At 41.7% G+C, this 252,057-nt stretch overlaps 7 protein-coding genes and 4 long non-coding RNA genes across 11 annotated transcripts; 7 read left to right on the top strand and 4 right to left on the bottom strand.

Annotated features, from left to right (window-relative positions):
• Nucleotides 1–13,552: 13,552 nt before the first annotated feature.
• On the top strand, nucleotides 13,553–15,804 carry LOC116684912 (piggyBac transposable element-derived protein 3-like). The gene is made up of 2 exons (XM_032510291.1): nucleotides 13,553–14,213; nucleotides 14,310–15,804. Exon 2 carries the CDS (start codon nucleotides 14,476–14,478, stop codon nucleotides 15,802–15,804), a length of 1,329 nt encoding a protein of 442 aa, XP_032366182.1. The 5' UTR covers nucleotides 13,553–14,213; nucleotides 14,310–14,475.
• Nucleotides 15,805–30,483: 14,679 nt separating this feature from the next.
• LOC116684911 (uncharacterized) lies at nucleotides 30,484–32,379 on the bottom strand. The gene is made up of 4 exons (XM_032510290.1): nucleotides 32,224–32,379; nucleotides 31,828–31,998; nucleotides 31,361–31,654; nucleotides 30,484–31,297 (listed from the first exon to the last, which is right to left on the bottom strand). Exons 2-4 carry the CDS (start codon nucleotides 31,884–31,886, stop codon nucleotides 30,484–30,486), a joined length of 1,167 nt encoding a protein of 388 aa, XP_032366181.1. The 5' UTR covers nucleotides 31,887–31,998; nucleotides 32,224–32,379.
• A 5,434-nt stretch (nucleotides 32,380–37,813) lies between these two features.
• LOC116684904 (G2/M phase-specific E3 ubiquitin-protein ligase) lies at nucleotides 37,814–39,051 on the top strand. Its single transcript, XM_032510287.1, has 3 exons — nucleotides 37,814–38,015; nucleotides 38,259–38,497; nucleotides 38,801–39,051. Exons 2-3 carry the CDS (start codon nucleotides 38,269–38,271, stop codon nucleotides 39,049–39,051), a joined length of 480 nt encoding a protein of 159 aa, XP_032366178.1. The 5' UTR covers nucleotides 37,814–38,015; nucleotides 38,259–38,268.
• Nucleotides 39,052–42,842: 3,791 nt separating this feature from the next.
• LOC116684909 (uncharacterized) lies at nucleotides 42,843–45,697 on the top strand. Its single transcript, XR_004330868.1, has 3 exons — nucleotides 42,843–43,034; nucleotides 43,296–43,376; nucleotides 45,545–45,697. It is a non-coding gene; the product is annotated as an uncharacterized LOC116684909 (long non-coding RNA).
• Nucleotides 45,698–52,534: 6,837 nt separating this feature from the next.
• LOC116684903 (uncharacterized) lies at nucleotides 52,535–55,192 on the bottom strand. Its single transcript, XM_032510286.1, has 2 exons — nucleotides 54,874–55,192; nucleotides 52,535–53,081 (listed from the first exon to the last, which is right to left on the bottom strand). The coding sequence occupies exons 1-2, from the start codon at nucleotides 55,180–55,182 to the stop codon at nucleotides 52,731–52,733; spliced, it is 660 nt and encodes a 219-aa protein (XP_032366177.1). The 5' UTR covers nucleotides 55,183–55,192; the 3' UTR covers nucleotides 52,535–52,730.
• Nucleotides 55,193–66,806: 11,614 nt separating this feature from the next.
• Nucleotides 66,807–213,444, top strand: LOC116684901 (potassium channel subfamily K member 10). The gene is made up of 7 exons (XM_032510284.1): nucleotides 66,807–67,241; nucleotides 82,744–83,129; nucleotides 116,975–117,092; nucleotides 169,783–169,943; nucleotides 176,033–176,225; nucleotides 208,292–208,434; nucleotides 212,376–213,444. The coding sequence occupies exons 1-7, from the start codon at nucleotides 67,187–67,189 to the stop codon at nucleotides 212,982–212,984; spliced, it is 1,665 nt and encodes a 554-aa protein (XP_032366175.1). The 5' UTR covers nucleotides 66,807–67,186; the 3' UTR covers nucleotides 212,985–213,444.
• Nucleotides 70,580–82,676, top strand: LOC116684908 (uncharacterized). Its single transcript, XR_004330867.1, has 3 exons — nucleotides 70,580–70,686; nucleotides 71,786–71,791; nucleotides 82,664–82,676. It is a non-coding gene; the product is annotated as an uncharacterized LOC116684908 (long non-coding RNA).
• LOC116684906 (uncharacterized) lies at nucleotides 119,857–122,865 on the top strand. The gene is made up of 2 exons (XR_004330865.1): nucleotides 119,857–119,957; nucleotides 122,825–122,865. It is a non-coding gene; the product is annotated as an uncharacterized LOC116684906 (long non-coding RNA).
• Nucleotides 213,445–216,202: 2,758 nt separating the features above from the next.
• Nucleotides 216,203–226,923, top strand: LOC116684924 (uncharacterized). The gene is made up of 3 exons (XR_004330873.1): nucleotides 216,203–216,214; nucleotides 222,810–222,814; nucleotides 226,840–226,923. It is a non-coding gene; the product is annotated as an uncharacterized LOC116684924 (long non-coding RNA).
• Nucleotides 226,924–229,772: 2,849 nt separating this feature from the next.
• Nucleotides 229,773–239,145, bottom strand: LOC116684910 (uncharacterized). Its single transcript, XM_032510289.1, has 9 exons — nucleotides 237,880–239,145; nucleotides 235,069–235,147; nucleotides 234,665–234,783; nucleotides 234,135–234,557; nucleotides 233,819–234,035; nucleotides 232,904–233,115; nucleotides 232,679–232,826; nucleotides 232,047–232,156; nucleotides 229,773–231,312 (listed from the first exon to the last, which is right to left on the bottom strand). Exons 1-9 carry the CDS (start codon nucleotides 239,143–239,145, stop codon nucleotides 231,001–231,003), a joined length of 2,886 nt encoding a protein of 961 aa, XP_032366180.1. The 3' UTR covers nucleotides 229,773–231,000.
• A 4,175-nt stretch (nucleotides 239,146–243,320) lies between these two features.
• On the bottom strand, nucleotides 243,321–246,746 carry LOC116684900 (uncharacterized). The gene is made up of 8 exons (XM_032510282.1): nucleotides 246,590–246,746; nucleotides 246,313–246,455; nucleotides 246,015–246,099; nucleotides 245,292–245,439; nucleotides 244,834–245,027; nucleotides 244,593–244,740; nucleotides 243,666–243,793; nucleotides 243,321–243,425 (listed from the first exon to the last, which is right to left on the bottom strand). Exons 1-8 carry the CDS (start codon nucleotides 246,689–246,691, stop codon nucleotides 243,321–243,323), a joined length of 1,053 nt encoding a protein of 350 aa, XP_032366173.1. The 5' UTR covers nucleotides 246,692–246,746.
• Nucleotides 246,747–252,057: the final 5,311 nt, after the last annotated feature.

Below are 252,057 nucleotides of genomic sequence, written 5' to 3'. Positions count from 1 at the left end.
AAACTGTAAAGATAACTGATAGTCAAATATTGTCAAAATACACAAAAGTGGTGATACACAACACAGTTTGAATGCATGGTCTTAAGGATTTACAGTCATTGTCTCTCCTTTTGTGTAGCCCATATGGTATGGGATATGGGAATACCTCTGAAATTGCGAAACAAAGGCTTGTAATACAGTGTTACTTGAGTTTGGCTCCAAATTAAACAAGTATTGTCTTCAATTAAATCATTCCATCCAAACTGATATAAAGTTCTGATATCAACATCCGAGACAGCAAAGTAGCTATTGATATTCTTTCATGAGCTTATTCAATGAAAGTATTATTGAACCAAGTGCGCACCTTGTGGACAAAATAAAAAACCAGCACATTTCAACATGAGAAAAATCACATGCATAGCCTTAGACATTACAAGCCACTTCCAAAACGCATTCATAACTAATCAGTACAACTGCAAGAAAGGCAAAAAAGAAAGTTGATCAGGATAAGCCTTAATTGCCTCACAAGTGATTGCTAATATCAACGGTTAACAGAGCCCATAAAGAAAAACACAATTGACTGCATTTACAGAATAGCGCTTTACTCACATGACTCAAATGTTTTTACATAGTACAGGCACCATTCACTCACACATTCACACACCGATGTTGCATCAGAGGTCTGTACTACAAATCTTGTTTTTAAAGTGGCTTACGCTGAAAATAAAAGCAACATTTTTTCACATTTAGCTTCAAACAATGTTTTAAAAAACTGGTATGTGTTGTGGTTTGGGGTTTTTGGTTGGGTTCGTTTTCCCTTTTTCATCGGCCTCCTTGTGTTTTTGTCTGTTTTCTCTCTGGTCTTATGTTGCTGGTCCTGTCTTGTGTTTCTCTGTACCTGTTTGTTCTACTTCCTGTTTTATTTTTTGTCAGTCAGCTTCCTGTCTTTTCTTTTCTAGTCCAGCTTTACTTTGTTTGTCTGATTGTCCTGCCCCGCCCTAATGTGATTCACCTAACGTCTCACCTGTTCCTCATGACCTCGTTACCTTTTGTATTTAACCCCAGTGTTTCCTTTGTCTCTTGTCAGATCATTCTGGTTCGTTTGCCTGTCTGCACGTCAAGTTGTCGCAGTATTCCTGTTATCGTTCCTGTTTCCCTGGTTGTGGTGATTATATGGTTTTTGTCCTTTTTTGGATGCTTGCCTTTTAGCCTTGTTTTCTGGACATTTTCGTTCCTTTGAGGCTTTTCTTGTGTTTTGGACATTAAACTCCTGTTTGCCCCCATCTGCCTGTCTGCCGTCCTCCTTTCTGCTTTTGGGTCCAATCCTCAGTACCCCCTAACAGTATGAATTTTTGAGGGTTGATAATATTTGTCAACTTATATATTATATTTAATAGTTAAATCCAAATATTAAAGCTAAATGTTAAATCTAAATGTTAATGTTTTTGGTAAAACTAAATATTTAACTAACATGCAAGTTCAAATTGCCGGTAACCGGAAGTACCAAAATAAAAGTTTGAGGAGGTCATTGTGTATTTATAGCGTCAAATAAAGAATAAGAACGAAAATTTTGTTTAGCCGCCAGGACGGCTCTGCCGACTTCCCGTTGTGATGAATGTAAACTACACTATATACAGTACGTATATCTGGGAATATCGCTGCATTGTCCCACTTAATCTCCGCAGCGTCCTGTATAAACCTGAAGCTGCATAGACCCAGACGCAGCGCTGCTCATCTCTACTTTTACAGAGAGAGTGGACAGTGATGCGATGCACAGATCTGCTGGCAAGCAGCGGCCGCACGGCAGGCAGCGGCCACACGCCAGGCAGCGGCCACCGGGCAGCGGCCACCAGGCAGCGGCCCCCGTGCAGCGGCCACACACCAGGCGGCCTTGACACACTACTGTCCCACCGGGAACAGTCCTGACTCCCGATTGCCACTCCACATCTGGGTGCCAGTGCAACCATTTGTAACCATCTAAACAACTGCTATAGTAGGGTTTAAATCAAACTTGCGACAACAATAGTGACAAATAATGCATGTTAATAAAAATAAAGCAGAACACATGCAGAAGACAACGGAATAACTTAAACACGTTTATGTCGGATCAGAGAGGCACCTGATTTAACACGAGACTCCAGGATTAATCTTAGCCTGGCTAAACAGAAGATCAGCTGTGCATGAAAACCTCATATCAATTAAAACCACAAGTGCAATTGTGCAAAAGAATAGGATAATCAAATGTGGACTCTTCAAGCTGTACTATTATCAGATTATAATATTGATTTATTTTGTCTTGCTGAAACCTGGCTGGGTGATAGAGAATATGCCTAATGCCTAGGGGGAGTACAGGGCACTGGTGGGTGACTTTGTGGAGTGGTCTGGTAAGAACCACCTGCTGCTGAACGTGGATAAGACCAGAGAGGTGGTGATCGACTTCAGGAGGAAGGGAACGGCTCCGCAGCCCCTATGCATTCTGGGAAGTGACGTGGACATGGTGGAGGATTACAGATACCTGGGTGTCAACATCGACAGCAGGCTGAACTGGAAGGTCAACAGCACTGCTGTTTACAAGAAGGGGATGAGCAGACTCTATTTCCTGAGGAAGCTGAGATCCTTCAACGTGTGCAGCAGGATGTTGGAGACCTTCTACCAGTCTGTTGTGGCCAGTGCTCTGTTCTCCTCCGTCATCTGCTGGGGCAGCAGCATCGGAGCCAGCGATACAAACAGACTGAACAAACTGATCAGGAAGGCTGGCTCCGTGATCGGCTGCAAACAGGACACATTTGAAGCTGTGGTGGAGAGGAGGTCGCTGAACAAACTGTTATCTATCATGGATAACCCTGACCACCCTCTCCACCCCACACTGGTCCAACAGAGGAGCAGCTTCTCAAAGAGGCTCCGACAGTTTAAATGCCGCACGGACCGCTACAGGAAATCATTCCTACCTCAGACAATAAAACTCTTCAACACGTCATCCCTGGGGGGTAGATGAGACTCTGAGACACACAATACTACAATAAGGGCAACCGGCACGACTGGGTCATATTTACAAAAGCTGCACATTTTTGTTTTGTTTTTTCCCATCTTGTATATACTTAAATATTTGTTCTTACATTCTTATATTTTTATTCTTATATTTTGTTATATAATTATAATTATTTCATGTATATTGTATGTATGTATATTTTGTGTGCTGCTGTAACACTGTAATTTCCCATTTTTTTGGGATCAATAAATATCTATCTATCTATCTATCTAATGAATCCACCCCTCCCAGTCATATTAATAGTTACATTCAAGTGAAGGGACAAGTGAAAACGAGAAAGTGCCTTTGGACTAACCAAGTGTTTTTGTAGTGTTATTGTAAATGAGGGTTATTGGGTGTAAAGTTTGTAAGGGGGTTGCTGTTTAACAGCTTATGTAACTTCTGACCATCTCTGACCACTTCCGGTTTAGGCCCCGCCCAGTCCGAGTACGGATCCGGATACAGATAATTCATGTGGTAAACAGATACAGATAATGCTGTACTCGCTCATCCCTATTAGCTAACGCAGATTCATTTGACATTTTTGCAAAGAGACCATGGCCAACAGTACCGTACATGGTTGGGGGTGGGTGGGGATAGACTCTTGCTGGCCTTTATGCAAGCAAACATGACAGATCAGTCAAAGTGAGCCCCCTCGTGGCTGGCTATAGCGGCTGCAGGTTAACTCATCAAAGTGACACTAAAAATTTTAAGTACTTTTTAAATCGTTTCTCCAAACATGTTTATTATTTAAGTAGTTATTATCACAATAATCCATGCCCAAGTGTCCATTTCCCCGGATGTGATGGTTTTTATTCTTTATTTGATATTCATATAAAAACAGATGGTGTTTGCACGTTTGCGTGACCAATCTCAAACATCTACCAGAGACGCATGTTTTAAATAAGAGCAAACTATAATTCTATATAAATATGAAGAACACAGACACATAACACAATACAGTTGCTGCTTCCTAAAACAGGAAGGAAAGTTGGTAAAAAAAACAGCCTTATCAATAATTTCCACATCAGTTGGGCACAAGATCTGGCCATATATGAACTTGTGCTTTCCATTGTTGCTTTAGCCTTTTATTTCATTTGAAACCCTGGCTGTGGTAAGTGATTGTGAGAGCAAATAAAAAAAAATAAACGTGCAACACACGATTCAATAAGACAGCGGATCTTGTAAGAACGGTGACGCAGTGCCTACAGTAGGCACTGCTTTACAACAGTAAACCTCTAATCTCCGATATAACCTGCTCCCGAGCAGATTAGGTGTTCAGCATACAGTGCAGGCCAAAAGTTTGGACACACCTTCTCTTTCAATGAAATTCCTTTATTTTCCTGACTATTAACATTGTAGATTCTAACTGAAGGCATCAAAACTATGAACACATATGGAATTATGTACTTAAAAACTTGTGAAATAACTGAAGACATGCCTTATATTCTAGTTTCTAGTAGCCACCCTTTGCTCTGATTACTGATTTGCACACTCTTTGCATTCTCTTGATGAGCTTCAAGAGGTAGTCACCTGAAATGGTTTCCCAACAGTGTTGAAGGAGATCCCAGAGATGCTTAGCACTTGTTGGCCCTTTTGCCTTCACTCTGCGGTCCAGCTCTCCCCAAACCATCTTGATTGGGTTCAGGTCCGGTGACTGTGGAGGCACAGCACTCCATCAATCTCCGTCTTGGTCAAATAGCCCTTACACTGCCTGGTGGTGTGTTTTGGGTCATCGTTCGGTTGAAAAATAAATGATGGTCCAACTAATTGCAAAGCGGATGAGATGGCATGTTGCTGCAGGATGCTGTGGTAGCCATGCTGGTTCAGTATGCCTTCAATTTTGAATAAATCCCCAACAGTGTCACCAGCAAAGCACCCCCACACCACCTCCTCCTCCATGTTTCACAGTTGGAACCAGGCATGTAGAATCCTCTTGTCACCTTTTCTGCATCGCACAAAGACACGGCGGTTGGAACCAAAGATCTCAAACTTGGACTCATCAGACCAAAGGCCAGATTTCCACTGGGCAAATGTCCATTCCTTGTGTTTCTTGGCTTAAACAAATCTCATCTGCTTGTTGCCTCTCCTTAACAGTGGTTTCCTAGCTGCTATTTGACCATGAAGGCCTGATTCGCAGTCTCCTTTTAACAGTTGTTCTAGAGATGTGTCTGCTGCTAGAACTCTGTGTGGTATTCATCTGGTCTCTAATCTGAGCTGCTGTTAACTTGCGATTTCTGAGGCTGGTGACTTTGAGGAACTTATCCCCAGCAGCAGAGGTGACTCTTGGTCTTCCTTTCCTGGGGCGGTCCTCATGTGAGCCAGTTTTGTTGTAGCGCTTGATGGTATATGTGACTACACTTGGGGACACCTTCAAAGTTTTTGCAATTTTCCGGGTTGACGGACCTTTATTTGTTAAAATAATGATTGCCACTAATTCCTCTTTATTTAGCCAATTGGTTCTTACCATAATATGAATTCTAACAGTTGTCCAATAGGGCTTTCAGTTGTGTATCAACTTGACTTCTGCCAACACAACTGATGGTCCCAAACCTATTACTAAGGCAAGAAATTCCACTAATTAACCCTGACAAGGCACACAGGTCAAGTGAAAACCATTTCAAGTTACTACCTCATTAAGCTCATTTAGAGAACACCAAGGGTTGCAACACTATCAAAAAAAGCAAAGGGTGGTGTTGGATGTAAATCCTGCTCCATTCTTAGGGTTCAGTCACTTAGTAGTCCAAATCTCAGATGTGGATGTGTGAATCCATTTTATTACATAGGATATCCTAGAGACAAATACAGAGTCAACCTAACCCGGCTCTTCCCCAAATTTGTCTGACTCTCTGCTCCTGGACCCCCTGGTCTTATTCACAAAGGGTGGGGTCTCCAGGTCACAGTGAGGTGATGTGTTTGTGTGCTTGAGTGTTTATGACCCTCAGAGCTGTGGACTGTAAAGAGGGACTGGAACCAGATTCAGGATGTGTCTCTCTAACCTCATCAATTCAACTTCTGACACATTTGTAGAGCTGGGTTATAACAAAATATACCAGAACATCTTATATTATAAAACAAAAGTGTAACAAACAACTATATACTTATAACAACAAACTTAATGCATGACCAACATGTCTTCATTTATGCTGAAATAATTATTTTACCTTTTAGCTTAAATGTATAATGCAAATCACATACAATGTTTATGCACATATACAATTTTAAATTCCAACAGTGGCTACTTTGAGGAATCTAAAATATAAGACCTATTTAAGAGTTTGTGACAGGGCGGGCGCATGGCAACCGTCACGGTAGCAATGCGCTACTTGAACCTTCTGTGACTGAACACTGACATTCAAAGACTATTGTGATATGATAGTGTATAGACATGTATTGGTTTTGTTACCTTTTGTTGTGTTTAAATTTACCCGTTACTCCATTCATTTCCATTGCCTTACAATAATCACGTAGCTTTCTAGTGCGCACATTTAACAGCTGAAACTACGGTGATATGCATGCTAACGTCAATTACATTAATCCACCAATCTGTCATCTTCATCCACTGTTCACCATCATTATCGTCTTATCTCACTATACATTTCTTAGTTACAATAACCACACAACAATCAGTTCTTTGTTAACCTGACATCTGTTTATTTAACTTTAAAATGTAATACAGTCATTCACTAGCATATGTGTCATCTTACCGGTGCCGTCTAGTGCAAGTTGTAAAAGGGAGTTTGCTGTTGACACCGTGGCTTTTAAAAACGGGGGGACTTCCGGGGTTACCGGAAGCGATCCGATTTAAATGATAAACTATTAATATGGTAAACCTATATATCCTGTGGGGAGGTTGAACCTGTTTTGATTGTATTTATATTACTACAAGTGTCTCATTAATCAGATTAGTGTTTTTAAAGCCTTCTGAAATACTTCCCGCTTGAGCCACCCCTGTAGCGTTAGTGAGAATGGTTTGGTCCATTTCAGGGGAGCGCTACCGGTCTATTTGAGAGGGAGGGAAGGCTGAAAGTAGACAAACATAAGTCTGGAAAGAGCCAATTTAATTGTAGTTTAAAGGCAATTTGTAAACAGCTGTATTTAGTTTGTTATTTTACTTTTGTCTTTTGACTCTTAAAGTCTATTTCTTTTCTGGTTTTGAAAGTCTTTGATTTTTATTATTCTTTTTGATATTTTTGTATTTTTCCTTATGGCCTTAGGCTACTCACACACACACACACACACACACACACACACCACAACACACACACACACACACACACACACACACACACACACACACACACACACACACACCTTGGGCCTGTTGCACGAAACTAGGATAAGGGATTAAGCCATGATATTCAAGTCCTGGATGAATTTAGCTTGGACTCGGTTGCACAAAACCGGACTGAATTAAGCCCAGCCAAGTAACCATGGAGATTTATTCTTTGCGGCTAGCTTGGTCCAGAGCAGGCTAACAGCCAGGCTAAGATTAATCCTGGTGTCTCATGTGTCAAATCAGCTGCCGTCTGATCCCAAATAAATGTGTTTAACAGTTATTCCGTTGTCTTCTGCATGTGTTCTGCTTTACTTTTATTGACATGCATTAGCCTACTTGTCACTATTGTTGTCACAAGTTGGATTTAAACCTTACTACAGTTGTTTAGATGTTAGAAATGGTTGCACTGGCACCCTGATGCGGAGTGGGACTTTTCCCGGTGGGACGGTACTGTCTCGAGGCTGCCTGGCGTGCTGCCGCTGCCCGGTGGCCGCTGCCCGGTGGCCGCTGCCCAGTGGTTGCTGACCGGTGGCCGCTGCCCGGTGGCCGCTGCCCAGTGGTTGCTGACCGGTGGCCGCTGCCCGCCAGCAGACCTGCGAGTTCCGTCAGTGTCCACTCTCTCTAAAAGTAGAGATGAGCAGCACAGTGTCCGTGGTCTCAGCTTCAGGTTTATACAGGACGCGCTCCAAAGATTAAGTGTGACGATATTAATGTAGTGATATTCCCAGATGATATTAATGTAGCGATATTCCCAGATGATAATAATGGCAGACTGGTCAGAGACCAATACATTCATGATTTAATTTTCTTGTTGCTTGTCTCTAATAAAGGACAGTTTGTGTTACTCCTTAATAAGTAGGCTTAATGTTTTTTTGTTTTTTTGTCTGGTGTAGTTGGGCTAAAAACCATGTCTGATGCTCACTGGTCTGAACATGTCCGCCACTATCTGTCCAAATATCAGAGAACATCAGCTAATCAGGATGATGAACTAAAACAACTGCAGACCAAGTTGTTGAAAAAGCAGCTGGAAGACTTAACCAAGCAGAAACCTAAAGGAAAACAACTCCCTGTAGTTCAGGAACCCCCATCCCAACCCACCAACGTAGCACCAGTAGTGGAAGCAGTCACACAACTGCTACAGAGAGCCCAAGGTCATTGGCCCTCACCACCTCAACCTCCATGGCCCGGCCAAAATCAGGGTCCTCCTTTTACCCAACAGTGGCCCCAAAGGGGGAGAGGCAGGGGTAACTACTCAAGGGGGCGTGGAACAGGAGGCCCCCCCTCACAGCCACACTTCCTGTGCTACAATTGCAACCAACCAGGCCACTTTGCCAGAGACTGCCAACAGCCCCAACAGACTCAACAGCACTCCTATCAGAGTGGGGGGCCACCCCAACCACCACTCCCACCCACACGTCACTCAGCTGAACCATGGCCCGCCTCCCCAGCCAATCAGTCACTCCAGCAGCATTGGTATGACCAACAGTATGGCCCACAATGAGAATTAGCACCCACTGACATCCATTTTAGTTCCTCTTCAGAACCGCTAGTCACCCTTAGCATCCAAGGCCATCCCTATGTAATGTTATCAGATACAGGGGCTACATTCTCCTGTATCAACACTGATCAGTTTCCCCCTTCTAATAAAACTCAGTCTATTATGGGAGTCAGTGGGACCCCTTTGATCCAACATTTCACTCATCCTCTTCCCACCACCTTCGGCAATCAGACTCATTCCCACCCCTTTCTACTGTCCCCCACCTGTCCAGTTAATCTGTTAGGAAGAGACCTCATGTGTAAAATGCACCTCTCCATTTGGATGAATGATGAAGGCATCCACGTAACAGACACACCCCCACCCGTATCTACCTTAGTGTCCCCAGTGACTGTGTTGGCCCTTACCCCTACTCCTTCCCCTCCCCTACATCAGTTTGTCTATTGGTTGAGACTTATTCCCACTGGCCCAGATACCCCATCCATTCAGCATGTATTTCACCTACTGCGCCCACAAATCTACAAACTCCTTAATAAGTAGGCTTAATGTTTTTTTATTATAGCTTACATTGGTTTCATAACCTTCTCAATAAGTCTCCCATCCCTGGACCAATAACGTGGCCTATATACAGCACGTATGTAGTGTAGTTTACATTCATCACACCGGGAACACCACAATGCTTCTTCATCTTTTTATTTTGGTGCGGTCAATTGTCAGAAGAATAAAAAAACATGAATATTGTTTTACATATGCTCAGCGTGTATTGAAGTCACTTACTTCTTTTTCTAGTTGTTGTCCCTTTCTGATTGTTCTGTATTTAATTGTACATAGAAATAGGAATATCTTATAGAGATTTGTGCATGGTTGTAAAACATGTTCTCACGTTGTGAATAAGGGTTTGAAATTAAGCCTAAAGTCCGTAGGGTCCATTTCCCGAGGAACATTAGTTCCCTCTGCTCTCTTTTGAGGCAAAGGCTATATTTTTAAACCCCCACACATTCAGTCGGGTCCGCTATGTCGGGCTTTTTTTCTCTGTTTGATAAGAGCCGTATTTCCCTTTTTGCATATTCTTCCCTCCTCGTTACTTTCCATTAGAAGATGCTGCTCATTGGGTGAAACATTTGGCGCATGCGTCTTCTCATCTCTGCATCAGTAAATCTGTGATCGATAACGTGGTCTATTTGAGAAAGCCGTGAACGTGCACTTATCCCAGCTATCTACACCTGGCTTGACATAGCTCCACCTGTTCATCCTGGCTCGGCAAACGTGCAACCAATTAAGCCGCGATGAGCAGATCACACTAAGTCAAGCTGCGCTTTTTCACTTATCCTGGATATCTTCATTCTACTTTCGTGCAACAGGCCCCTGGTGTGGAAATCAAAAAATCAAAAAAGAACCAAAAACAAAAAAAATCACAATGATCATAAAAAAATTAAAAGTTAAAAAAAGAAAGTTATATTGAGTATGAAAACTCTTGTTCATTACATTTTACTTCATAATTGCAACCGCATGTGTTGTATTCATTGTTGCAAAACTTGTTCTGTATATAGTTTGTTTGTTACCATGACAACACCATTAATCTGAAGCTCAATGCTGTCATGTGTGGTAAAATAATACAATGGCTGAGGTGGTGATGAGCAGGGCACCCAGGAACGGTCACGTAAAAGCTGGCTTAAAGTATAAATTGTATTAACCAAAGAGTGTGTGTGTATGTGTGACATATTATACATTATGCTTTGCAGCTGGGGTGCAGCTAGGAAGGAGAGAACAGGGAGGGCTGTCTTAGTCAGATAGAAGCTACAGTGAGCACAAGAAGAGGATGTGGTGAGGACAAGGACACTGAAGTTCAAGGACGGTCTGATAACTCAGAGAACAGGACGTGCAGACTGAGAAGGGAGTGAGCACAGCTGTCTTGTTGGGTAAATGATAACTGAGTAAAAACAGATAGGCAAGAAGGAAGAGGGAAGAGGCAGAATAAGAAGTGTGCCCCAGCAACCATATAGCTGACCAATCAGGCTCCACAAGGGGAACCTATATAACATGAGCACAAACATTGTCAAAGTGCCTTTTTGGGGAGGTAAGCGAAAATACTTTACAGTTAAATGATGTTGTGGTTGTAATGGGAGGGTTTGTGGTTTAACATTAAACTCTTTCCCTCGTATGGCTTTATTGGATGGCATCTATAAGTCATCTATTTTAACAGAAACAGTGGCTTTAGGGTTCAGGTTGCAGCAGACAGGCTTGTAGTTCACAAATAGGTAGTTAGTTATTATATGATCTTCCTGCGCAGCTTTCTGTGACGTTAACGTTACATTGCTGGAGGAAGAGTATTTTTTAAGATGAGAAGGAGTGGTGCCCCATTGAAGGATTGGAGCAGCACTGAACTGTTGAGGCTGTTGCTAGTTGCAACCTGTCTCTGCTCTCCTCCCCTCTGTCTGTCCTTGATTGGTGCCTGATGTGCGGGAGTCATGGTTCCAGCTGCAGCTCATCAGACCCAATCACCTCTGCTTCAAATACCTGGTCAACCTACCACTACTTGTCAGATCATAGTTTAGACAACAATGTTAGCCTTGCTGTTGACTCACCATTGGATTAGTTTTTGTGACACTCGTATGCTTGTACTCATTGTTTTTTTTCTGCCACACCTCCATGAACCTGACTCCTGCTGCCACTTCACTCCTGCCATTCACCACTCCTGCTCTCTGCCCTGGATCACTGGATTACACACGCTCTGCATCCTGGAGTACTATTGGATTTGTTTTGGACTTTGTAATTCACCATTGCATCCCGACCTTGGACACTGGAAATAAACCTGTTACGCTATCATTCTGGTCTGCGTATTGTCTGCATTTGGGTTCAAAGCTGTTTCCACAGGTAACATGAACGCTTCTTTTTTTTTTTTTTTTTTTTTTAACAAATAAAGATTTCTATTCACTAACCAACACATTTGGTTCTTTAAAGAAACGGTAGCCGAAGATTTAGAGAATGGTATACGGTAATAATGCTAAAAGTTGAAAAACCAACTCCTTCCAAGTTAAGCTAACATTAGCTTTTCAAAAGTGACATACACTTGTAACTTTGGTTTGTAAGTTCTGCAAAGCATAATTTTCTTGGTTTATTTTTCATGTTAAAATTCATATAATGCATCTTTCAAAACATTAGATTTCACTGTGGACATGTCAAAATCTATGCTGCTTGTATGACAGTGGGAGCACTTCAAAAGCATATGGAATTTAACTTGCCGATTCCACAGGCATACAGTAAAACCAGTGCCACAAACACATGGACCGAAATGCTTAAGCTGCATGTTGGCTATCATTGTTTAAATAGGTTTATATCTTAATAACTAATCTAATATGCATTAATATCTAATAATGACATAGCAAATTCTTATCTCGTTGAGGCTTTTTGTTCTGTGCTTTTATGCAGACTCAAGAAGACCCAGCAAGCCACCTGTTCACTTGAGGGAGAAAGCCCTGTCTGCTTCCCTGTTAAATAACCATTCCATGTGGCAGCAGCATGTAGGTGGACAAGTTCCAGGCGCCATGGGAAAAAATGAGGCCCTCTTTTTAAAGAGCCATTGATGCTGGTAAGAGGCCTTCTATAACTTAATGTTGAACAGCTGTTGTAAAGGTTACTTATTGTGAACAGAGAACAATATTTAATCCTCCATAATTCCATTTTTCATCTTGTTGCCACATAGGAGTCGTCTTGGGTTTATCAGATACAGTTAATATAAAAGGCTGACCAAAATCCAACATTTTTGCAGCTGCTGTTTTAGAATTTTATTAAATGTCATGAAGTCACAAATATACTACTCTGCGAAGGCTTTTATTTTATAACAGTGATGACTAAGACTAGACAATAGGGCCAATATTTATATCATAATGTTTTCTGTAATTTAGTCAATGTGATATAACTCCGATATTGCTATGAACAATATAAAAGCCTCAAAACTTTCCAAGAACGCCCACAATGGATGTCTGTAGCTCCAAACTTACAAAATAATTTGACATGTCTATAAAACTCCTATAAAACTATATAATATGTTAATTAAAATGATACAGGTAAATTAATGTTCACCTTTCATTTGTATGTAGCCTTTATACAATCAAGAAATGTGAAATCACTGTCAAACATAAAACTCTCAATTTGGCAATATTAAAAGCTTTAACTTGAAAAGAACAACATAGACTGATTATCTGTCTTTCCCTAGAATGACCAAGACTATAGTGGCCCAACACAGTTTAACATTCATTTTTCAGGTCGGTGAGGCAGTGCATAAGACACCTGACTTTGGTGTGAGAGACCTCTGTTCTAGTCTCACTGTTACAGATTCATTGGCCTTGAGCAAGTTACTTAGTTTAGGGTTGGGCTGAGTTAATGTTGCCTTTCTACCATCTCGACTCAGTCAACCCATTCTCCTCTGAAATCAATATATTTTGTACAATATATGAACACACACTGAATATGTATTCCCTTTTAGGATGTTAGAGACATACCAGGAAGGTGCAGTGGTCAATGAGAAGCAAGTGCTTTTCAGGAATCAGCTTTTTCGAACTCTCCACATGTCATTCATACTCAACCATCAGGTTTTTATGTGTCATAGACACTGAGGATGAGGATTTTGTTTGCCGCTAATTATGCTTTCCAATTGTGCTACTTTAAAATGCTTAGTGATTACTTAATGTCATTCAGAGGTTGTGTAGTTTAAAGTCAGAAGAGTCCAAAACATTTACTTTGGGCTTGCATGCCGTAAACTGGCATATCCTCCTGAGACCCAGCCCATTTACTTATGTCCACTGTAGTGGACTTTGGCATTTCATCACTCTCCTTGGATTTTTTTGTGTGAGTCCATTAATTCCTGCTGAACTGTACAGAGGACATCCTGGTCTTTTCAGTGATGTGTCATTTGATTGGGGGGTATGCTGGAAACTCCCTCTTTCTTTCAATCCAAAATGGACGGCATAGGAACAAACACATTTTATGGAAAGATGAGAGGTGAGTCAAATTTTGTTTGTCTATGATGTTGTTACTATGACAATCATATATTTTCTTGTTTATTAAGGTGTTAGGAATCATATATCTAGTTCTGATAGCAACTAAATGATGCGCCTTTTAAAATATTTGCTAATTTATGAATGTCAATTGTAGTGGACATCAGGACTATCTTCATGTAAATAATGACTCCACATTGTCGTAGGAAACAGAACTGAAGCAGAAAGAATTCTATACCAAATAGTTGAGGGAGATTCAGATTTGGAGTTGTCAGATGATGAGAGAGATGAAGATGAGGTTCAACCAGTGATAGAAGATGGTGATAAAGAAGAAGAAGATGATGCAGAAGGCTCAGTTGAAGGGACAGATACAGACACAGATACAGACAGGGACGAGCAGGAAACTCGTCGCCCTCTGTGGGCCAGGAGCAACATGTATGTTTGATACAATTCCACAATTTTAAATTCAGCTGCATTGAGTAATAAAACTGTTATTACTAATCATTTGTTTTGTTTTTTACTTCATATCAGATTTGCACCTGTGTTACCTGGGCTTCCTGTGTGTCAAGAAGATGACCCTACAACATGGGCGGACTGGAATCCAAGTGAATACTTTTCACAGTACATTGACAACAAGGTCTTTGAAGATTTAGCAACATACACAAATCAAAGAGAGCTGCAAAGCAGAGGAGTGTGTATGAACACTACGCCACAAGAAATAAAAATCTTCTTTGGCATTTCAGTCCACATGGCATGCCTTGGCTATCCCAGAATTAAAATGTTTTGGGCCAAAAAAACTAAAGTGCCAGTCATAAGTAACAAAATGACAAGGGATAGATTCTTCAGGATAAGAAACTCCCTCAAGATTGTCAATGACCTGGCTGTGACAGAGGAAACCAAGAAGGAAGATATTCTTTGGAAAGTCAGGCCACTACTTGATTGTGTGCGGCAAGGCTGTCTCAGCCTTGCAAAGCCAGAAAGGGTCTGTATTGATGAGCAAATCATCCCATTCACAGGCCGTTGTCCAGTCAGGCAGTATGTTCCCGGCAAGCCAAACCCTACTGGTCTGAAGGTCTTTGTCCTTGCATCCCCAAATGGTCTGATGCTTGATTTTGAAGTCTACCAAGGGAAGAATACCTTTCCAGCCCAAAGGTTAGGAGTTGGAGCTGCAGCAGTTCTACGCATGGTTGAATCTGTTCCAACAGGAAGCCACATATTCTTTGACAGGTACTTCACAACCATAGATCTTTTGGACACATTGCTGGCAAAGGGCCTTCCTGCAACTGGAACTATAATGAAGAACCGTGTCCCAAAGCTGTGCCAGCTGCCAGTAGACAAACATTTGAAAAAAGAGGGGAGAGGAACATCAGTGTCAGTGGTCAGAAAGAGTCCTGAGCTGGCCATCACAAAATGGTTTGACAACAAACCAGTGCTCATGGCATCCACTGTACATGGGAAAGACCCGGAAGACATCTGTACCAGATGGTCCAAGAAAGAAAAGCTCCTGGTCCAGGTCAGAAGACCAGCGGTAATTAAGCAGTATAATGACAACATGGGTGGTGTGGATCTATGTGATCGCATGCTTAGCTTCTATCGAATGTCAAGCAGGACCAAAAAATGGACGTCGCGTGTGATCAGTCACTTCTTTGATGTTGCCATCACAAACTCCTGGATACAATACAAGTCTGACAGCAAAGCTCTGCACAGACCATCCAAGAACACACATCAGTACCTGGACTTCAAATTACTCCTAGCTGAAGAGCTGTTGGAGAGTTTGGAACTGGATAAAAGCTGTGACGAGAGTGAGGATGAGTATGAGCCACCATCTAAAATGAGGATCCCACAACCAGAGCCATATGTGCGCAGACTAGGAGCCATGCACATGCCTGAGATGATGGATATCAAGCATGCAGAAAGATGCAGAAATAAGGGCTGCAGGAGCAAGACGTACATGAGATGCACCAGATGCAAGATGTTTCTCTGCATTACCAAAAAGAGAAATTGCTTCCAGGACTATCACTGCTAAAAAAGAAAATACATACACAAAATGAAGAGTGAAGGAAAAAACTAGATTGGATTCAGTTTGACAGAAGAAAAAAAATCCAACTAAATCAGTTAGTTATAGTTACATTAGTTCTATGTTCATTGTTCAAATAACGCTATAAGGATTCAAGGGGACCAATCAAAAGGATACGGACATAAAGTGTTAAGCTTTAATAGAAAACATATCCTTGCAAAATGCAAGGAAAAGGATTCAAGAATGATAAATGTATCTGTTTTAATCAAAATGCCTGTATTCTTTGATAATAATCACTCTTGGTTGACATAATTGGTGTTTACCAAATGTGTCTCTTTTCGTACTAAAATGATCCTGTTGTCCACTACAGTGGACATGCTATAAAACAAAAATTAAAAATTAAAATAAAAATGTGTAAATTGTAGGATGTTTTTTTAACCCTAAACAGGTATGGAATCACAAAAAAATATGATTAGGAAAAAACTTATTTTCCTCGGTTCTCAAGAGGATATAAATATATTTATTAAGACTGCCCTAAATGTAACGAAATGTTTGACTTAAAAAGCGGCTGTATGATGGTGCATTTCAAGTCCTATATTGTAGTCTTGTGATCCCTGTATGGTAGCTTCCTCTAGCTAGTTTTAGATGTAAACGTTAACATTACAGATGCTTTGGACAGAGGCTGTTTATAACAGCTGCTGCTGCAAGCTGTTAGCAACAGCTAGCATTTACAACAAGTAAAGCTATCTGTCCATCAGGAAACTTCTAAATCAGAGTTGAGGCACAGCAGCCAGAGGACTTCAGAGTGAAAACCAGAAAATATGTACTTTTGTTCATAACCGTGAAAGCACTTTCTGTGTGGTACACTGAACAAGCTCCAACTCAGTTCTGTCATCCTGTGCTTTCTGGATAGACTGGGCCGATGGGGCAGCGCTGTTCCTGTGTTTTGTGGGTGTGACCTGTGTACTCAGCCAGCAGCCAGATATAGGAAACTGGCTCAGTGTGTCGTCACACGGAGCCCAGATTAAAGAAAACTGTGGTTAATCTGTTTTTTTTTGTTTGTTTGTGTGTTTGTTTTTTGTTTTTTGTCTGATTTCTTTTGAATATGTTTAGCTCATTATTTGATACTTTGGCCATATTTAACATGAACATCTGACATGTGACATATAAATATCAAAGTGGAAATTTAAGTAAATTAACAAGCAAATCCATATAAAATTACTGAACAAATATCTTTTACTGTCAATCGTCACTAAGTGCACCTTTTTAGTAATGTTTTTACCGTATCAAACCTTAAAACTTAGATTTAGCTTTTAAATAACCAAAATATTTGTGAATATATATGAGACATTCTGAGACTTACGTATGTGAAAACTATACATTTTTGTTTTGGGTGTGTAATTACAATGATTGTGGCTGTTTTAAAAGACAAACTGTATTTTTACACTTTAATACTGTTTAAAGACAGTTTGACAATGCTCAGACATTTATACACTGACTAAAAAAGCAATTTTCCAAGGTTTTTGTTTTCAAAATAAATGTTTACATAATTTTATAAAATATTACATACAATTTTATAGTTTACAAATAACTCTATGTAAAATGACAAATACTTTTTTTTGCTGTTAATTGCCACTAATTGTATCTACTTTTTTTTACAGTATTAAACTTAAATTTAACTGTTTTATAAATAAAAATATTTGCGAAAATACAATATAATTTGAATGTATTTTAAAAGTAATTTTATGTGAAAAACATTTTCTGTAAAATAATAATGCTATGCTTATTCACAGTTAAAGGTTTTTTATTAGGGGTGATCAGAGTATCCGACTGAAACGAGTATCCGGTATGGATAAAGCACTTTCGCCGAGTACAAGTATCATACGAGTATTATGAGTCAATATCCGTGCTCGGATTGAATAAAACTCCTCAACTGGCCGCGCAGTGTTCTGTGATAATCACAGCGCCCCCCCCCCCCCCCGCCTACAAACCCGCTCGGATCAATCACACACACAGAACATGGAGAAATGCGCTCTCTCGCTCGCTCCCGCTCCTTCAGTCAATTCGGTCCACGGATCTGTTCCGTTAACGTTTAGGGTTTCTTCAGGTTTGTTTTTAACTTCAGTTTATAGTACTTACAGACATAGTAACCAGTAGATTTCTGGTGAACGTGGGGTTTGTAGTCCTTACATAGTAACCAGTAGGTTTCTGGTGAACGTGGGGTTTGTAGTCCTTACATAGTAACCAGTAGATTTCTGGTGAACGTGGGGTTTGTAGTCCTTACATAGTACCAGTAGATTTCTGGGCTCGTGGGGTTTCAGACATGCTGCTTGTTTTAAATGCAACTCCCGTTGCATCTCTGCCATCGGAGATTTTTTTTTTTTTTACTGTCAGCTGCCCCCCCCCCCCCCGCCCCCTCTCTCTCTGTCTCTCTCTTACTCACTCACGCACACACACACACACCCCTTGTGTGGAAATAAAAAAGAACAAAAAAATCACACTGATTATACAAAAATAAAAAGTTAAAAAAGAAAGTTATATTAAGTATGAAAACTCTTGTTCATTACATTTTACTTCATAATTGCAACCGCATGTGTTGTATTTATTGTTGCAAAACGTTCTGTATATAGTTTTTGTTACCATGACAACACCATTGATCTGAAGCTCGATGCTGGCATGTAAATAGTTTTCAAATCAGCAATAAATATACCATTTTTTGATCAACTCATATCAATTGCATGCTTAAATATACCGGTTAAAGCCCCGCACATTTCAAGAGAACCTGACCCACTTCCTGGTTAAATCTGACCACTTCCGGTTTAGGCCCCGCCCAGTCCGAGTACGGATCCGGATACAGATACTTCATGTGGTAAACAGATAGCCTACAGATAATGCTGTACTCGCTCATCCCTATTTTTTATGTTATTTTACATTAGACATTTAAATTCAGTTTATTTTAATAATTTATTGGTGTTTTTTGTTATTTAAAAAATACAGAAAAGACCTGTAAAGTTAACAAGAAAAGGTATGTAAAATTACAGATTGTTTTTACAGTGTAGGAGTCCTCCGTTACTTTGTGACTTGGTAATTAATTAAAAGCTGATGGAATCACATCCTTATATTTAGCTACAACATCATCAGATCTTGTATAGAAGGTAATGACGTGTAGTTCAGCAGTATAAACTCAAAAGTTATCAAGTCAGATAAAAAGGGATTCTGTGGGAACACCATACACCAGAACAAGATTGAGGGTGTGGTTAAAACGGTGAGTCGGTTTATGAACACTTTGAGAGAAGCCAATAGAATCTAAAAGAGAGATAAAAGCAGTACTAAGGCTATCATTCTCATCGTCCACATGAATATTAAAATCCCCAACAATAACAACTTTGTCCGTTTTAAGGACTAAAGTCTGCAAATTCAGATAAGAATTCAGAGTATGGACCAGGTGCTCGGTACACTATAACAAATAGAACTGGCTGCAGTGATTTCCAACTTGGGTGTGAAAGTCTAAGAACAAGACTTTCAAATTTCAGAGTTATAATTTAGTTTAGGTTTAGAGCTGATTAGTAGACTATAATCGAAGATTGGTGCAACTCCACCTCCTCGGCCTGCGCCTTGAGGAATGTAACTATTAATATGACTGGGAGGGGTGGATTCATTAGGCATATTCTCTATCACCCAGCCAGGTTTCAGCAAGACAAAATAAATCAATATTATAATCTGATAATAGTACAGCTTGAAGAGTCCACATTTGATTATCCTATTCTTTTGCACAATTGCACTTGTGGTTTTAATTGATATGAGGTTTTCATGCACAGCTGATCTTCTGTTTAGCCAGGCTAAGATTAATCCTGGAGTCTCGTGTTAAATCAGGTGCCTCTCTGATCCGACATAAACATGTTTAAGTTATTCCGTTGTCTTTTGCATGTGTTCTGCTTTATTTTTATTAACATGCAATTATTTGTCACTATTGTTGTCGCAAGTTTGATTTAAACCCTACTATAGCAGTTGTTTAGATGGTTAGAAATGGTTGCACTGGCACCCAGATGTGGAGTGGCAATCGGGAGAGTCAGGACTATTCCCGGTGGGACGGTAGTGGGTCAAGGCCGCCTGGTGTGCGGCCGCTGCACGGGGGCTGCTGCCTGGTGGCCGCTGCCCGGTGGCCGCTGCCTGGCGTGTGGCCGCTGCCTGGCGTGCGGCCGCTGCCTGGCGTGCGGCCGCTGCTTGCCGGCAGATCTGTGCATCGCACCAGTGTCCACTCTCTCTGTAAAAGTAGAGATGAGCAGCGCTGCGTCTGGGTCTATGCAGCTTCAGGTTTATACAGGACGCTGCGGAGATTAAGTGGGACAATGCAGCAATATTCCCAGATATGACTGGTCAGAGACCAATACATTCATGATTCATTTTCTTGTTGCTTGTCCTTCTCTAATAAAGGACAGTTTGTGTTACTCCGTAATATGTAGGCCTAATGTTTTTTATTATAACTTTGCCTACTTTGGTTTCATGACCATAACGTGGCCGATATACGTACTGTATATAGTGTAGTTTACGTTCATCACACCGGGAACTAGGGATGAGCGAGTACAGCATTATCTGTATCTGTATCTGTTTACCACATGAATTATCTGTATCCGGATCCGTACTCGGACTGGGCGGGGCCTAAACCGGAAGTGGTCAGATTTAACCAGGAAGTGGGTCAGGTTCTCTTGAAATGTGCGGGGCTTTAACCGGTATGATATTTAAGCATGCAATTGATGTGAGTTGATCAAAAATTGTTATATTTATTGCTGATTTGAAAACTATTTACATGACAGCATCGAGCTTCAGATCAATGGTGTTGTCATGGTAACAAACAAACTATATACACAGAAGGTTTTGCAACAATGAATACAACACATGCGGTTGCAATTATGAAGTAAAATGTAATGAACAAGTGTTTTCATACTCAATATAACTTTCTTTTTTAACTTTTTATTGATGATCAGTGTGATTTTTTTTGTTTTTGGTTCTTTTTTATTTCTTTTATTTCTTTTATTTCCACACAAGGTGTGTGTGTGTGTGTGTGTGTGTGTGTGTGTGTGTGTGTGTGTGTGTGTGAATGAGTGAGTAAGAGAGAGACACAGAGAGAGAGGGGGCGGGGGGCAGCTGACAGTAAAAAAAAAAAATCTCCGATGGCAGAGATGCAACGGGAGTTGCACTTAAAACAAGCAGCATGTCTGAAACCCCACGAGCCCAGAAATCTACTGGTACTATGTAAGGACTACAAACCCCACGTTCACCAGAACGTGCCCAGTAAGCACACATACGTCGGCACGACGTCTGCAAATGATCGCTTCATCTGCAATTGATCGCGGGTCATTTGCAAGCATCATTAATTGAGCGTCTCTACGTCGTATTACGATGGAAGTCTATACATCGCAGCAACGTATTAAATACGTCTTTTAGATGTATTACAAGTTCCTCAGTTGTTCGCGGGTCATTTGGAAACATCGTTAATTGAGCGCCTGGACGTCGTATTGTGATAGAAATCTATACATCGCAGCAACGTATTAAATATGTCTTTTAGATCTTATACAAGTTCCTCAGTTGTTCGCGAGTCATTTGGAAGCATCGTTTTTTGAGCACCTGTACGTCGTATTGTGATGGAAATCTATACATCGCAGCAACGTATTAAATATGTCGGTAAAATGTATTACAGGTTCCTCAGTTGTTCGCGGGTCATTTGGAAGCATCGTTTATTGAGCGTCTGGACGTCTTAACGTTACACACACTATTGATGTGATGGACAGTAAATGTGAATTCTGCCCAGCAACAAATTCGCGCCACTGTCGACAAAGGAAGGAAAAAAGTCTCCAGTCTACGAAGGGTTGGGACGGACGACTGCTTCGTTGCTGTTAAACACTATGGTAAGCACTATTTCATTTTAATGTAGATAACGTCAGCTAAAACAATATTTTGAGGTTTTCGCATGTGGAAGTGTGTGTTCTTTTGACAAATAAAAAGCTATTTTAGCTACTTGCTACGTTAGCTACGCCATGTCATGGTTTAAAGTAACTTCAAAGCCTTAAGATCAGGCTAATATCGCACTAGCCGCCCTTTTCACGTTCATTTAAAATTAAAATACCAGTGTTCTAGCTTGCCAAATGTAGCTACTAATTTGACTAGCGTTAGCTAGCTAACTAACGTTATCGTTAGGCATAATTGAACGTTACCCGATATCCGTTACCGTTGATGCTAGCGTTAGCTAGCTAGCTAAAAGTAACCGAGTGCCTTCACCTCAGTCATACTTTGCTTGTATCGGTTAGTTTTCTTTTATTGGCTTAAATGGAACTGAAACCTCAACTGGGAACATAGTTTAAGACTTGAATACTTGTTATCGAATCAAATGGTAAGGTAAATTTGGAATAGCTAATATGTCAACTAGCTAGCTAACTAACGTTAAATCTTAATTTTAAAAGGTGAAGAATTTCAGGGGGCTTCTAATTGCCTGCTAACGGTCATACTTAACTAATACGTTGCAGGGCTGCCAACTTTTCCCAAAACCTTGGAGTGAGATTTGGGGGGGGCCAACCCATATTTTGCCGCGTACAAAGCAATTTCTTTTGGTCTTTATCCTTTAGGGTTTAAATTGGGATTTGGTATATGTGGGTGGATGGGGGACTCCCTAGGGGGGTCTGGGGGTATGCCCCCCCAGGAAAAAAAGTTGAAAAATAAACCATTAAATGGCACTTTCTGGAGAGTTTTTTTGCAAAAAAAATGGAGAAATCAAGTCTTACATGATATGTGCAAAACGGTAGGGTTAGGAGCCTTTGTGTTGTTGTATCAACAGGTTTTAGGGCATTCAGCATTTACATTATTAACTTCTTATGATATAAGAACTGACCCACACAATGTGCCAAACATAATGAACCACATGAAGAGACAGTAGCATATGTCAGCAACAGCTGAGAAGATTTGGGTCTGTGGTGAACAGGTCCAGGGGTCCCTGGTGTAGGGACCAGGGACCCAAAGTTAAATTAATGTTGAGGGATCAACTAAGACCACTGAAATTCTAAAGAATGAGAACCACTAAGTTACATAAATTCTAATCCTTTAACCTTTGTGCCAATGTTCAGTAATGTTTGGCTGTCATCCTCTGGCCCCACTTACTGTTTTTACTTTTTTGTGAAAATAAAGACTATTTGTTCATTTTAAAAAACATCAATTAATTATTTACAGTTACATTTAGAGATGCAGAGGTTAGAGATGCACAATAGTGGCCCAACGTTGCAGTATCGTATATATATATATATATATATATATATATATATATATATATATATATATATATATATATATAGGCTAGTATAGCTCAGGTGTGTTTCACCAGATTTCTGCTCATATTTACAACTTTGTGCACATAACTCCTCCCATCTCTGTGTCCGAGATGTGGAGAGTTGTAATATAGTCTGCTGTGCATGTCATTCCTCCGCTGATATGATGGATCTCATTCAGACCGTCTGACAGACGCAGAGGCCCATTTGGGTCTCTGGTCTCTGACAGAGTTTAGAGGTGGCCGTACGCTGCTCTTTATCGGAGGTCTACGCATGGATGCAACGCGTCACTGCCCCCCAGAGCGAGTCCACTACAATGAACTGAAGTTGCTACACTACCAGCCGCGCTGCTCACCTCCATCTTTACAGAGAGAGTGGACACGAAGCGACGGACGGTCTGTGATAATCAGAGCTCATACCTGAAGCGCCGGACGGGTCTGTAATACTCAGAGCACATACCTGAAGCAGGGGAAATGCACCTGGGATGGCTCGTGGAAAAAATGTTCTCATTTTGCGACAATTTGAAAATTCCACAGACAGGGAGCGCTCTTGAAGCCCCTCACAGTCTCTGAAAGCACAACTAGTCGATCACAAGTGGCTCAACAGGTAAAAACATAGATAAACTCATCTTTCATAAATTTGACCGACCGGGTTGACACTTCAGCGTGAGAAATCGGGGGTGTGGCGTGTGCGCGTGTGAAACCAGTCAAATGCGTGTGTCTCACGGCCAATGCGTGAGAGTTGGCAGCCCTGCGTTGTGATTATAAGGTTTTATTTTTACCCTGCTTATCATCAAAGGGCACTGTCTAGCTATGTAAAACAGTTTAGTAAGACTGTGGTTAGTTTCTGTACATTCGGCATGAACATTAAATCTGGTTAACAATTGATTTTAAAAACTGTTCGGAGTGCCAACGGTCATAAAATATCAGTTATTAGATGGTGACCGTTTTTGTTGGCTAACTACTGACAGTCACATAACTTTGTTTAACGGTTTGTTGAAGCTAAATTGACCATAAACCTAGCTAACTAACTTTAGCTATATTAGACATTAGAGGTTTATAATCAGCTTTAACTAGGACTAAACGCGTTCAATGGACATATTGAAACTCATTTGAATTTGAGATCAATGCAATCATCAATATCACAATTAATTTGATTGGCACTTTTCCGTTTCATGTTTAAAGCCAGGGTAACCTTGGTAAACTGTTGTTTTTTTCACTAGTTATCCCTCATTAGATAAGTGGTTCTTGCTAAGAATTTCCACCATCTTCTACAAAATGTCAAAATACACCGTTTTCATTTCAAAACAATAGTTTGCAATACTAAAAATACTTCATCCTCACAAAAGAACATTATTTGTTGATAGCTTTCACACAGTGTGTCTGTTTTTATGTTGTATGTTGTGTGTGTAGTTAGTGGAAGATCAGAAGACGTGGGCAGGAGTTGTGAGAGAAGGCAATGCACAGATGAAGGACATCATACCACAATTGTGAAAAGAGACAGGTATGTTGTCATATTAGGTTTTTGTTTGATGCAAATTAAACACCTGTAATCTGAATCTATCTAGTTTTCCAAACGTGCAGTGAAGGAGAGATACCACACATCCTTCCTGCTGCTGTCAGACTTTATAATCAACACTGCTCCAAGTAGACCACACATGTTCCCTTGGATCAGAGAGGCTCCGAAATCAGGGTAGCAGCTATCGCCATGGTCCCGCTACACGTTCTGTGATGCCATGTTCAACTGCTACACTGCGGTGCCCTGCTACGTCCTGCTACGTCCTGCTGTGCCTTGTAATGCCGCACAGCGTCCTGCTATGCCATGAACTACTACAAAGAACTGCTACAAACTACTAATTTTTTTCTATTTTTGTTATTGCCACTCTTCATTCTAACCCCAACCGGCCCGTCAGACACCGCCTACCATTAGCCTGGGTCTGACCGAGGTTTCTGCCTAAAAGGAAGTTTTTCCTCGCCACTGTCGCACTGTTGCTTGCTCTGGAGGAAACCACTAGAACTGTTGGGTCCTTGTAAATTCTGGAGTGTGGTCTATCTGTAAAGTGTCTTGAGATAACTCTTGTTATGAATTGATACTATAAATAAAATTGAATTGAATTGAATTGAATGTGACAATTTACTCATGTGCAACATCTATCTACACCTTATTATGCAATATCAATAACTCCTGTAATATGGTGTTATTTAACATTCTATCTGTATCCTTAACTGTTTTAACTGCTTTATTCTTGCATTTTTACTGATGCGTTTGTCATTGCACTTTCCCTTTGATGCAGTATCACTGAAAATTTTCCCACTTTGGGATTAATTAAGAATTTTATCTTATTTAAAATGTTTTATATGTTAGTATTTTTCAGATCTCTCAACTGCCATGTTGACCAAGAGGACATGTGAGACATGCGGAAAGCTGCCATATTCCCAGTCATTACTTTGCCAAATCATCTGGGGTAAGTTTAAAAAATATAATTGAAAATGGAAGTAGGAAGTAAAGAGACGGCAGCATAAAATGGCACCTTTTGGTGTCGAAAGTAAATAATTTTAAAGCTTTGTGATTAGCATGAAACCTTGATGTTAGCCCTTTTACAGAGAATGTTACAGCATATTTTATGGGACAATGTATAACATGCTATTTAAAGCTTTCATTTAGAAAGTGATCTAAATACATATTGTCGGAATGGCGCTTTAACAGTGCCATTCAGACACCGCCTACCAAGAGCCTGGGTCTGACCGAGGTTTCTGCCTAAAAGGAAGTTTTTCCTCGCCACTGTCGCACTGTTGCTTGCTCTGGAGGAAACCACTAGAACTGTTGGGTCCTTGTAAATTCTGGAGTGTGGTCTATCTGTAAAGTGTCTTGAGATAACTCTTGTTATGAATTGATACTATAAATAAAATTGAATTGAATTGAACAGTGGTTGAGGCTAGATGGGATACAGCGACGGTGACAAAACAGTTAAATTTAGGCACCAAAACAAGTAGTTCTGTTCAGGAAACAGATCGGGATTTTAATTAAAACTCCAGAAGAACAGAACGTGTTTTCCTCGGTGAAAGTATAACAAATATGTCATATTGGTCATATTGGTCTAGATTAAGTAGGATTTTTGCGTAACTTTTGGCCGTAGCTGTATCCTTTCAAGTGTCAACAGCCCACCTGTTGGGGATCTTGAACTTCATCCAAAATGAAACTGCACAAACTGCAGCTCCCCCTACTGACCAATTGGCCTTACTGTTCAATTATATGAAAAGGCTGAATTGGAGATTCTGAGGAAAAGTTTGCAGAGAATTTAACTATGTTAACATTTTGCTTGCCATATTCTACTTAATGAAGCTGGTCTTCTAGTCACATCTGCAAAAAAAAGACTTACATTACATTACATTACTCAACCACTTCCTAAAAACAAAGAGAAAAGAAACAAAGAATGAAATAAAAAAAATACTTCCATGCATTGAAAGATACATCTTTGAATGTACTTAACTCAAATCTTTTGTTCTTGCCACAGTTGCAGCACAGAGGAATCCTACTTTCCGGAGTCTGAAGGCGAGTAGGCTATTAAGGACTTCCTAGACTGGCAACAGACTGGAGAAGAGGCTGGAGCTGAGACACCCTTTTTTAGCTACTGAAATAATTGACATTATGATAGACAGTGGACAATATAGTGTGAGAATTAGTTGTTGTTCTCCAACATGTACACACTGCTGTTGTGAAGCAGGGATACACAGCTCACAAGTGTGTAGTCAAAAGAGAGAAATATTGTATATTCAGTGACTCTACAGATTAAGAAAAATAATGAATTTTCTTAAATAAATGTTATTCTTGGCTCAATTGCTCAGTGTCTTTGAGTCTTGGGTTATCATGATCCATTGGCATCCAAAAACGGATAAATTGACTTTTTAGCTTCACTGATTCTGATTGGGTATCACCTGGAACACAACCAATAATAGAGACAGACACCAAATGAGAGAAAACGACTTAAGCCGTTGCACACTGTTCCCAGGAAACGTGCGTGCCCCAGGTCGGTTTACAGTGGCAGACTTAAAAAAACAAAACACTGGTTTAAGCTTTTTTACTAGTGTTTTTGTACATTAGCCCTTAGTACAGACAAAAGTAGGATAATTATCTCATAATATAGCTACATGATCATTTTTTGCATTTTCAGAATAGCTTTTAATGTGCTATAGTGTGCTATTTTCTCAAATAATTTGAACTATGTAAATTGTCTGAGTACCTTTAAAAGTGCTTCATAAATAAAATGTATTATAAGTAATTGTGTATGACTTATCTCTTACTTTAGCAATTCATGTAATTTAGTAAAGATATTTAAAGTAGTTTCGTATGACTTATACTGATCAGTTGTGTTAAATGGGTTAATGCAGGATCAATTGATCGGCACATCTTCCTGACATCTGTACTACGTATAACAATGTCAGGAAGATGTGCCCGAGATTGCATCTGTAAAATGTAAAGCGGATGTTGGGACTATACGTTAGAACGATGTAAATGAGCCTGCATCTGTACGACGTATTATATACGTTAGAACGATGTATATGAGCCGCATCTGTACGACGTATGGCATACGTTAGAACGATGTATATGAGCTGCATCTGTACGATGTATGGCATACGTTAGAACGATGTAAATATACATACGTCGTGGAAATATGGAAGGCTAAAGGGATCTTAAACGTCACTTCCGCTTCACGTTTTGAATGTTTTTTACGTCGTTTTTTACGTCGTTCAATGTCAAAGCGGCGTTAAAAGCGCCGCGGAATGCTCCTTTAACGCCGCCTTTTACGTGGATCGGGTCGCGCATCACATGACGCGTTACGTCAGCGCCGTAAAAAACGCCGCGGTTTGATCATTTAACGCCGCTTTTTACGTGGATTGGGACCTGTATCAGAACGCGTTGTGTTAAAATTCTAATGGACTCCACCCTGTCTTTTCCAAAGCCAATACATTTGTACTGTTATCACCCAATCAGTAAAGAACAATAACAGACCAAATGAATCCAACCCAGCACAAGTATGAGCAAAGCTCAGTGGATTTGGGAGAGGCTTGTCTCTTTTTCTACAGTCTGTTTTTCTATTAGTACGGCCATCGGTAAACTGAAACTGTAGGCAGCTTAACTGTATTGTGTTTTCATTGAATATGGTATCATTTGTAAAAGGTTTGCTGCAGACACAATTGATTAACGTCCACTGATATTGTACTTACTTGCTCTTAGTAAAATCAGGGAAGGCTACTAACCTCCAAAAATTCTAAAAAATTAAAAACCATGAGACTTTCACTTTGCAAAATGAATTGTCTAGTTTTGATTGAGCTCGCTTTATTGTTATTAAGTAAATAACATCAGTGTTTCCCCCGTCTTTATAGAACCAATCCAAACACAATGCAATAACTCCACTAGGGGGCACTCACACACTCCAAATACATGAGACGTTTTAAGGACCTGACCACAGTACACATGCATTCTTTGTATATTCTAATTTCCAGAGAAATTCGTTTTTAAAGGCTTTAAAGACTTGTGTATACAAGTGTATACATCTGTACCAACAATGTATTTATGGAACAAGTCCACCATCAGGCTTAGGCCTACACTTACGTACCTACATTAGTTGGTGAAAGATGTAGGTAGGAGTAGAAGTGGCCTAATGATGATAAAGTAAATAGTTAAATTCAAGGCTGTCAACTGGGAGTAGCCTATATGGATATGTGCAACTGACTGTTCACCAAATGCACAGCTTGTGCGTAGAAGCTTTGATTGTGCAAGTTTTGGTCTGAAAGAAGCAGCACAGACGATCAGACCGCTGGAGGCAGAACAGCAAGTGTTCCTACATGATGCACCTTAAAACCTGGGCTGGTAGAACTTCTCCACAAAGAGCATATCTGATGATCATTTCAGCCTTCTTCGTGACATTGTGGATGGACTTCCTGGCCTCATGAAAGCTGGGTTTACATCCACTTTCATCATTTTAAGCACAGTACAAATGACAGTTTAAGTTAAATGAATGACTTATCATATTTGAAATGTTCGTCTGTGCTTCTTCCCATCTGCTTTGCTACTGAAATAAAGGACACAGCTGCAAGTTTAAAACTTAAAAACTAAAATGTCAAGGACAGGTGCATCTCATATTATAATACAGTGGAAAAGTTGAAGTGAAACTTTGTTATATCCTAAATTTATTACACATAAAAGGAAAGATTTCAAGCCTTTTTTGTTTTAGTCTTGATCATGATAGTGTACAGCTCATGTAAATCAAAAACTTTTATCTCAAAACATTAGAATATTACAACAAAGAATGTATAATGTGGAAATATGAACTGAGAAGAATCAACCAAGATTAAAAAAAGCCTGAAATGATAAACTTTATGGATGATGAACATATGGAAGTGTCACTATAATAAAGTTACAGAAATTAACTTTTCCACAATACTATCATTTCCTGAAATGCACCTTTATGTTAGACGTTAAACAAATGGCTTAATTTAAAAGACCAAGTAAAGTTGTTTAAAAATTAAGTCATCAAAAGATCATCTTAACCCAGTCGTCCATGAATGGTAGCCTACAAGGGATGGGTCCACCAACAGACTTATCATTTGGACTTTTAAAAGACCAGAACATGCTTCATGTCCTCTTAGACTTTTGAAGAGTTGATACTATCGTCAGGCTATAGCATTAAACCAACAAAAACACTATTCTTTGAAATTCATTGTGGTGGTATTCTGTTCATTCTTTTCCACAACCCAAGCAGGTTTATTTTTAGCAGCTTTCAGAGAATGTTTAAAGATATGTAGGTTAGTGAAGTCACCTTTTTAAAGATGGAGATTTGTCCAGAACAACCAAACACTTGGTTCCTAGCTTAGTAAATCTGACAAAAATTGACTGCAGTGTGATAGGCCTACCAGTCTAAAAAGAACCCTTGCTGCTTCATTAGGTCTATGTGCAGCAATTGTTTAAACTCATGTGGAGAGCTGGTGATTCATCTGTGTTCATATGGGTGGCCGTGGGTTGTGGTGCCTGGTTGAACTGGACTGCATTGTATTGGTTTTATTTGAATACACATACAGATAAGCCCACCTAATAAACTAGTAGGATGTAGTCTACAAAAGATAATATGTAGGCTTCACTCTTTTCATTCAAGTACACTCTTCATTCATTGAGTGCACCTGCCAACTTTCGACAGAACCATTCACAAAAAATCTTAAATAAAAAGGTATGATTTACATCTGTAAACCTTTGCTTAAAAAAACAAAACAACAACAACAATGACCACACTTATCTAGTTTTGCCTGTTTAATTGTCAAATTTACAAGACACACACACACACACACACACACACACACACACACACACACACACTCACTCACTGCTGAGGTAGGGACCCTAGGAAAGACAAAACCCCATGCAGGATGTCCAATCCGAGGCGATCTCTGGGGCCACTAAGTGGATCAAATCGTGCTTCAAGCTCTTCTATGATTGAGCTCTCAAACATGTACTGGTTGGGAGGTACAGTCACTCTGTCAGACCAGACTACCAGCCTTTCTGAAGCAGAGGCTTCTACAGCCCCAGCACCATCTGGATCATTATCACCTCCTATTGCTCCTGCAGCATGAACACCTCCCTCTGGTGCAGTTCTGGCACCAAAGATGTCCTGCATTGCAGTGCTTGGCCGTCCCTGCTGTTCCACGCAACCTCTTACAAACAGCTGCAAGGGGCTCTGATGCCTTTCTGTCCGCAACCCATGGTTGTTCCATTGCTGTACAAAGGCTACGATGTCCCTATTGAGTCGCGGCAGGTAGACATAATGAAGAGCCCACAGGTGCATCTCATTGTCAATGTCCACAACACCATCACTCTCCAGGAAATTGAAGAGGTCATAGTATACATTTGTCAACCCTCGCCAGACATCACCCCATAGCCTCTCAATTCGTTGATTATGAGTGCTCCTTCCTCGGAGAGCACTGCCTCGCTCAGAGCCTCTGAGAATGTTCATCATTAGCCACACCGATGTATTCTCTCCACCATAATCTGTCCTTACACGAGACGGCATGCCAAACCTGGTCACACCATGCATGAAACAGTCCATCACTGTGCTGCTGCGGTTGTTATTTGAAGCGCGGAGGAAGACGATGAGCCGACTGTAGCCATCTATTCCTCCATGAATAACAATCCTCCACCTAATATGTATAAAAGATAAAAAGAGATTAAACAAACAAACAAACAAACAAACAAACATCTACCTTATCAGTTTGTGGTTCCCATCAAGATGCCACAAGGAATTTGGTCCAGCCACGCGGTATGCCCTTCGGTGCAATCTTTGTGACATCGTTCTGAGAGCGGCGGCCCTTGGATCAATCCGCCGCATACACTCTCGCACTCTGCATCTCTGTACCCAAATTCCCTGTGACCGCAGTTGTGCCCTGACAGCCTCTGGGCCAAGTAGGTCATTCCCAACTACAATTTCTTTGACCATTTCATCCAGGGCAGAGTCTGACATGTCAGAGTATGATGCAGAGCGGGTCAAATTGAACCTTCTGAGAAGTAAATGAAGAACAGAGTCACTGTATAGCTTAGGCTGTGTATAAAATCTCTAAAGAAAAAAAAAAGAAAAAAAAGAAAAATCACATAAGCCACACATTTGTAATCCATCAGCTGCTTGTCAAGTCAGCTAGATAAAGCAGCAATATTAAGTCCTAATGCAACCTACCTGAAACGTCGTTTGACTGTAGGTACAGAAACATGCAGAATATCTGCAATCCGTGACATTGTAAATCCACATGACTTTAGGAATGTCAGTTGCTCTAGTCTAGAGAGATGGAGAAGTGAGGCGGACCTCTAGCACCACTCCAAGCCAGTGGAGCCTGGTAAGATGAACTGGCTGTAACATAAAGTACATTGCCATTGAAGTGAATTTGTTGTAATTGCAGTTTGTGTGTTGTGTGGGTGTCTGAAGGATCTGAATTTGATGTACAGCTGTATTGGAATGAAGACCAATGTCATTAACATTTTAATTTGAGGATATTGAAGCAAGAGAGGGTAGACATAAAGCAATCAAGCTACAAACCTACATCACAATCTGCGATGCAGTGTCATTTTAACTTACCTTGTTGTTCATGCCATCTACAGCTCCTTACTTCATGGATATATTCAGCTATGTCTCCAAGTAAGCAATCTGTTGCTTGAACATTTATCAGCCTTCCCCTTGCCCATTCAAGGCTCCTCTGCATGGTCTCCAACCTAGAACCCAGTAAATGAAAAGATTTAACAGTTGACATCAACATCATTGGCAGGGGAAATAATTCAGTGGAGTGCCAATCTAAGTTTGACTTTTGACATAACTGGGAAGGAGAATTGCATTGGGATATGAATTCTTAGAACTGCTCACCAAACTGGCACCTTCCAACTGTACTGGTGAGTAGAGGGTGAGCCAATCTGGGAAAAAATAAATTCATACTTCTGTGTACGACCCAGAAGTTGGGTTACATAAAGAGAGGTCGAATACATTAAGCAAGAGAGCCAGGTTTACGTAACGTTACATTGTAGTTAATGTTAACCTACTGAAGGCATGGTCAGCCTAAATTAAATAACCATGTGCTTATGGCTAACATTATAAAAACTAACAGTCACTTGTTCAACTTTTACATTCACTATCAATATTGTAAACGAAACTGCATTTCTCTAGCAATTTTACTGTTACAGAAAGCTTTTACAACTAAAACTCTCACCTTCTTAATGTTGATTCCAAAACAGCAGGCCCAGCATCTGTCTGCCGAAGACGAGTGCAGTTGTCTAACGTCCACTTGCACTGGGAAATAAAGTTTCTCCTAGCCATCTTTTAGAAATAAAGCAGGACAGTTGTCGTCGTTCTTGTATCCTCTTTCGATTGAAAATATACTATCGTTATAGAGCTCAAAAGTGACTGCGCCGTATTTTGCGTTAGAGATTCGAGAGTTAAAATCCCCTTTTAAATACTTCCCCTTGTTTTCACTCCGACTTTTTTTTTGGGGGGGGGGCAGATTGTGTCGTCAGATCCTTGCGCGCTTTTTCTTCTTCTTCATAACTCGCTGAGTGTCATTGGTGAAAGGATGGCTGAGCGGAGAAGTCGTTTCAGGGGAAGAATTAACGACCTTAGAGACAGAATGAACGCCCAATTTAATCGGCTATTAAATGAGGATGGTCCGGAGGAGGAAACTGATGTTTTATCGAGGCAAGATATGCACAAACTTTTCTTAATTTATATTACGTTCTGCCACTCTATTTTTGCACTGCTTAGCAGCACCCGTCTGTTAAATTGGCGCATTTGCAAGTGGCGTTGTAATGTTTTTATTTATTTTTGCAGCTCTCTCAAAATGGTCTGTTATCCCTATTAACAGCGAAAACAATGATAAAGCAGGTCAAATAGCTAATGCATAATTTGTACAAGGTCAGCAGAAGATAACCAAAGCTAGCGTGGTAAGCCTACTAGCGTGGTACCAATTGGTAATAACTAACCTTAGTGTAACGTTGATTTATATCGGTAGCGGCCTCTTCATTTTCCGGGAATTATTCTTTATTTTACCGTTGTATCCCGCCAATATGCTTTTTATATATTTTCTCTTGAATGTATGTATTTTCCACATTTCTCTTCCTTATATAGCCCTGGTATAAATCTAAGGGATTCAAACCGGTCAGTTTCTACCTAAAGCATATGTAACAAAATCGTTAGCTAGTAATGCAATTAAACTGAAAGTCATTTAGTTTTATTGAGAATCAAAAAGGGTTAACTGAGAGCTTTAAAACCTTTAGTTCTAGATTAAACAAAGTTTTGCAAAATGTTAAAAGTTAGGAGTTAATATACAATGTTCTAAATAGTTTAGAACATTAACAGTGGTGTAACCGGAAAATATTGATATGTATTGTCCTTTATTTTAAAACGTGTTATACTGATTGGCCAGTTTTGTTGTCAATGTCGTCTGTGGAGAATGGTCATGAGTGAGGAAGTGAATGTGTGAAGGAGGGGTTGTTTTTTTGGTGTCGGAGAGACAAGAGGGAGACATGAGGAAGACTGTAGATAGAGAGTCGCAAACTTGAGGAGATGAACAAGAGACAAAGTAACATCGAGAGACACGAGAATACTTAGCTTGGAGAAGATCTAAGTGGACTAACGAAGGTGTAGAGGAGTACACAACGGCACTTTTGTTGTCTACCGCAGTGTTTAGAACAAACTTTGTGCCTGGCTAACAGGCACACTAGCGGGAGCTAGCGGCAGAAAGTTCCTGATTCAGAGGACGCTGATTGTTAACCGGAGAGGACGACGGTGTACCGTATCGAGTGGTTTTCGTGTTGGAAGTGTGTTTCTTGGACTAAGAAGAAAACGTCCGTTGGACGCATCGCACACGAGCTACCATCAGGCCGGTGTAACACCAAATTCTGTGACCATCGTATTTTTCGACTTTATGGAGCGCTGTTGCCACTGAGCTTACTCACACAGACAACTTTAGTACGCTTTTAGCGTAAACTGCAAGCTGTTTATAATGAAGGTGAGTTCATCGCCGATAGTTTAAAAATGTGTTTTTTGACTTGAGGTGTGTGTGTGTGTGTGTGTGTGTGTGTGTGTGTGTGTGTGTGTGTGATTTTGAATGACTAGTGTCTAATCGTAAATCTAAATAAACTAGTTTGTGTTTATTCTGTTGGCCACTAATAAACATCTCAGAGTAGACTTAATCATGAGGATGTGGTTGAAATAAAACATGAGGCTGGTCCCTAATCTACAAGAGCTGTGGGAGGAAATTATCAATAACCAAGTAATAATTTGATTGTGAACTCACTGTGAATTGTAAATAAATAAAGTCTTATATACATTTGAACATTTCCAAAATCCCCTGTCACAACAAGCAAACCATTTAAGGTGACGTATTTTATCTTCATACTTTATGTATAGACAAAAAAACAATAACCACTCTGGTCTTAGTCATAAGGGGTCACATATTTTGACAGCTGTTGTCAGAATATGTGACCCCTTATGACTAAGACCAGAGTGGTAATTGTTTTTTTGTCTATACATAAAGTATGAAGATAAAATACGTCACCTTAAATGGTTTGGTTGTTGTGACAGGTGAATTTGGAAATGCTCGAATATATATGGAGTGCAGTAGTGCTCCACTTTTTTTTTGCCTGCTCTAGAGCTGACTCGCAGTATGAATCAAAGGAAACCACTTAATTAAGGACATGGGCAAATTGCTTGGAACAGTTTTAATAAACTACTTTCATTATCCATGAAAATGTTTCAACATTTGATGGTGCATTGTTGAATTATATACATTTTTAAAATTAATTGTTACATTCTTTTTCAATGCTAAAGAAACTGAAGTAATGCAATGAATTCATATTGCAGATTACAGATGTTTCGAAATTCGGAAAGCGGTGGACCGATACGCCGTCGACCAAGGAGCGTAGCAAGGCGGCAAATAACTTTTAAAGTTGCACTGCTAAAGCATTATGTTCAGAGGCTCACTTCACGTATGGGTAAGTCTATCCTTTTAGCATGGCATTTTGTTCTGTATTGTTTAGGCTTACCCTTTATGCATGTTTTCTTCACTTCATCTACCCACTGTATGTGTTATTTAAATAAGTAATTACCGCATCACGGAACTCATTTGATATTAGATTTCACTTTGTCATTGCACGTCACTACGTTCAAAGCAGCAACCTGCAGATATTACTGACATGCATTTAGCAGCTTGGAATGAATGTGCTATTGACAAAGGTAATACTTTTTTTTGATGCTTTGTCAGATGCCACTGAACCTCGCCGGGTCGTTGTACCACTGGACTTACAAGAAGAGGAATTTCTTCAAGTCCTGAGGGACTTGTTTCAAGATTTACTCATGCAGCAAGACTTTGAGTTATGCAGAGTAAATGGCCAAAGAATGGTCCTGCCTCTGATCCTGAACTCCAAGTGCCCCAGGGAAATCCATGCCAATAATGCCTTGCGTCGGTCCAATTTATATATTCGTCCACAGGTATGCAAATGTGTGTGAGGATTTTCAGTAGGTTACCATGTACCTGTAACACCATGTACAGATTTAAGCAGAAATTACTTTCGGATCAGGTGGATCTGGATATTGTACAGTCAAAAAAGTATTTAGTCAGTCACGGATTGTGCAAGTTGTCCTACTTAGAAAGGAGACATCTGTAATGTTCATCTTAGGTACACTTGTACAGCTCTTTGGTCTTGGCCATGGTTTTTGTTTTGAGTCTGACTGTTTGAGGTTGTGGACAGGTGTCTATTTATACAGATAATGAGTTCAAACAGGTGCCATTAATACAGGTAAGAAGTGGCGGACATAACAGCTTCTTAAAGAAGAAGTTACAGGTCTGAGAGACAGAAATCTTGCTTGTTTGTGGATGACCAAATACTTATTTTCCTCCACGATTTAAAAATAAATTCTTTAAAAATCCTTCAATGTGATTTCCTGGATGTTTTTTTTTTCTCTCTCATTTTTTGTCGTCCAGGCTGCAGGACTGCCCGTCCAGCCTACAGCTGCCAGTTTGAGGCAGGACGCTGGACCACCCATCCAAGCTTCCTCTGGACGGCCCTTCCAAGCTTCCACTGGACCGCCCATCCAAGCTTCCTCTGGACGGCCCTTCCAAGCTGGCCACTGGTAGCAATAATCATGATGAAATGAGGTTTGTTTGTCTGTTAAATTGTTTAAATATTCATGACCACTAGACATTTTTGAGAATAATCTTTGAATGTAAATTTACAGTTTGTGTGCTGTTGGCTGACCCCAATATTTGAACTGCCTTTCCCAATTGTTATATTATATTGTATCTTCTGTTGGACACAGGGAAGACTTCTACATGGATCTCTCTGATTCAGAACTTGAATCTCCCTCATTTCTCCAGTCTCCAGTCCGGTGCAACAGCCCCAATGTATGCAAATATAGGATTTTATCTAAATTTGTCTATCCTATATGTCCTGATTATGCATGTGTTGTCATTGTTTTGTTTTCTGTGTTCTCAGGATGTCAAAGGTCTGGCTGACATTTTAAAAGAATTCCAAAATGACCATCTTGATGTTAGTTGCACCATCCCCGTCATTGCCAGGCGAAAAAACATACTTCAAAGTGCATGTGTTGCGCTAAGCCGAAGCTATTTTGCCTGGCACAAACTGCCTCATATTGAGTTTGTTGGGGAGATGGCGGAGGACTACGGAGGTCCAAGGAGGGAGTATTTCAGGTTAATTCAAGATTTGATGCATAAAAAGGTCATGTGAACAGTGATACCTTTTCAGATGTGCCATTATTTTTAAGGCCATATATGAGATGTTTTATCTTTCTGTTACAGACTCCTCATGATTGAACTGCAGGAAAAGATGGGGATTTTCCAAGGAAGACTAGGGCGGCTCCTTTTTAGCTATGACCAACGAGCGTTGGCACAAAACAAATTTTATACTGCGGGAAAGCTGGTGGCCTGGTCCATTATCCACAATGGACCAGGTATCCGATGCCTGAACCCAGAGTTATTTCAGCTAATGTGTGGCCAGAAGCCTGAAATGACCTCCTTTGACTTGGACGTTTTCCAGGAAGAGGAGTTGCAGAAAAAGCTGGAAAATGTATGTTATAGTCTTGTTTTAAAATAGTATCGTATTGTTTTAATCACTTGTATCACTATCTTGAAACATTGTCTAAACATTTTTTGTCCACTGTAACCTTAAGATCTATATTGACTACAAATAACTCATTTATTGGTATACCCAGGTTGTGAAATGCAGCACCAATGAGGAGCTAGAGGAGCTCAAATGCACATTGGGAGACTGGATAGTGGACTGTGGTGTGCCAAACGTTTACACAGCCTCTGTGAGGGACCTGCCTACAATTCACGGGCAAATAGTTACCCATTACTTGTACCACAGGTAAATGAACAACAACAAAGGGATGGGGCTCTAAGCACACTTGTATAGCTGGATTTTGAACACAGTGCTTTGAACCATACACTTTAATGTAATCTCGTTTTCATCGGTTGTGTAAATTGGAGGAGTTACTGAATATTAACCAGTAAATGTTGTAGTCATGTCTACCATTTTTGTCACACTGTTTGACACTATTTGCTACGGAATGTGTTATTGATGTGAAAATATTGATATTAATGTGTTAAGGGTGGCCAGTATGGTCCAACAGTTCATTGCTGGGATGAATTCATGTGGCCAGATGTGGGAGATGGTGGTGATGAACTGGAGAGAATTCCTCCCACTGTTCACAAACACAACACAGAAACTCTCCAGGAACGACATCAGGAACCTCTTCACTATATCCTGGAGTCCACAGGGCAGCAACCACAGAGAACAGGAGGAGGAGACTGTCTTCCAGTGGGAGTGCTGGCTGATGTCCATTCAAGGTGTGTGATACTAGCTGTTTGTAATAAGCAGATTTGAATATTTTTGATGCAATGCCTTTATCTGCTACCATATAAAAAAATTATGATCTTGAATGCAGTGCCTCTCAAAAATTATATACTATATGGATCCCTCACACACACACACACACACACACACACACACACACACACACACACACACACACACACACACACACACACCTGGGAAACCCCTGAATACTGAATGTACATTCTCTTCAAGTTCTTGTATACAACTATAACTAGTTCTTTTAATGATTGGACTGTTTGTATGTGTCTCAGCAGAAGAGGAGATGGATGTTTCTTTCGAGGAGTTGATGGTATTTGTCACAGGAGCAGATTCTGTCCCCCCTCTTGGGTTCCCGAAGCAATGTGAGGTTGACTTCTATAACCAGGAGGATGGGAGCTGCCGCATTCCATATTCATCAACCTGTAGCCTTTGCCTCTTCCTCCCGAGAGGAGTTACAGAAGAAGACAACTTCAGAAGGCTTATGTTCCTTGCCCTGAAAGGGTCCCTTGGTTTTGGGAAGGTGTGAGGGACATGTAGCTGGTTTGATTTGAGTCAGAGACGATGTATCAAGTGAACTGCAGCACTTCTTGCAAATTTCCACACACGCACAATTCCTGTAATTTAACTTGCGGTGCAATGTAATTTTAACATATAAATAATATTTTTGTATTTTACAAGATAGGTATTTTGTTTCTCACGGATCATTCAGGATCACACGGATGATTGGATCACTCAGATCCCTGTTACTACAGAATTTTTTGTTTTGCTAAAACCACCTCAAATTGCAGGAAAGAAAGAATGTGTTTGGCTGTTTAAAACAAATGTGTTACAGGTTGCCTCCCCTGCACTTGATGGGGAAGATGTACCCCCATTTCAAATGTTTGACTAGCGCCTCCCTCATGAAACCAAGTCCCCACCCCCTCATCCTGCAAAGCTACTCTATCTATGCCCTTGACAAAAGTACCTAAAATGAGGCCGAGGTAAAAAGTTGACAATTATTTTTTTTATACTCCTAGAGACCCTGGCCAGAATATTTCACCTGAAGTGATGATTAAAAAAATGACTGAATTTCAATTCCATGCAGTCATATTTGATAATATAACAATTATATATTCTCTCCAGATTTGTACAGTACGGCTCCCTTATTTTGGAGTACTTCTTGGAAAGTGTTTGTCCAAAGGTTTCTAGGCTCCACAAATAATTAAATTATGTTTTATTTTTTTTATTTAAGAAAATTGTGGTGCATAGACATTTCATGGCTTTAGTATACTTTTTCTTTTTTTTGAAAAATATTATCTTTGAAAATGTTATTCCACTGGTGGGCACTGCACTGTGGAATTTTGTTCCCATTCAAAAAAACTAAACTGTTGCGTAATTTATTTTAGACCAACACTAATGTTCACATTTGTTTGTAAAGCTGCTGCAGCTATTAAGTCAGTTGTGCCTTTGTACCTAGCTGTCTATCAAGAACAGACATGTCTTGACTAGATGGATGAGTTTTTTGGGGCGTCGTTACCTTTCAATAATAAAAGTGAGGCGAAATGCTGGGTTATTTGTTACTTAACTGATTGTTACCTGGCCGCTCACAATCAACACAACACACAACCCAGGTTTAGCTGTAGTTTGAGAGACTTTGCTGCATTCATTTAACTGAAACTGTCATTAGTAACAGTAACCTCAACATGTGTCTGTAGAGTGCAAAAATAAACGTAAATTGGCATAAGTCATTCATTTAACTTAAACTGTCATTTGTACTGTGCTTAAAATGATGAAAGTGGATGTAAACCCAGCTTTCATGAGGCCAGGAAGTCCATCCACAATGTCACGAAGAAGGCTGAAATGATCATCAGATATGCTCTTTGTGGAGAAGTTCTACCAGCCCAGGTTTTAAGGTGCATCATGTAGGAACACTTGCTGTTCTGCCTCCAGCGGTCTGATCGTCTGTGCTGCTTCTTTCAGACCAAAACTTGCACAATCAAAGCTTCTACGCACAAGCTGTGCATTTGGTGAACAGTCAGTTGCACACATCCATATAGGCTACTCCCAGTTGACAGCCTTGAATTTAACTATTTACTTTATCATCATTAGGCCACTTCTACTCCTACCTACATCTTTCACCAACTAATGTAGGTACGTAAGTGTAGGCCTAAGCCTGATGGTGGACTTGTTCCATAAATACATTGTTGGTACAGATGTATACACTTGTATACACAAGTCTTTAAAGCCTTTAAAAACGAATTTCTCTGGAAATTAGAATATACAAAGAATGCATGTGTACTGTGGTCAGGTCCTTAAAACGTCTCATGTATTTGGAGTGTGTGAGTGCCCCCTAGTGGAGTTATTGCATTGTGTTTGGATTGGTTCTATAAAGACGGGGGAAACACTGATGTTATTTACTTAATAACAATAAAGCGAGCTCAATCAAAACTAGACAATTCATTTTGCAAAGTGAAAGTCTCATGGTTTTTAATTTTTTAGAAATTTTTGGAGGTTAGTAGCCTTCCCTGATTTTACTAAGAGCAAGTAAGTACAATATCAGTGGACGTTAATCAATTGTGTCTGCAGCAAACCTTTTACAAATGATACCATATTCAATGAAAACACAATACAGTTAAGCTGCCTACAATTTCAGTTTACCGATGGCCGTACTAATAGAAAAACAGACTGTAGAAAAAGAGACAAGCCTCTCCCAAATCCACTGAGCTTTGCTCATACTTGTGCTGGGTTGGATTCATTTGGTCTGTTATTGTTCTTTACTGATTGGGTGATAACAGTACAAATGTATTGGCTTTGGAAAAGACAGGGTTATTATTATTATTATTATTAGAATTTTAACACAACGCGTTCTGATACAGGTCCCAATCCACGTAAAAAGCGGCGTTAAATGATCAAACCGCGGCGTTTTTTACGGCGCTGACGTAACGCGTCATGTGATGCGCGACCCGATCCACGTAAAAGGCGGCGTTAAAGGAGCATTCCGCGGCGCTTTTAACGCCGCTTTGACATTGAACGACGTAAAAAACGACGTAAAGAACATTCAAAACGTGAAGCGGAAGTGACGTTTAAGATCCCTTTAGCCTTCCAAATGGAAAGAGCGGCTGCACGTCGCAGAAACGTATAGCAGCGACGTCTCGGGGACTTTGTGCCAGTGAGCAAACGACCAAACTACTACATATCCCCGCCGTATTTTGATTACATCGCCAATACGTCGTGCCGACGTATGTGTGCTTACTGGGTGGTTACTATGTCTGTAAGCAGGGCTGCCAACTTTTCCAAAAACCTTGGAGTGAGATTTGGGGGGGCCAACCCATATTTTGCCGCGTACAAAGCAATTTCTTTGGGTCTTTCAGCATCATTATACTTCAGGGTTTAAATTGGGATTTGTTATATGTGGGGGGATGGTGCTCTCCCTAGGGGGGTCTGGGGGTATGCTCCCCCAGGAAAATGTTTTTTAAAAATAAACCATTAAATGGCACTTTCTGGAGAGTTTTTTTGCAAAAAAAATGGAGAAATCAAGTCTTACATGATATGTGCAAAACTGTATGGTTAAGAGCCTTTGCATTGTTGTAGTATCAACAGGTATTAGGGCATTCAGCATTTACATTATTAACTTCTTCTTATATAAGAACTGACCCAGACAATGCTGTGATTATCACAGAACGCTGCGTGGCCAGTTGAGGAGTTGTATTCAATCCGAGCACGGATATTGACACATAATACTCGTACTTGTACTTGGCAAAAGTGCTTTATCCGTACCGGATACTCGTTTCAGCCGGATACTCGGATCACCCCTACCAGGAACACCACATTGCTTCTTAATCTTTTTATTTTGATGCTGTTACTTGTCAGAAGAATTAAAAAAAACATGAATATTGTTTTACATATATGCCCACAGCGTGTATTAAAGTCACTTACATCTTTTTCAATTTTTTTTCCCTTTCTAATTGTTCTGTATGAACATTAATTGTACAAAGATATTTAGAATTAGACATAGCTTATAGAGATTTGTACGGAAGCCGAGAACGGCCATGGATTTTTTTTTTTTTAGGCACCGTTATCTCGTGATAACGACTTATTAATTCGTTATCTCAAAATAACAAAGTTTGTTTTATCGAGATAACGAATTAATTATTTCGTTATCTCGACATAACAAAGATCGTTTTATTCTGATAATAAATGTATTATTAATGTGTTCGTCTTGAATTCAAACTAACGCGCTGCCACGAACGGCTTCCGTAGCGTTGCTGGCTGCAGCTGTAGCCTACTGGTAAGTTGTGCGATCCGTTTGTAAACAAATGGGAGGCTGACAAGCTCCTAAATATCTGGCGGCTTCAGCTAAGGTAACGTAAATGTAGGCTATCGTTAACTTAGCAATGTGATGTGAAACTTAATTAAATGTTTATTAATTCATTTAATAGTGCTTTGATATGTGACTGGGTTTGTTTAGGCGCTACCGGTTAGCAGATGGAAGGCTGACAAACTCCAATCTGTCCGGCTGCTGCAGATAAGGTAACGTAAATGTAGGCTAACGTAAAATTAGCAATGTAACGTGAAACGTATTTAAATGTTTATTAATACATTTAATAGTGCTTTTATATGTGACTGGGTTTATTAAAGGTTTGTTACAAAGCATTACAATGGTCAAATTCAACTGTGGCAATTACATAATCAGAAGAACTATGACAACCCTTTTGTATAAGGGCCTAACGTCAAGAATTGAACAACTTTTCTGCTCCTAACAATGACTACATTTACTGTTGAATCCTACAGATCACCATGGACCAGTTTCTCTCAGCCTTGAGAGAAAGGGGTGTTCCTGAGGAGAACCTGGCAAGAATGGCAGAGGACAAGGTGAAGTAGCAACACAATCTGAGTCAATTTTCAAAAGCATTGCCTGCTAAAGCTAAATTTACAAATGAAAAAGTATTGTGGTTCACTTTGGTTGTTGTAAGTCTGTCAAATCATAAATCTGAACCATCTGGACATTGATAATGGCACAATACCTGTATTTACCTGCACAAGATGGACACAAAATAATTTATACGACCTAAGTTAATACTGGTAACTACTAAATTGCAGCAACGGTTGGACACACACCCTCGCTGTTAAAAACAGATAAACAAAAACAGCTATGACCAGTGTACATTACGTTCTCACTCACAGACATAAACAGAAACTCAAAACACTCATTACTCAAATATACACTCACCGGCCACTTTATTAGGTTCCCCATGCTAGTAACGGGTTGGACCCCCTTTTGCCTTCAGAACTGCCTCAATTCTTCGTGGCATAGATTCAACAAGGTGCTGGAAGCATGCCTCAGGGAGTTTGGTCCATATTGACATGATGGCATCACACAGTTGCCGCAGATTTGTCGGCTGCACATCCATGATGCGAATCTCCCGTTCCACCACATCCCAAAGATGCTCTATTGGATTGAGATCTGGTGACTGTGGAGGCCATTTGAGTACAGCGAACTCATTGTCATGTTCAAGAAACCAGTCTGTGATGATTCCAGCTTTATGACATGGCGCATTATCCTGCTGAAAGTAGCCATCAGAAGTTGGGTACATTATGGTCATAAAGGGATGGACATGGTCAGCAACAATACTCAGGTAGGCTGTGGCGTTGCAACGATGCTCAATTGGTACCAAGGGGCCCAAAGAGTGCCAAGAAAATATTCCCCACACCATGACACCACTACCACCAGCCTGAACCGTTGATACAAGGCAGGATGGATCCATGCTTTCATGTTGTAGACGCCAAATTCTGACCCTACCATCCGACTGTCGCAGCAGAAATCAAGACTCATCAGACCAGGCAACGTTTTTCAATCTTCTATTGTCCAATTTCGATGAGCTTGTGCAAATTGTAGTCTCAGTTTCCTGTTCTTAGCTGAAAGGAGTGGCACCCGATGTGGTCTTCTGCTGCTGTAGCCCATCTGCCTCAAAGTTCGACGTACTGTGCGTTCAGAGATGCTCTTCTGCCCACCTTGGTTGTAACGGGTGGTTATTTGAGTCACTGTTGCCCTTCTATCAGCTCGAACCAGTCTGGCCATTCTCCTCTGACCTCTGGCATCAACAAGGCATTTCCGCCCACAGAACTGCCGCTCACTGGATGTTTTTTCTTTTTCGGACCATTCTCTGTAAACCCTAGAGATGGTTGTGAGTGAAAATCCCAGTAGATTAGCAGTTTCTGAAATACTCAGACCAGCCCTTCTGGCACCAACAATCATGCCACGTTCAAAGTCACTCAAATCACCTTTCTTCCCCATACTGATGCTCGGTTTGAACTGCAGGAGATTCTCTTGACCATGTCTACATGCCTAAATGCACTGAGTTGCCGCCATGTGATTGGCTGCTTAGAAATTAAGTGTTAAGGAGCAGTTGGACAGGTGTACCTAATAAAGTGGCCGGTGAGTGTATGTAGCTGTATAGTTCATTTATTTAAATTTAAGTTTCTACTGTTGTGAGATAGTTCTCAAAGTTGTCTAATGTGTTCTTTGTTTTCTTCTGAGTGTAACATTGTTGTGAAATAAGTAAAATGTGAAGCAGATTTTAAGTGAGCTGCATAGTAACATGTTGTTGCAGGTCACAAGGTGGCAATAAGGACTCATGTCACAAGAATAACATGAGTGTTTTTCCTTCCAAAATGTTCCTTCAGTGTTTTCTAAATAGAAAGGTGCTGATATAGGCAGAGGAGGATAGAATTGCAAAATTGTACTCAAGTAAAAGTATTCTTACTTTAGGACAATATTACTCAAGTAAAAGAAAAAAGCATTTGCATTAAAAGTAGAATTTATCTAAAACATTACTCAAGTAAATCTGAGTAAATGTTACTCGTTACTACCACCTCTGGATATAGGGGAGAAAAGTGCCAGTAGAAAAGTGGTCTCTAGAGTCAAATGTTTATACGTAGTATTTAATCTCCCTGTACATATCCCTTTCAGAGCCTTCTTTATTTGAGTGGGATGGTTAACAGTAGGTGATTCTGACATTATATCTGCTTTTGTGTTTTAGATCGATCAAGACATTGTAAAGTTCCTTGGAGAAGACAAGCTCTCTGCTTTTATTCCTCGATATGGAGACCGTGTCTTTGCCAGAAACTGGAAGGAGTTATCCTCAAGTGAAAGGATAGAAGATACAGAGCAAAGGAAACAAACTTTAATAAATAGACTAATAGTGTGTTCCAAATCGCGCACTTCCCTTAGTGCACTAACGGAAGTGCACTTCGTACACTACGTACTTACTTGGATAGTGCGTAAAATTTTACTGAGAGTGTCGCGCACTTCTTGATGTACTTACCGGAAATGACGATCACAACAGCTAATTCCTCCTCCTTCTTCTTCTGTGAAATTGCGAATTGCACCCAGAAAGAGAGCATTCCCGCCACCTATTGTCCCCCGCGAAAAATACACTTCTGCTTTGTTCATCAAGATGAATGTGATTGTGGTTATTGTTGCTTGTATCTGCCCTCTGTTTTTTGCGAGAATGAGAGGATTGCGACGCCGCCGTCGTATCATCCGCCTGCTTTTAACAGAAAATATACAGGTATGTTGATATTCATACTTTTGCTCTTAAATAATTTATAAAAAAAACACCAAAAACTAGCCATTATGAGTTATTTCAGCAAAAGTGGAGTACTTAAAATTATGTCCAACTGACGTGTTTACTTAAAGAATAAATGTTTTATTACCATCATTATTATAATAATAATTAATTCAATTTTGTTCTACTTGTTATACTGATGTATTTGCTTTGAGCTGCCGTAGTACAGATATTTCCCCTGTGTGGATTTCACATTTTCGAAGCTGGAACTAGTGACTTGATAAATGACTTAACTATTAATCTATTAATTACAGTGACAATACAAGAGTAAAAACAGATAACATTTAACACATTCAGTCCAGTTTTATTTTAAAAGACGGTCCTGCGTTACTTCTCCAGGCTCCAGACCCCCGGCAGTACTGCCAGGTCAACCACACGGTGCCATTGCTGGCGCTGTATTTTGACGGGGAGAGCAACATGAGGGTGGACTTCAGGCTCTCTCGGGGATCCTTCCATGCCCTTATGGCCATCCTCGGCACGGGGTCTGACCATGGCTGGGGACCCGTCATTGAGGCCCTGGTCTTCCTCTTTTGGCTGGCCAGCGGTACATCCTACCGCGTGGTATCCAGGGCCTTTGCCATGCCCAGGACCACTGTACATCGCGCGGTCCACAAGACCAGCAGGAAGGTCCTCTCTCTCCTCCCCCAGGTCGTCCGTCTTCCGACAGAGGAGGACTTTCCTCACATTGGAGCAGGATTTGCGCGGCTGGCCGGGTCGGCAGCCTTCCACAGGGTTGTGGGCAGCATCGACGGCTGCCACGTCTGTGTGACCCCCCCAGCAGAGGACGCAGCCTGTTACCTAAACAGGAAGATTTTTTATTCTGTTCAGTTTCAGGCTGTGTGTGACCACACAGCAAAGTTCATAGATGTTTTTATTGGTTTCCCTGGGTCAGCTCATGATGCGAGGGTTTTAAAGAACAGCCCCCTGTACTACCAGCACCGGTACCCTCCTCCTGGTTTCTGCCTCATCGGGGATGGTGGCTACCCCTGCCTCAGGCAACCCATCGCCCTCATGACATAGGCAGCCTGTCCACAACAACCTCCAGGTCCGCTTCAATGCTCACCTGTCCAGAGCGAGGTGTGTTGTGGAGAGGGCATTTGGCATCCTGAAGACCAGATGGAGGTCCATATTTTTGAAGGCGCTGGAGGTGGATGTCCTCTATGTCCCGGAGGTCATTGCCTGCTGCACAGTATTGCACAACATCTGCCTGACCAATGGGGACCTGCTGGAGCCAGAAGCTGATGTGGAGGGAGAAGCAGAGGACCATCCTCAACCAGCTCCTCAAGGGGCCATCTGTGGAGCAGAGGACAGGCAGAGGATGGCCATGATGTGCCTGGTGCCTGACCATAATTATGTCTAAATGTGATTATTGTAATTATATTGTTATTCTGCTGTTCTTGTTGTTGATTATTGTAATTATATTGTTATTCTGCTGTTCTTGTTGTTGATTGTAATTATATTGTTATTCTGCTGTTCTTGTTGTTGATTATTGTAATTATATTGTTATTCTGCTGTTCTTGTTGTTGATTTTTGTAATTATATAGTTGTTCTGCTGTTTGTGTTCATTTGTGTATTATAATCTGTTTAAAAAAACATTTAAGCAATCCAAATGCGTGTGTTTTCATTTAAATGTAATGATATAAAGGATTTGCTGTACTGTATATACACATTTCCCCGTGTGAGCAATGAGGAAGTAGGTTGTGTACCATGGCTGACATCAATACTATTCAGCTGCCTACCAACTGTAATACACCAGAACAGATTAGTTATTAGCAACAGTAATAACAGACAGATCAGATAGTTATTATTTATTTATTTACAAGTCTTTCGAGCACAGACAAAAAACGCTCCTCCCTCATTACTACCTCCCTGTCTCTCCTCTCCTCTCTCTCCCTCACCTCCCTCTCTCTCCTGTCATCCCTCTCCCTAATTTCTTTTAAATGCCTCTCCTCTCTCTCCACTGCCTCCCGATGCCGCCTCTCCTCTCTCTCATCTCTTGCTTCCTCTCTCTCCAGTGCCTCCCGATGCCGCCTCTCCTCTCTCTCATCTCTTGCTTCCTCTCTCTCCACTGCCTCTCGGTGCCGCCTCTCCTCTCTCTCTCTTGCCTTTTCCTCCATATTTGCAATGTCCCTCTCAAAACTGTCCTCCTTGTCTTGGAGGTCTTTGAGGGCCTGTGCGACATCCACCCTCCTCCGTTTGGGAGTGGATGTCGCACAGGCCGTGGCTAGGTCCCTCTCTGGGGTCACCACTGAGGGGGGCTCGACAACCGCCACGTCCTGGCAAGATGAGGCAATGAGGACAGGCGGTGTAACTGACGGCCTGCCCCCAATTGCCTCATCCATCAGAGGATACCACTTCCAGGACGCAGCGGTTGCCTCACCCCCCTCAGTGCTGACCCCAGTTCTGGGGCACTTCAGATCCTACAGACAACAGAAAACACTCAAGTTTAATTTCAAACGTCAACTACATATTTTTTCAACTACAATTGAATGTTCCCAGACATGGGGCTGATTAACTCACAATGATTTTAACAGTTAACCAACCTTGTATTTTTGTTTTAGATTTTCCCATTTTTTCTTCAGAAAAACGGGGGTAACCCTAGCCTGCAGCCCTCGACTTTCAATGTACGCCCTAACGAAAATACAATTTTGATGTAGCTAGCAATGTAAAATATAGGTCCACAGATGTAACAATAGTAAGATGAGATATACATTTACTTACTCGTATCCATTCAGGGCTGCATTACGCTTCCCTGTGAAGCTGGAGGCGTTCACCGTCCTCCACAAAATGAGGGACCTCGTGTCCTCGTCTGTCCCTAACGATGACATGAATCAGATTAGGGCAGGAGTAGCACTGTTTACATATTAACGTAACACATTAACGTTAACATGACTGCTAACGCTTGCAGCTTTGAGTAGATATATTTACAAGATCATACATCTAACGCTAACATCTTCTACAGTGGGCCGATAGTTTAACACAATAAACAACGTACTACAACACATGTAACGTTAGCTTAGAAATGATTCGCCGTGTATGGTTAAACTGTACCGCTGTTAGCTAGCTAAGGTTAACTTGCTAGCATGTCAAATTACGGTACCAATAAACGTTATAATTCGCAATAAAAATATCATTAAAAACTGTAAGATTAACCAAATATACAAATACAGGTACATAAAATGTTATAGGTATAGCAAAAAGACTCATGTTCAACTTACATTTGTATATCTCTGCCGTCCCCGCTGTCGCGTCTACGGCCGCCATTATTGAAAAGTTTTTTGACTGTTTTTAGCTCCGCCCCTTCCGCTACGTAGCCAAGATGGCGGCCGTTGAGTGTGGAAAGTGTGCATCGATACGCACTCAATTATTGGGCCGTTTTGAGTACATCATCCGGGTATTAAAGTGTACTGCATTTGACCGCACTTCGAACAATGTGAACGAAGTGTACTCAAAAAGTTAGTATTTAGTACAGAAGTGCGCGATTTGGAACACACTATAAGAGAGAAGATGAAACTTCCATCCACCGCCTCAGCCACAGCAACCAGCAGCTTTAACTCTAAGCCTACACTTCGTGGAAATAAGAATGCTGAAAAGAAGACAAGGAAAATCGAACTTGGCTGGTTAAACTACCAAGATTCTATGTACAAACAAGTAAGAAGACCTACCGGGGGTGGAACAAGAGAGATAGTTGTAAGCAAAGATGATACTGTATCCAAAATTCTTGACAAAGGGAAAACCCTTTTTTTCCCCAACGGTACATCGACGAAAGGCAAATTAGAGGACTTTGAGTTCATGCTTTCTGTCATTGGTTCTGAGGAGCCCCTTGAGGGTAGTGTCACAGTTGGAAGTTTGTTAGCGCAAACTAATTACAAGATCCTTAGACTATACCTCTGTACAAAGCCAAAAGATTCTAGTGATTTTGAGCTTAGTGATGAAACAACAGACATGCCCTTTTCACCTGACACATCCAACACACTTGGGCCAGCTGAACATGTATCTTCATCCTCATCCAGCCTATCACTGCTCCCCCCCACACCTGTCAAAAGACCTCGGTACGACAGTAGGCCTTTCTCTTGGAGCAGTCCCAATACTACCTCAACACTCAAAGCAACTCCTGCTTCTCAAACATCAGGTCAGCCTCTTTTAGATTTATCCAGTGACAATGAAGTTATTGTACTTGGATATGACACTAACATGCCTTATGAACTTGTCGATGGTCTTGCTGACACTCTGATATACTCACCTCTACACATTAAGACCACAGGAAGTACAGATTCCTGGCTAGTTGACAGCCAACAAGAAAGCGGCACAAACACAGTCTTTGAAAATCAATTAGAAGCAGTAGTGGTAGCTGAGATGGAAGAAGATATTATTGACATTGTGGATTCTGAGCAGGCTTCAAGTTCCACCAGCACGGTGGCCATTGATTTTTTTGCAAATCCGGAGAATGTAGTGGAGAAGCAAGTCATTGTGATCCGCAAAACACACTGTCTTGTCGACATGATTGAAGCATTTACAGACAACTGCATACTGGATGCTAATATTTCAATCAGACGTGTGCTTGAACGTGGCGATGTTGAGGCTGGAGTTGGGAGTGGGGTCACCACAGACTGCCTCACTGATTTCTGGGATAAGTTTTATGCAACAAAGACCTGTGGAACCAACTACAAGATCCCAATTTTGTACCACAAATTCCAAGAGAAAGAGTGGACTGCTGTTGCTCGCATCTTGGCCTTTGGATGGCAGAAATTTCAGTTATTTCCAGTCCAACTTGCCCCACCGTTCCTTACAGTGGCGCTATCTCTCTCCTGCTCAGACAATCTACTGGAGGCTTTCTTCAACTATATCAGCGCAACTGAGAAGGATGTGCTAACTGAGGCAATTAGCAACTTCAAAGAGGCAGATATGGATGAACTCCTTAGCATACTCAGCAGTCACAACTGCCGTGTACTCCCAACCGAAGAAAATCTGCCAAGTCTGGTGGAGGAAATAGCCCACAAAGAGATGGTACAAGAACCAGCATTTATCATAAAGTGTTGGAAGCCAATTCTCAGGTCTATTGGACAATCCATGAGTACGGAAGGACTGAAGAAGATTCTGGATGATCTCAAACCCAAGGCAAGAAACATTACCAAAACCATCAAGTTCCCAGAATCTATGTTACTGGAAGAACAAACTACCTCAAATCATCTCTTGAGATTTATAAGAGAAAGAGATGAGAAAGAGCTCGGCCTATTCCTCAGGTACTGCACAGGGTCTGACTTGTTCCTGTCTAAGACCATTAAAGTCACATTCACAGCAGAACAGCCACAGTTTGCAAGGGCGCCTTTGGCTCACACCTGTAGTTGTTCTTTGGAACTGGCATCTAACTACAAAGACTATGCAGATTTTAGAACAGAATTCATCTCTGTGTTGAAGAGTGGAGTGTGGGTAATGTATTTGGCCTAATAAGGCTTTGTTTGCTTAGACAGCAAATGAAAACTGCACACACACAAACACACACATTCTGAAGTTTAGCAGCATCATCTTTCATACAATCCACAAGTTCTGCATGTGGAGGGCAGATGCATTGTTGTAGTAGAGGGTAGATTTTTCTTTTTAATTTATGATATCTTTAAAATTCAAATGTGACAGCTGAAGGCACTTTGAAAAAAAAAATAATCACACTTGAGTTAATATTTCAATAAAGACAATTTATTTACAAAAATAGAAATGTGACAATGTATTCTTGGACAAGTTGTATGTAAAAACTGGCCAACTGTTTGTGGTTGATGTTTTTCCATTGCTGTTAAAATTAAATCTAAACATAGCTCACAAATTACAGCGTAATGCTGTGCAACTCTTCAAACCTGGCAGAGTTTAAATTGCCAGTGCTGTTCTATGTTGTCAGTGTCAAATGTGCAATACATAGATTTTTCTAACCACACTTAAAGGAATATTTGACTTAAGTACACAATTTTTAGCCTGGAAAAACTTCTTAACTGGAAAAACTCAAAATCTTACCAGGAAAACTGTTTTTGTGACCCCAGTCCTGTTTCTTTTCTGACCACACCTCATATGTTAACCTATATACATTTCATATATATGCCAATTTGGAAAATTTTTGTTTTGTCTAATTTGATTCAACAAATAGGACCCTGCACTTTCCTGGGTCTACATTGTTATGTTATGTAAATGAAAGCTCTGGCTTATGAGTTTGCAATGTTTGCTTAGAAAATGTTTATTCAATTGAAATGTTTCAACTGTTTGTAAATTTCACTGTCTTTTTTTTAAACTGTGTTAACTAATATTTTGTTAGTTGATTAGTCATTTCTAATCCTTTATTACCATGCTATTACCATGCTAAATGCTTTTTTTCCCAGAATTCCATGACTGGAAAACCCTAAAGGGCCCTTGCTGGTCCCAAGACCCAACATTATCAACCTGGCCTACTACACAGAAATCACATTATCTTAGTAAAAGATATCAACTCATGCAAAGGCCAATAATACCTGAGAAATGTAAACTTTTGAAGATGCCTCATCGCTGGAAATGCCATCATCATCATCATAGTTATTAGAACCATGGACAGTGCATGTGTCTGTATGCTACAACAAAATCAGTGATGAGGCTCTGGCACAAGTTCTGTTATTAATGGCCTCAGGTCTTTGTAAAGTCGTATTGCCTCTGTCGGGTTATGACAGTGTGCTATGTTGTTCTCTTCCATCACCATCAAACAGAGCTCATGCAGGTCCTGGTCACAGGGAATGTCTGTTTTCCATAGACAGATGTCCTCTTGGAGAACAATCCCCACTCTTTCATACTGTAGTGGATGCAAATAATCTTGTGCATGATAGAGCTCAGGTACATTGTACATCAGACATGGTTTCCCATGATAATTAGGGTGTCCGTTTCCACCTGCTCGAATGCGATGGTTGTCCCACATTGTCACAACGGTGTCTAGCTCGTTCTGCAACACAAAAACATGAGGATTTCAATACGTATGAGAACTTCTTTTGAAAATTAGTACATGGAAGAAGGCCCCTTAGCCGCGTACACTGTATATATTTATTATACAGTTTATCATTATAGCATCATAATGGGTAAATGCTGTATTGTTTTATGCTATGGTGGAGTTATCAGCAGAATAATACTGTGCTCAAGCTTCTCACCCATAGTAGGCTTCATAATGAAGATGCGAGTATTGACCCCAGGACAAAAAAGCCTACATATTGTTGCCAAATAGGCTCTGAGAAGAAGAAATATGTAGCTACAGAGAGAAAGAAAGTCTAGAGAGCTCAGAAATTTAGACACATGTTATGAGGGTGCTCTTTGGTGGGGGACAGAAATATTCATAAAAGAAGAGGAAACCAAAACCTAGAAACAATCCGAAAGAATATTTATGGTGATCAAATCAAATTATCATTGCAGAGAGAAACTTATTACATATACCAAATGCAAGCTACAGTATATCCAGGACTCAATGACGGGGTGATTTCAATCTTTTTTCTTATAGTTTTTCTTGTATTTGTGGTTTGATGCTGTGTTGCTCTAGAGATTTTGTTGCTTGTACATTGATTTATCATAATTGTTTTGCCTATCTCTTTATTTCCACAGTTTTTCATCATATATCTTTTCTTACATTTTAAAGAGCAATTAACTGGTGAGACCTTGTACTTTTACCTGTGAGTTCATTGTCTACCTGCTCCGGTGTGTGTAATGAACCTGTCTACTTAAGGGGAATATGTGTGCTGTGGGTTACACCCTATAGAAGGCTGTTGTGCCACTATGCATGAGATGTATCCCAGCTCTACTTTTATGTAGTATGGTTTTAACCATTGTATCAGTTTTGACTGTTCCTTCTTTCCTTTTTCCTCCCTTCCTTCTTTCTTTCCTTCCTTCTGCTCTTTTTTCCTTCCCTCTTTCTATCCTACCTCCTCCCTTCCTTCTTTCCTCTGTCCTTCTTTCCTTTCTTCCTTGGTCTTTCCCTTCCTCTGTCCTTCCTTCCTTCCTTCCTCATGATATAGCCATAAAGACTATTTACACTTTTTGCCAGAGTGCTTTTGGTTTCCTCTTCTTTTTGGAACTATGTAGCTACATTTGACTCCAAGTAGCTTGTCATCAATTGGATATTTGGGTTAAAGGAAAACAAGTGAACACTGAACATTAGTCCATAACAAACCTTGGCAGCTCTACTTCAGCTTCATCATTTAGTTACATCTGTGGTTCAAATACTGAATACAAAATCCCATGTAGGTCTATGTGAACCCAGTATTAAGCTCTATGTTAACAGTGTAGTTCGATATTAAAAAATACTAATAATGGAAGCATAATGTTTATGTCCGTGGTTGATAGAGAAAGAGAGCAGACCTTATAGCTAAAATAAAATAATGCTGCATTTTAAGTGTGATCTATAATAACAAGTGCACACCAGCATATCAGGATTGATACTACTTTAATAGACAGATATATTTAAACTGTCAATCAAAGGCACATTCATAAACATAATGCTGATGAATCATGCATTTTATTTGATTTATCCTTAGTTTTGACACAGCTTGTAAAGTTGGATTTGATATGAGCGACGAGGTTCAAGTGCAATTCGTGTTTGTCTCATTGACAGATAGAGCCAACAGACAGGTTTACAGACAAGTGGAGCAGGTGGAAAATTAATATTAAAGCTGGTTCATATCAAAACTACACGAAATGCACCCCTGAAATGTAGGCTACTATATTAAAGATATGGACAATGGAGGACTTACTTGGATAATCTTCAGAAAGCAGAATTGGATGAGACCCTTGTCTATGAAATCCCCATTAAAGTCTCCAGTTGCCTGAAACTCCTGGAAGACGTCCCTCCAATAGCTTGCGTTCTGTCTCCTGTAGATCCCCCACCAGCTTTCGATCCGTTGATTTGCTGTACTGCGTCCTTGGAACACACACGGCCCATGCACAACGCCAGTCTCATCTTCTCGGAAGAAGTGTTGCAGCCTGTTAACATGGACATTTTCAGTTCCCAAATCCGATCGGATTATTTTTGGACACCCCCCAAGTCCCGTGACTGCATTCATGAAGTATGCTGCGATGATTTTGGGGTTACTATTGGAAGAGTTTGCTTGCATTCAGATTATATGACGCGAAAACCCATCAATGCATCCGTTTATTCCAATGCCGAAAGGGGTCAGCTTGTCATAGGAGTCCATATGCCATAAATAATTGGGCCCTGGGACACTATAACATCTTCTCCGAAGTCTTGTTCCTCTGTACGCCCTCTGGGTCAAGATGCGACTGAACCTCCTGAACCATGTCTCGAGTAACGCGCAGTCCAGCTCTCGTGCATCATTCGGTAACCATGAAGACGACCCGGTCCTCTTATCTGGTTGTTAATGAAGTTAACAATCTCAGCAGGGTCACTTAACCGTCGCCTGTGGAGTTGTAACCGGGCTAGTCTTCTCCTTAAATGACGAGGACTAATCAGAATGCCATCTCTAACAGAAAGGCACAGTGCAATTTCTGCCTGTGTTAGACCTTGATTGAAGTATATCCTGATGCGTTGATCAATAATGTGATCTGCCATTTTGACTTCCCTGGGACACGTACACCTGGACCAGATAGTGGCAGCAGTCTTTGAAGGCTGAAATCAGGACAATCACAGTAACCTAGCCACAAACCATAAAAATAAACAAGGCATATCAAAGCACTATTAAATGAATTAATAAACATTTAATTAAGTTTCACATCACATTGCTAAGTTAACGATAGCCTACATTTACGTTACCTTAGCTGAAGCCGCCAGATATTTAGGAGCTTGTCAGCCTCCCATTTGTTTACAAACGGATCGCACAACTTACCAGTAGGCTACTGCTGCAGCCAGCGGCGCTACGGAAGCCGTTCGTGGCAGCGCGTTAGTTTGAATTCAAGACGAACACATTAATAATACATTTATTATCAGAATAAAACGATCTTTGTTATGTCGAGATAACGAAATAATTAATTCGTTATCTCGATAAAACAAACTTTGTTATTTCGAGATAACGAATTAATAAGTCGTTATCACGAGATAACGGTGCCTAAAAAAAAAAAAAATCCATGGCCGTTCTCGGCTTCCGTAGATTTGTGCATACGGTTGTAAAACATGTTCTCGCATTGTGAATAAGGGTTTGAAATTAAGCCTAGAGTCCTTAGCGTCCATTTCCAGAGGATCATTAATTCCCTCTGCTCACTTTTAAGGCAAAGTAGGCTAAATAATAATACTGTAATGAGCTGAGTTAATGTGTCCCTGTTATTAGGAGTTGTTCAGTTAAGCAAATGTTTATATGTGTTAGTGTTATGCGCTACTGTTACCAGCAGGGGTCAGTGTGGTTCTTTTGAGGGGGGGGGGGCAACCCGAGTTGGGGCCGTAGAAGGAGGGCTCCATGTTCCGTTGTTGTGGACTGAATGTTCGGCGTGGTCACGGCCAACAGTGACCGGAGTTAAGCTGTGTTATAAAATAAATGCACAGAAGTTGCAAACCAGTTATCGCCTCCTTCTTCAACGCTGCAACTCAGGGGTGAGCGTTACACTGGTGTCAGAAGTTAAAGTTACGGACTGGTTACTTCTCCGGTGTTAGCCTAGCCGGCTAGCGGACCTACCGAACGGAGCCGCTGTGGGAGCCTACTGTTGATGGACATGGCGGAGGGAGGAGCGCTGCCGAAAATTAAGGAGGAAGGGTTGAGCTACAGTTATGCCCGAGCAGAGGGTCTGGCGGCGGAGTTTGAGCGCGCCGCGGGGACCAAAGCCCGCTTGAAACTGGCGGCGAGGAGCATGGCCAACGACGCGGGAATGGGCCCAGCTGTCCCCCAACATGGCGGAGGACGTGTGGAAGGCTTCCTCAATGGCACGTTAGCTCCACCACAGCACTACAACGGAGAGAACGCACTGCCTGTGTGGCAAAATGGGGGTGCCCATGCATGTCGGGCCCAATGTAAAACGCCAAAGTACTCCGGTAAGGCGGACTGGCAGGCATTTCATGCCCAATTTGAACTGCTATCACAGGCTGCGGGCTGGGCAGATAATGATAAAGCGCTACAGTTAGCCTTATGCCTTACAGATGACGCACTAGCATGCCTGTTACTGCTTAGCCCGGAAGAAAGAAATGATTATATGGCTCTTGTTGGAGCCCTACAGAGACGTTTTGGACACTGTGAACAGCCCGGTCTCCTGCGCTCTGAGCTGTCCAACAGGCGCAGGCGACCTGGGGAGCCCCTCCGTGTCTTAGCTAACGACATTGAGACTCTAGCCCGGAGGGCTTATGCCCACATGCCCCCTGCAGTACAAACAGAGCTTGCTAGGGACCAGTTTATTCAAGCCTTGACACCCAGGGGACTGCGCATTCAGACCCAGCTCGCCCATCCCCGTTCCATACAAGAGGCTTTGGAGCTGGCTCTAGAAAGGAAGGTTGTGGAGGGCGAGGCCATGGAAAACGGCCCTGCAGAGAGTGGTCCTACGGTGAGAGCCGCTGCATGTACTGACGCAGCCCAAGTAAAGCCTGCATGGGCCGCTGAAATGACTGAACTGATTCGTGCTGTGTCTATGCATTCGCCACAAAGTGCTGCACGCTCTCGCCGTCGCCCCCCGGTCTGCTGGGGATGTGGACAGCCTGGCCATCTCCTCAGACAGTGTCCCAAGCATCCCAACGACCAGGGAAACGGACCAGGGCCCGTATAGTCGGGACGGTACGGGCCCCTGACATTATGTCCCATTCTGCATCATCGAGAGAAGGGGGAACCAAACATCACAGGCAGGGGAGAGGGGCTGCACTTCCTCCTGAAGCAGACGAGAACACGGAATACTCAATGGTGGTGGGTTGGACTCATGCTGGGCATTTCTGCCACGTTCCCGTCACCATAGGTGGGGCCTCATGTACCGCCCTTGTGGACACAGGCTCCACAGCAACACTGATGCGGCCGGATGTGGTTCCAGAAGGGACGCAGTTGGAGCAAACTACAGTGCAGCTGAGGACAGTGACGGGTGAGCTGGCCCCTATGCTTGGTAGGGGGAGGGTGACGTTGAATGTGGGAGGTCAGCGAGCGGATTTTACAGTGTGGGTGGCGCAGGTTCAGGACCCCTGTATACTGGGACTGGATTTTTTGAGGTCTGCACGCTGCCTGCTGGACCTAGGGGAGGACACATTGACGTTCCCCGGGGGCCCCACTGTCAGAATGATACCACCCTCACAGTCTTCAAGGCCGCAACCCCTGGTCAGGACAGTCAGGGAAGCACACTGCCATGACACAAAAACACAAGAAGAGAGCAACAACTCCCCAGCAGAAAACGCATGCGCCTCACACAACTCCCCACTCGGCAGTGCCCTGCCACTGGCGCCCCATGTACCCAACAACAGTCATCCCATCCCCACACACTCCAGTTCATCTTCCCCAGCCCAGTCAACTACGGTGGAGGGGGTAGACAGGTTGGCAGTGGTGAGAGAGATATGGAGACAGAATTGTGACCAATTGGAGCAATGGCAGCAGGAGGAGCTGTGGAAGGTGTTATCTGACTTTATAGACATTTTTGCACTATCAGACAATGAAGTGGGCCTGACACACCTGGTGCAGCACGAAATAGACACCGGGGATGCACAGCCCATCAAGACGCGTCCCCGGCGCCTCCCCATGGCTCACCGGGAGGCTGCAGACAGAGCAGTTGAAGAAATGCAAAGAGCTGGCATTATTGAACCGTCTGACAGCCCGTGGGCCTCGGGAGTGGTGATGGTTTCGAAAAAGAGGAGCCCCAAAATGAGATTCTGCGTGGACTACAGGCCACTGAACCATGTGACCAAAAAGGACGCATATCCATTACCCAGGATCGATGAGTCGCTGGACTTGGTGTCTGGCTCCTCCTGGTTCTCTTCGCTCGACCTGCGAAGCGGATACTGGCAAGTTCCACTCAGCCCGGAAGCGAGACCAAAGACAGCCTTCTGTATGGACAGGGGGTTGTGGCAGTTCCGGGTCCTCAGTTTTGGCCTGTGTAATGCCCCAGCCACCTTTGAAAGACTCATGGACCGGGTGCTGGCTGGCATCCCCCGTCAGAGATGTCTGGTGTATTTGGATGACATCCTGGCCCATGGTAGCTCCTTCCAAACAGCCTTGGAGTCGCTGAGGCTGGTGCTGCAGAGAGTGTCTGCAGCGGGCCTGAAATTACACCCACAAAAATGCCGCTTTATGAGGAAAGAGGTGGAGTTCTTGGGTCACAGGCTGGGGGGAGACGGCATCAGCACCTTAGAAGAGAAAGTGCATGCAGTGAGAGACTGGCCCACACCCACCGACCAACGACAACTGAAGAGCTTCCTTGGCCTGGCTTCATATTACAGGAAGTTTGTGCGAGGCTTCTCCTGCACAGCCGCCCCCCTGTACCACCTGCTGCAGAAAGGCAGGGGCTTCATCTGGACGCCACAGTGTCAGCAAGCCTTCAACTCCCTCCAGAAGGCACTAACGGAGGCACCCATTCTCACCCCCCCTGACCCCAGTTTGCCGTTTCTTCTTGACACAGACGCCAGCGACGTGGGCATGGGCGCAGTGCTAGCCCAGTCAGGGCCAGACGGAGAGAGAGTAGTGGCGTACTTCAGCAAAACCTTCAACAAAGCTGAGCGCCGCTACTGCGTCACGCGCCGAGAGCTCCTTGCCGTTGTGGCAGCAATAAAACACTTTAAGTACTACCTGTGTGGCCGCCCCTTTACCGTCAGGACGGATCATTCAGCGCTTCAGTGGCTGATGTCCTTCAGAGAACCAGAGGGCCAAGTTGCGCGCTGGATTGAAATGCTGCAGTCTTATGTTTTCACAGTGATACACAAGGCCGGAGCTAGCCATGCCAACGCAGATGCCCTTTCCCGCCGTCCTTGTGCCCTGGGCGGGTGCCGAGAAGCGCGTGAGCGGGAGCTCCGTATCGAGGAGGAGACATGCCCCATGCACGAGGGGGCCGGACCAGTCTGCCAGGGTACAACGATGGTTGACGTGGCTGAGTGGCAGACACAACAAGAGCAGGACAGAGACATACAACCAGTGCGACAGTGGGTTGAAGCAGGACAGAGACCACCCTGGGAAGGGGTGACAGGGAGCTCCACTGCAACAAAAGGACTGTGGACAATGTTTGATGCACTGAGAGTGAGGGATGGGGTACTGCAGAGAGCCTGGAAGGAGCCTGCCACGGGAGAGGAAAGGTGGCAGGTGATAGTCCCCAGTTCACTGAGAGACGCAGTGCTAAGAACATCACACGGGACCGCAGGGGCAGGGCACTTTGGAGTAGCCAAAACACTCCGCCGGCTTCGTCAGGGATTTTACTGGGGGTGGGCCAGACGGGACGTGGAGGACTTTTGCCGCCGCTGCGACCTCTGCGCGGCCTATAAGGGCCCCCCGGACCAGTCCCGCGCACAACTACAGCAACAGGCAGTGGGGGCTCCCATGGAAAGAGTAGCTGTGGATGTCATGGGCCCATTCCCCCGCACGGATACAGGCAACCGGTACGTTTTGGTTGCCATGGACTATTTTACAAAATGGCCTGAAGCGTACGCAATGCCAAATCAGGAAGCAGAGACAGTGGTTGACGCTCTGGTAGAGGGAATGTTCAGCAGGTTCGGGGTGGCTGAAACTATCCACAGTGACCAAGGGAGGAATTTTGAATCACAGGTCTTTGCCACCCTGTGTGAGCGTATGGGCATGCATAAGACCCGGACCACAGCGCTGCACCCTCAGAGCGACGGCCTCGTCGAGAGGTTCAACAGGACCCTGGCAAAGCAGCTGGCAATCCTCACAGCGGAGCATCAACGTGACTGGGACACACACCTTCCCCTCGTCCTCATGGCCTACAGGTCTGCTGTTCAGGAGTCCACCTCATGCACGCCTGCCCTCCTCATGCTGGGGAGGGAGTTAAGGACACCAGCGGAGGTGGCCTTTGGCAAACCTCCTGACACCCCTGCTGTTCCTCCAGGGAGAGAGTACGCCAGGAGGCTCCAGGATCGGATGGAGTCCGCCCACATCTTTGCCCGAGACCAGCTGGAGAAAGCGGGCATGAGACAAAAAAGGAACTACGACATACGGTCAAAGGGGAGACACTTCCAAGCTGGAGAACTGGTTTGGGTGTACAGCCCACGGAGGAAGAAGGGCCGGTGCCCCAAGTTGGACTGTCATTGGGCGGGGCCTTGTCAGGTGGTGGAGCGGCTGGGTGAAGTGGTGTACAGAGTCCAGCTGCCAGGAAAAAGAAGGAAGGTTGCACTCCACAGAGACAGATTGGCCCCGTACAGAGGAGACTCCCTCCCTTCCCAAACGCCTGCAAGAAGGGGCAACGGCACAACCACTGCACCCAGACACACACACAAACCCTGTCAAAGCCCCATTGCCCCTGCAAACACTTCCCCAGAGATTGTGACTGACCCCCCTGTTCACACTCCTCTTTCCCCCTCCCTCTCCCATGCACCTTTCGATGCACAGGGGCGCAGCACCCCCCACATGGCGGAGGCGCCCGCGTTCCCCACGCGGCTGCGGAGACAGAGACGTCGGCCGGGCCATCTCAGAGACTTTGTGTAGTCCCTCGGGACGAGGGACTTTGTTGAGGGGGAGCTGTGTAATGAGCTGAGTTAATGTGTCCCTGTTATTAGGAGTTGTTCAGTTAAGCAAATGTTTATATGTGTTAGTGTTATGCGCTACTGTTACCAGCAGGGGTCAGTGTGGTTCTTTTGAGGGGGGGGGGGCAACCCGAGTTGGGGCCGTAGAAGGAGGGCTCCATGTTCCGTTGTTGTGGACTGAATGTTCGGCGTGGTCACGACCAACAGTGACCGGAGTTAAGCTGTGTTATAAAATAAATGCACAGAAGTTGCAAACCAGTTATCGCCTCCTTCTTCAACGCTGCAACTCAGGGGTGAGCGTTACAATACATAGTATTTATATTGTGCTTTACTTGGTAGGCTACTCAAAGACACTTTATGGACATTTATCACATAAAAACCAAAACATGAAACTAGCATATTTAAAGCAATTAAAACACAGTGCAGCCTACAACTTTGTAAAAAGAAAAAGAAAAGTGGAGTGACTAGTTGGCTAAGTAGATATTTTTACATCCTTACACATTCAGTCGGTCCGCTATAGTCTGTTGGGCTTTTTCTCTCCGTTTGATAACAGCCATATTTCCCTTTCTGCATATTGTATTCTTCCCCTCCTCGTTACTTTCCATTAGAAGCTGCTGCTCATTGAGTAAAACATATGGCGCATGCGTCTTCTCCATTTCTGCATCAGTAAATCTGTGATCAATACCATGTTCTATTTGAGAAAGCCGTGAACGTGCACTTATCCAAGCAATCTACCCCTGGCTTGACATAGCTTCACCTGTTCATCCTGGCTCTGCAAACGTGCAACCAATTAAGCCGCGATGAGCGATCACACTAAGTCAAGCTGCGCTTTTTCACTTATCCTGGATATCTTTATTCTACTTTCGTGCAACAGGCCCCTGGTCTCAACTCTTGGTTGTCATGGATTTGGTCCACTAATAAACTTGTCCAGATTTCAAAAAATGAGAGCTGCTCCAACCCAAGTGAGATGAATGCCGTCTCTCCGAATCAGACCAGGTCTTCCCCAGAAAGTCTGCCAATGATCTACAAAGCCCATATTGTTTGCTGTACACCACCTCAACAGCCAGCAGCAAAATGATGACATGCGGCTATACATGTCATCGCTGGTCAGATTTGGCAGTTGTTAAATCCTTTCTTTTTAGTAAACTCTCTGTACACAAACAATGTTTCAATGCTGGCTTTAATTTGTAGAGCCCCTTGTTATACTTTGAGCAAAGTTTCATGTTGTGTTGAGCCTTTTTGTGTTTTAAAAATAAGCATTTTGATGCTATAATAGAAGTGCCCCTAGCACTCCCATTCAAAAGGCCACTTGACCAAAAAACAATAATACAGTAAATTTTAACAGTGACGCTTCCATCCTAATTGTGCTTTTAAATGAAAGTTTGACTAAGTGGCTTTTTTACTTTTTGCCCTTTGAGTATTTCCTTTTCTTTTTCTTGTTAAGGTTAGTTGTTTAATTTTCTGTTGATATGTGTTTTAATATAAGCCTGATGACTAATTCTCTTGTTTTCTTGTGTATATTTTTGATTACGAGTGAATCCCCTTAATTGGGTTTGTTCTTTTGTCCCCTTGTGTTTAGTTGCTGAGAGCTAAAGGTGCTGGTGTCCTGGTATTGGTATCCCCTTTGTGTTTGCTGTGCTGTCTACCTCGTTTGCTTTTTTTTGCTGTGTTCACTGTGTGTGTGTTCACCGGTGACTTTCTCTTGGGATCCCTCATTACCCTTGTAACCCCTCCATTTGTAAGCCTCAGCAAATATTATAATTTCCCCTTCCCATTTAGTAAGTGTGAATGTGTTTTAATAGTTGTTTTACAAATTGTGAAAATAAAGTTCATAAAGTATATAATATGAAGTATATAGTGTATAATGTTTTCTTTGAAATTGAACCATATCTCGGCCTTTCGTGGACAAACCTGTGTGACCTTAATTGTATAGAATTACGTAGTATTACAGTCGAGAGTGAAATAATTATGTGACGTTGATCTGTGTTTTTTTGGTTTCTAGTTTTATCTAGACCTTACTTTACTGATTAGCTCTACGGGGCCACACGCTTTGCTGCGTAAATCATTTTCCTCCTCTGCATTTTATTCAATTTAATCCAATGTGCAGCAGTAAATACTATGTAGTAGTAAATGTGGTAGTAGTAAGAAAAAACCCAAGGTTTATTTTTTTCATTGTTTTTTACCACGCCCCAACTCACCAACACCATTGCATAATTGTCTATAAACTAATTAATCGTAATATCACATTTTTGTATCTGTTCTGAATGTAACTTAAAAGGAATATTTACTGTAATTCTCTTATTAAAAAGGGTAGCAGACAATTATGCTTTCTTTATGCCAATGTCTATGAATAAAACACAATGACAAATATTGTCTAGTATATTTTCCAGAATAACCTCCAGAATAATATGCTGAAAAATATGCTGAAACACATTATAGCAACCTAAGACAATCAAGCAACAACAGATGTGCATATTGATTTGAATGTAACAAGTCGTCTCCGGTGAAAGCAGCTCTGCTGCATTGCTTCCTGATTTCATAAACTACAGAGCAGCCTGAGGCCCAAATCCCAGAAAATGCATGCATCCATTACGTGTCAAAACTATTTGTGGCATTAAAAGTAATTTTAACTTTTTATTACGTTAATGTTGACAGCCCTAATTGCAACAAAACCCAAGTGGTGATTGGTAGAACCAGTCACCACTTTGAATGAAGTGAGTTTTGCAATGATAACATTACTATTTGAAAAGACTCTCGTGGGTTTGGCAATAATGATTTTGTGGACTTTCATGTCAAACCTTTTTGCTCTTAAAAAAAAAGGTTGAACTCTGTAGGGGTCCTTATGTTGTTGACACTTAACAACAACAACAACAATAATAATCTGAGCATGTCAGTGGTAAAACAGCACTGTTAGAGGATGTAAATTGAAGGTGCGCAATTGTCCGATAACTTACAGTGGCTTGAGAAAGTTTACACACCCAGGCTAAAGTTGATTAAAAAGAGGAATAGAAAAACATGTTTTGGAAATTCATCTTAATGCCTTAATGCCAGGGGGCATAAATATACACACCTCTATGTTAAAAAGTATGTATAGAGGCTTACTCCTCGACGCAGCCGGCCCGGGTTCGAATCCAGCCTGCGGCCCTTTGCTGCATGTCACTCCCCCTCTCTCTCCCCCTTCATGTCTTCAACTGTCCTATCAATTAAAGGCCTAAAATGCCCAAAAAATAATCTTAAAAAAAAAATAAAAAATCTGCCTGCCTCTATTTATTTACAATACATTATTCTTTTACAAAGAAACTTGGTGTCCTTAAAAGGTTGGATTTTCCTAAATATTTTTGAATTAATGCATTAAGAGCAATTTCCAAATTGTGTTTTTTATTCCTCGTTTTAATCAACTTTAGCATGGGTGTGTAAACTTTCTCAAGCCACTGTGTATTGTAGTTTGTTTTGCTTTTGCTGACTATAGCTTTATACTTGGTGAGACCTTATTAATATAAACAGAAATGGACAGTATGTATGTTTACATTAATAACTAGGGATGAGCGAGTACAGCATTATCTGTATCTGTATCTGTATCTGTTTACCACATGAAATATCTGTATCCGGATCCGTACTCGGAGTGGGCGGGGCCTAAACCGGAAGTGGTCAGATTTAACCAGGAAGTGGGTCAGGTTCTCTTGAAATGTGCGGGGCTTTAACCGGTATGTTATTTAAGCATGCAATTGATATGAGTTGATCAAAAATAGTTATATTTATTGCTGATTTGAAAACTATTTACATGACAGCATCAAGCTTCAGATCAATGGTGTTGTCATGGTAACAAACAAACTATATACAGAACGTTTTGCAACAATGAATACAACACATGCGGTTGCAATTATGAAGTAAAATGTAATAAACAGGAGTTTTCATACTCAATATAACTTTCTTTTTTAACTTTTTATTTTTGTATGATCAGTGTGATTTTTTTTGTTTTTGGTTCTTTTTTATTTTTTTTATTTCCACACAAGGTGTGTGTGTGTGTGTGTGTGTGTGTGTGTGTGTGTGTGTGTGTGGTGTGTGTGTGTGTGTGTGTGTGTGTGTGTAAGTAAGGGAGAGACACAGAGAGAGAGGGGGCGGGGGGGGGCAGCTGACAGTAAAAAAAAAAAAAATCTCTGATGGCAGAGACGCAACGGGAGTTGCATTTAAAACAAGAAGGATGTCTGAAACCCACGTTCACCAGAAATCTACTGGTTACTATGTCTGTAAGTACTATAAACCGAAGTTAAAAACAAACCCGAAGAAACCCTAAACGTTAACGGAACAGATCCGCAGACCCGACTGCCTGCCTGACGGAGCGGGAGCGCGCGAGAGAGAGAGAGAGAGAGAGAGAGCGAGAGAGAGAGAGAGAGAGAGCATTTCTCCTTGTTCTGTGTGTGTGTGATTGATCCGAGCGTGTTTGTAGGCGGGGGGGGGGGGGCGCTGTGATTATCACAGAATGCTGCGCGGCCAGTTGAGGAGTTTTATTCAATCCGAGCACGGATATTGACTTATATTACTCGGATAATACTTGTACTCGGCAAAAGTGCTTTATCCATACCGGATACTCGTTTCAGCCGGATACTCGGATCACCCCTATTAATAACCTATGGTATTTCTTGTCTATACTGTTTCTTTAACCATGATATGTTCACAATTTACAAAAAAAAACAACTCTCATCAATTACTAGATAATTTGTCAATGTTATTATTGAATCCACACTGTTAGACATTGATGCAGAAAAGCTGTCCCAAACTAGTACATTAAGTGTCTGTTGCAACCTTAAGGCAGAGAAATAAACGGTCTAATTTGACTTCAGTGACAAGTAGGAATAATAAATATACAGCCTACATTCTTTGAAGTTTGTCCTAAAACAATCTTCAGGTGCCCATATGAACATTAAAACCAGCCATTCTTGCTATTACTATTGCAGTTAGTTTCCACACTCCATCCTATGCTCCCTCTTCTCCTTCAGGCCAACTGTTATCCGTATCTTGTAGTACGCAGCTGCCAGTCACGCCGATGCGCCCTGGTGTGGAGACATAACCTAAGCGCATCAGAAGCAGTTTTGCGTCAGAAAAAGGTGGATACCGACAACGTGCAGTGCAGAGTCGCTGTTCCTTCGCATCATGACGTAAAAACATAAGCCTAATATAACAACATCTTGCACAACGTAAACGTTAGATTATTCAATGGAGCATCGTCTACCGCTGCGGGCGCCCACGGTGTTATCCAGGCATAGAATGCAGACGGTGATGCGGCGAGCAGTGGGTGTGCGCCTCTGCATCCAGCCAGTCTCTCAGCCACTACAGCAGTAGCACACGCCACGGATACTGTGTTTTCACTATTTGCCTTTATCTTTCGGATGATGTCGACGGAATCTACCGAAAGGACTGTGAGAGATTAAAGCCAATTATTTTACCCTAAAGCAGCACCAAGAGCTAGGAGAATCAAGATGAAATTTCCGACTGAGAATCCAAGAAAGCCAGGGAACATGACCCCTCCACCAGGTTAGACTGTTAATTAATCTACGATAATATTTTGTGACGATTGCAACGAGTCTTTATTACTACCCAATCTGCATTTCCCGATTATATTAAATTAATTTAGTCAGAATTCATAATCGTCTCATTACTGCGTTTTTTTTAAAGAAATGCTGCAGTCTGTGAAACTGTTTCTTTATACAGTGTTATAACCTTAGCCTGGTCTGCCTCCACTGTGATTGTTTCTACTTGGCAGTTACATTACGCTTTCCGATTAAGATTCATTCTCACCACAAATTGTCTTTCCAGAGAAATATGAAAATATGGCATGTGGCTGCATGCTGAACGTTACTATGGGAGAGTAGGGTACTGCAGCCACGTCTTGGGTGGGGGGAATTAACAATAAATTCAATGCAATAATACAATGCAGTGGAGAGATGTCTATAAGGTCTGGTTAAAGCATTACCTCCAAATCCTGCATGTGTCACGTGGTCCTACAACGTCAGTATCAGCTCGTTTACCCAGTCATTACAGGTGATTTAGATGTTAGGTAAAGGGACCAAGTGTGCGCACATTCAGGCAAAAATACTCAGGTGCAAGACAAAAATACTTAACTGCAGTGCACAAAGGAAGTCTGCACACCTATATATAGGAGCCTATATACATATACTGTAGATCTACTATCTTTGTTTGCCAAATAAGGATTATTTATATGTTCAGCACGTGACCTTCAAGAGATGACAGCCATTTTACATTTCAAACACACCCATGCTTTCTTAAGTATGCCGTTCTGGATGTGAACAGTGCAAAAAAAAAACGATTTTCTATACAGTCGCTGATTGAAAAGCAGTTAATTCTATTGTTTTTTTTATTGTGCTCAGTGTAAGTAACACATGGCAACACTAGTCAAAATTCCAGAACACACTGTTACATAACAATATTTAGTAAATAGAGGATGAAATGTACAGTAAAAATTCAATTATGAGTTTTGGTGATTGTCAGTCACACCAAAACCTAATCAACACTCAGACTGGAGTATACCTACTGTCAACAGCCTGTGTTGGTTCTAAGACAGACCTGGGCATTGTACGGCCACAGGCCACATCCAGCCCTTTGGACGGCCCTATCCTGCCCATATGAGGTCAATGGGAAGTTTTCAATCAAACAATTAATAAGTGTACATCATGCATGGAATACAACTGTATTACAAAATTGAGCTTAGCCTATTGGTCCGGCCCTCCACAATAGTCCCTGTTTCTCATGTGATTTAATACTTTTGCCCTGATGAACTTAACTGTTTTAGTTACAACATCAATAACATGGTTCAGTTTTAGTACTGACTAATGGCACTTTTCCACTGCGTGGTATCTACTCGACTCACCTCAACTCTACTCGCCTTTTTTGGTTTTCCATTACGAAAAAAAGTCCCTGGGACCTGTTACCAGGTACTTTTTTTAGTACTACCTCAGTCGAGGTTCTTAGCGAGCTGAGGCGATACCAAAAGGTGACGTGGAAACCTGCAGACTACTTGTTGGTCGGAGAGAATCGTCACTTCTCACTGCGTTTTTAGCAAACAAGAGTGCAGAGTGTGTGTCCGGAACAAATGTGACATTTAAAAAAAAAAAAAAAAATCTAGCCAGACACTGACAGATTATCTACTCTCTGCACTATTCTCACTTTTCAACTGTTCTATATTAATGGCTATTAGGAACATTTGCATGTTGTTTCCAATATTGCACACTGTTACTTTTAAAAAAACAAGACAATATATCAAAGAAAAGTTTTTATTTAGCTATTCAAGTAGCGCATCAAACCCTCCCGTACATCCCGGTCTTCTTCCTCTGAACCCTGTGACAGTGTCCCCCCCCCCCCGGCTCTGCTGGCCCAGATGCATCCCAGTCATTGTCATAAGCCTCTTCATGACTCACATAAAGATTATACAAAGCACAGCCGGTCAGAACCATACATTTCACCAGTCGGACATCGAACGCCCACCAGACGGTCTGCGGCGCCGATTTTGCAAAGCGTGAATGCTCTGAAACACAAACGGTGCACAGTTCAGCACTAAACACAGCACTAAAGTTCATGTACTTTATACATCGTGTAGTAAATACTGACCGGGGCCCCTAACACATGCAAATGTTAGCTAACATTACCAGGAAACTTAATTTACCCTTTTGTGTTGGCGAACAATAGTCATGTCGACGTCTGAACTCCGTAGGAATTCCCAAACTCCTGTTTTTTTTCAGCGGTGATTTTTGTTGCTTCCTTCAGCTTCTTTTGAAACAAAACATTTCATCTGGGCGTGGCAAGTAGCCAACGTGCTGTTGTGAGTCGCATTGAAAATTACATCATCACGCGTAGCTATGGTGACCAGCCACGCTGAGGCGTTACTCAATCTGCAATGGAAAACGGACGCAGAATGCGTTGAGTCGAGTAGAGGCGAGACGAGTTGAGGCGAGTTGAGTTGTTACCAACTATGGAAAAACGCCATAACAGTCAACAACATCTGCTGATTTATAAAACAATGCAAAAATACCAATTTCTGAGTCTACTTCAGTCACTTTATCTTGCATCCGCTTCAAAATTCCAACATTTTTTCCTGTCAGATTCGGACAACCATCGGTTGTAACACATGCCAGTTTGTTGCGTTTTAAGTCCCATTTTGTCAAAACATGGATTTACCTCAGTGAACAAATAATTCCCTGTCGTTTTCACTTTCATTGATCATAATTCCTGCCAGATCCTCCGTTATCTCAAAGTCTTTCGTTATCTCACTAACAAAAATTAGCAACTGGGCTGTGTCCCGGACATCACAGCTTTTGTCCAGTGCCAAGGAGAAAAGTTTGAGATTGTCTGATTTGCTTTGCCGCTGAATGTCCAGGTTTCCCTCAATGTCCACAATCCTTCTTGTTACAGTTCACCTGTAAAGCGGCACGTTCTCAAACGTCTCTTTTTTCTCTGGGCATATTTTGGCTGCAGAGGGTAACATTTTACTAAGGTTGCACCTTACTTGACGTTTTCTACATAACAGTGACATGACACTGTAATGAACACATGCCACTCACATAACACTGTCATGACACAGTCATGACGCGTGAAACCTAACCACAACTCTAACGATACTCATAACTTGTCATGACAAAACCAAATGACACTTACTAAAAAACTGTTATGTCATAACCATTTATGACTTGTTCATGTTTTATGACACGGTCATGTTTTATGACACGTTCATGACAGTGTCGTGTCACTGTTATGTAGAAAACGTCAAGTAAGGTGCAACCCAATAGAGTCCACCAAACACCCTCCAATAAACTCACCTTCAGAAAATGGCTTACTGTTTTGGCAATCTTGATCACATTCAGTGGTAAAATTGGCTTTAGTAGGGAGGGGGAGCCCTTATTTACGGTGAATGGTCATCATTCAAAATCCTGCCGTAAAATGATTTAATGTGTTTTTACACCAAAGGGTTTTTTTTTCCAGTAGGGTTGATTAGTTATTAGTCAATTCACGTACAGTACTTTATTCTTATTTTTTACCTTTAGGCTAACGTTAATATGCAGGTAGCGGATTTTACCCCCCGGAAAATGTATGAAGTTAAACATGTTTGAAAATATTGTTTGGCAAATATGTAAACATCTTTTTAAACATGAAAATTATGTTGATTTACAATTTTTATCTCACCGTGACTTATGATGTGGGAGGTCTGGGGGGTCCACCCCCAGAATTATTTTTAGCATTTTGATGAATCTTTATGCACCTATTTCTATCTTTTTCTGAATCCATATGTTTGAAATATCTTTAAACAGATTCCAATATAAATATAAAACATAATGGAATACATTGCAATAAGGCTCTTTTGCATTCTGTACTGCTTTGAATGTATACTCCTTTAGATCGACTTTTCTATGTAATAAGATCTGAGGCAGCACACATGTAGCCTAAGCATAATTTATTCTTCCCTCCTCTTTTGAATCTTTTGTTGGGGATGTAACCTCCTTAAATGTGCATATGACAATTATTCAACTCAATGATAAATTATTCATTTTAATGTATTAATACACCACTGGGCTGTAATATTTCAGATGTTTGAGCAATATTTCTGCTCATGTCCAAACTTTGTGCACATTCAAAATATAACGCGTCCCATCTGTGTTCTCTGGGGTTTGGAGTAATAATGATGTTTTGTGAAAAATAAAGTTATAATTGGCTATTTCAAAAACAAAGTCACTATATTTCAGAAAATTATCTACTTGCACCATAGTCTGCTGTGTAATTTCGTGATTACACTACTGATACGGTAGATCTCAGACCTTCTGACAGACATAGAGCCACGTTTGGGTCTCTGGTCTCTGAATGAGACAAACTTTAGGGTAAGTGGCTGTATGCTGCAGAAATACCCGGAGCTTAAACACGACACATATTCTGCAGCATGTCCATAAACCCCAAGCTTTACCGCTTTTTACAGCGAGAGTGGACACTAAGCAACAAACGGTTTCACATTTGTCAGCCAACTTTTCAAAATACATTCGGGGCTACAGTCAGAACATTTTGGGCTGAAGCTCCAGTAAAATGTTTGGTGCTGAAGGAAATGGAGCCGATTCGGTCCAGTTTAACCTCTGATCACGTCCATGCTACGTCTCGTGAGCTCACTTCGAGGCTTGCCAGCACACTGAAGATGTTCTTCTTCTACTCATTTTAAATTGTGACTTGCAACCAGAGAAGAAGGAGCTGCATACCTTTGCACAAAAAACACTAATAATTGCCTTGAAAATAAAAGCAATGCACTTGTATTCCATCAAGTACACTTATTTACTGTTTGATTGCTAACTTCCCATTGACCTCACAAGGGCCAGATAGGGCCGCCCAAAGGGCCTAATGTAAATGTGCTGTATTTTATATAGCGCTTTTCTAGTCTTAACGACTACTCAAAGCGCTTTTACATCATACAGGAACCATTCACCATTCACACACATTCATACAGAGTTTGTGATATGCAATTAAAAGCTCTGGAAAAAGCTAGTAAGTACACCTTGAATTAAGATTTTCTGTCTAAATACTATTTCCAAGGTCAAGAATAAACCTTTTTGTGCTGCATCCTGCTGGCTGTTAGCCAGTTGCCTCCCAATATCCATCTCACTTCCAGTCCCTCACCACCTCCTGCGTCCCATTCATTTACTTGCAGGGTTTCACCATGAGGTGGGGCTTTCTTCACAAAGTGCAGTGAGTGAGTTCAGCTCATCTATTCTATATTAAATTAAGCTTTACTACACTAAAGTTATGTCCCAGAGACATGTAGCAAATCAAGTTCATTTGAAGTCAACAATGTCTATTATAAGTAGTTATAGCCTTGATTTTGTTCTCTAGTCTAACAATTTTTTTAGTTGGTCTATTTAGTTATTGTAATTTAGCCTTTAATTAGACCATGCTCCTACTGTGGCAATTTTACATAAATTATAGCCAAATAAGACTATAAAAAAGAAAGGATGTTTTGCTGCCTTGTCATATTGACTAGTTAATATAGACTGAGAAAAATATTAATTCAGTGTGCTGCTCAAAGGCTACTATCACTGTCAGCTATACTATACTACTTTTGTTTTTGCTAATTGGCCTTTGACACTTCACCCTCTGTTCTAGCAGCAAGAACACAAAACCCACACCATACACTATCAGATAGCATAAAAAATAACTTAAAGGGCAAATATTATATAGTATTTTCAGGATTATACTTGCATTTTGTGTTTGTACTAGAACATTTGTATGCTCTGTAGGAGCACCTGTCTCTTTAAGCTGTGTGTGTTTTAGGAAAGATTTTCTATTTTATTACAGAAACACAAGGATTTTCTTTTTGAGTTGAAGTTGACAAAATAATAATAGTGATAACATAAAGTAATAATTCAATCTACACAGCTCTATCAAGAAGGAAATAACGCTTACATTTAAACTAAAGAGAACTTATGTAACAAAAGTTTCATATGGTTTTTCACAATATGATTTAAGAGTCACAGCCCATTCTGCTCTGATCGACAGGCACGCTTCCTGGAAACTCCGGAACCTCCCCTACGTATTTCACTAAATGAAGCTGGAGCAATTGCATCGGAGTATATAACAGGACTTTGTAACATGAAAATAACAAATAAAGGCTTCTAAACCAAATATTACACAACCGGACACATCCCAGTAGTAGAGTGACCGGAATTTGGGGAGAAATGACCAGCACTGGCTAAGATTAAGCTGTGTCGTGTCAGTGTTATACCCCAGGAAAAGGGGAGAAATAATCACAAGAGTGATACAGTTATGTTTCCTCACTGAGAACTTTAGTGTAATTCATTTTATAAAAGTAGGAGAGGTATGTGCCCTGGCTGAATTAACAAAACGTTTATGCCTTTCTGACACATCTACTGCAGGTAAATTCGCTATGTTCCCTCGGAAGGAATCACTGCACATGCATAGGCACTTGTAATGACATTTCAAGCATGTTTAGAGGCTAAAAATAAAGTTTAAAACTTTCCCTATTTAAGCCTGATGGGTGCAAAATCTAGCGGGAGGATAACTTGATTTAGACAACACCGATTTGGGAGTTATAGGGCCAAACGTTTTTTTTCTGCTATAGCGACACCTACTGGTGGAAGTGGGTTAATTGTTTTACCTGAGGTCCTTGCAGATATTTGGACCAGTCCTGAAAATGACACACCGCCACCATGTATGATTTAGGCTGTACCATGAGTTTTACGTGGAGAAGAATAATGGAGAAGCAAAATAATCCCTAGTATAAAACAATAAGGTTCCACAGCCCTGCTGTGTGAACCGTGAAACTTTTAGTCACGAGTCTACATCCAAGTCTTTGTGCGGATTGGACTCACGGCCCAGGAGGAGCTAGACAAAGTTGGTTTCCCTTATATCACAATATGGTTAATTAATAAAGAAAATTCTAACAGTGCCATCTAATGGCCGATTCACTCAAGATTTGGCATGAATTCTCAAGCCCCTATGCGGAACAACTGTGTTGTGTTTTGTGGCAATCAGAATAAATCTTAGCTCTAAACTTCCTGTTTCGACAGCCCTGTAACTTGCACATATTTTGCACAAAAATTATTTTGATAACTTTTACTCATGAGGGTCCACCAAGTCTACTTGCAAATTTTTGGGATGTGATCTGAGATGGGACTCATGTGCTTCAAGGAGTTACAGAAAGTAGGTTTCGCATATAGCGAATTTGCTAATTAATTAGAAATGTCATAACAATGCTATCTTAAGGCAGATTAAAGCCAATTGGCTGGGGGTGGCATGTTTGGATGGGATATTTATGCCAATAATGACCAATCAGACAATCAGAAATACTAGATGTAGTTTGCTGTAGTTGCAAGAAAGACTGCAGCACAAAGAGATGCACATGCAAAAAACATAGACTCCCTTGCACTGCCATTTGCGGAGAATGTCGTCGTACTAGCTGCACACACTCACAGTTACTTGATTTATTAGATGATTATGATTCATAAGGGAAGAAAAAAAAAAACTTTAAAAAGATAAACAAAACAAAAATAAAATTTAAAAAACACCCCCAAAAAAACTCCCCTGTTGTTACCTTTTCGTGGTGGGAAGGCTTATGTGCCTCCGTGACCCTGAAGACTATATTGGCAGGGGTTATACCAGGGTTTCAGGTTAGAGGCAAGTCTAAAAGCAGCATTTCCATCACACATTGGCAGTAGGATGATTGGATGAAGATTGGGCCAATGTATTTGTCATACAAATGAATGGTGTTGCCATAGCCTATTCAAATTAGGACATATTGAATAAGTGTGGAGCTCATGTGCATATTAAAATTCATTTCAAAAGAAACTTTTAATACATAAAAGTTACTTTTACTATGTAATATTACATCATGTATACTTTTACTATGTAAAGTTTTAACTTCAATTCAATTCAATTCAATTCATATTTATTTATAGTATCAATTCATAACAAGAGTTATCTCAAGAAACTTTACAGATAGAGTAGGTCTAGACCACCCTCAGGGCATTTGGGGCGACTGCGGCTCAGTGGTAGAGCGGTTGCCTGCCAATTGGAAGGTTGGTGGTTCGATCCCTTGCCCTGCAGTCCCATGTCGAAGTGTCCTTGGGCAAGACACTGAACCCTGAGTTGCCCCCGGTGCTGCGCATCGGTGTGTGAATGTGTATGAGTGTAAATCTGATGAGCAGGTGGCTCCTTGTACGGCAGCCTCGGCCACAGTGTATGAATGGTGAATGGTATGAATGTATCCTGTATGCTGTAAAAGCGCTTTGAGTAGTCGTTAAGACTAGAAAAGTGCCATATAAATACAGCACATTTACTCCAAAATTTACAAGGACCCAACAGTTCTAGTAGTTTCCTCCAGAGCAAGCAACAGTGCGACAGTGGCGAGGAAAAACTTCCTTTTAGGCAGAAACCTCGGACAGACCCAGGCTCTTGGTAGGCGGCGTCTGACGGGCCGGTTGGGGTTAGTGGAAATAACAAAAATAGAAAAAATAGTAGTTTGTAGCAGTTCTTTGTAGTAGTTTGTGGCATAGCAGGGCACTGTGCGGCATTACAAGGCACAGCAGGATGTAGCTGGGCACCGCAGAGTGTAGCAGATGAACATGGCATCGCAGAACGTGTAGCGGGACCATGGCGACAGCTGCTACCATGATTTTGGAGCATCCCTGATCCGAGGGAACATGCTGGGGAAAAAAGAACATAAGGACTCCGGGGAATGACTCCCCAGAGCTAGGTTAGTAACACGCCTTTCTGGGACATGGCTGCACATAAATGAAAAGATAGGAAGATAGAGGAGAGAGGAACTCAGTGTGTCAAAGGAAGTCCCCAGCTGTCTAAAACTATTACAGCAAAACCAAGAGAGACAGGGTAAAGAGAGGGGCCTTGTCGGGCTAGAACTCTCCCCAACCGGATCGGGCTGTATGCCAAGTCTCCCTTTAGTTTTATTATATGCTTGATTATATGATAGATAAATCTGACAACTATGACGAGAAGCAGCTGGGCCGGGTTAGGCGGACGCTGCGACTCCTTACTCCCTAACAATATTCAATTCTATGCCCTAACTATAAGCTTTATCAAAGCATAACCAAGAGAGACAGGGTAAAGAGAGGGGCCTGGTCAGGCTAGAACTCTCCCCAACCGGATCGGGCAGTATGCCAAGTCTCCCTTTAGTTTATTATATGCTTGATTATATGATAGATAAATCAGACAACTATGACGAGAAGCAGGTGGGCCGGGTTAGGCGGACGCTGCGACTCCTCACTCCCTAACAATATTCAATTTTATGCCCTAACAATAAGCTTTATCAAAGAGGAAAGTCTTAAGCCTACTCTTAAATATGGAGACGGTGTCTGCCTCCCGAACCCCAACTGGAACCTGGTTCCACAGGAGAGGAGCCTGATAACTGAACGCTCTGGCTCCCGTTCTACTTTTAGAGACTCGAGGAACCACAAGTAACCCTGCACTCTGGGAGCGTAGTGCTCTTGTAGGGTTGTAAGGTACTATGAGCTCTTTAAGATAAGATGGTGCCTGACCATGAAGAGCTTTGTAGGTGAGAAGAAGGATTTTAAATTCTATTCTAGATTTTACAGGAAGCCAATGCAGAGAAGCTAAAACAGGAGAGATGTGGTCTCTTTTCCTGGTTCCTGTCAGAACACGTGCTGCAGCATTCTGGGTCAGCTGTTGAGTCTTTATGGATTTTTTTGAGCAGCCTGATAACAAAGAATTGCAGTAATCCAGCCTAGAAGTAACAAATGCATGAACTAGTTTTTCTGCATCATTTTTAGACAGGATATTCCTGATTTTTGCAATATTACGTAGGTGAAAGAAGGCAATCCTTGAAATTTGCTTTATGTGGGAATTAAAGGACAGGTCCTGATCAAAGATAACTCCAAGATTCCTCACAGTGGTGCTGGAGGCCAGGGTGATGCCATCCAGAGTAACTATCTTTTTTGATAGTGCGTCACGGAGGTGCTTGGGCCCCAGAGAAATAACTTCAGATTTATCTGAGTTTAACATTTGAAATTTACAGGTCATCCAGGTTTTAATATCCTGAAGGCACATTTGAAGTTTAGCTAACTGATAAGTTTTATCCGGCTTGATCGATAATTATATCGTTATAATTATAATATAATTGAGTATCATCTGCATAACAATGAAAGTTTATGGAGTGTTTCCTGATAATATTGCCTAAAGGAAGTATATATAAAGTGAACAGGATTGGACCGAGCACAGATCCTTGTGGGACTCCATGACTAACTTTGGCGTGCACAGAGGATTCATCGTTAACATGAACAAACTGAGATCGATCTGATAAATAAGACTTAAACCAGCTTAGAGCTGTCCCTTTAATGCCAATTAAATGTTCCAATCTCTGTAATAAGATTTGATGGTCAATGGTATCAAATGCAGCACTAAGATCTAATAACACAAGTACAGAGATAAGTCCTTTGTCTGATGCAATTAGGAGGTCATTAGTAATTTTCACAAGTGCTGTCTCTCTGCTATGATGAACTCTAAATCCTGACTGAAAATCCTCAAATAAGCTGTTGCTATGCAGAAAGTCACACAGCTGTTTGGCGACTGCTTTCTCAAGAATCTTAGAGAGAAATGGAAGGTTGGATATAGATCTATAGTTGGCTAAAACATCTGAATCAAGGTTGGGCTTTTTCAGAAGAGGTTTAATTACAGCTACTTTAAAGTGCTGTAGTACATAGCCTGTTTATAAAGATTGGTTATATCTAGTAGAGAAGTGTTGACTAATGGTAAAACTTTAAGTAGCCTAGTCAGGATGGGATCTAAGAGGCAGGTTGATGGTTTAGATGAAGAAATAATTGAATTAAATTGATAAAGATCAAGTGAAGCAAAGCAGTCTAAACATATATCTGGTTTTACAGCTGTTTCTGAAGTTCCTGAGTTTAGAGATAAGTCAGTGCCAGTTAAAGGCAAGTCTTGGTGAATTTTGCTTCTAATAGTTATAATTTTATCATTGAAGAATCTCATAAAGTCGTTACTACTAAGAGCTCTAGGAATACTTGGCTCAGTAGAGCTGTGACCTTCCGTTAGCCTGGCTACAGTGCTGAAAAGAAACCTGGGGTTGTTCCTATTTTCCTCCGTTAATGACGAGTAGTACGCTGCTCTGGCATTACGGAGGGCCTTCCTATACGTTTTAAGACTATCTTGCCAGATTAAACAAGAATTTTCCAATTTGGTGGAACGCCAAATCTTCTCAAGTTTCCGTGATATTTGCTTTAATTTGCGAGTTTCAGTGTTATACCATGGAGCTAACCGTCTTTGTTTTATTATCTTCTCTTTTAGAGGGGCAACAGAGTCAAGTGTCGTTCGCAGCGAGCCTGCTGCACTATCAACAAAATGATCGATTTGGGAGGGACTGAAATTAGCATAGGAGTCCTCCGTTACTTTGGGACTTGGTAATGAATTAAATGCTAATGGAATCACATCCTTAAATTTAGTTACAGCACTATCAGATGGACATCTTGTAGAGAAGGTTTTGCCTAATGACGTGTAGTTCAGCAGTATAAACTCAAAAGTTATCAAACAGTGGTCAGATAGAAAGGGATTCTGTGGGAACACTATTAAATGTTCAATTTCAACACCATACACCAGAACAAGATCGAGGGTGTGGTTAAAACGGTGAGTTGGTTTATGTACACTTTGAGAGAAGCCAATAGAATCTAAAAGAGAGATAAACGCAGAACTTTGTCCGTTTTTAGCACTAAGTTTGACAAAAACTCTGCAAATTCGGATAAGAATTCAGAGTATGGGCCAGGTGCTCGGTACACTATAACAAATAGAACTGGTTGCATTGATTTCCAACTTGGGTGTGAAAGACTAAGAACAAGACTTTCAAATGAGTTATAATTCAGTTTAAGTTTAGAGCTGATTAGTAGACTAGAATCAAAGATAGCTGCAACTCCACCTCCTCGGCCTGTGCCTCGAGGAATGTGAGTATTAATATGACTGGGGGGGGGGGGTGGATTCATTTAGACTAACATATTCTCCATCACCCAGCCAGGTTTCAGTAAGAGAAAATAAATCAATATTAGAATCTGATATTAATTCATTTACTAGTACACCTTTAGAAGAGAGAGATCTGATGTTTAAGAGTCCACATTTAATTCTCCTATTCTTTTGCACTATTGCACTTGTGGTTTTAATTGTTATGAGGTTTTCATGCACAGCTCCCCTTCTGTTTACCTTTGATTTAAATAATTTCAATGGTCGGGGGGGCAGACACTGTCACTATGGGGTTTTTACTAGGTAACTCCCGGAATAAAGGAGCAGAGAAGTGTGTTATACTGGGACTCTGCCTCCTGGTCCCAACTCTGGATTGTCAAGGATCAGGTCCACTAATAAACTTGTCAAGGTTTCTAGAAATGAGAGCTGCTCCATCCCAAGTGGGATGAATGCCGTCTCTCCGAATCAGACCAAGTCTTCCCCAGAAAGACTGCCAGTGATCCACAAAGCCCACATCATTATCTGGACACCACCTCGATAGCCAGCAGCAAAATGACGACATGCGGCTATACATGTCATCACTGGTTAGATTTGGCAGGGGTCCAGAGAAAACTACGGTGTCTGATATTGACTTCGCGTATGTACACACCGATACCACATTAATCTTAGTAACCTCCGTTTGACGTAACCGGGAGTCATTAACGCCAACGTGAATAACAATCTTGCTGTATTTACGTTCATCCTTAGCCAGCAGTTTCAGATAAGACTCAACGTCGCCCGCTCTAGCCCCCGGGATGCACTTAACTATGGCCGCCGGCTTCGCTAACGTCACGTTTCTCAAAATGTAGCTGCCGATAATCAGAGTTGGTTTCTCAGCGGGTGTGTTGCTGAGTGGGGAAAATCTGTTAGAAACGCTAACAGGCTGGTGGCGGTCCGTGGCCTTTGAAAGCTTACGACTAGCTTTTCCTCTCACCGTCACCCAGGCACTATGTCCTGGCGGCTGCGGAGCTCCCGAGGGACGGCTACCAGAGGCTAACTCAGGCTCAGGCCGGCCCGCGCCGACTACCGGGGGGGGTTAACTACAGTAACTAACGGCTGATCTATCATGGCGCTGATCCGGACTTCTAACTCACTAAGCCTCGCCCCCACGTCTATAAATAAACTACACTTGTTACACATACCATTACCGCTAAAGGATGCAGAAGAGTAACTAAACATCTTACACACCAAGCAAGAGAAAGTACAAGAGGGGGACGACATAGCTAACTGCTAAGCTAAAGTCGCTAGCAGCTAAGCTAAAGTACGGTAGCGTTAGCTACCAAGCGTTAAAAACAGCTGTTATTTAACAAAAGTCGCTGAAAAATGAAAAGATACGTGAGTGCTTAGGCAGAACTACTATGAGAATAAGTGTTTAGCGGTGTTTTATTGTGGCAGTAGAGTAAAGGAAAACATTAAGCCTATTTGGGTGTATTTTGGTCATACCTGAATAGAGTATAAGTCATTTGCATTTTAAAATTCATTTTCAGAGAAACTGGTAATGCAAAAAACAAATTACGTTTCATGGGTACTTTCATTGATTAAAGTTTCATTCTGCTAGGAGTAAAGGAAATAAATAGCTCTGTGTGCCTTACTGGCACACATCTCAGATTGATGAGAATTTAACATATTTCCTCAACTAGGATTTCTTAGGACTTTTAGTATGTTGTTCTGGACACCTCATTGAAATGATCTGAGTTGCAAAAAATTATTTTACAATTAGTCTGTCGTAAAACGCTATTTTGCCTGGACTATATTGTTCACCTTTAAAATAGACAAAATTTTCTTACAGGGAAGAATGCCCATGGGGTTGTGCCCCAGTGCAGCTCTAGGTCTAGTGATGTACCTGGAGCAGTGTCCCCGTTTTATGTTTTCCAAAGATAAAAACATTACCTGTTTTGGTGGTATTTACGCTTCTGAGCTGAAAATGTCCCCAGATTTTGTTTGAGAAATCTGATCACCTTATACTACGGTATTGCTGGTAGATTACGATAAGAGCACACAGTACACCAGTAACTGATTAAGGTTACTTTTACTCCTTACTTACTTTTACTTGCGCTGCCAGACTAAGACAATGCATGCACTGGACAAAAATGCGTTGGCCCACCTGTATACGTATATAGAGGAGACAAGGAGTAACCTTATTTCAACAAACAGTGGCGTATTCCTTTAAGATTGTTCGTGTCCCCATCCTTATGTAGGGGTGCAACATCAGAATCAGTATCAGAATCAGCTTTATTCGCCAGGTATGAGGACACATACGAGGAATTTGTCTTTGGAGCATCGTTACTCACACTGTGCTTACACATACATATCAACCAAAACAGAAATATACACACAATATATACATACTCTAAACAGAAACAATATAGAGGCATGAGTGCAATGAAGAGATCAATACAATTATTTAAATGTGCGTAGTGCAAGGGTACTGGGATAAAATAGTATTATGTTATTATATTACAATATGAACAGTATGAACATATGAACAGTTCTGAAAAATAGGAAATGAGAATGATGAATAAATAATAAAATATACAATTGAGATGTGAGAGTGGGAATGATGAGTAATACTAAATAAGTGGAATAATACAGGTGCTGTATAGACAGTGTTACAGTGTTATTGACCAGAACTGAACCTGACACTGTGGGTCAGAAGTCAGCTGTTCATCAGAGAGATGGCTTGTGGGTAGAAACTGTTCCTGAATCTGTTGGTTTTGGCGAACAGTGCTCTGTAGCGCCTACCAGAGGGGAGAAGCTGGAACAGGTTGTGTCCGAGGTGAGATGGGTCTGTAGTGATGGTTCCTGCCCGTTTCCTGACTCTGGAGGTTTATAAGTCATGGACGGAGGGCAGGTTGGCACCGATGATCCTTTCTGCAGTCCTAACTGTCCGTTGTAGTCTGCTCCTGTCCTTTTTGGTGGCAGATCCAAACCAGACAGTGATGGACGTGCAGAGGATAGACTGGATGATGGCTGTGTAGAAGTGGACCAGCAGCTCCTTAGGCAGGTTGAGCTTCCTGAGCTGGCGCAGGAAGTACTACTAGTAGGATACTATAAATGTTCTGTCAAATTAAATACCATTTTTGAGGGGCTTCAGATGCTCAAAACTCACCAAAATCTGCATATACATGAGGACTGGTGAAAAAATATCATCTCTGGAATCCCTAGACTCGAGTGTTAAAGGAAAATCTATTCCTAATTTTTTCACATACACAATACAATTTAGTGAAATTAAATTCCTGCATTTATCCCAACTTTGTGCTTCAAGGGTCAACCACTCTATCTCCAAGCCACAAGCCACCCATGACAAATGATAGCATCAAGTTTCTCAGGGTTGTGGTTAAGCTGACAAACTATTGGTGTTGTTTTTTGTTGTGTAGCTTAAAACGAGTTTAGGAAGACATTTATTTTTCTATGTGCAGCCCTGTATTGTAAAATGACAATAAATGAACCATAAGATGTTGCAGCACACATCACACAGTTATTTTTTTGTTTGTTTCAGTGGAAGTCCATACCAACCTGGTCCTTCCCAAGAAGGTGCAGCCAGGCATGCTTCAGTCCAGCCTTGTGCATGCCAGCGTGGCCACCATGCAGAACCCGATGGGCTGTTCTCTGCAGCGGCTCTCTGTCTCCTCTCGCCCCCCCAGCATGGTGGCCAGTATGGAGGCTGTGGCTGATGGCTCAGCCACTTTCACCATGATGAAGCTGAAGACAGTGCTGGCAGTGTTTGTAGTGGTGGTAGCCTACCTGGTAGCAGGGGGCTTAGTATTCCAGGCGTTGGAGCAGCCCTTTGAAAATAACCAGAAGATCACCATCACAGCAGAGAAGGCAGCCTTCCTGCAGCAACACCCATGTGTGTCTCCAGATGAGCTGGAGGCTCTCATCAAGGTAAGATGGTTGGTTTATACTGCAGCCTTTCCTCAGCCCTGGATGTAGTCCCCAGTGGGGGCTCATGTCTACTGAAACCTGAGCTTCATATCAATATGACGCCATTCCAGCTCCAGACACACTCCACACTCAGCCACTCTGGAATTGGATACAAACCACACTGAGCTGTCTAGTAGATAAACAGAAGTGTAGTCCCTCTATGGCTCCCTTACATCCTTAAAACTCCCTGAGGTAGAATATATGTGTGTGTGTGTGTGTGTGCACGTGGGTGCGTGTGTGTGTCATCATGGCATATTGTGGCCCTGAAGACACCTACACTAATGGTAACTACCACAGAAGCTAATTTGAATACTCTGCCATGTGTTATATATTTCTGTCAGTCAGGTTTCACAAGGCAATTGTGTCACAACAATGCTAAAGGCAGTCACAAAACTGTACAGGTGTGTAGTGTAGGTCCCATGACATGGTGCATTTTGGATGCTTTTATTTAGGCCTTAGTGGACCCGTAATATTGTATCTGCAGTCTTTTTCCCAAAATTCAGCCTTGGTGCAGAATAACAGCCACCAGAGCCAGTCCCAGAATGAGCTTTCCTTAGTATGAGCCATTCTGATTCTGTAGCTTTTGAGGAGAGAGCGACGGGCAAGGTGGAGGCTGGGGGTGTGGCCTTGACCAACTGCCACTTTGCTCGTTTGAAAGCCATGATGTCTCTCTCTCATTGGTGGGCCAAATTCTCTGGGCGAGCAAAACAGAGAAAGGGGAGGTAAACTTGCCCCTTACGAGGTCATACAGGGGAGGATTCCAGATTGGGCCATCTGAGCTTTCATATTCTCAAAGGCATAGCAGGATACCCAGGGCTCGGTTTACACCTATTGCCATTTCTAGCCACTGGGAGACCAAAGGCGGGCTGATGGGGAATGCATATTAATGTTAAGAAAGTCGTAAAGTGAAATTTTCAAGCCATGAGACCTTTAAGATCAAAAGGAAGGCGGAATTCAAAGATGGGATTGGTCCAAGCAAGGGTTCTAGAAACTAGAGGGGTAGAAAATGGGGAAGGGGCCAGTGTATGAAGGTAAATATGGTGCAAAATGAGAGAGTTTGCAGAATACATTGTGAGAACTTGCAGAACAAAAATCTGAACTTATATGTTAAAATTTGCACTTGTAAAAAATATTCACACGAGTGGTCTAAATCTGAAGTCACACAAAGACAAACAAATCTGAACTTGTAAGTTAAAATTTTTTAACTTACAAGTTTTTTCCTCTGTATTCTAAATGTGATGTAACAGAAAAAAATATTCACAAATGTGTAGATTGATATTTACATGAACACAATGACAGCTGCAAACTTAACATTTACTGGTATGCTTTTTTTTTACTCTGGTTCATTTTCCATCACAATCAAAACTCAGTGATTGCAACCTCTCAAATCTGTCACTGCAACTTCACATATTTGAAATATTTTGATGCACTGCAGGCAGGGTGCGAACTACGGGTTGGTTGGGGAAGCTTGGCTGCCCTCAATAAGACATGGGCTCCCCTGAAGACGTGATATGTGAAATATTGGGGGGTCTCAAAAATATGAACAATGCCTCATTTTGACGTGCAATTTCAGTTTTGTGTAATGTGATAATGGTGGATTATTATATGTAATATAGTAAAAATATCATTCATTCATGCATTGCAGTAATTTAAACCTAATTCACTTCAGTAAGGATAACAATACAGGCTATTCTTGTCATGAGCATCAAGGTGTGGTGTTGTTGCAGTGCAAATTCAACTCGTACATGTTAACTTAAAGATTCATACAAAAAAAAACTTTTGAGGCTATTAATTGGCACGCAAAGTCTTTCAAATCTATTCTGCAGTTAGCCTTATACAACCATGGCAAAAAGAAAACAGGACAGTTTAAAAAGTTTTTAAAAAGGCCTTAAAAAGTGTTAATGTATCTGAAATATTGTGTCTAGGTCTTAAATTGATTTTAAACAGGCCTTAAAATCCCAACCTCCATGTAACGATACCTTTACTGCTCATTGAAATGCACTTGAAGCACTTAATAATAATTTTTTTATTCAGTGGTATTTCTTTGTGGCTGATCTGGTCCGCCACTGTGGTACATAGTGATCCCCTGGCAGCACTGGCCACTCAATGACCTGTGTGTTCCACTGGCACACCTTGCTTGTGAATTTAGTAACCTAGGGCAACAGTTAGTGACAAACTGTTAAGTAAATTAGGCTATCCTTGCAGATGTTCCCAAAGTATTAGAGCTAACATGAGCTAACTTGACTAATGTTGGCCTCGCTGCTGTAGTGGCTTATTCCCACAGACAGTGCTTATTTTTTATTTATTTTTTTATTTAACCTTTATTTAACCAGGAAGTCCCTTGAGATTGAAATCTCTTTAACGAGGGAGACCTGGCCAAGACGGCACACCAATTACAATTTAACTGGTGTGCCTTATTAGTGTGGCTTATGCCACGAACCGTTTACGTTACTCATTAAAAGTGGCCGTATGTTGAATCATAAATGATGTTATGTCACATACAGTATATGCCTGGTTAATGTTCCGCAATGTGGAGTTTTGTGTGATGGAATGTGTGATCACAATCTACTATTTAACACACCAAAGATGAGCATAGAGATACAAATACATGTATAATAATACAGTCTAAACTGGAGGTATCCACAAGCTTTCTACGTCCCATGATGCTTTGCGTCAAAAGTGGGTGCAACTGTGGCCAGGGTGGCCTGTGACCTGTGGCCTATGACAATTTCCTGCATGTCTTCCCCCCTTTCTTTCCCCTTTCTCACCTAGCTATCCTGTCCATTAAAGGTGGAAAAAAGTAAGCGCAACTTCTGTTTCGATCTTTGATTGAAGTAAACAAGTGGGAAGTGTTCATTTAAGAAATACCGATCCAAACTTGCTGACGATGTGTAAACACAACCACAACAAGCTAAAATGGGTAAAACATCAGTACCTTTACCCTCCACGGTAGATGGTTGGGAGGATGACGTGAAGAAGTGGCCTTGTATCACTTACGGTGGCATTTTGACCTATTTTGACCATTTTGACCATTTGAAAAGCTCAGAGGTATCAATATCTTCACAGTGATAAAGTCAGTCAGGTGTTGCTTAATGATGTCGGAAACAACGTTGTTTATCTAAAAGCGGACATTGAGCCGAGCCAGAGCCTACACTTAGCACATCATAAGGCTTGGGTGCAAGCATCAGTGACAGGTGAAGTACAGACAGCAGGTTGCTCATGTATTGCAGGGCCTTGCTCTTGTAGTCATGCAGCAGCACTTTTGTGGAAGGTCAGTAAAGAATGGACTTATAGGGGCACAGACATTGTATTGTGATATAAGTAATAATAAATGTTACATTATTTCTTTTTAATTTTTTGTATTCAGAAAACATGATATCAGAAAACATAATATTCATAAACAGTTACAAAGAACACACTGGGACATAAAAACACAGAGCCACAAAAACAAAGAGGAAAAACAGGAGGGAAGGAGAAAAAACAACACACACAGACAGACACAAGACAAGGGACTAATCACACACACAAAAAAGCAAAGGCTACAGCATTGATTTTAAGGACTCAGCAATGATATGGCAAGTGTCCAAAGTTTTCCCGGGGCTCCACCCACACAAGCCGTTTTAAGTTCTGTGTATGTAACATCCAAAAAGAAAGGAAATTTTGGGTGCAATACTAGGGATGAGCGAGTACAGCATTATCTGTATCTGTATCTGTATCTGTTTACCACATGAATTATCTGTATCCGGATCCGTACTCGGACTGGGCGGGGCCTAAACCGGAAGTGGTCAGATTTAACCAGGAAGTGGGTCGGGTTCTCTTAAAATATGCAGGGCTTTAACCGGTATATTTAAGCATGCAATTGATATGAGTTGATCAAAAATTGTTATATTTATTGCTGATTTGAAAACTATTTACATGACAGCATCGAGCTTCAGATCAATGGTGTTGTCATGGTAACAAACAAACTGTAACAAACAAAATACAGAACGTTTTGCAACAATGAATACAACACATGCGGTTGCAATTATGAAGTAAAATGTAATGAACAAGAGTTTTCATACTCAATATAACTTTCTTTTTTAACTTTTTATTTTTGTATGATCAGTGTGATTTTTTTTGTTTTGGGTTCTTTTTTATTTCTTTTATTTCCACACAAGGTGTGTGTGTGTGTGTGTGTGTGTGTGTGTGTGTGTGTGTGTGTGTGTGTGTGTGTGTGAGTGAGTGAGTAAGAGAGAGACACAGAGAGAGAGGGGGCGGGGGGCAGCTGACAGTAAAAAAAAAAAATCTCCGATGGCAGAGATGCAACGGGAGTTGCATTTAAAACAAGCAGCATGTCTGAAACCCACGTTCACCAGAAATCTACTGGTACTATGTAAGGACTACAAAACCCACGTTCACCAGAGATCTACTGGTTACTATGTAAGGACTACAAACCCCACGTTCACCAGAAACCTACTGGTTACTATGTAAGGACTACAAACCCCACGTTCACCAGAAATCCACTGGTTACTATGTTAGGACTACAAACCCGACGTTCACCAGAAATCTACTGGTTACTATGTCTGTAAGTACTATAAACTGAAGTTAAAAACAAACCTGAAGAAACCCTAAACGTTAACGGAACAGATCCGCGGACCGAATTGACTGAAGGAGCGGGAGCGAGCGAGCGAGAGAGAGAGAGAGAGAGAGAGAGAGAGAGCGCATTTCTCCATGTTCTGTGTGTGTGAGATTGATCCGAGCGGGTTTGTAGGCGGGGGGGGCGCTGTGATTATCACAGAACACTGCGCGGCCAGTTGAGGAGTTTTATTCAATCCGAGCACGGATATTGACTCATAATACTCGTATGATACTTGTACTCGGCAAAAGTGCTTTATCCGTACCGGATACTCGTTTCAGCCGGATACTCGGATCACCCCTATGCAATACTATTCCAGAACTGGCCAACAGGAGAGCATTAGAACATATAAGGAAATGTACCTTGAGCTTTAATTGGACAGAAAGTGCATAAAGGGTTGTTAATTATTTTCATGTGGTGCATTTTCACGGGTGTGAGATATGACTGAATGAAATTGTAGTGCATCTTCTGATGGTCTTTATTGTGTGAAACATCTGGAATGTTAGACCATACATCATGCCAGTCAAGTTCAATACTCAGGCCTGGGCAATCGCGAGCCCAGATCCTCTCAATATGAAGGACGGTGCGGCCAGATTCCACTAACAATTGATAAAGCCTGGACCACAGTTTTTAGGCTGCACAGTAAACTGTCGGATGGGATGGATGGGCAAAGGCTTCTGCTAGGGACCACCGTATGCCTTGTGTGCCAACCTTAACTAAAAGTAAAAGAAAAAGAGGAACATGGTAGATCGAATGCATTTTGTAAGTCAGAGAAGGGTAACAAGCCAATTTCAACAAAAACTTCTTTAAGGCCAAGTATCAAACCACCAACTTTCAGATTGGCAGACTACCACTCTCCCACCAAGCCACGGCCACCTCATGAAGTTGTTTCCGGCCTCCCACCAAACAGAAGTGGTAATTAATGAATTATGGGCAAAAATTGTGCCAGTTACAAGCTATCTGGCAGTATGTTTTGATAAGATTAGAGATAATGAGGCCAAAGAGTAGCTGGCACTGTTTGCAAAAAGAATGTCATGGAGTGACCAAGGCTTTGTCATAGCTCTTTCTAAGGTACGCCAGCAAACAGACACATCTGGGTTCAACCAAGTGAGGAACAGAAGGAAGAGAAATAATGTTTAAAGTTGGGAACTGAAAGGCTATTATCCTCTTTCCTCAGACAGACATCTTAAGTCGCAGCCGCTTGCCTATCCAGATAAATTTAGATACCATTGATTGTAATTTACGCCAATAGCCAGCAGGAGGGGAGAGAGGCAGCATAGAGCTCACAAAATTGACCCTGGGTAAAACATTCATTTTAACCACTGAGATACGGGAGACTTATCCACTTTTCCATATCCTTCAAAATGCTTTTCAGAGCAACAGAATAATTAATTTTAATAATATGGTTTAAGCAGGGGAAAACCTCAATGCCTAAATATTTAAACAGCTTAACAATGGCAGAGATGACTCCCATAAGGATAGAAGGTGAGGGAGAGACCAAGAGGGGTTCTCTAAAAAAAAAAAAACATTGTCCGGAAATAATGAGAGATGATGCTTTGTATTACGAATGCATATTGGTGACAAAATGACCGATTGAAGAGAATCGGAGAAATGAAAAATAATGCAGGACTCAAGAGGCAACCCTGGCGCAAGAGATTTAGAGGTTAAGACTCGATTATACCAATGAACATTTTACCAAAGCCCATCACCTCTAAGACTAAACATAAAAATGGCCACTCAAGCCTGTCAAATGCTTTTACTGCGTCAAGAGAAATAAGTGACATTGGGGTCTTACCGTCCTTTGCTGCATCAACAATGTGGAGAAGGCGCCTAACATTATCTGCTGCTAGTCTCGTTTTTTGAATCTTGTTTGGTCGGAGTTTACTAATTTTGCCATATGAAACTTTGCAAAGATTTTTATGTCACTGTTAAGTAGGCTTAGAGGTTGATAGCCAGAACACTCTGTAGGATCCTTATCCTTTTTCAAGAGTAAGGAAATTAAGGCTGTGTTAACATCACTTGAGAATTCACCATTTTCAAAAAAGAAGATAAAGAAGAATTCCAGTGTGGAGTGCTGTCAGTAGCAAGAAAAATGAAAACAATTGGTGCTGCCTACACCAAGTTATCAAAATCTAATAACAAGTGCCTACCCATGTGCAGTTATTCCTTCCGAGGGAACACAGTGAATCTGACATCGACCAGAAGTTTCCTTTGGAAATTTGGAAAGGTTGGCTATGCAGTGAGGCAGGGCAAGACGGCATGGATGGCAAGCACTGATGTGCAAAGAACATAGATTTCTGGTGTAAAGAAGAATGTAGGTCTGAAGAAGGTAGAAGGCAAATTCATTTTAAGCATCACAGACCTAGCCACAGAGATGGGAAGTAACAAAGTACAAATACTTTGTTACTGTACTCAAGTAGATTTTCAGATATTTTTACTTTACTTTACTATTTATTTTTTTGGCGACTTTTTACTTTTAATAATAATAATAATAATACATTTTATTTAAAGACGCCTTTCTTGGCACTCAAGGACGCCGCACAGGGAATTCATAAATTAAGAGCAGCAAAACAAATACTATACAACAGAAAAACAAATACTATACAACAGCAAAACAAATACTATACAGCAAAACAAAACCAATACTATACAACAGCAAAACAAATACTATACAGTAAAACAAAACCAATACTATACAACAGCAAAACAAATACTATACAACTGCAAAACAAAACAAATAATAGCCTATACAACAGCAAAACAAATACTATACAGCAAAAGCAACAGAAAAGGCAGAGCAACAGACATTTAGGTGGAATAGGCAGTTTTAAACAGATTTTTAGTTGAGATTTGAAATGGGGGAATGAATCCATGTTTCTGAGTTGGGGGGGTAGTGAGTTCCAGAGACGGGGAGCAGAGTGGCTGAATGCTCTGCATTGCAGCATTTTACTCACTCAATTCACTTTTAACACGAATGTCGGCACTTTCTACTCCTTACATTTTACAAAACTGGCTCGTTACTTTAGTTTTGTACAAAAGGTTGTCTATTAGGTGTGATTGTGAGTGCACGTTGGAGAATAGCGCGGACACGCGTCTCACACTGTGAGCGGGCGCGCATGGCATACGGAGAAAAAAGTGAGAGAAAAGAAAAAGAAACTAGCTGTCCGGAGGATAATCAGCTGAGATTGTGTGTGCGTCTTTGAGAACTGTAAGTCATATGACTTATGTTGTCAGTTCATTTAAGCTTGTTGTTGTATTGGTCTATAGTTCTGGCAAATCTAAAAGTTAGCTTGTTTGTGTTCTTCACCTGTTACCTAGGTTACACCTGGCTGTTGATTCGATATAATTGCGATTGTTGAACGCCCTTGCTTGTAATTAATAGTGGGTTTATTGTTATTATTTACTAGCATAAATGATTCCTATGCATTGTGTATGGTAGCCTTTACAATGTTATTTATTTCTTTAATTACCACACAAACACACAGCCATAGCAGAGCTACCCACGCCCATGTTTATCCTGCTGCTTGATTGTAATAAAGCATCAACAGAGAGACGTTGTCTCTGTCCGTGTTTTAACAGACACACCTGGGCCGAAGTTGGAAACCAGAATTAGCTTTAAAAGCAGTCCTAATCTAGTCCTCACTAACTTCAAAATAATTTCTTGGGAGTTAGTTATTATTTTTGCGTCATCAATACCAAATTGAATCTAATTGGATGGGAATACACAGACATCTCACAAAATCACACTTGAATTCGTATCTCGCTACTCAGTCAAAATCTGTCACAATAAAAAAGCTATATGTTTTAGGCGTATTGGCAGACAGCCATTTAAAAGGTAGGCAATGGCATATAAAGAGCCTTTTTTCCATGCCCACTGTAGTTTCTCAGCGTGCTCTCTAGTAACATGTGTCTTGTCCAGGTAGCTTTTTCATTCGCAAGGCTACTTTTACTTTTATACTTTAAGTAAATGTCCAAGCCTGTACTTTGTTACTTTTACTTGAGTAAATAAGTTAAATCAGTACTTCTACTGTTACCAGAGTATTTTTTAACACAAGTATCTATACTTCTACTTGAGTACGGGAAGTGAGTACTTTTGCCATCTCTGCCTAGCCACATATATCCAGACCCATCAATACATTTATTACAATAATTAACAACCTCCCTAGAACTTTTAAAGAACCATAGAGAATTATTGAAATCTGTTATTGTGTCTATTTGTGTTACGCTAAAAAACAGAAAAAGACTCAAATGCAAGGCTCTAAGAAATGCAAACGGATTTATTAACTGAAAGGTAAGGGGAAGTGGGGAGGCAGACGCCAGGGACAGAGACGAAGAGACGGGGAGCTTGGGGAGTCTGGAGGTTGAGGATACTCTGTGAAAGCGTGGGAGAACAAGGAGCGTGGATCCGAGAAGAAGACACTGGAGCAGGGAGCGGAGACGGAGACAGAGACAGGCAGAAGCAGGGTGCCGTGGGAGGGGGACCGAGAGGAGAAGCCAGCTGACCGGAGACGGAAAATAGGAGAGGAGGTGATAACTGTGTGGGAGAAACAAAAAGAGGTATTTCAGTATTTACCATAGAACACTTCAGAGAACAAAGGCTTGTAGAGATTTCACCAATGCGACTAGAGCAACGATGAAGCAAAGATGGGTGGAAGAGCCGGGGTTGATATACTGTTGTTAAATGGAGATGGAAGGCAGGTGTAAGCGGCGGGAGCAGGTGATTGTGGGTGAGACTCAGGTATGCGTGGTCAGCTGGCTTCAGCAGGAGGGAGAGGGAGGAAAAAAGAAAACAGCAGGGAATAAAAGACAGTCCAACATGAAACTCAGATAGAAAAATAGTAAACAAAACAACTCATTGCAAGTCGGACCCCAACCATAACAATTTGCTTGAAATAAACTCCCCTGGCAGATTTACAAGTACTGTCGATTTTAATGACAAAATGAATAGGCACAGTTTGTGAGAGCTTTTATACTTTAACGCCTGATAGCTTTCTCAATGTGAATGCGGACATTAGCAATGCGCCTTGTGCAAGTGACCTGCTGTTAGGTTCAAAGACTTGAGTGGTAAAATACGGACGGACTCGGAGTTGCCTTTTGTGACTTTGCAAAGGGGAAAATTGCCGAAAAAGTATTCAGCCGTCTTTTTACGCCCTTTCATCCCCTGCATGGCCGTTTTATTAAGTGGGTGTGCACACTATTATGATTTACATAATAGATGTAGTATATAGTTGTTTAACATAAATGTGGGCTAAAATATCATCGTTTTACATGAAACTGGGTTAGTACATCATATTATCTGCTATACTATTGGTTAAAGATAAACTGGGTGTGCTAAACAAGTTTTAAGGTCAAAACAGTTCACTGAAGTTTTAATTAAGAAATAATAGCTCTTTCACACAGTCACAGCTGCAAATTAATCTAATCTTACCCTGCTGGTCAGACACAGGAGTGTCCGGCTCTCCTCGGTCTCAGTGTTCTTCTTAATTTTTCAAGGTTTCAAAATATTCACATGATAACTTTTAAACAATAATACTTGTACATCTTTCATACAATATAACTTTGTTCAGTCTCCACATTTCCCCCCTGTTTATCATTGAATATGTATGTTTCTTTGACTTTAACTTATCACCCTTTGTTCGCACAGTTTCGATGATAGTTTCATTTTTTGTAAACATTGCATTAATCTTGTACATCTTAAACAGCACTGTAATTAATTCTGGAGTGGTCTATACCTCCTCTATCTGTAAAGTGTCTCGAGATAACTCTTGTTATGAATTGATACTATAAATAAAATTGAATTGAATTGAACTGAATTATCTTCACTCAACAATGGGTCATAATTTCTGTTCAGCAACACTTGTATTTAAACAAAAGATTGTGTAACCATTTTTTTTTTTCATCATAGATTGCAAACATGGAATCACACGTCATGAACAAACAGAATAGTATGAGAATAAAAATTACAGGAACAGCAATCTTCAGCAATAAATGCCACCAGTTTCCTGCAAACAAGTCATTTAACCAGTGTTTAGGATCTGCACCGTGAGTACAATCTGCCACATACTTTTCCAGGTCAGTCAACTTATTCAAAGCATCATAAATGGTCCCTCCCGGAGCCATTTGGTCTGGAATGAAGGTGCAGCATGTGTCCCCTATGACCTTCCTGCAATGCAGTGAGTCCAAGACCATGCGGTTCTGCAACACCATTTCTCTGATGGATCTCTGCTCTTCTCCAACGGCCGTGGTGTGTAGATAACCCCATCAAGCATATAGCCTTTTGGAGTGTGGTGTTGTACGGCCACAGTCCTGGTGATGTAGAAGATACTGGCATGTGGATGCACACAAAACAGTTAGTCATGTGGTGTAAGTAGGCTGTCGTTTAAATGAGCCTCCACCACTCGTTGGTTGCAGGTGCATGTGGGTAGTTGAAGTGCGTCACATGTTCACCATCCGCTTCTCTCTATTGGCCAGGGCTGTCTCCTGAAGTAGCCCCCAAATGGAAAGGCCTAGGAGCAGGAGGCAAATCATCCCTCCACAACAGGCAGTCTCTTTGCAGTGAGTTCTCCTCTGCTGGTGTTCGTCTCGGGCCTTACTTCCGCTGGCTGTCATCATACTCCCCAACTCCTAATGTGAATAATGAGAGCCGTTGGTTTTTCTTCTGCGAGGTTTGAGACGATAGCGTACTAAAAACACTACCCCCTTTGTAGCCCCGTCTTCGTCTCTTATTCACGTGAGTTGAGGGGCTTAAACAGCTTGCAGTGACTCAGATGCACCCACGTGGACCTTTCTGCTATCTTCACAGCTGTTGGGGTTGAGCGCAAAATCTGGTATGGTCCCTCCCACCATGGGCTGGCCCAACACTTCCTCTTTATGAAGAACACCCAGTCGCCAGGTTGCACTTTTGGTTGTTTCCTGTGTGCAGGGGAAGAGAATAATGCGGCAGTAAATGTGCATTTGACACTGTTTTACTTTTTAACATCCTGACTATGTAGTCTACTAGAGTAGTTTACTGTGTTTCCAACTCTAAGTCACATGTGAACATAGGTAGATTAAATGCCCTCCCATGCATTTCGACCGGAGTTAACCCTTTCTCTGTTGGTGTTATCCTCATGTTCATTTAATTAGGTCTAAACATTCAGGCCAGGGGTTTCCTGTTTCATGCATATATTTTCTTAATCTAGCTTTCACTGTGCCATTTGTTCGCTCTGTGGGTGATAAGCACATAGGTTTTCACCGTGATGCCTAGATTTTGTGCTCCATCTTTCATTCTTTTCATCAGCCATTTTCGCTTTAAATAACTTGTCACACCGTGAGTTGATATGATAATTTTGCACACTGCTTTTGCAACTGTAATTGCGTCTGCATGTTGGGCTTGAACTATCTCAACCCATTTTGAAAATACATCAATTAATAATAGACAGCATTGGTATGGACCATTCCTTGTTTGCTCTATGAAATCCATTTGTAATATTTTAAACAGCTGGGTAGGTTGTGGAAATTATCCACGCTTTGGTCTGAAATACAAAGGATACAGGCTCTACAATTTTTTTTTTTATAGAAAATGAATTAAAACCATGGTCCACCATTCCCCCCTGTTGACACATGACACCGCTAATGAGTCAATATTGCTGCTGCGTTAAACATTGATTTAGGGAGTATGGGTTTCTTGTCTTTAGCGTACAGGCCTGTTTCTGTTTTGTAGGCCCCCTCTTTCAGCCAAAATTTTTTTGCTCACTTATAGGCGCATTTTCTTGTGTGTTTTTTTTGTATTTCCATGTAAATGAATTCTGCTTTTTCCTGTACTTTGTAGATGTCTGATTTGCCGTATTCACCTGTAGCGGCCTTTTTTTTGTTGCAATTTCATCAGCTAGTCTGTTTTCCTAGTGTCGCATCATCAGTACCTTTCTGGTGTGCAGCACATTTGCACACTGCAAGTTTAGCTGGCAGTTTTACTGCTTGTAACAACTGTTTCAGCAATTCTCCATGCGTTGTTGGTTTCCCTGCTGCAGTAATCATTCCTCTCCTTTCCCATTGAGCTGTGAAAAAGAAGAGTGCAGAAAACGCGTATTGGCTATTGGTAAAAATGGTCAACCACTGACCTTTCCCGTTTTCACATGCTCTTATTAATGCTACTAATTCAGCTGCTTGAGCAGAATACTGAGGTTTTAGTTGTTTGGCTTCAATTATCCTTGATGGTAATTCAACAACGGCGTAGCCTGATTTATTTTTTCCTCTTTCGTCTTTTGAACACGAACCGTCCACAAACCACGTTTTGCCTTTTGCTAAAGGCTTGTCAGTCAAATCAGGACGTGGTAACTGTAGTTTTTCTGTCTTTGTTATGCAACAGTGTGGCTCTCCGTCTTCTGGAGTTGGACTCAGAGTAGCTGGATTTAAAGTTGTGCATCTTTTTATGACCAAATGAGGCTGAGATAGCAATAGGGCAGTATATGACAACTGTCTTGCGGGTGTGAGAAAATTCATCTTTGATTGCAAAAGTAATACATCCACCGCATGTGCCACCAGCACACACAGCTTGTACACATAGAAAAATGAGTTTGCTACTGTATCAAGTTTTTTAGAATAGTATGGTATTGGCTTCATTCTTCCTCCATATATTTGAGTCAGAGCTGAGGTCAAAAATCCTTCCTTACAGTCTACTGTCTGTACAAATGTTGTTATTTGTTTTGTTTTTCATAATGTGGTAGTAATAAAACAATGGATGACAGCTCTTCTTTTAGCTGAGCAAAAGCTTTTTTTTTAAAAAATTTAATTTTAGCTGTGGCAGTTTTCATCAGGCCTACATCGGCAGGCCCTTTAGTCCATAAACATTAAAGGACCTCTGCTAGGTCCTGTACATCTCTCTTACTCAGACATATGGATGTAAATCATTGGTCACTTTTGTGTAGGTTGGGTGTGGTAAGCACTTCCCACCCCAGTTGATATCTGTACGTTTTACTGGAGGGGCTGTATGCCAACCCTGTGTCAACTGGCCCTTAGTTGTCTGCTCTTTGAGCTTTGAGTGCCACTTCCCCCAAGTGTTTCCATCCTATATCATGTGTTTTTGCTAGTGAAACGTGTGGCACTTGACTGGAAATAAAAATAAAAAATGAAATAAACTTAGTCTCAATTAAATAGTGCCAATTCATGTACTCTGGCTCATTCTTCTTGAGCAATTTTAAATATATATATATATATATATATATAGATACACATACATACATACATATATATATATATATATACATACATACATACATACATACATACACATACCCTTTTTAGTTTCTTTTCTCTTAAATCTAATAATTTTGGAATTGGTATCATCTAATTGTTTTATATTTTTCCATTACTTTTACCTAATTTCTTTCACTAGCTCTTTGACTCGTGTTTTTTTTTTTGTTTTTTTACCAATAAATTCATCTGTAATCTATATGGAACTGGTCCCAACCCAGTAATCAATGTATGGCTTTCGTCAGACATCCTCATATAATTGTGATCGTACTTATACATGCATTACTCCTCATATACTTTGCTAAGAAATTGTAGTAATACTCATGTTTTTAAAAGGTTCTGCGTTCAGAAATTTTAACACATTACTTCCTCATGTGTCTCAGTCTCTTAGACAAAATACACACTACTTCTCACCAAACACGCTGTTTGGCTACTCTTTACACTTCAACAACACGTAGCATTAATAATCCCACTAGATCAATTACATTTTTATCAGTCAGACCGTGAAAACAGCATAGCCTTAATGTAGATGTCACCAATGTGCAGATTCGATTTACAACAGGTTCTGCTCACCTTTATTTAGGGTCCCCAGGCTCCGTTGTTTCCTGTTCTGACTGTTCCCTTCCAATTTTGAGTGATTCCCCCATTTACAGATTTGATTCATGCATGTTTTTAATAGGCTTTCATTGTATTCCAAATAAAAAGGTGAAAAACAGAGAACATGTCAAAGATGTCTGTAGTTTCCCTTATCTGTCTCTGACTCTAGTTATTTTAAATCTTTATCTTCCTCTGAGGACAGGGAGTTTTGACGGTGTTTATTTTTATTTTTTTACTTTACAATTTCGCAATAAATGACCTGGTTTGCCGCAGTTCCAGCATTTTCTTTGCCGATAATTTTCTGGTCTCGACTGTCCCCCACGGCCCCCATCCCGTTTCCTATACGGCTCCCTGCGTCCTCCGGGGTGCAAATCAACATCTATGGTATAAAAAACCTAGCTGTTCCCTTTTCCATCCATACAGAAAACTTTATTCTACCCCTTTGTCTTTTTCCCCTTAGACTCAATGTGTTTATAGGCGTGCCATATCCCCTGGAAAGTTTGCGTGGGAGACTGAGTCGGTAAATCATGCTTCCTCACCCAGGCTGAACCTGCCGGCTGCAGTCCGGTCAGGGCAGCTTGTCTGAGTCGCTGCTGGTAAGCGCTTTGTTCGCCTTCGTCATACGGGATGCCTGAATGAGTTTGAAAAACTTTTTGCATTCTGACAACCTGCTTTGTCTCTTTCCCTGCCTTCCTCCTACATGCCTGTTCCAGCCACAGCCTTGCAAATTTAAGTTCCTCCACATCCTTAGTCTTCACTCGTCCTTGCTTTCCTTGCATTTGTTTTTCCAATTCTTTAACCAGCTTTTCCAACTGCTCAACATTAAATTTTCCTGTGAACTCATATCTCTTTTTCCATTTTTCTACATATTTTGAGCTTCCTTCACAATATTGCTCCATATGTTTAGCATCACCTTCATGTATTTCCCCCCTGGAGGATTTACCATTTCTATTCCCCATTATGTCAACTTAATGCCATTAATCCAGCGGTTCGAAACTCACACTGCTGCTACAGTTTCAAACTTAGTATTCAATTCTTAACTCTCATTCACACATTTGCATTTATACAGGTATTCTGTAGAGCTTCGCAACCCAGAGGTGGACGAGTCACTTTTACATTTACTGGAGCCAGTACATCTAGGAGTAGGTGTAAATCAATGTGAGTCTCTTTACTCAATCCATTTCGTAATTTATAAATACATTTTTTAATTTATTTTATTAATTGGATGAACTATAATTTACCTACAATTTTTGTTGTAGGCCTATTTGTCTGATTAATGCATGCGTAAAAAAAAAAAAAAAAAATCAATTCAGCTGTTACCCAGCAGTTACTCTGTACTTCATCAAGCACCTTCTCTCTCTTTTTTTTCTTACTCAAGTAATTTTTTAGAACAACTTTTAGTTTTCTTTAGTACAATTTTGTCCTACTCCACCCACCTCTGCCTGTGCTCTACCAGTGCTTTTACTTGCACTCCAGGCCTCTCAGTGGTTTGTCAACACCACCACAACTCTACCGTGCGGTGGACCCAATCATGGTCCCATCGGAGCACAGCATAACCGCACGTATAAAGAAAACTAACAAGCTAGTGGATCTACCTGTTGTGACCAGTCAAGCCTTGGGTCAGCGTCTCTTCTCCGGTGGATTCTTGTAACCGAAAAAAAACGTTGGGTATTGTGCTGTGTTGGCTTCTTGTCAACGAAGTAAAACAAGCACACAAAGAGATGGTTGGGGGGCTTTTTTAGGTTTAAGTTCTTAAGCCATGTTTGTTTTGATTCATCTTCTTGTGGGAGGCGATGAAAACTGTACCATCGTTGGCAGGGACACTCTGGCAGGGACTTTGGCTTGTATTCATAACACATATGTTTAAGCCACTGACTTATTTTGGACTGGTTGTTTGTACAACCCCAAACAGCAAATGCTGTCCTTAAGCTCCTTAACAACATCTCAAAAACTTATAATAGTAAGTTATAGTAATAATAGAAAACAATCCTAAAACACCAAAATATACTTAGCCTCTTTGCTAATTAGCACACACACAACTGTTGGAATGCTACTTCTGCCGTCTCACAGGAAGTTTCACCCACGTTCTTTTTTACATTAGCGCACTCCAGAAATAAGTGAATAGGCATAAGCCAGTCAACAGCCATCAGCCAGTTCTACCGAGTATCTGGCGGCTCCACTCCCGGCAGTACCTCCACTCTGCCTAGGCGAGACCCACACAGCAGCTTTGAAACTTTGACCTCCGTGTAGCTTTTGGATCAGAGCCAACAGAGCAAAGGAGCTCTACGTTGGGTGCGCTCTGGTATAGCAATGGCACCGAAACGCGGATTTCAGTGCCACTGAAATACCATGTGCAGCTCTATGATGCTCTAAAAGGCAACAGAAGCGTTGCTGCAAGTGACGCTAATTGACATTTACCTTCGCAGCAGGTATTGCTAACCTAACGTCAGCTAGAGCTGCTTAAACACAGTTAAATACTGAAAGCTAACTGTGTGACGTTAAAGTGTGTCAGTTTTTTACCTGAGATGAATACACATAGTGTTGATTTTATTGTGGCGCACTGCTATAGTAAAATTTATTCCGCCATGCTATCAGAAATAGGGCAGACGCACTAGACGCATTAGACACAATAGTTGCGGTTGCCTTTTAAATGATCATGCATCCCCCTATTGGCAGCCGCTCACATTGCAATTTAACAACAAGTAGAACTATTTAGAGCAGTGATCATCAACTGGCGGCCCGCGGGCCGAATGCGGCCCGCCAAGCCGTTCGATCCGGCCCGCGACTGGATTCCAAAATTGTGAGGATCAAAGAGAAAATATGTAGGCCTATTCTACACTATTAAAGCAACTAAAAGCAGCAACAACTGAGTCTCTTCTCAGTAATCACCACCATTTATGACTCTATTTAGGCTACACCCCAAAATCAAACTACTCTCTCTTGATCAGTTAAAGTTCGAGTAATAATGCCACTTGCGTGGGAGTAGGCAGATTTCAGTGCGGCGATTTTTCTCTGACGCGCCTCTGACTGCTCAGGATATGAAATCTTAAAATTTAAATGTTTAGTGTGGTGGTGACGGCGCAGATTGCATTCTTTTGCAACAGCAACAGTTTCGTTGCAAATTATTTATTTATATATATATATATATAATATTATATATATAAATCAGGCATACTGGTGAGGTATTCCGGAAGGTTGGCATGATAAATGCGTACTTTTCAGTCCAGTCATCATTGAAGGACCTGTTTTCAATATCAACTTTGCGTTTCATAGCCTTTGAGAGTGCCATTTTACCTCTGTTAAGAGACCCTTCACTTCCTCAGTGTTTGTTTTTCAAGTGCTCTATAAGTAAAATTGACTTAATTGAGTTGAGGCAAAATATCTATCACCCCTGGTGGTTGTCTGTGGTATAGGTGATAGGAACCTGACCTTCAGTTTTGTAGTGAAATGGAAAAAGTATTAACAATAAACATCACTCATAATGTATACCAAAATTTGATTTTTTATTTAATTTTTATTTAAGGGTCCGGCCCCCAAGGAGACTGTCTGGCAAAATTCTGGCCCTCTGACAAATATAGTTGATGACCCCTGATTTAGAGGTTAATGGGCCTGTCCAGTTTAACTTCACATACTGTTGTGTTGATGTAGGTTATTGTCAAAATTACTTCTGAGTGAAACTGGAGACTAGAAAAAGGCATTCAGGTAGTGTGTTGTTAGGATGGCTACAGTAAATCATAGGCTACTGTGAGGCTGTTATCTAAATTATTTTAAATGTAATGACTCAATACCTTAATGATTTTGACAATATGGATGAGGTTGTTATAATTGGATGGCCTGCAGCTTCAAGCACAATTTGTTTAGATACAAGCATTACATTTTGGAAGATAGATTGGATTCTGAACAGCAATGCCCGCGCTGCACACACACACACACACACAGCAGAGGCGTGTTACAACAGCACATACAGCTGGCAGTGAAAGATACTGCTACGCTCGTAACTGTAAGTAGGCTATAATAACAACTAAAAGTAAATTTGTATCAATACCCACTCACCTGTACAGGCATATACAGGTAGGAAGTGATCTGTCTGGCAGTCCGCTCTCCTCCATCGTGCTGTTTACACAAACACAACTCTACTCCATTCTAAATAGCGAATAATGACAAACAAGCTAAAAAAAAAAAAAGCTATTGCTTTGTAGTCTATCTTATCTTAGTTTGCTACAAATCTTGAAATTTGGACAAAGTTTATGAACTTAACTGTTGGCTAAACTAACCATCCTTTGCTGTAGCATTCATGAATATAAAACCAAAACAAACCACTTAATATGCATGTAAATGTTCATGTCTTCATTCTTTATGATGATGCTTGTTGTATTCTGGTCCTCATGAACCCTGACATTTGCTGTTCGGACAAACCTACCCCCACTGCTAAAAAAGTCCTAAAGTAAACACTAAACAGGCTATGCTGCGTGTCGGCTCCATGCTCCACCGTCTTTTAATCCTTGCTAGGTCCAGACTGGTTGCGGAACAGCTTTTCTAAAAACGGAACCACAAAACCTCTGACCTGACCTCTTGACATCAGGCCTGTCTCGATATATGATTCGCCGTGAGCATGGTGTATTTTATTTTGAAAATTAACCAGATGTTTTTTATTTTGTTTCTGTGCTCGACTTCCTGTCCCGCACAATCTGCCTTGAGCTAAATTTTACCATCAGGCAAAAAGCTCTGCGTATCTGCTCCGGAGGGTTGCAGTTCGCCGGAGCTGGGACGGAGTTGGAACGCAGCCGTTCCTTAGTCAGTGAAAATACACACATTGATTTTATTGGAAACTTATTGACTCCGCCGCCATTCCGGAGCGGATCTGCAGACATTCTGCAGTTGGTGGAAATCAGGGGTCAGACCTGTAGGAGAAACAGCACTTAACTTACCTTAATTGTATGTTCAATTACAGTTGGTAAGTAAGTGGTACATTCAGTGTTATTGTAAAATTCGCTTTTGTCATTTACTGGTGCTTCTTTTTGTCATAACTGCAATTGACAAGTAAAATAAGTTTAGTTATGTCATTGTTATTACATTCTTTATTTTAAAGTATTGATTCATACACTTTGAAGGCACCAACACCGTATAATAAGTTTAAGTTTTGAGGACCAGTATCAGAAAAAAAAAACAATGTCCAACCCTACTCTGGGTCCTCCACATGGTGACTATATGTTGTTGTTTGTCTGTTGTAACTCTTGCAGCAATGTTACTCAGGGTCCAAAACAAATTTCTCCTTACGGAGACAAATAAAGATACTTTGACTTTGACTAGACACCAGTCCTATAATGCAAATGAGGAAATCAGAGAATTGTTTCAGATGTTTCCCGACTCTGACATCTGCCGTTTTTTGTAATTCAAGATTTTTTTACTGCTGGAATCACGTGATCGACTGGACAGAGATGGCAGTTTAAGGTGTAGCTTCTGGCCCAAATTTGTCAAATAGTTGTTTTATATGGTTCCAACTTCAATATTTTACCACTTTGTGCTCGTTAGAGTTCTGTGAAGCAGAATGGCAAACAAGAACAAAGTTCAACGTGGCAATACGGACGCCATTGCAGAGGCATTGCCAGAGAAACAGAAAAACTACCTCAAACCACGATTTTCTCAGATTTTTGTTTCTGTTGATGAAAAATGTGTTTATTTTTAATATTGTATATTTTATTTAGTGATTCTATCAAAACAAAAGGAGTAGCCATTGTTTTCAACAGAATCTCCCACTCAAACTGTGGCAGGATTGTGATTTCCAAAACAGAATTTGGTGCTAAAAAATTTGTGTCAAGTTATGCACCTAAAGTTTTTGATGGCAATTTCTATAATACGCTCACCAATCAAATGCTGGAGTTTTTTTTTTTTTAAGATGATTATTTTTTATTTTTTTTCCTTTATTAGATAGAGATAGTGGACAAAAGTGAAAGGAGGGAGAGAGATGGGGATGACTCGCAGCAAAAGGCCACAAGTTGGAGTCGAACCCAGGCTACTGCAGAACTCAGCCAACATGGGGCGAGCAGACTAACTGAGTGAGCTATAGGCCACCTCAAAAGCTTATGTTAACGGACTGTTTATTTATTGTTGGTGCAGATTTCAGTGCTGTGTGGGACCCAAATATTGATTGATCAAATGCAGGGGCCACAAGGTACCAGGCTCAGGCTACAAACGCTTTGAAATCATGGGCCAGCAGCTTGGGCCTCATAGATATTTGTTATAAAGTTAATTCCACCTGTAAGGATTATTCCTTTTTCTCAGGTAGACATAAATCCTTTTCAAGGATAGTTTTTTTTTGCATCCCCTCAATTATTTCATTCAATTGATAAAGCGGTGTTACTTCTAATGGCATTATCTGACCATAAAAGGGTCCTTTGCGCCACAACAATTTAACGTGCGGTCAGATTATATTTCACTACTTCTCTGAAAAATTAATGCTACATTACTCAGTTTATTGCAGAGTCCCAGATATTTGCAGAAATTATTGTGGGCAATAAAACATTTTATAAGGAGCAATACCATACTTTTCTGCACGAGTGCGCTAAGCTACCTCACTGAAGCTGCAAAACCTTGAAGCTGAGTTCACTAGATTAGACTCTTTGTTACTAAATAATTTTACTGACCGTATAGCTTTAGAACAATCATTAGTCAAGAAAGAAATAAACAACATTCTGAAACAGAAGTCTGCATTTCTAATTTACAGAGCAAGACAGCGCCATTACTTTCAGGGTGCTAGACCTAGTCACCTTCTTGCAATGAGGATAAAATCCAGTTACTATTTTTTAGATATTCCAGCTATTAAATCATAAAATGGTAATATTAGAACTAACCCTGTCAAAATATATAAATCTTTTCTGACATTTTATTTTAATCTGAATGAATCTGAGGTTATTTTGGATAGATCCCACTGCGACAGCTGGTTAAATCAGCTTGACATGCCTCAATTATCAGCAGAAGAATCAGCTTGGACAAATTAGGTTCTATTGAAGAATTAAGACTTGCAGTACAGAATATGCAAAAAGGAAAAACACCAGGCTTTGATGGGATTCCCCCTGAATTTTATGCAATTTTTTTGAAACAGTTGGGCCCTTTCCTTCTTGACATGAATAACTTCTCTATTGAAAAGGGTAAATTCTCAAGGGACATTAACACAGCCTTGATTTCCTTACTCCTGAAAAAGGATAAGGATCCTACAGAGTGTTCTAGCTATTGGCCTCTGAGCCTGCATAACGCTCACATAAAAATCTTTGCAAAGCTCCTAGGTCCGTGTACGTTTTGATCGTTTGTTTTTTCGTTTGAACCACAAAACAAAATAACAAGAAAAACACAGTTTTTCGTTTGTTGTTTCAAACCAAAAACAAAGAGACGGTAAAAAGAGAGCCGTTCTTCCGTTTTCGTTTCTGAATTCAAAAACGAAAAACGAGTAAACCAATTTCAAATAACGGACCGTTTTTTGAAATTCTTATTTTCATTTCTCCGTTTGAAGATCATTACATTACATTAAAAGAAAGACAGGTGGGCCGGAAGTAATAGTAAATATAGCCTATAAAAATAAAAGCCAAGCTTTTACAACGGGTAAATTGTGCTGCACTTATACCAGAGTAATGTTAGAAGAAAAAAATGAATCAATAAATAGGCTGATATGAACCTGGACCCAAAGAAATATGTTAGCAACAGTTATTTAATATCGAGCCTATCCACGTGCACATCACCAGCCCCGTTTAATGAGTGCATTGTTTGGTTCAATACAGTTGGTAATATAGGGTAACCTGAGAACTTGTGTGTGCAGAGTTGGTACTGTTAGCGCTATATTAAATAATTAAATTCATATTTAATGTGGTATCCACCATACATGGACCATCAAGGGCAGTTCAAAACATTACAAAAACAGACGAGTAGCTGTCGGCACATGCCTGCTGTGTGCAAACTGCTGTCATATGGAGATGAAAGAAATTAAGTTTCATGTTCAGTAACTTTGGAAAGCTAAACATTTTCCATTATTGTCATTATAACTGCTTTCATAAATCACGTTTCTTAGCCCTGCTGCTTAAGTCATTGGCCTACTCACCAAAATGAGCGCTTTCTCCTCATAATGTTGGTCTGATTTCCATGTGTGCTATTACTGCGTCAACCGTTTTAGGAGTTGACTGTAACACAAATTTAAAAACATGTCTCACATATAGGCCTACAGTCCAGTAGGGGGGTGTGGCTCTAGTGTGTGTAATAGACAACAAGAGAGTGAACATAATCTAAACATTTTAATAAACAAGTTGATTAATTTATTATTTGCATAAAATACCAATAGCTTAACAGCAAAGGGACATTTCAACTAAACTTAACTATTCTGCAAGTGAACACAATAGAAGAAATTTGAACAAGTTAATAATTTATTATTTGCCAAAAATGACACCACAATGGTCAGCAACAGATGAACATAACTTGATTTAACAGGCCCCCCTAACAACAACCCTCTTAAAATAAAAACGACACACACTCCTGACCAAAGCTATCATACTCTCAAACTCTAATTCATCCTCAGCACTGCTCCACTGATTATAGTTTATTTCTGTTTACCATTTTTATAATTGCTTCTACAGTATATTAACGTATATTTTCTGCTATGAGAGAAGGGAGTTACAAACTCACTTTATACTTCAATCTATATAACCTGTTATATTGTGACAAAATAAATCTACCCACCTACCTTAAAGAAAAATAAAATGAATGTTTTGGAAAGGCCAAGTCAAAAGTTCTGACCTTAAAATGATTGAATTGTTGTGGAAGGATGAGGAAGCAAGCAGCTCATGTGAGGAACCCCAGATGGCCTACATTAGGACATTTCATGATGATGATAACTAGGTTGCAAATAAAATCAAAAACCAAATGAAATGAGCAACAATAAATACATCTGTATCAGTAATCTTAATTTAAACCAGTTCCCAAAGTCACAATACAGTCAGTCATTTAAATACTGCCATCAGCTGGTCGAAAGGGGAACAGTTTGATCCATTGCGGGGAAACCACATTAAATATGAATTTAATTATTTAATATAGCGCTAACAGTACCAACTCTGTACACACAAGTTCTCAGGTTACCCTATATTACCAACTGTATTGAACCAAAATGCGCTCATTAAACGGGGCTGGTGATGTGCACGTGGATAGGCTCGATATTAAATAACTGTAATAAACTACTGTTGCTAACATATTTCTTTGGGTCCAGGTTCATATCAGCCTATTTATTGATTAATTTTTTTCTTCTAACATTACTTTGGTATAAGTGCAGCACAATTTACCCGTTGTAAAAGATTGGCTTTTATTTTTATAGGCTATATTTACTATTACTTCCGGCCCACCTGTCTTTCTTTTAATATAGTGTAATGAAATGATCTTCAAACGGAGAAATGAAAATAAGAATTTCAAAAAACAAAAAACGGTCCGTTATTTGAAATTGGTTTACTCGTTTTTCGTTTTTTGACTTCAGAAATGAAAACGGAAGAACGGCTCTCTTTTTACCGTCTCTTTGTTTTTGGTTTGAAACGACAAACGAAAAACGGCGGTTTTCTCGTTATTTTGTTTTGTGGTTCAAACGAAAAAACAAACGATCAAAACGTACACGGACCCTCGTAGCCCATCGTTTGGAGTTTCATATGTCAAAATTAGTGAACCCTGACCAAACAGGATTCATAAAAATTCTTCACATTGTTGATGTGGCAGAGGACAGTAAGACCCCAATGTCACTTCTTTCTCTTGATGCAATGAAAGTCGAAGATGAAAAAAGGCTGTTCTTGAGGTTTGTTTTAGATGGATGTCAAGGATATATCCTGATCAAAAATAACTCCTAGATTTCTGACAGTAGTGCTGAAGACCAGGGCAATACCATCCAGCGTAGCTATATCTTTAGATAATGAGGTTTGGAGGAGGAGCACAATCATTTCAATTAGTTTTTCAGAATTTAACATCAGAAAATTGTAGGTCATCCATGATTTTAAATATTTAATGCATGCTTGAAGTTAAGCTAACTGACTGGTTTTGTCTGGTTTGATTGACAAGTATAATTGTCCGCATAACAGTGAAAGTTAATTTAGTGTTTCCTAATAATATTGCCTAAAGATAGCATATATACACCTATATACACCACCAACGCCCCACACCCCCTCATTGCCTCCTCCCCCCCACCCTCTTTTGTTCCAACATCTCCCTCCTCACTCCCTCAGCCCTCCTGCAGTCAGCCCACTCCCCCCACTACCACTACACCACATTTCTCCTCCCCCCACTGACACTTCAAGCTCCCCCCCTGCTTTGCATTTACACCTGGCCAGGTGAAGAGACAGCTGGAGAGGCTACACCAGCGCAAGGCTGCTGGCCCGGATGGCATCAGCCCTAGGGTCCTGAAGACCTGGACCAGTCGGCTGTCTGGTGTTCTCCAGTACCTCTTCAACCTGAGCCGACTCCATCTGGCCTTAAGGACTACCGCCCATTGGCTCTCACATCTCATGTGATGAAGGTGCTGGAGAGGCTGGTCTTGGCCTACCTGAGGCCGCAGGTGAGTTCTTCTCTGGACCCTCTACAGTTTGCCTACCAGCCTTGTCTGGGAGTGGACGACGCTGTCATCTATCTTCTGCAGCGAGCTCATTTGCACCTGGATGGTGGCACTGTGAGAATCACATTTTTTGATTTCTACAGTGCATTCAACACCATCCAGCCACTGCTACTTGGTGAGAAGCTGCGGGTGATGGGTGTCAGTGTGTCCATGGTCTCCTGGATCACTGACTACCTGACAGATAGACCACAGTTTGTCCGCCTGGACCATGTTCTGTCTGACGTGGTGGTGAGTGGTACGGGGGCCCCGCAGGGGACTGTGCTGTCTCCTTTTCTGTTCACCTTATACACCACAGACTTCCAGTACAACTCAGAGTCATGTCACCTACAGAAGTTTTCTGATGACTCTGCAGTTGTTGGGTGTATAAGGGATGGACAGGAGGGAGAGTACAGGGCACTGGTGGGTGACTTTGTGGAGTGGTCTGGTAAGAACTGCCTGCTGCTGAACGTAGATAAGACCAGAGAGATGGTGATCGACTTCAGGAGGAAGGGAACGGCTCCGCAGCCCCTTTGCATCCTGGGAGGTGACGTGGACATGGAGGATTACAGAGACCTATGTGTCAACATCGACAGCAGGCTCAACTGGAAGATCAACAGCAATGCTGTTTACAAGAAGGCTTCCTGAGGAAGCTGAGATCCTTCAACGTGTGCAGCAGGATGTTGGAGATCTTCTACCAGTCTGTTGTGGCCAGCGCTCTGTTCTCCTCCGCCATCTGCTGGGGCAGCAGCATCGGAGCCAGCGATAAAAACAGACTGAACAAACTGATCAGGAAGGCTGGCTCTGTGATCAGCTGCAAACAGGACACATTTGAAGCTGTGGTGGAGAGGAGGTCACTGAACAAACTGTTATCTATCATGGATAACCCTGACCACCCTCTCCACCCCACACTGGTCCACCAGAGGAGCAGCTTCTCTAAGAGGCTCCGACAGCTTCGATGCCGCACGGACCGCTACAGAAAATCATTCATTCCACAAGCAATAACACTTTTTAACATGTCATCTCTGGGTGGTAGATGAGACTTTTGGACACCACACTACTGCACTAATGCAACCTGGACATTTGGTTTATTTACATTTACATTTTAGCATATTATTTAAGCATTTGCACATTTTTGTTCCCCAATCCTGTACATATTCAAATATTTGTTATTTTTACTTTATTCGTATTATTGTTTCATGTATATTGTATTTATGTATATTTTTCCTAGTATTTCATTTATATTTATATTTTGTGCTTTGTGACTGATTTTTACTGCTGTAACACAGGAATTTCCCATTTTTCTTGGGATCAATAAACGTCTATCTATCTATCTATCTATCTATCTATCTATCTATCTATCTATCTATCTATCTATCTATCTATCTATCTGTCTGTCTGTCTGTCTGTCTGTCTATCTGTATTAGAATTGGTCCAAGCATTGAGCCTTGTGGAACACCATAGCTAACTTTGGCGTACTCGGAGGATTTATCATTAACATTAACAAATTGAGATCGAACAGAGAAATAGGACTTAAACCAGCTCAGAGTGATTCCTTTAATGCCAACTAAATGTTCCAGTCTCTGTAACAGGATGGTATGCTCAATTGTGTCAAATGCAGCCCTGAGATCTAATAAGACAAGTACGGAGAAAAGTCCTTTGTCCGCAGCAGTTAGAAAGTCGTAATTTTCACCAGTGCCGTCTCTGTGCTTTGATGCATTCTAAATCCTGACTGAAAGTCCTGAAATAAACTATTGCTATTTAGAAAATCACATAACTGATTAGCAACTACCTCCTCAAGGATCTTGGAGAGAAAGGGAAGATTAGATATAGGTGTATAGTTGGCTAAGACTTCAGGCACGTTACGTTACTGCGTTACGTAACCTGTTATTTGAGACATATTGATCATATCTAGTAATGAAGTGGTAAACACAGATAATGCTCCTTAGGTAACCTCGTTGGAATGGGGTCTAAGAGACAGGTAGATGGCTTATCTGAAGAGACATTTAACAGTAATTGTTGAAGGTCTATAGGATAAAAAAGGATGGTAAAAAAGGATGAGTGTGCATGCGCCAACGTGCATGCAGCCTGTTGCAGTTGCTCCGTCTTTTGTCTTCTTACTTTTACTTTTTAACAGTCTTTAAGTTTCTGTAATAACCTGATAACATCAGTTATTTTGTATTTGTTTCTCATTTTAAATATGTGAGTTATTAATAAGATGCAAAACTTTTATTTGGTTTATGTCAAAGTGCCTAACATTTATTGAGACAAATAAGTATTATTATTCTGTTCAGACAGTTATTTGTAGTTAATAATATGTGAATGACGTTTCAAGGTTTGATTAATACAGAGGGAAAAAAAAAACTACGTAATTGTTTACTTTAGAGATGACCTGTGAGGGTTTGATTTCCGGTTGGCCGGGGGGGAATCAGAAGAAGAAGAATGAACGACACGAGGGGTAAAAAGAGAAAAACGTCAAGCAGAGAGTGGGAGTCCAACCATATAGCCTAGCTTGTCAATGTGTATTTTAAATACATGGGACTGTGAACTGTTTTCCTGATTAAGCTGCGCGCGTTAGTCGGCATTGTTACTACCGGTCAAGTGTGGTTTTGTTGGACTTAAGATGTTAGCTAGCGTAGCTATAAAAACAGGCTAGCCGCTAGCTTAGTGGAAAAAAGAGAACCCGCCAGCGTTGGAGAGTTGACGGCCACATTATTCGTCTGCATACACGGACCGGAGCTGAGGCTGCAGCATTCTTCGTCTGCATACACAGACCGGAGCGGAGGCTGGCTGGAAGAGGTTTCGGAGGTCGACGCGGAGGTGTTGCTACAAAGGGTTTGCTGTGAGTCAAAGGGCAGCCTGCTGCTCATCGCTTCCGTGCGGACTGAAATGGGTCTGAGAAGAGGACGCGGTAGGAACTGTTCTCATTCTACACACAACATTGGAGGTAGGACTATTGTTGGCCTCGCTTTTCTTTTCTTCTCTTCATGAGCTCCAACTTTCAGCGCGCCAACGAAACTTAATGCAAGCTTGCTAAAGAACAAACTAAACCAAAGAGTGCACTCAGGTTGAAATTATTAAGGACCAAACGGTCTGGGTCTTTCTGTTTATTATTTTATTTTTTATATTGGGGATGTCTCTGTACTAATTTGAACTAAATCTGCATTCAGTGAATACAAAATCAAAACAAGATACTGTGTTGTTGTTTCTCAATTTCCAGTAAAATTGAATGGGTTAATATGGAGTATTAATTGACCATATTTGAGGTTATTAAACCAGGGTTGTTCTCCTGGCCTCTCATTAATTGCTAAAGTTATAGCGAGAGTCATATCTTACCCTAGACAGATTTATTATACACTGAGATGTCTCTTTCACCATTCTTACCAAGCAGGTAGTACACAAGTGTAACATTGTGATAGCTGCATAAAGTGTTACTCATATTTCGTGCCTTTGGTGAGAGGGTTACATTTCTATTTAACAGACTTTTTTGTTTCTTACGTGTGTAATTCTTAGACTCTAAGTCACTAACTTTACTACACTCTCTCAAATCATGCGAGTTGAGAGAGTTTTGGATAGTCACGGCACCGTTGCGCAGCAACTTCATGACCGCTTTGTTTACACCCGGGACCAGCTGATTGCGCTGAAGCCAAACAAGGCGCGGTCTTGGGCGCCCCGGCCCACAGACATCCCCACGGAAATCTGGAGGAGGACACGTCGAGGATGCAGAGGTGGAATGAAACGGCGAGGGAAGAGAGAGGGGTCCAGGCAACGGAGACTTAGGAGAAGGAGATGTAAGCCGTGTCTCCCCTCTCTCATCATGGGCAATGTAAGGTCACTGGCTAATAAGATGGACGAGCTAACAGCGTTAGTCCGGAGTCAGTGGGAGTATAGGGAGTGTAGTCTAATGTGCTTCATGGAGACTTGGCTACACTCGGATATTCCTGACCACGTCTCCATCAACGGCTTTCAGACTGTTCGGGCTGACAGGGACTGCACCGAGAGCGGTAAGCGTAAAGGCGGGGGGCTTGCCGTTCTAGTTAACAACAGATGGTGTAATCCCGGTCACATTACGGTTAAACAGCGTATCTGTAGCCCGGACATTAAACTGCTTGCTGTGGGACTCCGGCCAGATTATCTGCCACGGGAAATCTCACATGCCATCGCCGTTGCTGTTTACATCCCGCCCTCTGCCAACCCGACGTTGACGTGTAACGTCACCCACACTGCCATTGCTGAACTCCAGACTCAACACCCGAGTGCCCTCATAGTGATCTTGGGTGACTTCAACCATGTCACCATGACCAAAACACTAACAAACTTCACCCAGTATCTGAGCTGCCATACCAGAGAGGAGAGGACCCTGGACCTGCTGTATGCTAATGTCAGGGACGCATACAGCTCTTCCCCCATCCCCCCACTGGGCAGATCCGACCACAACCTGGTTCACATCAACCCCTGCTATGTACCTCTGGTAAAAAGGCATCCTGTGACCTCAAGGACAGTGAGGAGATGGTCGGGGGAGGCCTATGAGGCACTTCAGGGATGTTTTGAGGTGACAGACTGGGATGCACTCTGTGAGCCACATGGAGAGGACATAGATGGGCTGACTGAGTGTATCTCAGATTACATAAACTTCTGTGTGGACTGCATTGTCCCAGCAAGGACTGTTCAGTGTTACCCAAACAACAAACCATGGGTAACAAAGGACATCAAGAACATCCTGAATACTAAGAGGAGGGCTTTCAGAGCTGGGAATAGGGAGGAGGTGAGGGCCATTCAGGGGGACCTGAAGGTGAAGATCAGGGAGGCTAAGGAGAAGTACAGGAGGAAGCTGGAGCGTAAACTCCAGCAGAACAGCATGAGGTAGGTCTGGAGCGGTATGAGAACCATCACTGGCTTCAGACTGAATGGCAGCAGAGGAGTTGAAGGCAGCTTGGACAGGGCCAATGAACTCAATCTGTTCTTTAACAGATTTGATGCTCCGGCTCCTGCCCATCCCCCCATTGACACAACTGCTGTCTCACCTCCAACCCCACTACTTCCCCCTCCCCCCCTCACTGTCCCTTGCCCTCCTCCTGGGAGATCCCTACTCCCCCCTCTTCTAGCACACAGGTTAACACCTCTCTCCAGCCTGACTCCCCCTCCCCCTACCCCACCTGTAACCTCTGTGTGCCTCACTGCTGACCAGGTGAGAAGACAGCTGACCAGACTCCACTCTAATAAGGCTGCAGGCCCTGATGGTATCCATCCAGGGGTGCTCAAAGCCTATGCCTCCCAGCTATGTGGAGTCTTTCACCATGTCTTCAACCTGAGCCTTAGTCTCCAAAGGGTCCCCATGCTGTGGAAGACATCTTGCCTCGTTCCTGTGCCAAAGACGCCACGTCCCAGTGACTCCAAGGACTACAGACCCGTGGCACTGACCTCCCACATTATGAAGACCCTGGAGAGACTGGTTCTGGAACAGCTGCGGCCCATGGTCAGACCTCTCCTGGACCCCCTCCAGTTCGCCTACCAGCCCCGGTTGGGAGTTGAGGACGCCATTATCTTCCTGCTCAACCGCATCTACGCCCACCTGGACAGGCCGGCGAGCACGGTGAGGGTCATGTTTTTTGACTTCTCCAGTGCTTTCAACACCATCCGGCCGGCCCTGCTGGGTGAGAAGCTGACAGCGATGCAGGTGGATCCCCCCCTCGTGTCCTGGATTGTTGACTACCTGATTGGCAGACCACAGTATGTGCGCCTGCAACACTGTGTGTCAGACAGAGTGGTCAGCAACACCGGGGCCCCGCAGAGGACTGTCCTTTCTCCCTTCCTCTTCACCATCTACACCACAGACTTCAACTACCACACAGAGTCCTGCCATCTTCAGAAATTTTCTGATGACTCTGCTGTGGTTGGATGTATCAGCGAGGGGGACGAGGCTGAGTACAGAGCTGTGGTGGGGGACTTTGTCACATGGAGTGAGCTGAACCATCTACAGCTCAACGTGACAAAGACCAAGGAGCTGGTGGTGGATCTAAGGAGAGCCAAGGCAGCAGTGAGCCCTGTTTCCATCCAGGGGGTCAGTGTGGACATTGTGGAGGACTACAAATACCTGGGAGTGCACTTAGACAATAAACTGGACTGGGCCAAGAACACTCAAGCCCTCTACAGGAAGGGCCAAAGCCGTCTCTACTTTCTGAGGAGGCTGAGGTCCTTCAACATCTGCAGGAAGATGCTGAGGATGTTTTATGAGTCTGTGGTGGCCAGTGCTATCCTCTTTGCTGTTGCATGCTGGGGCAGCAGGCTGAGGGTAGCAGATGCCAACAGACTCAATAAACTGATTCGCAAGGCCAGTGACGTCGTGGGGGTCGATCTGGACTCTCTGTCGGGTGTATCAGATAGGAGGATGCTGTCCAAACTACATGCCATCTTGGACAATGTCTCACACCCACTCCATGGCTTGCTGCTCAATCACAGGAGCACTTTCAGTGATAGACTCATTCTCCCAAAATGCACCACAGAGCACCACAGGAAGTCATTCCTGCCTGTGGCCATCAAACTTTATAACTCCTCCCTCTAAGTGTCTGACACACAGACACTTAGAGAGGTTGAAACTGGACAATATTATCTGTTTTGTGCAATAACACTGGCTTGTAATGTGTGCAATGCTCAACTGCTACTATTATTAATATTATTATTACTTTTCACCATTGCAACACCTTAATTATGTTATTTATGTAAATACTGTATCATAATATACCTTTAACTATGTAAATATTCAGACTCCTTATATTTCTTTATTTCTTTATTTATATTTCTTATATTTCTAATATCTGAGCAACTGTAACACAGAGTTTCCCTTCGGGGATCAATAAAGTATTTCTGATTCTGATTCTGATAAAAGCAGTCCAAGTATGTGTCAGGTCTTGTCGTCCTTTCTAGCGGTCCTGCGTTTAAAGGTGAATCGTTAGAAGTTGAGGGCAAAGGTGATGAATTTAATCTCTAATTGTTTTGTATTTTGTCATTAAAGAAGCTCATGAAGTCGGTCCTACTCAGATCTATCGCAATAGATAGCTCAATAAAGCAGTGACTATATCTGTCAGCCTGACGACAGCGCTAAAAAGAAACCTTGGGTTGTTCTTATTCTCTTCTTTTAGTGAAGAGTAATGGTCTGATCTGATAACAATACATTACTGTGGTTTTCACAGGCATTTTTCCAGTGTACTGTATAAAATGGTATTCCTGCCTTATTTCTCAAACCTGGATTGGTTTCTGTAGTCCAATATGTGCTGGCCCCTGATCTCTTCACACTGTACACCTCGGACTTCTGTTACAACTCAGAGCTGTGTCACATACAGAAGTACGCAGATGACACAGCCATCGTTGGGTGTATCAGGGGTGACAGGGAGGAGGAGTATCGGAGTCCGGTGGGGGACTTTGCTCTCTGGTGTTGCACTAACTGCCTACAGCTCAACACCTCTAAGACAAAGGAGCTGGTCGTTGACTTTGGGAGGTCCAGACCAAGACCACAACCGGTTCTGCTAGAGGGAGTTGAGGTGGAGGGAGTTGAATCATACAAATACCTCAGGCTGTGGCTGGACAGCAAACTGGACTGGACAACACACAGCAGCCACCTATACAGGAAGACACAGAGCCGGCTGTACTTCCTGAGGAGACTACGCTCCTTTAACATCTGCAACAAACTGCTGTGGATGTTTTACCAGTCTGTGGTCACCAGTGTCCTCTTCTACACTCTGGTGTGCTGGGGGGGCAGCATATCAAAGAAGGATACCCACAGGCTGGATAAACTGTTCAGGCGGGCCGGCTCTGTGGTCGGCATGAAGTTGGATTCACTGGTGAAGGTGGCAGAGAGGAGGACATTGGACAAACTGCTGGACATTACTGAAAATGCCAGCCACCCCCTGTACACCGTCATCAGCACCCAGAGGAGCCGGTTCAGTGGAAGGCTGCTCCTTCCCAAGTGCCGGACCAACAGACTCAAAGACTCCTTTGTCCCTCATGCCATCAGACTGTACAACTCCTCACTAGGGGGGAGGAGGAAATAGGGCAGAGAGGACCATACACACACACACACACACACACACACACACACACACACACACCTGGACTAAATTCACACCTGGTCACTTTATCCCTTTAACACTGGACTCAACACTGACACTTTAACAATAATTTATGGTCTTTTCTTTGTTTATTTGACAAATGTTCTCATTGTTGTTATTATTATTATTATTGTTATTTTGTTGTCTTTATACTGTCTTTTTTATTTATATTTTCTTGCTAAAACTGCTGCTGGAACTTTCAATTTCCTCGTGGGAGTCATCCCAAAAGGATTAATAAAGAGAAGTCTAAGTCTAAGACTAAGTCTAATATGTCAGTAATAGTTAACATTATTAACAACTTCAAAACAGTAGCAGTAAAATCTTTCTCCTCCAATCTCAGTAGACGCTGAAGAGTGGAGGTAATAGACGACAGCATTGGGATGGGGGGTCTGGCGGCACCTGAAGAGGTTTATTGTTGTGGATATAGACTAAATAACAGCCAAACAAATGACACAAATTCAATGGTCAATCTAGTGACAATCAATCTAATTTTTGCGGTGAGGGTAGGACTGAACAAATAAGCTGGGGAAAGGGGTGTGAGTGGGATGAAGTTGGTAATTCTAGCAAGATGCTGAATCCAAAATACAGTAAGACAGAATCTAACAATAGTGAGACCAGAATTTTTCTTATGTGCCTCTGTCTTTACTTCTCCTTCCAGCATTCGGTGGAAGCTGTGAATGCCGGAGTGAATCCCGTCGGTGATACCTCCTACAACTCCAGCCACTGGGATTTGGGTAGTGCCTTCTTCTTTGCTGGGACTGTAATCACAACCATAGGTACATTGATTATGGAATGACTCAATTGCTAACATTGAACAGGTCCATGGAATTTTATATAGGGGATGCACTGTTTATGCCAAGACCCAACAATTCCAAAAATTCCCCCACGAGCAAGCATTTAGTGCAACAGTGGCGAGGAAAAACTTCCTTATAGGCAGAAACCTCAGACAGACCCAGGCTCGGTGGGTGGACATCTGCCAGTGCCAGTTGGGGGTGTGATGAACAGTGGAAATAATAGTAACAATAAAGATAATGGAACTATGATTAGAAATAATAGTGCTATCAGTTCAGGGCGTAGCAGGGCACCGAGCAGGACCACGGCAGCAGCTGCAACCATGATTAAGGTGCCACCCTGATCCAAGGAAAACTGCAAGTTGAGAAAACATAAGGACTTAATAACGAGCATTACTGGGACATGACTGCACACAGATGGATAGAGAGAGGAGAGAGTAACTTAGTGTGTCAATGGAAGTCCCCCAGCAGTCTAGACCTATAACAAGGCAAACCTGAGCCAGCTCTATTAGGGCAAGCTAAGAGCAGCTAATATCGTTAGGGAGGGCAACAAGTTAGCAGGCTGACAAGTTGTCACATTATCTTTGTGCAAAGCCCAGTGCTACTGTTCATCATACCACCAAGTGCCTTAAACCTGCATTCTATCTAATTTGCCGCAGGGGGCGACTACACTGATTGCAAAAAGAAGTAAGTTTCTATAAATGTCTCTGTCTTCTTGACCCTACATCTCACTTGAATCATCACTTCAGTAAATAATTTTATAATGAGTTTATGTTGTAGTTTGAGTCATATAAAATACAGCCTGAATGGGTCCGAGCTGCGTGGAAGCCAGTGGGAGCCCAGTTCCAAGGAAATAGTGTCTGAGCTCCAATGAAAACAGCAATCATACATCTTGGGTGTCATTAATCTAATACATTGTCAACAACCATTATTTCAATCACATCAGTGCATTTTTTCTTATATTTAGTATTATTTATGTTGACAAGATTAAATAGGCCAGCACACCTTGGACTCTCCCCCCCTTTCTTAAAGTAGTACGTTCCGCCCTCCTCTTAGAGTGGTATGTTCCGTCTGCCCTTATTACAGTGAATTTTGAGAGTTCATAAGTCAGTGCAATTACGAAAGTTAACTTTTAAGGTCAGCAACACCTGTACCTTCTTTGGAAGATAAGATGGGTGCAGGTTAACAAGTCAATACGCCAGTCATTTTAAAACTGCATCATTCAATCCATGCTCACCTTCAGCATACTAGCATGGGTTGGTTCCCTGAATGAGATAAACAAATGTCCACTCTACAGGATTATAAAGATGTGTGGGAAGTAGGGGTGATCCGAGTATCCGGCTGAAACGAGTATCCGGTACGGATAAAGCACTTTTGCCGAGTACAAGTATTATCCGAGTAATATGAGTTATTATCCGTGCTCGGATTGAATAAAACTCCTCAACTGGTCGCGCAGCGTTCTGTGATAATCACAGCGCACCCCCCCGCCTACAAACCCGCTCGGATCAATCACACACACACAGAACATGGAGAAATGCGCTCCCTCTCTCCCTCTCTCTCTCTCTTTCTCTCTCTCGCTCGCTCTCGCGCTCCCGCTCCGTCAGGCAGGCAGTTGGGTCTGCGGATCTGTTCCGTTAACGTTTAGGGTTTCTTCAGCTTTAGGTTTGTTTTTAACATCGGTTTGTAGTACTTACATAGTAACCAGTAGATTTCTGGGCTCGTGGGGTTACAGACGTGCTGCTTGGTTTAAATGCAACTCCCGTTGCGTCTCTGCCATCAGAGATTTTTTTTTTTTTTACTGTCAGCTGCCCCCCGCCCCCTCTCTCTCTGTGTCTCTTTCTTACTCACACACACACACACACACACACACACACACACACACACACATATATACCTGGTGTGGAAATAAAAAAATAAAAAAGAACCAAAAACAAAAAAAATCACACTGATCATACAAAAATAAAAAGTTAAAAAAGAAAGTTATATTGAGTATGAAAACTCTTGTTCATTACATTTTACTTCATAATTGCAACCCATGTGTTGTATTCATTGTTGCAAAACGTTCTGTATATAGTTTGTTTGTTACCATGACAACACCATTGATCTGAAGCTTGATGCTGTCATGTAAATAGTTTTCAAATCAGCAATACAAATAAATATATTTTTGATCAACTCATATCAATTGCATGCTTAAATAACATACCGGTTAAAGCCCCGCACATTTCAAGAGAACCCGACCCACTTCCGGGTTAAATCTGTCCACTTCCGGTTTAGGCCCCGCCCAGCCCGAGTACGGATCCGGATACAGATAATTCATGTGGTAAACAGATACAGATACAGATACAGATAATGCTGTACTCGCTCATCCCTAGTGGGAAGATCATAGGACAACCCCAGACCACTCTCACAACCATATTTCTCACAACTCATCATATTGGACGGTTACCTTCAGGGAGCTGGAGCTGTTGGTCATGCTAATTAGGCCCAGTTAAAGGCCTCATGAAGTGAAAAAATGCATTCCCAGTGTTAACGCTGAGTCCCTGTGATAAAGGTTATTTTATCTCTTGTTATATGCCAAATATGTGTAAAATAAATACAAAAATAAACAATTTTTAGTATTTTATCAGTCATCTGGCACCATTAATTATCTCGGTATTTTTCATATAGAGCAGGTCGACATACTCTTCACTAGTATTATTTCCTGTTCTCATAATATTCACTCAATGAGCAATCCTACTGTCCACTCTGGAGTAGGGGTGGACAAAAAAATAAGATCTCGATATTCTTGGCAATTTTGACAATAACGATAATTAGACAATATCCTTTAAAAATGCGTTTTTAAAAGTTTGAGTCACATGCCAAATTGGAAGTGCCTACTGTTGATCAGGAAACAGCGGTTAACCTGGGTAGACCTATTACTTTGTCAGAACTTAATGCGGCTATGCGATCTCTTCAGGGAGGAAAATGCCCAGGCCCTGATGGGTACCCCTCTGAGTTCTATAAAGCGTTTTGGGATAAACTTGCACCACTCTTATTAGAAATGTATAATGATGCTTTTGCTATTGGGGTCCTGCCCGAGACTCTTAATCAGGCCACCATCTCCTTTCTTTTGAAAAAAGCCAAAGACCCTCTTTGTTGTTCATCCTATCGTCCGATAAGCCTTTTAAATGCCGACTTTAAACTGTTATCAAAAGTTTTAGCTATGCGTCTCGAGTGTGTTCTGCCTACAGTAGTTCACTCAGACCAGACCGGGTTTGTTCAAAATAGACATTCTTTTTCTAATATTAGGAGGCTTTTTAATGTTATTTACAATGACTCATCCCATAACAATCCCGAAGCCTTGATCTCTCTCGATGCTGAAAAGGCTTTTGACCGAGTTGAGTGGTCTTACCTCTTTTATATTATCAAAAAGTTTGGTTTTGGTGTAGCTTTTTTGACTTGGATTAAGTTACTCTATTCTAACCCACAGGTCTCGGTTAGGACTAATAACACTCGGTCGGAGTATTTCCTCCTCCATCGCTCTACAAGACAGGGATGCCCATTGAGTCCCCTTTTATTTGCCCTGGCTATTGAGCCGCTTGCCTCCATGCTTCGTTCGAGTCCAACTATTGTGGGCATACGACGTTATAGTTTGGAAGTCAAGGTCTCTCTTTACGCTGATGACTTACTTTTATACGTTTCAGATCTGCACAACTCTATTCCTGCTGCTTTGCACCTGCTTTCAGACTTTGGCCGGTTATCTGGGTATAAGCTGAATCTGGGTAAAAGTGAATTGTTTCCTATTAACTCAGCGGCTAGGGCTCTTCCGCTGCATGGCTTTCCTTTCAGAGTAGCCAATGACAGTTTCACATATCTTGGAGTTCGAGTTACGCATAGGTATGAGGACTTATTTAATGCTAACTTTTCTCCCTTGCTGTTGAAAGTTAAAGAAGACTTTGAGCGCTGGTCCTTGCTTAAGTTGTCTCTGGTAGCTCAAATTAACTGTGTCAAAATGAATGTTCTCCCCCGTTTTTTGTATCTTTTTCAAAGTGTCCCGATTTTTTTAACCAATTCCTTTTTTGGTCGGGTAGATTCTCTTGTTTCAGATTTTCTCTGGGAGGGGAGGGTCCCTAGATTGTCTAGACAATATTTACAGAGACCTAAGCCGCTTGGGGGGATGGCCTTACCGAACTTCAGGTACTACTATTGGGCTTCCAATATTGGGGTTTTGACAGCCTGGCTTCGGTGTGGCCCATCCTCTCCTGAGTGGCTTGTAATGGAGACGAATTCAGCAAAACCTGTGTCTCTCACAGCTTTATTGTATTCACCAATTAAATCTTCGACTGTTGCTTACACAAAGAATAGCGTAGTTAAAACCTCTCTTAAGATTTGGACTCAATTTCGGCGTTATTTTGGTCTACAACTCCTCTCTCCATATGCTCCTATCGCAAACAATCATGTTTTTTCTCCCTCTCTCACAGACAAAACTTTTGTGATTTGGTCAAACCTTGGCATTCGGACCTTTAGGGATTTATTTATTGATGGTGTCTTTGCTACCTTTCAACAACTCTCTGCCAAATTTACTCTTCCATCTCGAGATTTTTTCAGATTTTTACAGGTGCATAGCTTTGTTCATAGTAATTTTCCCACTTTTCCTAGACTGCCTGAGGACTCTGACCTTGACTCCTTGCTTTTGCCCATTCCTAGGCTGAAAGGATCTATTTTGATTCTTTATACCCGCATAGCTTCGATCCGCGCTGAGTCTTTAGGCTCAATCAAGGCCCTCTGGGAGGAGGATATAGGAGAGGCTATCCCTGACGAGCTTTGGTCACGTATCTTAATACGGGTGCATAAGTCTTCTATATGTGCTAGACACTGTCTTATTCAATGCAAGCTTGTTCACCGCGTTTATTATACCAAAGCTCGTCTGTCTAAATTTTATAGCACGGTTTCCCCAGTCTGTGATAGGTGCCAACAGTCTCCTGCAAACCTTATACACATGTTTTGGCTGTGCCCCCAGCTGAAGAGTTTTTGGACAGAGGTATTTGTCGTTATATCACATGTGGTTGGCAGAAAAATTGATCCGAACCCCCAGAGTGTCTTGTTTGGGGTGTTTTCGGGGCCATCTCCTTTGTCCTCTTCCCAAGAAAATTCCTTGTCCTTTATGACCATTATTGCAAGGAGGATAATTCTTCTTAAATGGAAATCACCAACACCTCCTTCTTTCATACTTTGGTTGAGGGATATTGTTTATTTTCTTAAACTTGAAAAAATTAGGATGTCACTACGGGGTTCCTCTGACAAATTTGCAGAAATCTGGCAGCCATTACTACGATTGGTTGGTCAAGTTAATTTCCATTCTGTCCCAGTCTAGTCCTTCGTGTATGTATTTGTCTGCTCATCCTGTGTCCTTTTTCTCGGATCTTCCTTTTCTTATGGTTCCATATTTGCTTTCCTGGGCACAAACTGCACTTTTTTTTTTTTTAGGTGTAGCAGAATGCATCTTAATTTTTATTTATTTCAAAACTTTTTTTTTTGTGTATGTGTGTCCTTTTTCTTAGGACTTTTCCTTATTACATGGGAGGGATTGGAGGTCGTTTTGTTGTTTTTTGTTTTGTTTTTATAACTCAAGGGAATTGCATGGTTTGTTTTATATGTATCTCATTGTAAATGTATGGCTATGCAATTCTTGTTAAAAACCAAATAAACAAAGTTTGAAAAAAAAAAAAAAGTTTGAGTCACATAATCACTGATGATAATAATGTGCACAATGTTGTATGAAAACAATTCTTATTGATTTTCTTTCAAATGTAAGTATTCAAGTAAAAAAAAAAAAATTCAACGACATGCAAAATACTAATTGAATTAAAGCTGCAAGCAATGTTGGACTGGCCCTCGCACGTCAAGGTTAGTGGCTTGGGACTGTGCATTTGCGAATTCAAGACACTGCAAATTGACACCGATGAAAAGGAAACTCTACTGAGTTCAATGTCATACAGTTCATTAGCTGTGAAAGGGTGTGTGGCCAAAGCATAGGGGTCGTGGGAAACAATCACCAATCAAAAAGAAATTCTCTGCTGAATTCGATGATAAATGATAATGGTATGATGAATGATGAATTCAATTTTAAATGAAATTGAATTAAAAAAACTGAAAAATAATACCTCACATAAGACTCTACCTTAAACCGTTCAAATGTTATGAAAGGGGCGTGACCTGAGTAAGTGGGCGTGGTTGATGTATAGGGGCGGCTCAGTATCACATGTAGACCACACATTTTAAGTTTCATGTAAATAATGATGATGTTTGTCTAGGGGTGATCCGAGTATCTGGCTGAAACGAGTATCCGGTACGGATAAAGCACTTTTGCCGAGTACAAGTATTATACGAGTAATATGAGTCAATATCCGTGCTCGGATTGAATAAAACTCCTTAACTGGCCGCACAGCGTTCTGTGATAATCACAGCGCCCCCCCGCCTGCAAACCCGCTCGGATCAATCACACACACACAGAACAAGGAGAAATGCGCTCCCTCGGCCTCTCTCTCTCGCTCGCTCGCTCCCGCTCCGTCAGGCAGGCTGTCAATGGGTCTGCGGATCTGTTCCGTTAATGTTTAGGGTTTCTTCAGCTTCAGGTTTGTTTTTAACTTCGGTTTGTAGTCCTTGCATTGTAACCAGTAGATTTCTGGTGAACATGGGGTTCAGACGTGCTGCTTGGTTTAAATGCAACTCCCGTTGCGTCTCTGCCATCGGAGATTTTTTTTTTTTTTTACTGTCAGCTGCCCCCCCCCCCCCCCCCCCGCCCCCTCTCTCTCTGTGTCTCTCTCTTACACACACACACACACACACACACACACACACACACACATATACCTGGTGTGGAAATAAAAAAAATCAAAAAGAACCAAAAAAAAAAATCACACTGATCATAAAAAAAGTTTAAAAAAGAAAGTTATATTGAGTATGAAAACTCTTGTTCATTACATTTTACTTCATAATTGCAACCGCATGTGTTGTCTTCATTGTTGCAAAACGTTCTGTATATAGTTTGTTTGTTACCATGACAACACCATTGATCTGAAGCTTGATGCTGTCATGTAAATTGTTTTCAAATCAGCAATAAATATAACAATTTTTGATCAACTCATATCAATTGCATGCTTAAATAACAAACCGGTTAAAGCCCCGCACATTTCAAGAGAACCCGACCCACTTCTGGGTTAAATATGACCACTTCCGGTTTAGGCCCCGCCCAATCCGAGTACGGATCCGGATACAGATAATTCATGTGGTAAACAGATACAGATACAGATAATGCTGTACTCGCTCATCCCTATGTTTGTCATATAAGGCTGATTTCCTGTTGCCAGCCATGACTAAAAGTCCAATTTGGCCTAAAAATGTCCAAACTCCGTAGTTTTGGGCAGAGTCCCTCACCATCTTCCAGTCCCACCTTGAGACCCATCTCTTCACCTCTGCCTATCCATAGCACCACGCACTGTCCATTCTCATTCGTGCCAGAATCTTGTTTTGTTTTGTTTTGTTTTTTTTGTTAGAAAAATTGTTACCAATAGACAACAAAGACTCACTGGATTTGTTTTAAAAACGTTTACTTGCAAGATGCTGCAAATGGGTACAGAAGATTGACTGAAGAGCGAACTCCGCAGTTCCTTTATACATTGAAATCCCCCCTCCTTTCTTCATGGTTACCTTGTCCCAAGCAGCTACACTATCTAAAAGCTCATTAAAAACTCTACCTAGTGTGAGAAACTGGGAAGTGAAACTTCAAGTACCTGGAGGGACGAAGATTAGCCTTGAGTGTCTGAAGATAGTTGGGGAGGTATGTGGCTCTGGGTGCTTGTAGATGGTTATTATAAGCAAATAAAAGTTCAGAGATGTTCAGCTTTAAATAGTTACATTTTCAGTTTTACAGTTTTATTTAGTTGTCCATTGTTTTTACTATCTTTGTGCCCTATAAATCGGCTTTGAGTTTGTGAAAACTTAATTTATTATTATTATTATTAAATCTCTAGGAGGAGTTCAATAAAGTATAACACCTTGACTTTTAGGCCTACTTTCTGTTGTCACTAGGGGGCGGTATGACTTTGAGTAAATATCGGCCTTTATATGTCGTCAGATTAGACACTTACAAATCCTAAAAAGTTTTGAGCCAACTGGGCGATGTACACTCAAGTTACACCCACTTCCTGTTTCGAAGGCAAAAAATGTCTGCCCCGCCATGGCCATGCCGTGTGTGTGTGTGTGTGGGGGGGGGGGCAATAAGACATAATAAGACAAATTTAATCCAAATTAGGTTGATTCGGTGGCATTTTTCCAAATCAATGTCCGTCAATTTCTCTCATCCTCAGCGTCATACGTGCGTCCAGTTCATGAAGTGATTTCAACAGTACGACTGAGCCCCGATGGTATCAATCCTCCTCTGCGCTTCCACAGATCGGTCTGAGATGTTACAAGTAAGTTCACAGGTCTGATCAGCCCTCTGATGAAAAACCTTCAACTTCTCGTTCACTTAATTTAAGCACTCTTTAAGTTCCCCAGACAGCTTTTGGGTAAATTTGCTGGCAGCTGTCTTACCAATTTTCCGATTTCTGAGTCCAAGTCCGATAACCAGGAACCCCCCAACAGAATTCCAATTGTCCTTACGTCCTCAATATCTTCCATAGATAACACATTCAAGCAGCTGGCTTGCCAATTCTCCCACAAATCGCGAGTGTAGCCTGCAGCAAATGTACCACTGGGGCAGGTCGGCTACCCGGTGAAGCATGCCTGAGTGAGAAAATCTTGTCAATAGCGCTGAGTAACCAGTTGACCAAATCCATTTCAAATGTTTCCAGGAAAACAGCAGGAAGAGAAAGGAAAAAGTTTCCACACGACAAAGTAGACAGAAAATAGGAGCAAGCCAAGATAAGAGGGGAGAGTAAGAAAAGCGCTACTGCTCTCCACAGAAGCAGGAAGTAGAAAAAGTTGTTGTCAATTAAGTTCTTTTTGTACGTTTTGATATGCTTCATATGTGTACCAAATTTTGTGAGTCTACGTTAAATGTACTGCAGTCTCTCAATTTTTTGTAATTTTGTAGGGAGCGCTAGCGAGCCATTTTTGTGCGCCTATTCCCAAAACCCTTAAAATATGTACATTTTTACCAGAATTGATGTGGCCGCCAATTTTGGTGAGTTTTTGAGTATGTTAAGACCCTCAAAAAGGCGATTAATTTGCCAAAAGAAAGGAAAGGAAAGGAAGATGTATACTTTCTGACCGGGATGTATGCTGGAATCAGGAGTAGTTGGATGTGATCTGACAGGTCAGGGAGAGGCGCAGTTCTGTATGCTTTCTTGATGTTAGAGTATAAATGGTCTAGTGTGTTCTTCCCTCTCGTAGCACAATCTACATCCTGGAAAAGTACAGACTTTAAGGACACCTTGTTTAAGTCCCCTGCTACAATATGTTTGTACCATATGTTTGTCGACTATGGTTAGAAGGTGAGTATCGGGGGCTATGTAGACGACAGTAACAGTAACTACAGTGTGCTCTGTTGGTAAATAAAATGGCCTGTATATTACCAACAGGGCTTCCAGGTCAGGTGAGCCATTCTGTGAAAGGACCCTGTTGTTGGTACTCTATTCATTATGCAAAAAATGCACAGTCCTCCTCCTCTAGTGTTGCCGGATTTCTTGTCCTGATTCTCCCGTTAGCTAGCTTAGCCTGCTAGCTGCTGAGCAGCAGTGATAATCATCACGCAGCAGTTCTGTGTGTAGTTGTTCGTTGCTATGCTGAGTTCCAGCTCATCCATTTAGAGTGGGATGGATCTCGCGTTGTTGAGTTGGAGGCTTGGCAGAAGATTTCTATGGTAGTTTCTATAGCCGGGCTAGCAGGCCCGACCGGCTTTCTCGCTTCTTCTCCTGCCTTTGTTGTCTGCTAGTGCCAACATCAATCCACAGAGGGCCCGGTCTGGCTATGTCCTCCGGGATGTTATGAGCTGCCTCGAAGGCTCTAGTAACAATTCAATTCAATTCAATTCAATTTTATCAGTGGTAGAGCGGTTGCCTGCCAATCGGAAGGTTGGTGGTTCGATCCCCGCCCCTGCAGTCATTGTTGGAGTGTCCTTGGGCAAGACACTGAACCCCAAGTTGCCCCCGGTGCTGCGTATCGGAGTGTGAATGTGTATGAATGTTTATCTGATGAGCAGGTGGCACCTTGTATGGCGGCGCCGGCCACAGTGTATGAATGTGTGTGAATGGTGAATGTATCCTGTACATGTAAAAGCGCTTTGAGCGGTTGTCAAGACTGGAAAAGCGCTATATAAATACAGCACATTTACATTTAATAAAGACAAATTGGTTATATCCAGTAGCGAAGTGTTGACTAATGGTAAAACTTCTTTAAGTAGCCTAGTCAGGATGGGATCCAAGAGGCAGGTTGATGGTTTAGATCAGGGGTGTCAAAGTCAAATGGACGGAGGGCCAAATAAAAAATTTAGCTACAAGCCGAGGGCCGGACTGTTTGAATGTTCATTGAAAAATTTTTAAATGACGCATATAGTCTAGTGAACCTAATTGAACCTACTGAAAACCTAACAAATATATTCCAATATGATCAGATAAATAAAGCAATATTTTCTTATGGCTCTGTCAGTAATCTTTAATTTTCAACAGACACAAAAGACAAATTTCCTTTATATAAAAATCCCCATAACATGAACATTAAATGAAAGAAACCGGTATTCAAGGCACCATCAGTAGCCTATATTTTCTATTTTAGCAAAAGTGGGCTAAATTTACTTCAAAGAAAAAAACAATAATAGCAATTTTCTATCATCCACTCAACTGAAATATTTTTAAAATATAATTGGATTGAAATACAATAAAATAAAGTGCAAAAATCTATTAATCAAAAACAACACTTTGTTTAAGGAGAAGTAACATGCAGTGAAAACAAATATTAAACTTTAACTTTTAAACTTGAACTGAGTAAAAACTCTAAATATGTGATTGCACAGTAATGTTCACTTGTTTGAGGTTGAGGGTGATACTTGGTGGTGTCCCATCTTTTCCACAAGTTCATCAATGTTCGGGGTAAGGCTCTGAGCTGAGGAAATCCTCAGAATTGAGTGGAGGTGTTCAGCAGTAAGTCGACTTCTGTGTGATGTTTTGTTCAGGTTCATCAAAGAAAACAGTTGCTCACACAGGTATGTGCTGCCAAACATAGACAACGTTTGAGCAGCCTGGATGCGCAGCTGGGGCATTGTGTCGGGGAGGAAACGGGCGAACTCCGCAGCACCCACTGCCGCATATTTTGCCCTCAGTGCATCATTGCATTGGAGGTCAATCAACTCCATTTGGAGGTTTGGTGGTGAGCTTTCCACGTCAACAGCAAATGGGTTACCGAGCAGTTCCAACCTGCTTTTTTGTGCTTCAAAGTCAGCAAATCGGCGTCGAAAGTCAGCGGCAAGCATACCTATTTTATCAGCCAACTGTGCGCTCGGGAACGCACTGGTAGAGAGCTTCTCTTTCATGGTCTGGCAGCTGGGAAAGTGGCTCAAATTTTCTTTCCGCATCTGCGTCTCCCACAGAGTCAGTTTGGTTTTAAATGCCTTCACTGTACTGTACATATCAGAGATGACATGATCCCGACCCTGCAGCTGCAAGTTCATTGCATTCAGATGACTCGTAATGTCACACAGAAAAGCCATTTCACACAGAAACATTTCGTCTCGGAGTTGTGTTGTGTCTTTCCCTTTGCTGTCCAAGAACAGACAAATCTCCTCACGAAGCTCGAAACATCTTTGAAGCACCCTTCCCTGGCTTAGCCATCGCACCTCTGTGTGATAAGGCAAATCACCATGCTCCGTTTCTAACTCCGTCAGAAATGCCTTGAACTGGCGGTGATTCAAACCTTTGGCTCTGATAAAGTTAACTGTGCGCGTGATGATGCTCATTACATGCTCCATTTTCAAGGCTTTACCGCACAACGCTTCCTGGTGTATGATACAATGATAAGCTGTCAGCTCACCTGTCGCGTTTTCCTCTTGCATCTTTTCCCGTATCTTCGCCACCAGTCCGCTCCTGTGTCCACACATCGCAGGTGCTCCGTCGGTTGTCAAACCCACGAGTTTTTCCCAAGGCAGCTCCATCTCATTTACACATCTTGACACCTCTTCATACAAATCATGCCCCGTAGTTGTGCCATGCATAGGACGTAAAGCCAAAAACTCCTCTGTCACGCTTAGGCTGGAGTCCACTCCGCGGATGAAAATTGACAACTGGGCAATGTCAGAAATGTCGGTGCTCTCATCCACAGCCAAGGAATATGCAATGAAATCTTTTCCCTTTTTCACAAGCTGCTCTTTTAGATTGATAGACAACTGGTCTACTCTCTCGGCAATGGTGTTTCTGCTCAGACTCACATTTAAAAAGAGTTGCCTTTTTTCTGGGCAAACTTCGTCACAAACTTTAATCATGCAGTTTTTGATGAAATCCCCCTCCGTAAATGGCCGGGCTGATTTAGCGATCTCTTCTGCCAAAATAAAACTGGCCTTGACAGCAGCCTGGCCTTGTGATTTGGCTTTTTTGAACAGAGCCTGTCGAGATTTGAGGCCTCGTTTTAATTCCTCTGCCTTTTGTAGCCTTTGTTCCATGTCCATATTCTTGTTTTTGTCCGCGTGTTTCGTTTCATAATGTCGTCTCAGATTATACTCTTTCAGTACCGCCACACTTTCTCCACACAGAAGACACACAGGTTTTCCAGCTACCTCCGTGAACATATACTCCGACTCCCACCTTGTTTGAAACACCCGGTTCTCAGTGTCCACCTTCCGTTTTGCCATTTTTGATGGGTATCTGAAAGTTAATTTTACTGTGATGCTGACGACTGCTGTGCCAATAAATATTGAAATGAAGCAGCCTACTGCTCGGTGCGTCACCGTTGCATTGTGGGAAATGTAGTATTGGTGTGTGTAAAAGATCTGCGGGCTGCCGGCTTGCTGCGGTCTGCGGGCCGGTTCTAATAATAAATCAAGATCATCCCAGGGGCCGTAAAAAACCTTCTCGCGGGCCGGATGTGGCCCGCGGGCCTTGACTCTGACATATGTGGTTTAGATGAAGAAATAGTTGAATTAAATTGATAAAGATCAAGTGAAGCAAAGCAGTCTAAACATGTATCTGGTTTTACAGCTGTTTCTAAGGTTCCTGAGTTTAGAGATAAGTCAGTGCCAGTTAAAGGCATGTCTTGGTGAATTTTTTCCTTAAATTTAGCTACAGCACTATCAGATAGACATCTTGTATAGAAGGTTTTGCCTAATGGCGTGTAGTTCAGCAGTATAAACTCAAAAGTTATCAAACAGTGGTCAGATAAAAAGGGATTCTGTGGGAACACTATTAAATGTTCAATTTCAACACCATATACCAGAACAAGATCGAGGGTGTGGTTAAAATGGTGAGTTGGTTTATGACCACTTTGAGAGAAGCAAATAGAATCTAATAGAGAGATAAACGCAGTGCTAAGGCTATCATTCTCATCGTCCACGTGAATATTAAAATCCCCTACAATAATAACTTTGTCCGTTTTTAGCACTAAGTTTGACAGAAACTGCAAATTCGGATAAAAATTCAGAGTATGGACCAGGTGCTCGGTACACTATAACAAATAGAATTGGTAGCATTGATTTCCAACTTGGGTGTGAAAGACTAAGAACAAGACTTTTAAATGAGTCATAATTTAGTTTAGGTTTAGAGCTGATTAGTAGACTAGAATCAAAGATGGCTGCAACTCCACCTCCTCGGCCTGTGCCTCGAGGAATGTGAGTATTAATATGACTGGGGGGGGGGGGATTCATTTAGACTAACATATTCTCCATCACCCAGCCAGGTTTCAGTAAGACAGAATAGATCAATATTCGAATCTGATATTAATTCATTTACGAGTACCCCTTTAGAAGAGAGAGATCTGATGTTTAAGAGTCCACATTTAATTCTCATATTCTTTTGCACTATTGCACTTGTGGTTTTAATTGTTATGAGGTTTTCATGCACAGCTCCTCCTCTGTTTACCTTTACATTTAAATAATTTTAATTTTAATGGTTGGGGGGCAGACACCGTCACTATGGGATTTTTACTAGGTAACACCTGGAATAAAGGAGCAGAGAAGTGTGTTAGACTGCGATTCTGCCTCCTGGTCCCAAATATGGATTGTTAAGGATTAGGTCCACTAATAAACCTGTCAAGATTTCCAGAAATGAGAGCTGCTCCATCCCAAGTGGGATGAATGCCGTCTCTCCGAATCAGACCAGGTCTTCCCCAGAAAGACTGACAGTGATCCACAAAGCCCACATCATTATCTGGACACCACCTCGATAGCCAGCGGCGAAATGACGACATGCGGCTATACATGTCATCACTGGTGAGATTTGGCAGGGGTCCAGAGAAAACTACGGTGTCCGACATTGACCTCGCGTATGTACACACCGATTCAACATTAATCTTCGTAACCTCCGATTGCCGTAACCGGGAGTCATTAACGCCAACGTGAATAACAATCTTGCTGTATTTACGTTTATCCTTAGCCAGCAGTTTCAGATAAGACTCAACGTCGCCCGCTCTAGCCCCCGGGATGCACTTAACTATGGCTGCCGGCTTTACTAACTTCACGTTTCTCAGAATGGAGCTGCCGATAATCAGAGTTGGTTTCTCAGCGGGTGTGTTGCTGAGTGGGGAAAATCTGTTAGAAACGCTAACAGGCTGGTGGCGGTCCGACGCCTTGGAAAGCTTACGACTGTCTCTTCCTCGTCCTCTTACCGTCACCCAGGCACTATGTCCTGGCTGCTCAGGAGTTCGCGAGGGACGGCTACCAGAAGCTAACTCAGGCTCAGGCCGGCCCGCGCCGACAACCGAGGGGGGGTTAGCTACAGTAACTAACGACTGATCTGTCATGGTGCCGATCCGAACTTCTAACTCACTAAGCCTCGCTTCCACGTCCAAAAATAAACTACACTTGTTGCACACGCCATTGCCGTTAAAGGATGCAGAGGAGTAACTAAACATCTCACACATCGAGCAGGAGAAAGTCGGAGAGGGGGCCGACATAACTAACTGCTAGGCTAAAGTCGCTAGCAGCTAAGCTAAAGTACGGTAGCGTTAGCTACCAAGCGTTAAAACAGCTGTTATTTAACAAAAGTCACTAAAAAAATGAGAAGATATGTGAGTACTTAGGCAGAACTGCTATAAGAATAAGTGTTTAGCGGACAGTTAGCCGCTGTAATAGCAAATCTAACAAACTGAACTGGTATTTAGTGAGCAGCAGAGCTACCAACACGCAACCAACACACAGGCACAGGAAACGGAAATGAGTCAGGTACGCTTACCGTAATGATGTGCTCGTCAGTTTGTAACGGCTGTGTTGTATCGTAATATTTATTTTACTTCCTTTACTCGGAATGCTGCCTAAGAAAAATCCCCCCAAAAAAGCAGACTCTGCAATTGACACTTTAGCGTAAGAGGAACACATCTTGATTGCTACAAGTGCTATACAAGCTAATACTCGTGGGGTAGATGGACCTGAGGCAATGAAATTTGGTTGTGGCGTTGGCTTGTAGGATATTCTCAAGGCCATCAAAGACATGAATGCAGAATTTTCTAATAAATTCGAAACTGTACTGCTTGCTGTAAATAGTGTAAAGGAGGGAATCAAAGAATGCGCAGGGCGAATTTTGCAGGCGGAGACACGTATTTCTGGAGCAGAAGACGACATCAAAGCACTACAGGCAACTACCGCTGCCCACAAAATAGAGGTTCAAAGTAGTTGACATAGAAGGCTGCTGCAGATAAAGCGAGTTAGCAGGTGCACAGAGAAGTTAGAGAGACAGGCAGCTCCTCACAGTTGTGTGGATCTGTAGCACCTTACACGGAGGGTCAGTGAGTGGGGAGGGGGGATAACGAAGGGATTTGTCCATCAGTGACATCAGGGTGGCGTTAAAAGGATAAACACATGTTCAGGACTGTGTTTTGTTCATTGATGTGTTTTGATTTTTATTTCAGGTCATTTATGTCCTTTTTTTTGTGTGTAAACAGTTTCATTTTGAATTGGTCGGATGCAACGTTCTGTTATGGGGCAATGTGGTTTAAATTTCCACAGCATACTTGATATCTCAGAATATTAGGGTTAAATTAACATCCTGGAATTGTAGGGGTTTAAATAAAATAGTCAAAATAAAACAGGTCCTAAATAGAATAAAACAATTTCACGGTGTGACAGTTACTGAGGCGTCGTATTGCTCTCGTTTGGTTGAGGGCTAACTCCTTTTTATATCTTCCCCTCAGTAACCCCCTTCCCTACTATGCCCGCTTCTGCCGTATAATAACACCAGTTACTATCAACAGGGCGTATGGTTAGGTCTATACTAAAAGGAGTTACTTTGATACTCGATCCACACACAGTGCTTTGCCAATTTACATTTTAGAATTAATTAGTTTTATTTCTTTTTACTAGAGACAAACACACCCTTGCTAAATTAAAGGGCCCCAGATCAGGAAAACTGGAGGCGAGGCAAGGCCTTTTCTGATTTTACCCCAGACGTCCCCAACTGACGGGCTTTTGTCCCCTTGTATATTTTAAGCACTGCCCGAAGGGATCTTTACAACAAATGATTTTTCTTTAGTACTTACAGTCAGGAACCGTTCCTCCTTCTCAAGGACGCCCGCTAGCCTTTGTTGGTCGCCGGTCCGAGAGAGTCTAAGCGCTTGTTGGCTCTGACCGGCAGAGCGGAAATGCACTCCCACTAGGAGATAACAGGAGGTTTGACTGTCAACGTTGATCCCCGCCTTATAATTATACGGCATCCACTGCAAACTGGATTACTCCAACCGAGTGGCAGCACGCCTGTTTGTCGCTCTGAGAGATTGTTTGAGTGAGTGAGTGAGTTTATAGGCATTGTCATCACTCTTATGAATTAAACACTCAGTTTAAATTCATATTGAATCCTGTAATGATGGTCCTGGGTTTATGGGATTGATTAACTGATCAAGATAGTGGATGCTTTTTGGCTACCAGCTACAGCTACGGGCTACCAGCTACAGCTACAGCTACAGCTACGAACAGCGCAACGCAAGCGGCCAGTGTTTTCATTATTATGAATGCCGTAGCTGTGTGCATGCTTGGATTTACTTTACTACTCACTTCATCTGCGTTGTGTGATCCCTTTTCTGGATTGGAGCAGAGCAAAACAACTTCCATCTATCTGTGCTGCTGTGAAGACGGCTAGCTTTGCGGTGGAAGAGTGGAAATCTGACTCCAGTCGTCTTGGTTGGTCGAGGGATAGTACCATCCTGGATTAAGCATTGTTGTTTGACCTTCTCCGGGTTGGATGCAACTTTGGAACGCATTGTTTATCCGCGGTAATTATTTCATTCAGCTTCGCTTCCTGCATCACGGCACCGCGTCACTGGAGGTCGCTGCGGAGGGGGCGGAGCCGGTGGTGGAGTCACTCTACTCGAAAAAGAGGATCCCAAGTTTTTAATGGATGTTGATTAAAATCTTTGAAACAAAATGGAATTAAAGCCGCGGATGATTCTTACTGGGCTGTACTTGATAGCGCTGTGTGCCTCTATTGGAATCTTCCCTCGTTGCCATGGAAACACGTTGCTCTCATTTCCGGATTGTTTACTCCGGGGGAGGAGCGAAACAAGCCATCAGCTGGCTGCGGTCATTCAACCCCAGCCTTTGCGCTTCACCTCTGGCACATTGGAAGTGCAACGTCTAAGCTGTCTTATGGCTCTGCAAAACTATCTGGGGTCTAAAGGAGCAGCCCTTTTTAATTTGGCAGTCATCCACAACCACCGTCATTATAAACTGCCTAAACAGAGACTTTTGTTTATATTGCTGCTATTGATTTCTGGTAATGTCCACCCAAATCCAGGCCCAGAGCAAAATATATCATATGACACCCCTGAAAGCTTTAAATGCAGAAAGGGCTTGGGATTTTGTCATTTGAATGTTCGTAGTCTGGTTGGCAAAATAGATATGGTTCGTATCTGGGCACTTTCAACTAATGCAGATGTTTTTGTTTTAAGTGAAACTTGGCTCAACAAATCTATTTCTGATAAGGATGTGTCTGTAGGTGGGTACAACGTATTCAGAACAGACAGACCTAAAAAGGGTGGAGGTGTTGCAATATATGTGAAAAAGTCATTTCTTGTGAATGTTATTGTCTCAAAGTCAATAAGCAGACAATTTGAATTGTTGGCCCTTGATTTAGAAGTCTCTAAGAGTCTTCACATCACAGTTGTTGGTTGTTATAGACCCCCCTCAGCTGATAGTAGCACTCTTTCTTCTCTGAGGGAGTTTTTAACAAGTCTTAATTATAATGAAATTGTCTTTTTAGGAGATTTTAATTGGAACTGGCTTTTGCCAATGTCTGATCATTTTAAATTATTCTGTGATTCTTTTAATCTCTTTCAGATTGTAAATAGCCCCACCAGACCAAACCTAAAACATCCAGAAAAATCATCCTTAATTGATCTTATTCTTACAAATGTCCCTCACAAATACTCTTGTGCCTCTGTTTTTGCAAATGATATAAGCGATCATTGTCTTATAGCATCTGTAAGGAACACGAAAATTCCTAAAACAAGGCCGCGCATAATCTTTAAGAGGGCAATGAAGCAGTTCTCAGTGCAAGGCTTTTTACGTGATCTGTATGATTTTGATTGGGGAAGAATTTGTCTTGTTGATGATGTTGAAAATGCTTGGACATTTTTTTATAATGGTTTCACAGGCCTGGTAAATAAGCATGCCCCCCTCAAAAGACAAAGAGTGAAAGGGCGAAATAATGTTTGGTTTAACAATGAACTGTCTGACCTTCTTCTGGAGCGAAATCAGGCCTGGGCTCAAGCTAGGAAGTCAAAGCTTGAGTCTGATTGGTTGATATTTCGGCGGTTACGCAATCTATGTACTGTCAAAATTCGTAATGCCAAATCTGCTTATTTTCTTTCTGAAACATCCAAAAATTTAAATAACCCTCTCAAGTTCTGGAAAACAATCAAATTATTAACTGAAACAAAAACAGAGACAGAAGTACCATCTTGTATTGTTGTTGATGACAAAAAAATCATTGACAAAGACAAAATTCTCAATAGTTTCAATAATCATTTCATTACTGCTAGCTCCCTTTATGAAACACTAAATAATTCAATCTCCAGCTCTCCCACGGTATGTCCTGTTGATCAGTTACTCACAGCTCAACCATTTCATTTCAAGACAGTAACCGTACCAGAAGTAAGGAAGGCCTTGAAGGATTTAGATCCAAAGAAATCATCGGGTCCAGACAAATTGGAACCATATTTTTTAAAAATAGCTGCAGATCTGATAGCCAATCCAGTTACATATCTAATTAACCTTTCTTTAGCCACAAATCAGGTACCAGCCATCTGGAAATCTGCCAATGTTCTCCCCCTTCACAAAGGTGGTGATCCTGCAAACATAAATAACTATAGGCCTATTTCTAAATTGTCAGTATTAGCTAAATTAATGGAATCACTCATTAGCATGCAATTAAAAGACTATCTAATTAATAACAATATTCTGACTGAATTTCAATCCGGTTTCAGGAAACAACATAGTACAATAACAGCTGTTTCGAAAGTTGTTAATGACCTAATCAAGACTTTGGACAATAAACAGCACTGTGCAGCACTATTTATTGATTTGTCAAAAGCTTTTGACACAGTGGACCATAAAATTCTCCTTCAGAGACTCACCTCTATTGGACTATCAGAACAAGCAGTGGGATGGTTTAACAGTTACCTATCAGGGAGAACACAATGTGTGCAAGTAGATGGTGTTACTTCTGCCTCCTTAAATATTTCAAAAGGGGTGCCTCAGGGCTCAATCCTTGGGCCTCTTCTTTTTATCATTTATACAAACAACCTCTGCAATAATATAAAAAATGCAAACTATCATTACTACGCTGATGACACTGTTCTCTATTGTTCTGGGTCCACATTAGGTCAAGCAATCACAAACTTACAGTCCGCTTTTAATATCTTGCAACATAATCTGGCTTCTTTAAAATTGGTTCTAAACTCTAAAAAAACTAAAGTCATGACTTTCACTCTGGGAAAATCAACTAAGAATAATGTCCCAACCATTTGTACACTTTCTGGTACAGAAATTGAAGAAGTGTCACATTACAAATATTTGGGTATTACCATCGACCAATCATTGTCTTTTACAATGCATATCCAAGATTTAGTTAAAAAACTGAAATTGAAGTTAGGTTTTTTCTTTAGAATCAAGTCTTGTTTATCATTTGAATCAAAAAAACAACTAGTAAATGCAACATTCTTGTCTGTGTTGGACTACGGTGATATTTTATACATGCATTCAACCTCCCAGTGTCTTCATGCTTTGGACACTGTGTTTCATGGAGCCTTGAGATTCATCACAAACTTAAAATCTCTCACTCATCACTGTTTGTTGTATTCTCGGGTCGGGTGGTTTTCACTCTCGATTCGGCGTTGGATGCACTGGCATCTTTTTATTTATAAGGCAGTATTAGGACTTCTTCCTCCTTATTTGAACACCTACATCGTCCCGAGGTCTGCAGGGACATATCACCTGCGCTCACAGGATCTGGTTTTGTTGACAGTCCCTAAAGCCCGCACTGACTTTGGCAAAAGGGCTTTTAATTTTGCAGCCCCATCTGCATGGAATCAGCTTCAAAATGAACTCCATTTGAAGGAGTTGGTCTCATTTTATTCTTTTAAAGGCTTGTTAAAGGACCTGGCAGAAGGGCAGTCTGTATGTCACTGTTTTTAAATTGATTTAGGACCCAGGTATTTTATGATGACATTGTTGTTTGAATATGAGTGAAAGTGTGTTTATGTATTTACATGTAAGTGTCTCTGTCTGAAACGTGCTGCTGCCACTTGCCAGGACACTCTTGTAAAAGAGATTTTTAATCTCAAGGAGTTTTTTATCCTGGTTAAATAAAGGTTTGAATGAATGAATAAGCCTTTTGACATCCACAGAGGCTCTCGGAAGGCCCTCCTATTTATTCTTGCTATCAAGCCTTTACCTATAGCTATAAGATCACACCCCAAAATTTCAGGTATAAAAATTTACCAAATAGACCATCAAATAGCTCTGTATGCCGATGATGTAATATTGGTTCTTACAAATCTGCCAAGCTCAATACCAGTACTTCTAGACTTATTAAACAGTTTGGAATATTCTCGGGTTACAAAATAAATAAACAATGCAAAATCCCAAATTATCTTACTAAAGGAGGGGGAAAGACGTAAACCTACACCTCTGATCACCTCATTCAATATATCTGAGTGTTTTACATGTCTTGGCTTTTGCATTGTGCTAGAGATTGACAAGATACTTTCAACTAACTATGACCCCATCGTAGACTCACTACTAAAATTGTTAGATAGATGGTCATGCTTACCTACATCTTTAATTGGAAGGATTAATGTCCTTAAAATGAATATTTTCCCTAAGCTTTTGTATCTACACTCACCTATAGGATTATTAGGAACACCATACTAATCTGTGTTTTACCCCCTTTCGCCTTCAAAACTGCCTTAATTCTACGTGGCATTAATTCAACAAGGTGCTGAAAGCGTTCTTTAGAAATGTTGACCCATATTGATAGGATAGCATCTGGCAGTTGATGGAGATTTGTGGGATGCACATCCAGGACACAAAGCTTCTGTTCCACCACATCCCAAAGATGCTATTTTGGGTTGAGATCTGGTGATTGTGGGGGCCATTTTAGTACAGTGAACTCATTGTCATGTTCAAGAAACCAATTTGAAATGATTCGAGCTTTGTGACATGGTGCATTATCCTGCTATCAAATATCCATCAGAAGATGGGTACATGGCGGCCATAAAGGGATGGACATGGTCAGAAACAATGCTCAGGTAGGTTGTGGCATTTAAACGATGCCCAATTGGCACAAAAGGGCCTAAAGTGTGTCAAGAAAACATCCCCCACATCATTACACCACCACCACCAGCCTGCACAGTGGTAACAAAGCATGATGGATCCATGTTCTCATTCAGTTTACGCCAAATTCTGACTATACCATCTGAATGTCTCAACAGAAATCGAGACTCATCAGACCAGGCAACATTTTTCCAGTCTTCAACTGTCCAATTTTGGTGAGCTCTTGCAAATTGTAGCCTCTTTTTCCTATTTGTAGTGGAGATGAGTAGTACCCGGTGGGGTTTTCTGCTGTTGTAGCCCATCCGCCTCAAGGTTGTGCGTGTTGTGGCTTCACAAATGCTTTGCTGCATACCTCGGTTGTAACGAGTGGTTATTTCAGTCAAAGTTCCTCTTCTATCAGCTTGTATCAGTCATCTCATTCTCCTCTGACCTCTTGCATCAACAAGGCATTTTTGCCCACAGAACTGCCGCATACTGGATGTTTTTCTCTTTTCACACCATTCTTTGTAAACCCTAGAAATGGTTGTGCGTGAAAATCTAAAAAGTAACTGAGCAGATTGTGAAATACTCAGACCGGCCCATCTGGCACCAACAACCATGCCACGCTCAAAATTGCTTAAATCACCTTTCTTTCCCATTGTGACATTCAGTTTGGAGTTCAGGAGATTGTATTGACCAGGACCACACCCCTAAAGGCATTGAAGCAACTGCCATGTGATTGGTTGATTAGATAATTGCATTAATGAGAAATTGAACAGGTGTCCCAAATAATCCTTTAGGTGAGTGTATGTCAGAACATTCCCTTGCTGCCACCACCATCTCTTTTCTCAAAACTAAAAAAGCATGTTTTCTGTTTTTATCTGGAATAACGGACGTCCCAGGGTTCGCTTGTCATAGTTGTCCTTCCCGTGTGACGTCGGGGGGGGGGGGCTTAAGTGCCTTATATCCAGTGGTACTACTGGGCAGCTCAGCTTTGTACGGCAATGTACTATTTTTCCTTGGACACTATCCCTGCGTGGATGGAGATTGAGATGGCCTTAGTAATTCTCGAGTTACCCCTTAATCTGTATTTCCATTCAGATGATAGAGAAACTAAGAAAACAAACAGAACCCTTTTCTTTTAAATACAATAAATGTCTGGTACAAAGCACAGAAATTTCTGGGTGATGCAAACATTCTGTCAGCCTTCAGTCGTATATGGGCAAACCAGAAGTTTGCTCCTGGGGGGGCTGATCTGGGCTTCCAACTATGCCCAACAGTGGTTTGAGGAAAATTCTAGACTTGTATAAGGATAAAAGCATTATGTCATTTGAAGAACTTATTGTAAAACACAAGGTTTATAGAAAACACTTTTTTTAAATACTTGCAAATAAGGAGCTATATAACAGCTGCCCAGAATCAAAAAATTGCGGAACCCCCTTTGTCCGAGTTAGAAAATATCTTGTCTACCAATTGCAACAGCAAGGGTAGAATCTCAGTTTTATACGCTATCCTAATATCTAACTCAACCGAATCTTCTGAGCACAAACTAAACATGTGGAAGGAAGATATTAAAGACAACATAACACTGAAGGATTGGAGTAGTGTTTGTATTAAGGCTCAGAAACAGATCGTGAATACCAGGCTTAAATTACACAATATAATTGGCTAATGCGAACATATGTTACCCCAGCAAAGTTACAAGTATTTAATAGGGTAAACCCAGATTTATGCTACAAGTGAAATCACGCCAAAGGGACTCTGTTCATTGTTTGTGGACTGGAATTAAATTAAAGAATTCTGGAAAGATATTTCAAAATAGTGTTTGTTAATCTGCCTCTCCATCACAAAGTATTCATTTGGGCTTATGCCCTTTTGATCTTAAGGCAAGGCAAGGCAAGGCAGCTTTATTTGTATAGCACATTTCAGCAACAGGGCAATTCAAAGTGCTTTACACAAAATCAGTTAAAAAACAGTTAAAAAATAAAAACAGATAAAAAATGTGAATAAACAGTTAAAAATAAGAACATTAAGACACATAAAACACAAGAATAAAAAAACTTTAAAAAGAGTTGAAAGTACTTATAGGTATTTGCCTACCGCAGGCCAAATGGTTGATTTCTCTTGCTTAGGAAGATGTGAATAGGCCTAGTATTGGTTGGTGGCTTAGAGAAATGTCTTCTTAACCTAACAATGGAAAGAATAAAAAATATGGTGAAGGATAGACAAGATACTTTCAAAAAAAGTATTGATCCCCTTTTGATTTTGTACGTTTGCCCACTGACAAAGAAATGATTAGTCTATAATTTTAATGGTAGATTTATTTGAACAGTTAGAGACAGAATAACAACAAAATCCAGAAAAACACGTCAAAAATGTCATAAATTGATCTGCATTTTTATTAGGAAAATAACCCCCTCACAATCAGAAAGATCTCTGGCTCCCAGGTGTCTTTTATACAGAGATTAGTGGCACAATCTTAATCAGAGTTTGTTACCTGTATAAAAGACACCTGTCCACAGAAGCAATCAATCAATCATATTCCAAACTCTCCACCATGGCCAAGACCAAAGAGCTCTCCAAGGATGTCAGGGACAAGATTGTAGACCTACACAAGTCTAGAATGGGCTACAAGACCATTGCCATGCAGCTTGGTGAGAAGGTGACAACAGTTGCTGCGATTATTCGCAAATGGAAGAAACACTAAAGAACTGTCAATATCCCTTGGCCTTGGACTCCATGCAAGATCTCACCTCAGGGAGTTGCAATGATCATGAGAACAGAGAGGAATCAGCCCAGAACTACACGGGAGGATCTTGTCAATGATTTCAAGGCAGCTGGGCTCATAGTCACCAAAAAAACAATTAGTGTCAAGTTCTCCTCTCGTTCAGCACCCAAAGGACACGTGTACAACTCAAACTTTCAATTCAAACTCTTTTATTCTTATCTGGCTCTTTCAGGTGATTGGTCTGCCAGTGGATTAGTTGTTGATTTGTTGTAGATCAGGTTGTAAACCTTTTAAGACAGAACCAAAATTTAACATGAAAATCATTTCACACATTTCACACATTTCGTCAAAATAAACTAATATTTGCAAAAACCCATTTAACACAAAATTTTAAGTCAATTAAATCAATCTATTCAGCAGTTAAACAATATGAAAATAAGTAAACATTTCACCGACCATTGGCGTCTCTGGGCTGAGCTTTGTGGGTGAACTTGGAGTGTCTTCTCTCTGCAGTTTGTGTTACTGACTGACTGAGCACCTCCATGTCTTACCAGGTGCTCCTAATCAGTGATGACTGATCAGGTGCACAGCAGCTGTTCAGGTGCACTGCTGCTGGTGCACTCTGGGAAGTGAAGTTCTATGGGGCAATTTTCTTAAAATGAGATTCAGCTTAACACCTCCCACTTGAGCTCCTGGTTTCTCACAAGCCAGAGAGGTCACTCAAACCCTTCATACTTCTGTTTGTTCTTCAGTGGGAAGTAAGATGACAAGACGTCGAACATCTCTGTGAAGAATTGTGGCTGGGATTTTAGTTCGAAGGCTCTTGGTTCTTTCACTGTTTGCTCTTGTGGTGTGAACAGGATAGCTGGGAACAGTCTTCACAAGCACATCTCTTACGATGCCTTTGTTGTCAGCATTGACATCAACCACTCTAGCCAGCCTGTACTGTCCTCTCAGGGCATTTTGGTCAGCTAACCAGACCACATCTCCAACGGCAACATTTCGTTCTTTGGTGTGCCATTTGTTCCTTATGAACAAATTAGGTCCAGCCAATTGGCTCCACTTCTTCCAGAAATTGCTCACCTCTGCTTCAATACGTTTTAGTCTTTTGTAAGGGTAGCCGTCAAACTGAAAATCTCCAGTGTCACCCTTTAGATTGGCACGTCCCAAAAGCAGAGAATTCGGGGTGATGTACTCTACACAGTCTTCTCTGCTTTGAGTTCTTGCATCGATGGGTCTCTCATTCGCAAGGTTGGCTGCCATGTAGAGAAAGGTTTGGAATTCTCCCCATGTGAAAACACCATCTCCACCGAGGTTACTCAATGCCCGCTTTACTATCTTGACAGCTGCTTCTGCTGCACCATTCCTATGGGGAGAGTCAGCAGGGTGGATCATCCACGACCATTCTGTACCATGCTTGGCAGCTTTGTCCTCAAGTTCAGACTTGTTTAGTTGGTTGAGGAATTTGTGAAGCTTCTCCAGCACAGGTCTGGCTCCCACAAAGTTTGTGCCAGGGTCTGACCAGAGTTTCCTGGGATGTCCTCTCAGTGAAGTGAACCTTTGATAGGCTAGCAGAAATCCTTCAGATGACATGTCACTCACCACTTCTGTGTGTATGGCTTGGGAAGCCATACAGCAGAAGACTATCCCCCATACTCTGAGTCTAGTTCTCTTCTTGACCTCATCTTTTACTTCATAAGGGCCGAACAGGTCCATGGTTGTGAATTCAAAAGGTGCAGCTGGACCTGTTCGCTCTGGAGGCAGGTCAGCCATGATTTGTTGACACAGTTTTGCCTTGTTTTTCCTGCAGACCACACAGCTGTCTACAATTTTCTTAGCAAGTCTACGGCCTTTTATTACCCAGGCTTTCTTCCTCATCCGGAGAAGGGTTCCTGCCACTCCCTCGTGATTGCTTTGTGGGATTCCCGTGCCAGCAGTGTAGACACCCATGCTTCAAATGGTAAAACTGGCACTGTGCTCTTATCTTCATTGAACGTCTGAATCCTACCTCCGCAAACTAGCAGTCCAGAGTTTGAATCTTTGTATACCGCCAATCTGCTAAGAGTCGTGTCTGAGAAAACTGTACTGTCCTGAGCTGCGAGGAAGAGGTCTGTTAGTGCATCTTCCTGGTCTTTGACAGTAATCACAGATTGCTTGGGTGATCTTACCTCCCACTCTGACTGTTTAGGGGCCTTATACTTCCTCTTTAGCCACTGCTTGGCAGCTAGACAAACCCAGGCAACGACTCTCACCAGTTGGGACAGGCTACTAAATCTTCTTACTTCCACAAGATCTTTAACCCAGCCAGTGGGCCTCCGTCCTAGAAGAGTTGGGTTAATTCCCCCTTGAGATTCACTCATTGGACTTTCCTGAGTGCCTTCCTGCTGACTCCTTCTTGCTTGAGCTCTTGTTAATGCACATGAGAATGCCTTCCTCTGGAGCCTGTTTACATTCTCCCTGGCCTGAGCTGCAACCTCACCAGCTGATTTTATAGGCCACTCCTCCACTGGCAACTTCAGGAAATCCGGTCCAGTTTGCCATGTGGAATTTTCCTCCAAATCACCAGGAGCGCCCCCTCTTGTTATGATGTCAGCTATGTTTAGATCTCCACGGATCCACCACCAGTCTTGCATTAGTCCAGCCTTCTGGATTTCTCCCACTCTATTTGCGAAGAAGTTTTGTACCCATAACTGACTCTTTGAATGGCTCCCAAGACAGTTTGACTGTCCACATACTTTCTGATCCTGGCTGCAAAGACAGCACCACACATTTCAGCTTTTACAGCTTCTCCCTTTTGATCTAGGGGTGTCAGTTTGGCTTTTGATTCAACTAAACGAACCTCAGTGCCTTGATTCGTCTCCCATCGTAAGTACATCACAGCGCCATAGGCTTTGTCACTTCCATCTGAGAACGTAATGCCCCAAGGTTTCCCTTCCCAGCCAGCTGGTGTGAGGCTTCTGTCCAAGCTGCACATATTCTTCGAAAAGCTGTATGGCTTCTTCTCTGAGGCCTTCTGAGAGAGGTTGGTCCCAGGTTTCTTGGGTTAGTTTTCCACCCCTCATCTTCTTTTTCCTTCTGGAAAAGTTAACTGAGGTTAACATGTACAACTTGTCTTCATCCGCTTGGTAGCCAATACCCAAGGCTTTGTTGTCTACGCCCCTCATTTGATTTGGAAGAATCAAGGTTCTGCTTTGTATCTCTGTTAGGACATCTGTCTCATTTCCTTGCCCCCACTTTGCCCTGACCGACCCATGGTTTGAGGAAGAAACCTCCAGCTTTCAAGATCTCTTCCACATTTGCTGTGATTTTGTTAAGTTTACTTAAGTCATTTTGGGAGGTTAAGAGGTCATCCACATAACTGTCCTCTTCAATGACTCTACGTTCATCCTCCAAGTGGAGAAAGTTGGGCAGGCTTGCTGTTTCCCTCATAGCCAACTGAGCAATGCAACCAGCAGGTCTGTCCCCCATGTTGACTCTTGTAATTGCATATTCACGTATCTCTTCATCTGGGTTGTCCCTCCAGAGGAACCTGTGAAGATGCTTCTCACGCTCCTCCAGCCATACAGAGTTGTACATCTTTTTGATGTCTCCTAGAGCTGCATACGTCCCTTCTCTGAACCTCAGCAGGACAGCTCTGATAGGGTTGAGGACGTCTGGTCCCTTCAGAAGAAGATCATTCATACACACACCTTTGTATTTCTGGCTGCTATTCCATACAATACGAACTGGTGTTGTCATAGAATGAGGATTTGGTGCCACCAGGTGGCTCACGTACCACACTGGTCCGTTCCACTCGTCCCATGATTTTGTTGGTGAGTTTTATGGCTACGCCTCGTTCGACCATTTCGTGGATCTGGGTAGCATATGCAACTTTCCAGTCTGGCTCTCTGCTTAGTTGTTTTTCCATCCTTAATAAACAAGCTTTGATTGCACCTTTGTTGTTTGGGAGAGAAGCAGGATCTACCGTCCAAGGATACTTTGCATCCCAATGCAGAGCTGGTGTGTGAGCATCACCCTTCTTGTAGGTGAGGCCTCCTTTAATTACCTCTAGCTCTCGCTCCTCTGCCAGGGTCATTTCTTTTCCTCTTGGTGGACGGTTTCCACATCGGCATCTTCCACATCTTGGCTCACATGCAGCTCCGATGCTGTCCCAGCGCCACCACTCCAGAAACTCACGATTACTGGCAGCTGCAAATCTGGTCTTAGCCACATCCTCCTGCTGTAGCTGGGCTTTGTCAGTAGTAGGACTTATGATCTCTTGGTATTTGACAGCAGCTGTCCTCATGGAGCGAGCAAAGTGTGTCTTTGACTCATATACTGCAACTTCCACCTCTTCAAATAGATCGGGATGTGCTCCACCCACCGTCTTCCCCAATGGGCCCTCCCACAAGACGAGGTCTCCAATGATTTTTATTCTCTGTGGAGCGAGTCTTCCCTCTCTGTGGCTAATCAGAAGTTCAACCTCTTCTGGTCTTTCCAATTCTTCAAGTTTGACTTCCGGGAAAAACGTTTTCAACTTTTCTGGTTTAATTACTTGGTGTACTCTGGCGATTTCGTCCAAGCCGTAGCAGACCATTTCATGAGCTCTCTCTGTTCCTTTAGGTGTCTTGACTCTTTCAGTAGATACCTTTGTGTTCTCACCTTCATGGTCATACCACCAACTCCATGCACAACTAAAGTTATCTTCTCATGTCTTAACCTCAGTCTTTCTGCAGCCTTATGGGTTATGTAGTTTGTATCTGAAGCGAGGTCGATTAAAGTCCCAATCTTCTGCCCTGCATTTGCAGTGACTTGCATCAACATCATGATGACAGGAAGTTCAGGGAGTCCATTTCTTTGCAGTAGCTCAGACTGGCCTGAAGCATCGAATGTCCCTGCGGTTTTGCTGGTGTTGGTGAAAGCCTTTCTGCACCGATCTGCCATTTCTGGAGAAAGTTCAGACAAGAATCCCTCTTGTTCCTCTGTTAGTTTGCTTTCACCTTTGCTGTTTCTTGCACTCTCTCTCTTTTCACCTCTTCTGACTTCTCCTTTTGGGCAGAGGAAAAAATGGTGGTCCGGGGCACCACCTTCCCTTTTACAGTCTTCATTTCTGCATAAGAAAGTGTCTCTGCAGTATCCATCTGCATCATGGCATCCGAGACATTTTCTGCATGCTCCTAGCTTTCTCAGTACAGCCTTCTTTTCAGGTAGCTTAAGTCTTTTGAACTTTCTACAGAAGAAAATCTTGTTGTTGTGCCCACTTTCACCACAGACACCACACACCTCACCAAAGTCTCCTTTCTTTGTGGTTCTTGTTGAGGCAGTCTTTCTGTCATACTTCTACTCTGACCAATCTGATTTATCCAACTTCTCCACAGTTCTGAGCTGTTCAAGTCTCTCTAGTATTTCTTCTTGACTCTTCAGGAACTTCAAGAGCATGTCAAAGTGGTTATCTGATGTGACGTTGTTTCTGGGTTCGACCATGAACATCACTTTTAATAAAGTCAGGCAACTTGCTTTCAATGGTTTTAATTACCAGTGGGTTACCAGAGTTCAGATCCAGAGACCAGAGTTTCCTAACTCTGTGAGGTCTGCCAGGGCCTTCTCCACTGTCTGTATGAGGTCAATGACTTTTCTTGGCTTGTTCCCTTTCACATGTGGCATCTTCTCAAGCTCTTCAAGGATTTCCACTATGATGGTTGATTTGTTGCCATATCTGTTCTCCAGGACTCTGAACATGTCATTAGCAGTGGTGTAGGTTGAAAGTCTGAGGTCTCTTGAGATTTTGTCATCCACACTCTCCAAAAGTTGAATTTTCTTCACTTCAGTTGATCCGGATGGCTCTCCCTGCTTCTGCAGGCTTTCCCAGTCTTTCCTCCATCTGTGATATTCTCTCTTGGTTCCATTGAAGATAGGTAGAGAGGTTGGCTTGATTCTTAATATTGGTGTGGCTGTTGCCGATTGGGGTAATGGTTTCACTCCTGTGCCTTGCACATTGATGGTCCGTGCAGTGACAATTCCACTTTCCTTAACTCAAGCCTGTTGTGAAATGCTCGTACATCCTTGACTCTTCCATCTAATTCCTCCTTTAATTCACAGGGATCCATCTCTCCCATATTAACATTGCTGAGATGGCCTCTTTTCTTCTGTTTTCCAAGAGAGCGAGGTGCACTTCAAAGCCCTCTAAATTGGCACTTTCCACAGGTACATCAGCCGCTTTCTCATTGACTTTTTCTGCTTCCAGAATTGCCCCCAAGAAGTTCACTTCTTCCATACCTCGACCACAGGTTTGTTTGAACAATGTCTCTTATTTCCACCAACTTCGCTTCACGGGTAAATGTACAAAACAGCAGGGGATCAAATACTTTTTCCCCCTCACTGATTGCCCCTTATTTGGGCTCGCCATACCTGTCTCTCGTCAACTGACCCGCTTGTGTTGTTTCGTTGTGTGTCCAACTATGCATGCTTTCAAAAAAAAAAAACGCCCAACTCTACCTCTGATTGGCTTACCATGAAATTTTACTCAACCGCAGCCAATCGACAACGTTTATGCGCTTGTCTCGTGCACTGGACACTAATCAAGGAAGAGTAGTAAAAATAAGCCTTTGCCTCTCTGCTCAGAGATCTAGACTTAGGCTGAATCCCATTTCTCTGTCTTACCCCTACCCCTACCCCTTGGCCCTTGAAAACAAGGGGTAAGGGGTAGGGGTGAAAACATACCCCTATGAAATGGGACACCACTTGTTACATCACCATACAGAATTGATCACAAACTTCCAAGATGCTTTCTCTGTCTGTTGATTGTGTGGGTTTTGACAACAGTTGCATATACATTTATATATTTTATATAGTTAATATTTATTTTATGTTCACTTTGGTGGTGCAGAGGCAGATGTTCTTTCTGTGTAGTACTTCCCAGCCAACATGTACATATTGGCCCCATATGGGTTACAAATGGGCTCAATGGGTACCAAGTGGGCATGGGCTTTAACTGGGCAAAATGTCTAGGCCCCATAGGGGATATAGTGGGCAAAGTGGGCATGGGATGAAGTAGGCGATTTATGTGGGCCCCATGTGGGTTACCTACATGAGACCCACATGGAAAGCCCATGAGGGCCAACTCTAAGGGCACCATAGGGATATGAGTGGGCAAAGTGGGCATGGGATGGAAGTAGGTGATTTATGTGGGCCCCATGTGGGTTACCTAACATGAGACCCACATGGAAAGCCCATGAAGGCCAATTTTAAGGGCCCCATAGGGGATATGAGTGGGCAAAGTGGGCATGGGATGGAAGTAGGAGATTTATGTGGGCCCCATGTGGGTTACCTAACATGAGACCCACATGGAAAGCCCATGAAGACCAACTCTAAGGGCCCCATAGGGGATATGAGTGGGCAAAGTGGGCATGGGATGGAAGTAGGCGATTTATGTGGGCCCCATGTGGGTTACCTAACATGAGACCCACATGGAAAGCCCATGAGGGCCAACTCTAAGGGCCCCATAGGGGATATGAGTGGGCAAAGTGGGCATGGGATGGAAGTAGGCAATTTATGTGGGCCCCATGTGGTTACCTAACATGAGACCCACATGGAAAGCCCATGAGGGCCAACTCTAAGTGCCCCATAGGGGATATGAGTGGGCAAAGTGGGCATGGGATGGAAGTAGGCAATTTATGTGGGCCCCATGTGGGTTACCTAACATGAGACCCACATGGAAAGCCCATGAGGGCCAACTCTAAGGGCCCCATAGGGGATATGAGTGGGCAAAGTGGGCATGGGATGGAAGTAGGCGATTTATGTGGGCCCCATGTGGGTTACCTAACATGAGACCCACATGGAAAGCCCATGAGGGCCAACTCTAAGGGTACCATAGGGGATATGAGTGGGCAAAGTGGGCATGGGATGGAAGTAGGTGATTTATGTGGGCCCCATGTGGGTTACCTAACATGAGACCCACATGGAAAGCCCATGAAGGCCAACTCTAAGGGCCCCATAGGGGATATGAGTGGGCAAAGTGGGCATGGGATGGAAGTAGGAGATTATGTGGGCCCCATGTGGGTTACCTAACATGAGACCCACATGGAAAGCCCATGAAGACCAACTCTAAGGGCCCCATAGGGGATATGAGTGGGCAAAGTGGGCATGGGATGGAAGTAGGCGATTACTGTGGGCCCCATGAGGTTACCTAACATGAGACCCACATGGAAAGCCCTTGTGGGCCAACTTAAGGGCCCCAAAGGGGATATGAGTAGGAGAAGTGGTCATGGGATGGAAGTAGGCGGATTTATGTGGGCCCCATGTGGGTTACCTAACATGAGACTCACATGTTACATGTTCCTCTTATTTTTAGAGCACTACTGGCCAAAGGTTAGGCAGCTTTCTGATGCTGTGTTGTTGTTTTTTTAATGTTTTTTTTTCTACAGAACTCTGTTATTTTTTGCATCTTAAAAACATCCAAATCCCAGTTAAACATGGTGGACTATCTTTTATAATCATAATTAATGTAAATACAGACATATGATAGGCTTACATGGACATGTGAAACATTCTCAGTTCAGAATAAATCAGGGTATAAACCCTGATTAAGATCTACAGGTTATAGTTTCCTTCTTCATAACTCTGTGACTGTAGACAGAAAGCAACAAAATTCAGGAGTGCTGTAACAAGGTGGACTGCCGTTGGTGTTAGACTGGATTGCTCTGTATTCATACAGTCAATATTACAGTCAAACTTGCAAACAACGTGACAGCATTGTCATCAGCATTGTCTGCTGTGGCATGTTTGGCAGGTAGGCCTAGCGTGTGGTTGGACAGGCTTGTAAGGAGAGCTGGTCTGTGGTTGGCCAGACCTGATTAAACTCTTTTACTAGGATTTTAGTGCTCTCTTACCTCTGACACATCACATTGCGGGGGGAAAACACAACACAAGTAAGCAGCTGCAGTTCTATGGGGCTGAAGCGGATGGAATGGCCAGGCAGGTTGAAGCTGACAATTGTCTACAACAGCAATTCCTCAACACTATAGAAGGGCCGGGATTCTGTAGGCCAATGCATTTTGACCGCCAGATTCCAAACTCTATAATCTCTCAAGATAATATATCTTTTAGAAAAACGAAATAACACCAAAATGTACAATTTATCGAGTTCAATTATGCACTGAGTAGCCCAGGTGTCAATAATTCATATCATGGCCTAGTAAAATGTAATTATTTTCATATCTGAAAAAAGATGGTATCGAATTCATTCACATAACTCATAACAGGCAATAAAAGTATCTTATTTGAACATTTATAACCTAACCTAGCCTGGCACTGCCTATGTTGGCGTCTGCTGTGGTGGCATGCGCTGCTCGGACCGTGGCCCAGTGCCCTTTTCCCTTCTATAAACTCGGCTCTCAGCTTCATGAAATTTCTCTGAATAAATTTACTGTTGGTGCACTCATTGGAGCGGATGTGTGCAGTGAATCCAGCCACTTTGAGGATGTGTGAAGTTATATAAACACGTAGGCAACCACCGGCCACCTAGCTACATGGAGCCTACCGCTCCTTCCACAGAGAGAGCACCGGTGCTGCCTGCTGATTCAGAACAGTGTCCATTTACACCGTATTTATTGTGGTATCCTGCTTTACCGATTCTGGCTTTGCCTTCGGTCTATCGCTGATGCTCACACTTGTTGCTCTACACCGCTTAACGTTTCTCTGATAGAGACGCTTATAGTTACCAAGCAAATATGACAGTGTATGGCAGAAATAGGAGAAAGTGATTTTATTTTTTTTGCCTTGTGTGAAGGCTAATGTATAAACAAACTGTTTTAAATGAAAATATAGACTTTCTGTGAAAAGTCAGATACCGGCAGGATTGTATTTTTTCATCCAGCAAAGTTATTTCATATATAAATTTAAAAGCAGTCAAAATGACCGTCATGGCTGTTCAGTGTTAAGCCACTGGATAGCCTATAGATTTCACAATAATAATTGTATAGACAAGAATAAAACAAAAGAAAAAAAAGACTAATTGATACGTATTACGTACATATACGTACGTAATACGTATCAATTATTATTTTTTTCTTTGGTTTTATTTTATATATATGCTGGCCAGGCTTTTTAAAAATAAGAGTTCAGTTTAAACGCATGCGTATTGCAACATACTATAACGGTCACACTGCGCGCTTTTATTTTGAATTTTAACGGATCAGCGCCGACAGCAGCAGTAGCAGAGCAGACGTCGCAGCAGCAGCTCGCTCTCAACACTGGTGAGTAGCATACCTGTCTCTCTGTTATGTAAAATGATGTAGACGTCTTGCATTACACCATCATTACTATCTATCGAAGTAATGTGAGCTAGTTTAAAACAATGGCGAATTTACAAAAATGCTTGTTAGACTAAGCTAATGTTGTGTGTTTTAGCTAGCTAACTTTAGCTAACGTTAGTAGTTAGGCCTAATCAACCCAGTTAGTCGACATAACGTTACTGGTTTTATACAGCCCCTCTCGAAACCAATGGCAGAATAAACTATTTGGAGGCAGTATTCTAAACCATTTTGAACACAAAAATGCAAGCTGAATTAGCACATTGGGCGGCTCTTTTTTTTTTTTTTTGCTTCTGCCGCTTTTTTCTTTTTAGTTTTGTGTGAATTAGTTAAAAGACATTTGTTAGTAATGTACAAAACAAGCTGTGTAAGCTGTGATGAAGCTTGTGTTACATAAAGTAATTGTTTAAGCTATATCCGTTTCAGCTGCAGTTGTATGAATCTAGGTTTGAATCTATGAATCTAGTTTGTTTTTCCTGAGTGGGTATTCTTTTTAAGAAAATGCTGTCTTTCTCAGTGTAAACTCAATAAGTCTCCATTTTTTTTTACTGGAATCTTGTTTGTTTACTTCATAATGTGTGTTGCAGTGACAGTGTCTCCCCAACCCTTATGCAATCACTGCTGCAAATAAATGCAATGCAAATGCAATACATGTATTAAGTGTGGGAAAAAAATCTTAAATCCACCAGCCATTTTCATTTGCAACAATCTCAAAAAAGGCTGCAAAATCCGTGTCTATGAAAGGCAATTATTTCCTCACGTTTCAAAAGACATTCCTGAAGGTGTTGAACTGAAACAGCCCCATGTATCTGGACCACTGCCAGCAGATTTTTCCATGCATCAGGGTGTTCAATATAAAATGTATAAACTCAAAGACACAATCATCTCAAACTCCAGTGGTTCCAACTGTTTTGAACTGAGAGGCAGAGTTGCAATTGTGAGGAATATTGTACATTCCACTGCAGAAACACATATAGTGTATGAACTTTTTGAAACAGGGGCATGTTTTTTCAACTACCCCATTGATTCGACATGTCTTGGAGTTTGTTTACTATCAAAACTGTCTGGTCAGCTTGCCAGTGCTCCAGTAACAGACTTTACAAAACCACTGCTGTTATTGCCTCTTCAGAAAATGTTTGTGGCGTTGCCTCAACTACACAGCACATAACATGATGAACTTTGCAGGATGCCCTCATTCAGTGTGGTGGAGTTTGTGGATGAAATTGACCCTGATGGCTGCAAGAAGGTGGACATCATTCCATCAGAATGGTTCGAGGGCACCGACGGAAAATTATGCTGGTGGCCACCAGCCACATTGCTCAATGTGACCAAGGCCGTGAAAGAGAGCACACCACCAGCTCAAAACTGGATTCTGTGTAATATGCGTGTGATGGGAAATGCAGGTAACTTTAATTTTCCTAATTAACTACTGCTCTATTTCTAGATCATCATTACAAACAGGCAAGATCACACCAAACCAATTAAATTGATTTCAGTCCTCACACATGTCATAGTTGCTCTCGGTGTGCTCTTGATTGCATACCTGCAACCACACTATCCCTCTGCAGATTAGACATCTGCTTCATATTATGTATACTGTATGTGCATGTTTTTTTTTCAATTCATACTGCTACATACAGATGTGCACTGTGATACTCTCTGCAGCTCATATCTGTGTGACAGTAGAAGAAGAGGAAGACTGACTAGTTTATAAGCCGTCACACTTCTATCAAGTAAATTCCTGACCATGAGATTTACAGCAGTGATTGTATTTTACAGTGGCATTGTATTTTACAGCTACTTATGCGGAGGCCAGGGTAAAGCTTCATCAAGCCGAGTATACATCCGACCTGACAGACACCGAAGATGGCTTGATAAAGAGAAAGTAGGTGTTTGTGGGGAATACAGGTTAAAAGTAATTTCCATAATATAGAATCAGTAGGTATGGTTTACCTTAAATATCTTCATATTAACCTCTCTAGGGCAAGATCAAAACTCTTCCAGAGTCAGAGCAAGCATCTAGAATCAAGTGAGCATTCTGATTCAGAGGACGAACTTCCACCCACTCCCCCAGAAAAACACCTTTGGCCAGCAGCAAATAAATGACCAGCCAGATTACCAGCCCCACTGCCCAGCGAGTTGCCAGTGCCACCGTCCAGCAGATCGCCAGCCCCACTGCCCAGCGAGTTGCCAGCCCCAGTTGTGAAGCCATGTTCTCTAAACTTCTTACAATTGTTGAAGAAATTAAGGAGACCCAGAAGGTTCATGGTAAGATGCTAAATGCCTTGCTGAAGAAGCAAGATACATCAGTGATGGAGGTTCCTGATGGTGTGGTTTTCCCACTGCAAACTCAAGCAGACGTTGAGGCGCTTGAGGAGCTACTGGGGGACCGCAGTCTAATGTCTGCTGTTGTAGGTATTTATTTATTTATTTATTTATTTCCTTATGGTCTTGGCAGTTATTGTAAGCCTTTTTTTCTCCTTTTGGTTCTCATTCCTAGGTTGCCATGGTGGCAGACATAGGGGGCACAAATGTAGATGACGCAACGAGACGAATGATGAAATACATTCTGTCAAACGAGCTGGCATTGGACTACAACATGTTTGGCCGTCACGGGAAAAAGAAGTTTAAGGACTTGTGTCTTTTCAACGTTCTGTACGGTAAGTAAATCAGAGAAGTTCTACAACTATTGAAAATAATTTGTTGAAAAACATTCCATCTGCAAGGATTAAGGCTGAATCCTATTTCTCCATCTTACCCCTGCCCCTTACTCCTTACCACTAGCCCTTGGCCCTTGACACCGAGTGGTAAGGGCTAGGAGTGAAAACATACCCCTATGAAATGGGACACCACTTTTTTTAAATCATCATACAGTATTGATCACAAACTTCCAAGATGCTGTCTGTAAGTGTGTCTATATGTTGATTGTGTGGGTTTTGACAACAGTGTCGTGCATTTAAATATTTAGTTATTTTTTTGTTCCCTTTGGTGGTGGTGGTGCAGATGTTCTTATCTGTGTAGTACTTAGGTATTACTTTTTTTCAGTGAAATAATTTTTTTTTGCTTTAATCCCTGTATCTGTTTGCGGCCCACATTTCATATGGACTTACATTTATTTTGAATACGCACCAGTAAGGTAGGGAGCACGGTGGCATTTTCAAATTAAAGTAAATTAGAGGAAACATTTTTCACAAGATGAAAATGCAAGGAACATCCTGGACTGCACTATTTTGAGAACTGCTCATCTAATTATTTTTAATACTAAATAAGTTTAAATCAACATATAAATAGCAATCTTTTTATACAAATAATGCTGGTTATATTGGCATTTCAAACCTGAAGCCTGCATTTTACAATTGAAGCCTCAACTAAAGTGTATCAGCTATTGCTTTTAATGTATTTTGGCATTTTAATGTGACAAAATGTGCATCATTTTATAATTATTTGTACACACCTAACAAAGCTCCTAGATATTAATTATGATTATGAGGGAAACTGTTTTAAGTTCAAATACTTCATAAATACATAACATATCCTTCATACTTTTGCTAATATAGCACTGAATTTGGCAATTTTCCAATTCTAAATGGTGTTTAAAGAGTTTTTTTTAATGTTAACTTATACTGTCAACCAAATTTGTTTTACAGAGGCTCTTAAGAAGAATTCGTTGACTGCACAGGTGAACCAGCAGGAGGCAGAGAGGGCACTGTCGAAATGGTTCACTGGGGCAAGAGACAGGAGGACGAAGGTTATCTAGACAGCCAGTGCCAAATTAAACAGAACTGAGCAGTGGTGGAATGTGAGTGCAGAACATTTGTATTCAGCTAAAAGTAGATTTAAACTGTAAAATATTTATAATTTTTCATCAATATTTTTATCACATGTTAAAAAATATTGACACACTGTTATTTTCATTAATGAATGTTGATCATTTTGTCTATCAACAAAAACTTTCTAAATAAAAAGTTGAAATCAGAGAATGTGGCCATTTTTAAAGAACCTGACTCAAACTGGTAATTTTTTTTTATTAATTGTTGCAGCTCTAGGATGGTTTAATCAAATTGTACTGAGTACTCAATTAGGATTTTAAAAAACATGTCTTGCCTAGCTGGGGCCCATCTAAAACCTGATGTAATCCTGCCTTAGACCCACATGGGCAATTGGCCCGGGGCCATGGAACCCTTGGACAATCCCACTTGCAACCCATATTTCAGCTCATACTTCCCCATGTAGGCCCCACATAAGATTTAAAGCTGGGACCAAGATGGGTCTTGTCTGCGTCGCCCATCTGGGGCCAGTTTAAAACCTGGTGTAATCCTGCTTTCGACCCACATGGGCAAGTGGCTTGGGGCCAACATGGAAACTGCGGACAATCCCATTTGCAACCCATATTTCAGCTCATACTTCCCCATGTAGGCCCCACATAAGATTTAAAGCTGGGACCAAGATGGGTCTTGTCTGCGTCGCCCATCTGGGGCCAGTTTAAAACCTGGTGTAATCCTGCTTTCGACCCACATGGGCAAGTGGCTTGGGGCCAACATGGAAACTGCGGACAATCCCACTTGCAACCCATATTTTAGCCCATACTGTCCCCATGTAGGCCCCACATAGGACTTAAAGCTAGGACCAAGATGGGTCTTGTCTGTTTTGCCCAGCTGGGGCCCATCTAAAACCTGGTGTGATCCTGCCTTAAACCCACATGGGCAATTGGCTTGGGGCCAACATGGAATCTGCGGACAATCCCCCATATTTCAGCCCATACTGGCCCCATGTAGGCCCCACATAGGACTTAAGCTGGGACCAAGATGGGTCTTGTCTGTTTAGCCCAGCTGGGGCCCATCTACAACCTGGTGTAATCCTGCCTTAAACCCACATGGGCAATTGGCTTGGGGCCAACATGGAACCCGCGGACAATCCCATATGGGTGTGATCTGACAATCCCACATGGGCCCCATGATTCTGCCCACTTTTTACCCACATGGGCCCCGCATAAAAATGTTGGCTGGGTTAGGTCTGTTTGCAATACATATGTGTATACACATGTATTATGTATACATACATATACACCCTGTATACATAGTGTGTTGTATCTGTTTTAGTTATCACAGTTTTGAATGTCATTGATGTTCAGAAAAACATTTTGTTAACAATAAATTAAACATAACAGGCAAACACACAGAACCATAATCAACTATTAACAACTAACATGTCACACACATAATAAGGCACTCATATGTGTAAAACTAAAAAAAACACACAAGACCACAAACAAACAAATTAACTACAGCTGTTCTGATATTCCAGACCAGTCTGAAGCCTGTTGGCCTCACATTTCCTCAGTGTCCCATATCAAAACCAACAACAATATACAAGTGCATGAACAGGAATTAATTACAAATGATTACAATTATACAGTACCAATGCAATAATGAATGTGTAGAACATGAACATATGAATTAGGAAACTTCTGCTCGTTTTCAGCCCGAAAGTGGATCAGCTGCTGTGTCCTTCTGTGTGATACAGGGTGGGATATGTAAAGCACGTAGCAATGTATCATAGACCGTTAATATTAATATATATATTAATATATATATATATATATATATATATATATATATTTATACACACACACACACATTCTATGCGATGCATACAGTCCATTCAAGGCAGAGAAATGCGGGACTGTTGTGCAAATAAACGTTAGCATTAGCAATTAGCGTTAGCATTGCAAGCTAGCGATTTTTAAAAAGTTTCAGTTAGGAACATGGTTGCGAGTATATATGTACAGGACTGCATAGACCACAAAACAAGACTGTTGTAACTTTTAAATAAATTATTTAAGCCGAAAGTACTTACATTTATGTGTCTCTCTGGTCGATGCGGCAGCCATTGTTGCTTGTGTGTTTCTAGGGCTATACAGCCCTCGGTCTATCCCCTACCCCTAACAATTGGCACACCACTAGGTCCCGCGTGAACGCGCAAAAACAAGGGGAAGGGATAAGACAGAGAAATGAGATTCAGCCTTAGACTTAGACTTCTCTTTATTGATCCTTGTGGGATGACTGCCGCAAGGAAATTGAAAATTCCAGCAGCAGTTTTAGCAAGAATAAAAATAAAAATAAAAAATAGATAAAAAAGACAGGATAAAGACAACAAAATAACAGTAATAATAATAACAATAAGAGTTGGTCTGATTAAAAAAACAGCTTCAATTGTAGTAACGCGCCACATTGTTTGGCAGTAACGGCGTTATTAACGCCGTTATTTATAACGCAGTTGTGCACTGCATTTAAATTTGTCGAAAACTTTCTAAAAAAAACTGTTTCTGGAACTATGCTGAAATTACATTAATATTTTGAAAATACACACACCTTACTATGATATCACATAGTTTGACGAGTCTAGCATTAGCGTTACGTTAATGTTAGATTCCCTGTTTGGTAAGTCATAGATAAAGACTTGCTGTCACAGACAGCAGCGGCTCCTACTCTGGCCAGGAGCAGAACTTTGTCTCTTTTCTGTGGCTGGGTTGCAGGTTGCAGGGTGGGGGTCTGGTCTATCCAACTAGTGGACAAGAAAATTCAACGCAGAAAAATCGTAGACCTTTATTAACCTTTTTGGTTTAAAACGTATCCCTCTACATTTTAACACTTCTCTATAAGTCAAGTTTTGACTTTGGTAAATGCTGATTTAAGGTTAGTAACTGTGGCTGGCATACGCTCCTTCAAGCTGGGCTTCTTGCACTAAAGCTAGTTCCTACTGTCTATTGCTAATAAGCTAGTTAACATGCTAATTATGCTTACATATGATGTTAAATAAAATAAATAGTTAATAAATAAATAAAATTAGAATTTCACTCACCAGAAAAACTGGAGCACCGACTTTTTGGAGGGTCTCTTAGTACAATAAAACACATAGCAACACATTTTTTGTCAGATATCTGGATGAAAAATTCTCTGAAAGGCAAAAACATGTCAAGTGCAGACTTGAATTAGCTTAGCTGAAGTCACGTAAATGCCTAGCAGAGCTGCAGCCTAGTGGCTATAGCCTCCTGTGACTACAGCCACCTGTCACTCAAAGTGTCAGACCCGGCTGGCAGAATAACCCAAACGCAGACAAGGAGAAGTTCAATGAGAGTTTATTGATACTAATCCGTGCACCAGATGACCAACCAAGGTGAAACAGAGGGAAATGCTGTGACGGCAGGTGAGTGAAGACAATCCGGGGGTGAAGAGTGTTGACGGTCCGTAGCAGGATAACTGGAGGTGAAGACAGAGAGACAGACGTTACCAAACACGAAGACAGACACGGAGCAAAACGACGACAGGCAAAAGTCAGATGAGACACCAAACACATACTGAGAAGACTAACGATCCGACAGGGACTGGATGTCAGGTCACGGTATAAGAGCCGTTGGTGATGATGATGAGACACAGGTGGGTGCTGGTGATTAGGCTGAGCAGGAACAGGTGTTGGTGATTAGGCTGAGCAGGAACAGGTGATGAGTGAAGGAGGCCACACCTCCCCAGGTTGCATGGCAACAGGAACCATGATGCACAGACCGAGACAACAAACATACAGACAGACAACAGGATCAGAGCGGGGGATGCCTGACAGTACCCCCCCCTCCGACGACCGCCTCCAGGCGGACCACCCGGAGCACTGGGCTGGCGATGGTAAAAGTCCCGTAGCAGACCATCATCCAGAATCTGGCGACAAGGTATCCAGCTCCGCTCCTCCGGTCCGTACCCCTCCCAATCCACCAGGTACTGAAACCGACGACCCCGCCGACGGGAGTCCATGATGCGATTGACGGTGTAAACGGGACCCCCATCAATCACACGCGGAGGTGGAGGACGAGTGGAGGGGGCAACAGGGGCTAAGCAGAACAGGTTTCAGCCGAGAAACATGGAAAGCAGGATGTACCTTGAGTGAGCGAGGCAGTGTCAACCTGACCACCGCAGGATTAATCAGGCGCTCCACAGTGAACGGCCCAATGAACCGGGGTGACAACTTCCGGGATTCAGTCCGCAGGGGCAAGTCTCGAGTTGACAGCCACACCCGGTCCCCAACAGAGTACCGTGGGCCGGAACGCGGTGGCGATTGGCCTGGGTTTGGTATTGACCAGAAACCCTCAGCAACGCAGTCCGTGCACGGTGCCAAGTCCTGTGGCAGCGGCGGATATGAGCCTGAACAGACGGCACCGCCAGATCCTTCTCCTGAGACGGAAACAAAGGGGGTTGGTAACCATATACGCATTGAAAAGGAGACATACCAGAAGCAGATGTAGGGAGCGTGTTGTGAGCATATTCCACCCAAGAAAGCTGAGATGCCCAGGAGCTGTGGTTCGCGGACACCAGGCAACGCAGTGTGGTCTCCATCTTCTGGTTAGCCCTTTCAGCTTGGCCATTGGTTTGAGGATGAAACCCAGATGACAGGCTGGCGGTGGCGCCGATGGCAGAGCAAAATGCCTTCCATACCGCCGAAGTGAATTGGGGACCACGGTCCGAGACAATGTCGCAAGGCAGACCATGAACACGGAAAACCTCCCTCACCAGAATCATGGCAGTCTCCTTGGCAGATGGAAGTTTAGGCAGAGGCAGGTAATGGGTGAATTTACTGAATCTGTCAACAACAGTGAGAATCACGGTGTTACCTTCAGAAGGAGGCAACCCGGTAACAAAGTCCAGCGCCAGGGCGACGAGGAATGGGCAGTGGCCGCAGAAGACCCGCAGCAGGCCGATTGGATCCCTTGTTCTGAGCACAAACAGGACATGCAGAAACAAAAACACGAGTATCCTCACTCATGGCAGGCCACCAGAAACGCCGCCGAAACATGGCCATAGTGCGCGCCACGCCAGGATGACATGAGGTCTTGGCAGAATGTGCCCATAGGAGTACATTAGAGCGGACAGTCTCAGGGACGAAAAGTCGCCCCGGAGGTCCGTTACCTGGGTCTGGTTGGTTGTGCAGAGTGGCCAATACTTCCTCCTCAACCCTCCAAAGGACAGCACCGATGACCTTGTCCCGAGGCAAGATGACTTCACGCTCCACTTCCTTCTCCTCCAGCACGGAATACATGCAAGACAAGGCATCAGGCTTGCCATTCCGAGAACCGGGCCTGAAAGTGAGGGAAAAGTTAAAACGTCCAAAGAACAGTGCCCATCGGGCCTGCCGGGGATTGAGTCGTCTGGCCGACCTGACATATTCCAGGTTCTTGTGGTCGGTCCAGACCACAAATGGTTGAGAGGCACCCTCCAACCAATGTCGCCACTCCTCCAATGCGAGCTTCACGGCCAGTAACTCGCGATTTCCCACGTCGTAGTTTCTCTCCGCAGGGGACAGACGACGAGACAGAAAGGCGCAGGGATGGAGCTTCCCGTCCTCAGCCGAACGTTGGGACAGGATAGCACCAACCCCGACGTCCGAAGCATCCACCTCGACCACGAACTGCCGGGACACGTCCGGTTGAGTGAGAATCGGAGCCGAGGTGAAACGACACTTCAACTCCAGAAAGGTGTCCTCAGCAGCAGTACTCCAGCAGAAATCCTTAAGACTTGAGGTCAAGGCGGTCAGGGGGGCGGCCACCCGACTGTAATCCCGTATGAAACGTCGGTAGAAGTTAGAAAATCCGAGGAAACGTTGAAGCTGCTTCCTGGTCTCCGGCGTAGCCACTCCAACACTCCACGTACCTTCTCCGGATCCATCTGGACTTGACCCTCAGACACGATGTACCCGAGGAAGGAGGTGGTGCGAGCGTTGAAGGCACATTTCTCCGCCTTAACAAAGAGTCGATTCTCCAACAGTCTCTGGAGCACCTGGAGAACATGTTGTTTGTGCTCCAAAACGTCCTTGGAATAGATAAGGATATCGTCCAGGTAGACAAACACAAACTGCCCCACCATGTCCCTGAGGACATCGTTGATAAGGCACTGAAACACAGCAGGCGCGTTAGTTAGTCCAAACGGCATGACCAGGTATTCAAAGTGACCCATAGGAGTGTTGAATGCAGTCAGCCACTCATCACCCTCCCTGATCCGTACCAGATGATACGCGTTCCGAAGGTCAAGCTTAGTAAAAATCACAGAGCCTTGCAGAGAATCAAAAGCAGAATCCATTAAGGGCAGAGGATACTTATTTTTAACGGTTATGTCATTAAGCCCACGATAGTCAATGCAGGGTCTCAGAGATCCATCCTTCTTACCCACAAAGAAGAATCCGGCTCCCAGAGGCGAGGAAGATGGACGGATTATTCCAACATCCAAGGAGTCCTTAATGTAGGTTTCCATAGCCTCCCATTCTGGTCTCGAGATGTTGTACAGCCGTCCCTTCGGGTAAGAGATGTTCTTCAGCAGTTCAATGGCCATATCATAAGGTCGGTGTGGAGGTAAGGATAATGCTCGTTCCTTACTGAAGACATCTCCCATGACATGATATTCCTGTGGTACTTGTGATAGATCAGGCGGCTCAGGCTGCAACCTCTGGGGAGAAACAGACTGAGAAACAGCAGATTTCAGACAATTAGCGTGACACCACGTGCTCCAACTAACTATCTTGCTATTACCCCAGTCAATAGCGGGATTATGCTTTATCAGCCACAGAAAACCCAGGACTAAAGGTATGAGAGGAGAAGGCATAACGTAGAAGGGGATCTCCTCCGAGTGATTACCAGATAGTAACATCTGAACAGGTTCGGTCCTGGCAGTGATGCGGTTAATAAGTCTTCCATCCAAAGTGGTTGCTTCCATGACTTTGGGTAATGCTACCTTAGAAAGTCCCAGCTGATCCACTAGTCCGGAATCCATAAAACAATCATCAGCTCCAGAGTCAATAAGCGCCTGTACCTCAATAGGTTGTCCTTTAAAAATCAACGTGGCGTGAAAATGTGCTCAAAGTTGAGGGTGGGGTGAACTAGAAGTGTGACTCGCCAGAATACTCCCCACATCTAGCAAGCCCGGTAGTTTCCCGACCGTTGAGGACAGGATGCCAGGTAATGGTTGGGTTGTCCGCAGTACAGACAGCTACCAGACTCCTTTCTCCGACGCCGCTCCTGCTCAGACAACCGCTGACGACCCATCTGCATGGGTTCGGACTCCGGAAACCCCTCCTCTCTCCTTGAGGCACGGACAACAGGAACCTCGGAGCTAACTGCCCCTTCATGATCTCTTCTCCGACGAGGTGTGGGTGACAGATTGGGCATCCTCTGTCTCCTCTCTCTCCCTCGCTCCAGACGACGATTATCCACCCGAACAGATAAAGAAATTAAGTCCTCCAACCCTGCCGATTCAGGGTAAGAAATCAGTTCATCCTTCATCTGCTCACACAGTCCCTTGTAGTAAGCCGCCTCCAGCGATTCATCATTCCAGCGGCTCTCCACTGCCAGCGTACGGAACTCAACGACGTACTCCGCGACACTGCGCGCTCCCTGTTGCAGCGAAGAGAGGCGTCTCGCGGCATCCTTGCCACGAACCGGCAGGTCAAATAATGTCCTTAATGCAGCCGTAAAGTCCAAATAAGAAAATGCCATCCCTTTGCCGTTCTCCCACACAGCTGTAGCCCATTCCAAAGCCTTGCCTCCTAATAATCCCGTCACAAACGCTATCTTAGCTCGGTCGGTAGCGTAGGATCGGGGCTGTTGCTCAAACACGAGTCCACATTGCATTAAAAATGAACGACACTTCCCAAAACTGCCTTCATATCTCTCCGGTGTGGGGACCCATGGCTCACGAACAGAGTCAATAGCAGGTCTTACCGTAACCGGCTCCGGTAGAGACACGGGTGCAGGCAAAGCGGACAAACTGGCGAGCTGGTTCTGGAGACCAGAAATGTTTGTAGTCAGTGACTGGAGCGTGTTCATGATCTCCTGGAGCGCGGCGCCGTGTTGTCCCAACAAAGTGCCCTGGTGTGAAACTGCCAGCTTCACCTCCAAGTCTGCTGGGTTCATAGTATGGTCGGATCGTTCTGTCAGACCCGGCTGGCAGAATAACCCAAACGCAGACAAGGAGAAGTTCAATGAGAGTTTATTGATACTAATACGTGCACCAGATGACCAACCAAGGTGAAACAGAGGGAAATGCTGTGACGGCAGGTGAGTGAAGACAATCCGGGGGTGAAGAGTGTTGACGGTCCGTAGCAGGATAACTGGAGGTGAAGACAGAGAGACAGACGTTACCAAATACGAAGACAGACACGGAGCAAAACGACGACAGGCAAAAGTCAGATGAGACACCAAACACATACTGAGAAGACTAACGATCCGACAGGGACTGGATGTCAGGTCACGGTATAAGAGCCGTTGGTGATGATGATGAGACACAGGTGGGTGCTGGTGATTAGGCTGAGCAGGAACAGGTGATGGTGATTAGGCTGAGCAGGAACAGGTGATGAGTGAAGGAGGCCACACCTCCCCAGGTTGCATGGCAACAGGAACCATGATGCACAGACCAAGACAACAAACATACAGACAGACAACAGGATCAGAGCGGGGGATGCCTGACACAAAGTGGCCAGTGCCCTTGATTATGTTGATCTTTAAGCCTGAATATAATTTGAACTGGATGAGTTGCTTCAGAATGGTTGAAAACTGGAAGCATTACCTATTTAGCATTAGCGATGTTGGCAATCTACCGGACCCATCTTGAAACACAGATCAAGGAGTCTAAAGCACGCGCAAGTCAGAGGGTTGCCCCGTGGCGCAATGAAAGTGAGAGCTGGCGTGCGCTGGCTAAGGTAGAATCCCAGTCCTTTGGGGATGGGCGCACCACCGGTCTATCTCGCCATTACTGTTGGGGAGGTGGAGCTTGAGCAAATGCAATAGGACCCAAAAGATAATGAAGTATGCCTGGGCAGGGCAAAGCCAGAGGAAACTCTGGTGGAGGCCTGTAGCGGTCGTGATGTGTTAATCCGTAATCCAGTCACACAGACCTCTGTAGAGTTATCTCGAGACACTTTAGTGATAGAGTAGGTCTAGAACACACTCAATAATTTACAAGGACCAAGCAGTTCTAGTAGTTTCCTCCAGAGCAAACAACAGAGCGACAGTGGCAAGGAAAAACTTCCTTTTAGGCAAAAACTTCGGACAGACCCAGGCTCTTGGTAGGCTGTGTCTGACGACCGGTTGGGGTTCAAATGAAGAGTGGCAATAACAGTCACAAAAAATAGTAGTTTGTAGTAATTCTTTGTAGTAGTTCATGACATAGCAGGGCACTGTGCGGCATTACAAGGCACAGCAAGACGTAGCAGGGCACAGCAGATTATAGCAGGATGTAACAGGGCATCGCAGAACATGTACCGGGACTATGGCGACAGCTGCTACCATGATTTTGATGCTGGGGAAAAAAAGAACATAAGGACTCCGGGGAATGACTCCCCAGAGCTAAGTTAGTAACAAGCATTTCTGGGACATGGATGCACACAAAATGGAAAGATAGAAAGATAGAAAGATAGAGGAGAGAGGAGCTCAGTGTGTCAAAGGAAGTCCCCCAGCTGTCTAAAACTATTACAGCATAACTAAGAGAGACAGCGTAAAGAGAGGAGCCTGGTCGGGCTAGAACTCTCCCCAACCGGATCGAGCTGTATGCCCTGCTTCCCTCTAGTTTCATTATATTATTGATTACACGATAGATCTGACAACTATGACAAGAAGCAGGTGGGCCGGGTTAGGCGGACGCTGCGACTCCTCACTCCCTAACAATATTCAATTTGATTTTATTTATATAGTGCTAAATCACAACAACAGTTATCTCTTTGCGCTTTTCATAGATTAGCAGGTCTAGGCCATACTCTGTGTTGTTATAGAGAGGGAGGAAGAGAGAGGTGCTCAGTGCATCATGGGAAATCCCCCAGCGGTCTAGGCCTAAAGCGGCGTAACTAAGGGATGGTTCAGGACTCTCCTGAGCCAGCCCTAACTATAAGCTTTATCAAAGAGGAAAGTTTTAAGCCTACTCTTAAATGTGTAGATGGTGTCTGCCTCCTGAACCCAAACTGGAACCTGGTTCCACAGGAGAAGAGCCTGATAGCTAAACGCTCTGGCTCCCATTGAACTTTTATAGACTGTAGGAACCACAAGTAATCCTGTATTCTGGGAGCGCAGTGCTCTCGTGGGGTAGTAAAGTACTATAAGCTCTTTAAGATAAGATGGTGCCTGACCATGAAGAGCTTTGTAGGTGAGAAGAAGGATTTTAAATTCTATTCTGGATCTTGTAGGAAGCCAATGCAGAGAAGCTAAAACAGGAGAGATGTGATCTCTTTTCCTGGTTCCTGTCAGAACACGTGCTGCAGAATTCTGGATCAGCTGAAGAGTCTTTTTGGACTTTTTCGAGCAGCCTGTTAATAGAGAATTGCAGTAATCCAGCCTAGAAGTAACAAATGCATCCTACTTTTTCTGAATCATTTTTAGACAGGATATTCCTGATTTTTGCAATATGACATAGGTGAAAAAAGGCGATCCTTGAAATTTGCTTTATGTGGGAATTAAAGGACATGTCCTGATCAAAGATAACTCCAAGATTCCTCACAGTGGTGCTGGAGGCCAGGGTGATGCCATCCAGAGGAACTATCTCTTTGGATAATGCGTCACGGAGGTGCTTGAGCCCCAGAGCAATAACGTCAGTTTTATCTGAGTCTAACATTTGAAATTTACAGGTCATCCAGGTTTTAATATCCTGAAGGCACATTTAAAGTTTAGCTAACTGATTAGTTTTATCCGGCTTGATTGATAGATATAATTGAGTATCATCTGCATAACAATGAAAGTTTATGGAGTGTTTCCTGATAATATGGCCTAAAGGAAGTATATATAAAGTGAACAGGATTGGACCGAGCACAGATCCTTGTGGGACTCCATGACTAACTTTGGCGTGCACTGAGGATTCATCGTTAACATGAACAAACTGAGATTGATCTGATAAATAAGACTTAAACCAGCTTAGAGCAGTTCCTTTAATGCCAATTAAATGTTCCAATCTCTGTAATAAGATATGATGGTCAATGGTATCAAATGCAGCACTAAGATCTAATAACACCAGTACAGAGAAAAGTCCTTTGTCAGACCCAATTATGTCATTAGTGTCTGCACAGAGACAGCACTTGTGAAAATTATGATGAACTCCTGACTGAAAATCCTCAAATAAGCTGTTGCTATGCAGAAAGTCACACAGCTGTTTTGCTACTGCTTTCTCAAGAATCTTAGAGAGAAATGGAAGGTTGGCTATAGGTCTATAGTTAGCGAAAACATCTGGCTAAAGGTTGGGCTTTTTCAGAAGAGGTTTAATTACAGCTACTTAAAGTACTGTGGTACATAGTCATTTAATAAAAACAGATTGGTTATATGTAGTAGAGAAGTGTTGACTAAGGGCAAAACTTCTTTAAGTAGCCTACTCGGGATGGGGTCTACGAGGCAGGTTGATGGTTTAGATGAAGACATAATTGAATTAAATTGATAAAGATAGAGTGAAGCAAAGAACTCCAAACATAAATCTGGTTTTACAGCTGTTTCTAAGGTTCCTGAGTTTAGAGATAAGTCAGTGCCAGTTAAAGGCAGGTCTTGGTGAATTTTGCTTCTAATAGTTATAATTTTATTATTGAAGGATCTCATAAAGTCGTTACTACTAAGAACTATAAGAATACTTGGCTCAATAGAGCTATGACCATCCGTCAGCCTGGCTACATTGCTGAAAAGAAACCTGGGGTTGTTCCTATTTTCCTCTATTAATGACAAATAGTACGCTGCTCTGGCATTACAGAGGGCCTTCCTATAAGTTTTAAGACTATCTTGCCAGATTAAACGAGAATTTTCCAGTTTGGTGGAATGCCAAATCTTCTCAAGTTTTTGCGATATTTGCTTTAATTTGCGAGTTTCAGTGTTATACCATGGAGCCGTCTTGGTTGTGTTATCTTTTTTTTTAGCTGCAACTCCACTTTCTTGGCCTGTGCCTCGAGGAATGTGAGTGTTAATATATTTGGGAAGGTAGGATTCATTTAGACTAACATATCCATCACCCAGCCAATTAAATAATTTTGATGGTTGGGGGGCAGACACCGTCACCATGGGGTTTTGTCTAGGTAACTCCTGGAATGGAGGAGCAGAGAAGTGTTTTAGACTGCGACTCTGCGTAGGGTTTTGACTATGTAACTCCTGAAATGGAGGAGCAGAGAAGTGTGTTAGACTGCGACTCTGCATAGGGTTTTGGGTGGGTAACTGCTGAAATAGAAGGGCAGAGAAGTGTGTTAGACTGGGACTCTGCCTCCTGGTCCCAACTCTGGATTGTCAGGGATAGGTCCACTAAAAAACTTGTCAAGATTTCTAGAAATGACAGCTGCTCCATCCCAAGTGGGATGAATGCAGTCTCTCCGAATCAGACCAGGTCTTCCCCAGAAAGACTGCCAGTGATCTACAAAGCCCACATCCTTATCTGGACCACACCTCGATAGCCAGCGGCAAAATGATGACATGCAGCTATACATGTCGTCACTGGTTAGATTTGGCAGGGGTCCAGAGAAAACTACGCCAGCAGTTTCAAATAAGACTCAATGTCGCCCGCTCTGGCCCCCGGGATGCACTTAACTACGGCCGCTGGCTTTGCTAACTTCACGTTTCTCAAAATGGAGTTGTCGATAATCAGAGTTGGTTTCTCAGCGGGTGTGTCGCTGGGTGGGGAAAATCTGTTAGAAACGTGATGGTGTGGTGACGTGGTGGTCCGTGGGCTTTGAAAGCTTACAACTATTTCTGCTTCGAACAGTCACCCAGCCATGCTTTCCTGGCTGCTCAGGAGTTGTCGGGGGACGGCTACCAGAGGCTAACTCAGGCTCAGGCCGGCCCGCACCAACTACAGGGGGGTGGTTAGCTACGGTAACTAACGACTGATCTATCATGGTGAGGATCTGGACTTCTAACTCACTAAGCCTCGCCTCCATGTCTATGAATAAACTACACTTGTTACACATATCCTTACCGCTAAAGGAGGCAGAGGAGTAACTAAACATCTCACACACCGAGCAAGAGAATATAGGAGAGGGAGACGACATGGCTAACTGCTAAGCTAAAGTCGCTAACAGCTAAGCTAAAGTCGCTAACAGCTGAGCTAAAGTACAGTAGCGTTAGATACCAAGCGTTCAAAACTGTTATTTAACAAAAGTTGCTGAAAGATGTAAAGAACTGTGAGTGCTTAGACAGAACTACTATAAGAATAAGTGTTTAGCGGAGAATTAGCCGCTGTCATGACAAATATAACAAATTGAACTGGTATTTAGCGAGCAGCTAAACAAACAAGCACCGGAAACGGAAATGAGTCAGGTACGCTTACCGCAGTACATCAGCACGTCACCTTGTCCAGGTCACCTTGCAGCCATAACCCCGCAAAAGGCCAAAATAGGCAATTTGGCTCTTTTTCTCTTTATTCTTCTCCTCCTCCTCAGCACTTGCTCATTCATGTTAAGGCTGCCATTACACAAACATTTCCAAATAAAAGCAAAAATGCTTACTTCCTCCATAACCTCCATGTCTTTAGTGCAACACCGCGCTTCGTCTGATGTCATTGTTATTGTTCTTGTGTGCATGCGGATCAGTTTGAAACTGCAAACAGTTCACACTTGAATCTTATATAGACCACATTTTAAAAGGTAATGTTAACAGCCAAACAATAAGATTTGCGGTGTGAACGTAGCCTACATATGACAAGTGTTTTGTTTGCATTATGTACAGTAAAGCCCCTTTTTTGTCTCCCTTTTCTTCTCCAGGTTATGGTAACATTGCCCCAAGCACTGAGGGAGGAAAAATCTTCTGCATTCTGTATGCAATATTTGGAATTCCGTTGTTTGGATTCCTCCTGGCAGGCGTCGGTGACCAGCTTGGTACCATATTTGTCAAAAGCATCGCTAATGTGGAGAAAATGTTCCGGGTGGGTCACAATGTAACTCTTATCATCTGTCAGTCATCTGTGTGGAAATAATATGGTTATACAATTGACATTTTTAATATTGACCCATAGTTTTAAATAAGGACAGTAACAGACTATAGGAAAAGACTCCCAGTAATAAAATGAGCCACATTAAGCACATTGTTGAAAGGCAACATAATGAGTTTCCGAAGAAAGGGCTTAAAGAAAACAATAGTATTGGCTAACAAATCAAAGACTGAATTACAAACAAACTAAAGCACAGGCCAACACCCTGCCCTTTGTTTACACACTGGCGCAGCACAGCCTGCTGCCAGCATACAAAGGCCAACGGGGAAGCCAAAATTGTGGGTTTTACTCCTTCCCTTGTCCAAGGAGCTGAGTAGAGGTGTACTCATTCAGCAATCAGACAACCTGGAAAAGCGAGGGAGGAGGCGCGCACACACACACACACACACACACACACACACACACACACACACACACACACACACACACACACACACACACACACACACACACACACACACACCCCTACCTATCAGGCCTTTCCAAACTAGCCTTCAACATTAGACTGTCTTACATTTGGAAAAAATGGAAAAAGCTAAACCCTTCACAAAACAAATAACCTAAATAACCTAAAAAGGGAGAATTTTAAAGTTGTGCAAACTAACATTTTTGGCTTAATATCAGTGGTTGATATTGGTGGCGAGATTCCACAAAATTGCATAGGAAAGGGATGTCAAAGGGACTTTAAATTACTATGTATGCATAATTTACCCACCAAACTGTCGTAATTCAACTATGACAAGGTAAACTCCATTTTGCATTATATCATCTCTTTAAATTATCTGTCCTCTAAATCTAAAATGTGTACCTCAATTAAGTGTCTGCTGAGTCTTGACCTCAGGCGTGAGACGCTGATGCGTTTATGTAACGTTGTATGTATGTTCGTTTCCGCAATAAACATGTTTGTACATTCCTCACTGCATTGGACATTAGGGCTGCGTTAAAATTTTTTATTTATGTCTATTTCCATTTCAATGATCCAACATTGATTCATAAAATTCAAAATCAATCTCTGTACCATATGAAACTAGAAAAACTAAGGAATTCATTGGTTGCCAATGTCATGCTAGCTTGTCGGGAAGGGGTTTTAAAAAACGTTACAAAGACTTGGCAAGGGAAAAACTGGCATGGCCATTTTAAAAGAGGTCTCTTGACCTCCTCAACTCAAAACTCAAGAGACCTGAATAAAATGTCACTCAATACGCACTGGCTGTAGAGGCAATATTCTTTAAACTTTTTAAACGGCCACAGGGTCAATGTGTGTATTTTCACTGACTTGCGGAACGGCTATGTTCTGGCTCCGTCGAGCCGCAGGCGTCCGGAGCAGATACGCAGTGCTTCTATTTTTGCCAGATGCTGGAAGGCTCTGCAGTACAGCACTGGGCAGATTGTGGGGGACAGGAAGTTGAGCACAGAAACAAATATCTGGTTAATTTTCAAAATAAAATAAACAATGCTCACGGCTAATTATATTTCCCTGTACGACATCTTGCAAACGTCATAATGGGCAGAGACAGGCCTGAAATCAACAGGTCACAGGTTTTCAGACACCAGTTCACCCTGTTTCTGGAAGTAGTACAAAATCACCAAATGATTTATGCCCCGTCACATCTTTCTCACGAGGACAACCTTAAAAAGGATATGGCATGAACAGTAGCAGGAGTGATGGGTGTGGATGGTAAGTAATTTTGTCCAAGAAATGCAAATAGAAAGCAAATTGTTTATTCATGTACTTTTAATGAGGAATTCTCTAGCTATACATGTTGAAAACCCATTAAAAACCTTTAATTAAACAGCCATTGTTGGGATGTTGTGTTGGGCGGCTGTGGCTCAGTGGTAGAGCGGTTGCCTGCCAATCGGAAGGTTGGTGGTTCGATCCCCGCCCCTGCAGTCATTGTCAAAGTGTCCTTGGGCAAGACATTGAACCCCGAGTTGCCCCCGGTGCTGCGCATCGGAGTGTGAGTGTGTATGAATGTATATCTGATGAGCAGGTGGCACCTTGTACGGCAGCCCCTGCCACAGTGTATGAATGTGTGTGAATGGTGAATGTATCCTGTAGATGTAAAAGCGCTTTGAGCAGTTGTTAAGACTGGAAAAGCGCTATATAAATACAGCACATTTACATTTACATTCAATTTGCATTAAGAACTTTATTAACAGGTATTAGGCTATGTATTGAAGTAAGTTAAATTTGAGTATATATATATATATATATATATATATATATATATATATATATATATTCACACTGATGCTGGCCTCTGATCAGGATACACACTGGGGTGGGGCAGCACCACCCACACAAACTTTTAACCTTATCACCTAATGCTGTAAAAGGCCAAATACTAGAGAGTATCATCAGGACATGTAGCAAGATTGCAGGCATCAACTTCCCCACTCTCTCCCACATCTACTCCAACAGAGTGGCAAAGTAGGCCCAACCAATTGCAGCTGACCCTAGCCATCCCTTGTCCTGCCAATTTAAGCTACTTCCCTCAGGCCGCGGGTGCTCCATGCCCAGATGCAAATAGATAGACTTAGGAACTTTTATTTCGACTTCCATTTCCATTTTAAACAATTTGCCAGACCTGTTTTAAATGTATTTTATTCACTATTGTGTTTTGTTATAGATATTGCAACACATTTATACATGTTGCTGTATGTCTTGTTTTTATGTCTGTCTGCTGGCTGTACAAACAATTGTGCCTCCGGGACAATAAAGTAACCTTGACCTTGGTGCCGTTACTCTTTTCTGGAGTCTGCTGGCTGTTTAAGGTTGCCCAGAAACGCTCCTACTCAATGGAATTTCACATCACGCATAGTGAGCACTTTGGCAAACAATTATGATGGCCTCCTGCAGACATTTGAGAACATCATTGCGGATACAACAATGGATGATGATACCCTGGATTGTGCCAATGGCTTTGTGAGGAAACTAGAGGATTTTGAGTTTGTGTTCATGTGGTACACATATAAACAAATCTTCTCTGAGACTGATGTGGTCTTTGATATTGTCCAGCAGAGGGCGATGGATGTTCTTTACTGCAAGAAAAGAATTGAGTCTCTTCTTGCATTTGTCAAAGAGAAGAGGTCAGAGGGGGTTTTCCAAGCTGTTTTTGCCAAAGCAGCAGATCTCACATCAGACACACGAGATGAGCCCATGAGAAACCGCCGTCTGACCCAAGTGCAGAATCCCCAACAGTGCTACAGAAATCTGTACATGGCCATCCTTGACAACATCTTGGAGCAGATTTCTCGACAAGTTTTTTTTAATTTGGAAATTATGCTCTTCTTAGAATTAGTCAATCCAGGGAAATGTGATGACCTGAGACAAGTATTTCTAGAGGAGGCCTTCCAAAGTGTCCTGAAAGGTAATGGACATCACTTTGATTCAGGAAGACCGAGGTCTGAACTTCAAGTCCTGTATTCAGATCAGGACTTGTGGGGTAACAGCGGAAAGCTGTTTGAATACTTGGTGTTTGTTAAAGACATGGAGTTGGACAGTGCAAATGCCTTAGCTTTACAAACTGTTCTCATGAGTGGGAACAATTGGAGCTACATCTGCAGGTGTAGAAAGGAGCTTCTCCTGTTTAAAGCGGCACAAGTCCTACAACAGTAACAAAATGGGCCAAGGCTGTTTAAGCAGCCTAGCTCTGCTGGCCATTGAGAGGACACTGGTCAAGTCACTGGAAAAGAGGCCTAGTTGGTATGACAGGGTCACAGAGCATTTTCTTGAGATAGGGCAGAACTTGCATTTAAATAAACAGACAGATTTTATGATGTAGACCGAAAATGAGCTTCCCCTCTTTCAAAGATCAGCCGCTGCCACTGGTTCTGTAGCAGATCTGTAGTTGGTGTTTTGTCTGGTTAATTCAGGGCCAATGATTGAGAGAAGCTCATCCATATTCTGTACAGTCATCCTAATGTACTGGTGATGGTGTTGACTGTCCAAACGCAGTTCAGCCACAAGATGGTAAATTCTCCTTGCTGAGGCCTGTGCTGGTTCAGTGGATGGACCCAGTACTGGCTCCTTCTCCTTCTTCCCCTCCTCTGCAGTAAAGTAAAAATTGCATTTGTTCTCCTCTTACCAATGGGCACTGAAATTCACAGAATAATTTTTGTGAATTACTATAGTATTACGTTCTTAAATAAGAAACAAAACCAAAAAATTGTCACTCATAAGTAAAATGTAAACCACAGCAACTTTGTTTTATATATTTTTTCCATTTCCAAAAACAACAACAACTACATCCTGTTATATTGCGCGATGACACGTGAATCACGCTGGTCCTTGTGACTTCAACTGTCAGTCATGGCCGCAGCCGTTCTGCAACAAATATAGCCACACAGCGCTCCTCTTCCTCTCTGACATTCTTCTGCTCTGTCTCTATGCGGCTGGTGTGTGTGATGTTGGACGCCACAAAGCCTGGCTGAGCCAGAGCCTTGATGCCTGGAGTAGCTATTTCACCTGACGGAACATAGCAACAATATTTGGATCAATCCACCCATTATTAGTGTCTTTAGGGTGGACCTGCATGAATTACATGTATTAATTCACCATTAATGAATTACATGTGAGTCTGATTATCTTAGAGCGCTTAGAGCACCGTTAACAAACCAAAATATAAAAGTAGCAGCTTCCCCCATTGTACATATAAAAGGAAACAAACCTGGTTTATTGCCCCTTGTTGATTATTCTCTATTAAACTTTTAGATCAAGTTTACCCTCCTGACTCAAGTCAAGACAGGCAAGTCCCAAGTCAAAACTAATAATTCCCAAGTCAAATACAAAGTTTTTAACGTTGTTTTGATTCTTAAACAAATCATAACGCAATATTCACCAAATGTAAACAAGAGAGTAATAAATACATTTTTCACAAATCATAATTTTTTTTATGTGTATTTTTTAAAACAAGTTCTACTGAACTTAATAACAATGACACAGCGCTTACATACTTTCATAATGTTTTACGTCTAAACCTATGGACTAAACAAATGAAAAGATAATGATAAATGAAAAATGTGGATGTGCATGTGTGAGAGAGAGAATAATAGTTATGCATTAAACAACAAACAAAGGCATACATAGCTTTTTATATATCAAACAAGGTTTTCCTTTTTCTGTTACTTAGGGCTACCCCTTGATTTTGCTGCTGTAATGTCAGCAGATTACAGTGTGTAGCCATTTACCTTAAAATCAGATTTGTCATATTTCGGGTAAACATCAAAGTACAAGTAAGGGAACCCACAACACTGGGCCGGTATGGCGCCTCTACTGATGAAATGATTTAGCCTTGACCTAACGCAGTTAATTCCTCAATGTTGATATGTTGATGGAGGCCCGCCACTGTAAAATTTCTGCCGCCATAGTATAGGGTAGACGCACAACAGGGGTTCCGCTATGTACACTGTGCACCGCCGCTCCTTCAGCTGTTTATGAAAAGTAATAAATTCATAATTACACAACTCTGCACAGCCATTTAATGCTCTACGTTCAGTAGAAAACTGAACAAGCAAACTGTCATCTGCTCTCTCTCTCCCCGAGCAACTGGAACATCATCACTCGCAAAGTCATGGCAACCAAGTATACAACAGGGGCAGTACTACTTGTCACTCAATCTAAGGCAAAGTGACAAACAGCATCGAAAGCCACAGAGAGCGAGGACAAACAACAGAGACAGGTGAAGCCAGAAGAAAAACTGACAGGGCAAACTAAACGAAAAAAGGAATAACAAAACAAATACTCACAGCCAGCCCCAACCATCACAGTACGGCCCCACTGATGTGTGCTGTCACCATAAATACTAATATGTTTTGTCATTTATTTCTTTAACTAATCAAATGACCACAGAAAACAGTTCAAAGTCCCTTCTACTCTTGTTCTATTTATATGGGTGCCACCAAGGAGTCCAAAGAATGAGAACAAGACTATCAAAAAAACTAGACTAACACTTTGCTAATACTTTGTATGTGTGTGTGTGTGTGTGTGTGTGTGTGTGTTTGTGTCTGTCTTTCTCTCCCAGAATAAACACAACCAGATCAGTCAGACTAAAATCCGTGTGGCCTCCACCCTCCTCTTCATCCTGGCTGGCTGCATTTTATTTGTCACCATCCCAGCTGTGATCTTCAAACACATTGAAGGCTGGACTGCTCTGGAGTCAACATATTTTGTTGTCATCACTCTGACAACAGTTGGAATAGGTGACTATGTTGCAGGTGAGAGCTTATCATTTATAGTCAAAATACAAATTAATGCAAATGTATTGTTGATTGGATTTGTTTCTTGCAATTATTAATCACAGTTAAGTACAGTTGAACACATGTAAAAAGACTTAAACATTTGATTACAGTTCTTTTTGATTATAATATAGGCTTTGTTTTTATATATATTATAAATTATAGCAAAGGCACACAAGACTTAACACCTGAAAACCTTTCTCTTAGTGTTAAAGGGTAATCTCGTTTTTTCCACATGGCCCCTTTTTTCCTATGCATTGGTGTTTAAGTGACTAATGTGAACAAAAATATTTGAAATTGTTGTTATTGCTGTAACCAGCAGCCATGAATCAGGCTGCAATCAATGTTCTGAAAACCTACATTTTTGAGAAAAATATGAGGTTTCTAATAAGCTCTTGGCTCATAAATTTGGATAAACTTGTCCATGTCAAGTGATTTAGCTCTTCTAGTCTCAATGTTAAGGACATCCAAGTTGCTCAGTCTGACATCTGTTATAGTTGTGCGTAATTGCTTCCTGATCAGTTTAAGAACCAAAAAGTTGTACTCCTTACTGGCTGGGCTATGGCTATCTTGGCTGCTTTCCATTCCCCACCCCAGACTTCATACCTTCAGAGCAGAGCCTTCAGTATTGCAGCCCGTTCCTCTGGAACACCCTCCCTGCAGATATCCTATCCATATACTACATCCCTTTAATTAAAAATTTATGAGCTTTTTGAGGGGTTTAACATACTCAAAAACTTACCAAAATTGGCGGTTGCATCAAGTCTGGTGAAAATGTATGTATTTTAAGGTTTTCAGGCATAGGTAAAGAACTGGCTTACTGCGCCCCTACAAAGTTAAAAAAAAATTCAGCCCCTGCAGTACATTTAACGTAGACTAACGAAACTTACATGGCACATATATGTAGCATGTCAAGACGTACAGAAAAGCTCATTGGAGCCAAATCCTAAACCCTAAACTCAACTCTGCCATTTTTAATTGAAAGTTCGAAATTAATGTGATTTTGGCCATTTCCACATGTCGTACTCTAACAAACGCCAACTAGAGATTTCATCTGATCAACTTCAAATTTGGTCCACGTGTTAGATCCTGGTTTACCCTTTTCAGGAGGTACTGGACCAGCTCTCCGTCTTAAAGGGTCCGATCGTCTAGGCCTATTACCCTATTAGGTGGTGTCTAAAAGATTTGTCTAACTTCTAACTGTCTTCTTCCTAATGCCTACCCTGCTTACTCTGAAACGGCACCTGACTGAATAGCCCTAGAGCCAGATACCACCCCGGCCATGCCTGTTAACGACAAAGCTCTTCTTATAGATGAGGGTACTTGGTATGGTTGCTAGGAATTGTGTTTAGTGGCCAGAAAAAATAGGCCCCAAGGATGAGTTTATTTCAGTGGCTAGAGCAACCTATAAGAACCTTTAAAGATATTAAACACACTTTACCTAATGAATTACAACCTTACAAAAGAAATAAATTCAGGGTCTACTACTTGTACTTTAAATGCAGTAATTATATACTTTATTGCAAAAGTGAGCAAGGGCAAGCATACAACTTTAATGATTAAAATCAACATGATTAGCTTAAAATGATCAAATACCTAAAACTAATTATATGGTACTGATTAAAACTTAATAAATAATAAAAATAGTTAAAATTCATAACCTGATTAAAATTATTAAACTCAATTCTATCAATTAAATAATTAAAATATAACCTAATTTAAACTATACTGATCAAAACTATATAATTGATTAAAACGATTGAAGGGTAAAACCTGTTTGCAATAGTTGAGCTTGGATTAATTTGGAAATCTTTTTTTTGGGAGAAGGGAGGAGAGTTAGTTGCCCCGTCCGATGAGACTTAGAATCCCTCTTCTGCCTAGCCTTATGATCCTTTTGAATTTTTAAACTTTATACAAAGCATTCAAAATGTCTGTATAATCCTCAGCTCTTGCGGCAGTTGAACAGGAGAGAAACTCCAGAGTCCAATGATTCTTCCGTTGGTTTGGTCATTGTGGCTTCTGTCTCGTAAATCCACTGAAGAAAATTTCTTAGAGTTTTCTTTAGCTGTGTCACATAATCATCTGAAAATTACCTATGATTTCCTTAGTTACTCACAATGTGTTATTCAGCTTAGAAAATAGCTTACAGTCCCAGTGCACAAAATCTTTTCATCATAGGGCATGGCGGCCAGTTTGTGCGTTTTGCCACAGAAACAGGAAGTGGGTTTAACTTGAGTGTACATTGTCCAATTGGGTCAAAACCTTTCAGGATTCATAAGTGTCCAACCCTGAGGACATATTTTTTAGGGCTTTTCCCTTTATTATAGTGACAGTGGATAGACATGAAAGGGGGAGAGAGATGGGATGTGTATATGACACACAGCAAAAGGCCGCAGGTCGGATTCAAACCCACGCCGCTGCAAGCCTGAGCCGACATGGGGCGAATGTTCTTACTGGGTGAGCTAGCGGCCATCCCATAAAGGCTGATATTTACTAACAGTCATAGCGCCCTCTAGTGGCAAGAGGAAATAGGCCTAAAGGTCAAGGTGCTATAATTTAACAAACTCCTCCTAGAGATTTATCAGAAAGACTTCAAATTTGGTCTGTCATCTAAAGACCTTAACAATGAAAAGCTATTAATTCAATTTTCAATTCAGTTCAATTGTATTTATAGTATCAATTCCTAACAAGATTTATCTCAGGACAACTCTTGTTATTAAAAGCAAAACTTTTTGTCCAACTTTTTTGTTCAACGATAAGTAACCAGTAACCCAGACGCGTGCAGAGGCGCGAGGGCCCGAGCAATGAAATGCAAGAAACCTAGCGCCCTCTAACGTGCACCCTGAATTCAACAAAAGTAATAAGTTAATATACTAACTTTTGAGGGAACATGCGTATCATCTGGAATTCTATTAAGGTATTTTTAGAAACAATAAAAAAATTAAAATTTACGATATGTCAATTTATGTGCATAATTTCTTATTTTACTAAAACTTGTTTGAGGACCGTAGGATCCACAAAGACTTGGTGCATAAACACCTGTGAGCTTTGCGAGACTGTACAGCGATTTGGCCCATACCTGTAAGCGGGCTCCATAGCGCCCCTAATGCGTGGAAGGCCTTAACTTTGACATAGTTACTGCAATCTTCACCAGATTTGATAAGCATATTGCTCTAATCATTGCGGACATATTTCCCATTTACCTGCATTAGCTCCGCCCAACCGGAAGACTGCCATCTTGACTTTATGCATTTTCATGTGTTTTACATTCTTTCAAACTCCTAGACTCCTATCTTTTTGAATCTTTTCAGGTAGAATCTGTTGACACTCATGACAAAAAAAGTTTGATGTGCAGTTACAGAGGTTACAAGTTACAGAGGACCAACTTCCTGTCAGGGGCTGTTGAAAGAGGAAGTTGCGTATCTGGCCAAGATTTATTCCGATTCCCACCTAACATGACACAGTTGTTCTGCATAGGGGCTTGAGCATCCATGCCAAATCTCAAGTGAATCAGCCTTTAGATGGCCGTGTTAGAATTTTTTGTAATTAATTAGCCACATTGCAATATACAGTGGGGCTCGTTTGGGCATCCCAGGTAAAAAATTGTATTTATGTGCATAAAGAAGCCAAGAAAAGATGGAAAAATGTCCAAAAGGCATCAAATTACAGATTAGACATTTTATTTCCATCATTTACACATTCAAAATAACAGAAAACAAAAAAATGGCATCTGCAAAAGTTTTGGCACCCTGCAGAGTTAATACCATGTACTGCCCCCTTTGTAAAGTATCACAGCTTGTAAACACTTCTTGTAGTCAGCCACGAGTCTTTCGATTCTCGTTTGAGTTATCTTCGCCCATTCTCCCTTACAAAAGTCTTCCAGTTCTTTCAGATTTCTGGACTGTCTGTCACGCACTGCTCTTTTAAGGTCTATCCACAGATTTTCAATTGTGTTGAGGTCAGAAGATTGTGAAGGCCATGGCAAAACCTTCAGTTTACACCTTTCGATTTAATCCACCGTGGATTTTGAGGTATGTTAAGGATCAGTATCCGTTTGTAAAAGCCATCATCTCTTTAACTTGTTTAGCTTTTTCACAGATGGCATTAAGTTAGCGTCCAAAATTTGCTGAACTTTTATTGAATCCATTTGTCCTTTTACTCGTGAAATGTTCCCTGTGCCACTGGCTGCAATACAACCCCAAACCATGATTGATCCACCCCCATGCTCAACAGTTGTACAGAGGTTCTTTTCATTAAATTCTGTCCCCTTCTCCAAACTTACCTTTGCTCATTCCAGCCAAAAAGTTCTATTTTAACCTCATCGGTCCACAGAACTTGTTTCCACAATATATCAGGCTTGTCTATTTTTTTTCATTTGCAAGCTTCAAACATTCTTATTTCGAATCAAAGGAATTTCAGCATTTCTGTTCAATAGCTGTTTAAACACATGCTCAATTTAAAGTTAAATTTGTAATAAATGTGATGTATCCTAAAGGCGAGTCAGCCTTTTGTCAACAACAGCGCATCTATTACGTTAGCCAAAAGTCAAATTGCTCCCTTGTGATTCTTGCCCTTTGATTAGTTTTGATTTTAGTAAAGACAAAAACACAAGAATACAAAGTATTACAAACTGGCATGGTTGAATTCATAACGTTAAGAGGGTTGCTGTTTTGGTGGCATTACGTTACAACAAGTTTAAGTGTACATGCTACAGCTCCTGATCTGAAGTGGGTTTTCATATTTCCTACAGGTAAGATGACTGTAATTTGCACCTGGGTAATAGACATCATTATTTTATTTTGTTAGAGCTTTAGTTAACAAATTTAACATTAAGAGACATTAAATTTGACCTCATTACGAGTGTGTATGTGTGCTGTCTTGTATGTCTAAGATGGCGGATGCCGATAGTAAGACTTTGTTTGCTAAACACAAGCTACTACCCTCCTGTGTAAGCTATAAGAAGTGAAACACATGTTTTGATACATATGTGGTTAAGACAGCAGTGAGAACAAACAATGTGAAATGGGATGAACCGAGTAAATGTGGTAGGACACTGTTTAACTGTGTGTATTGTTTAGCAGGCCAGGCTAATGCTAATCACCAGTAAATGCTAACACCACAGCCTGAACGTCATGAAAGTTAAAAGAGCATTCTGGGTCGTTGTCCAGCTGCAGACTAAATAAGGAGCTCAATCATGCACCCTGATGGTATTCAGAATCAGAATCAGAATCAGAAATACTTTATAGATCCCCGAAGGGAAACTCTGTGTTGCAGTTGCACAAATATTATAAATATCAGAGTAGAATACAAATAAAGAAATAAAGAAATATAAGGAGTGTGGCTATGTACGGTATTTACAAAAAGGAATGTTATTATACATTATTTACATAATTAACATAATTAAGGAATTGCAATGGTGAAATGTAAAATAATAATAATAATAATTGTAGTAGTTGAGAATTGCACACGTCAGGCCAGTGTTATTGCACAAAACAGATAATACAGACAATATTGTCCAGTTTCAACCTCTCTAAGTGTCTGCGTGTCAGACATTTAGAGGGAGAAGTTATAAAGTTTGATGGCCACAGGCAGGAATGACTTCTTGTGGCACTCTGTGGTGCATTTTGGGAGAATGAGTCTATCACTGAAAGTGCTCCTGTGATTGAGCAACAAGCCATGGAGAGGGTGCGAGACATTGTTAAAGATGGCATGTAGTTTGGACAGCGTCCTCCTCTCTGACACCACCAAACAGAGAGTCCAGATCCACCCACACAACGTCACTGGCCTTGCAAATCAGTTTGTTGAGTCTTTTGGCGTCTGCTACCCTCAGCCTGCTGCCCCAGCATGCAACAGCAAAGAGGATAGCACTGGCCACCACAGACTCATAAAACATCCTCAGCATCTTCCTGCAGATGTTGAAGGACCTCAGCCTCCTCAGAAAATAGAGACGGCTTTGGCCCTTCCTATAGAGGGCTTGAGTTTTCTTGGCCCAGTCCAGTTTATTGTCTAAGTGCACTCCCAGGTATTTGTAGTCCTCCACAATGTCCACACTGACCCCCTGGATGGAAACAGGGCTCACTGCTGCCTTGGCTCTCCTTAGAACCACCACCAACGTCCCCCTCGCTAATACATCCAACCACAGCTGAGTCATCAGAAAACTTCTGAAGATGGCAGAACTCTGTGTGGTAGTTGAAGTCTGTGGTGTAGATGGTAAAGAGAAAGGGAGAGAGGACAGTCCCCTGCGGGGCCCCGGTGTTGCTGACCACGCTGTCTGACACACAGTGTTGCAGGCGCACATACTGTGGTCTGCCAGTCAGGTAGTCAACAATCCAGGACACGAGAGTCACGTGGTGAGGTACCAAGGAAGGGCTGTGCCGTAGCAGCGCTCCGAACCCCATCAACCTAATACTGGTTTTAAACAACTTAATCTCTCCCTAACAACACATTACTGGACGGTGTTAGCTCATTAAGTCACTAAACTTGAAATTGTTATGAAACATGTCCATGGGATCCAAGAAGAAGAGTGTACAAACTCGATTGAATACAATCACGGTGGGGGATGCGATCGTTAGCTCTGCAGCAGCTGGCAATGCTAACGCTAACCAAGAAGAAACTCCGAAGATGGACATAAGCGTTGTGTTTGCTGAAATGACAAAATAATATGGGAGCTATTTTGAATGGTGTTGCAACGGATGTATCTTCTATTAAGTCAGACATGACGGAATTAAAAAACGCTGTGACTGCGACCCAAATACGGATGAGCGAGGCCGAAGGCCGCATATCGGACGTGGAAGACAAGGTGAAGAGTATGGCTGAAAACAACAGCAAATGTGATAGACAACTCAAACAACTTTGGGCTCGTGTTGACGACCAGGAAAATAGAAGTGGCAGGAAGAATATTCGCTTATTGGCGTGAAAGAAGGCATGGAAAGAGGTGGCAATATGAGTGATTTTGTGAAGAAGATACTCATTGAGGGCATGGAGTTGCGTGGAGACGAGTTTGAAATTGAAAGATGCCACCGCAGTTTGAGACCTCGCCCGGATCCTGGGCAGCCCCCTCGGATTATTCTTGTGAGATTTCTTCGTTACTGTGCACGACAGAAAGTTCTGGCTGCCGCAAAACAGAAGAAAGGCATAATATGGGAGAACTGTCACATGTCATTTTATGAGGACATGACTGCCGAGCGCGCTGCGCAAAGGAAGCTATTCTCCCCGGCAATGAAAATGCTGTGGCAGCATCAGGTGAAACACACATTTGCACATCCAGCAACAATACGATTTACATGGAAAGATGAGCGGAAGAGCTTTGACAACGCTGAGGAAGCAGAGAAATTTATACGTGATAACATTCAAGACAAGATGGAGTGATCGGTCAACAGGTTTAACTATGGGGGAGAGTAGAAAACAAGTTCTTTCAGAAGACGGGGGCGGGACCGCTGGGGCATCGCCTGGACAGCCAGAGGAGCGGAGATCGCTGTCTGTGGGACCCACATGGACCAGAGATAACTTTAACTTTGCCTGGAGGGCATTTGCACTGTCATGTTTGTTTTTAGGTCAGTGCTAGATTTGTTCTTTGATTGTTCCAGTATTGGTTTTCAAAGTAAGGTATTCTTATTTATATTTTGGTTCACACAAAGCTGTCAATATTTGTTTAATTGTTGTAGACTGGAAGATGCAGGGCTTCTATATAACTTGCCATGGTATAACAATGGGTAATATAGATGTTAATATTGTATCATGGAACATAAATGGGTGCGGCACGCCAATCAAAAGGAAAAAAATGCTCAGTTATCTTAAGTCTCATAGCACTGATGTTGCATATATTCAAGAAACACTTTGAAAATGAAAATGAAGCCTTGAAGTTAAAAAGGGATTGGGTTGGAAAAGTATTTCATAATTCAGTATCAAGTAAAAGCAGCAGTGTTGTGATACTCATTAATAAAAGACTTAATTTTGTTTTATTACAACAATTTAAGGACAAAACTGGACGTTATTTATGTCTCCAGGCACTTATTAATGGCGTTCAGGTCGTTTTATGCAACATTTATGCTCCAAACAAGGATGAACCTAATTTTATACATAAGGTTAATAAGATGTTGGGAAGCATGCAGGGACATGTTTTACTAGGTGGAGATTTTAATAATGGTTTGGACAAATATATTGATAGGAGTGCCAGTAATGTAACTTCAATCACTAAAACAGGTTTGGCATTAAGTTCTCTAAAAGAAGATGTTATGTTATTCTCACTGCCACAAAACCTATTCCAGAATAGACTATTTTTTGATCTCTAATTAATGTGTTGAATTAGTATCGAACTGTAAAATAGGTATTATTGCTTTAACGGACCATGCACCTATGGAACTACATATAAACTTAAATGTTGAGAAAAACTGTAAAGGAACATGGAGACTGAATACAGGCATACTGCAGGATGAACAATTTGTGTCAACATTGAAGGAAGACATCAAATATTTTCTAGAAATAAATGTTGGGTCCACTAACAGGTTGGCTACAGTGTGGGATGCTCTGAAAGCGTTTGTTCGTGGTAAATGCTTAGCTTTTAGCTCCAAAAAAGTTTAAGAAAACAAGGCGAAGATTCAAACTCTGTAGGAACATATAGATACTTTGGAAAAACAAATAGCAGGAAAATTTGATGATAGTAAATTTAAAGAAATTTGTCAGCTCAAATTTAGTCTCCATGAAATTTAGAACAAGAAGGCAGAGTATGCTCTTTTCCGTCTTAAAACTAATTTCTATGAGAATGGGGAAAAAACGGGGAGGTTATTGGCAAGACAACTTAAAAAATTAGATAATCAGAATGTAATTACTGCAATCAAAAAGGACGATACATTGGTCACATCTTCTTTAGATATTAACATGGCTTTCAAAATATATTATCAAGACTTGTATACATCTGAGAACATGGTTAGTAAGGATCAAATGGATGCATTTTTTGACAAAATGACAATACCAAAGATCTCCCAAAATGATAAGGACAAATTGGAAACTCCTTTAACAGAGGTTGAAGTAAATAAAGCCATTGGTGCAATGAAATCTGGAAAGTCACCTGGGATAGATGGCTTTCCTGCCGAATTCTATCAAAAATGTATAGACATAATTTGCCCATTTTTGACTGAAGTATTTCATGAAGCGTTTGAATATGGATCACTTCCTGAAAGTTTTAATCAGGCAATAATATCTCTAATTCCAAAAGACGACAAAGATTTAACGGATACAGCCAATTATAGACCCATAAGTTTAATAAATGTCGATTGTAAAATACTATCCAAAGTGTTAGCAACAAGGTTAGAGTTTGTACTGCCACAAGTTATTCATAAAGACCAGGTAGGTTTTATCAAGAACAGATCTGCGTCGGATAACATGAGAAGATTATTGCATCTCTTATGGATGAATAGAAACAACGTAAATCCTGTGTTAGCTACATCTCTAGATGCCCAGAAAGCTTTCGACAGGGTAAAGTGGAGTTTTTTGTTTACCGCCCTGACGAAATTTGGTCTTGGCGAAAAATTTGGCAGATGTATTAGAACCTTGCATTCGGGACCAAAGGCAGCTGTGTTTACATATGGGGTACTTTCTCCATTTTTTAAAATTTCCAGATCAACCCGCCAAGGGTGTAGTTTAAGTCCACTGTTATTCACTATCTTTTTAGAGCCATTGGCTAGTCAAATAAGAGAAAACTCAAGAATTAAGGGTGTATTTGCTGGGGGCAGGGAACACAAATTGTTTTTGTACGCAGATGACATTTTGGTATTAAGTCAAGACCCCACTAACTCTATCACAACCTTACTTGAAGTTATTGATAACTATTCATTGTTCTCTGGGTACAAAATTAATTGGCATAAGTCTGAGGTGATGCCAGTCTCACAAGCTTGCACTCATAATTTAATAACAGGTTTCAATTTTAGATGGTTGGATAAAGGAATGACATATCTTGGAATTGAATTGAACCCAAATATTGATGATACTGTGGCTGACAATATGGGAAAAGTGCTCAACAAATTTAAGAGAAACTTGGATAAATGGAGTAAGTTAAATTTAACATTATGGGGGAAAGTAAACACAGTGAAGATGGTTATAGCCCCTCTTATCTATTATTATACTGGGATGTTACCTTTGTGTATACCGCAGCCAATACTAATAAGTTACAATAATATGATAAAACACTTTCTTTGGAATGGTGGTGGTAAACCTCGTATTAATATTAATCAGCTTTGCCAACCAAGAAAAGAAGGGGGGTTGGCCCTGCCCAATATAGAACATTACAGTATCTCTTTTGAAATGTCTAGATTGGCCAAACATTGGGCAGGGAAAATTGATCTGGACTGGATTTTAATAGAACAAGAGCTTGCCTCTCCATTAACACCAATAGATATTTTATCACAAAAGTTAAATAAATGGAATAAAATACAAAATCCTATCTTGAAATTTTCTAAAGTGGTATGGTTGGAGGTACACAAAAGATACAAGCTTGTTATACATGTGCAAAAATACGCCCCCTTGTGGCATAACCCAAAAATTAAAATCAATAAACAGACTATTTACTGGGCACAATGGCTAAGAAAGGTATTAGAACTATAGGTGATCTGCTGGAGGGAGACATATTAATGTCATACAATGATATTAAAAGGAAATTTAACTTGGAGGGTCCTGACCATTTTTGGAAGTATTTACAAATCAGAGATTGTTTGAAAAGAAGTGTTAGGTTATTAAATGGGAGAAATCCAATAGAGACTTTTCTGCTACTACCTCCACTACTGTGCAAAGCCTCAAAATGGTATAATATCTGCCCCTGGGTTAAAAACAATACAAGTAAAGATTTAGGGATTTAGAGATTTAGGATGTACAATGGATGATGATACATGGGATTCTATTCTGTCAAATAGTGGGTTGCGCATTAGAGAAGCTAGGGGCAAGTTTATTCAATACAAAATCCTTAATAGATATTATTATACTCCTTTTAGGCTCTATAAAATGGGTATTGGCGAAAACGATCTTTGTTGGAAATGCCAAATAGCTAAAGGCACTTTGATGCATGCCCTTTGGGAATGCCCGGTGATTTCTGCTTTTTGGAGCAGGGTTTTAAGCTACATGCAGGGTTGGTTACCCTGTAGTCTGCCCAAATCACCTAGACTGTGTTTACTTGGAGAAAAAAGAGAAGTGCAAATGTTAAATAAACATACTTTTAGGGTGTTAACTACTGCTTTGGTAACATGTTCACGACTCATTTTGAAACTTTGGAAGGACACTCATGCCCCAACACTTAGAATGTGGAAAGAAAGAATGACTGGAAATTCTGCGTGCGAAAAGATGTTGGGAAGACTACACTGTATGAATGAAACCATGAAAGAACAATGGGAAAATTTCTGCACTTACATGTCTACAATGTAATTTGGACATCAGCTGTTAACCAAGATTTACATTGAACCTCACTGTTTATGTTGGTTTTGCTTTTTGTTTTATTTTATTTTATTATTATTATTATTGTTGTTGTTTTCTTGATGTTGTTATTTTGGTTATTTTTTTGTTATAAAATGTAAAAATTCAATAAAAAATTTGAATTATAAAAAAAAAACAATCCAGGACACCAGGGGTGGATCCACCTGCATCACTGTCAGCTTCTCACCCAGCAGGGCCGGCCGGATGGTGTTGAAAGCACTGGAGAAGTCAAAAAACATGACCCTCACCGTGCTCGCCGGCCTGTCCAGGTGGGCTTAGATGCGGTTGAGCAGGAAGATGATGGCGTCCTCAACTCCCAACCGGGGCTGGTAGGCGAACTGGAGGGGGTCCAGGAGAGGTCTCACCATGGGCCGCAGCTGTTCCAGAACCAGTCTCTCCAGGGTCTTCATAATGTGGGAGGTCAGTGCCACGGGTCTGTAGTCCTTGGCGTCACTGGGACGTGGCGTCTTTGGCACAGGAACGAGGCAAGATGTCTTCCACAGCACGGGGATCCTTTGGAGACTAAGGCTCAAGTTGAAGACATGGTGAAAGACTCCACATAGCTGGGAGGCACAGGCTTTGAGCAACCCAGGATGGATACCATCAAGGGCTGCAGCCTTATTAAAGTGGAGTCTGGTCAGCTGTCTTCTCACCTGGTCAGCAGTGAGGCACACAGAGGTCACAGGTGGGGTAGGGGGAGGGGGAGTCAGGCTGGAGAGAGGTGTTAACCGGAGGGCTAGAGGAGGGGGAGGGGGAGGTAGGGCTCTCCCAGGAACAGGGCAAGGGACAGTGAGGGGGGGAGGGGGAAGTAGAGGGGTGGGAGGTGAGACAGCAGTTGTGTTAATGGGGGGTTGGGCAGGAGCATCAAATCTGTTAAAGAACAGATTGAGTTCGTTGGCCCTGTCCAAGCTGCCTTAAACTCCTCTGCTGCCAGTTGGTCTGAAGCCAGTGATGGTCCTCATGCCGCTCCAGACCTCCCTCATGTTGTTCTGCTGGAGTTTACGCTCCAGCTTCCTCCTGTACTTCTCCTTAGCCTCCCTGATCTTCACCTTCAGGTCCCCCTGAATGGCCCTCACCTCTTCTCTATTCTCAGCTCTGAAAGCCCTCCTCTTTGTATTCAGGGTGTTCTTGATGTCCTTTGTTACCCACGGTTTGTTGTTTGGGTAACACTGAACAGTCCTTGTTGGGACAGTGCAGTCCACACAGAAGTTTATGTAATCTGAGATACACTCAGTCAGCCCATCTATGTCCTCTCCATGTGGCTCACAGAGTGCATCCCAGTCTGTCACCTCAAAACATCCCTGAAGTGTCTCATAGGCCTCCCCCGACCATCTCCTCACTGTCCTTGAGGTCACAGGTTGCCTTTTCACCAGAGGCACATAGCAGGGGTTGATGTGAACCAGGTTGTGGTCAGATCTGCCTAGTGGGGGGAGGGGGGAAGAGCTGTCCCTGACGTTAGCATACAGCAGGTCCAGGGTCCTCTCCTCTCTGGTATGGCAGCTCAGATACTGGGTGAAGTTTGTTAGTGTGGTGGTCAGGTTGACATGGTTGAAGTCACCCGAGATCACTATGAGGGCACTCGGCTGTTGAGTCTGGAGTTCGGCAATGGCGGTGTGGGTGACGTTACACGACGACGTCGGGTTGGCAGAGGGCGGAATGTAAACAGCAACGGCGATGGCATGTGAGATCTCCCGTGGCAGATAATATGGCCAGAGTCCCACAGCAAGCAGTTCAATGTCCGGGCTACAGATACGCTGTTTAACCGTAATGTGACCGGGATTACACCATCTGTTGTTAACTAGAACGGCAAGCCCCCCGCCTTTACTCTTACCGCTCTCGGCGCAGACCCTGTCGGCCCGAACAGTCTAAAAGCCGTTGATGGAGACATTGTGGTCGGGAATATCCGAGTGTAGCCATGTCTCCGTGAAGCACATTAGACTACACTCCCTGTACTCCTGCTGACTCCGGACTAACGCTGTTAGCTCGTCCATCTTATTAGCCAGTGACCTCACATTGCCCATGATGAGAGAGGGGAGACACGGCTTAAATCTCCTTCTCCTAAACCTTCGTTGCCTGGACCCTTCTCTCTTCCCTCGCCGTCTCATTCCACCTCTGCATCCTCGATGTGTCCTCCTCCAGATTTCCGTGGGGATGTCTGTTGGCCGGGGCGCCCAAGACGGCACATTGTTTGGCTTCAGCGCAATCAGCTGGTCCCGGTGTAAACAAAGCGGGCATTAAGTTGCTTCGCGACGGTGCCATGGTTTTCCAAAACTCTCCCAACTCGCATAATTTGGGAGAATGTAGTAAAGTTGTGACTTACAGTCTGGAAATCACACACGTAAGAAACAAAAAAGACAGTTGAAAAGAAACAAGAAGACTATTAAAAAGTTAAAGTGAATACTAAAGACAGAGCAACTACAACAGGCTGCATGCACGTTGGCGCATGCGCACTGCCTGTATTTCTCAGCACTGAGGACAACATAAATCCTGACTCCACTAATGTTGAGTCATCAGCCCAGAGCACCTGCTGCCATTTTTCTGCACCCCAGTTCCTATGTTTTTGTGCATTGTTGAGTGGCTTTGCCTTGTTTACATGCCAGAGGTATGGCTTTTTGGCTGCAACTCTTCAATGAAGACCACTTCTGGCCAGACTTTTCCGGACAGTAGATGGGTGCACCTGTGTCCCATTGGTTTCTGCCAGTTCTGAGCTGTCCACTGCTGGACATCTTCCAATTTTGAAGGGAAATAAGCTAGATGTGTTTTTCAACTGCTGCACCTGGCCGTCCATTGCACCTACGATGTGATTTATATTTTTCTTTTGTTCACTTTGCATTTTGTAAGTTTATAAAAATAAACAATCATTATTTATATTTTTTAAAGCATTCTTAGTTTACAGCATTTTTTCACTCTTGCCTAAGACTATCACACTTGCCTAAGACTTTTGCACAGTATGTAGTAATAGTATGTACAGTTTGTATATAGATAATTTTTTTAAATGTAATTTAAAGGGCAAAAAAATTGCTTTACAAAGCACTTACTAACAGATAACTGTGAAAAATATCAACAGCAACTTTAAAATAACAAACCAGACACTGTTCATCGACACTGTCTATAAACATTGTCTATAACAGGGCTTTTTACAGTGCTTGCACAGTAATAACGTTACTGCCAGCTGTTCCCAGCTGCTTCGCTTGTGAACAACTCACACACACGATCTGCACACTGTTACTTACCTTTTCCTGCTACAACTGAATTACCAGGAGACAGCGCAAGGCTAAAAAAAAAAAAGGTAATTCCATGTAGTTATATAGTGACTGACATGGTCATAACTACTAAAGCTCTGAGGGCACCCAAAGCAAGCTGGATTCCCAGAAACAGGTCTGTCATACTACACATCTCCTGCTGGAGAAAAAGAACAAAACTTCTTCTACCTGATGAAGCTTCTGTCCTTGCAAGTATAGAGAGTAGACCTTACTCAAGTGGGCGGAGTCCATTAAAGGATAATTCCAGTCAATTCCAACATGTTGCTCTGTTGTTTGTAAATTTGGAGTGGTGTCAGTAGAGAGAAAAACAAAAACAATTGGTGCTGCCTACATTGTGTTATCCTCCTGCAAGTGTTAGCACCAGCCAGCAGCTACTACCACACTACGGTTTTTTGGGAGGGGAATAAACTTCAGTGGAAGTTTTTAGCCCAGTGGAAGCTCATACACGTTGCTGTAGCTACTAAAGAGTTAGAGCGAGGGGGAAAGACGGCAAATCATGCACTGAGTGACCTTGTCTTTCTGGCATTTCGGGTTCCGACCTAATGAAAAGGGAGAGGTGCTTCAGTATTAGTGTTTAGTATTCAGTTTCTGAACAATGTAGGCACAAGTACGTGCGTCAGCTAGTTTACTAACCATAGACCGTTTGATTGTTTGTTTAAATCCGTATAGCAGCCCCTCACTGACTTTAAATTTTAAGCTTAGCCAAAACTATGCTCAACAATTCATCTCGGCGGCAATATATGTTAGAAGATGTTGGAAATCGACATCTTTTCACTGAGTCAGCTGGAGCTTCCAGCTGATCAGTGAGAGACAGGGTGGCGCACGGCGTAGTGGTGTTAACCACGTGTCACCCATTGGATCAAGATCCCATTCAACTGCGCCAGAAAAAAAAAGCTGCTCTTCAAATACCAGACAGCGGAGTTGTTTACAGGGATTGGCAGGGCTCCAATGCGAGGCATGAGTAGCGCTGCACTATCAATGGCCATTTTTTTGTTCGTGTGCACACTAATCATAAATCCAATGCATTGGTGGTCAAAGGCAAATGACAATTGATTTTGTGAACTATTGAATAGAATTAAACAATGGATACGTGTGAAACCATGGATAGGGCCGAGGCTATTGCTCTAGGCTGACATGAACGTTAGCGGCCATGACTGTGATACACAAGAACCCTAAGACAAAAGGAAAAAACGTGTTGTGAAATTAACTGCTAAAGCACATATGGAAAGGCTGGAAAGGTGACAGGAAAGCTAAGCTAAATAAGGCTAGTAGTTTGAGGAAAAAGATACAAGAGCTTAAACAGTAAGGTGTTAATAAATCAGAGGTAAAATGTGCTTTTGATGATCTGGTAAACTTGTGTGTTGAAGCAAAAGGTATTTATGGTTATTTACTGGGTTTGCTACATAATGATGAAAGGGAAACATGAGATATGATTCAAAGCAAAAATGTGGATGTGAAATGTGGGTAAAAGGTACTGAACAGCATGGAAATAAGGTTGACAATGATGAAGATGGGTGGTGGTGATGATGATGATGATGATGATAATGATAAAGTAAATCCAGAGGACAGTGTTTCAAATGTTTCAAGCGAGCACCCAAGCAAAAAGAGCGCAGAGTGGAAAATCAAGCACTGCTTCTTCTGCCGAAGTCAAGGAAGAAGCAGACAGAGCTACACTGCTCATTCGTGTGGAAGCTTTAAAGAACATACAGGCTTTGGAAGAGCAACAACAAAAGCTAAAAAGGAAAAAGGAACAGCTGGAGCTGGGCGCTTTGCTAGAAGCATCCACTGCTAAATTAGCAGTTTTACAGGCCTCAGACGTGCAAAGTGTTTCACGGACATCATCAAACGCAGTGAATTCCTCCCTAAAAAAGGCACAAAGAAAAGAAGCAAGTGAGCTGAATGTTATGGCAAAGGAGTACAAGCCAGTTCAGCAGAACAAACCGCAATCAAATAAAGTTTGGTTATTGCCAGCAACCAACCCAACAACAAATATCAAGGAGCCACAGGAGGGTAGTTGGCCACAAATAACTCAACCAAGGGAGTGGACTGAACCACAAAACTGGGTTTATCCTCGCAACTCACAACAGTACAGTTACACGGATCCGCAGTTACAATCCTCTTTGCTTCATCCTAAGCCAGCAAAAAAAAGGCTCCTACTCAGCGTAACCTGCAACCTACTCAGCGTAACCTGCAGCTAGAGGATGAAAGCCAGCTCAACCGGTGGATGACAGGTATCTTGGAGATATTTGCACCATTAGGCAAAGGCAAAGTGAAATCACAAATACCCTAGTTCAACAACAACGTTTATTGGTATTGCTGGATGACAATTTGGTACGTTGAGCAGCAACACCGGGGCCCCGCAGGGGACTGTCCTCTCTCCCTTCCTCTTCACCATCTACACCACAGACTTCAACCACCACACAGAGTCCTGCCAAGTTCAGAAGTTTTCTGATGCTGTGGTTGGATGTATCAGCAAGGTTGACGAGGCTGAGTACAGAGCTGTGGTGGGGGACTTTATCACATGGAGTGAGCTGAACCATCTACAGCTCACCGTGACAAAGACCAAGGAGCTGGTGGTGGATCTAAGGCAGGGGTCTCAAACTCAACTTACTTGGGGGCCGTTGGAAGTAGAGCCTGGGTTTGGCTGGGCCGCATCAAGTATTAAAAAAAACAAAACTATTTCCTCCAAACAGGGCGCGGAACTGCCGGTGCTTTAGGCCCCTAGATCTGATATGGTTGGTGAATTTCACAACAACAGACATCACATTGTCAAACCTCAGGCATTTGCCGCAAAGGGTACTTAGCTAGCTTGACAACGGTTACGCCGCTGTCACGAGACTACGGTAGCCCATAAGTGACAAACGCAATGACAAAAAGTTTCAGAACGCGCGGGCCGCACTAACACTTAACTTTGATGTCAAGTTGGGGGCCACAAAATATCATCCCGCGGGCCGCAATTGGCCCCCGGGCCGCGAGTTTGAGACCCATGATCTAAGGAGAGCCAAGGCCGCAGTGATCCCTGTTTCCATCCAGGGGGTCAGTGTGGACATTGTGGAGGACTACAAATACCTGGGAGTGCACTTGGACAATAAACTGGACTGGGCCAAGAACACTCAAGCCCTCTACAGGAAGGGCCAAAGCGGTCTCTACTTTCTGAGGAGGCTGAGGTCCTTCAACATCTGCAGGACAATGCTGAGGATGTTTTATGAGTCTGTGGTGGCCAGTGCTATCCTGTTTGCAGTTGCTTGCTGGGGCAGCAGGCTGAGGGTAGCGGACGCCAACAGACTCAACAAACTGATTTGCAAGGCTAGTGACGTTGTGGGGGTGGATCTGGACTCTCTGTCGGGTGTGTCAGAGAGGAGGATGCTGTCCAAACTACATGCCATCTTGGACAATGTCTCGCACCCACTCCATGGCTTGCTGCTCAATCACAGGAGCACTTTCAGAGATAGACTCATTCTCCCAAAAATGCACCACAGAGCGCCACAGGAAGTAATTCTTGCCTGTGGCCATCAAACTTTATAACTCCTCCCTCTAAGTGTCTGACACACAGACACTTACAGAGGTTGAAACTGGACATTATTATCTGTTTTGTGCAATAACGCTGGCTTGTAATGTGTGCAATACTCAACTGCTACAATTATTATTTTTATTATTATTATTATTATTACTTTTCACCATTGCAACACCTTAATTATGTTAATTATGTAAATACTGTATCATAATATTCCTTTAACTATGCACACTCCTTATATTTCTTTATTTCTTTATTTATATTTCTGCTATTTGTGCAACTGTAACACAGAGTTTCCCTTCGGGGATCAATAAAGTATTTCTGATTCTGATTCTGAAACTTACAAGACATAACTTCACATTTCGTTAATAAGAAGCAAAATATAGTTTACTTATAAGTATTGAATAGAAATAGAAAGTGTGACTAGAAATTCAATAGGTTTAATAAATGATTGCATAGCTTCTAGAGAAAGACGCTAGCTACTGGACTGACCTGGCACTAGCTAGCTCGACTGCCTTTGACTGGCAACAACACAGACTAAGAGAAACCCTTCCTTCTTCAGGATCCAATTCTGGTTTGAACATGTATGGTTAAACTACTGCTGCCATGTCCATAACTTTCACACATAGTTCTATCTATTCACGTTAGTCCAAGTCTCCCCGTTACCATGGTAACCAGTGACGTGCGGTGATGTCAGTAAGAGGCTAGGCACTGAGTTATAAAAGCCAGATTACGTAATTTATTGTTTATGTTAATACTCAATCAGAACAGTAGGCTAAACGATACGCACAAGCGCGGCACACACGCACGGTTGATAGCAAGACATTTCCAATCAATCTATCAATCAAAATCAATCTAAATGTATTTATATAACACTTTAAAGCAACCAGCAGGGTCCAAAGTGCTTAACAACCGCAAAAGCCTGACCCCCCCACCGTTTATACCTGGACCTTAGGACTTCTAAAACCAGCTGATTTGAAAACCGCAATGACAGTTGTGCTCCCGCAAAATTAAGATTTCAGACAAATGCTCTGGGTAACATATTCTCTCTCTCTCTCTCTCTCTTCTCTCTCTCTCTCTCTCTCTCTCTCTCTCTCTCTCATACACACACACACACACACACACACGTTAATGTCCAGCATCAGAATGCAAGTTATGAAACCATCTTTGTTCTAATTGATGCACAGCGGCCAATAATAGTTTGTCAGTCCCAGTCAGCAACAATGAATCACACATTGCTCAACTGAATATGAAGGCAAATGGCTAGCAGCCCTAGTTCAATCACACTAAGCCCAATTTAGTTTCTGACTCACCAATCGGTAGATTATTTGTACATAAAATCCACCCGGCGCTCTTTCCTCGTAAAGACGTTGATCACAGCGTTGTAAAACTCGTCTCTACGAGACTTCAATTCGCATCATCTCTGACTCTCAATAGACAGAATGGCGAGGGCTGAAAGACCAGCTGGCCCGGTCCGGTTCCGACTGGATGTTTTGATCCGTTTCAGGGTGGACAGTGTGCAAAGCTGTAGTTCCGGTATTATGTGAGCTGACGGTTTTTAATGCTTGGTTAAAGCTGCGGGCAGGTTGTTCAGATCCCAGGACCCCGTAGAGGTCCAACCGCTGACTGTTAGCACGGCCACATTGCCACATCTTTTCTTCCAAATCAGATCGGACGAGTTTTTGTCCCTTTTGCTGCAGTAGTCCATCTAAGGCTGGCGTAGACCTCCCTCTTGCTATTAGTTCTTTTTTTGAATTAAGTTTAGAGAAATTCCTCACCGCTGTGATATCGGCGGACACTGCTGCTGTCATTTTGACTTTGAATTTCGCGGGGATTGCGCTTACAACGTAGCTGGTGTAATGACGTCAGCTACGCAAAGGGCCAATAATATCTCGATTTGAATTGGTCCATGATTGGTATGTAACGGAGATGATTACTGGAATAACACATTTACGTGCAAAGCCACAGCAGAGTTGTGCCTTTCGCCGTACATGTTAAAGAATACAGGATCGAAGTGTGCATGTGCAACATTGGTTAATCGCTTGAATGGACAGGAAAGGCACAGCTTATTCTACCATTTGTTTATGCGTAACTGCTACATTTGTCATCGTACCGTCTAAATAATTGGAATAACACACATAAATCACAAGAATAAACAATACAAATACAAGCTTATTATAAAAAATTATTTAATAAACATTTTTATGCTTGAATTTTGTCAGGGTAGGCAGCTTACCTACCCTGACAAAATTCAGGCATAAAAATGTTTATTAAATAAATGTTTTTAATGCACGTCTGCACGTCACTGATGGTAACAGTTAATGAGTGCGACGTGGACAGTTGAGCAGCAGCTCATAAAAAATGTAACGAGCAGCAGAAACAGCACAATCTAAAAGGGACTGAAACAAAGGGTAATAGAGGTAGGTAAGAATCTTTTCCTACAAGCAATTCTAGCTAACAACTTCAGAAACATTTCTTTCTGGAACTCGTAAACCCATTTTAACTTGTTAATAATTAGTCATAATATGGGCACTTTAACACCAGAAGTGCCGGGATTCCATAACTACTAGAATGGCTGTGAGCGGTCATTTTGACCCCCAGATTCCAAACTCTATAAGCCCCCGGCGCTTGCCTTCTGATTCAGAACAGAGTACATTCCATTCACGCCGTATTTATTGTGATAGCCTATGTTACCGACTCTTGCCTTCGGCCCATCAGTGATGCCCACACTTGTTACTCAATACCGCTTTTGACGTTTCTCCAACAGAGACGCTGATAGTTACTAAGGAACAATATGCATGTTCAACCGCACAAAAGATTAAAAACAATACGACCAGAGATGGCAAAAGTACTTACTTTCCGTACTCAAGTAGAAGTACAGATAATTGTGTTAAAAAATACTCTGGTAAAAGTATAAGTACTGATTTAACTTATTTACTTAAGTAAAAGTAACATAGTACAGGCTTGGAAATTAACTTAAAGTATAAAAGTAAAAGTAGCCTTGCAAATGACAAAGCTACCTGGACCAGACACATGTTACTAGAGAGCACACTGAGAAACTACAGTGGACAGGAAAAAAAGGTTCTTTATATGCCATTGCCTACCTTTTAAATGGCTGTCTGCCAATAGGCCTAAAACATGTAGCTTATTTATTGTGACAGAGACTGGGACTTCAGTTAAATAAGATTCTACCCGAGTAGCGAGAAATGAATTCAAGTGTGATTTTGTGAGAAGTCTGTGTATATTCCCATCTAATTAGATTCAATTTGGTATTGAAAATAATAACTAACTCCAGTGAAATTATTTTAAACTTAGTGAGGACTAGATTAGGACTGTATTTAAAGCTGATTCTGGTTTCCAACTTCGGCCCAGGTGTGTCTGTTAAAACACGGACAGAACTTCTCTCTGTTGATGCTTTATTACAATCAAGCATCAGGATAAACATGGGCGTGGGTAGCTCTGCTATGGCTGTATGTTTGTGTGGTAATAAAAGAAATAAATAACATTGTAAGGCTACCATACACAATGCATAGGAATCATAAATGCTAGCAAATAATAACAACAAACCCACTATTAATTACATTATCTTAATGAGCAAGGGCGGTCAGCTATCACCATTATATCAAATCAACAGCCAGGTGTAACCTAGGTAACAGGTGAAGAACACAAACAAGCTAACTTTTAAATTTGCCAGAACTATAGACCAATACAACAACAGGCTTAAAGGAACTGACAACATAAGTTATATGACTTATAGTTCTCAAAGACGCACACACACAATCTCAGTTGATTATCCTCCGGACAGCTAGTTTCTTTTTCTTTTCTCTCACTTTTTTCTCCGTGTGCCATGCGCGCCCGCTCATGGTGTGCGCCGCGTGTCTGCGCTATTCTCCAACGTGCACTCACAATCACACCTAATAGACAACCTTTTGTAAAAAACTAAAGTAACAAGCCAGTTTTGTAAAATGTAAGGAGTAGAAAGTACCGATATTCGTGTTAGGAGTAAAAGTAAAAAGTTGCCAAAAAAATAAATAGTAAAGTAAAAATATCTGAAAAATCTACTTGAGTACAGTGACAAAGTATTTGTACTTTGTTACTTCCCATCTCTGAATACGAGTGTATGGCCAAAATAGGTAAAAGTCATTGTATTTTCTTTCCAGTGACCACTGACGAGGCTACACCCTCTTCCAAAACAGACCATAATGGCCGCTAGTTTTTAATACAATCACTCTTTTTTTTACGAAAATAGTTTACCTTTCAACAATAGTTTTTGAACACATTTTGTGCAAGACATACATTATGCAGTTGCTGAATCACAACAGTCAGTTTAAAAGATTTTCATGACCTTTTGAGAGGCGCTATTCCAAAGTCCCTGCGACGCACGCTACTAGAATGCATTGCACAGATGCTCCCACAGAAATGAATGCGAAGCGTGGAAATGACGCGGGACACACTCCAAAGATGGGTGGGGGGACAGTTCAGACATCAAAAAGTGAGCATCATGCAGCAGCGGCAGTTAAGAAAAGGCACCAAAACGACTAGTTATCGTTGCTTGTGTTACTATCTGGCATTTGGGTGTCACCTGTGAGCATAAACTCTCCATGCTTCACTGGGTGACAACTCTCAACTATTGCTTTGTTTGTAGTAGCGCAAGTGACCACGTCCAGCTCCTGGCCAATATGGTGGGTGGGAAAATGAAAGACTTTCTACATTTGAACAGTCAATAAGGCACAGGAATGCGGTGTACTTGTTGGCTGAGTGTTTAACTGTAGTAGTTTATCGGTGGCTAGAAGTGATTAATGCAGGGTGCCCAATCACACATTTTTAGTAAATATCGACTGATAATTTTAATTCAATTCAATTCAATTTTATTTATAGTATCAATTCATAACAAGAGTTATCTCAAGACACTTTACAGATAGACCACACTCCAGAATTTACAAGGACCCAACAGTTCTAATAGTTTCCTCCAGAGCAAGCAACAGTGCGACAGTGGCGAGGAAAAACTTCCTTTTAGGCAGAAACCTCGGTCAGACCCAGGCTCTTGGTAGGCGGTGTCTGACGGGCCGGTTGGGGTTAGAATGAAGAGTGGCAATAAAAATAGAAAAAAAAATTAGTAGTTTGTAGAAGTTCTTTGTAGTAGTTCATGGCATAGCAGGACGCTGTGCGGCATTACAAGGCACAGCAGGACGTAGCAGGACGTAGCAGGACGTTGCAGGACGTAGCAGGACGTAGCAGGGCACCGCAGTGTAGCAGTTGAACATGGCATCACAGAACGTGTAGCGGGACCATGGCGACAGCTGCTACCCTGATTTCGGAGCCTCTCTGATCCAAGGGAACATGCTGTTGAAAAAAGAACATAAGGACTCCGGGGAATAACTCCCCAGAAATAGGTTAGTAACACGCATTTCTGGGACATGGATGCACATAAATGAAAAGATAGAAAGATAGAGGAGAGAGGAACTCAGTGTATCAAAATAAGTCCCCAGCTGTCTAAAACTATTACAGCAAAACCAAGAGAGACGAGGTAAAGAGAGCTCCAGCCCGGCCGGGCTAGAACTCTCCCCAACCGGATCGGGCTGTATGCCAAGTCTCCCTTTAGTTCTATTATATTCTTGATTATATGTTAGATAAATCTGAAAACTATGTGACTAACTACTACTCCCTAACAATATTTGATTCTATGCCCTAACTAGTGTATCAAAATAAGTCCCCAGCTGTCTAAAACTATTACAACAAAACCAAGAGAGACGAGGTAAAGAGAGCTCCAGCCCGGCCGGGCCAGAACTCTCCCCAACCGGATCGGGCTGTATGCCAAGTCTCCCTTTAGTTCTATTATATTCTTGATTATATGATAGATAAATCTGAAAACTATGTGACTAACTACTACTCCCTAACATTATTCGATTCTATGCCCTAACTAGTGTATCAAAATAAGTCCCAGGCTGTCTAAAACTATTATTACAACAAAACCAAGAGAGACAAGGTAAAGAGAGCTCCAGCCCGGTCGGGCCAGAACTCCCCCAACCGGATCGGGCTGTATGCCAAGTCTCCCTTTAGTTATATATGATAGATAAATCTGAAAACTATGTGACTAACTACTACTCCCTAACAATATTCGATTCTATGCCCTAACTATAAGCTTTATCAAAAAGGAAAGTCTTAAGCCTACTCTTAAATGTGGAGACGGTGTCTGCCTCCCGGACCCAAACTGGAACCTGGTTCCACAGGAGAGGAGCCTGATAGCTGAACGCTCTGGCTCCCGTTCTACTTTTAGAGACTCTAGGAACCACCAGTAACCCTGCATTCTGGGAGCGTAGTTCTCTCCCAGGGTTGTAAGGTACTATAAGCTCCTTAAGATAAGATGGAGCCTGACCATGAAGAGCTTTGTAGGTGAGAAGAAGGATTTTAAATTCTATTCTAAATTTTACAGGAAGCCAATGCAGAGAAGCTAAAACAGGAGAAACGTGATCTCTTTTCCTGGTTCCCGTCAGAACACGTGCCGCAGCATTCTGGATCAGCTGTAGAGTCTTTATGGATTTTTTCGAGCAGCCTGATAGTAAAGAATTGCAGTAATCCAACCTAGAAGTAACAAATGCATGGACTAATTTTTCTGCATCATTTTTAGACAGGATATTCCTGATTTTTGCAATATTACGTAGGTGAAAAAAGGCGATCCTTGAAATTTGCTTTAAGTGGGAATTAAAGGACATGTCCTGATCAAAGATGACTCCAAGATCTTCACAGTGGTGCTGGAGGCCAGGGTGATGCCATCCAGAGTAACTATATCTTTGGATAGTGCGTCACGGAGGTGCTTGGGTCCGAGAGCAATAACTTCAGTTTTATCTGAGTTTAACATTAGAAAATTACAGGTCATCCAGGTTTTAATATCCTGAAGGCACGTTTGAAGTTTAGCTAACTGATTAGTTTCATCCGGCTTGATTGATAGATATAATTGAGTATCATCTGCATAACAATGAAAGTTTATGGAGTGTTTCCTAATAATACTGCCTAAAGGAAGCATATATAAAGTGAACAGGATTGGACCGAGCACAGATCCTTGTGGGACTCCATGACTAACCTTGGCGTGCACAGAGGATTCATCGTTAACATTAACAAACTGAAATTGATCTGATAAATAAGACTTAAACCAGCTTAGAGCAGTCCCTTTAATGCCAATTAAATGTTCTAATCTCTGTAATAAGATATAATGGTCAATGGTATCAAATGCAGCGCTAAGATCTAATAACACAAGTACAGAGATAAGTCCTTTGTCTGATGCAATTAGGAGGTCATTAGTAATTTTCACAAGTGCTGTCTCTGTGCTATGATGAACTCTAAATCCTGACTGAAAATCCTCAAATAAGCTGTTGCTATGCAGAAAGTTGCACAGCTGTTTGGCGACTGCTTTCTCAAGAATCTTAGAGAGAAATGGAAGGTTGGATATAGGTCTATAGTTGGCTAAAACATCTGGATCAAGGTTTGGCTTTTTCAGAAGAGGTTTAATTACAGCTACTTTAAAGTACTGTGGTACATAGCCTGTTAATAAAGACAAATTGGTTATATTCAGTAGTGAAGTGTTGACTAATGGTAAAACTTCTTTAAGTAGCCTAGTCGGGATGGGATCTAAGAGGCAGGTTGATGGCTTAGATGAAGAAATAATTGAATTAAATTGATAAAGATCAAGTGAAGCAAAGCAGTCAAAACATGTATCTGGTTTTACAGCTGTTTCTAACGTTCCTGAGTTTAGAGATAAGCCAGTTAAAGGCAGGTCTTGGTGAATTTTGCTTCTAATAGTTATAATTTTATCATTGAAGAACCTCATAAAGTCGTTACTACTAAGAGCTATGGGAATACTTGGCTCAGTAGAGGTGTGACCTTCTGTTAGCCTGGCTACAGTACTGAAAAGAAACCTGGGGTTGTTCCTATTTTTCTCTATCAATGACGAGTAGTACGCTGCTCTGGCATTACGGAGGGCCTTCCTATACGTTTTAAGACTATCTTGCCAGGTTAAACGAGAATTTTCCAGTTTGGTGGAGCGCCAGATCTTCTCAAGTTTCCGCGATATTTGCTTTAATTTGCGAGTTTCAGTGTTATACCATGGAGCTAACCTTCTTTGTTTTGATATCTTCTTTTTTAGAGGGGCAACAGAGTCTAGAGTCATTCGCAGCAAGCCTGCTGCGCTATCAACAAAATAATCGATTTGGGAGGGACTAATAGCACAGGAGTCCTCCGTTACTTTGGGACTTGGTAATGAATTAAATGCTAACGGAATCGCATCCTTAAATTTAGCTACAGCACTATCAGATATACATCTTGTATAGGATGTTTTGCCTAACGGCGTTTAGTTCAGCAGTATAAACTCAAAAGTTATCAAACAGTGGTCAGATAGGAAGGGATTCTGTGGGAACACTATTAAATGTTCAATTTCAACACCATATACCAGAACAAGATCGAGGGTGTGGTTAAAACGGTGAGTCGGTTTATGTACACTTTGAGAGAAGCCAATAGAATCTAATAGAGAGATAAACGCAGTGCTAAGGCTATCATTCTCAACGTCCACATGAATATTAAAATCCCCTACAATAATAACTTTGTCCGTTTTTAGCACTAAGTTCGATAGAAACTCTGCAAATTCGGATAAAAATTCAGAGTATGGACCAGGTGCTCGGTACACTATAACAAATAGAACTGGTTGCATTGATTTCCAACTTGGGTGTGAAAGACTAAGAACAAGACTTTCAAATGAGTTATAATTTAGTTTAGGTTTAGAGCTAATTAGTAGACTAGAATCAAAGATAGCTGCAACTCCACCTCCTCGGCCTGCGCCTCGAGGAATGTGAGTATTAATATGACTGGGGGGGGTGGACTCATTTAGACTAACATATTCTCCATTACCCAGCCAGGTTTCAGTAAGACAAAATAAATCAATATTAGAATCTGATATCAATTCATTTACTAGTACACCTTTAGAAGAGAGAGATCTGATGTTTAAGAGTCCACATTTAATTCTCCTATTCTTTTGAACTATTGCACTTGTGGTTTTAATTTTATGAGGTTTTCATGCACTGCTCCTCTTCTGTTTACCTTTGATTTAAATAATTTTAATGGTCGGGGGGCAGACACCGTCACTATGGGATTTTACTAGGTAACACCTGGAATAAAGGAGCAGAGAAGTGTGTTAGACTGGGACTCTGCCTCCTGGTCCCAACTATGGATTGTCAAGGATTAGGTCCACCAATAAACTTGTCAATGTTTCCAGAAATGAGAGCTGCTCCAGCCCAAGTGGGATGAATGCCGTCTCTCCGAATCAGACCAGGTCTTCCCCAGAAAGACTGCCAGTGATCCTCAAAGCCCACATCATTATCTGGACACCACCTCGATAGCCAGCGGCGAAATGACGACATGCGGCTATACATGTCATCGCTGGTTAGATTTGGCAGGGGTCCAGAGAAAACTACGGTGTCCGACATTGACTTCGCGTATGTACACACCGATTCAACATTAATCTTAGTAACCTCCGATTGCCGTAACCGGGAGTCATTAACGCCAACGTGAATAACAATCTTGCTGTATTTACGTTTATCCTTAGCCAGCAGTTTCAGATAAGACTCAACGTCGCCCGCTCTAGCCCCCGGGATGCACTTAACTACGGCCGCCGGCTTCGCTAACTTCACGTTTCTCAGAATGGAGCTGCCGATAACCAGAGTTGGTTTCTCAGCGGGGGGGTTGCTGAGTGGGGAAAATCTGTTAGAAACGCTAACAGGCTGGTGGCGGTCCGACGTCTTGGAAAGCTTACGACTGTCTCTTCCTCGTCCTCGCACAGTAACCCACGCACTATGTCCTGGCTGCTCCGGAGTTCGCGAGGAACGGCTACCAGAGGCTAACTCAGGCTCAGGCCGGCCCGTGCCGACTACCGGGGGGGGGTTAGCTACAGTAACTGACGACTGATCTGTCATGGTGCGGATCCGGACTTCTAACTCACTAAGCCTCGCCTCCACGTCCAAAAATAAACTACACTTGTTACACACGCCATCACCGCTAAAGAATGCAGAGGAGTAACTAAACATCTCACACATCGAGCAGGAGAAAGTCGGAGAGGGGGCCGACATAACTAACTGCTAGGCTAAAGTCGTTAGCGGCTAAGCTAAAGTATGGTAGCGTTAGCTACCAAGCGTTAAAACAGCTGTTATTTAACAAAAGTCGCTAAAAAAAAAAAAAGAGAAGATATGTGAGTGCTTAGGCAGAACTGCTATAAGAATAAGTGTTTAGCGGACAGTTAGCCGCTGTAATAGCAAATCTAACAACCTGAACTGGTATGTCGTGAGCAGCAGAGCTACCAACACGCAAACAACACAAAGGCACAGGAAACGGAAATGAGTCAGGTACGCTTACCGTAATGCCTCGTGTCATGCCACCTGTCAATCATCCGTTTTTAGGCAGTTGATCAATCAGGGGATCCCTACCAACAACCTTCTCTTGTGGATGTTATATATATATATATATATATATATATATATACTACCGTTCAAAAGTTTGGGGTCACATTGAAATGTCCTTATTTTTGAAGGAAAAGCACTGTACTTTTCAATGAAAATAACTTTAAACTAGTCTTAACTTTGAAGAAATACACTCTATACATTGCTAATGTGGTAAATGACTATTCTAGCTGCAAATGTCTGGTTTTTGGTGCAATATCTACATAGGTGTATAGAGGCCCATTTCCAGCAACTATCACTCCAGTGTTCTAATGGTACAATGTGTTTGCTCATTGGCTCAGAAGGCTAATTGATGATTAGAAAACCTTTGTGCAATCATGTTCACACATCTGAAAACAGTTTAGGTCGTTACAGAAGCTACAAAACTGACCTTCCTTTGAGCAGATTGAGTTTCTGGAGCATCACATTTGTGGGGTCAATGAAACGCTCAAAATGGCCAAAAAAAGAGAACTTTCATCTGAAACTCGACAGTCTATTCTTGTCCTTAGAAATGAAGGCTATTCCATGCGAGACATTGCTAAGAAATTGAAGATTTCCTACAACGGTGTGTACTACTCCCTTCAGAGGACAGCACAAACAGGCTCTAACCAGAGTAGAAAAAGAAGTGGGAGGCCGCGTTGCACAACTGAGCAAGAAGATAAGTACATTAGAGTCTCTAGTTTGAGAAACAGACGCCTCACAGGTCCCCAACTGGCATCTTCATTAAATAGTACCCGCAAAACACCAGTGTCAACATCTACAGTGAAGAGGTGGCTGCGGGATTCTGGGCTTCAGGCCAGAGTGGCAAAGAAAAAGCCATATCTGAGACTGGCCAATAAAAGAAAAAGATTAAAATGGGCAAAAGAACACAGACATTGGACAGAGGAAGACTGGAAAAAAGTGTTGTGGACGGATGAATCCAAGTTTGAGGTGTTTGGATCACAAAGGAGAACGTTTGTGAGACACAGAACAAATGAAAAGATGCTGGAAGAATGCCTGACACCATCTGTTAAGCATGGTGGAGGTAATATGATGGTCTGGGGTTGCTTTGTTGCTGGTAAGGTGGGAGATTTGTACAGGGTTAAAGGGATTCTGAATAAGGAAGGCTATCACTCCATTTTGCAACGCCATGCCATACCCAGTGGACAGCGCTTGATTGGAGCCAGTTTCATCCTACAACAGGACAATGACCCTAAACACACCTCCAAATTGTGCAAGAACTATTTAGAGCAGAAGCAAGCAGCTGGTATTCTATCGGTAATGGAGTGGCCAGCGCAGTCACCAGATCTGAACCCCATTGAGCTGTTGTGGGAGCAGCTTGACCGTATGGTACGCAAGAAGTGCCCATCCAACCAATCCAACTTGTGGGAGCTGCTTCTGGAAGCGTGGGGTGCAATTTCTCCAGATTACCTCAACAAATTAACAGCTAGAATGCCAAAGGTCTGCAATGCTGTAATTGCTGAAAATGGAGGATTCTTTGACGAAAGCGAAGTTTGATGTAAAAAAAATCTTATTTCAAATACAAATCATTATTTCTAACCTTGTCAATGTCTTGACTCTATTTTCTATTCATGTCACAACGTATGGTGGTGAATAAGTGTGACTTTTCAGGAAAACACAAAATTGTTTGGGTGACCCCAAACTTTTGAACGGTAGTGTATATATATATATATATATAAATCCTTCCCAATATAATGTAGATATGAATGAAATTGGAAACTTTGGTGAATGTAAGTTAAATAGAGATCCCTGGCTCAGAGTATCAGCCTTTAAATATAGAATTCCACACATTTTGCAAAACAATACAGGTGAATAGAGTAATTTATTAGATATCACCATGAAACTTCCCCAGTTGATTACTTACATTAGGACAATATTTTTTAGTATTGCAAATTAGGCATCATCACATGCAAAATGTTGGTGAATTTAAAAATAAATCTACAAAAGAACAAAACAAAGTGTATTAAAATAAAACTGAATATGTATTTGGTAGGGGTGATCCGAGTATCCGGCTGAAACGAGTATCCGGTACGGATAAAGCACTTTTGCCGAGTACAAGTAATATCCGAGTAATATGAGTCAATATCCGTGCTCGGATTGAATACAACTCCTCAACTGGCCGCGCAGCATTCTGTGATAATCACAGCGCCCCCCCGCCTACAAACCCGCTCGGATCAATCACACACAAACACAGAACATGGAGAAATGCGCTCTCTCTCTCTCCCTCTTCCTCTCTCTCTCTCTCTCTCGCGCGCGCTCCCGCTCCGTCAGGCAGGCAGTCAATGGGTCTGCAGCTCTGTTCCGTAACGTTTAGGGTTTCTTCAGCTTCAGGTTTGTTTTTAACTTTGGTTTGTAGTCCTTACATAGTAACCAGTAGATTTCTGGGCTCGTGGGGTTTCAGACGTGTTGCTCGGTTTAAATGTGACTCCCGTTGGGTCTCTGCCATCGGAGATTTTTTTTTTTTTACTGTCAGCTGCCCCCCGCCCCCTCTCTCTCTGTGTCTCTCTCTTACACACACACACACACACACACACACACACCTGGTGTGGAAATAAAAAAATAAAAAAAAGAACCAAAAAAAAAAATCACACTGATCATAAAAAAGTTAAAAAAAGAAAGTTATATTGAGTATGAAAACTCTTGTTCATTACATTTTACTTCATAATTGCAACCGCATGTGTTGTATTCATTGTTGCAAAACGTTCTGTACATAGTTTGTTTGTTACCATGACAACACCATTGATCTGAAGCTCGATGCTGTCATGTAAATAGTTTTCAAATCAGCAATAAATATAACAATTTTTTATCAACTCATATCAATTGCATGCTTAAATAACATACAGCCCCGCACATTTCAAGAGAACCCAACCCACTTCCGGGTTAAATCTGACCACTTCCGGTTTAGGCCCCGCCCAGTCCAAGTACGGATCCGGATACAGATAATTCATGTGGTAAACAGATACAGATACAGATACAGATAATGCTGTACACGCTCATCCCTAGTATTTGGGATGTTTTTGTTCCTCCAGTCTGAAAGAAAACATGTTATAGAAGCAAATAGCCCAAACTCAAAAATTGACCAGTATATGAACAAAATAATTTTCTTGCCTGAAGTGTCTTGCAGAATTCATCAATGGACTTATAGAGCTTGTGTTTGTTGACAATGTCTTTACCTTTAAATGTAATCACTGACTGTGACAAACACAACATAATTAACAAAAATGGGAATTTTTCATTGTCTGAGCTTTATTCCTTGTTCAGGTTGAGATACATTCTGGCAGCAGCAAAGTGATGTACATTTCTTCCATCATTCATGTCTTTTTTTCTAATTAGGAGGAGACAGAAGGATTCAGTACCGGAAGTGGTACAGACCACTAGTGTGGTTTTGGATCCTGGGTGGTCTGGCCTACTTTGCTGCAGTGCTGAATATGATTGGTGACTGGCTGAGGGTGCTATCCAAAAAAACAAAAGAAGAGGTAGGCTCTTATAAGGAATGATTAAGATGTTGATACTCATGTTATATTTGTAGCCATGGTACCACGCCACGCCATGGAACCAGCTTTGGGATCTACTGATTTATCAGTTACCAAATATGGCTACAACCAGAAATCATGTTTATTAAACATAATGTATGAATTATTTTGTTTATTTATTTATTTTGTACAGTGCTGGGATAAAACCTGACATCTAACGTGTGATAGATATCAGTTCAATCACAGTTCTTAGCAAATCTTTGGTTGGTGGAATATTCTGGGAATACACTTGAGATTAAGATCCTATCTATGCCTTAAAATTCGATCTGATTTGTAGTTGGGTATGTTGTCTCGAGGCGTAAAAGCACCTGTTAGTGCAGTTTAATTTCAGAACGCGTTGCAATCTAGATCCGACATCAAGTAAACAACATTTTGAAAGGTTACATGTACCTAACTCCACCTCTTCCTGCTGTCTCAAGCTGCCATTTAAAAGCTACAGGCAAATACATTATCTGCAAATGAGTTACTAGAGTTGAAACAGCAACATCACTTCAGGAGACTGTAGGGCAGCTACCAATCGCAAGAAGAGTCACATAACTGACAAACGTAGCCATTCTTACAGTATAAGTAATAGTGGCCTAGTTTACGAGGTTGTTCAAAAGATGATTGCATTTAACTGTCACTGTCTGTCAAGAACCCCCACCTTGCATGTTGCAGTGGTCTCTCGAGATTATAGCACATCACAACCCTGTTTGTTGACAAGTCTGCCAGTCTGGCCTACCCATTTTGGATATTGAGATTAGGGATGTCACTAGGACCGCTACTTACGAAAATTAACCATCTCTGCTTCCTTTTGGGCTCTAAAGATCAGCTGTCCTCTTCTTAATACATCTCCAATATTTACCTGGGGTTTAAAACGTCTCTGGTCACGCAACTCTTAGAAACGCTTTTGTTGTTTTTGCATGGTACCTTTTGAAAAGATTCCTGGAAGTCTGGAATGGGTCTGGGGACACTAGTGGTTGCACTATGACCACTAATTGCACTTGATTATGTTGTTCTATGCTCTATTGCACTCTTGCATTGTTTTGATTGTCTTGTTATGACATTTTGATATATTTCAAATATTTTAATAAAGAAGTTCATGTTTCAAATTAAAGTACATGGAAGAAAATCCTTTAATGGCGTGGTACTGAAATCGGCATTGAGAATCATAATATTTTACTGGTATTGGCACAGACTACTGAAGTTTTGGTATCGTAACACCCCTAAATGAGATTAAATCACAGGCTGAACAGAGCTAATGACAATGCCTACTGATGCCAGGTCAAAGAGCCTATGATCAGATGTTATTATTCAGACACTGTATACAGATAGCCATCACAAGTTAATATAGATGGGTGTTTGCTTGAACAATTTCCCCTTGATTTGGTTTTGTTTCACACACAAAAAAAATCCAAGCTTACTGAAATGCGTCATTATAAACCCCACCAGAACTTATTGGTCAAATGTTTGTGATGCGGGAAAAGAAAGTAAACTAAAAAATGCATTTCCTGCAGAAAATGCGTGTGAATGCTGAATAGCTAAATTGCTAAAGCTAAACTGGATTAATATCTTAAATCTCTAAAAGAAGTTGAAGTAGTGAGAATAGTTGGAAAAGTGGGAATTGTTTTAATTTGTAGAATTTCATGTTAAATAACCTAAACTTTAAAGTTGTTAAAGTTCATGTACTTTATACAGCGCTAGCGTATAGTAAATGGTGACCAGGGCCCCGAACACATGCAAATGTTAACTAACATTACCAGGAAACTTAACTTACCCTTTTGTGTCGGCAAACAACCGTCATGTCGACATCTGAACTCCGTCGGAATTCCCAAACTCCTGTTTTTTTTAGCGGTGATTTTTTATGCTTCCTTCAGTTTCTTTTGAAACAAAACATTTCTTCTGGCTGTGGCGAGTAGCCGACGTACTGTTGTGAGTCACGTTGAAAATTACATCATCACGCGTAGCTATGGTGACCAGCCACGCTGAGGCGTTACTCATTTTGCAATGGAAAACGGACGCAGAATGCGTCGAGTCGAGTCGAGGCGAGTTAAGGCGAGTCGAGTCGAGCTGGTACCAGCAGTGGAAAAACGGCTTTAGAGACAGCAGGAGAAGCTGACTGCTGGGACTGACTGTCTGAAACTATTACAGCGGCAACACAGCAAGTTGATGGAGGCTGTCGGGAGAACTGTCATTTATAAGGAAGTGGCTTTAACTTGATGGTGAAAGTGTTTGTCTCTCATTTAAGCAACTTCCACAGTATCGCTGCTTATAGTTACAATGGATCTGTTAATTTCATAACAGTTATGTAAATACTGTAAATATTATACTGTGCTTCTCAGAAAGAGGAAAATAATACATTTTCTTGGATGAAAGGTAAACTTGTCTCATTAAACAAAAGTCTACAGTTCAGGACTCGTAGCGAGGTGACATTAATAAAAATCTGTGTGTTATGATGGAGCTGATTGGTTAGCAAAGACGACCGTGGGACGTTTCATTGTAACAAAAGTAAATTAAAGAACACTTATTTTAACATTTGGTTATAATTTGAAGCATACTGAAAAAACTATACCTATTTTCACTTTTATTGAAATACAAATACAAATATTTTTTGCTGTCTTCACTAATTCAAATTTTTACACGGAAAAGAGCACAAGTCAGTGCAACAGAAAAACAGTTGAGCTTGTCTTAACCTCATGCACTACACTGCTTCAACAGTCTCAGCTTGCATTATTCAGGCCTATTACATTTTTGTGTGAAATGTCTTTCTCTGATACACTGTTCAACCAGAGCAGCTATAATACTAGCACCAAACAAACAGTAATGATGGAAGCCAAACAGCCAGCACACTGCAATGACACAACTTAAACAGATTCAGGTTTATTTGTTACATTAGCCCAATCCGCTGGTCCTCACTGTTACCCAGCATAGCAGGAAGCTGATTTGTTTTTTAACAGAGCATGGTACCATGGTATCAATTTAACTAGTCATACATGCAAGTAAATAACAATTGATCAATCAATATCAACAGTTGATAATGTTAACTAGTTGCAAAATGCTGCTTCTTACCTGCTGTACAGCCAGCTGCTTTCTCACTGTCAGACCAATAGGGAACTTCGTGGAGTTGTCAGAGATGGAACAAGACATTATCAAGTTTAAGCCTCATCTTTACGATAAACGTTTTCATCTTGGTCATTTTTGACTATATTTTTTTAACCTGAATTTTAGTCATCAGACATCTGTATATCAAGAGAAACAGAGATATTAGAGAAACAAGCTGAGCAAACAGTAGAGGCAGCTTGGCTGGCTTGGCTTGGCTGGAACAGCACAGCTAGTGTCATCCTTTATTTTAAATATTTAGCTTTGTTTGTTGTTACGTCAGTAGGACATGCAATTAGTGGAGCTGAAGCTGAATTTTAAGAATGGCCTATATTGGACTACAAAGCATCGCTTTAAATGTTCTGTTGGGCTTACAGACTGTACATTTTAAATTCTAACACATGACTACAGTTTCAACACTACATTTTTAACCAAAACTTCCATATCTAATGCAACACAAAGGTATTTGTATTATGCTATTTGATATTGTAGGATAACTATTTAAAAAATAAGCTTGTCATATAATGCAACCTCTTTTTTATCCTGTCTTTTTAAAACAAAGCTTTGCATTTTATAACAATCCCCTTAGGATAGGAACCACTAATATAATGTGTGACAGACTTAATTGGGATGAGATTAAGTTTTTTCCGCTGTGGATGAAATTTAGTTTCAAGGTTGATAAAATATTAGGGATTTCTATTTATCTTGAAAAGGTAATTATCATTGTGCTGCACCATTGTTCTTATTTTATTATTAAATTCACTGTTTACTGATGTACTGATTTTTATTAACTGTCTTTGTCCAAGGTTGGCGGGATCAAGGCTCATGCAGCAGAATGGAAAGCAAACGTTCGAGCAGAGTTTCAGGAGACGCGTCGGCGTATGAGTGTTGAGGTCCACGACAAATTGCAGCGAGCCGCCACCATCAGGAGCATGGAGAGACGGCAGCTGGGCTTGGACCAACGTGCCGTGTCCCTGGACATGCTTTCTCCAGAGCGCCGTGCAATATTCAACAGCCTGGACACAAACAGCTATAAGACTTCCTCCCAGGAGAGTATCGACTCCAAGCTGAACAACCTTCGGCTCCGAGGGGCCGAGCATTGTGACCAGAGCTCTAACCACCAGACAACATCCGAGGACAACATATTCAACCGCCTGGGCTCGGTCACCAAGCTGGCAAAGCGTAACAGAAATCGGGACCTGAAGAAGAACATCCCAGACGAGGCTCGTCGGCCTCACAGCGAGGCCTACGGCTGCAGCATGCCCACTTTTGACTGCAGCCCACTCACTTCAGATGAAGGAAAAAGGAAGGATGAAAGAGGGGATGAGCATGAAGACAAGGAGTGCAACACTAGCTTGTCTGATTTTCCACTATTTGTGGATGCTTGTAAGCCTCACAATGGGTTTATTCCCTAGCAAACCAAAGAAAATGAGAGTAAGAAAACAAAAGAGCTGCATATTCAAATGGTCCCATAGACTGTGTACTCATGCAAAAGGAGGTTTTAGATACCACCATTAGTGCCTTAGGTCTCTCTTATTCCTGTTTGTTTTTAACAGGGACAACATGTCTCTTTGTGCTATTAACTGTAATGTCTTCATATTCAATGTGCCCTGTAAATTGACACACTGTGTTAGTCACAGATAGGGAGAATAGGAGGGATGGGGGAAAGCAAATTTGTTCCTTGAGTATTTGTTAACTCAATACTCCGTGTTACCAATTGTAAACCATCTATAGTGTTCACTGAATATCTTCTGCCTAATGTTTGCGTACTTGTCAACCAGCAACAATGAACACAACTGCACATGGCTCATAAATGCTCGCCACAGTTTTCTGTCCGTTGTGCTTCCTCTGCAACTTGCACCCAAATATTTTACTACACAATTCAATTCAATTTTCAATTCAATTTTATTTATAGCATCAATCCATAACAAAAGTTATCTCAAGACACTTTACAGATAGAGTAAGTCTAGACCACACTCCAAAATTTACAAGGACCCAACAGTTCTAGTAGTTTCCTCCAGAGCAAGCAACAGTGCGACAGTGGCGAGGAAAAACTTCCTTTTAGGCAGAAACCTCGGACAGACCCAGGCTCTTGGTAGGCGGCGTCTGACGGGCCGGTTGGGGTTAGTGGAAATAACAAAAATAGAAAAAATAGTAGTTTGTTGTAGTTCTTTGTAGTAGTTCATGGCATAGCAGGGCACTGTGCGGCATTACAAGGCACAGCAGGACGTAGCAGGGCCCCGCAGAGTGTAGCAGATGAACCTGGCACCGCAGAACGTGTAGCAGGACCATGGCGACAGCTGCTACCATGATATTGGAGCATCCCTGATCCGAGGGAACATGCTGGGGAAAAAAGAACATAAGGACTCCGGGGAATGACTCCCCAGAGCTAGGTTAGTGACACGCATTTCTGGGACATGGATGCACATAAATGAAAAGATAGGAAGATAGAGGAGAGAGGAACTCAGAGTGTCAAAGGAAGTCCCCAGCTGTCTAAAACTATTACAGCAAAACCAAGAGAGACAGGGTAAAGAGAGGAGCCTTGTCGGGCTAGAACTCTCCCCAACCGGATCGGGCTGTATGCCAAGTCTCCCTTTAGTTTTATTTATTACACAAGGAAGGCAATGTATACGTTAATAAAGTACAAAATTTACTTTTAGCATCCATATAGCCTGATCTTGGACTGTACACGCTATATGAACAGTTACAGTTGTAATATCTGTAACTGTAACATCCACCTATGTGTATATCATAGGTCATAGGTCGTATATCATATATCAAAATAACTCTTTGCTTTTCCATTGTCCATCTTCACATCCAATTTGGAGTATATCTGGCCCTTAAAATACTTTCATGTAACAGGCTGGTGGGTGATCTGGGTTTCCCTCACTTACATTTTTCTTTTCTTTTATTTATTTATCTTTTATTTTTCTTACATTTTAAAACAAATTAGTGATTTGTCACAAAACTTTGTCACTGTGTTAGCTAAAACGCAGACCCATTTGAGAATAGCACTTTTGAAAACTTGTGTGCACTGTCCTGCACATTTTTCAAGTTCCCATACCTTATTGCTTTGTTTTTGGTGTGTATTTTGTGTTTTGTGGTACAACTAACATGTAGCTACTGGTTATCCTTTCTGGACCTGCAAACCACTCGTTAAAGGGTAACTACGTTTTTTTTCAACCTGGACCCTATTTTTTGTCTCAAAGTGACGATGCGAACATGCGTACATGTGTACGTTTAAATGTTGTTTTAGTTGTGCAACAGAAAACTCAGATTGGACATATAGTCTAGCTAGCTTTCTAGCTTTACCTTGCAGAGATCTGAGGAGCAGATAACCATAGTGCTCATAAATCCACCAGAGTTCAAAATTAAAGCCGTTTCAGTTTGTCGTTCCACTTTTCCAACCATTGCAACTCTAGTTTTGGTTGAAATAAACACATACCACAGTTTACCAATTTACTAAATAATGCTGTTTCTATACATGCTAAAAGTACCGTTTATTTAAATGGAGTCTGGTTTGACACTAGCTACCTCAGAGCTGTTTTGGGTTTAACAGAAAGGTCTTAAAGGCCTAAAAAGGCTCTATAGGGAGCCTTTTCATAAAGTTATCAGACACTTAGAATAATAATCTGAACCTGTCACCGGGAAAAACGGCACTTAAGTTGACCAAATTGACAATGCTCATTTGCTCAATAGGGTTACATTGGAGCCTGTTCTGGGACTTCTGTTCACGCTTAATACTGGACCAATTTCAAAGATTGTGGTTCCTATAAGTCACTTACACACAAAACATAGAAAAATAGAGTCCAGGTTGCTAAAACCTCAAATAACCATTTAAAGAGGTAAAACTGAAACTACAGAGAGAAATACTGCTAGTATGGACAAATAGGAACCAAACAAACTTAACGAGGAGGCAATTGATCCCTTCCAAAAGGTGTCGGGCTAATAATTGAAAGCTGACCTGCTGATGCAAGTGTGGCAGAATACCTACCCTCTAATGTCAGACTAAAGACCCTCTTTGTTTCTTGCCTTGTCTGACTTTGTTGTAGTGATGTTGGTGTAGTATTTTTTTTTAGCAATTGAGTCCGGGTCCTTTGCTGCATGTCATCCCATCTTTCTTTGCTACCTATCCTGTCTTTATCCACGCTATGACTATCCAATAATGCAGGACTGCAGAAAAATATCTTCATAAAAAGAAGATACAATGCTGCTGGAAGTGAAGATAAATTCCTTCTCTGTAATATGTAATATAGTGTCATAGTGTAAACAGATGTCAATGAGATGATTGGAAGTATTTTAAATGAGGTCTGCTGATTGATCTCCAACTCTGGCTCAAATCAGAACCTACTTATACACAAAAATTATAACAACCAAAAACATCACCCAAAAAAAGCTGTTGCAGAAGAGTTGAACCGTAACATGACAAAAGCATGATTTAAATATAACACGTCCATTATGTGTTTGTTGTCATGTTGGTTTTCATGTTTCCTATTGAAACTTTATACGTAAAAATGTGGATTTAAATGTGAATGAAAATGATTCAGAAAATGTGCATGGTCCACAAACTAAGCTGTTGTCTCAGTACAATTTCTAAAAATGCTACCTAGGTGATGACCTCTTTAAACACTATGTCCTAATGTTTGTTGGTGACATTGTCTGACAAGTGATGCATTCACACTTTGAGAGGGAACAATGACTGCACCTGTACTCCATGAAAATGAAAACAACAGAATGGAAGATAAGTACATCCATCCATCCATCCATGTATCTTCATCCGCTTATCCGGTATCGGGTCGCGGGGGCAGCAGCTCCAGTAGGGGACCCCAAACTTCCCTTTCCCGAGCCACATCAACCAGCTCCGACTGGGGGATCCCGAGGCGTTCCCAGGCCAGGTTGGAGATATAATCTCTCCACCTAGTCTTGGGTCTTCCCCGAGGCCTCCTCCCAGCTGGACGTGCCTGGAACACCTCCCTAGGGAGGCGCCCAGGAGGCATCCTTACCAGATGCCCGAACCACCTCAACTGGCTCCTTTCGACGCGAAGGAGCAGCGGCTCTACTCCGAGCTCCTCTCGGATGACTGAGCTTCTCACCCTATCTCTAAGGGAGACACCAGCCACCCTCCTGAGGAAACCCATTTCGGCCGCTTGTACCCTGGATCTCGTTCTTTCGGTCATGACCCAGCCTTCATGACCATAGGTGAGGGTAGGAACAAAAATTGCCCGGTAGATCGAGAGCTTTGCCTTCTGGCTCAGCTCTCTTTTCGTCACAACGGTGCGATAAACGGAATGTAATACCGCACCGGCTGCTCCGATTCTCCGACCAATCTCACGCTCCATGGTCCCCTCACTCGCGAACAAGACCCCAAGGTACTTAAACTCCTTCACTTGGGGTAAGGACTCACTCCCCACCCAAAGAAAGCACTCCATCGGTTTCCTGCTGAGAACCATGGCCTCAGATTTAGAGGTGCTGATCCTCATCCCAGCCGCTTCACACTCGGCTGCGAACCGATCCAGTGAGTGCTGAAGGTCACAGACCGTTGATGCCATCAGGACCACATCATCCGCAAAAAGCAGCGATGAGATCCCGAGCCCACCGAACTGCAACCCCTCCCCGCCCCGACTACGCCTCGATATCCTGTCCATAAATATTACAAACAGGATTGATGACAAAGCCTACTCCAAGGTGCTGGAAAGGAGGGTTCGGCCGATAGTCAAACCTCGGATTGAAGAGGAACAATGCGGATTCCGTCCTGGTCGTGGAACAACGGATCAGATCTTTACTCTCGCAAGGATCTTGGAGGGGGCCTGGGAGTATGCCCAACCAGTCTACATGTGTTTTGTGGATCTGGAGAAGGCGTATGACCGGGTCCCCCGGGAGAAATTGTGGGAGGTGCTGCGGGAATATGGGGTGAGGGGGTCCCTTTTTAGGGCCATCCAATCTCTGTATGACCAAAGCGAGAGCTGTGTCCGGGTTCTCGGCAGTAAGTTGGACTCGTTCCAGGTGAGGGTTGGCCTCCGCCAGGGCTGCGCTTTGTCAAGATAAGTACAGAGCCCCGAAAAAAAAAAATGTACTGGGGACAAACACTTTTGCGAGATCTTGACTTTGTTTTGCAAGTTATCGAGTTTTATTTGCAAGATCTCGTAAATCAACAAACAATAAGGCTCACCTAACTAGTAGCCAGCTAGTAGAACAACATGATTAAATTTCCTTGGTTGTCTAAATACATCCAATGTTTATTTTGATAAGCATTACTAATTAATACATGCCAAAGTGAAGTGTTACACTAGTGAAATGGACTTTGTTGTTGACTCTTGATGTCAGTGACTGCAGGCTGACCTTAGTAGCTAGCTAGTATCTAGCTAGTAGCATGACATGATTACACATCCTTGGTTGTCTAAATACTTCTATCGTTTATTTTGATATGCATGTATACGATCAGGAACAATGAAAACACAATGAAAATGATGGATGTATTTAGACAACCGAGGAGATTTAATCATGTCTTGCTATTAGCTAGATACTAGCTAGCTACTAAGCTTAGTTTGCAGTCATTGACATCCACAGTCAACAACAATGTCTATTATAACATAACATGTCCATTATAATTGTAACACTTGATAGATAGTTAGCCTAATTGTTTGTTGGATTTGTGAGAGCTTGCAAATAAAACTCGATATCTCGCAAAACAAAGTCAAGATCTCGCAAAAATGTTTTTCCCAGTATGTTTTTTTAAATTTTAAATTTTGTTGTTGTTGTTTCCCCCCCTCTATGTCACCTCGGGGCTCCGTAGATAAGCCATAATGCAAAAGGAGGAACCGTTACAGACTGTACATGGAACACCAATGTCATGGATGGGTTTCGTAAAGCACGCTGCTGTTACTGTGAGAGTATTGTGTACTTTTAGACATACTCGATCCAAGCATATCCATAGACCCTTGTAGCTCATCTGGTTGAGGGTGTGCCCCACGAACAAAGGCTCAATCCTTACTGCAGCAGCCTGGGGTTTGAGTCCGACCCACGGCTCTTTGCTGCACGGGGGGTGACTCTTGATGCTGTCCTGTCAAATAAAGGCCTAAAATGCTCCAAAAATTATCTATAAAAAAAAAGTGCAGATCACCAGTAGTGTCACGAAGGGACATTTGGGAGCCTGCATTGAGCTGATGGGACATCAGCTCAAGTTGGGACAAGCAAGCGTCAACCACCACAGCTGACATATCAAAATGCTCCAAAACATACTTCTCTAAAAGTCAAACTCACCCTGAAGACGCAAAGAAGAAGGAAAATTAGCACACAAAACTTTTAAATGGAATTCTATGCAGTTGGAGACTTTTTGCATCTAGTGGTACATCTTAGTTGTACTGCATTTTAAAGCACTTCTGTATTGATTGCAGCTTTCAGCCATGGGTAAGGCTGCTTGAGCATATGCTATCCATTCAAAGTACTATTCTCATACTCATATTGTACCATCAAGGAAAAAATCAGTACATGCATAAAAAAATGTTAACTGTGCGACTCATTGTAAAACAATGGTTACGTCATGTAACTCCAAATTCTATGAGTATGGGCAGAGCCTTCTAAGAGCTTCATGAAAATTTCTTTCGAACCCTTGTGCCCTGCACAGGTCTCTCCTATGTCTGCAGTTACTGTATATCACAGCTGCAAGACCAGAGATCTCCAGAGATCAGAATTTTTCTTCAGCCAATGTTAGTGAAAAAAGTGGCCTGGAATTAGAGGGCTATGTCTATACTCATAAAATATGGAGTTACAATACATAACTATTGTTCTATTTTCGTATAGCTAGATGTTGCTTTTGGGTTAAGGACGAAGCTAATATAGTCAATTCCACCTGTGACACCAAAATCCTCAAACAGATAGCATAGACTAGCTCCTCTTCCTTCTCACAGTGTACAGGTTTCTAACCTCTCAAAGTGCTCCCGTTCAGTGGCCAGGACAACAGCCGTTGGCTTATCAATCATATGGCAGCTGTCATGATGATGACGCCCCGCCCCCCCGAGTTGGGAACCGTGATGCGCTTGTGTGTTTTAGAGCCATTAGAATGGCCGTCAGGCTCTCTTCCTGAATGAGAGCCAGGAGACGAGAAGTCAGGGGGACAGTGGGAAAAGCAAGCCCAGTCTTGCACCTTCATCTAGATCCTCAGTGCGCCCTGTGCATTCTTTCAGAATCAGAATCAGAATCAGCTTTATTTGCCAGGTATGAGGACACATACGAGGAATTTTTCTTTGGAGCATCGTTGCTACACACAAAACAACCAAAACAAAAATATACACACTAATATATACACAATATATACATACTCTAAACAGAACAATATAGAGGCATGAGTGAACGAAGAGTTCAATAAAAATTATTTAAATATGGAGCATAGTGCAAGGATACTGGGATAAATAGTATAATGTTATTATATTACAATATGAACAGTATGAACATTATGGACAGTTCTGAAATAGGAAATGAGAATGATGAATAAATAACAATGAGAGAGATGTGAGAATGGGAATGATGAGTAAATAGTAAATAATAAGTGAGAAATGAGAATGATAAATAAATAGTAAATAATAAGTGAGATATGAGAATGAGAATGATGAATAATACTAAATAAGTGGAATAATAAGTGGAACCAGTAAACAGGTGCTGTAGAGACAGTGATTACTGGGTTATTGACCAGAATTGAACCTGACACTGTGGGTAAGAAGTCAGCTGTTCATCAGAGAAATGGCTTGTGGGTAGAAACTGTTCCTGAATCTTTTGGTTTTGGCGAACAGTGCTCTGTAGCGCCTACCAGAGGGGAGAAGCTGGAACAAGTTGTCTCCGGGGTGAGATGGGTCTGCAGTGATGGTTTCTGCCCGTTTCCTGACTCTGGATGTGTATAAGTCATGAACGGAGGGCAGGTGGGCACCGATGATCTTTTCTGTTGTCCTAACTGTCCGTTGTAGTCTGCTCCTGTCCTTTTTGGTGGCAGATCCAAACCAGACAGTGATGGACGTGCAGAGGACAGACTGGACAATGGCTGTATAGAAGTGGATCAGCAGCTCCTTATGCAGGTTGAGCTTCCTCAGCTGGCGCAGGAAGTACATCCTCTGCTGGGCCTTTGTGAGGCAAACTGATACACTTTCGCACTCCTTTTATGTATCAAAATTATATTGTTTGCTTTAAAACCTGTTACGTTCCATGACTGGCCTGCTTAACGTTGTGAGGCCCTGTCGCGTGGATTCTGAAGGTGCTCCATAATTAAGATTAAAATCATCGTAATTAATGCAAAGCACATTCCTCATGGGCACATTGGTGCAGGAGGATGGAGACATTGCATACCAGCTCTAATAGAATCACATGCCGTTAAGACCTAGTGAATCATGGAGACACATCAAATAAAAGCGGATGATAAATGGCATGGAGATGTCCAAAACACCATTGCGCAGATGTCAGACACTGGCATTCCTCTGAGGAGGGTCGTGGGTGCTGATAACGCTCTTGGGAGTGTGCCCGGATGCCACTCCCTTTACACTAAAAGCATGGGTGATATCCTTACACACCGTGCACACTGTGCATTCTCTCGTGAGACAAACAGATCCACTTTTTCCACTTAGCATGCCTTGTTTTCTTGTATAAACAACAAAACAAGGCACGCTAAGGGGGGGACTCAGGATTCTCAACAATCCTGGTAATCAGCTGGGAGGTGGAGAATAACAGAGTAAGCTATCAACACACACTTTAAATAGAGACTGACTGAGAAGAAACTGCTCTTGAAACTGTGTGGCCTTCAAAAGCGCTGTTATGTTTCCAACTCTCAGTTGGAGTAAGACATACCTTCCTAGTGCCCCTTTCACTGCCTCTGATACTGCTGTTTTTTAAAATAACTTTATTTTAAAGCTTTTCTGCATAACAGTAGTACAAATAGACAAACACCTAAGAAACAAAAACAAAGCCAAAACATAAACTGCCAATTCATATCAAATAGTATGTATCTATATAGTCTATATAGTCCACCCAAAAAACTGAAAAGAATGTCCACGAGTTTTGAAAATTACAGTTCCATGGTGTTGGGTGGAAGTAAGTTTAAAGAAGGCCCAAATCAATAGCAGGGTCCCTGCAAACAAATAAATGTAAGCAAATTACGTTATGCGAACATAACAATTCACATCATACAGTACAACACATTCTAATACCATTAAACCACATCCCGAGACTGGTCTTTCTTAATACGGTCTGTGAAACGCCCCCAGATCTTATGGAATTTGCGACGGTTGGCTGACAAAGTATAGCGCAGCTCCTCCAGGTACAAGCAGGATGCCATATCATTCAACCATATCTTAAAACAAGGTGGGGACGCTGAATTCCATTCACTTAAAATTACTCTTTTGCCTATGACCATACCAAACATAAGAGCTGTAAATCTATAGAGTGAATAAGGGGAGCAACCCAGTATAGCAAAGAGGCCATCAGGTCTTAATGGAATTTTATATATAGCACTTTACAATTGAAAAATGTCACCCCAAAAGCCTATGAGCTTGGGACACGCCCCAAAAAGATGACCCAGAGTCCCATCACTGGATTTACATTCATCACAGGTGGCAGAGACAGAGGGAAATATCCTATTCAGTTTAGTTTTAGAAAAGTGCAGTCGTTGAATGACTTTAAACTGAATAAGCTGAAGTCTAGCATTGATAGAACATGCCTTGATTTTCTCCAATGCCCATAACCATAGACCATCTGAAATATCCTTTCCTGTGTCTTTGGCCCAAGCTTCTGTAATGTGAAGAGAAGAGGTAACCGAAGGAAAGAGGGCAGGAAACTGTGAAGTCAAACCTTTGGTTGTGGGTTTAGATGTCAGAAGATGGTAAAATTTGTGTTGTGTGGGCACTGACTCCTTTACACAGTTTATGATGCCATTGTTTGCGAGTCAACTCAGGTGTGGATTGGACCAGGTGGGTGCTACTTACAGGGCCTTATGGCCACATCTTGCGGGAGATATTGCTGTGGGGGAAGAGGGTAGTATGGTGGAGCTGGAGACGGGGCTTGGGGCTGACATCTTGGTGCCGCTGTTGTGGCTGAGGCGCTGCTATCCAGGAGATGTGTTTCCGCATCTCCTCCACTACCTTTAGGACGTCCAAACAACCCACCAGTGGCAATGGGGCAGTCCAAGAGCACACTTCTGCTATTGGCTGGGAGTTGTGACCTGTGCAGGCAGATGTAGATATAACCCCGAGGGACAGCAAAAGGCTTAGTATGTGGGAGAGAGCAGAGCGATGGTGTTTTGCACCACGTTTCTCTAAGTGGCACACAAGTGTGCGTGGTCAGTGCAGCAAGCGTGGACCTGGTCCCAGGCAGTGTGGGCTTCCGTCGGCCGAAAAAACTGGCTTTTGAACGCGGGATGGAGGCCAGGCTCTGCCACAGTGGTGGGACCACTGGGAACTCCGTTTTCATGTCGCCTTGGACCCTAGTGAATGGTGCATAGCAAGACATTGGTGCTGTCCGTTTCTTGGGTTCGGAGAATGCTTACTCAGCATTCACACAGGTCAAGAACAAAAACCTTAGCAGCGGGCAGGGAGCCCGTTTGATGCGGAGAAGTAAGCCGCTGATTATGTAAAAAATAACAATCACGATTATTTTGGTCAATATTGAAATCCCAATTATTCAACCCATTAACCTTTGGATATAATAGTGTCCAGGTATAATCTTTTAGTGTCCTTGGATCCGAATAAAATCTGTTTTACTACTGATTCGGTACAGCTTTTACAGATGTCACACATAACTTTACAGCTAATGAACAATTACAGATACATAACACAATATTGCATTACATGTCACATTTTTACTCACTATGACCACTACAAGCCTACTGTCATTACTTAACATTGTGCTAAAATATGAACAATAATGTTGCCCTCAGAGGGCTTATTTACTACCTACTGAAGGAAAAATCCAGCACATAGACGGTACCTTAGAATAACGTTACGTGACTCATGTTGACTCATTTTACATGCAGTTTAACAGAAAAACTAAATGTTGAGGGAACATTACTAGGTTTTTTCATGTTGGTTTTGAGCGGTAGGCCTATGCACCCACCTTGAAAAGGTTTTAAACAGCAAGTGAATACAACGTGTTGGGGGAATACTACTTCTACTACAGCGGGGAGGCAGAGGGACCGCAGGGTTAGCTAACGTTAACTTTTCCCAGACAACAGAGTTGGATTTGCCTTTTTTGCTCACAAAATTGCTGTGGCTGCCCTCCTTCTGCCATCTTTACTTGCGCTGAGTTTTCAAATTCCAGTGGATGCACATGACTTGCACCCCTGACTGTTGAGACTGTTGAGATTTTCAGCTTTGGGAGGGGCGGATGTGTGCGTGCGGATGTACACAAGACAAAATAAGAGTGTTATTGCAAAACAAACATGGCAAAATAATCGTTTTTTCTCAATTATGCTATTTTTGTGAACATGGGGGAGCCGAAATTGAAATTCAATTAATTGCACAGCCCTACCCTGATGTGGTGCACCCCTTTTGGCCCACAGTGGTGGGGCTCCATAATCCTCTTCTGTTTTGAGCTTCAGTCCTCCCAACGAGGAGGCAAACGGAGATTTGCCGGCAGGATGTTGCCGTCACAGGCGGACACCGCTGTTCTTTGACGTCTTCACAATGAAGAACAATAGAGAGAAGATCTCTGGTCTAGCAGCTGTAATATATAGTAACTGCGGATGTAAGAGACAAGGTCGCGAAATAAATCTTCACGCAAAGGATAAACCCAATAGCAACTGCTCTAGCAACTGCTCTTAGAGGGCAAAGCCTATACAAAATGGAATAGTAGAATGTCTTTTTAACTTACACTTCCCAGTCTCAAGTGCTCACTATCTTTGTATGCACACAATGTCTTTTATTATTTACACTTCCCAGTCTCATAGTAATATACTCACTATATGTGTATGCACACAATGTGTCTGATGTTACTGTTCACATTACTAAGTGAAGTTTTAGCTAATATAAATGAGCAAAAGCAAGTACTACATGTTCTACAAGCGCTTTTAAGGACCAAAAAATGTCAAAGCTTTAAAACAAACAAGAAAAATGCAACAAAAAATGCATGCTATATTGCAAAACTATATTACAATGTCTATGGTGTTAATTGTATACCATCAATTGATTCAGAGGATGATGGTTATCATGGAATTTTGTTTCTTAATGCCTGTGATAAAAATCACAAGAATTACATGCTCTGTACATTGCTTACAGTATCTCAATCATTACCAATACATTTTAGGATTGCATTTTGGAAATAAAGAACACAGTAATTAAGCGCTATTTTTGAGTATGTGGCATATTCTTTTAAAGTCCTTGAGGGGGTTCTGAATTGTATGTACCCATATTTCACATCTACTATAAGTGGCTTTTATCAGGATAGAAAAAAAGGACGGATCAGTTTCACATTCACCACCTGTGAACTCTCCCACACAAAAATTATTCCCTTGTTTTAGCTGTTCTTTCCTGTGTATATCTCTGAAAACTCCTGACAGAATATTCACAAAACTATATCACCTTCAGCCCTCTTCCTGACTGACGCATTTAAAACCTCATTCATTGAAAAGGATCAACACTTCATTTCAACATTTTGAATTCTACGAACACTTTATTCCAATGAGCTAGGTGAAATTGATACAAAAGGGAAATAGAATTGTATCAGAAATCAGTTTGAACATGGCAAAACAGTGTAAAGTTAAGTTAAAGTGACTATATGTAACTTTTTGTTTTGTTTCTAAACCTCTGTCCCTTTTCATATAATGACCTGTAACAGCAAATGAGACTAACAGTAAAAAGAAAGCTATTTTTATATCCTCTTTAGTAAGACATCTTCAAGGGTTGAATTTTTTCCGCAGAGTCACAAATGATGTGCCGCAGGTAGACAGCACTACAGTTACACATTCTGATGTGTCACAGATTTCTTTGTAACACCAGAAAAGCCAGTGTTAGCGTATGCCAGCGGAGCCAAGTAAAAGGAAGCAGGAGATTTCTTTATATAAGCCTAATTGTACATTAATGTTATTTTAGAAGTCATCTGTTGTAGTTATGCCAGATACTGGGGAAGGACCATCCCAGAAAGGAAGGAAATTAAATGAAGAACAACTAAAAGCCATTAGGGAAAAGGAAAGTGAAAAATAACGCAAGTCACACTATTAACAGATGGAGACAATTACAGGATTTTCACATAGAAACATCTTCATAAAAGCATCTGGTAAGAAATGACTGCAGTGCTGTTTTAGTGATGAAAACAACGTCTTTCCACCACAATAAGTTGCTTTAGCTCAATTAGTTGCTTTAGCTCACAAAACGCATGCTTTCTTAATAGAAACATTTTTATGAGAACATTTTTATGGACATGACTGCAAAGCTGTTATGACAGAAATTAGGTTTTTACACATTGTAAGCTGTAATACACGATTCTGACACAGATCATCTTTATAAGAGCATCTGGTAAGAAATTACTGCAATGTTGTTAGGATGAAAACAAGTCAACCACTATAAGCTGTTTTAGCTCAATTCACGATCTGACATAGGATAACAGCTTCTGTTAAGAAAGAACAGCAATGCCAATTTAGTGGTGGGAACAAGATTTTTCCAACACAAGAAGCTGTTTGAGCTGAATTCACATGATTCTGGCATAGAAGCATCTTTGTAACAGCTTCTGCAACTACACATCTGTTTTAACGATAGAAACAAAGTTTATACGTTAGGCCAAAATTAGGCATATTCTATATCAAAACAACCTAACTGGTCCATGCATTTGTTACTTCCAGGCTGGACTACTGTAATTCCTTACTTTCCAGATGCTCAAATAAGTCCCTTAAGACTCTCTAGCTGTTTCGGTTATTCCTATGGAACCAGCCTCCAGTCTATGTGAGGGAAGCAGACACCGTCACCACATTTAAGAGTAAACTTAAAACTCTCCTCTTTGATAAAGCTTGTAGTTAGGCAGTGAGGAGTTGCAGCGTTCGCCTAGACCGGCGGAGGAGAATGTATAGCTTAAGACACAGCACCCCTTCTCTACTTATCTTCATAGTCATCAGACTCGTCCACCTACCCTTATAGAACTGGCTCAGGTCTGCCTTACACCAGCTCTTAATTACGCGGTTATAGTTTAAGACTGCCAAGGGACCTCTTTGACACATTGAGCTTCTCTCCTCTCCCTTTCCACCTGTGTGCATCTATGTCCTAGAAATGCTTGTTACTAACCTAGCTCTAGTGAGCTTATTCCCTGGAGCCCAGCAGTTTTCCTTGCATTAGGGTGGCACCTAAATCATGGATGCAGCTGTCGCCGTGGTCCTGCTTCGCGCCCTGCTATACCCTGCTATGCTCTGCAGTGCCCTACTACGTCCTGCATTGCCAAACTACTGCAACTTCTATTTCTAGTTATAGTTCCATTATCTTTGTGACGGTTATTGCCACTGTTCATCACACCCCCAACCGGCATTGTCAGACACCACCTACCAAGAGCCTGGGTCTGTCCGAGGTTCCTCCCTAAAAGGAAGTTTTCCTCACCACCTGAGGTTTCTTCCTAAAAGGAAGTTTTTCCTCGCCACTGTCACACTAAATGCTTGCTCTTGGGGAATTACTGGAGATGTTGGGTCTTTGTAAAGTGTGGGTTTTGTTATGGGACAAGGAGGAAGGACCCAAAGGCAGAGACGAGAGCGGCAGGCAGGCAGGTGGGGGTAAACAGGAGTTTATTATAACACTTCTTCAAACAAAGGGAGCCAAAAAAGGGCAAAATCCAAAACACTCCAAAACCCAAGCAAGCAACACATGGGAAAAGGTCCAGGGGAAAAGAAAGGGCAAAAACCACATAAAGAAACTCACAGGTAAAAATGGGGAACGACGAACAGGAACACACAGGCTGGGTAGCGCTGACGGGACCTCGTTGACAGGACAAACAGGCTGGGCAGACTGGCAAGACAAAGGCAAACTGGAAGACTCACAGGGTGACAGAAAAATGATCTGACACAAGACAAAAGGAACACAGGGGTTAAGTACAAGAGGTAACGAGGTAACGGGGAACAAGTGAGACATCAGGTGAATCACATTAGGGCGGGGCAGGACAATCAGACAGGCAAAAGTAAAGCTGGGCAAGACGAGACAGAACAGGAAACCAGACTATCAACATAAAACAGGAAGCAGAACAAATACTTACCGGGGAACACAAGACCGGACCAGCAACACAAGACAAGGGAGAAAACTAAGACAAAAACACAGGGAGGCCAAAGAACGGGAAAAATAAACCCAAACAAAAACCCCAAACCACAACAGGTTTTCCCCCGATCGTAATAGATGAGTTATCCTATATTAGTGTCCACAGGGACTGTGCCACAGATTCTGTTGGGTAACTATGTAGCTTTTTTCGGACATAATAGATAAAGCATAAGCATGGGTGTGTAAGATCTTTTCAGCACTTTTTAACAAATCGACAATGTTTTAATTGATTAGATGTTACATATTTCTCTTCAATACTGGTCCAAGATGGTTTAGGTTGACTAGATCTAACTTGCTTCAGTTCAGAAACTCACACAACACTCTCCATCATACAGTTGTAAAAGGGAGGGGGGGGGGCAAACCATAACCAATGGAAACGACACTCTCTGCTGAGTTCAATAATACCTCACACAAGACTCTATGTATAATGGGTCACCAGTTATTAATGGAGGTGTGGCTTGAGCACAGTGGGCGGGCCAAACCATCACCCATGAAGAAGAGTCACACATGACTTACCTTAAACAGTTCAAATTACTTGAAAGGGGGCGTGTTCTGAACAAGTAGGTGTGGTTAACATAAGGGACATCTCAATATCACACATAGAACACACATTTTAAGTTCCATGTAAATCGGATGATGTTTGTCATACAAGGTTGATTTCCTGTTGCAAGCAGGGAGCGCTATGACCAAAGTTCAACTTTTGTTTATAGATAGAGAGAAATTTTGAGTGTAACTTCTTTGTTTTTCTTTTAATAACTTTTCATCTCCAAGGTCTTACGATAGCACAGACCAAATATAAAGTTGATCGGATGAAATCTCTAGGGGGCGTTTGTTAAAGTACGACATGTGGAAATGGCCCATAACACACTAATTTTGAACTTTCAATAAAAAATGGCGGATTCACTGTTGAATGTAGGGTATTACTTCAATCAGCTTTTTTGTAAGTCTTGACATGATACATATGCAAATCAGATTTTGTCACGTCACGACATCAACTGTACTGTAGAGAAAACCTTGTCAGTCCTAGTTTTTTCTTTGATCTTGTATTCCTTACTTCCTGCCTCTCTGCCGGGACCTACGCTTCAAAACCTGCTGCCGTTGGCTGCTGTTCCGCCAGTTCTACACCACTCAGCAACCTCCTTGCCCGGATTCTATAGACAGAGAGAGTTTGGACGCACCACCGCTTGACCACCTCAACCACTTTCCAGTCTGAGTCCTCCGGTTCAGTTCTGTTATTGGCTGCGTTAAGTACCAGACTTTCATTAAGCGTTTGTAATTGTTACACTGTGTCTGCATGTGGTTCTCTGTGTTTTGGGTCAGCGCCTCGGCCGTAACAGTGTTATCATGTATCATAAACTTACCCTTTGTAGTTAGATACACTAGCTAGCTTGATAATATTTTATGTCTTTGCAGGTGCCAAGCATGAATGACAAGTCACAAGGTACGAAGGGGTATGTCAAGCTGAGGGGTCCATTAATTAGAAGCAGTGCATTTTCTGCCAGTATGATGATATAAATACAGGAGTGCTTGTCCAACACTCTAGGTTAGAGGCTTATAAGCTCACTCTTTAGGTAGTTCAAGAGAGAGCCAATTGGAATGATGGGGACTATGTCCAAGTACAAAGGCAATCGCAGAACTGAACACTAGAAACAATGTGCACAGAGAAGGCAGTCTGCCATCACTCCTGTCACTCAAATCCAACTAATAAGGTTGAAATAGAATGTGCAAGAGGCTGCAATGCACATACTTTAAATACAGGACAGTAAACTGCCAAAAAGCGTGGACAGAAAAAAAGAAAAACAGAAACAGCTGAGCCATACCCCTCAACAGCTGGTTCTTTATTTTCATTCAATCCCATACAAATCCACTGGATTAGAAACTGTTTTTTCTGCTAAAAAGTCAATGGCCAGCCACTGTACCAGATCAGGACTGAGAATGCTGGTAAAGATCTCAAAGATGCTGTGGAAAGGTCCCATAATACTGCACTGCAGACAAGACTGAACACCTGGTGATGCACATGCAACTGATTTGAAATACCTCAAATCTTGCTGGAGAGAAAATGTGTTCTACGCTCTTCAAGAAACTACCGCTAGCAGAACTGCCAAAGAACCTTTTCTACAAAGGTTAAGTCTTCTTGAGCTGATCAGCCATTTTGATGTGGAAACACAAAACCAAGCATACCTTAATATGGATGACATTGAAACCACTTATTTCAATTTGATTGGTTCAGAAGTCTAAGAAAGTCATGTACCTGCATTTAGCAGAAAATAGCTGAAAGAAATAATCCTCACTGATTTGCCACACCTGGTACACTGCAAAAATGAACCATCTAAATGCAAGAAATAAAATACCTAATTTGAGAAGTAAAATACTAGAAACAAGTCAATTTATCTGCCAGTTCAGTAAGATAATTACACTTGATAAGATTTCTTGAAATAAGAAAAATTATCTAGGCATGAGAAAGGTGATAAATCTCTTGAAATAAGTGCTAAAACACTCATTCCAAGCACTGTATTAAGTCAAATAAACTCAAAACTAAGTTGTCAATTCTTCTTTCAGTGTTCTGTCCTTTCTTAATTTTAGTGAAAAGCTCTTCAAACCAGAACCACTAAACAGGATTATTTCTCTTGATTCAAGACTGTTCATTATTAGCTTGTCCAGCTTAAAATGAGATAAAGCACAGATAATTGTCAACAATGTATTTATATTTGGGTTTGAAACAGTGCCTTCTAACACACTTGTTGCTTTTCAAAAATAGTACATGTTCAGAATTATGAAGGCATTGCAAGAAAACAGAAAACATTGGAGGTAATTATGGCTATAATGCAAGTTATGTGTTACATTATTTATTATGTCATCATTACTGAACACTGAATTACCTGATACTCAAATACAGAAAAAAGTATTTTAACAGTTTCAAGTTTTGTGTTCATACAACCACTTGTAACATTTGTTTGTAAACCTAGTTAACCATCGTTGGCATTTAGTAACATTCAAAAATACATTTTAGTGCAAATAGAAAATATGTGGCACGAAACAGTCTGATTTGAATGAACAAACAAAAAGGCCATCAGTGATTACTTCAACAAAAAGTTAAGATTCTCTCATACACTAGAGTATAAAGTAACAAGGCAGTGAAACATTTAGTGCCAGTTGTATTTTAACACTATGTACACCTCTACTTCCCAATAAAAGCTTTCCATTCTGCCATGGCTTTTTTGTATGAGGTTGTCATGTCTCGCTCATGAATAGAATCCAGTAATATTTCTGTCTGAATGACAGAGAGGAGGGTTGCCACACACTTTGGATAGGTAAGATGCAGAGTGTAGTAGTAAGCCATCAGATAAAGCAAACCTTCACAGAGGTCTTCCTTGGCAAATGTGGTGATAGGAGTGGTTCCAAATGTGACAAGACAGTGGGACCCATCAAAGAGCAAAACTGGGGTGATGAGTTGTCTCTTCTGAAGGTAGATGGTGGGATCTTCTGTTGGCTAATAATAATAAGAAAGACAAATTTATTTAAGGGTACAACAGAAAAACCTTAAGACACCACTATGGTGGTATTTGAAAGCAAACGTCCTTTTTTTAAGCACAGGACCAAAAGAAAAAGCCAAAGCATGACTGTCAATGAAATCAAGAATGGCTCTTTCCTTAGAAAAAGTTTAGGACACTACATCTTTTAGGAAATGTTAGTGTACTTATAAGAATAAGAAATTAAAAAAAAACAAAAAAGGTAAAATATAAAGTAAAAGACATACTAGCAGACAAACAGTAAGGGGGCATGTCCACAGAAAGCGCTTTGAATCTCGAAAATATAAATGCCCGGAGTGCATTCGAAGTGCACAGATGTTACATAACCAGCTCCTCATCTGAAACGAGTTGACACAAGCTGACAGCGGCGATAATGGTAAATATCAATGCTATAATTATTTCAATTGCTCTAGGAGTGAATCTTGATAAAGATCCCACTGTGAGGACAAGTGTATGGGTCTACAAGACCTGGGGTCTGGTGTCTGATTTTGATTGGTAATTTGGAAAAAGCATGACAAGCAGCGCTCCTCTCCAAAACGTTTAACTAATCTCAACTTGAAGCGCTCTGCCTAAAAACCACTAGCTGCCAGGAGGGCTAAAAATTCTAAATGCCTGGGCTGGAAAGACTAGCGCTCCTAGTGGTGGCTCAAAAAGTCCTTTTTGTGGATACACCACTTAATTGTTCAACTCTCACCTGAAGGACATGAAGCAATGCCTCACTGGCATTTCCCAACTTCTTTGGTGGCGCAGTTGGTGAAGGAAAGAGGGTGGGAAGTGCCCTGAACAGAGCTGTGGCATATTCCACTAGAACAGAACAAATACAAATTCTATACTATAAGATTCCTCTTGATCACAAACATCTTTATTTTGTCACTATGAAGAGTATTATCATTTTGGGTTTATTTATTCAGCATAACATATTGGCAACATACACAATATCTATCGCTCCCATCTAAAAAAATATATAAAAGACCAAGGCACTTGTCTATAGGAAAAAAAGGAGAGACATACACGATATCCATAAATACCTAAATAAAGGTACCAAGGGGACCCCCACCAACCCTAGAGGGGGCATATAATGTAAGTCCAGCAAAAAAGCACAAAAGGACATTAAAGCAAATGTTTTATCATGCTTTACTCCAACTTGTCAGTTTAATAAAAGCCTTTTAATTTTGTGCCTTAAGCGCTTAGATTTGTTCTCAATCTTTTCAGCGCTGTTGTTTTTGTCCTGAGTACTACATAAAGCACTCCAGTTCTATGATTTTTTTCCTTATCACAGCCACTGAAACATCTACACAGTATTAGATACACAGCCAAATGCCGTACCTGCATCCAGGTTCATGGGTGGCTTCATCACTTTCTTCGAAACACCGTAAAACTGCACCTTGGCACAGAAGTCTTCCCATCTCTTCTTTACTTCATCTATGAATGTACTGTTGTCCTTATTCAGGATCCGTCGCAGCTCACTCATCACCTGTAATGTAATGAGTGTTAAAACCTGCAACAATGGATCACTTTTTTTGAAAAGCTAAAATAACATCAATTGCTTACGTGATGAAGATCCTTAAAACATGGGTAGGCATTGAGGATCTTTGTTGGCCTGTCCTCTTCTTTCATGGCATCACTGTCGATGAAGGCTCTTCTTGCTTCAAACTCGAGGTCAAGGATTTGGGAGACTGCATCTTTGTTGGGTTTGGTTTTCTTGAACATCTCCTGCAGAGTTTTGTAATGTCTGGCCTGCATGATCAGACTGTCTTTATCAGCTGAAATAGAGAACACAACTCAGAAACAGGTTTCATGTGAATCTGAATGATAATATAGGTTGTGTGTAACAACTAAGAGCATTAGAGATGCACGAATGGGTTGGCACGTGACTGGAATTGGTTTTATTTTGAACACAACCAGTCAGATAACCTGTTGAAATCTGTGTACATTTATTTAGGATTTATTTTGAGAACTGTCTGAATGACCTATGTCCTAATGCAATTTTGAAGGAAATTAGTAAAGCAATTTAAGTAGTTATTGATTATTATTAGTGATAACACACAATACATTTCTCCAATAAAGAACAGAAAAACAATGTTTGTGTGTACTGTAAATTAGTTCTTAAAAAGGAAAACTAAAACAGGTCAGACTTACTGCCTAAGAAATTGCAACCACTGCATCTCTAATTTAAAGTGCAAAATATATTGATAAACAAAACCACCTTACTGCAAATCCCCACCAGTAACAAAGCAATGTTATGCATGTTATTAATTAAGTAACACATGCCCTTTCTGCTTTTTAGAGAGCCAAATAGATGAAATCACATGAGAACTCATCTGTAACAGATAATATATTAAAACAGAATCAGAATTGAACTAAAAGTATCAGTGTCTGTATTATATTATGATATCCAAAACAGCCCAGGTGATTTCCTAGTCTTCATGCCCAAAATTGTTGTAAAATTACACTATTCCAACTTACGTGAGCTGTGGCCGTCATCAGAACTGCTCCCAGATGTTTGATGCAAAATAATCGTTGATGCACCACTTGAATCTGCATCATAGTCTTCTCTGTCACTCGATGAGAAGTCGATGCAACACTTTTTCTTTGGCTGGCCCCTCTCTGGTGTGGGCCCCTGCCTCTTTTTAGGGGACTTCACATTCTGCAGCCTCTTGTGAAGATTGTTGTAAATGCTCACCTGTGTTATTAAATGCCATCTTTTTATGTTACAGATAAACCACATCAGTCAAAATAAATTTGCAAACAAACATATTTACCACAAATGTAAATCACTTACATGCTTCATAGTTGTATCTTTATCCTGTAGCATGGGATAATATTCCACAAGTCTCCTAGCCATTGAAGTGACTTCATGCTTGGAAGGGTACCGCAGCTCCTCTCCTTGCTCACTGGCTCTCAAGATGGAAATCATGCTGGTGACAGTGTTCCTCACCAGTCTGCATCTCAGCTCTTTAGACATGACACAGTCCCTTTCTCTGCCAGTGCGGGCCATCTCAAAGTAGTGCTTGCGAGCTTGCTCTAACTCACTGTCTGTATAGACCACATATTCTGGAGGACTGGGAAGCTGCAGGGTCTTCTTTGGACTTTTCATTACCAAAGGAGAAGATGTCTGGGGGAAGATTGGAGGCACTCCTCTAGGTGAAGACACTGTTCCTGCTTCACCAGGGCCAGATTTGTCTGTTAAGGTGGCATTCCCATCCTACAAGAAAAAAACAAAAAGTACAACGTTTAAAATTTAAACAACAGACTCCGTTAGACACCATGTGTTGTGCTAGGTTTTTTAGAGCAAAGTAGGTAACCAGCTACCTCTGGGTTAATAAGAGCCCAAACTCGTTTCCTCCTGAGAAAGTGTTCCGGCCCAGGAAAAAGATCTCTCAAATCATCACGACTGAGGGTGTGAAGCAAGGCCTCATCAACATTGGCAGCTACGAGACAGTACAATAATTAAAAGCTTGTACGAACAAAAAGAAATAACCATGTTTTTTTTAACTTAAAAATGTACTAATATTTAACATGACAGGTCAAAGTATACAGTACTGTCTAAATCTTTTGGTATATCTTGTCCATGACTTAGAGTAAATTGAATACAATTTAGACATTTAGTGTCTTGAAATTGAACAAAAGTTTAAAATAATTTTGTGTTGAGAGCGTATTTACTTATCTAACAACACACATTATTATGCATGTTTTAACACCTAGACAGAGCATACCATTTAAAATTGATGCTGTGACATCATCCAGTTCGTCCATGATTGTCCCCTCTTTAGGTCCCTCTACTAGCTCCTTTATCTGGTGGGGAAGACAATCATAACTTAATGACACAATATATTTAATAACCATAAGATATAACTGCTTATCTCTAGTTTATCTTAGGTTACGTAAATGCGCGACACAAATAATTTGTTAAAAAGTCGGTCTTCGGGTCAGTTCCAGTAGTAAGCTACAGACGAGAGTGGATAAGGCGAGAACTGTGTGTCGGCGTTGTTCAGCAGTTGTTGGGTTTGTGAGTGAAAATGCATCAAACATGCTAAGGCATATCCAACGCCATCATCCAGATGTGCCAATCAACGAAACAAGACAAAAAAAAATTGTTATTAAACAATTTTAATAAATACATTTGAGCTTCATTGAAATTGGTTTTGTGTAAATTTTTAATAATTGAGCAATGGAAAAATAATTGGTAATTGAAAAATTAATCGTTGGATTAATCAAAATTGAAAAAAATTATTGCTAGATTAATCGTAAAAACTAATAGTTAGAGACAGCCCTGTATCAACATACAAATCATTTATGCATGTATCTACAAATTAACCTGGTTATTATTCATTGCATATGTATAGCGCCACAACAATGCAAACCCTAATTTATGATTAAGTGCATGCAACTCAGCAAGAAAGTAACGTTATTACATTAATAAAAATGAAAAACAACAGATTAGCCTACTTCTATGGCTGTCACATCCAAGGGTGCGTTCAAAAACTATAATTTTAAACAACAGCAGAAAAAAAAGCACATTATGCAGTCTGCCAGCTAAAGAGATGTAACGTTAGATTGGCTAATATGTATTAACAAATATATGGTTGATCCGCATCACAGTTCATTTTTGACAGACCAAGTGGCAGAATGTTCTTTTTTTAAACTCAGGATGGCACAAAGTTAGACTGAAGAAAAAAATTGTGTTTGGTTAGCACTTGTTTGGTTACTAATGTAAGGCAGTTGTTAAGAGAGCTGGAGAAACGTTTTCCTATTAGCCTGTTGCAATATAGCTATCTAAGTTTGGGAGCGCTACCTCGTGTTAGCTGAATATAGCTAGCTGACCATGTGTGTTAAACTAGCATAGGAATTAGCATTAGCAACATTTCTCACTGCACTGTGCAGCACTAAAACCAAGAAAGATAAAATATAAATTTGCTGATTTAAGTATTGCTGAACCAGGTTGCAGCTTTCGTAATAACTCAAATTCAGTAAATGTTCAATAAAAAAGCATACCTTGTGTAATGTTTCTTATCTTAATAAAGAAACTTGGGTTCGTCACGAAACTTATTTATTAGCACGAGTCCAGAGGATACAGATACACCGTCATATTTGCTTCTTCTTCTGATGACATTCAATGCACCGACACACATCTTGAGGGTACATCATATCTGCAGCCATCTGGTGGCAGGAGGTAAAACTACAACTCTTTAACTTATCACTACATCCCCCTTTTCCTAGAGATGAACACATTGCACATTAACTCTTTTACCAGCAATCTTATACTAGCAATTTTATCTAGCAGTCTTTATAATTATTATAAGCAGTTTGAATCTGTGCATTATCATTTTCCTTTTAGCACTCATATATGACTATGAACTATTTTTTTTTTTTTTCAACTTAACAGTACTTGATAACAACATGAACATTAACCCAAATTTCAATGAAAAGGATATAGCCCATAGTCCTTATAGATTCAGCCTGTCAGGTGCTTTGATAGTGCGCGATGACCTTCTCAACACGGGCAAGTCAGTCTCTACAGCTCTCTGGTGAACATCCTGTGGTGGATCATCTGATGCTGTGGAGCCTGGATCTCGCAGCGGATCTTCATCAGCCTGTTCTTGCCAGGTGTCTTGTGTTTTGAGTAGACTCTGTCGATTTCTCCTGAGGACTTGACCATCTTCGGTTTTAACGTTGTAAGATCTTGGACTCACTTCCTCAAGAACAGTTGCTTTCTTGCTCCATGTGTTGGAATCATGTATTCTTACTGTGTCATGCCTAGCCAGTGGTACTAAGCTCTTTGTTGACTTGTCATAATTTGCTTTTTGTCTTTTTGTAGAAGTCTTTGTTTTTGTTTCACTTCCTTCTGTTTCTGTTCAGAGGTGTATGGAAGTGTGGTGCGTAGTCTGCGTCCCATAAGAATTTCTGCAGGGGACAGGCCATGCTCAAGAGGCGAAGCTCGATAACTCAGTAGAGCTAAGCATGGATCTGAATCACTTTCTCGTGCTTTCTTGAGCAGCTGCTTGACTATGTGCACACCTTTCTCTGCCTTTCCGTTTGATTGAGCATACAGGGGACTAGAAGTCACATGACAAAAGTCATATTCTTTTGCAAAATCCTGAAACTCTTTGCAGCTATAGGATGGGCCATTGTCACTGTACACAACTTGAGGAATCCCATGCCTGGCAAAGATAGATTTCATGTGCTTAATCACACAGGCCGCTGACATGTTGGGGAGCAGCGCAATCTCTGGATAGTTGGATAGGTAGTCGATTACAAGCAGGTATTCTTTCCATCCAAGTGAAACAAATCAGTCCCAACTTTTTGCCAGGGCTCGTCAGGTATTTCTGTGATTACCATGGCTCTTTTGGCTGCTTTGCTTGATGTTTTAGACATGTAGCACATCTTGACACCATTTTGTCTATATCAGCATTTATACCTGGCCAATAGATTGCGGTTCTAGCCCTTCTCTTGCACTTTTCCATGCCTAGATGTCCTTCATGTAATCTTTTCAGCATGTCTGGTCTCAGAGACTGAGAAATGACTACTCTGTTCTTTCGCAGCAGCAGTCCATTAACAAAGCTCAGCTCTCCTCTAATGTTATAGTACTGTTGACACTCACCCCGTGGCCACTCTTCTTTTATCAGCCGGATGACTCTCTGCAGGACGACATCCTTCTTGGTTTCATCAGCGATGAGCTTGGATTTCATGTCTGTTATGGGCAGTGTCTCAGTGGTCAGGTTCACATGAAGATCCACTTCGTTTTCCGTGGAACATCCGGCCTGATCCTCCCTCTGTGTGGTTGCCCTAGACAGAGCATCAGCTAACACTATGTGCTTTCCAGGTGTATAAATCAGGTCGAAATCATAGCGTTGTAGCTTCATCATGAGCCTTTGAATGCGTGGTGACATTTCACTGAGGTTTTTCTTGATGATAGCTATTAGCGGTTTATGGTCTGTCTCTGCTACAAACTTTGGCAGGCCATACACATAGCCATGGAACTTCTGGAACCCGTACACCAGCCCCAAACACTCTTTTTCAATTTGAGCGTAGCGGCACTCAGCACTTGTCATCGTTCTCGACGCATAGGCGACAGGCTTCCAGTCTTCTCCACATGCCTGTAGTAGAACAGCTCCAATGCCATCCTTTGATGAGTCGGTGGATATCTTTGTCCTTTTTGATGGATCAAAAAATGTCAACACTGGCTCTGTTGTGAGAGTTGTTTTCAAACGGGACCATTCTGCCTCATGTTCAGCTGTCCACTCGAACTCACACCTTTCACGCAGTAGCTCTCTTAGGTGCACAGTCTTCGAGGATAAATTCGGAATGAATTTTCCAATGAAATTGATCATGCCCAATGCACGCAGCACACCTTTTTTGTCTTCCGGTCTTGGCATTTCCAGTATTGCCTTAATTTTGCTTTCGTCTGGTTCAACACCGGCTGGTGACAGCTTGTCACCCAGAAAGGTGATTTCCTTCACTCCGAACTGACACTTGGATCTGTTCAGCTTCAGCTGATACTTTTGGACTCTCTGAAGCACTTTGATGAGTCGTTCATTGTGTTGCTCAAGTGTGGATCCCCATAAGATCAAATCATCAACATACACACGCACGCCTTCAATGCCCTCTATGATGTGCTCCATCGTTCTGTGGAATACTTCTGGAGCGGAGCATATGCCAAAAGGCATTCTCTGGAAGCAGTAGCGGCCATACGGTGTATTGAAAGTGCAGTACTTTGTGCTGTCCTCATGCAGTTTTAACTGCCAGAAGCCTTGAGAGGCGTCCAATTTACTGAAGTATTTGGCACCGGCCATCTCGCTTGTTATCTCATCTCTGGTAGGTATTTGATAATGTTCTCTTTTTATGTTGTTATTCAGATCTTTTGGGTCCATGCACACACGTAATTCTCCATTCGATTTTCTGACACACACCATCGAATTGACCCATTCTGTGGGCTCTTCCACTTTCTTTATCACACCTAGTGACATCATTCTATCCAGTTCTTGTTTCAGCTTTTCTCGTAGGGGAGCTGGAACGCGCCTGGGAGCATGGACGACTGGCTGTGCATCATCCTTCAATTGTATCTTATAGGTGAATGGTAAAACTCCAAACCCCTTGAAGATGTCTGGGTACTGGTTCACTATTGACTCAACACTGGTCTGACTATTAATATTGTTAATGCAGTAAACCCGCTTCACGAAGCCTAAATTTTCACATGCGGTGTCACCTAATAATGAGTCATGTCCCTCCGGGACAACTACAAACATCAGGTGGTGCGCTTTTCCTTTAACTTGCACTTTCAGTCTGCATGCGCCTTTTATGTCAATGTTATGTCCATTGTAGGCTTTAAGCTTCACTGAGCTGGGGTGGATGCGTGGTTTCACCTTCATTGCTCTGATGTCACACTCACTGATTAATTTGCCTTTGCCCCTGTGTCTAACTTCAGCGGAATGACTGCGCCGTTTATCTCCAGTGGCACAATCCACTTGTCCTTTTTGGCACAGGTTGCACTCGTGCACTGTTCAATGTCTTTTGGCTGTGCTGCCATGCTGTCTTCAGCTTGCGCTACCATCCAGACAAAGAACGAATCCTCTAGCTCTGTTTCCTCCACTGCGTGGACTTGTTCACTGCCACTCTGTTTCCCTTTGGAAAGCATTGCTTAGCATAGTGATTCTTCCCTTTGCATTTGCTACACATTTTCCCAAATGCAGGGCATTGTTTTGGTGCATGCAGATTGCCACATCTTTTGCATGAAAACTTCCCTGTGACATTTTGTTGTTTATTCGTTTTTTTCAATTTCTGCATTTGTTTTACTGGAGCTACGGGCACTGTTGCACTCTCCTGTTCCTTCTGTGCACTGAATGTTTTTGCATGCAGCTTAGCCAGCTCACTCGCATTGCCAATTTTAATAGCCTCAGCCAACTTTAATTCAGGCTCTCTCAGTAACCTCTCTCTCACTTTTTTTGTCGTGCACTCCGAACACTATTTGGTCACGAATCATTGAGTCTTTCAATTCTCCGAAGTTACACGTTCTTGCTTTCAATTTCAAGTCCGTCACAAAAGCATCAAAACTTTCAGTTTGCGATTGCATGCGGGATCTAAACACATACCGTTCGAATGTCTCATTCCTCTTTGGTGAACAGTGGTCATCAAACTTTTCCACAACTTTGTCAAACTGTTCCTTGTGATCTCTTTCAGCAAACACAAACGTATTAAACACCTCCACAGCCTGAGGTCCCGCGACAGTGAGAAGCAGTGCTATTTTCCGCGCGTCTGGCTTTGTGTCCAGTCCCAGTGCTTGCAGGTACAAGTTGAATCGTTGCTTGAACGTTCGCCATTCACAGTCCACATTTCCCGTCCAGTTCAGAGGTTCAGGCGGTTTCACACTTTCCATGACTTCTGTCGGACCACTCCTGGTACCATGTAATGTTTCTTATCTTAATAAAGAAACTTGGGTTCGTCACGAAACTTATTTATTAGCACAACGAGTCCAGAGGATACAGATACACCGTCATATTTGCTTCTTCTTCTGATGACATTCAATGCACCGACACACATCTTGAGGGTACATCATATCTGCAGCCATCTGGTGGCAGGAGGTAAAACTACAACTCTTTAACTTATCACTACACCTTGTATCGTGGCAAGTCGCTCACCGTGGCAGAATTTAATCCAAAGTAGTTTGTCTTCCAACGTAACGGACGACAGACGTGACCACGGGAGTAGAGGGGACATGTGTGCGTATCAGTTAAAATGTAAATATGACAAAATTACAATCACAAAAATCAAACATATGTGATAACAAGTGTATATGATTCAAATGCACTTTTTTATTGCCAAATTGCATAACTATTTACGTAACTTACACTGTGTTTAAGAATGACCCCCCCCTAACTTCTCATTTGGTATCAACCAAGCCAATGCCAGTCAGAGCCCGCCACGAAGTGACACTTTCTCCTGTTTCACGGGCTGTTGGATGGCTGCAGGTTTTGATTTGTACATCACGCTCTCGTTGTGCTACATTTAGTTTGCAAGTATAATATTTTTTTGGCCATGCTGTGTTAGCAATTCATGATTTTGCCATTAGTGTAGATTTTTATTGGGCTGAAACATTAACCGTCAGCTTTCATTAGCTAGCTAGCACTTTTTTGGACTAACATCATGGGCTGCTGGAGGTGTGTTATTTGCTTCGTTTTTGTTGCCTTAACATTAAAGTCTCTATTGAGCCATATTAACACAGCACATAGTCGAAACCCAGATTTTCGTGTTATATGCGGAATTGATGGATGTACCGAAGAATACAGAGTATACAACTCCTTCTACTACCATATCAGACGGACACATGCTATGTATCTTGCTACTGGGCACCCACCCGCCAAATGGATGACAGTCACTACATCTGAGCCATCTAGGGTTGGAGGAGAACATTTTGATATACCAATTTTTTTTGACTGTGCCACTCAAACAAGAGGGATGCAAAGGACCAGCAGTGAAGTGAGCACAAGTTTCAGCCGAAATGAAACGTCTCTGCTAGAGCTTGAGGATTCTGAGAGTCAATATACTGATCATCAGGTAAGCTTTCACTTTGACTATCTTGCATATTATAATAAAACAATATTAATTACATTGTGGTAATTTTTTAGTACTGTATGTTAATGCAGCATTAGACTGTTAACACAAACCCGTCACTTCTCATTTAAAAAAAAAATGAAATACTTATGTATAGAAGGAAAAACTGAAATATATAACACGTTAGTCAGCAAGTCTGAACTCTTATTGTATATTAACATGTCTTTACAGGAATGTGCTGGTGCATCACCTGAGGCTCTTACCAGACGTGCAGCAGCATTTGTCATCAATGTCCGGGAACAATGCCACCTGTCCCAGGTATTACCCTAACCCAGAACTACAAAGAGATTTTATGTTGACACACTCTTAAAACTGCTGGGTTAAAAATAACCCAACTTGGGTCATATTGGTAACCAAGTGCTGGGTCAAATATGGACCGAGCCAACGCTGGGTTGATTTGACCCAGCAGGGTTGGGTTATGGTTCTGACCCAGCATGTTGGGTTATATTTTCTACCCAACAATTGGTTAAAATTACCATTTTGTTGGGTTAAAACAACCTAAAATGGGTTAGAAAAATATAACCCATATTCTGGGTTATTTGCATTTTTTTTTCTCACTTGATTTTTGCATTAAGAAATGTATTGATGAAATTATGAAATAATCAAAAACATCCCAGCATTTTGTTTTATTGTGTCAATATATTTCACTTAAGACAAAATTCAACATTACAATTCATTTCAGTTAACATTAAAAGTATAACAGAATACAAATGTAATTTTACATTTTTAAATTTAAAACATGTGATGATCACTTATTACATCACTAAATATACAAAAAAGTCACAATTTCATTGAACTTTCAAACCAACTTTTACATTTTAAAGAGTCCACACATACACACTTGATAAATAACATCCATGTCTGAGTGAGATCTGGTTTCGCAAAACACTGCTCCAACAGACACTAGTTGACCACAATGTCCAAAAGAACTACTTCCTGTCCCTGTTCTACAGGTAACTAATGAGATGTCTCTCTGGAGATAAAACAGAGACCTAAACACACAGGGTGAAAACAGGATCTGCAGCAATGTGCAGTACAACAACAATATGGTGTTTTTAGAAAATGAAACCATGGAAACCTATTCTGGTAAAACCACAAAATACAATTAAAAACCTGAAAATGACAATATTATATGGGCGTTTTAACTCAACCGTGTGCCATAAAAACTACATAGTAGCAATCTGAGCTCGCATTAATTTGACAGCGTTTGATTCGTGTCCTGGTATCTGAAACACAGTGGTCTGGATGAACTCCCAAACTGTAGCACAAGGTTTTGGGAAACCGACATCAAACACAAAAAACGCCTTGAAACAGACGTCCACAGCAGCCAAAAGAGACGGCTGCTCCAACGCTGCCCCATTCACAATGATGAAAGCTTGAGAGCACTGATGTCCTTCCCCAGCATTAGAACGTATGGGGGCTCTGTGCTGGATCTCATCAGGTAGTCGGCCATGTTGGTTGCAATCTGAGCAAAAAACAAACAAAAAGAATGAATGAATACAAATATAATATTCTTAATAAGCCTTGGTAGCCTAGCCTAGTCAATAAAAGACATATCAACATGAAACAGAACGCAAGGAAACTAGATTAATCTGATATAGAACCTCATTATATGAGCTGATATCCAATAATCACATTACTGGATATGAAAACAGTAAAGGCTGCTTTGGATGTGACGGATATTAAAAGAGACGTCTGAACTCACAGGCTGGACATGGATGAAGGCCCGGCGTGTCTCCAGGCTGCTGGGACGGACAACTCTTTTCCCCAGTCTGTACGGTGCAGCTGGGAGTAGAACCGGCAGCAGCTGCAGGGCTATATCGCCTTGTTTGTCTGTAACAATTAATAAAAATGCAAAAAAATTAAATGCATGCAATATTAAACATCCGTAACTAACCTGTGCAGCATAGATTTGGACAATTTTTTTTTTGTGAATTCATAAAGGTCCAATCAACTATGCCGGGCTGATTTAGCACCAGGTCTCCAAAGCTGACTGGACTGTGAACTAGAGGACGACAATGGGACTAGAGCTGCACAATAATTGCAATTTTATGGAAAATCGTATCATGAACTAGGGGGGCGCAATATTTGTTAAAGGCAAAATATGTGTCAAACCGTTGTAAAATAAAGTACTGTGGTGCTCCCGGCATACTGATTGTATCCTACAGTCTAAAAAATTAAACAAAATATTTGTTTGGTACCTCAAAAAGAAAACAACACTTCAATTTTTTTTCTTCAATGAAAATGAAAGTAATTATACAATTCTCTGATATCGTTAGTCATATCGCAACCGCAACATAAGTCAAAATGATCGCAATTATATTTTCCTAAAATCATGCAGCTATAATTATAACCCAACACAAATCTGGAGTCCACCAATAGGCTGCTAGTCCTGCAAGGACGTCAATAGGTTTTATAAGAAAACACAGAACGCACATAGAGCATCCAGTTAAACACCTTTTTAACACCCCCCCCCCCCCCCCCCCCCCCCCCTCTGTCCTTACGGGACAATCAACTGGAACTGACATAGAATTGGATTCAGTGCGTCAAAATACTGGAAAAGCCATTTCCCAACCCTAACCACCATCAGGTATATAAAGGTGTTAACAAGATCTTTTTTAAATGTAAATACCTCCTGAGAGCGAATCTATGTTGGCGAGAAGGTCAGCTGTTTTCTCTTTCTTGGCCATGCAGATGATCTTGGCTGAGAACAGAGGGTTCCAGTTCTCAGTCAGTCTCCCAGAGGACTCTGGATGTAATACTGAGAAATCCTGAGAAATCTAAGTACAGTAGAAGGCAAAGATGCAAAAGAATATGTAAGACACAAACAATGACTTAATGGTTTTAAGTGATTTTGTAAGAGTGTAGCTCACCATGCCTGGAGTGTCCACTAAGCGTGGGAACTCTGTGATAATGTCCAGCAGTGATGTGGTCCCATTAGAACGGATCCACTGGGCCCGATGGAGAGCAGTCTCCAACATGTGTTGGCCAACCTGGGACTGGGGCCAGATGTTGTTTTTCAGCCACTCCGTCAACTGGATGGCCCGCTCTGGAGTTATAGTTGGTTCTGTGATGAGCAGAGAAATGAGTAAGTTCTACCAAGTTGTGACATATTAAGACATCTCTTTTTTGAATCGGGTGGGCCGGTTTCCCATACAAGGATCAAGTTTAGCCCTAGACTACAAACAAAATGAAGAGTTATGTAAAGAGTTGAATCTCTAGATATGAAACTGGCTCCTACAGTTGAAGAAAGAAGTACGTTACAAACAGGGTAGAGGACAAGTCAAATTCACTTCTAAATGGAGGAGCAAGACGTATTGCTGTAGGCTACCTGGCAAAATGACCCGGGTGTGTTGTGGCACTTGTGATGTTAAATGTACCCGTCTGCCAGAGTGGAGCCTTTTTCTGACATTGCGGAGACGCTCTTCCAGAAAGCCTGTTGCGGGTTTATGACTTCTCCCTGGGGTGAACCATGCATCCTAAAGTTTAGAAGTAAACACAAATGATTTAAAAAAATAAAAATAAAAAATTCAAACACTTTAGGTAATAACTAGTCAGAAGCAACTCTGAAATTAAGAGCTGAAGTTAACATTAGAATAAAGCTGAGCCAACAATTGATCAGCTTAGCCTTGCCTTACATGTCCAGCCTGATTCTGCACAAAAAGCTGAAACGTGGGTGTTGTGTTGTAAGGTGTAAGCCCATGATTTGTTAGGGCAACTCCCTTCACTTTACCGGCAGTATCAACACATGAAGCCACCCTGTCTTGAGAAGCTTGATGTTTTGTTGTTTAACTCACTTTGCATTATCTTTGCTATCTCTTGGTCCTCTTTCTTTTCCTCACAGCCTCACTCATACACGCTGCTCTCACTGCTCGTTTTCCTTCTGCAGCCACACTGTCACTAATTTAGGGAACCTGCATACTTCTCTCCTAACAGGAGGGGGTAGCGATTAACCCCCCTATCCCATGATACATTGCTTCTTGAAACCGTCACAGCCCTAGTAGAGGTTGTCACATTTGCTGTAGGTCAGTTCATTATTTGGTTATAAACTTACATAGCCTGTGCCTTGACAGTCCCTCAGGCATGGAAACTGATCCACAATGGACGATGCCAGCAGAGCCTTTGCACCTGAAGATGGACTTTACAACAATATGCATTTTATTAGCATTAAACACTACCACAAAATACAATATATTGACAGTTAATTCACAGTATATAAAATTTAAATAAACCAAGATTGCACTAACTGATCCCAGATCAAAAGGATGAGATAACTAGTTTAGATGCAATTCACATTAGTAAAACATTATTGTAAAATAAAAATAATCTGTGTGTAAAAAAACAAAACTTACTTCTCTCCAAAGCGCTCAATTAAGTGGGACACAAGAATCCGGACCATGGAACATCTTTCCTTAATTGATATATGATTCTGTTCCTCAAGACCGAGAACCATGCATTTTCCATCAGTTGTCTTGTTAAGGATCTCACGGATATTCTATAAAAATTATTAATGAACAGAGAAAGAAAGTATATAAATATATATGAAAATCATGACTACTGTCCCCAAATCAAAGTGAAGCTTTGAAAAAAGCTTCTCACTCAATTAAAAATAGGATATTCAAGATAAACCATGAACTTACAAATGTTGCTCCTTGTTCCACAGAAACTCTGTGTTGCTCTGGAGGTGATTCTGGGGCTGTTGTGCCGGCAGCCGTTTCGGGGCTGGGGCATGAATCCTTAAAAGTAAATCAAAGAAATGAAAGCTTTATTACCATGTTCCATTCCATAAAATGGTATAAATTGGTTTAAATGCTTTTTTCAACATGTTTTATTGCTTAGTATACTTACTAGTTGATATAACTTTTCTACAGCAGTTTCAGGTCTGATTATAGATCATATTACTAAGATGGGTTGCAATAAATAAAGCAGCGCATGTCATAGTTCTACGCAAAGAGAACAGAGAACTAGAGAACATTACCAACTATATACAGTATTCCCTACATTACATTCTATGTTCAAAATAGTCTGTATTTCAACGAAATGTAATGGTGATTGTTGTTTTCGTTGTGGGACCTTACAACATGGAGGGGGTGATAGTCATCAATGGAATCAATGTCAACTGCCTCAATTGCTGAGGTAGGAAACACGGTGAAGGCAAAATAATGCCTTTCAAAGCCTGTTGTTTCCCAGTTTTTCACAATGACTCTGACTTTTGAGCTCATGACTACAATTCTCTGAATGGTTCCAAAATTAGGCTCACCATCAGGAGAGTGAGATACCAGAAGTGTCATTCCTGGCCTGTAGCTAGTACCCTTGTACCTAACCCAAGATGGCACATAAACTTCTGTAAAAGCAGGAATTCCCTCAAACCCACTCACCTTCCCAAATCCTCTATGGTACCAAGCAGTGTCACGCATCCTGGCCCAACTTCAAACTCATGGGAGAACATTTGGCCAGACAGCAGAGTGTAGCACATCATTATCTGATGTCTGTAGGCCTGGGTTTTACAAATATTCCTAAAATTGCAGGTCACGTGGCTTACTCGTTTGAAAAACCCATGCTTTGCTTCAAAACGCATAGACCAGAAGTGAACTATGGGCCCCAATTTCCTGATGGCTCTCGGATAATGAAGCATGAAATGATGTTTAGGCTTCAAGTGTCTGTTGGGGTAGAGGTCTAAAAAAAGACAATGGTGTTCCTGAATAAGATACCCAAAAAGATGATTGCCCCATGCGTCAGTGCAGGAGAAAAGATCAACTCCATACAGCACAGTAATGAAAGGAACAATTCCCAGTGTTGGTTACCCTCTGGAACCAAATCCCCAATCATCAGCGGCAGCAGTCTTAGTAGACACCAAGTCTGTGATGCCGTTTGCCTAAGGGCCCCATCAGGATTTTTTAAGTCCTGGGGTTTGATGGCAGATGGCTTGTTGCCGCCATCGCAAAACCCATAGTCAAAGCTGGTCAGTCTATAGTTCAGCTGCTCAAGGGTTATGAGTTTTTGCTCTATCAATGAATTGAGCACAAGCTTCATTTCAAAACCACCAACTCCCTCAAGGATGTCGTGCATTACATCAGGAGCTACGTTGTCCGTTACATGGTAAAACTGCAACTTGTTCAGAGCACAATCTCTTTTGATGCCAGTTTCAGTTGAGTTGTTAAGAAGGGAGTCTGAGTTGTAGTTCCCCTTATCACGCAGTGATGAGGGATCCTCAACAGTTTGCGCCCTCAAAACCGCTCTGTGTGCCCGACACCATCGACACACACTATTGGCTGAAAAGCTTTCTGAGTAACCAAGGATGCTATTAAGTCCAAGGTTATCCCCACACACCTGTGCCACTCCAGCCTTCACAGTGCCTTTGAAAAGTGTGGTTTCAATCTGAACACCATTCAGTTCCAGGTCCCTAATCTCATTCACAATTGGCTCTAGAACAGCATTCATTCCATAGGTTTTCACATCATCAGTCTTGTACACTGCTAACAAGAACTGAGACTTCAGGCTAGACAGATACTCTGGTGGCAAGCATTTAATGGTGAAATAGATAAAACCAAGCTTGTGGACTGATGTTTTAGAGCCAAGTGGATTCACCATCTCACAATCATCGTTGTAAAGTACCAGTGGAATAGAGAACTCTTTGGAAAAAAGAGGATTGGTACAAAGACTGTGCCATCTCTAAAATCCTGAATGGCAGAAGTTTCACGCTTTTTCCAATCTAAGATTTTCTCCATTGTTCCCTGACTTTCCAAGATAAGCTTCAGCATAGGTTTTAGTGGAACATACTGGAAGTTGTCCCTAACTGCAACTTGTTTCACAGTACCCTTCTCACGATCAGTTTCTTGCATGTAGGAAAATCCAGGGAGAGGTACTGCTTCTGGCTGTACAAAGTATCCAGACTGGGTGAAATACTTCATTTGCCTGTACTCTGATTCAAAGCCCTGAAATGGTTCAGCAGCTACTGCAAATTGCTCTAGCAGTTCCTCTGCTTTAAGAGACTCAGAGTGGCCTATCTCTCTCAAAAAAGAGACAGTTTTTCTCTTTAGACTACCAACTACATCTCTGATTAGACTAGATGTGTTTTCAACAACATCCCTAATCCCACTATATGTCTGTGACGACTTAGACTTCAACCTAGCTAAGAAGAGTGCAACTCTGTCTTTGATGTTGTCATCCTCTAATTCATCCCATTCCTCCACTGAAGTCTCATTGCAATCTACCTCACAGGTTGAGAAAGCCACATCACTTTGTGGATCTGCAGACCTGTCAGGAAGTTCAACTGAAGAATTGTCTTCCTCTGTTCCAACTCCAAACTCACAGCATGGCCCAGTAGGTGTCTCCTAAACGATCTCATGTGATTAAATGAGCGATGGCACCCAACTTGAGCGCACTGGAAATATGTTGATGTGGAGTAAACATTATGTATCACTCTCAGGTGGCCAAAAAAAGTTCTTATGTCATTGCCTGAAGACCTTCCACACTTGAAGCACACGTAACCCATTTGTGGAGACCTATGACTCTATGCGTACCTCAAGCAACGTTTTGAGCTGGCGTTGAAATTTTAGCCGTGGCCCAAGGAGCGGTATCAGGGAGTTCAAGTTGTTTCCGTCCAAGAGATACAAGCACTCTTTATCAATCTGCTCAGCTGCAAAACACAACATTAATTGTATATGTTACCAATAGTTACTTAACATTTTTATTGGGTTGACAAACACATAAACATGTATAAAGCAAGCTACTCTGTATTTATTACCAGCTGCAAGATGGTCTTTCCCTAAATTTGTTTTAAACCCCCCATAATTAAAGTGAGTACTTCAGAATACCTTCAAACGCAGGAGCAGCTCAGCCAGATTCCATTCAACAAGTTTCTCCTTCACAAATCATCCATCTGTTAGAAATAAATAGAGACATTTTTAGGGTCACATATGATTTTGCACTTATTGATTGTTCTATAGGTTATAGCTCATCGGCCATTTTGACCAAAATAGTAGCACTAACAATAAGAAGTACTATCAAACCACTAGAGCGCTCATGTTGACCCTTTAGATTCAACACTGTAATCTCTCATGCTAAACACCCAAATGAGAGTCTAGGATGATCAAATGAGTCCAAGATGTAATTTGTTTTTACTATAATTATGTATTATTAATATGGATACTAAAGCATACAGTAAACACTATAACAGTGTACATTCACACTGGTACTTTTCTGTAGGGTAATAACCATTGCATTTTTAGATTAACCTAGCAAAGAATATAAATATTTTACATACTCTATAACAGAACTAATGCCCAGCCTCAGCAGCCCAGTGGAGTCCGTGCAGTACAGACTAACATCCCTGAAATCATTTGGCACTTTTAAGACTGCAAATCAACACAAAACAGCTAAATAATTCTGTTAAAAATCTTAAAACATAATTTTCCCCATCCTATTGAAGCATGTATACCCTAAGATACAGCAATACATATTTCCATAGTAGTCTTCAGACCACAGGTTACAAAGTCTAGGAATGCTGATCCATTGTTAAAAAGACTGAATGTGAGAACAAGCAGATAGCTGCTAGTGCTAACTTTAGGTCAACAGTCTCAGTTTGCCAGACCACCACACTCATCCTACAACTCAGCAAAACAACAGAAAGTCATTATGTAATCACATGATTTTAATCACAATAACAATTTCACACTAACTTGATTAGCGCTAGCTAGCTAGCTATATGCTGAGTCACTGCAGGCAGGCTGTTAGCTAGCTAGCTAGCTATATGCTGAGTCACTGCAGCCAGGCTGTTAGCTAACATTACCATAGCTACATATTAACAACACAGAAGTAACCCTAAACACAAACATACCTTGTAACTGTTAGACTGCTAAACATAAGAGAGAATAAGTCTATTTACTTTATCATTGTTCTGTTTTGCGTTATTATCAGGTTTTATAGTTTTAGAGCTCAAGCCATATAACGTTAGCGCTAGCTAACGGTCATTTTTCCCTGCGTCATCCTCATTGTCAAGTGTGTCATGACGTGCGGGACGCTAAATGACAGCTACTGTACTCATAATGTTAACGTTATATTGTTAATTAATTCCATGTAAGGAATTACGAAAGAGGAGAAGCAGTTAGCTAGCAGATACAAGATGAGTTTGAGCTAACAGCTAGCTAATTGCTAACGTTAATGTCCTATATCGCTAGCCTTATAGCTCGCTAGCTAGCGTTAGCTAAAGTGAGCTAACGTTACGGTTAACCATACAGACAGCTACGTTAATGGCTAACATTACCATAGCTAAATATAACAACACAGAAGTAACCCTAAACACAAACATACCTTGTAACTGTTAGACTGCTTAACACATAAGAGATATCAAGTCTGTTTACTTTATCATTGTCCTGTTTAGCGTTATTATCAGGTTTTAACAGTTTTTAGAGCTCAGGCTATAACGTTAGCGCTAACGGTCATTTTTCCCTGCGTCATCCTAACGGTCAAGTGCGTCAACGGCTACTCATAACGTTAACGTTATATAGTTAATTAATTCCGTGTAAGGGTTGTAGTGCGTTTACAGGAACCAAGTTGTCTGGTTATTCTAACATATTTGTATATTTTGACCGCTTAAAGGTTCCTACCACTTACCGGGGCTGTGGTCGTCGACGTCCCGGGGCCTTCTGTCCAGAAATGGCGGCAGAATGAGCCGCTCCGGTCTGACCCATCGTGTGGGTCACAGTCTTTGACCCAACGTTGGTTTAAATCAACCCAACCTATGACCCAACAGCCCTAACCCAGCATTTGGGTTACTAAAATAACCCAGCGTTTTTTAGTGTGTACCCTTTTTAATTCACCAGATTAATTACAACTTAATTATATTATATAGTGGGTGGTGATGGCACAGTGGACATGACACAATGCCTTGGTGTAGGAGACCTGGTTCAATTCCCACTGTGATACATCAACCAATGTGTCCCTGAGCAAGACACGTACCCCCTAGTTACCCCAGAGGCGTGCGACCTCTGACATATACAACATTTTGGATAAAGCGTCAGCTAAAGACATGTTTTGTAATGTTATTCAAAAGTACATTTGAATGGGAAACAAATGACAAAATGAAGTAAATCTGG

The sequence above is a fragment of the Etheostoma spectabile genome, unplaced genomic scaffold (assembly GCF_008692095.1).
Source record: "Etheostoma spectabile isolate EspeVRDwgs_2016 unplaced genomic scaffold, UIUC_Espe_1.0 scaffold00569390, whole genome shotgun sequence".
NCBI lineage: Eukaryota > Metazoa > Chordata > Actinopteri > Perciformes > Percidae > Etheostoma > Etheostoma spectabile.
The sequence above is the reverse complement of the archived record's forward strand: the minus strand, read 5'-3'. Positions and strand labels throughout refer to the sequence as shown.

What these genes read in the sequence shown, in the direction of transcription:
- LOC116684910 (XM_032510289.1), bottom strand. Translation starts at nt 239,145, where the DNA reads ATGGCCGGTGCCAAATACTTCAGTAAATTGGACGCCTCTCAAGGCTTC. An exon ending in CACAGCATCAATTTTAAATG is followed by an intron (nt 234,784 to 235,068) that starts GTATGCTCTGTC and finishes ACTGTCTCGTAG; the next exon opens with CTGCCAATGTTGATGAGGCC. An exon ending in CATTGCTTCATGTCCTTCAG is followed by an intron (nt 231,313 to 232,046) that starts GTGAGAGTTGAA and finishes TATTATTATTAG; the next exon opens with CCAACAGAAGATCCCACCAT.
- LOC116684901 (XM_032510284.1), top strand. Translation starts at nt 67,187, where the DNA reads ATGAAATTTCCGACTGAGAATCCAAGAAAGCCAGGGAACATGACCCCT. An exon ending in ATGTGGAGAAAATGTTCCGG is followed by an intron (nt 169,944 to 176,032) that starts GTGGGTCACAAT and finishes TTTCTCTCCCAG; the next exon opens with AATAAACACAACCAGATCAG. An exon ending in AATAGGTGACTATGTTGCAG is followed by an intron (nt 176,226 to 208,291) that starts GTGAGAGCTTAT and finishes TTTTCTAATTAG; the next exon opens with GAGGAGACAGAAGGATTCAG.
- LOC116684904 (XM_032510287.1), top strand. Translation starts at nt 38,269, where the DNA reads ATGGTCCAACAGTTCATTGCTGGGATGAATTCATGTGGCCAGATGTGG. An exon ending in CTGGCTGATGTCCATTCAAG is followed by an intron (nt 38,498 to 38,800) that starts GTGTGTGATACT and finishes GTGTCTCAGCAG; the next exon opens with AAGAGGAGATGGATGTTTCT.
- LOC116684912 (XM_032510291.1), top strand. Translation starts at nt 14,476, where the DNA reads ATGAACACTACGCCACAAGAAATAAAAATCTTCTTTGGCATTTCAGTC.
- LOC116684900 (XM_032510282.1), bottom strand. Translation starts at nt 246,691, where the DNA reads ATGCCCCAGCCCCGAAACGGCTGCCGGCACAACAGCCCCAGAATCACC. An exon ending in GCAACATTTGTAAGTTCATG is followed by an intron (nt 246,456 to 246,589) that starts GTTTATCTTGAA and finishes TAATTTTTATAG; the next exon opens with AATATCCGTGAGATCCTTAA. An exon ending in TAGTGGACACTCCAGGCATG is followed by an intron (nt 244,741 to 244,833) that starts GTGAGCTACACT and finishes TACTGTACTTAG; the next exon opens with ATTTCTCAGGATTTCTCAGT.
- LOC116684903 (XM_032510286.1), bottom strand. Translation starts at nt 55,182, where the DNA reads ATGAATGCAGTCACGGGACTTGGGGGGTGTCCAAAAATAATCCGATCG. An exon ending in GCTTTCTGAAGATTATCCAA is followed by an intron (nt 53,082 to 54,873) that starts GTAAGTCCTCCA and finishes TTTGTGTTGCAG; the next exon opens with AACGAGCTAGACACCGTTGT.
- LOC116684911 (XM_032510290.1), bottom strand. Translation starts at nt 31,886, where the DNA reads ATGTCACGGATTGCAGATATTCTGCATGTTTCTGTACCTACAGTCAAA. An exon ending in ACAGTCAAACGACGTTTCAG is followed by an intron (nt 31,655 to 31,827) that starts GTAGGTTGCATT and finishes TTTACTTCTCAG; the next exon opens with AAGGTTCAATTTGACCCGCT. An exon ending in GGGAACCACAAACTGATAAG is followed by an intron (nt 31,298 to 31,360) that starts GTAGATGTTTGT and finishes TATACATATTAG; the next exon opens with GTGGAGGATTGTTATTCATG.